This window comes from Oreochromis aureus, linkage group 10, assembly GCF_013358895.1.
Source record: "Oreochromis aureus strain Israel breed Guangdong linkage group 10, ZZ_aureus, whole genome shotgun sequence".
In the NCBI taxonomy this organism is placed as follows: Eukaryota; Metazoa; Chordata; class Actinopteri; order Cichliformes; family Cichlidae; genus Oreochromis; species Oreochromis aureus.
The window spans coordinates 20,830,386-21,093,974 of record NC_052951.1 but is presented as its reverse complement, the minus strand read 5'-3'; the positions used below and the strand labels follow the sequence as shown (position 1 = coordinate 21,093,974).

Here is a 263,589-nt window from a genome sequence, read left to right as displayed (position 1 = left end):
CCTTATATTTTGCTAGCGATTGTTATTTTCTCTGAAGAAGATGAAGAAGAACAAGCTACTTATTACCTCCACCTCTATTCAAAAAGTTTTTTTTTAACACCAGATCTCCTTCCTAATGCAATCTTACTGGGGATTTGTGCTACATCATAACTGCAAACCCTTCTGAAACATCACAGCATAGCCTTAAATGTAACTACACAGCCTACAATTACTGTGATTGGTCAGTTCATTACTGTCGATTCCTCTTTCCAGCTACTTTAAGAAGGTATGGTTCCTAATAATAAAAAACATGCCTTCAACCATAACATGTCAGCAAATTCCTGTAATATTGCTGAAACTATACGTGCAACACTGTTAGCCACGTTGCCGGAGGAGGTGCACATTAGGTGATTTACCAACGTGAAACAAAGACTTTGCTTCTCACCACATTTTTGATGAAGCACACTCAGCCGCATATGTTGTAGACATCGCTGACAGCATAACAGAGTCAGGACCAGTTTGCCAATAAACTATTTTTATGACACATTTTTAAATTCCATATTGGCTAACTGATAAATAAGTCAAGGTCTAGGTAGACATAAAATATCTTCTTCCTTTCTTATTGACGTGGTTTGTTTTTTTATTTTTATTTCATTAAATAAAGCTGTCCCTTTGTTTCATGATAGAATTTATCTGTATATCAGTTTGAGCTTTTGATATGCCCCTATTTGTAAAATCCCCTGTTTAAAGCACTGATTGTGTAAATTCACAAATACATGTTGTGGTTGTTGCAACCCTGCTGAGAAAATTCAGTGTGATGGGTATTATCAGGTTCATTTGGCATGCTTTTCTAATATCAAGAATCAGTGGGAGTTGTGAGCTTTGGAAGGAATAAGTGATTCCTCCTCGTCGAAGATTTATATTCTGACAGCCAGATTGTTCTATCCTAATTACTCCTCCAGATGTTTCTGTCCCTGCCGCAGTCCCCTTACACCTTGTAGCTCTGCCAGCCAAAAACTAACTGGGGTTAACTCCCTAAGTCGTAACGTGCTGAAGCCTCATTCCCGTTCACCTCAGGTGTCTCTCAAACTTGGTACAAGAACATTTGAACTCCTCACCGCCAGGAGCCCTAGCTGAAATAAAAGACGTTAATAGCTTTCTGGTTTAGTCCATTATAAGGGTCAAGCCTGTATGTATTTAGCTAGCTGGACGATACAAGGGCAAAGTTATATAACATGATATGCCCTAAGATTTTTTTTAATGTGCTATTAAAATGCTGATCTCAGAAAATATCTCAAGACTGAGTAGTTTTCCAAATGATCTGAGGGAAGGCTACTGTAAAATGAAGGTCACAGATCCATACAAGGTCACAGGAGTTTACAGGATCTAATTGATCCTTTTTGATACGGCTGGTTAATGATTGTTTTATGAGCTGTGTTAGCATTATTATCAATGAGAAAATCTTGATGACCTTTGGAGTGAGCAAAAGTACAAGACTGGGAAAGCTTCCCCCCAGCTCCAAACCCTTCAGCTTACCCCCAGGATCTGTTGTGTTTATTGACACAATCTAACCCACTGGTAGTTAAAACACACATGATCGCACTACTCATCAGTCTATGGGGTCATGGAGGCACACAGCAACGTGACTTCTGGGTGGGGTGCAACGGGTTGTCTCTGCATGCATGCACACAAAGCATTTTGTGTGCACTGATGCATATCTGTATCATGCATTCAACAAACACGCTCATTAACATGCAGCATACGCTCTGTGTAAACATACATTAATCATCACGTGCTTTCCTCGCACAAAATTCCACAGTGAACCATTAGATTCATTAATCAGGTTTAATTCTGCCCTCTGAAGGGCATTTTAAAGCAGATCAAACGAATAAAGCGAGAGTAAATGTCAAAGTCGCTTTCTTCATCTTTACAGCAATAAAATCTATTTGCACAGTCCCATTCAAAAACAATTAAGTGCTTTACACACAGCGAACAGTAAAAGTAACTAAATACACTCAAACACCACCGGTAGGTTTCACTTTTCTCTTTTATTCATGTCATTCATTCGTTAAATGGTCATAGAAGCAAAATAAGAGTCATGTACAAATAAACAAACGCAAAATGAATCTTTTGTGTGCAAAAATTATAACAAAGATTCCTGTCCAGAATTAGACCTCAGACATCACTGGGTTATCTCCAGTTAATTACTGAAGATTGTAAAAACTTGACCTATTAAAGTTTTTACAGGATTTCTAAGAATGAGGGGAAATATCTTATTGCTAATTTAAAAGTGTATGGTCATCTGTTTGCAACAGAAATGTTGTGTATTTTAGTGTGTATGCTGTGAAGTTAAATTTGATATATTTGTAACAGGTGTCTGATTCCTTCTTTTGCAGATAGTGGACCCTCATAATGCAGCTCCCTCACTGCAGCAAAAACATTCCAATAACATCTTGCAAAGAGTCCGGCATCATCCTGAAAGTTGATCTTGTAAGCTGTTGCAAACTTAAATGAGACAGGAAATGCCCACATTTTCCTCCTCTTATCAAATTCAGGGTCGCGGGTACACTGGAGCCAATGGATAAAGATCCAAAACATACTGCGAAAAGCAGCCCAAGAGTTTCCCAAGGCAAAGAAATGGCAAATTCTTCAAAACCAAAGTCAGTCCCTCGATCTCATTTTATTAAAGCGTGCTTTCCAGTTACTGAAGACAAAACCTGAAGGTACAGAGGCCCACAGACAAGCAGTAACTGAAGGTGGCCAGCAGAGCATCTCACAGAAAGAAATGCAGCTTTTGATGACGTCCATGGGCTCTAGACCTCAGGCAATCATTGACTGATCCTTTTATTTTAAGTTTTGTTAGCTTGTCTGTGTAATTGTGAGCCTCTAAAAAAATACCTTGAATTAAAGCTGAAACTGATTGTTTGGTTTACAATCCTTTGTTGTTGTGTATAGCAAAACAAATTCATCGAACTGTATATAGATTCATTTATACCATTCAAACATTACAGGCCTGCCATCAAACACCCTTAATCGTGATGCTTGTCCAGTGAAATTTAGATCAAATGTATAGGAATCTGCATTAAAAGATGAGTGGTCCAGCTTGGTAATCTTGCTTAGCATGCTAATGCTTTTTCATTCCATGTTATTCTCTATTCACTGTGTGCTTTTTTTAACCCGTTCTCTCTGTAGCTCTCGTTCTCTTTGCCAGCAGTAGTGGACAGATGGTTAGATCAAACCCCATCAAACATTTACAACCTCACTGACACAGCCTCCTCACGGACGCTCGCTCCGTGACATCACAGAGGTCCACCCATACCACCCCCACATGTACATACAGATACAGTACCTAACCTTGTTGTAAGCTTAGAATTCTTTTATTTTGCTGAACTGTGAGTTTGATGGCACTTTGGCAGTAGTGTGAATCGTAGAGAAACTCTTCTCTTCAGCACTGACAGAAACGATCCTATATGCTCCACTAGACTTCAGGTTCATGCCAGGTTTCCTCTATATTGTTAAGATTTTGGTCAAGGACTTCCATCAGGACATATTGAATCCATCAGACTTGTTTTACTGCAGCCTCTAGTCCCTGGGGTCCTGTATCTCAAATAAACGGAGAAGGACGTTAGAGGAAGGGAGGACAAGGATGATGAGTCAAGAGAGAGAGAGAGAAAAATGAGAGGAGGAGGAGGAGGAGGATGACAGTGTTGAGGAGGATGGGAAAAGAGAAACGTGTATGATAAGCAGCCAGGCAAGGAAAAGAAGGAGGAGGAGAGGTGGAGGTGGCGGAGGAGGAGGCACAGGAACTAATATGGACAGCTGCACTGCTGTCATGTTGCAGTGTCCTTCAAGCTTTCAGTGAAACAACAAGCAGAGTTTCGCACCCACTGAATGATGACGACAATGTGCAGAAAAAGACGCTTTTCCGCAGAAAAACTCAGTAGACCCTGGGCGTCACTTCTTCACTGAATTCTGCTTTTACCTTCTGACCTAAATGCAGCTTTTATTTACATTCCTATGCACCAATTTTGCTGCTCGGAAACAATATTTTTCCTGTGAGAAACACACATAGACGCCCACGTAAACACGCAGAAACATAATCAGCGCTGACATGCAGACAAATACATGCAACAGTTAAAAAGATCTTAATAACCATCGGTCTGTTTCTCTCCAACAATCCCACGGAGATTTGGTTGCCAAGTCAACCACGGCCACGTCGATGACAACCAGGCAGTAGTCAGCTTGTCTTCACCTCTATTGTGAATTGAACTGAGTCAAGCTCACCGCTTGTATTGTGACTTAGTGTTTTGCTCACTTTTCTCAGAAAAAAAAAGAGCAGCTTGCCGTGGTTTAAGTTTACGGTTTTGTTTGCTGGATTAAATTGTACGTTTGTCTATATTATACCTTTTTGCAAAAATGAGTCACAGCTGTGTCTTTTCCCAGGCTATGAATTGGCTTGATGAGATCAAGTATCTTTCAAGAAGCAGGGTAAAGACAAGTGGTCAGTCTAGCCAAGCCAGCAGGATTTAAAATTGCTAGCTTTACCAACGGGCATAGCAAGTTTACTTGTGAAGCACATTTGAAAAACCACAAAGACCATTTGAAGTGCTTTACATAATGAAAAACTTCAACGGCAGTAAATAAACTCAGAATTTCTGCGTTTCATTTGCACTCTGGATAGTCATCAGACACCCGATGAAAATAGAAGCCACTGAGAGGCTGGCAGCAGTACTTTAAACTATTTTCTGACACAGAGAGGTGAAGCACTTCACTTTTCTTAACCTTTGTTGGGACTCTACAGTCACAGTTTGTCAGTTGAGAAACTGGAACTTGAAGGAGCCTTCAGCAGTCTTGCAAAAATACTTTTTTCCTTCTTTTTTGTAGAAAGTTGACAGGTCATCCTGAGCTGCAAACAAGATCCATTATAACTCTTTTATACTGATTTTTAACTCTGAACTTCAAAAACTTTCTCTAGGTTAAAATAAGAATAACAACATCTTGAGTCAAAGTTTATCTGAAATACAGGTGCAGGATTGAGCAAACAAACCATGAGGTTGCACCAGATGGCATGAATAGCCACCTTACTGGTTATTGGAACACCACTTGTTAGACCTGTATAGCACTGGTGTACGATAATAGATGGACATAAAACCATGGTAATGATGACGTATGTTTCAGTGTAGAAATGCTGAACATTTCACAGGATTTTGATGAAATGTGCCTCAGTGGAGAAAATCTGCCTCTGAGGTCAGTACTGCTGGAGCAATGCCTAATGGAGCTTAACGTCGGACTGCAACAGAGCGAGAGAAACCTCGGGGAAAGGGTGTTACTTGTGCCACAATATGTTTTGGTACAAAAAGCTGCAATCCAGATGAGATATGTTGTGTTTCCAAACTGCAGGAAGACTTTAAATAGCCTTACCATCAGGAACTTTGCACATCAGAAAGCTGCCTATAGCATGCTCATACCGTATTAACTACGTGTTACTTCCTTTGAACTAATACAATTTAAAAATAGTTTTAATTCGGGTACAGGTGTGGTCAGACGTTTACATCCACTCTTCATGGTATCTTTGGGCTTTTAATAATTGCTTTAAACTGTTCTTTGAGGAATGTTTTCATGAGTAAATGTGAGGCTTTGAAACCTACAGTAAGAACACTGTAATAGCTGTCAAGCATGGTGACAGTAGCGTCATGCTCTAGGGCAGAGGTGTCGAACTCCAGGCCTCGAGGGCCAGTGTCCTGCAGGTTTTAGTTAACACCCTGGGTCAACGCACCTGAATCAAATGATTAGTTCATTACCAGGCTTCTGGAGAACTTCAAGACATGTTGAGGAGGTAATTTAGCCATTTAAATCAGCTGTTTTCGATCAAGGACACATCTAAAACCAGCAGGATACCGGCCCTCGAGGCCTGGAGTTCGACACCTGTGCTCTAGGGCTACTTGTGATATTTGTACATTGCACAAATGGGATGAAATAATAAATAAGGACGACTACCACCTTCTTCAAGGTCATCTCAAATTAACAGTTAGATGGTTGAAGGTTGGACACAGTTAGGTGTTCCAAAAGGATAATAATAAAAAAACACACATACAAACTTTTTTTCTGAATGAATTAAGCATTAAACTTCTGGAATGGCTTTCCCAAAGCCCCGATCTCAACCCTATTGACAGTTTGTGGATTATGTTTAAAAGCCAGGTCAAAGAAATAATAAAACCCCAAAATTACCAAGACATTCATGTCCCTGATGAGTGTATACAAACCTCTGTCCACACCTGTAAATCTATTTCCACAAGCCCCACTGATAAGGGTGGTAAATTTTCACAAATTTACAATGTGAAGCTTTAAACTAAAAAAAAGAAATACTTTATTGAAGCCTTTAATGGTTCAAACACTGGTACTTTACTTACTAGCTGCTTGAATTCCAAGCAGTGGAAGGGTTAGGACTGAATGGTTTAAAGTTATAAATGCTTCTGAGTAACACAAAGAGGCTTTTATAGCATATTGTTACACCTCCACCTATAATAATCCATATGAGTCGCCATGCAATTTTTTTGCAGACAGGTAATTTACTCCTAATGACACCGGGCACACAGGTTACCAAAACAAAAGTGGCACAGACTAACAGAGGTCACAGTAACACGGTGACGTTGTTTGCAGAGCAGCAGAAGTTTCTAACGCTTGCAGATTAAAAGGCCATCTTTCATATGAGATGATTCAGAAAGATGGTTTGCAAAATATTTCTTTCTGTTACGCCTCCACCCATACACGCACATTTCAACACACATACACGCCTTAGCCTTGAGAAACTCAAACCCAGAGCCGGTGAAGAGACTAAATGCTCTCTCCAGTGTTGACAGTGCTTGACTCATTCTGCAGTGTCCCTGCAGTCATTGAGATGCATAGCGAGGTCTAAACAGAGCTCTGCCAAGTTGTGGGCACCCATTTAACCATCGCAACGAACGCGCGCGCAAACACGCACATGCAGGCACAGATTCAGAGCGAGGAAGAAACACAGTGACCAGGATCATATTAAAAGGATATGCATTCGGAGCTCTTAATTCTGTGGTGTAAATGCAGAAAATATGTGTAATTGTGAAGTTGATGTTTTTTTATAAGCCAAAAAAAAAGAAAAAAGAATTGAGCTGAGACGTACAATCTCGACTGAATTTTCTCATCACAACTGCAGAGGTGTTTTAGTGCAGCAATTTAGTTTTCATTTACAATCCCACATCAACACTGGTCATAAAACCTGCAAGAGCATGGCCATGCTAGGAGCTCTGTGAGGCTTTAATTAGGCAAGCCATTATTTCAGAGCTAAATACTAGCTGAAGTATTCTAGCATGCTCACAGTGAAAACAGACCACTATGTTAGCTAAACATTTAGCATGCTAACATCGTTCTAGCACAAAACACAGCTGAGGCTTTCAGATATTTGTATAGGTATACTGGAAAAGATTCAGGGAGAAAGTAAAATCATTCAGACTCATATATCTGGACCACATTTTAAGGTACTCTATCAGGTAGATATTTTATAGTACGGTGGGCCAGTGGACAGAGCACACCTGTTATATTTGGATCAAAACAGTTTTCTCTATTTATTTGCAGATAGGGCACATTAAAAAGCACCATACTTTTTGGGTCAATAAAAATATAAAATGTAGCTTTTAGTTTGCATTTGTATCTTCTACACCTCTCTGCCACAGCAAAAAAAATAAATAAAATAAATCTTAGCACTACAAAGGAAAATCTGAAGCTCTTCTACCCACCTGCTCCTTTGAAAAGATGAATAACACCACTTTTTTAAGAAGCCCATCTCAAAATTTCTATTGGGTGTGACAAAAATATAAAGAAACAGGTTGGTTTAAAGGTTATTCGGGCTCAAGCTAAAAGCACAAGTTTCCTAAGCATCAGTGTGAGTCTGGTATCCAGGCTGATATTACAATCAGCTTCTATAATAGTGATTTTGTGGAATGAGCTTTTCTCTCTCTTGAGCCAAATGTTGGCTTATACCCCGCTAACCTCAGCTTTTCTTCTTTAAAAATCATTTTACTTTAGAAGAAAGCATCTCAATAATTGTATTTGCAAAAATGCTACAGGCATTCACTACTTTTGCAGCCCAATAAGAGATCAAATCTAAGTATTACCACCAGTGTGTTAGCTTTGCATGCTAATATTGTGCTTTAGCTCAAAGGTCCTCAAAGCATGCTTGTAGCTCCCTGCTGCTAGCATGACTTTACACTTTAGCCTTGTTTAATTGTGACTCTTGAATCATCTAACATTGTTTACTGGGCTGCAGCTACTATAACAAGTAGCAGTAAATGTGTCACACTATACTGAACTTAGCTTAAAATTCACCATCAGTCTTTTTATTGTCATTAACAACATGCTTCTATTAATGGAACTGACAGATGTGCAGATAGCTATCTGTCATCACACCTCTGCTGTTGGTTAACTAAGTGACTATGTAGTGAAAAGACCATATGAAACTATAAGCAGCAAGAAAGTTTTTTTTCATACACATTCAGAAGCACGTGTGTGTGTGAGAGCTGTAAGAAGCAAGAAGTGAAACAAAGGTTAAAAGGCAGTGGTTTATCTGTATGCATCTGGGGGAAAGGTTAGCACCATGAGAGGTCGCAGAGTCTGTAAACTGAGCTGATGATTTCTAAACTGATAACCTGGCAGAAACATGTTTTACAGCGAGCTGCATGTCAGTAGTCTAAACAAAAAGCAGTACTTCCATTTGTGTGATAATACAGATTATGTATTTGTTAATCAGCTGATTCGCCACTAGCTCTAAAGCAATGGAGTAAAACCAAACTCACTACCTTAAAATTCATGATCCTCAGAGAATGAACTCCAACAACTAGTACAAGCCAATGCAACAGTTCAACATTTTGGACTCTTCTTGCTGTTGGCTGTGAAATTAAGATGATACGATGCCTTTAAAAGGTGTTATAGGGTGCATAGATGGTAAAAAAAATATGCTTAAACTTAACTGGTGTCCAGCTGGTTGCTAGGTAATATGATGATGGTACAACATTTCATGCGTAATTCAACCTTTGTGGATATAAATTAGAAGCTACTGTAATGAACTGAAAACTATAGGACAGTGTCAAAAGTTATTTTAAGTGTATAAAAAGGCTAACAGATCATTTCAGTCTGTTGCTAGGTGGTTGCCAGGCAAAGTGATAGCTTCATTATATATTGTAGATATTTCTTTTTTGTAGGTATAAATTCGATGTTATCATTGTGAAATTTTAAATAAAATAAAGCTTTTATGAGGTTGTGGGTGTGTGGTTCCTTGCCATTGTGACAACATCATAATATCAAACATCCCTCTTCAGGAAGAAACTTGAGGAGCCCACGGGTGGCCAAATGAACAGATAGACAGAGATGTGGTGTTTTGTAGTAAGATTTCTCTTCTTCCACTAAGTCACATTTACCTCCCAAGAACATGATGGTATCTAGAAAGACTGACAACAGCTGTATTAAATTTGTTGCAAAGAGTCATTGTTGCTGAGTATTAAAGCCTTTTTTCTTGTGACCCTGTTTTTCTGGTGTCTGTGTCAGCCAGCGGCTTCCTGTTAAATAGTTATATCAGTGATATCAAAAGATGGCCAAATCTGACAGGATGGTTTCTGTGCCGTTTTGGGTTGGCTCTGACTCAGGAGGTGAAGCAGGTCATCCACTAATTGGAAGGTTGGTGGTTCCTATCTGCAAAATATTGAACCCCAAAGTTGCTCCTAATGCATTCATCAGTGTATGAATGTGTCTGAATTTTAGACAGAAAGCACTTAGATGTAGAGAAAAAAGTGCTTGTATGAATGAATGAGACATGCTGTATAAAGTGCTCAAGTAGAGTAGAAAGCACTATATGAACCAGTCCCTCCACCATTTTCAAGACTTTCTTCCAACATCTTTTTTAGGCCAAACTGATAGTTTTGCTGTTAAAGGAGAGAAATCTGACTCTGTATTTTATTGTTTTGCCAAACATTTTGCTAGCATTTTATGAAGTTCATTCAATTTTGATTTATTTATATTGCGCCAAATCACAGCAACAGCAGCCTCAAGCTGCGTTATACTGCAAGGTAAAGATCCTATAATAATACAAAAAAAACCTTGCAACAATCAGATGACCCCCTGTGCACTTGGTGACAGTAGGAAGGAAAAACTCTTTTAACCGGAAGAACCCTCCAGCCCAGCAGAACGAGGCTCAGGGAGCCTGTGCAATCACCTATTGCACATGCTGTGGAAGACAGCCAGAGATTAATAATAACTAGTGATTGAATGTAGAGTGGTGTATGAACAGATAGTGAGTGAAAAAAGGTGAATGGTGATCTTGAGCCTGCCCATACACTGGCAGTCAAATTTTAAGTCGTCATCTGGAAACTGTAGCATATTATGATAATTCATTCTTTATTTATTACATGAGTGAATCTCTGTCTTTAAGAGGGAATCTTTTTATATATACATAAATGACACTGGTAGTGTCTATAGCCTGATTTGGACCCTTATATTTTCAGTTTTACATTAACCATTCAGTCGAGATTTGCTGCCAGAAAAAGACCAACATTCATCACACACAGTGTCATGCAGAAGGACACTTGAAGAATCTTGCTATTATTGCACCGGTGTGAAATCTTTTTTTCCCCAGTCCTCTCCTCAGCCATGCTCAGAGCAGAATGGATCTTTTCTTTTTCCACAGAAAAAATAATAATCATATGATCATGCTCTTCTAATTGGGGTCAAGGAGAAATAATCATTTAAGAAGAAAGATCTCCCCTCTTCTCCTTTTATCGCCTTGCCCGTCTTTCCCTTCATTTTATCATCTTCTGGGGACGGTGTCACAGCACACACAAAAAAACGTGACCTTGCTGTTCCACTCCAATTTATAACAATTGCTGTGTGTGTTCTGTGTCTGTATGGGCTGCATGGGCTTGTGTGGATGTGATTGTGTGCATTTTACATGTGTGGTCTTCTTAAAAGGCCACAAAGGAAGCTTCTTTTTGTTCTCCAACAAAGGCACCTGACAGAAATGTCTCATATATCCTAACAACTCTAGACTCTACACACACATACATGCAGAACAAACACACACACCTGAAGGCAGAAACAAAGGACAGAAAAGCATGCAGACAGCAGAAGCGTGACCGTGCACATGCCGCGTCATTTTCTAGGAAGCTCTTTAATTCCTGTAAGAGAGAAACTGCATTGTCATTTCTAACAGAGAAACCATTTAGTTTCTGACTGCAGCATCAAGGTTAGCACTGACTAACCGGGCAGGCAAAAGCAAGGTTTCAGAACATCGGACTTCTACAGAAGTCTTACATTTAAACTACAGTGCAGCAGTTTGGTGACGTCAGGCACTCTTCACATTTTTAAATAAATATTTACCACTACAGCTCCTGTCTTTCCCTGAATATGGTTATTTACACTCACACTGCTGATTAACACACCCCACTAAGATTGTGGGGTTATTTCTCAGATGAACGCTGAAACGATTGCTTTTATCCTATTCCTGCTCTTCTCCCTGGAATATAATGCTTGTGGAGTGTGCACTGTATATGCTGTATACACCGTGTCAGTGAACTTAAAGACTGTATATAAAAGATGGACAATTAATTCGCCAATTGCCTAATTGATTATATTTGATGTTTCTTTGGTGTGGGTGGGGCAGAAGAGGTTGTATTTGCAGCGTGATCTTCTGAGGATAAAAATGAGAAGTTACTGTTGTGAAATTAAAATGAAACAATGCTTGTATAAGACGGGACATTTTAGCCTGTCGGTATTTGATTGCTAGATAACATGATGACATCATATATTAGGCGATTTTGCGAATTATATCAAAATTTCTTTCACTCTGCTTGTTTTTACTGCAAACGACAGGTAGTAATCAAGACAACAGGATTACCATGACAACCTAAAAGTGTGATTGTAAGGGTTTTTTCTGAGATGAACCCTGTTGAAACTGATGAATCACCACCAACAAAACGGGACAGTATGTGTGACTACTTTCATCCTTTTCTTGTCTTCTTCCCTGAATACATGCTGACACAGCATGTCCTGGGTGAGCCAGAACTGGTTGTATTTGAGAGGGATTAGACTGCTAAGTTATCAGCTAGCAAGCCTGCTTAGTAAGGCGCTTCAACGGACTGTATGACTGCAACTGAAAGACACGGATTCTTGCTAATTAGTGTGAAGTAACATACAAACCACATACTAGTATTTCATTCATCAGAACTGAACCGCAGACTTCATGGCAGACTTGGAGTACAGTTACCTGCACAACAGGCCATATTATTTGGCAGATAATTGCCTTAAAAACACAAAACAATGGTTCAGTCACACTAGAATAAAAATAGGATGCTAACATCCTTGTGACTAGCAAATATCAGTAGTAGCTCTGCAAGTAGGATTTACCAGCTGGTCACCAACTATTTTCAGTCCTAGCAACCTGTCTGCAAGCAACTGGGGTCTGACTTGGACTGACTGCAATCAATCTCAGACTGTCAAAAGTTTGCAAATAATTGCTGTGTAATTCATGAATGCAGAGAGTTTGCTAAAATGTTAAAATCAGAAACACATATGTGTGACATATGTGTGTTACATATGTGTGACACATCTCATTACAACAGGGGACTCAGGTTGCCAACTGGTTGTATTCAGGTTATATTCCTATACAAAAACAAGGTTTTCTGTTTAATGTGAACTCTTGTGTTTGTGGACAGCCACAAATGTATCATCCTCAATCAGTTCATCACAGTTAGTTGCTGTATTATTAGAAACAGGTTGCATTTAATTGCTTTTAATCAATGGTCACCATCTTGATGCACCAAAGTCACTTCAAAGATGGCAACTGACTGCAACTGGTCCCTGAAGTAACCGTTAAAGGCACTGCACTGCACTTGGGTCACAATAATTCTGCTTGTGTCGTAGTCTCCAGCCACTGTTTTCCCCGAGTATGTCTGTAGCACAAATCTGTTGGGACTGACTCACTTTTGGAGCAAGTCTCAAGCGGTCATTGAGAGATTTTTTTTTCTCGCATTGGGTTTGCTTTAGCTTTGTCCGGTGAAGAATTGTTTGATTGTTCAGTTGACGCAGGGATAGTGTAACTGTTTATCAGCATTAGCGTCATTTGCACAGATGGTGGCACATTTTCAGTGGGTGAGGTTTGATGCTTTGCTCATTAGCACCTTGTCAGTAAGGAGACAGCAGTTATTCCAATTCCTCACTCTGATTTTACAAACAGATCGACTAGAATTTCATCTTTAACCTTTACAATCACAAACGTACTTCACACCTCTTCTGCACATTTGCACCTCATCCCCACCTTGTTTCTTTTTAACATTTTTTTCCTCCTCCTGTTGTTTCTTTCACCTCCTGCTGTCTCCGACTCACCTCGCCCCATTTTGCTTTTGTGTTTCTCCTCATCATCACCACCATTTTCCCAGCCTTCATCTTTCTATCTTTTGTGGTGGTCTGGAAAACACAATACTCCGTTTTCGCACCAACAGACTCGTCATAGCAACAGAAGTGACTGTGACAGGCTGCATATCAAGGAGAGGACAAGAAGAGAGGCAAAATAGAGGGATGAGAAGGCAGTCAGGAAAGGAGACAGAGGGGTGGAAGGAAGAGATGCTGAAATTTGCCTGCCTGATGAAAGATACTGTGGGGAAAACAGCAAGCTTTGCTATCCGAAAAGATAAGTAGGTCAGTCCTAATCTGGGGTTGAGTTTAGCATATAAATAAATAATGCAGTCAGCTTCACAGCAAAAACACCATCTAGGTAGAAAACCTCATAAATATAGAAGCCAACCGCACTGCACTGTGTGACCTACGCTGCATCCAGCTGCCGTCCACTAATCTTCACGTCTCTGATCACAGCATCAGTTTTGTTTTCTAAAGTGCAACGATGATGATGTACTGCATCATAGTGGCGAACAGACGTGTAGTGACAGAGGCAGATGTTGTGTATAGCCCGAAAGAAGCTGACTGTAAGAGAGCCAAGATACAGCAGATAGCGAAGAGGTAATCAGTACCAAATGTTGTCACTGCATGCATGTGTGCAGCCCGAGAGAGAGGAAGAGAAAGCCTGGACTTTGTTAAGGAGATGGCACTGTTGGAGATATGAGGTGCATTAGACAGATGGGACATGTGATAGGTCACATCTGGTAATGGGTGGAGAGGACAGGAGAGGAGATGCTGGAAACGATAAGACAACAGCACAAAGTGAAGGTAGTAAAAAGGCAATGCACACTCACTGGCCACTTCTAATACGATCCAATATAACAGCTCTGCCATAAACACTACTTTTTCCAAGCATCTATTGTCTTTGTTTGACTGCTAAAGGTTATAAGTCTACCGGGGTCATATTGGTTGAAGGTCACTATATTTAAGTGTTCCTAATTACCTGGGACATAGAAATGCCCCTCCTAGATTGGCATTTCTCAGTAATAAAGGTTACTTTTTTAATCATAGCCTGTATATAAACCCGCTGGTTTTGGACTCTTCATTTTGAAGCTTCAACATTAGCATTTTGGCTACTACTGTGTTAGCTTTTTAGAGCATGAAGTCACTGAATTTGATTATGGAGCAGAAATATAGAAATAGTCCATTATTAACTAAACAATGTGCAGACACAGGTATTTGCTAATTAATGCTATGTAACTGTAGCATGAGCTTCTTAGACTGCTTCTACAGTACCACACAGTAGACTGTGTTTGTCAGAAATTACATTGACAATGCTCCAAAAATCTACAAACACTACAAACATAACTGAGAGGTCCAGTTCACTGACTCCAGTTAGCTGAGGTGAAGCAGAGCAGATGCATGTGTTAGCAGTCAAAGCAGCCTTCCATCTGGATGTGTTAAAAATGCCCATCTTACAGTCTTTATAGAGGGATATATAATAGTATATTTAGGTACATCGGGCAACTTGCCTTCTTCATTTGTCTTTATCACACTCACCACATTAGTAGAAACAATGCTTTAACTTGTTGATGGTTTAATTAAGAAGCTGGAGTTTGTCATGAATGCTAAACATGAAACAAGTAGCCTAGCTTTGTTCAGAGTTTGATGCCATTCCCACCTCAAATACATTAATACAGACTCCAAAGCAACTTTAAATATGGATACATTTTTAGCACTTATGTTTATAATGTTTTTTTCCCACTATTAATACAGTTAATGTCACAGTCCTTTCATGAACATCTAAGGTAATCTTTCTGACCCTGAGTCATACACAGCTTCGTTCATTAACCTGGTTCTATAACATAAATCTTGCTTTGAGGAACAACACCTGCACTTAACCCTGCACTGATATCTGGGACACTGCTGTGCACCCTGGCACACTTGTTTATCACCATCATCCTCTGCTGATTTTAATCTGCTTTCCTGTATGCCAGCGGGGTGTTATAAACCCCCACTTTCATTTCCCTGTGAGCTGAAACAACACCTTCCCTGCAGGCATTATTCTTTAGGTTCCTAATTCTTCTTTGCACCAGCTCAGGGATTTTTAACCCATGTCATACAATTTTATGGTCCTTATGGATAACCAAATGTATAATCTAACAACAACACACGAGATGTTTCCTGTTATACTAGATTGTTTTGTAGTTTCCTCTAAATAACTGTATACAGTAAATGCATAACTTTAATTTTGATGGGCTTAACTATATACGCTACACTGAGAACAGGCATGTATTGCACTGAGTCAGCTGATGACCTGCCCATAATTGTAACCAATTTCAGTACAGTCTATGTTATTCTGCAAGAAAGTACAGTCTCTTAGAAACCTGATCCATTAACTAAGAGAGACACAGCACTCAAAGACTAAAGAATTTAAATCTATATGAGAATTATTTAATGGCACTATCACAGCCAAACCGGGATTAATATGCACTAATGGTGCTGTTGCAGTGATGCATATGCACCTTGTAGGTTCGTGTTTCAGCAATGTGGTGGCATAATAAGGATAAACCTAAGTGTAATTTACATTTTTCTTGGGTGATTGTGATCGGCTCTTTCTGTTGTGCCATGAATGAAGCCGTAACTGTGTGTGACTTTTGTGCAAGTAAAGTAGAAGTAAGCTGCAGAGAAAAAGCCTTTAAAACCTTTCTTTAAAGTCAAATCAACAAACTTTTCATTATTTTTATTTTAATCAGACATCACGGTAGAGTCTAGGCGTGCACCTTTTGTGTCCACATGACTATAAAGGTTATATCTTTTCTCTCTCCTTATTCATTTAGACATGCTAGTCAACATAACTGGTAGTCCATTTGAGCACTCATGATGCTTTCTGCCATGAGCCTCATTCACCCATTCACTTTTTTTCTATGCCTTAGTGCTTTTATCTAACATCCACACACACAATCTGTTGAATCTGATGAATATATAGGGAGAACTCAGGCTTCAGCATCATGCCCAAGGATACTTGGAGTGGAGGAGCCACCCAACTGACTGCAATCTTTACCAACATGGCTTCCAAGTGGAAAGAAATGCTTTTGTAATGACTTTGGAGAGACTTTCTTGTACAGTCCAGAAAAAAATAAAGTGCTAATTGAACCAGTTCTCCTGCATGGGACCAGCCAAAAGCTGTTATGAGAGTCAAGGTGACTGTGCTGGCATTTGTGTTAATAACAGCATGACAGAGGGTGACTCGTCACACAACACTGTGGGCTTATACAATATTTCAGTATGTAATGAATGAGCGCAGTGGAGTCTCATGTGGTCAGACCATCACAATGTCCAGTTTTCAGGGATGAAGTCAGTAGTTTAATTGAGTCAGTAGTTGTCATAATGTACTATATAGAATAGTTATAATAGACGGTAAATTAACATAACTTTTACACCCAGCTTAGGTAACACCAGAGTGCACAAATGTGACTCCCCTGCTCAGAATGAAGGATCAGTCCCACAGCGAGATTTGAAGTTCAAACAGATTTATTTGTGTTTTTCTGAACAGGCCTGTGCTATAAAGTGGGATTTCATCTTATCCAGGTAACTTCAGAGTTAACCCTGGGTTTTCTATACTGCAAATGTGGTTCACTTTTAGCCAGTGCATCCCCATTGCAAACCTAATCTGATCCAGATTAAAGATCAGCAGGCGTGAAACCATTGCCTAATGACCAACCAAAAAATGTTTTTTTCCCTGGTGAGCAGCAGTAATAAATATAGATTCTTAGAAACAACTTTATTTATTGATTTTTATTGTTGCTTGCAAGCAATTTTACATTTTTATTGCTCTATAAGAGTTAATGTATGACCCTAAAGCCTTCATTCAGTTCTGTTTCTACATTTATTCCTCTCTCTCAGACAGGTGCAGACCACCGAGGCTGCAGCTGAAAGAGTAACAGCTAAAACTGTCATTTAAGCATTAATTTCATTGAATTTATAATCAATGAGATTGTCCAGCGTCTTAATGACGGAGCTGTGATATTGATAAATCTGTTAACTTATACAGACTGTATCCGACTTTCCTTCCTGCCTTCAGATACGCTAACCTTTATTAATATAGCAGCTCTTTCCCAGTCTTACTGACCTTTTTTAACACTAAACCACTGTACAGCACTTTTACTCTCATACATGCTCATGCCACTGCTTTATCTGCAGCAGCTGTGTTACTTTCTGTCTGTACTATGTGTTTAACCGCTTTATATTTTTCTAAGTTTATCTTCATTTGTAAAGTGAGCCGCTCTGTTACCAGTAATCTCACCCATATTTGTAATTGGTCAGTTGCTATAAACAAAACCCTCTTCGTGTGAACATGTGAAACCCTGGGTTAATGTGGCAAGCTGATGACCAGCTTTAAGTGATTAGGGTAAGTGAATACAGATAACGGACTGTTGCCGCGGCCAAAACAACTTATACCACTATATACCTCCCTATAAAAAAATATTCAAGTGTCTTAGCTGCCTCCCTAATTTACAAAGAAGAAAAGGTTGTTAAAAAGATGACACCTACAGCACCAGGACTGCTTTTTTTAAAAATATATTTCCAATATTTACATTATATACACACTTATTTAACTTTTTCAGAGCCAAAAACACTTGTCCACACAGCTGTACCGAACACAACACACAGGAAGTAGGGAAAGCCATGGTGGTCTAGCCAGGTCTCAGTTCAAAGTTGTTGCTTCCAGTCTCCAACCAATGGCAACCTGCCACCTAGAGCTTATGTAACTGAAAACACAGAGCAAAACTAACAGCACCACACCCAGGTGGGGGGGATCACATACAACAGACAATACAAAATTATGATCTGGGTCATAACAGTCACATGGATGTGAGTCTGAGGCTCTTCATTATTATCCACAGAAAACCTGTGGGCCAGTTTTGTTGCACAGTTTGATGTATAAATGGACACGGAGGGCCGGCCATAATGGGTGATTTGATTCCCGAGGGCGACGAATGACCTCATCATGTGATTGAACACCAGCGCTGGTATCTCTGGTTACTGTCGTCCTAGCAACAACCGCTAATTCTATGTGTCCAGATCTGTGTTGATGATGACAGCCTGGTTTGGACAGTTAATCCCATCTTATCAGCAGAGTCTTTCTTTTTTCCCCCTCTTTCCCATTAAATCTCGCAGACCCTCATCCTCCTTATTTATCTTATCTTCACCTCTATCACTGTTTCTGCTGTTAAAACAGCACACTGGTTCCAGCCAGTCTATATAAATACCCTTAAATGTTGCTTTCATTCATTGTGCTTTTGTTAAAATAGATGTCAAGGGCCCAGCTATAATTAGGCCTCTATGGCGGAGACAGCCACAGCCAGAGGCGTTATGTTTTTGGTTTGCCAGTCTGCACAGACACTTGGACTTCGACATTAACTGTTCAGAGTTTGGTGACTAAAGGTCAAGGTCCCTATAATCACATCCATCCCATTGTTCTGAATCCAATGTGTCAGGATCCTCTGAAGAGAATTACATTACTTTGCTGGCTTAACTTGGACTGAACACTGAACCAAGTAGAACTTGATGGTCAGAGCTTAAGATCACTGTGACACTAATTTCAAGAAGAAAAATGATTAAATGGTGGCATTTTATAATCAAAAGGTCAGAGATCATGTCTGGACAGTCATGAATTTAAACTGCGACATGACTGGTTGTCAGAGGCATACAAATGTGGAGCAGTAGCTCCCATTTTTACTACACTGACTGCCTGCTTTTTAAAGTGCTTATGGCTTCCTCTTAGCCGTAAGCCATAAGCCTTAACCAAAAATGTCTACCTTGTTGTGGCAAGTCTTTAGCATGCATCCTAGGGGGAGCACGATTATTTTTTTAACTTTTTGCACCAATTAATGTAATTTTTCTTTTACAATAGTGACTCATCTACCAACCCAGGGACAAGAGAAACCAAGAACTTGCTGGCTGAAGTTGAATAAAAAACAATAGGTGCAGAAAACACACTTTGATGGCTTTGATCGTGTTCTGCTTCTCTCTGCTGCACTCTGTCACCTTCGAGCTGGTTTCATAAGACCAGCTCGGCTTGCTGGTAGAGTGCAGTGTGTGGCCTGACCGAGCACAGCTGCTGTTTATGATCTCCTGTTGTTATTCCTACCCCATTAGGACACCACAGAGCAGCTGAGGGAAACAACAAAGGCACAAACACACAGGCACCGACACAAAGGCTAAAACTGCATCCACACATCCAGCACGCTGATTGATTCTGAACCTGGTGTCTGCACAGCACCTGTTAAACTACTCTGATTCTCTTTCTCGATGTTACACTCTGGCATTAATAACTGTGTAATTACACATTTGTGATTAGTAATTCCAAGTTTGGTCCAGGATCGTGGCACTTTGATGCTGGCAGTGGAACAAACGGAAAAGCTATCAGTCCAGCGTGGCAAAAGCAGGTCATGTATTCAGAAAGGGTGCGGCTCTGATTCGAGGTCTATTTGAAAACCAAACATGTTAATTCAATGTCAAATATACAAACTGAAAGCAACAATTATACTGACGGTTAATAAACTCAATTTATTCTTTAATGACCTCCTTTTTATATGAATCACAACCTGCTAAAATCTGTCTTTGCTAAAAGAAATGCTCTTGATACAAGGGTAATAAAATCCTGGAATAAAGAGTCTTTTAGGAATGAAGATAATTTGGTGGTTTTATGATCCATGGTGCATAATATAATTTTAAAAACAAGAAACATTCAAAGGGGAAAAAAATCAAATATGAATAAAAACCAACTATCTGTATCAAATAAAATATTCATATATAAACAGGATACAAATTGTGTTTTAATTTTACAGCAGGCTATTATTTTTCTTTAGTTTCCTCGCTCTCAGTGTTACTTCCAGATGGAGCAGCCAGCTGTTCTTAGTGAAATGCTCTTGCTCAGCACCAGTTAACAGATACCAATGAACACAGTGGAGCAATTAGCAGCTAAAGAGCCAAATATTTCCTGTTAAGAGTCGGCGGACAACAAAATGGAAATGCTTAACACAATATATTGGCCACGTTGACACAAAAGCAGCAAATAAATACAAATATACTTTCACTCCCACTTTGTGTGCAAATAAACCACTTTTTGTTAGCAAGTTTGTTTTACCACCATAAAAGCTGATAACATCAGTATTGTGCTGCTATGTCTCAGTTTAAGAAGAAACAGATCATCTGGTTTAAATAAATAGAAACAAATACTTGTCTATTTACCCAAAATACAGTACTCGGCAAAGTTCCTAATTTGTTTGTTCTTCCAAGGACCCAGGCTTTCTTCTAAGTTTTAAAGTGATCTTGAGCAATAATTCTCCAGGCTTTCTGAAGGTCTTTCACAGTTTTTCTTTGGCCATTGGCTGATTTTTCACTGTTTTTCAGTCCAGTCCTTGTAGCTGACTATTTTCAGAGGAAGGTTTTTTGCAGGTTAAGCCACTTAACGCTGATCTATAAAAGATTCAAACACAAAAAGACATCTAATTTAAGATATGAACCAGTGTTATACCTGCACATAACAGAAAAGTTAGTAAAGAAACCATTTTAGATTTTATCTTTAAAAACTTTGTTAAAACACATTTTCCTCATTCTTTAGATTCAGTTCAGTTCAGTTTTATTTAATTTTGTTTGTATTGTGCCAGGTTACAGCAACTGCCACCCTAAGGTCCTTTGTATTGTAAGATAAAGATCCTACAATAATACAAAGAAAACCCCCAACAGTTAGAGTCCTTTTCCATGCCACGTGGCTCTACTCTATTCGGTTTCGGACGTTTTCCATTTCAGTCAAGTACAACCTAAAGTGCACGCGGCTGATCTAGCAACATGGCCAACAGTCCCATGATGTCATTTGTATGCAACACAAACGCCACAACAAAGGAGCACATCAAGGCGATGGCATACCTGCTGCTCGGTGTATGGCTCTTTGTCAGATTCAGAAACGACTGTGCTGGTTTTTTTGCCACTATTTCCCCCTATGCGCAAGCATTTGGCGACAGTGGGAAGGAAAAACTCCCTTTTAACAGGAAGAAACCTCTGACAGACCTATGCAACCTATTAATGTATGAAAAATGTCAAAGTTTACACAGTTTGGCAAACATAAAATTGTATTTTTTCACCTAGAAGATGATTTAAGTTGAAAACTTATCATGTCTCAGCACTGTGTGAGTGTGTCCTTAAAAGATCTGAAGAATCTGGATAAGCTGCCCATATGGAAAAGATATATATAAATCTTATAAAGTTTGTATCTGTCTTGTGTGAAACTTGTATGAAAAGCATACAAGAGTGAAAACAGATATAAGATCCCTTGAAAAATTATATAAATGAAACTTATATATGATTTACTTATATGAGTAAATCATATAAGTTTTTACCATTTCTTTTCCATATGGGTGAGGACAAAAGAAGAAGCAGCAGGCCTAAGAAAGTATCTAAAGCAGATAAATAGTATCTGGTGCCCGTCAGGATGATCTGATATCGTCGTGTTGGTGTTGTTCCCACATCATCATAATAAATGTTGTTCCAGGTTCAACATTGCAAGTGACCAATCACATTGTTGTGACATAATACTTTTGCAAGCCAAGCAATTCATTCATTGATGAAATTCCAATGTTGCAAGGACAATATGTATAATGCTTACCGTTTATAAAAGAACAGTATCCTGAAATGCAAAGAATTCAAATTGCTGGATCGGCGGACAGAGGCGGTTTCTCGCAAGTTAAGTAGATTTTTTTTTTATGGCGTTTTTTTCCGAAGTCGCAAAAGTATGACGTCACAACAATGTAACTGGTCACTTGCAATGTTGAACCTGGAACAACATTTATTATGATGATGTGAGAACAACACCAACACGAGGATATCAGATCGTGCAAGAAGTCATGTCCTTAAGAGATAGGAGGGGGAAAAAACAGCAATGATCTGACATATGACCTGAAAGATGCATCTGGCCCCTGAGATGATCCACCTATTGTTCACTGAAGCCTCATCAGAAATGGTCTCAGCTGGCTGTCAAGAAGCCATTTTTAAAGGAGACAAACAGTAAGAAATGATGACGGTGTGCCAAATTACACAAGAACTGGACTGAAAATCAGTAGCAACAGATCACACAGGGTGAGGTATCCAAATTAGAAATTTTTAGTTTAAATTGTCAGGTGGTCATAAGAGAGCTACAACATTGAGTCTCTACAGCCATCTGTAAAAACATGGAGGAGGCTATGTCATGGTTTGTAGCTGCATTTCAGCCATGGTATTGAGGATCTTATCAAAATTCATGGAATTATGAATGCAGAAAAGTAAAATCAGATTTTGATCCACTATGTGAGACCTCTTGGATAGCATCTGATTAGCAACAGTTTAGTTTTTTAGACCCACACTGCCAGCGCAATAAAAGGATATCAGGAACCCTATCAGCCATGGATTGGCCTCCTCACAGCCTGAACCTCAACTTTATTGAAAGCAGCGTGGGACATCATCTTAACTGACAATGAAACAAAAGGCAGCCAGCATCCGAAAAATGTGCTTTGAAATAGCCTGGAAGAAGCCTGGAAAACTGTTCATGAAGACTAATTAAAGAAAGCTTGCCTAAGAGAGCTTAGACTGCCTTAAAGACTAAAGGTGGTCTTATTTTCAAATACTGACTTTCAGGCTTGTTAGAACTGTACAAACTCTGTTTTTGCCTTACATACTGTATTTCCATGTGGGTTTGCACATGTGTCAACAAATTGCTGTCCCCAATTCCCCACATTTCCCCTGTCCCCAAATAAAATATAAAGAAATTAGGCATAAATCAAGACTTTTGTAATGTAATCTATAATAGCTTATGTTCCCTTTACTTACTTCCCAACCTGTCACGGCAAATGGTCTAATAGTTACTACTGCACGCTTAGAAGTCCTAGCTAGCCACAGTGTGTTTGGTATCATCTGACCTCTTTCTCTCTCTCTCTCTGCTCTTACTATTGACTGTACTGTGACTCAGAGATGTTGTTCACAGCTTCCTTTTCAGACATCTGTGACCTTACCTCCTCTCCTCTCACTTGCCTCCTCCTCCTTTTCTTCTCCTATTCTCTTGGCCTCCAGTTGACTTCCCACCTCCCTCATCTCTCTGCAGTCATTCTTCCACCCCCTCTCATCTCTGGACATGGGAGAAGGAGTCAGACAAGAGCACAGATGCAGTGACAGGCATAGAAAGAGGATGGAGAGCTGTCTCCTCCCAAAGCATATAAAGAAGTGTGAAGAGCTTGAAGCACAGTCTTTTTGAGCAATGACATCATTATGTGATGCTTTATTAAACTCATTTAGGCTTTATCAGGTGGCAGACAGGCTCGATTTAACTGGCTTCCAGCTTTTTATAATCTTTTTAAAATACACTCTTTTCTCTTTTTCATTTGAATCCCAGAATTAGACTACCCAACTCCTTACTGCAATCTCTGGCCTCTTTGAGATACAGTACATCGATAAACAAGCATTTGAGCCTCTTTCAGGCACAATTGCATATGATGCAGAATTCATATTAGAATCAATGAGTGCAAGCTCCCCAGTCCAAGAAGCAGTGAATCAACCTATTACATTCATACCGTCAATCTTTGTCAGTATGATGTTTTTTACCATAAAGGATGTTTGTTCTGCATACATCTAAAGTCAGTGTCACACAACAGGAAGCATGCACTATGACGCTAACTGCTTCGAGTTACCTGATTTTCTGACAAAAATATTTTGGCCTAAAACTATCTATTATACTGAATGTGGTGCTCCTCTAGGTGTCTAAATGGACATTTAAAATCTACAGCACTAGTAAATGATGGTGAAGTATTATGGAGATCTTTTGAAATCCCTTACTATACTCTTAGGTATCCACAGTCTTCTTTTTTTTTCTTTTCCTGGGTGCCTTTGAGAGTTCTCGACATCTTAGATCTTGGCACAATGACACCAAAAGCGTTCTCATCCCAGGGTGACGCCATACACAGCAAACAGCAAAAAGAACACCAGACTCTAGATTTCAGCAGTTGAAATCATCCTGGCTCGCCCAACAAATGTTCATTAGCACTTAATCTGAAACCCCTAATTTAAATTTATGAAGCTGAAGATGTGAGTAATGTAGATTTAACTATTTCAATGTGATGCACTCATTTTTTTTCCCTTGACAACAAATTTTGGGATTGTAAATGGCCTTGACCTATCTCACGTACACGGTAGATTCAACCCAAGTCAGTGGTTTTACACTTTGGATGATGGGCATTGGTGATTATGGGCAGCAATAGATCTACCAGTTCGAAGATTTTTATTCACTTATGTTTTTACTTTTATTTTTAGGTTTCCTTCATAGTGGATGTTTATAACACTGAATGAGGTAAAACTTAACACGCCACCCAAATTTACACTCTTCCTCCTTAGGTACCAAGCATGCTGAAGGTATTTCTATCGCTGTGACGATCCACTGGTGAATAAATATACTGGACATAGATGATTGGGTGTTTGCACTTTTTGTTTTCTGTGGACTCACACAGCTGAGTAGATTGGTCTATTATAGGTATTAAAATTTTAAGTCTGACGTTTAGCCATTTCCAGGTCCAAACTCTTTTTCAGTTCCCAAACTCAAACAAATACTGTAGCATCACTGAGAACTGAAAGTGGCTCAGTTTATTTTATCTTTAATAAAAAAAAACAGCCCGTGTGGCCTCTCCCCCAGATATTACAATAAAATTTAACATCATTTTCAAAAATCAGGAGTGTCAGGTTGCATGCTTAGTTAGGTATTACCCCATTAGCTCTACAGATCTCTTAAGGTTTCATAATAAAAGCCAATGAGGTAAGAAGATGTGTAATTTTTACAGTAAAAGTTGTACCTTGTTTTTATTATTATTGTTTTTTGGCTCTATGGACTGCATGCCACGTAGAGACTAAAAACCCATCAACTTTCTGTGGCAATGCAGACACTCCCCTCTCCTCCTCTTTACTGGTGGCACAACAAAGGTTCCTAATGACAATAACTTCCAAAAATGTAGAACCGGGGAGAGATCATTTAGCATATTTTGGTGTCCCATACCTGTTCGCAGATGCAATTTTGTTGTCAGAGAAAATTACACTAAAGCTTTCTTAATCTTCCTGGAGCCCTGATTGTGCAGCACGTTACTGTTCTGACACTAATTTTCATTCCCAATGGCCCCCGCCTGTCACGTTTAGCTAGTTTTTGGGTTCATACCGTGTAGTCTCACCCCAGCAATTAACTTAGATTCACTTTTTTTTACTACAGCAATATTTTTGCTGTCTTTTTCTTTTCTTTACTTTTTTTGTAGATTCCAGAACCACAAAATAAACATGAGCAAATAGGTGTGAATCATTAATAATTATGTATGTTTACTTATATTTAAATTCTATTTTCTTCTACTTTGTACAGTGTGCATTTTTCTCTGTAGTTGCAAAGTTTTTTGCTGTGTAGGTTATAGGTTACTTTTTATTGCAGCTGTATTCATTTTTCTGCTGTAGAAATGTGAATTACCTAGAGGACTAATCTCTTAGTCTATCTTATCTTATTGTAAACCTCAAAGTCCCAAATACAGCAACATATCCAGGATTTGTGTTTTTCAGGGCTGTACTGAAACCGTAAATGTTTCTAAGATGCAAACAAGATCACATCCAGTGCAGTCAGATCGGAGCTTGACTGATCTTTAATGTGCAAGCCCCCGGGTTGAACTCTTGTGACAATAGCTGCAGGTTATTGTTCCAATGCTTCTGATGATGCTCCGTTTGAAAAAGTACGACTACAGAAAAAGTCGAGATGCAATTCTCCTCACAAGCAACATCCCATTACTTAAGTTTAATTTAAGACAATATAACACACAAAACACCTTTCACTCTCAATCCCAAATAGCTCAGTCACACTGAGCATAGAAAACACTGACTGTACTGTTTTTTTTAACAACACGCTCACAAACCGACACACACACAGTGAGAGGATTGTTGTTTGAAGCCAATTCACCAGGCCTCCAGCAATGACACATGGTGAGCCCATGTGACTCCTTCCATGTGACCCCCTTGTACTGCATTTCTCTCTGTCTCTCTCTCTGAGGCACATCTGCATTGCTGCAATCGTGAGGCTAGAAAAAAAAATCTGACACACACATGTCAGATAAACACACACATAGACACAGTCTTGTAAAAGTAACACATAAGCAAATGCACACAATACACTCAGATTAAACTTTGACCTGAACTGTAAACACACATCAACCCTTTGTTGGGCAAAGATACTCATGTGATGACGATGATCACATGACCAACTTGCAGAACTGCAAAGCTCTACAGTTTATTTTTTTCTTATGCATGATTAAAATAAACATCCTGTACTCTCACCCCATGTTAAAACGCAAAATTGACTGATTTAATTCAGTAATACGAGCTGATAGTGAGTACAGCGTCGTCCTGGAAACGAGCCAAATGACCACCTTCGAGCGAAATTTGACAAGCTAATTATTACCTTCCTAAACAAGTCAAGTGTCATAATGCTTTATCTACACTCTACTAGTGAGCTGTGAGGAGGAATTTCACAGCTGAAGTATATCAGGACATTATCACGTGGCCTAAAAAATAAAGTGCCTTACGTTTTATGACGCAAGCCATTCATCCATTGCACAGCAGTAGAAAACAAGCAAAAACATACTCGTCATCAACATTTTGACACTCTGAATGTCATATTATGTGGTTTGTGAAAGCAGCCGAAGTTCTAATGAAGAAGAACGGTTCAGGACACCGAATGTCTGAGGTGTCTTGGACCACTAGGATCAGACGTAATGATGACAAACAGATTTTCTGCAGTGTTTTTAGGTCGCTGATACTTTTCTGCCAGCCAATTTGTCACATTTTCTATCTGCAGTTTCCACAGTGAGACGAAGTCGTGACAGCCACCGCCTGTTCCTGTAGCTTCTGTAACTCAGTGCAATCTTACATTTCCTTAAAAATGAAAAAAATAAGCCTGTCCGGTGGTTTACCATCCGTCCACACTCATGAGCAGCTGTGTTAATGAAGCCTTTTAGTTTAGCGATGGAGTAATCAGTGCATGAAGTTATCCTGACTGAGTCTTATCCATATCCATAAAATGTTGTCTTCTGAAGTCATATTTAAAGGATATTAGTGCTAAGCCTGGCTTTCTAAAGACTTAGTGTGATTTGTTTGTCCCTTTGTTTTATATATGTTTCAATTCTCTCGGCATTTCGAACAACAAAGAAACGCTTTCTTCAAGCTCCCAAAATTAATCCACAAGGCCGGAAGGCTTGTGGACAGCTTTAATAAAGGCAGCTAGAAAGACAATTAAAGTCTCTTTTTTTTAAAAACACCCTTAATTGATCACATGGTGTACTACATAATGTTAAGTAAGGCTATCCAAACAAACTTTTAGACAATGAATAACCGGTGTCTCCACTGTCTTGTTCTTGACATCCAGCCTCTTTTAAAAAAATACCAGTGTCACTGTTTGCTGCACAGCCGTTAATAATACTGCATCTTTCTCTGATTTTCTAGCATTAGAAAGATTGTATAGATGAACTGCTTTACATTACCCTTTTATCATTTAGATTAAACCACTGTTGTACAAGAAAACAGTGTGGACAGCAGTCCATCTAAGGTTCACTTTTTGTCCATCATACCCTGAGCAGCTTTGACTGTAAAGATAACGTCAGTGTTTCGGCCATGTTTGCTGTTTTAAGGCCTTGTCATTGTTTCAAATGCGTATTAAACTTGAGGTTTTATTACTTAACTATAGTAGTATAATTAAGGTAGCTTTACCAACCTAAAATATATGATAAACTATGGGAAGAAAGCATCCATACTCACGATGAGTCCAGTGCAGTAGCAGAATTATGCAAAACGTCTGTTTTTGGTTATTTCACTGTTCACTGACACAAAGAAACTATAATAAATAAATGTAAAAGTACATTTGAAGAAAATCACATATGTGCAGCGTTTGTTTATATAGAGTATTTATGTCTCGTGTTTTTGTTCTACAGTATGCCAGAGAGTCCTCAAAGTGATTTTATGGTTCACGGTACCGAATTTAGCAATGAACAAACAAAAAAATAAACCTTATACAGCTTTTTAAAATAAATCTGTTAGATTCTTCTCAGCCCATCTGTCTGAGAAGCAATGCTACTGCCACTCTGGGCAGTCTACTTTTACAGAAAAATAACTAAATATAAATAAATGCGTATATTTTCTGTTGGAACTACTTGAGCTAATGATTTGCTCCATGTGAAATTTGCGCCTCCCTCCACTCTAGCATCCCCCCGTAGACTCTGACATTCCTCAGAGGTCAAAGTAATTATTTGTTCCAACTACTGCTCTCCTGAGTTTGATGATTTCTTGTGGGAAGTGATGAGGTCAAAGGATGGCTACCAGAGATCAACGCTACATAATTTGCACTTACATGGCTCAGCACCATCGCATGTTCTGTCTGTAAGCTATTCTAAACAGCTGTATTATTTACTATTTACATTTTCCTTTGCTGTAATCCACTGTAAATGTGTTTTACTGTGTTTGGGAATGCTAAAGGTCACACAGTTAGCTTATACAGGACCAAGCTAGCCACATGACAGGGTTCAGTCACAGGATTCTCTGTGCATGTGGGTGTGTGATAATGTAAATGACACAGCCCTTGTGTGGATTCCATGAAAACCTTCTAACCGTGTGAAAAAAAAAAGAAAAGGATCACTGCCTCTCTCAGGACCTCAGCGTCTCCTTGTCCCTGAACCCTTTCTTTGCCATCTTTACCATTATTTGATTCACTTGTGTAAAGGCACCAGTCTTCATGCAGGAGGAGCGACTACAAGCTCTGAGCTGACGTCTGTGCTGTATGGCTAATGTAAGTTGCTGCATATGTAAGTGGATTAGTCGCTTACCAGAGAGGATAGGGTGTAGGAAGGGAGAAGCACAGGAAAGAATGAGGTAAAGGCAGAGAGGAGAGTAAATGAAGGGCGACAAGATGGCAGGATAGAGGAGGACATGGATGAGACTGCAACTCATCAGCTTTAGCTTTGTGTCCCGGCCAGCAAGACCTAATTGATTGAGACAGCTAACTTCCAGTAATTCAGCTGATGAAGCTTTTCACTCTCAGGACTGCTGGCTGGACACAAACAAACTCACCGGCAGGGCAGCTCAGGAACAGAGACAAAGACAGAGTGGCAATGAGAGGGGGGGGATGCACGGTGTTTTGTTAGCATGTCGACCCACAATCAACCCCTTGACACACTCGCACACACACACACACACACACCACCATAACTGAGCAAAGTGCTGATAGGGCTGTTCTCATTCCAGGGTTGGTGAAGGCACATGCATGGTTGGCTGGAGCTGTGAAGATAATGTGGCATGCTAGGCAGTCGACAGTCCTACTGGTGGTGCAGAGGAATGCTGTCTGACTAGACCGGCCACAGCCTGAGCGCTTTCACCCTCGTTCAAATTATCTTTGCTTGTGTGTAGCCAGCGCAAATCCAGCCTTACAATCTATTCATTTCAGCTCTGTGCAAAGCAGTCTCAACCTCACCGAAATTAAGGGATAGCTTCGTGCAACCAGATTATGGAAGGCACCAACCGCTTCTCACGCCCCCCCCACCCACCCACCCTCCTCTGCCCCTAAGGCTCTTTCAATCCCCGCTTCATTCTCAACCACGCTGCTGCATGTGCACGTGTGCCATAAATAGACACAGAGAGGCTGCAGAGGGAGATCTGCGGATGAGAGACTCATGACCCTAAGATTACGACTGCTGCTGCAGCATGCAATTGAAGCAAAAATCTAGTCTGATGTTCTGGATTAGGAAGAGAGTGGTGGGAAAGGAAAGAGAAGGAAAGGATGATGAGAAGAGGGGGAAAGCAATGGTGAAGAAGAAGGTGGTGAAGAGAAGAAGACAGGATTAGAAATGCTTCATGATATGTGGGACTTACTTTGTATTGAGGTTTCCCAAGCTCCTCAGTAGATATTACACTGATATTTCATCATTGTACTCTACAGTAGATTAGATTTTGGTCCTTAAATCCCCTCTCACTCTTGAGCATGAAATGTCTCTGGTTTTAGTTGGAAAGCAATAATCTGCCCCCGTGTGAAAGCCACATCAGACAGATTTATGAAACAAAGTACGAGGGAGAGAGGAGGGAAAAAAATGGGATCTGATGCAGCGAGAATTTAAAAAATAGAAGGTGTGTGTGCTTTAATCTTGTTTTTCTTGCAGACTGGCTGCAGGTGTGCAGGAGCGAGTGAGTTATCATGATTTTTGAAGCTGTGCAGGTCGTCATTTCCTATTGTGCATAGATACATGATTCTATCTTTAAAGCTCTGAAGATTGAGGTCCCTTAGAAAATGTCACTTTTTTACAAAACCGAATATCGTTACTAATCAAGTGAATAGGAAATGGACAAGACATCAACCACATTAGAAATAATGATTTTTAGCTAAACCCCATTCCTAAGACATAAATGTAATTATGAACATGATGCAATGATTAGCAAAATAAACTCACATTGTTTTACAATGTTTAAACTGAGAACTTCAGTATAATTAAGTAGAATTTTAAGAAAAATATTAACTTGTTTTGAATTTTAATGCAGAAACACATTTAATGCAGAAACACGTCTAAATAAATTGTGACGAGGCCATAAATGTCTGAGAACTGAAGAGACCAGCCACTCGACTTTTGTTAGAGGAACATTGTCTTATTCTTGCTTGATGTAGACTTCTAGCTGCTCAGCAGTCCTCAGTTTTCTGTGTCATATTTGGTCATATCATGGTAGTGAAAGTGTTCAGCACCTACTAGTCTTCTACTGCCAAGCCATGCTATTGTAATAGTTGCAGTATGCGCTTTAGCATTGTCTTGCAGAAATATGAAACCCCTCTAAAAGACTGGCAGACCTTGCTCTGATGGTGTCTATCCAGATGTGTAAAATGCCAGTTCCATAGGCACTAATATACTCCCATACCATCAAAGACTGAGCGTCGATAACGAGCCCTTTCCCCTTCAGTTCACAGGACTAACCACACAACAGTCTTTCACTTTTCACAGTTCATTTTGGATGAGCTTTGGCCCAGAGAAGATAGCTGTTTCTGAATCTTGTTCACATATGGCTTCTTCTTTGCATGGCAGCTCTTTAACCTATATTTGGAGGTGGCACAATGAACAGTCAGCGATTTCTGGACGTGTTCCTGAGCCCATGCTGTGATTTCCATGACAGCATCATGGCTGTTTTTAAAGCAGTACCGCCTGAGGGCCCAGAGATCGCAGGCAGCCAATACCGATTTCTGGGTTTGACCCTTAAACACACAGATTTCTCCAGATTATGAATCCTTTGATGATGTTACGCAGTGTACATGATGACATATTCCAAGCCTTTGTTACACTGAAGAACATTTTTCTGAAATTTTTCCACAATTTGTAGCAGATTGGTGAACCTCTGCCCATCTTTATGCCTGAGAAACTCTGCCTCTATAAGATGCTCTTTTTATATCAAATCATGTTACTGTTAACGTTATTAGTTGTAAAATGTTTCTATATAGCGGCACTTACTTTTCCAAACTTTTGTCGCTGTGTGCTGCTGCCATCAAATTCAAAATTTGCAAATATTTTTCATTAATGTGTAAAATGTCTCAGTTTATGTGTTTGACGTGTTTTATTTGATATTTCTGGGGCATAAAATGTAGATTTATGAGATTTGTAAATCACTGCTTTCTGCTTTTATTATTTAGATTTGATTTGATTTGATTTATTGATTAGCATTCAAATATCTCAGTGAATACAGAATAAAGATTACCACAAAGCAAGAAAGCACGAGACAAAGCACGATTTACATAATATACAGCATCCCAACTGTGGAAGGGAGGTTATAAATGTTTTTCCTTTAAAGTTTGTTTTTGTCAATTTGTCATTGTAGTTTTATGTGCTTTATAAGATATATATTGTATATCCTCTACTGAGACTTTTTGCCTCATTGTCTAAATAGACTTTTAATGGAGTGAAATGGTGTGACAGTCTTATAGTAATAATTGCATATGCCTAATTAGTTAGAAGTCAAAGCATTTTAAGAGCGACAAGTTAAGAAGTTGGATTCAATAGCACAGATGTCATTCCAGATTAAAATGTGTTATTATGTAATAGAATAATTATAAACACAGATGACAAAGAAGCCTCAGGACCAAATTTGTCACTCAAGCCCCATTGATCTCAAGTAATGAAATACTAGAAGAGATCACCACAAGGCCACTGTGTCACAGTAATTACAATGAATAATGGCTCAATTAAATGGAGGGAGAAGGGGAGTAGTTGGAAAAAGTGAAAGATACATTTTAACTTAAAAAATGTAAAAGTAACATTGTTCATAATAACTGTAGCTCGTGCAGCATTTCTACTTGCAGAGTCTAAGAACGCCATTACCGCACTAGGACTTCATCATCAGGACATGCAGGGCAGGACGACAAATGTAAGTAGGAATGATAACTGTTCATAAGAAATGAGGCGAGTGTGAGAGTAGAAGTACATTTTGCTTCTGGGAGATAAAGCATGTCGATCATTATGAACAAAGTACATTAAAAAATAAAAAAAGACTTTTGGCACTCAGAAACATGAATGGAGAATTTGGTGTAAAAGTCAAGTCAAGTCAAATCAAGTTTATTTAACCAGATTTCATTAAATCTAATATTTTATATTGTATTTATGTAACAAAATCACATAGAAAATTGACATGCAATCAAATTACTTAAAGTATATATTTTGGGCATAAATATTTTCAGAGGATATGTAAATGACGGTTATCAAGACAAGTCAGTTGTTTCGTAATCACTCTACTTAAAAGAGTAACACTCTGTATTTATTGTTATTATCTTTAGTGGCACTTCTTGTCCTTACAGTAAGGCTGTCTTGTGAGAAGAGGCTGTACTGAAACTGTTTCTACAGTTTACGTATTCAGCCGTGCTGTCTTAAAATATCCAAACAACACTGAAGGAGGGAAAACAGCTTAAGTATTCCATCCTTCTTCCATTTTTCTATATTTATTACATTTGGAAAAAGTGGAATTGTGCCTTCAGTCAACAGTGTTTGCTGTTACAAGATTGTTGATTCGATACAGATGAGCCATCTTATGAGAATCACTAGCTCGACTAATTGCTTTAGATGGCTGTAATGTGAATATGGGCTCTTATTTCAAAAACAGCAGCTAGTTTCATTAGTGTAAGCTAATAGTCATTTACAGTCTCAAATGCTCTGTCGGATAACAAAAGCTTTAGCCATGCTTCAAGGTGTTAAATAAACCAAGATTAAAAGTAAAATATTAGCCAAGATTAGGAAAGCTTGTAAATGTAGGCTATGTGGTCTGTTACCCCCGCCTCCCCGACTAGCTACAGAGGTATGGTTAGGCTAAGCAACACCACCATGGCAGGACAGTGCCACCAAAAATACGAAAAAACTGCAGCCATGATGATGTGGGACCACCCGAAACCCAATGCTGATACTGAACAAGCAGATGGCACTGTTTAATTACAACATTTAATTACAACATTTATACATTGTCATATGTACACCTTCAGTGCCCTCTCAGTGATATTCATTTATAACTCTATATATGTGATCATAATCCACCCACCATAAGGCCGCGGATGACGTCAGTGCGCACACTGTGTCTGAGGAGGATGTGCGGAGGTACTTCAGGAGAGTGAACCCACGCAAAGCTACTGGTCCGGACGGGATTCCCGGCCGCGTCCTCAAGTCATGCGCGGCTCAGCTGGCTGGAGTGTTTACACATATCTTCAACCTTTCCTCTCTCTGTCTGTAGTCCCAGCCTGCTTCAAAATGGCCACCATCGTCCCTGTACCCAAATCCTCCACCATCTCATCATTGAACGACTGGCGACCTGTAGCCCTGACCCCATCGTGAGCAAATGCTTGAGAAAGCTGGTCAGGGACTTCATCTGCTCCGCACTACCCGACTCACTGGACCCTCTACAGTTCGCATACCGCCACAACAGGTCCACTGATGATGCCATAGCCCTGACACTCCATGCTGCCCTGTCACACCTGGAGAAGAGAGACACGTATGTGAGAATGCTGTTTGTAGATTACAGCTCAGCATTCAACACCATCGTTCCTCGAAGCTGGACAGGAAACTGCAGGATCTAGGACTGAGCAGCTCCCTCTGCAGCTGGATCCTTAACTTCCTGTCTGACAGACGCCAAGTGGTCAGACTGGGCAGCACCACCTCATCCCCCATCACACTGAACACTGGTGCTCCACAGGGGTGTGTACTGAGCCCTCTCCTGTACTCACTCTACACCTACGACTGCACGGCCACTAACAACTCCAACATCATTGTGAAGTTTGCGGACGACACTACAGTGGTGGGTCTTATCACCAACGGTGATGAGACAGCCTACAGGGAGGAGGTCAGCGCCTGACCCACTGGTGTCAAGACAACCATCTCACCCTCAACGTCGCAAAGACAAAGGAGCTGATAGTGGACTTCCGGAGGTGCAGAGGAGTACACACCCCATCACCATCAACGGCGCCGCTGTGGAGAGAGTGAGCAGCTTCCGCTTCCTTGGTGTACATCTGGCTGAGGATCTTACGTGGTCAGTACACATAAACAAGACAGTGAAGAAGGCGCAGCAGCGCCTCTTCTTTCTCAGGAGACTGAAAAGATTCGGCATGAGCCCCGCATCCTCAGGACCTTCTATCGCTGTGCCATTGAGAGCATCCTCACTGGATGCATCACCACCTGGTATGGCAACACCACCGCTTACAACGCAAAGCTCTCCAGAGAGTAGTGCGGTGTGCTGAACGGATAATTGGAGGTGAGCTTCCTCCCTCCAAGACATCTACAGGAAGCGGTGCCTGAGGAAAGCGGGGAGGATCATCAAGGACTCCAGTCACCCCAGCCATAAACTCTTCAGACTACTTCCATCAGGAAGGAGGTTCTGCAGCATCCTGTCCCGTACCAGCAGACTGAGAGACAGCTTTTTCCACCAGGCCATCAGACTGCTGAACACGTCATAGACACCTCACCCTCACTACTGGAACTTCAACATTATGCACTCCATACTGTACATTAATGCCACTGTTTTGCACATACCTACCTCTGTATATTTTATATTTTATATATCTTATTTTATTGTTTACTCTATTTCATTTGTAAAACATGTATATACACACACACACACACACACACACACACACACGTAGAAAAACATATTTAGTACACACATTCAGTAATGTATATACCTTTATATATGGTACATATATTTATTACTTTTTAGATTAACCATTTTTATATTTTGCTTGTTGCACGTTATTGTATTTTGCACAACTCTGTTGCTTGTGAAGCTTGCACACAAGAATTTCACTCGCATGTACTGTACCAGTGTACCTGCACATGTGATGTGACAATAAAGGTGATTTGATTTGATTTTGATTTGAGATTTCAGGATACACTCTGGACAGACCAATAATATTGAAATGCTGAGTAAAATTTTGAGCTCTGACATCACTGAAGATTGTCACTTCTTTACCAACTTAAGAAATCAGTAGTCTGTGAATCAAAAACATGTATTTTTGAGTATTTTGATTAAAAAAACACTTTACTATAAATCTGATTGATGTATATAAGATTCAGTATTCTATATATGTCAGGTCATTATTCAAACTCTGAGCTGGTGAATGTAAACATATAGGACACTTAAGGGATGTGCTTGACAACATTTTTGACATTGGAGTTGGAATAGATTTTAGTGATAAGTAGGCTTCGCAGACAAGCAACATGTCACATAGACACTATATGACAGTTGAGGGAGACACATAAGTGGGCACAGTGGGAGTTTGTCAGATGCTTCAAGGCATGGAATGAAAGAATATAGGATCTCGACTCTCAAAGAGGCAGAGGAAAGGGGGGGAAAAAAAAAACACAGTACGCCAGGAAAGCAGGCAACATATTGGTCTCCACTCATTACATTGTCACCATGAGCATCCAATCTGGAACTAGTTGGCATGAATACAATCTGATCCCACCCTGATTGTGTGTGGTTCGAGGCTAAATTACTTTTTTTCCCCTTTTAAATCAGACTACTGCATCTCATTTGAGAAAATAGGTCTAGATTCATATAAAAGCAAGGATTATGCGAAAATACACACACGGGATTGGACAGTGGACTGCGTGTTTGTGTGTCCATAGAGATTTCTGTCTCTCCGCGTGTGTCCATGAATCGGCAGTACACATGCATGGATGATTGCTCATGTGAGCTTTCATCCATGCTGCTACATATGTGCAGGCACACTGCATCTGAAGTCTTGTATGTGCCTCTGCTGGCTCACGGCTGCGTGATCGGGCCACGTCCAGCGATGCTTATGCATGTGTGTGTGTCAGAGCATCGTGCTGTTGCAAAGGAAGGCTGCCATTTGTTTGTGTTTGGCCTGGAGAGGACTATCAGATGCCAAGGACCAGCTCAGCGGAGTGGGGAAGAGAAGCATGGATGAGTTGCAGAGGGAATCAAAACAGCAAAAAGAGGCATAAGACTGTTCTGTTTTGTGGCTTTTTCTGGTAGAGCTACAGTAAGTTAAAGAGTGGAAAAGTCCACATGAATTATTTGAAGTTTTCAAGTAGGACTGGGTTCTTTTCAGAGGAAACAGTATCAACGACACTCATTCTTTTCTGTAAATCTTTACATTTCCATATTTGATTGCTCTTTCTTTCGTTCATCTATCTAGGGGGTATCTCTTAGACAGTCTTCCTGAATTCACTGTAACTAGTCAGGTCCACGGAGGCCTTATTCTACAACAGACATTGTCGCACTGCCAGAGACCACAGAGGCAGTGTGTCTTTGCCTCAGTGGGTCAGATCTGTTCTGTCCAACTTATAAATTATAAGGCAGGGAGTTTCAAGTTGTTACAGAATAATCTATGCACTGACAAAGAGTTTGAAGGATTTTAGGTGGGTACCATTTCTTTAGCTGACTTTACAAAAGAGACGTTAGCCATGTCTCTAACGCTTGCCATCACCAGTGTGTGAATGTGTGAATGTGTGTGTGAATGGGTGAATGACTGGATATGTAAAGCGCTTTGGGGTCCTTAGGGACTAGTAAAAGCGCTATATAAATACAGGCCATTCTATTCCTCCAGCAGAGAAAGGCCTTCAGAGAAATGTCACAGGCAGTCACTGAAGCTGAAGATGACAATTTAAATAGGAAAAGTCATAACTTCATAATTTTATCCTGCTGTATCAGGTATCTGTGTAAAATGTTGCTATAAAACCAGGTTAGCAAAAGGTCACATTAGCCTTAATCTTCTACCTCTGCCCTTCAGAATATAATCAGAAAATCTAATTTGACCAAATTTAAGGAAATTTTAAGGAATGAAACTTCAAAAAAGAAGAAAATACAGACAAAATGATACAATTATAACCTAAGTACATAGACTGGGTATCACATAGATTTTCCAGAATAACAAGCCTGACAGCACAAGTGCTTTTCTCTTTAACGCCAGATGCTACATTTACTCGCTATGAAACAACCCAGATCTGCCAACTTACTTTCCTCACTTAGTTTTTTATACCGCTTGATGTTGTTGAGTGAAAGTTACTTCCTGCTCACTGAATTTTCATTAAATCTTCTTCAATAGTTCAACAAGCTGCCGTCTTTACAGTAGCCTGCCTCATTAGCTGGCAACCTTTCGTGATCGTATTGCCTCTGCGGCTGACGTGAACTGGACCTTTATTTGCACATAGGGCCGCAAACATGATACGCAACAGCCGCTGCATATCTGACCTTACAGTTGACAACAGTAACTTAATCACCACTGATTGGCACGCTCTTTAACGTGGCCGGGGCTAGCGGAAGCATCACTTGTTGTGCACTCGGGCTGCCAACTCCGCCAACACCTACATCACACGCAACTTTGACTACTAACAAGAGTATCTCTCCATATTTCAGTTTCTGTCATCTGTTAACCGCAAGCACACTGCATGGTTTTAACGAGCGCTAGAAAAGAAAAAACTGAGTCAAATTGAAGATTTTTGGCTGATGCTTCGGGGTAGCCCTATGCATAAGTGATAGAAATGACCTTTCAAAATAGACAGTGAGGACAAAAGGGGAAATCATGGCAGCAGGAAGAAAGGGAAAAGAAAGGAAAGAGGAAAGTACACAAGAAAGGGGAGAAGACTAAAAGTAAAACCACAAAGACACGCATATGTAAACACACACACTCAGGAACGGTGGTATAGACCTTGATCACTTATTCATTCAGACCCGAGGAGGGAGCCAGGAGGATCAGGTTGCCTAATGACTAAAACACACACACACACACACACACACACACACACACACACACACACACACACACACACACACACACACACACACACACACACACACACACAAGCAGCAAATCCCACAGGCCCGGCCCCGCCAGCTCAATTGAATTACTGTTATCGTATACCCAGGGCTGAGACAGGGGACCCTGTCTGCCCACCAGCCACACCCTCTGTGTTTGCTCTGCACTGGAGGACACACTCACATGCAGGATCAAATACCAGCACTGTACTCAGTCTACAACACTACTGCAACATCCCACCGCAGGCCTGGTCCCATAATAGCCATCATTTACAGTCAGTATTGATTACCCTCTGGCTGACTCTTAGTTATAAGCACTCACGCACACAACATATAAAATCTACAAAACTACATTTAATGGTGTTCCTATGTTAGAAGACTGAATTCCTCTATGCACACTGTACACAGATGCATGCACGCACGTGCGTACACCCACATTCAGTCCGCACTCACACACACGTTCCCAGGACATTAGATCTCAGTCTATTGATTTCTACTGGGAATGGAAATCACTCCTCTACATTACGCTGCTCTCTCTGCCATCTTCGTTCTGCTCCTTTTGTCTTCATTCGCATGCATGTTGTTTCATTGTTCAAACTAAATGGAAAAGAGAAGGAGTACAGACAAGGGATGATGAAGACTACTGAGACAATATGCTGAATGATGTCACAGAAACTGAGCAAAACTCCAGTGAATGGGGAATTGAAGCGCAGCTACAGAAGCTGCATTTCAAAAGCTCTGGGTTTGATGCTCAAATATAAAGGGACTGCATGGACCATGCAAAAGCACCCACAAAAATGCCTAGAATGCACAGTTCATACATGCATACACGAATGCTTGAAATGACTAGCTATTGAACTGTAATGTAACAAAAAGAAAGTCAAAGGAAGATTGGAGATATGGTAATCCACCCCATATTCATGGAGGATTTGCCGGATAGCATTGTGGCGATGTGTGTAACGTTTCGATAATTTCCATATATCTCCCTGCCAGAAATGGGGGAGCCTGGACGGGGACCAACTGTGCCGCGTAGATGATGGCTGGTGGCCTGCTTACTGTGGCGTTTGATCGAGGCTGCAGAGAGAGGGAGAAAGAGGGAGAACAGAAAGAGGGAGAACCAAACGAGAGAAAGGAAAAGAGAGATGGGAGCGCAGAGAAAAGGACAGAGGGAGGAAGGGGAGGAAGAGGAAGAGGGAGAGATTCAGAGCTGGTGCAGCTGCCATGGTAACCGGCATCACCTTGGAGAGGAACAGAACAGAACCGCTCTGGGGAAAGACCCAGTGTGTGAGCGCGTACACACACACATGTACACACAAAACTCATCAAACAATCACTTTCTCATTTATGTTTCATCAACACTGCCCTATTTTTGGATGTCGAGTCTTGGTTGAATATGAGAATTTTTTCTGGGATCAACAGTCGGTTCAGCGCAGTTCAAATGACGCCCCGCTGGCCATGGATGTTTAATTGATACGTCTGAACCGGGGCAATATCTCATACATGCCTCACTTTCATCGCCTGCTCTTTTTGTGCTCCGCAGAAAGCCTCATATCGGCCTGCCTTTTTTTCATACGCATTAAATGTACACTATCTGCATTTAATTTGCATGACTGCATTATTCCACAGTGAGGGCATGTAGGTTTTAAACTGCACCACAGTGCAAGTCTGCCCTTGAAAAGCCTTGATACATGCGTACAGTATGCCATACTGTACTGTTTGCTTTCCTCGCCATCTGAATATGCATATACTGCATCCCCTGCTGTGGCTGTGAGGAGGACTTCCCATCCCCCCATGTTTCACCCAGAGTGCAACGTGAATCCGATCTGCATACGTGTGAAAGATTCCCCACTATTCCGTAACCTTATCTTCCACGCTATTAATTTCATGGGAATATAATTAGACGTTTGATTAGCTCAGCCTTTTTTGTTTAAAATTAAGTTTCACATTTATCTTACCCTTCTTCTTCCCCATCCTTTTGATCATTATGTCTTTGTTTAACACAAAAATGATCCTGAGCGAGAAAAGTGCTTTGGTTAATGTTAAACTCACTGATGAATGTATAGTCAAACATAATAAACACATTGTTTTCGTATTGTGAATATTTCTGCATTGACGATTTAGTTAAAAAGTGTAAGATTAGACCCCAAGTATGTTCAGAATCCAAGAATGTGAACTCAGCACTCAATTAAATGAATACATGGAAGAGTTGAATAATTTGTACAATTTTCTTAAATAATTAATGGTAAATGTTTGATTTAGAAGCTGAAAGATGACCATCTACCTTGACCAAACAGAATATTGCACATGCACATCTAAGCCCTCTGCAGCAGTGCTGAAGTTGCTTAAATGTAATATAGCAGAGAAACAAACTCAATGCAGATGCCATTCAGCTATTTATAGCATAGCATGTGCCAGAAAAATGTGCTAACAGATGCAATTGGTGTAGCAAGGACATATAGGAGGCAGGGGAGGTGCATACAGTAATGTATCAGGAACTGAAGGCTGTTACTCAGCATTATATTAAATATATATATGATACAACTTTAAATATAAAATTGAGGAAACTGGAAACACCAACCAAGTCAAAAAGTGCACAACCTGCAGCTCTTAGAGGCTCTATTAGGACACACATGTGGTGCTTCGAGCTAAATGCTAATATGGTTGAGCTTAATGCTAGCATCGGCCTGCTAACGTAGTTACACATTTCTAGTGTGCTGTGCTGTTTAGCAGGACTCATGCTTCGTATGGCCACTGTAATTCTTAAGAAATAATCCAGTACTCTACTGTTGTACTATTGACAAGTAAAAGCTACTGGGCATCAGTGATTTTGGTGAGTTGTTTGTACGAAAAGACAAAATCCACCACAGCGACAGCCAGAAGTAGCTCATACTAATGTGTTTCTGTATCACCAGTCTTTTTTTTTCCTTCTTTTTTTTGCTTGTACCATGAAAGGGTCTGCATTATAAGATCTTTTTATACTTTTGACTTGCATGTTTTATAGCTACTTTCCAAGCTACTTAAATAATCTATAAGTATTTCAGACTGATATACAAAATCTCTGCATGTCAGTTTGCTTGTGTTTTTATCTTAGGCTCCTGAAGGTTTATATTAATATTGTATATTTTATAGATATTATGATATCTATATTCCCTAGAAACAACTTAATAACAGGATAAAATGATCAGGTTTTTTGTATTTATGCAGCAATAATCCCCTATAAAAGACTTGGTATCATTTTTAATTAGCAACCACCTAGCAAAGGGCTAAAATAACCAGCTTTTAGCCTTTATGCACCTACAGCAGCTTATGAAAAGCATCCTAACTTTTTAATTTCATGACTGTAACGTCTCATTTATATCCCACAAACTGAAGTTACACCTGCTTAACAACCACCTAGCAGCACCCTATACAATGACCAATTTTTAGCACAGACAGTGCTTTGGAAATGTATTAGACTACCCACCATAAAAGCAAGGAAACACAAATATTATATATATAATATATTATATATGTCAATATATAATATCCATAGCTTTGTTTAAAGCAGCAAGCTGACCTAAGCGCTTTACAAGTTAGTAAAAAAAATTGCCAAAAGCACACACAGACTACCGTGTAGTACATGTAGTACATACAGCACGTGCTACCTATTACATATACTAGTTTGACTAATTGAAACGGGTACAAACATTTTTGCCAGTAGCTGTCAAGACATTTCAAAGCCACAATTGCGCTGTGGCACTAGAGGTCAATTTCACCAGCACGGAAATCTTCAGTAGACCACAAATGAGTGTGACATCAACTTACTTTGCCTTACTTCAACTGAGACACACTGAATGAGATGGTTTTTTTCTTGAGGGGTGGGGGTTCTTCCAGGCCAGCAACAGTACATGTGGTTTCTTAAGTGGCAGTCACTTAGCGTTAATATGACTCCTGGATTCCTGGCAGTGCCTCTGGTTAGTGATATGTTGGTCCTACCTACACAGACATCTATCATCTTAAATGTGATAATACAAGGTCAGCATCTGTTGACCATATGCTTTGTGAAAAGCGCAATGAGACCGTGAGCGCCGTCTACACACCTCTGCTGCAATATAGATTCCATTAAGGCATTTAAAGGCATATATAGGGAGCTTGTAAAAGTGGTGGCCATTATTTCATTTGCATGAAAACCTCATAGCTCCACGTACCATGTGATCACTTTAGCAGAATGATATAATGCCGTGGTTCTGTTCTCCAAGGACTGCGTGTCGTTCCAAGCCTTACTGCGACGTTAAGAAAAAAAGACCAATTTGTTAATCATAAATCCTTAAACATTACATTTTAGAGATAAGAGGTTTCACCTGCATGCACTAAATGTAAAATGATACAATCAGTGCGTGCAGCCGGATGTTCTGCTAATGCACACAACGTGTTTATGAAGGCTACTGCATATCCTATAGCCATGCTTGCTCTCTCAGGCCTCTACTTTAACCACAGCATAGAGGAATATAACACTTAGGCCTGTCAGGAAATGTCTGAATGAGTCTTTGATTGTGGCATTTTTTAAAATGCCCATTCTTTGCTTGATAATCTCTTTCTTTCAGAAAGAGCTCACCTTTCTTTTCTGCTTTGTTCCCCTCCTTGAACCAGCTATTCTATTATATATAATATGTTTGTAATTTGCAAAGATAGTGAAGTGGCTAATACACGATCGGATGCTCTGGTTAACAAATAAGTGGCTCAATCACAAGGAAAGGAGAGGAGAGGAGAGGAGAGGAGAGGAGAGGAGAGGAGGATTGGAAAAAAAAGGGAAAAAAGTGAGGGGGAGGCAGGGGGAGGTCAACAGAAGGAGAGGCAGATGCTCGTGCCTCAGATGCCTGTGCGCGAATAATTATCCTGATGAGATTCACCGAGAGCGGCACGAAATGCAGAGGAAGAGGAGGCAGATTTGGGGAATACCTCACGACGCAGAAAAGAGAGACAAAGGGTGATTAAGTTTTATATAAATGTACTGTAGTACAGCGTGTACATGTGGGTTCGGCATGCCGCTACCCACCGCTTCTCCTTTATCTGTTCTCCCTCTTCGTCATACACTGGGTTAGAAAGTGGAGCCTCCCTCTCATCCTTGAAAGATGCATGAAGCAGCAGCTATATAGACACAGGGAGAGACTAGAGGAGATAAAGAAAGAAGGTGCACTAAGTAGAAATAGTCTTCTGCTCCATATAAGAGCACATATAGGTAGGTATGAACTCCCAGCCTGTGTCTGTTGAATGAAGGCAGGAAGGACAAAGGAAATAAGGGCAGGTTCAGGTTTTTTTCCTTTGCTGTGGTTTCTTTTCCCTCATCCTTGATTGAGTTTGCATGCATCGCTGACCTCTTACTCCTTTTATAATCACTTTGTTCAGCCTAGCATCAGTAGACACGTCTGTCTCTTTTTTTTTGTGCTGGGCAGCAAAAACCATCACGTCTCTTTCTTCACATTTTAGTGAAAGACGGTGATCTCTATCTCTCTACAACCGCGCGCATTTGTCAGGATCAAAAGACAAAACCAGCTTTGTGTCGAGGATGCACACAACCACGTCTTCACAGACACAGACGGATGCTCTACTTACACCCTTCATGTGGAAGTTTTTATCACAGATGATATCTTTTTTTTTATCTATTAAAATAGAAGGCTTATTTTGTGCTACTGTAAACATATCATTTCTGTAAAATCCAACTAGACTGTCAGTACTAGATGATTTATGACAGACACAGACAATGTCTATTGATATTTCTGAGCTTTTAGGTTCTTTTATAATCCAAGTAAAGCATGACTTTGAGTTTTTGCAATGTGAAGCCATGCTTTAGCAAGAACTAAAGAACTAAACTCTATGAGGCATTGATGCAAGAGTGGTGTGAGCTGACAATAGCATACTCACATGGACACTGTAACAATGCTGATGTTAAGATTTTTCATATTTAGCGTGATCACCATCTCAGTTGAGCTCTCGAGGAGGAAAACAAGAACTATTTAGGGAAAGCTGTGCTGGATCCTAAACCCCAGCACTCTTTCCTTCTCCCTCTGTTCCCTCTCTCCTCTGACTGATGCTGCTGATTTGTAGGTCATGTGTGAGTATCAGAAATAAACTGAGAGAGTGGGTGAGAAAAGGACTTTTACCCTCTAGTGGTGAGCCTGGGGAAAGGCCTGTCAGAATCATTTATGGGGGGGAAAAAAGATGAATGTCCAATTATCCCTGTTCAGTTGTGCATGGAGACGGTGACCCAGTTGGAAATCAGTTTTACAAATTTCCTTTTTTTGATTCACAGGCAGCTTTCATCCAGTTAAGTGTGAATGAGGGGATGATGCTGCACGAATGTGCAATAAAGTTATAGAAATGCTCTAGAAATGTTAGCAAGCTGAAATAATGTAGGAGGCAGGGGGGGAAAAAGAAGGCTTTTAAACCAACTTTCACCAGGCACTAAATTTAAGTTTTAATTTTAAATGCACTTTCAGTGTTGTGTAAGCCACATATGCCCAAACACACACACACATTCGTTCATACACCGCTTTCTTTATTAGACATGACATCATAAATCAGAGGCAGTTTTTGGGATCACTTTCTTACTCAAGGACATTTCAACGTGTGTGTGTGTGTGTGTGTGGGGGGGGGGTGTTCTGTTTTTAAAGTGCAATTGTCTCACTCACTGCTGGTATGTTTCTTCTATTGCCACAGTATGTGCAAGTACACTATGTGTGGAGAAATGTTCACAGACCACAAAGGTCAGCTGTTGAGTCGAAACACACACAGTACCATTCTGTAAATTAGGTAAATGAGGGACGGTGTCTTTTACACAATCCTTGGCATTATGGTTGTGAAGAACAGAAAAGGGCAACAATTCTAATATTCATCATAAATGAGAATCTTAACATTTCACTTAAAAAAAAGCTAAATCTAATAGACGGTGATTCTGCAGGGAGTCGGGAAGGCTTTAATTTCAGGGTCCTTTGACTCTCAAAGTGACGTTTTTCAACAGATAGCTGAATTTGAGGAGACACAATGTGTCTGCATTCATCACAAAACAGTCCTGTTATATTTTATTCAAAACATTGGTGTTATCTATAACCACATATTGCGCATATGCTGCACTTCAAGTAAGTGGCCACTTCATTAGGTACACCTTTTGGATGGTAGATTGGACTCTTTTTTTCCTCTTTTTTTTTTTTTTTTTACCTCCAGATCAGAGTTAATTATTCATGGCACAGATTCAACATGGTGCTGGAAACATTCCTCAGAGGTTTTAATCCATATTGACATGATAGCGTCCAGTGTTGGGTAAGTTACTTTAAATTAGTAACTTAGTTACATTACTAGTTACTTCTCTAAAAAAGTAACTCAGTTACTTCAAGTTACTCGTTACTTTCAAAGTAACTAGTTACTAGGGAAAGTAACTTTGGTTTTACTCAGAATTCTCTTGTTAATGTGTTGCTTCCGTAACTGGATACCCAGCCAGACTGCCAGTCTTCTAGCTTGCTTACTTGCCACATGTGCACTGTGCCACCTACCAACAGAAAGGAAAAAATAATGTGAACGTTTCCACGAGAGAAATCCCACGCCTGGACCGTCGTTGACCGCCGCCATGATTCTAGCCTGCTTTTTACATCCAACACAAAAACTGCAGTCGTGGTGCTTTTGATTGTACTCAGAACTCGGAAATTCTGCCTTCTGAATAGGAAGATGTAGGTAACACCAGACTGCAGATGAGCTGCATACAGGGCTGGACTGGGACAAAAAAATCATCCCGGGCATTTTGACTAGAGACCGGCCCACCATTATAGGAAAAATCATAAAGCCTTTGAATGAAAATAAACACTGTTGTGACAGTGATGTACACTGTTCTGATGGTATATATGTATCAATCTATCAATTGTTTGTTGTAAGACTCAGATAATTATTTTTTTAAAAGCGAGACATTTTAAATGAGAATAAGAAAGAAAAGTATTTCCTTGTGCCCCCCTTTCCCTGTTAATGCCCTACCTGGCCCCCTGGCAACACTTTGCTAGACCCGCCCCTGCACAGTTACCAGCTGTCAGCTACGTAGAAAAGGATGCTGGTGTTATTTGTCTCTCAGAAACAGTTCATAACTTCCCTTTCTCCATCACCTGTTCAGCTCTGATGATTCAGTAAGGACATCTCCTGGTTTCATCTGCATGTTTCCCTCTCACCAGATAACCAAACCGATATCATGACCAGCAGCTTTACAGCTGTGGCTCCAGCAAACATCAGCTGATACTAGAAATTAATATTAAATAAATTCTAACAACAGCTGATCAAGCTTAAACGTGCTGCTGTTGTTTAACGCGACATCCGCTGGTTTCCTCTTTCTGGCGCAAAGTGGGCGATAAATAAACAAGAGAGAAAAGCCGATCAGCTGATCATTGATCAGTTTCGTGATTGAAGTAGAAACAGGAGAGAATGAGAGAAGAAGAGGCAGCTGTGCAGCTTCAGCTTTGTGTCTTTTTCATTGTAGCTGAAGTCCGGGACCAACTGTGTTCCTTTTCACCTCAGTACGAAACGCGTAATATTTTCTCTGAATACGAGACGATTCTGTTTTTTAGGGGACGGTTGGCAACTCTAATAATTAACCGTATGATCAAAATAAAGTTCAACATCAGTAACATAGCACCCACACAGCTGTATAGAAACTCCGTCATGCTAGCTAGCACGCAGTACGAAAATGTCAGCATACCGAAAATAAACTCCACCTAAACTTGGTTTATATCTGACTCAGATAGACTGCAGGTCATAACTTCTTACCTGAAGTTCAGTTCACCTGACACGCGGACCGGCGGCCGCTTCGGGTCTCTCCTCTTGCCTCCCTTTTCCGTCATCCACCTGCTGGCCTCCACCACTTGCTAATGTTACTGAATCTGTGGAAGCTCCGCGATATCCACCACACGAAGTAACGAGTAACGAGCCTATCTAAATCCCAGTAACGAGTAACGCGTTCCTGGTTTTGGCATAATAACTAGTTACCGTGCTCGTTACCACAATAATAACGTAGTTACTGTAACGCGTTACTTAATAACGCGTTAGTCCCAACACTGATAGCGTCACACAGTTGCTGCAGATTTGTGAGCTGCACATTCATGATGTGAATCTCCTGTTCCACCACTTCCCAAAGGTCCTCTATTGCATTGATATCCTGTGACTCTGGGGGCCCGCTAAGTACAGTGAACCCACTGTCATATTCAAGACCAGTGTGAGATGATTTGAGCTCTGTGACATGACAGTGTATCCTGTAGCAACAATTACTGAAAAATATCAACAACCATGCCTCGGTCAAAGTCTCTTAAATCACATTTCTTCCTCATTTTGATGTACACTTTGAATTTCAGCAGGTTGACACTTCCATGTGATTGCCTGATTTGATATTTACAAGTCTACCTAATACAGTGGATGTAGATTGTATGTTTAAAGTTTAACCTGGAGAAAGACATCCTGCAATAAAAGAAAGTTAAGGGTGAATTTGTCTTTAAAGATTTTTGCAGTTTGTTAGTTTTTTCCAAGTCTTCTGTAGACATGCCAATGTTTTTTAATGTTTGATAATTGTCAAGTGAAAATCTGACAAAATGTTACACAAAAAGTGAGCTAGCCGACTGAAAGACACTGCTGTCTCCCTAATCTAACCATGGTGCCAGCAGGCACCCATAACTGAAATAATCCAGGTATTTCTACCATTCATAAAAAGAACATAGCAGTTAAATATTTATCCTACTGTATTTGCACATACAGCACAAGTGGCTGGTGTAAATTCAGGTTTGCATTGAGAGCGTTATCATAAATTAATACATTATAGTGTTATCTGTGACACTAGGGCATCAGCAACAGTGCTCATCAACAGTGCATAGAGGGGTTTTTTTATTTGTTTTTTTGACACACATAGGCACACATATGCAAGCAGGCCAACACAATCACACTTTCACAAACACGTGCACATAATAACATATGTTTAGAAAATTGTCAACAGGCTCAGTGTTTCACAGTTTTGCTTGTCTATATTCCAACACAAAAACTGTGACAATGTATTTGGGAAACAGTGTCCCTGAGCAGGAAAAAAAATGACTGTATCAAGCTCTGTGGTTTCCTCCGTCTCTTTTTTTTAATTAAAAAAAAAATAAACAGGGAAATCTCTCAGCCTCTGAGCGAATGTGTGGGTGTGAAAAAATAAGGAGAAGAGAGTAAGAAAGACATTGAAGGGGAGAGTAAGGGGAATAGAAAGAGACAAAGACGGGGAGTCAGGGAGGGAATAGGTGGTATTTAAAATGAAGATGACACCCGGGATAGTTTCCATTGTGCCTCAGCACGCTCTCTTGAGATGGGAGTGACTTAGCATTTCACAGTCTCCTGTGAAACACAGGCACAGTGAGACATAAGCACACACACATCCTCATAGGAGAGTCTCGTTTGGCTCAGAACACATACGAAGGCTTTCTATTGAGGTGAGAGAAAGGGAAATTGAGTTCAGTCTGCAGTTTCACAATGATGGGTGGGGGGGAAACACTACTCCACTGCAAATAATTATCAATGAATGGGCGTGCAATGTATGTGTGTGAGCAGTGCTACAGATTTATTTATTCATAGAAATCACCAAACCATCGTTGTACCTGTTTTGCTTATTTACTGTCAATACATAAAACATGAATGATCCAGCCTGGCAGAGTAGCCCTTTCATTTCCTCTCATTTCCAGAATTCAATGGAAATTCCACAGAAATTGATTAAATCCACACGGATATCAGTGTAAGTAGAAATCTGAATCTGGGATATTTACACGTGTGTAGGAGGCATGAGTGGTCAATCCTGATATGTATATTTTGAGGTCGCTCCTCAGATGCATCCTTATTCAGTATCTCTCAAAACATAATTTTATTCCCATCCACTGATTGACAGCTGATCATCCATCCATCTGTTAATCCATCTTCTTCTGCTTATGCAGTTTAGGGTTGCAGGGAGGCTAGGTGGAGCACACCCTGGACATGTCACTAGTCTGTCATAGCCCTGACAGCTGATTATATGTTTCATGCATGTCTGTCATGCTGAGCTGACACCATTAACATGTTTGCATCAACATGGGGGTGTGCAAAAAAAAAAAAAAGAAAAGAAAAGAAGAAGAAGCGCACTACTGAAGCACTTATAGGTCCATATATTCAGCAATATGTTGGCACCTCTCTGTTTTGTGTACTTGTGGTCTTTGGATGTTTTTTAAATGACTTAGGGTCAGCTCTGGGTTGTCAAAACATGGGTTGGTTCATAAGGCAGAACTGGCAAGCACCAGTTAGACATGCAGGTGGAAAAGTGGCATCAGGTCCAAATCTTGGGAAAGTCACACCTTGTATTCTCACTCTGATGATGCGGTTTCACTGGAATGATCTGTTAAGAGTCCTTTCCCCAAACCTTATTCAAAACAGTTCATGAAGTGATGATGTGAATATTTCCAAATTGTAACTGGATATAATTGCAGTCTATACAAGAGTCAGGCAGCATATGAGTGAAACATATCCACATACTTTTTGGAAAGTTTCTCATTATAGCTATATTTATTAATAACTTTATATAATTTTAATTGCATTGGCAGGTGTTGACTTATAGTAGCTGCTTCATTCACTTGCGCAAAAGTTTTCACACCTGTTATCATCTCTTGGTTGCAACGGCTTCCCACGTCAGATCTAGGTAGTCTTTTAAAGCCTGAACAAGCGTTAAGTGTAAAGGTAAGCTTTTAGCAGTGCAGCATTTGGAAGTTAAAGTGTTAACTAAATACTTAGTCGCTGGCAAACTGGCGGTGAAATAATGTCATGTTTTATTGTTTTTCTGCCGGGACTGGTAGAGGTGCTCTAACGTGTGGTAGCAGAAAGATGCTAACGTTAGCTTTATCAGTGAAGCTAACGAAGCATTGGTGGATTTATATTTATATTATAAAGCATTTAGAGTTAGACGTTCTTTCCAGTTTCAAACGGGTAAACTTGTTCATATTTTTCCTACTGACAATTCATTTCAGCTCGGTCGACACTTTTGGTTATACTAGCTAACTCGCCGTTTACTTTTGATAGCAGTTAACTAGTTAGCCTCTCAGCTAAACCGCAAATCTGCAGAAAATGCAGACTTAAATTTTGTTTTGGCGCTGTGGGCTAAAGGAAAAGGGAAATGTTTTCGCCTCTAGACATCACAATTTATCATCAGCTGTCAATAAGCTAGGGGTTGTTACTTTTGGTTTGCTGTTAATCGTGTAGATAGTGTAGCTTTATTGGGATTATATATTTAAACAAAATAACTGAGTAAGTGTCATTTCATGAGTATTAAAAGCTGTCAAGGCACAATCGGATGAACACACTCATTCCTACTTTTGTTAAATATGTATAAATGTATAGTACAGTAGCAACTTCACGCCACCATAGGGCGAGAGGCGGGTACACCCCGGACAGTTCGCCAATCAGTTTTATTTATTTATGTATGTCTGTATGTATGTATGTATGTATTTGCAGGTTGTTCGAACACCATGACTAGTCGAAGAGCATTTAAATATTCGAGAAGAGGTGCTGCTAGTTTCTGGTCTTTGTCAGACCGTGAGCTGAGCCCACGCCCTCACTGTCCTCAGGTCCACAAGACGGATGATGCAGACATTTACACTGGTGCTGCTGGGCTGAGGTAATAGAAAAAAAATGACTGCCACCTTATCACATGCTGTCTCCACCTGTTTGGACAAGGGTTTAACTTTTGTATGTGTTCCTACTCACCTCCGTATAATTGGTAGAGAGGATGACTTGAAATGTCCTTGTACCCAAACCCTGCCTTTAAACGCCACAGATACACTTTCACGTTTCTCTCGCACACGCTGGGACAGAGGTAACTAATTTTCTGTTTCACTGCAGGGGAGTGCACTCTTGATGCGTTGGTCAATAAAACCAGGCTGTAACTGTTTCTTTGTCAACAGCAATTTGGATTTTATTGTGTCTTACTGAGGTTTCACAGCAGGCAGGTGAACAGCTTGCTAATGAGTCCAGTGTCCGGTCCAAAATTGGGCACATTACACTCTGTTACTAATGAGTGCACCCATTGTTTCAAGACAGTGAGAAAGACAGTGGCTCTTGTGGTTGTGAAACTTCTCATCTACTTCATTTTAATCTGCTCTGAACTTTTACAGCCTCATTCATTTACTTATGCAGTTCTATTTTTTTGTGTGCAGTCTTAGCAGGTTGTTAGCAGTTTTTTTTAAGAGGAAATTGTAGGTGAGAATTATCTTAAAATAAAAGCAGCTGATAATACTGTTAATTTTTAGCTGTTTGTGCTGACTGAATAAGTGATCAGCTGCTCATTTCCTAGTGGGTCTGTGTTTGTTGCCCTCCTAGGACAAGCGCACATGCAGCTGGAGACTGCGATACAGCACCAGAGGCTCTGCTTTCTGAAGGAGACCACAGACCCCGAATTGAAAAGGGCTCCGTCCCCACACTCAGCCATAATTATGACTCTGGTGACATGCTGTTGGAAAGTGAGGTAACTATATGAGTATACACAGATCAGGCATAAGACGTTGACCACCTACGTAGTATTGTGTTGGCCCGCCTTTGCTGACAAAACAGGCCTGACCTGTTGAAGCATGGACTCTACTAGACCCCTGAAGGTGTGCTGTGGTATCTAGCAGCAGATCAGTCAAGTTTTGTAAGTTGTGCGGTGGAGCCTTATTTGTCCACAACATTTCACAGATGCCTGACTGGGTTGCGATCTGTGGAATTTGGAGGCCAAGCCAACACCTCAAATATGTTGTTGTGCTCAACAAACCCTTTCTGAACCTTTCTTTGCTTTGTGGCACATTATCCTGCTGAAAGAGGCCACAGCCATGAGGTAATACTGTTTCCATGAAAGGGTGTACATGGTCGCCAACAATGCGAGGTGGTATATGTCAAAATAACATCCACATGGATGGCAGGACACAAGGTTTTTCAACAGAACATTGTCCAAAGCATTACACTACCTCTAAGATAGTTTGCCATCTTCCTATGTAGTGTGTTCTGGTGCCAGGTGTTCCCTATGTAAGGAATGCTCATACAGCCGGCCATGATTGATATGACGAAGCCACCTTCTTTCATTGCTCTGTGGTTCTGTTCGGAAGCTCACCTGCCCACCACTAAAACCGCCCAACTGCAGTTCTTGTCTTGCTGAAAAGCTGCAGTTTTGGAGATTCTGACCTAGTTGTCAAGCCATGACTCGCTCAAATCCTTAAGCTTGCCAGTTTTTCCTGCTTCAAACTCATCAACTTTGAGAACAAAATGTTCACTTGCTCGCTCACATATCCCACCCACTAATAGGTGCCATGATGAAGAGATAATCAGTGTTATTCACTTGAACTGTCAGTGGTCATAATGCTATGCCTGATCGGTGTATATAAGACCAGGGTTTTCTGAAACTTAGCTGCTGTTGCATTTAATGTATTTAATGTATTATGCTATTAAGAGTTTTTCATTAGAAATCTTATCTCAGATGATGAGATGCTGACAAGGTCTTATACATCAACTTATCATCTCTTATTCAGAAGGTGTACTTCACAGATTAATTAAGATATGTGAATTAATTGTGGCATTAAACCATACTTGAAAATCTGACATCAAAGTGGAATCTCGACATCTGCGATAATTAACATTAAATTGCTTGACTGGCAAGTAGAACAGTGGTTCATACCATTATCCAGTTTAGTGAAGGGGCTCTAAACCACCTGCAGCCACCTTGTCACTTTAACTGTGAACAGCAGAAGTGCATTCAGTGCTTATCTCACACATAACACTGCCTTCCTTGTGTTTCCTTGATAACGGCTCAAGATCAGTTGGCTCAAGAATGATAAGAATACCAGAGTCCCGGTTTTTCTTAGAAGGGTTTTGTCTTTCTCAGGCTGAAGACTCGGATGATGAACCAGCTGTGCTCTCCCTCCGTGGTATGTCACCTCCTGAAAGCATACTGTCAGATGAAGATCTTCTAACAGAGCAGGTCAAGGACATAAACCAACCTGATACAAGCACAAACACTGAAGGTACAGTAGCAATTTAATAAAGGTAAAACTTCAAAGCGCTCACATTTTCAGTGGCACTTCTGCAGTTGCTACCAGCTAGTATACACAGAAACACCCTGTTTGTTTGTTCTCACAGCTGCAGAACTGCTTCCTCCAGCATTAAAGGCACAAGTAGATGTCAGTAGATTACAGATTATAGTCATGAATTCTTTTTTTCTTACAGCTCCCAATTCAAATGTGTAATCCTAGTTACAGTGGCCATTGTAGGACAAAAAACTGGCAGCTATGTATCTGTGGTTAGTGTAGGAGGTTGTTAAACTTTTCTAAAGGAGTCTGATACGAGATGATGAGTAAGTGAAGCTCACTTCTTTCTGATGACAGTGATACTGAGGCAAGTTGTTGAGGATATCCCGAACTTCTCTTTATGCTGCTGTTAGCTGGCATTAGTTGAACTTTCTTTGAAGGGGATCTAACATTGTTGAACTCTGACAATAAGCGAATAAACTCTCACATGATGTGAGAATGTAATCAAACTGCCGTACATTAGGTGGTATAATGTTAACTTAAAACCAGCTGTTGCTGTTAGCTGGTCATATTGTCTCTTTCCTTTGTGTTTTTGCTTTTTGGTGAAGGGGACGCTTGTCACATGATTAAAAACATAAGAATGATCCTTCATGTCTTGAGTCTGAATGTGTTGAAATGAATAAAAATTGTGGCTGGTCTCTAGTATAAAACGCAATTAGGTGGATTGGTGAAGTCCATGCATTTAAGATGGCATGTTAACATGGCAGCTTCCACAAACTAGTCACTGCTCTTGTGTATTTCTAATGGATTAATTCTAAGGCTTTGACAGTGCATCAATTTGTTTGACGACATAACTACACACTAATCAGTGTATATTTATGAGAGTAACATTCTTTTTTCTTTTTTTTTTTAATCAAAATTACCTCAAAGAAGAGTGACTATAACTTAAAAAAATTATTGTTGGCTGTGCTTCTTGAGAAGATCCACGCGGTCACTCTGTCCTGGTCATACAGTCATCGAATATCACTACTGATTACACAAGTCAGTCATCAACCTCCCTCTTTCAAGTAAATCTTTTCACACATTCATCCTTTAAGGTCTTTTTTTCCTGTTAGCTTGAACGCTCTGTTTCAGGGGTTTTCAGATCAGTGGTTTTGTTCATAAGGCACTCCTGTATTCAAACCTATGCAAAATAGCATCTACATTTTTTTTTAACATATTTTAAGATGAAAGCGCCAAGCAGGACGCCTGCATTTTTTTTTTGTTTGTAAGAAGTTCTGCTTGCTTATACCTCACCTCCACTGCTTCATCAGACACTTATCTTTGGACTGAAGTGCTGCACGTTTCTTTCAGAAGTGTACGATAGATTATAGTTTAAATACATTTCTCTTCATTTTAGCACATGTGGTAAACTCCTCTGTCACTACCAGCATGAGGAAAAAAAGCACAGTGCTCACATATGTTCAGCCAGTCAGCTGACAATGTTTATGATATGCAGCAATATCGTAAACATTTTTAAGGCAAGGTCCTTCTGCTTCCACAGTTTTAAGGACACTCAGATGAGTGATGTCCAAAATACGCTCTGTCCCTGATTATATAGCTGGCTTCTGCTGTTTATCTTTCTTCCAGTTTGGCGCACTGAATGGCACAAGAATCACATGGCAGCTATAAGCAGTGAGAAGTTTGACAGCCTCCTGAAAATGTGTCCAGATTTCTATGACTGCAAGAGCCACATGGCAGCATTTGTCTTGATAAGAGGTAAGCTTCTTGTACACATGCGGTTTTCCATTAGATTTGTGCACTACACTGCAGGATTTTATTGTTTTCATAGTAGGTTATAAGTGGCTCCTGGGTATTTAGTAGATGTATCCTGTTTATTTTTAACCTTTTTTTTTTAAATCTGTATCTTAACAGTGCTAAAGAAGGAGACGAGTTTTACTCTTAACTGTCTATAAATGCGTAAAGTGGGCCTGTACCAGTGGCAGGTCATTATTGCAATAGTATGTTAAATGTCCAGACATTAGCAGTCCACATCATGAAGATTTCCAAGCTTGAAAAAAGGTCACACTCAATTATCATAAAGTGTGTATGATATCACATGTAAGCCAACTGGAAATTTCCATTAAATATGATGGGTCACTCATTAAAAGATAATATTGTGGAATTAAAGCAATATATGCAGACTCTTTCTTTAAATAATCATGGAAGCAGAAGATATGTGTATATAAAAACATAATTCTTTGGCACTTCTATGTGAAGTAAAATAATGGAAGTTATAATCTGAGCGAGTCAATTTAGAAGAACCATTTAGAAGATAAAACTCCTTTTAAGACGCACAGTGCCTAAATTGCAAGAGCTGAGAGCTAATTGGATATGACTACCGAATGCACGACTACACAGCTGTGCGGCATTCCTGCACAGAAGGCCTCTCAGTTGTTTGAGAGTTGCCATTTAGACTGATGTAAAGTAATCTCTCCTATTAATGAGGTCAGCAGTACAAGCAGTCCCTATGAGTCTAAAAGTTCAGGCTTCATGGTGCTCTAAATGCTCAGTTCCTGAGAGGATTATTTATTTATTTATTTTTTTTAACCTGGTATCATCAGCTCAAGCACACAGCATCTCCGCACATGTGCTGTTCAAGCCTTCAGTTGTTTAAAAGAGAAATGGCTGAAGATTCAGTCACACAGCCTTAAGGTGCCACTTTTATGCTCAGTGTTAGGATGCAGGTAGCTATTGCAGTATTCTCCTGAACAGTAGGTGTCACCACTGAGGAGATAATGCTACATCAGTGCTGATGGAAGCAAAGACATTAAAAACAATGTTGTGGTTGGGTTTTTTCCCCCCGCAAAGTCTCTAAAATGTTTCCAAACTGTTGCACCATCTCTGTGTGTAATCTGTTAATATCTGACTGACTGAATCAACATCAAAACAGCACTTTGCACAAGCAGATGTGATATAACTTTCGTCATGCCGTTCAGCAGGTGGTGAACGGCGAGCATAGAAGTTCCTTTAAGAGTCAGTTGCACAAAATTGGACACCCTACCAATTTCTCATAGAGCAGTAAAGAAAGTGTGAAAAATGCTCATCTTCAAAGTAAAAGCTGCAACTTTTGGAAACGTGCTAGTTGCAGCGGTAAAGAACAGTTTTTACTTTAAAGGCAAAGGCTCTGCATATCCGGTTTATTATAATAGTCTCACTGTTGTACCATTAGTAGTTGATGTTAAGTGTTTGAAGAAAAGATGGCATTTCCATTCAAACTCGAGGAATAATAAAGAGAAACAGGAACTCAATAGTGTGAATGCCTTACAGCATTTATACAATTATGGGCAACTGCGGCAATCTGCTAAGAACTTTTCAGTCGCAGCTCGGGTTTTGGGAACATTTCAACAAGTAAAAGCAGGTAACCACTTGCCAAAGAGTCGGGGAATACATATTCTTCCCTAGTGAATGAGGTCTTAAGAGGAACCAAAATTACTTGTTTCAGTGGATATTTCAGTGGAAGGCCCAGAATAAGATAACTAAATATTATTTTATAGGCATCATTCTGTGTTGTCTTTATTTCCATCTCTCGCAGTCATTGTTAACTAAAGCTATTGCTAATGAAGCTTTGAGAAGAAAAACTATCTTTTCCCCACAGAAGTCATGGATACAGCAGGTCGTCCATGTGAGCAATACCAGGTAGTGGCAGTGGGATCTGGCCGCTCAAGTTGTAGCGATTGGCTTTGCTACAATGGGGTGAGGGTTCATGACAGCCATGCTATTATCATCGCCAGACGGGCTCTTTTAAGGTACTAACTGCTAAAATTACTTCCTAAATACTTCGTCCAAACCTCAAGAATGCAGGTGTTAAAGTGCTGGTTCTGATTTAGAACACTTGAACTATTCTTAATATTCAGAATGAAGATGTAAAAAGTAGGCTGCATCATTTCACTTGCTCTCTACCGGTTATAATGCTTCTGATTCACTGAAAGTGCTGCTGCAGCTTAAAGTGGGAATAATATTTATTTTTCTGGCTTGTGTTCAGGTTTCTGTATAAACAGCTTTTGCTGTTCTTTGATGCTGATCCAAAGGCCAAGGAGAACTGTATTTTTGAGAGCAGTGCAGCCAGCCACCAGCTTCAGCTCAAACCCAAGATCAGCCTGCATCTCTACACCAATCAGTGTCCCGAAGGAGCTCCTAAGAACTTCTACTTTAAGTACAGCAATCTGTTAATTAGTCCATTCTTTTGATTCTTTCTTTATACATGTTTTTTAAGTCATATTTTCCTGTGTACTCGTAAAAGGTCTCATTTCAAATCTGTGGATTTATCTTCCAAGAAATATTGCATTTTGCAGATGTTGTAAGACTCAGAATAATTTTAACCTTTCTATGGGTTAATATTAACTCTGTTTATAATGGACATTACATTTTTTCCATTACTCATTAAGATTACATTCTAGTAAACTAAAATGTAACATAATGTCCTGTTTTAGGGTTTCTGCAAAAAACACCTGGACCTCTATGATGCTCCAGTATCATTTCAAAGGCCTGGTCCCTGTTGCCTACCTTGACCCGAGTCTCTGGGGTGCCAAAGTCTGCTGCATGTCTGGCAGTGACAAACTTTGTCGCTGGACTGTTACTGGGATTCAGGGTGCATTACTGAGCCACTTTATTCAGCCGCTTTACATCACGAGCATGGTGCTAGGTAAGAACCTTAAAGCATTTATTCTTTATTAGAAGGGAACTCAGAGTGCAGCTAAACCCATCATGAATACCTGGATGTTTTTCTACAAATATTTGGATCAGCACCAAAATGTAGTGTTCATGCACAAGTTTCATGAAAATTGGTGGGGTTGTTTTTTCTACTGTGAACACATAATTTGTTCCCACTTTTAAAAGTTGATTCCCAAAGAGCTATTAGCTGACAACTTGGCATATCTTGGCATTGTGTGCAGTGTGTCCTTAAAAATTTTGAGGAAACTGGAAAAATGGAAGACAAAAGAAGAAGTGGGAATCCTAAAAAAATTTATATACTGCAGATGAACAGCATATGGAAGTCATGTCCTTAAGAAATAGGAAAAAAAAATTATAAACTCTGATTTTGCCTTATATAGTTTTTCTTCCATCACGCCAGCTCAGAACATACACGCTTGTTACCCAAAACATGAATGAGATAAAATAGAATAATCACACAGTTAAGATTCAATTGCTGTTTGTGGTTTTTGTGACAGGCTTCAAATAACAAAGTGCTAGAAATGTGATAGAATTTTATATTGGTTGTCTGTTATGTGTAGAAATTACCTTGGTTCATCCTTTGAGGTAGGTGGTTTTTTATGCTTTAATAATTCAAAGATCATTGTTAAGTGTCTCAACAAACAAAAACACATTCCTCTGAAAATGGTCAGGTACAAGGACTGAACTAAAAATGAGTGAAAAAGCAGCCAATGTCCAAAGAAAAACTTTGAAAGACCTTCAGAAAGTCTGGAGAACTGTTGCTCAAAACCATTAACAACAAAAAAAAAAGGTAAAGCAAGTCTGTTTCAGTTTATTAGCATCGTTCTGTATGAGCAAAATATAAAGAAATGAGTGGTGGGTCAACAGTTTTGCACAGTACTATCTATGTACAGCAGAATCAGTCATCATATCCATGCATCAGCAAGATAGTGAGCCAACGTATTTCAAAATATTGGAAATACTAACAAGCTTTAATTCCAGTTCAACGTTGCAGATGTAATTGGCTAAAGGTGGCATCATAACAAATTAAATGTTGCATAAATTAATTTCTGTCTGTTGCAAATGTGTTTATAAAATCTTACTTAGGAGGCCAGAAGCTCATGAACCAGGAAGTGTCTGATATCACCAGCAAGCGACTGGGTGATGGATGGCAGATCTTTCTGCCTCAGTCCTACAAGAAACATGACATCTTCTTTGTCTGCGGGGACTACGTGGGGCCTGTTGTGCCCTCGCTGCGTCATGAAAACCTCAGCATCAACTGGTGCCTCGGGGACAAGGATATTGAAGTTTTGGACAGCAGCAAGGGCTTGATTGTGGAGGGGTAAGACCCTTTTTCTTTTTCAAGAAATCAGTCTTTGTCATGAATTAGATCAAGTTTTTAGTACTAATGTGTTTCTACACCATAAATGTGTGACCACTATGAAAATTTGCCCTTCTGCTGCCATTTGCAGAGAAATAGTAGAGCTGTCGTCAGAGTTGTCTACTTTCATGGCCTCTGTGTTGCCTGGGGCTCCTGCCATCACTGGGCTTTGCTGCTGCCGACAACTGCTGATGTCCAGTAGTTAGTGTGACACAGACATGGCTTTCTCTGGAGGCTGTGTTGTCCTTGAGCTGAGATTACAGCCAAAAATAGATTTAAGATCCTTTTTTTTTTTTCATTGCAGTGTTGCTGCCTATTTCAGCTGTTGTCCTCTAGCTCGAACTGTTATTTTTAGGCAAACACCATGGTTTTAAGTGTCAACTATTTTAAAAAAAAAAAAAGCAAAGAAAAATAGACTTCTGAAGAGATTTAATTTAAAGGCAGGAATTCAGGACACGAAGTATGCAGAGAGCTGCTCTCTTTAGAGCTTTCCACAGCAGATCATATGCCTCCATCTCATTCCCAGCATCCTCCTCTGTCACACCAACTCTCTCTAGCTTTGTCTCCAAACCACTCAACCTGAGCTGTCCCTCTGATGAACACAATTCTAATCTTTTCGATTCTGGTCGCTCACAATGAAAATCTTCAACTTTGCCACCTCCACCTTGGCTTCCTGCTCTTTTTTCAGCATCACTGTCTCCAAACCAAATATCATTTCAGTTTTCGCTACCATCTTGGGCACTCATCTTCCCTGGCACTCATCTTCACACTCTTACTTTGCCTGCACACTCTTCTGTTGTGCTCTTAGTCTGTTGCTTTGGATGATTGACCCCAGATATTTAAGCTCATCTTCCCTCCATCTTCCCCTGTCTCCTGCTCACTCACACATGTATTCTGTCTTGCTTCTAGTGGCTTTCATTCATTTTCTCTTCAGGGCATACCTCCACCTCTCCAGGCTCTCTTCTACTCCCTCCCTACTCTCACTACAGATCACAATGTCGTCTATGAACATCATAGTCCACAGAGACTCCTGATGTAATCCCACCCCCACTTTGAACCCACCTGCCACATCTACTGCACACCTCACATGTCCTGGACCACTCTCACATACTTCTGCCCCTCTCAAATTCCACATCTAGTCCCACTATTCCTGTCTTGCCCCCCTATGATATGGCATCCTTTCTCTGGGTCCAGAAAGAAACTGTGCAACTCCTTCTTACCTCCTCTATACTTGTAAGTATTCATCAACATTTGCAAATCAGAAACTGTGGCATGAAACCATAACTGCTGCTCACCTCTATCCTTAATCTAGCTCCAACTGCTCTCTGCCTATCCCTCCTTTCTCTCATTTTCTTAATTCGTGAGCTCCTCAATGCATCCCATCCACCTTTTAAACACTCTTCACTCATTAGTACATTTCCATCTCAATCCTTGGCAGTTTCCCTCACCACTTCATCTGTACTTTCTCTGTCATCTGGCAGTTCTTTCCTATCACCCAGAGTCTGTCTCAACTCTTCCCTGGACTCTGACTAACATTCTTCCTCCTTCAACTTTCACCTCTGCATTTGCTTTTCCTCTTGATTTCCGGAGTCATCCTACTGGCTTCCATCCAATTCTATCCTAGCTACATTCTGCCCCGACACCACCTTGCAGTCTCTTTCAGATTGAACTTTCTGTATAAGATTCAGTCCTCCTGTGTGTACCTTCATCCAGTCTTATGCATTACCCCAGATTCCTCCCTTTCTTGAAGTCCTTTTCATCCTTTTTACAAAGCGCACCACCATCTGACCTTCTGCATTTCTCTCCTTAACATCATATCTACCCAACACCGCCTCGTCACCTCTGTTCCCTTCTCCTTCATGTCCATTGAAGTCTGCTCCGATCACCACCCTCTCTCTACCACTTCATCCAAATTACTCCACAATTCCTCTTTCTCTTCTGACATCCAGCCTGTGCTGCAAACACACCTAATAGTCAACATCCCTCCTTCGATTTCAAGCTTCAAACTCGTGACCATGTCTGACACTCTTCACCTCCACAACAGTCTTCAGATACACTTCCTTTAATATTACTCAGACTCCACTTCTTTTACCATCTTCAGTGCTTACAGATTTACTCAACCACCTGTTATAAAAGCAAGAAAGCATGAATCCTATTTAATCAAACAGGAAATTTGAAAGTTCATGGATAACAATAATACTATTTTTTTGCATAAACGTTATCATTTTGATTAAAGGGCTTATACTGGATTAAACACTGCAGAAACATTTGGGTTTGTTTTTTTTTACCAGTACTGTTAGTTTAAGTCAGGTGTGGTGTAAATCTTATATTGGGTGGTGTTCTAATAAATTGGTTAATCACTGTACACCCCGGTAGAAAAATATCTGGTCTTGCTTCACTTCCACCTAGCACAATTTCCATGGTCACCTTGGCTAACAGTATCAGAGACAGTGTTGTCAACCTCATCCCCGGCAAATCAAGTACAGAAATCTCTTGATGATCGGCATGTTTGATTTGACAAACATTTTACGCTGGATGATCTTCCTGACACAACCCTTCCCATTTATCTGGGCTTGGGGCTGCCACTTGGAGTACACTGGCTTGCGGCCCTCATGTGGCTGAGCTCAGAACACCTACTGATAAAACTTCCAAATAATAGCGTGAAAGGAAGTGTTGCTTGTATCACTTGTTTTAAATTAGTGATTTAGAAGTCTTACTCTTATCTTCTTTTAACTATGATTTTCAGTACTGAGACACTTGCTGAGGTTTTTAGGAAATGGTTATCTTGGAAGGGTTCAACATTCTTTCCTTTCTAAGTATGCACTGAACATGTAATGTCTCTGGGTAACAGAGAAACAAAGCTAGGTTTTCAAGAATATCCGGGGTTGTAGACTCTGTCAGGATGGAAGAGACCTTAAATTATTTGAAAATGAGTCTCCCTGAACAGTCTCTGCTAATGTCAGCTTCTGTGAGTGCAGTCACACTCAATCCCTCCTCAACAATTTGTCTGTTTAGGCTGCTGGGCTCCTCCCCTGGGTCTCACTCCAGAGTATCCCCTAAGAAATGTGTTAGTGGTAGTGGTAAGTGCTGCCTGCAGGAAACCCTTCCTCTCTGTCTCTCAGCCAGACCACAGCCACACTTTACCTCGGCAGTGTGATAAAATTGTCTCGCCAGACATTTTGATGTTTAGCACAAATAAGCTCTGAAGCAGAGAGTGTCCCCACCAGAGTAGCATTGCATCTGCTATAAAGGTCAAAACTAGGAGAAACTGCAGGGCTGCAATGACAGGACATTTTTTCATTTATAGTTTTGGATTTTTGGCACCTCACTGCTGCTTGCTAACTGGCTGCAATCACTGCACATTGTCTAATATCATTAGACAAGAAGGTGTGACTATTTAATCAGGCTCCCAATTCAAACTGATAACCGTAACAGCTTTTGGATACATTGTTGTATCATATCAATATGAGCAGTACCTGTACATGAAGTTGGACCGCAAAAGAAGGAATAATGTGGACATGAAATGATACAGAATTGAAAAGTTGAATCTTGTCAAGTGGAAAATGCATTTAAATCAACAAAGGACAACGTTTTTGCTGCAAAATATGCTTTTTATTGATTGCATTGTGGCAGAATGACACCATCAGCATTAATATCCAGTGGCTGCAAAAAATTTCCAGGAAAATGAAGGTTTGATTGCGCAGCAAAAACAGGAAGAGGAATGGCAATTTTCATTTCCTTTTTAGCTGCTGGTCTCTTAATCTCCACAGCTGAAAGTGTTTTTTAAAGCTTTAAATAATTTGTAGCTCACCTGGTGGAGCGTGCATTACATGTACCAGAGGAAGAGAGCTTACCATAGTGGCCTGTATTCATTTCTGCCCCAGGTTCTTTTCAATCATTTCCCCTTTTTGTCTTCACCTTCCTGCCTTTCTTTATCTTTTCTAATAAAATCAAGGAAAAAATAATATCACTAATCTTCAACGGCAGTTTTAAGAAGAAGTGTGGGGGGAAAATCTCAAATGCACCTAAAAATAGCTTGCATTAAAAATAGTATATCTTTTGATGCATAATGAAAACTTCAAGAGGACAAATGCATCATAAAGCAAATTTAAGAAACATGTGGGAAACCTTAACAGTTGGAAAAATGTTAATGGTGGATTTCAATGTTTCTCTAGCTCTCCTTCTGTGAGCGTGCCTGGCTACTCAAGCAGACTTTGCAAGAGAGCCCTCTACAGTTATTTCCTCAAAGTTGCACAGCTGGGTGGGCACAACTATCTGCTGGAGCTTCCCACGTACCACAGTGTCAAGGTTTGTGAATCCTCAGTGCGAACTGTGCACAGCTTTTCATTTGATGAGTAATAGAGGGTTGTGTTTGTAGTTCACTTATGTGATGTATGATGATGTAAATGGTTTTATTCCTTTATAGGTGGAAGCCAGTGTCTACCAGACGGTCAAGGAGCTGGTGAGACAGCAGTTCCTGGAAAACCACGCAGGACTGTGGAATTCGAAAAAGCTGGTGGATTGCTTTAGCGCTTGAACTCGCAGCTGGAAACCTGTCATGCCAATGTTTACCCAAGTTCCTTGAGAGATTTGATTTGCTGTTCTTCTGTGCACTTTGCTAATTACCTTCAACAGTAATTGTAGTTTTGTTTTATGTACGACACTAGAGTTTTCAGTTTGTGTAGGTGTTCGAGAAAAATAAACAAGGCCCTGCTGTTGTGCACCAGACTGAAGGAGTCAGTTTGAATGAGTTGTGGGTGGAAACACATCGCTCAAAGGCTAAGAGTGCACAAAATGGGGAACATTTTCTCTGTCGTGTCAAGTAGAACTGAGCAACGTTATTGCCAGAAGCTTGAAAATTAACAATTCCTTTTATGGAGCTCGTGTTATGAAAAGGTAACTGTGTGCGTTTTAAAAAAAAAAATTTTTTTATTTAATATTACTGCCATTCGCTATTTTAAGCATTTGACCTTTTTTAAATGTGAATTATTTCATTTATTTTTTGTGCATTTGTAGCCAAACTAAGTCCAGTCAGAGGGTGAAGTCAGTAGCTGAAGAACCAAAATAAGGTCTGTAATGAGGTCCATGTGGTCTCTTGTTTTTAATAGTAACTTAAGATTAAGTAAAATGGAGAAAAATAAATGTTTTCTTTAGTTTTAAATGTTAGATATTAATACATGTTCTCTGTATGCTTTCTATTGCACAACGCTTTGTCGTTTTGCACATGTATTAATTAACTTGTACAGCTCGAAAACTACAACTTCAGAATTTACCTGTCAATTCAATCAACACCTCTCTTGTATTCTGGAAGTGAAAGGTGAAGCGTGACAGAACTGTCACCAGGCTTTTGTGCAGATGCAAAGGTGAGACAGGCAATATAAAACAAAAATATCCTTAGTAAGCTCTCACACATCGTGCTGAGAGATGGATAAGTTGTGACTCCACATTGCTACAAGCCCGTCTCAAAGAATGGCAGCTGCATGATTAAAGCATACAGCGACTGCGCTAGTTTAAAAACACTTGTTTCCGTGGGCTCTCTAAAATGAGCAGCAGAGACGTCCATAATTAGACTGATTATTCAGAAACATCATATGTTGATCAGAACAAAGGTGTCAGAATTTACACGAACAAAATGGCACTCGCAGCCACGGAAAAAATAACGTGTGGTGATCTTTCCGTCTGTGCGCTGATTGAGGGATGATTGTGGAGTTGTTTGGTTTGAAAGCAGTTTCTGGCAAAAGAAATTAGGATAAAGATGAACACAGTGAGACTTCTGTCATCTTAAATTTAATACTTAATTTTTTTTTTTCTCACACAAACTGTGTGGTACCACGGTTCATTGTCACCATGGCTCCACTCACCAGTTGCTTGGCAACCAACTCCTCCTTGGAACTGATGCAACTGCTCGTGTCTCCATAATTACAGGCTCTTTTACAATATTTAGCAAAAACAAAAACAATAGAATTGCATGAAAAACAATATCTGATGAAGGTGGAATACAGCGATGCTTGCAGTTTAATTTGGTCTGCAATCGCATGGATTGCATCTGTGGTTATCCTGAATTAAAGTACACTATGCTTAGACTGTGTGTAGCTGTGGTATATAACAGCTGCTTAAAACTTTGGGATCACTTTCCAGTGTGCCTGTTTCTGAAATAAAAGCATATCTGTTTTAATTTTTTTAATCTAAAATAACATTTAGGCAGAGAAGAATTCTGAATGACATTTATTTATTTTAGATTATTGAGGATTTTAATGGAATAACTAAATACACTTTGTTTCTGTGGTCCAGTGGCATGCTGGGTTACCTACATGTATATAATTTAAAACGATCATTAGAAAAATAATTTGCACAGCAGAAATTGGTTATGCTGGTTAAAACACTGATTTATCTGACTAGTTATGTGTGTACAGTATCAGCCTTTGGGTTGGGTTATAGTCTCAAATAAACAAACTTTCTTCTGAAACATTTCTCTGTTGGGGTTCTAATAATTTAGTCCATGTGGGAAGATGTCAAATAACTGAAGATTTTGTACGACGATGTGCTCGCCTTCATTCTCAGAACAGCACGAAGGAGGAAAAAAAAAAAAAAGAGGCAACAGTACTCAGCTGATCAAGAGCAGAAGAGCATCACAGTCCTTAGACTGAGTAACAGATCATCAGCAGGCAGCTTCATTAAATGTTACCCGCAAGTGCCGTATTGTGCTGGTTAGGAAAGGAACTGTGGAAACTTCTGGGTCTTGTTTTTTGTTTCAGTTTTGTTTTTGTTTTTTTACGCTTACCCTCATGGAATAACCTTCATTTTGTAAAATATGTCCACTCTGGAAAGTTTCAGAATAAAAAAAACAAAACAACGTCATTCACACAGATTGGTGCTGCAGACACACAAATCGTTTTTTGGGTTTTTTTTTACAGCTACAATAATTAAACACGATAAACACTAAGACAAATCTGAGTGACCCAAACTTTTTTTTTTCCTTTTTTTTTTTTAGTGGTAGTTAATATGTTGCGCTCTTTTATTCTTGCTGGTGAAGCATGTGATTCCTCCAGCCAGGTGTTCGGCTCACCCCTCTGCAGGAAGGCGGACCTCCTGGACCCGAAGGGCTTCTCTGAGCTTGAGGAAGCGCCAAGGAATTCATAAAAAGGCCTACAAGATAATTAAACATCTGTGAGCAATTCAGAGGTGTGAAAAACCTGTGTGGGTGTGTGTGTGTGTGTGAAGAATGTATACCTGGGAGTTTAAACTGAAATTGAGCTGTCAGATGGTTGAAGGAAACCTTTTTAAGGAATAACAGACATGTCCTTTTACTTGTGTCTAAACCAGCTTAATTACAAAGCCTGGTAATTATTTAATGTCAGTGCAGTCTCATTAATGTAAGCAGTGACCTTCAGTGTGAATTTTGGCAGCTGAATGCAACAGTGATGTCTGACTAAATCTGTGATCATCATTTTACTTTAAGGAGCCTGAATCTAAACAGGATGAACTGTAACTTTTAATTGTAAGCTTAAATGTCTTATAATAGATTAGAGCCAAGGAAGTTTAATGTCAACAGAGGAAAGTCCACCGAAGAATGAACATCTCAGTGAAATGTCATCATGTACTTAATTTATCTTGCTCATAATAAGTGTACTGAAATGTCTTGACCGAATCATAGTTATGAGTTTAGTCAGGACGTGCGGTGCCTGGTTTTCTCACCCAGGTCTGGTCTCTTGCAGGATGAATCTCGCTGGCTGTAGTTGGAGGAAGCTGACGTGCTTTCTGTGGAGGAGGACTTAGTTGAGCCGACTGATGGTCTTAATGCTCCTGGAGGATTTGTTTTGGGCTTTGCCTGAGCTCCAATCGAAGCCGAGTTGCTCCATTCTGGATAACAGTGGCAGACAGGTAATATAAGTGAAGCCCAAAGTGGTGTTTGCTGCTTTGCTTTCATTGCAAGTTACCCCATAAGTTGAACTTTTAACAGCACCAAACAAAACAAACAGATTTGTTAGATGGAAGCAGTTATTCAGATTGAGTGTGATCAAGTCTTTGCATAGTATCAATATCACATACTAATTTCAGTACTACTTTATGAGCCTCGACAAAAAGGTTGCCATAAAAGTAACTGAACTGAAGTGACGAGGTCACGCTGTGTTACGTGTGGGTGCCATACCAGAGTGCTCCTCAAGACGAAAACGTCCAAAGCAGAGGTGAATCCTCCACTGTTTCCTGACGTTCTCCTTCATTAAACAGTGGAAGAAGAATATGAAAAGTCCTGCAGCAAATAGAAAAGTAAGAAAAGGTCGTGAGCTCAAGAAGATTAGATAAGATCTGGGTTTGTAGCTCTTTGTTCCTACGGCAGGTATTTCTAATTTTCTCTGGAGTAATTTCATGTAGAGAAGTAAACAGCAGTGGTTGCTTCACTCTAATATACAAAAGAAAGTATTATAAGAGAGGCCAGTAGAGGTGAAAGCTGTTGTGAAATAGTTGCATCATTTGGCTGTTTGATTTCTTCCTTTTCATCTTTTTTTTTTTTTTTCTTCATCCGAGCTTCTTTTGAACTCCGGTTGCAAAGCGGGTTGTTGTGGAAAACTGCACATGTGGTTAGCAAATTTTCACACAATAAATAAGCCCACAACAACACTCAAAAGGTCGTCTTCTTAAAGGTAAAGCACCACCTACAAGTCTGTGCATATTTATAATGTTTGATCATTGCTATCAGTCATTGCTATCTATATGCTATCCTTACTTCTCAAAATAGTTTTGACTGAATAAGAAGAAGAACTAACACAGCTGTTCATGTCAGCTAATAAAGACTCATTTGGCTGACCGAGACATTAAGTATTCAAAAAACTTCAACAGATTCAGGCTAAACAGTTGAATATAAGGTAAAAATAAGCTTGATGACTTTCAAACTTAAGAGAAAATTAGAAGTATGGTTTCTCTATGTGGATGTTTTTGAGCTTTCATTAACTGCCTCTGTACAAAAGGACAACCTTGCAGGCTGTTGAGTCCAGAGAACAGGTACAGCAGAACTATTCTGCCTGGCCCCCAGCTAAAGAAGCCAAGAGTCCATGTTAGCCCCAGTAACAAGGTTAGACTGGCAACTCCTTTCAAGTCCTGCATGACTCCACTCCTGGTCCCTGCCGGGCTGTTGGCTCGCATACGTCGAATCTGGATTAGAACCACCACAAAAACCTAAGAGGAGATTGAAAAGAAGCCTCAGAGTGGTTGGCTTACAGGAAAATGGTAAAAGGGTTAAAAGCAAATGTACACAGTAATAAAGAATGTGTCTAATATGAAGTTTTTTTCTAACTCCACCAGCCACTTTGTTAGATACAGCTGTTCAGCTGCTCATTAATTCAAATGTCTAGTCAGCCAGTCACATGGCAGCAGCTCAGTGCATTTAGGTATGTAGTCATGGTCAAGGCAACCTGCTGAAATTCAAGCTGAGCATCAGAATGAAGATTTCTGATGATCAGTTCTGATTATCATAATTTGGTATAAACAACGTTAAAGCATGGATCCATCCTGCTTTATATCAACAGTTCAGGCTGCTGGTGGTGTAAGGGTGTTGGGAATATTTTCTAGGCACACTTTGGGCCACTTCGTACCATCTGAGCATTGTTCAAACGCCACAAGTTGCTTGAGCATTATTTCTGACCATCTCCATTCCTCTTTGATCACAGTGTCTCACGGTTGTTTCCAGCAGGATAATTCACCATGTCAAAAATTTCAGAAAATCTCAAACTGGTTCCTTAAACATGGCAGTGAATTTATGGTACATAGATGGCCTTCACAGTCACCAGGCCTCAGTGATCACCAGATTAGGTAAAACATAATATTGACATCATGGACACGCAGCTGACAAATCTGCAGCAATTGTGTGATGCTGTCATGTCAATGGATACCAAAATGTCTCAGGAATCTTTCCAGCAACTTTTTGAATCTGTGCCACAAAAAATGTTTCTGAAGACAAAAGTTATCCAGTCTGTACTGATTATCAAAAATGTTGCCTGTTAAATCCTGATATAGAAACGAATGAAAAATGTTGAATTTAAAGGGAATAAGGAGAACACATAACAATCTAAGAAGTCAAATCTTTAATGAAATGTGGAAATGATTTACCCCTGTGTTGAAGAGAAAGATGAACACAGCGTAGGCAACCACAGACACATAAAATGTCACATCGTCCTGGAGCCAGCAGCTGAGAGGGTGACAAACAGGAAACAGACAGTGTGAGGTGAAGTATTCGAATGTGAGGTGAAGTATTCGAATGAAACTGTGGTCGTTTTTGAACTTCCTGCAACTAATGAAAACGTGTTACTGACTTATCATTCTTGCATCGTGTGTTTGGATAGCCTGAGAGTTTAATACCATGTTACATGACTCCAATATGACATCACATCAGCTTGATCTGGCTGAAAATAAAATGTGAAGGAAATGGTTTTATCGATTTTTGAAGATTTGTGGTTTTACATCATGAATTTGCTTTTGTAATTGGAGAAAATATGTTGTGATATACATTTCATTTTTTCCAGCTATTTTTCTTTTGACAAGATCCTGGATGGAAAAAAATACATGTATATGTAATCCTGCTTGAAGTAGTAGAAAAAACAATGCAAGGAGTTTTTTTTTAAAGAGATGGATATAGATTATTTAGCTAGAGAGAGAGAGAGATATCTGTAGAAAGAGAGAGAGAGATATTACAGTATTCAATAAAGATTGCATAAAACCTTGTCTCTGTGTTGTGCTATGCTTATTTTACAGGACATTAAAAGTTCAACTTCAAATGTCAGTGTACATCGTTTCAGTTTACATTTTTAAAAGCAGTCTCCTCTGACAGGAAACCGGCATACACAACCACATGGTAGCTTTTGAGAAGTTGAGAAGGCCCTTTCCACACCCTTCACCAACTTCTCAAAAGGCTACTATTGGCTACCTACCAGCCACACCCCTGCAAGTTCATCAATTTAACTCAGACCTGGGGGGGGGGGGGGTTAACTCAGGCAGGAATTGGACAGCTGGGCAAATCAGAGGTTCAAAGAGAGTCAAGATGGAAGTCAAATCCACTCAAACAGAAGCAGCTGATGGGTTAATAGATGGCATGTCCAAAGAAGCATATGAGCTCATGGTCAAAGAAACTCCAACTTCCACCTACTGGAAAGAGGTAGCAGAGGAGCAACAGAAAGCACTGTACAATCTTCTACAGGAGAATGAGAAGCTCCACAAAAGCATAGACGCCAGAGATGAGCAGATAACGAAGCTTCAGAGTGAAAATGAAGAGCTGCAGGAGCTTGCTCAACATGTCCAGTACATGGCTGACATGATTGAGAGACTGACTGGGAAATCTCCTGACAATCTGGATGAGCTCAGAGGAATTGCCCTTGATGAAGATGAGGCTGAACATTAAGACTACGACGACTTGGCAGATCAGAGTGAAAACGATCCAGACTACAGTCACGGCTCTGCAGAAGAGCTATCAGATGATGAAGAACCAGGACCCTCAGGACTCCAGAACTAATACTGCATAACTTTGACATTTTGACCTGAGTAAGCTTTGACTGCAACGAGTACTTCGTTTGAAGGAGATGAGCTTTAAAGATGTGTATGTACTCTAAATTCAGCCTGCAATTTTTTTTAAATATATTTTTTCATCATTGCTTGCTCAGGTTTTTAAGGGTCTTAAGAAACTAAGCTAGTGAAGCCTTCCTTTAACAGAAGACCCCTTGATGTGTCATAGGAAGACAAGTACAGATGTGAACTAAGCTGCTGGCACCTGAAAGACTTGTCAGGGTGTCCACAACCATTAGTCTAAAACAGCGGTCCCCAACCTTTTTTGCACCACGGACCGGTTTGTGCCCGACAATATTGTCACGGACCGGCCTTTAAGGTGTCGCGGATAAATACAACAAAATAATAATTGACACCCCTTTCTCAACGAGAAGTCTGGGCTCGGGTGAGCCTGACTGCTGAAGATATCTACCTTGAAAACCCTGAAAACCTTACATTTCAGACCTGAGCCTCAACTCTCATGGCCCGGTACCAAACGACTCACGGACCGGTACCGGTCCGAGGCCCGGGGGTTGGGGACCGCTGGTCTAAAAGAAGTTGACCTTGGGCAGGTGAAACTAAAATGCTTGTCCAACGTGCTTCTTTTGGCACTTGATTTGTCTTGCGGCTCCCGTTGAGCTGACAGTGTTTACAAATTTTACTTGAACACCTGTTTTTTGTTTTGTTTTTTTTCCCCTGTTGTGATAAGTTAAATGTACACTGTTGGTCAGTTATTTACTGCCAGATGTGGCAAAGAGCATGACCCTGAAATGCTGCCTCACTGTAAAATTGTGAGACTGGTCAAAAATAAATTGCTAAATAACAGCACGAGATGATGAGCAAATGATAGTAGAAGTGCAGAGAAAATGTAAGACTGGCTGACTAAAAACAGAACTATTTCTTGAATTATTCAATAAAGATTGCATGAAACCTTCTCTGTGTGTTGTACTATACTTATTTTACAGGACATTAAAAGTTGTTTCAGTTTACATTTTTGAAAGCAGTTTCCTCTTGACAGGAAACCCACAGAAACAGTGCAAGGAGTCTTTTTTTAAGAGATGGATATAGATTATTTAGCTAGAGAGAGAGAGATATCTGTAGAAAGAGAGAGAGAGATATTATATATGAAAGCTGAATGAAACCTTCAACTCTCTTCAGATCATCAAGTATGTATCAAGATATGAAAAATGAATAAAAGATGAATCCAAAACTCACAAGTTATCAGAGTTGTCCAGCAGCTGTAAGGTAGAAGAAGAAGTGTCTGTGTAGATGTGACTGCCGTAGGCCTCTCTGTTCACGATGAGCACCAGGATGCAAATCACCAGAGGAAGCCCTGGATGGCAATTTCAAATACATACAAGGGGTATGTCATACCCTTAAACGGAAAATATAATTGCTTTTAAAATGAACCCTTTTTGTGATATAAAAATAGCTGTCTAATGTAATGCACTTTTAGAATTGTTGATATTAAAAAATACCCAAACTCTTATGTAATCGCTGTGAGGCTATAGTTTAGGTGTCACACTGCTCGAAAAGCTACTTGTCAGGCAGTTTATTCTCTTTAGGATTTCGGAAAGAGGGGAAATCATTAATATGGTCCAGTTCCATCCATCTGCTGTTTAAATTTTGATTTTGTGAGGTGCAGCCAATCAGAAGGTGACCTAAAGGGAGAGGAGCAAAATGGTTTAATACTCTGCACTGGGGCCCAGTATATGATAAAGATTATTTTGGAACCATGACTCATGCAGAGCATCTCTGCTAGAGTCTAATGATCTAGAGATGGACCTGGAAATGAGCATAATGCATCCCCTTTGAGATTTTTATGAGCTTTCAGTGTGTCATCACACCATATAAATAATAATGTTTTCTGTGTTGCCATTAACTAAAATTCAGTCATGCAAAAATGTGACTCACCCCATCCCAGAAGACAAAACTTGAGCATATAAGAGGGCACGTAGGCGTTGAATACTTTAACAAGGGCAAAGTACATGTTAACGGCCTCTAATCCCATCCAGGTGAATGATGCAAGCAGGAAGTAGTGCAAGGTGGAGGCCACAGCCACGCAGAGAGGGTACAGACCCCAGGAGGACAGCCAGGAGTTGACCAGAAACACCAGATTCAAGCCCAGCAGGGCCAGAGAGAGGTTGAGGAGAATCTGAGAGGGGTAGTCTCTACGAAGCTTTCTAAGAGAGATATAGACATCGTGGAGAAAGTCGAGAGGTTGGGTACAATGATACTTATGTGCTAGATGCAGATACACATACAGAGAAACCTTCAGCAGTGAAGTAAACAAACCTGAGAAATGCATGCATTAAAATACTACCATGACAGTGAAGCTTGAGCATCTCCTTCGCTGTATTCTAACACTGAAAATAATGTGTGACTCAATTAAAACAATAGTGTTTTGGATATAGTTGAATTGGTGTTGACAGGCCTGTAGTAGGACCCACAGATCTGTGCTGCATGTAAACAGAAAACAGACGGTGGTAAACGCTTACTCGAAAGCTGTGTACGTGAGAACAGTGATTCCCAAGAAGAGTGACGAGACTCCACAACCAAGATAGGTGATAATGGTCAGGATCTGCTCATTAGCAGGGTCCAGCTGAGTCCTGGCGACATCCTGGAGACATGGAGACGTTTGGTTACAGCGCTGGATTTTCCAGTGTGCATTATTAGCTCTTGGCTGATCCTGTTCCTAACTGTTCCCAGTGCCATGTGTAAACTTGCATAAAGCCCAGCATCTGTCTAACCACTACTACACTGCCCTATGACAGCTGGGATAGGCTCCAGCGCCCCCCGCGACCCTGAAAAGGATAAGCGGAAGCGAATGGATGGATGGATGGATGGAAACAACTTGTTAATCAAATCATTAAAAGTCGTTAATTTAAAAAAAAAAATTCCTCTTCGGTAGGCATTCATTACTCTGTAGGCTGAAAGCCACAGAGTAATGAATAAGGGACACTGGTCTGCACCACAGAAACCATGGAATAATTAAATAGTGAAATAAGTAAATGTTTTTAAATAACATTTATTAGAAATGAATTATAGATTCAATAGATTATGTATTTATTTCAAATTTTAACTAATTACAGACACATTTAATTATTTAATGATGAATTTATTCATTTAATTTTGGCGTTCTTGGTACTGAATAGCCCAGGAGGCATTTCTCATATGTATTATTATTAATATTGGTGCAATTGTTGCAAAACAGCAATCCCATTACAGTATATGTTGTCGGGAGTTACTCAAACATAATGAATTGTGTCAAACTTTTCTTTGCAGTAGTTTATTTTTAAATATTATTCCTTTAGTGCCCTCTGCTGGTTAAGCCTGGTCAAACCATATTGACACGTCTGCGATTCATAATTAGTAGTGTGTGTATTGTTGCTGCTTGTACTATCATGCCGTTACCAAAACTTTAAAGTGCTCTGCCAAAATGTGCTATTTAGGAAACAGTAAAACAATATCAAAGTAGTAGTTTGTACCAGAAGAACTCCAAAGTGTGTGAGATGATCACACAGGCAGGTTGTGTAGTAAGAGCTGCTGTTGTATTTCCGACATCCATAATTGTCCCAGCCTCCTTGTCCATCTGCATGAGAAGAGTCGTGTTTAATGTGGCCCGCTTCTTCCAGAGTTGATTTGAATTAGAAGAATAGGACTGAGATCAGGACGTACTGTTTTTATTGAAGTTCCAGTACACACACTCGACCTGCTTGTAAGGCTTAATCAGGGACAAAAGAAACATTAATGCATTCATTCATTAAAGCTGCTTTCATTACACGCAGTGTATATTGATAGAACAACCTCTCCTACTGTGTTTGGTATGAGATGTTGGAGTGTGACTTCAATATCTTCTTCCAGGTCTTTGATTGGACAGCTGGCGTTGGTCACACTGGCTGCCACCACAAAAGTGTTGAGTGTCTGATCCATTTGTGTCCCCTGAAATTAAAACACAGTATATATGAATAACATGTTTCACTAATAAGCATCTAAGCATAATTTGTTTGCATAAAAATCTTGACAAAGAAGTGGCTTCATAGAAAATACCACCTTAAAGAGCGATGCAATGGCGTAGAACTGAAACTGTATTCTCGGTGGGGTCTGGTCTGGGCCCCGTTGGGGGAAGCAGTGCTGCAGCGCAGATGGGAGGGAGATGAAAGCCAGTGTGCTGTTGAGGGGATACCTGTTGATAAAAATCTATAAAGACAAATTTTCTTAATTCTTTTTAAGGCGCAGGCAACATGTTTCAGCTAACAGCACCGTTGATTTCTGAGATGCACTGCAGACAATTTGAGCAGCATTAATTCGGTAAGTACAGATTCATCTGTAATGTTTGCTTAAATATCGCCAAAAGAGAAACATTTAGTGTCAGTTTCAAGCTGTTGCACACATCGCTGTTAAAAGCAATGACTGCAGAAAAGTCTACGGTTATTGGTTCAAAGCATGTTTTATTCCTTTTGTAACATCTACCTAAAACAGACTTCAGTGTGGAGCTGAATGTTGAATAGGTACACCTGTTCACCTGCTTCTTAATGCAGAAATTCACTTTTATTTATATAGTTCCAGTTGACAACAACAGTGGGCTGTAGGCACTTCAGATTATAAGATAAAGACCCTACAATATTAGAAAGAAACCTCAACAAACACAGGACTGCCCTATGAACGAGCAGTTGGCGACACTGGGAAGGAAAAACTCCCTTTTAACAGGAAGAGACCTCCAGCAGAACCAGGCTCAGGAAGAGGAAGCAAGCTGCTGAGAAGGAGCGAGGGGAGAGAGATGGGACAAATGACAAAATATCAAATCAGCCAATCACATGGCAGCAGGCTTGTAGACATAGTCGAGACGACCTGCTGAAGTTTGAAGTGAGCAACATAATGAGGAAGAAAATTTACAGAGAAATTTTGCCGACCTCTGGTTTTTTGCCAGTTGCATCAGACGCCACTCCAATCATTAAACTGTTAAACTCTCCAGGAACTACATCCACCACTGTGATGCCGATGGCTGGAGCGACCAGGGTGGAGAAACCCTCATAACCCACTATCCTGTCTCCCATTGCTTCTGTAATATTCAGGATGCTGGAGAGAAGACAGAAGATTTTAGTGTCCCCACATCAGATTGTTGGAAAAGTTTATTTCTCGTTCTGCATTCATTCCTTACTTGTTAGTAAAAGGCACCAGGTTGCTCTCAGATTTCAGTATGTTTGAAATAATGTTGAGAAGAGCTTGGCCCAGCTCTGGTGTGACCACACTGACGTTAATGATGTCCTGCAGCTTGTTGAGGACTATCGCCAGTTCCTCATAGTTGAGTGTGGAGTGGTTACTCAGTAAAACTTCAATCATATCTACCACATCCCGAGCACTATCTGGAAGTTAAATGTCACAACTTGTGAAATAATGCTTGAATGCATCCAGGCATTTTTATCCCATTCTAACTTGTAACACAGCACATGTCTAATAAGTAACAGGGTTTATGTTGGAAATACAGATGTTTGGGTAATTTTAGAGCTGGGGAAAAAGTCTGTGACTGACCGGCAGTTACACTGACATGGTACAGGTCAGGGATGGTTTCCACCACTGGAGCACAGTCTTCCAGCACTGGAGCCATCCAGTGGGTATTGAGCATGCCTTTACTGTCAAACAGAAGGTGGACAGAGGGAGAATGCTTAAAAAAATCTGCTGAGAGTAAAATCTTTAACCTTTTTAAAATTTTGTATCATCTGGTTATCCTGCCACCTCAGCATGTTGCATATCAACATTTGCTTGCCACACTCTTACTGGAAAATAAATGGCATCGGCTAACTACCTAACAACGGAAATGAGGTTAATTCGATGGATCGGTGACATTATGTGAGACCTCACACAGATGTGAGGCATTTTGATTCTGAGAATTACCGATCATTTAACCTCTCATTAGTGACACTGAGGTCTTGATTAATGCATTTACAGCAGAGCCATCACTGAGTGTTGTGACACTGAGTCAACACGCAGTCTTTAGAACAGCAGTAAAGCCATATAAATATATACCAACGGATGTGATTAATACTCAGACTCGTACGTATCCATGTGTTAAATTTATCAGCCAGCCAAATACATAAAACACACAGCACACTTCAACTGTAAACATGAGGACAAATGTCAGAGCGTGTGTACTTTAGCAGTGTCGGTCTAATAAATCTTTACTGCTGGATTGATTTCCATTACTTTAGCTGCAGATATCCAGGGCATCAAGAGGATGAAGCCCAGTAATTTTTTTATGTTTTTTCACTAGTAAAGGTTTATATTGTTGGGTAGACAAATCCAGCAGCCCTGATAATTCTAAGCTTTTAAAAAAGTCACGTACATAGATGACGAAACCCACAGATTCATTGCAACTTTAACAAGAAATATTATTCTTAAGCTGGTGAGCGAGTTGCCCAGCAGTCTTTCACATTGTGCTGCTTTTAAACCCAACCATGTCACTGACCTGTTGCCATTTAATCTCATATTTTGTGAGATGTTTCACTTGGGCTACAAATGAAAAATGATTAAGAGTCTGAGCTCTCACCAGTGTCGAGTGGCGTAGTGGTCAGGGTTCTTTGGGCACGTTTGATTCGCAGTTTCTCCTCCTGAAGTTTCAGGCCACACGAACAGCCCTTTCAGGGTTTGGCGGATTTCTGCATTGCACTTAAATGACACTGCAACAATGAGATGTTTGAGAAAGAGATCAAAATGAGAAGATTTTCAGGGTTGGGTTTTTCCCCCCCTTTTTGAACTCACGTATCTGGCTTATCTCTATGTCCTCAGTGCGTATGGAGATGGACTCATTTTCATAAGGTTTTTGCAGTATGTATTGTATCAGGTTTTCGATTTCCTCTATGTCTGACTGCATCATGACTTGGACCTGGAAAATACAGCTCTCTCTTCTGGAAGTAACAGAGTTAAATATGGCTTGCAGAATGACAATGGGCTCATGTACATAGTAAGTATAACATCATGATGTTATACTTTTTTAATATTACCTGCGTAAAGGCAAATAAAAATGAACAAAGTAGCAGCCAGTTTCCTCCTCCTCCAGGCAGAATTTCAATTTTTTTGTTTATTGTAATCAGTTCTAAATAAAATTGTATGGAGACACACGAAGCTTACCTCGGAACTGTGTATGCTAATACCTGGGAAAGAGTAAAAAAGATGAAGATGAAGCTTTCAGGGGAGAAACAGCCTTTTGGTTTAAGAAGGCACTGACACCTTTTTTATGCTTACTTACTCTGGTAGGGTATTCTGACTGCAGCTTAGGATGATTTCTGGAAGTGAGATCAGTAACTTAAGTTGTTCAAATTGAAAGACCTTTGCTTTCATCAGAATGTGACATATTTCTGGAAATGGGTGAGTTGATGTGTGGTACTCTACCTTTGAGCTTTGGGGACTAGCTGAAATTCAAGCACTGTCATGAAGTTGTTTGGTAGGCTATTGTTGAGCTGTGAAGAGGATGTTAGCATTCATATTACTGCATTACTTATGCTGTCAGGATTTTTCACCCCTATATTTAACCAAGTGAAGGAAAAATAGTTTCCTGTATCTTAAAATAAGAGCTTAGGTGTTCTGTAAGACGTACCCAGGACCTAAGGATCTGTTCTGTGTCACAACCGCCTGTTATGGACACGTTCACCTTAACCTGAAAATACAGTTCTGCAAAGGAAATTGAGACGGATCAGAAAGTTTTCACCAAGACATTTACGATGACAGATGAACCGTGATGTACATGCAGTTGGGAAACTGACCGGAAACATTTTCAGGGTGTGTGGCAATGGTCATGGCCGTGGCCACGGTAGTAGTACTTGTACTTGTGATGATGCTCGTGGTTGGGGGTCTAAAGTCGGTGGTAGAAAAGGACGTGGAGGATGGTATTGTGGTCGTAGTGGTAATATTTGTCACAGGAGAAGGCTGTGTCATCGTACTGGGGCTGCTGGTGTCAACTAAGAAACCATCTGGAAGATGCATGTCAGAGACCCACAATGAGTTTTTCTGCAAATGCTTCACAAGACCACACACGTACAGTGCTTTAAAAAATGATTAGACCACCTCACAATGAACGGTTTATGCCACGTCTACTTTAAATGAACAATATTTGTTATTACAAAAATGTTGTTTCTAAAAAAAAATGTGTTTGGTTAGTCCAAACGTATGCACAAACTCTTCAATCAAAATGATATTTGTTCATGTTAAAATATAGATAAATGTACAAAAACAGAAATAAATAGAAAAACACCCTTAAAAAATGAAGATGCTGGTTATTTATTTCTTGATCAGAAAAATTAATTTTTATTATTGAATGTTATGCACTCAAGGAAGTCCAGTTTGCCAGTTAAAATCTGGGGATATAAATGTGAATTAAGTTTGATATTCCTCCTCTGTGTCTGCAGAAAAGCTGGAGAACATTAAAAACTTGCAAGCTTAAACTGATTGGTTGTTGGTACGTATACCAAGGTAATGACCTAAAGCTACTCCACAGCTTTGCAGAGATTATTCGACCAAGAAAAAACAAAGCAAGACCAGGAAGAAACTGTTATGAAAGCCAAATGAGCTTATAAAAAAAAATAAAGTTTTTTTGGTTATTATGTACGAATTATAATTAGTTTTTATTAACTATTATCGGTTTCTGTTGAGAATTATTTCCTACCGACAGGCGTGGTGTGTATGTTTTCTGCATCTGCTTGCAGCTGTAGCAAACCACTGGAGTCGTTGTAGGGATTTTTAAGCCTCGTGGCTATTAGAGACTGCACATATGCCACATCCAAGGCAGGGATGACATTCACGTATACGTGGCAGCGAAAACTACAAGGAAGACACAAAGTCATGGTTTAGATACCACGTTCTTATTCTCTTCTACAACAATGGTTTTCAGGTATTTCAATTAATCAACCAAACGCTATTGCATCAGTGTATATAGTAGGTTTTTTTTCTATTAAGATGAATGTTTTTCCCAGATTATGAAAATTTGGCAAACTTTAGAAGCAAAGAATTTTTTGTTTTGTTTTATATACAAATGAAAGAAACTTGTCTGTACATTTTTTAATAATTTCAGGTAGAAATCACACAATATTCTGGGAACTGTAAATCTCTACCATATTACCTGTTGCTACTGGAGGGACCGAACCGCATCTGAAGAATAAAAGAACATTTTACTCAACTGTTTAACTTTAAACTTGTACTAGATTTGCAGACAGTTGATACGTATGAAACAAGTTTTTCTGATAAAGATGCTGTCACAGCTATATTTGCATTAAGATGACTTCCCCTCATTCATATATCAACCTGGTGCATCAGTTGAGCATTGATGTTCTTACCAGCTGGTCTTCATATGGTGTTTTTACGAGGTCTTCTGTATTGGATCTGAAAATAAGAAAATCAAAGAAACTCAGTAACCTTACGGCCCATTTGTTCCCCTCCTCTGACATGTACTATAAAACAAGATTTAATTGGTGTGACACACAGTGAGATTCAAATGAATTTTATTGCGAAATACACCGAGTAATGGCTGAGTTGTAAATGTAAATCATCTCCTACCTGGACAGTTCAAACACAGATACTATGTGTAAATAGATGTCGCTCGGCAGCTCCTTTCTGAGCTGCAGGAACAACAAAGAGCAGAAGGCAGTGTTATAGCCGCTGAGATTTACTGCTGCTGAATAAATGTAAAGTAAAGCCTGCACAGTATAATGACGTTCAAAGCAGCAGGGTCTGGCATTTTTCAGAGAAATAAATGACGAGAAGTCTGACCCTACACACCTCTGCCAAAGCTAAAAATTCCTGCCACAGCACGCACAAAATTCCTGGATCCAAAACGATTTCTGGATATCGTTTTGGATATTCTCTTCAGAATATAAAAAAAATGCTCTAAATTTATCTTATTTCAGTAATTTATGGATTTATGGAGATGTGATTTCGCTCTTTCTCACAATGGTAAAGATTTTGAAAATGGTAAAAAGAATTTGGACCAAATGTGGATCATGTTTGGAATTACTCACAAATCCATTGATAACCTTTTGATTAAAACGGTTAATGAAAACAAACAAACTGAATAAATGACATGAACTCATTGGCAGAGGTAATAAAAATAATTCTTCTTATACCAGTTTTTCAAGAATTTAAAAATAGATGAATAAACCTTATTTTTTGTTGAAGTTTTTGTTTGTTTTACCCATTGATGTGCGATGTCTCTGGCTGTGTAGAGCTCAGTTTTGTTCCCATCCTGACGAATAATAGTAATTATCAGTTTCACTTGGTAAATGGACCATGCTGCCAAAGAGAACATAAAACTGCATTAAATGTTTGTAGATTTCATTAAAGACAATAAAAAACCAAGAGTGACAACATTCAAGGCTACTTCAGTGTGTGTATATATTTATATATATGTTTTACAGTTTGACAGATTTTTTTCTTTATCTTATCAATATTTGAACCTGACCAATATATCAGCTCGAAATTAAAGAAGAGACGGGAGAAATTATCATATTATCTTAGTGAGGACTCATAAATAACTACAAATAAAAAATGTTGAGAAATCTCTGGGGTTTTTATGTCTGAATGAAGAAAAAAGTATCAGTTGATATATCAGATTATTAAATCACTAAATATTGGTATCAGTCTTAAAAATCCTCACATCACTCTGCCTCTAATTAATAAAGGCTGCTTATTATTATAAACCAGTAGCTCTCAAACCTCAGAGGCCTGTAGAGTAAAATGACATTACAGGCTACAGCCCACCGTTTCCATCAATCATTAACAATTAAAATGATCCAAGTTGGACTTGACTTAATTGAAAGTCTGTGTAAAAACATCAGCATTTTTATTTTTCCTAAAAAATAAATTTATTTAGCTTAGTTTCACCAACAGCCACCTGGTGTGTCTCCCCGCCCCAGGACTGCGACCTGCCCAGTAGGTTGAGAACCACGGTCATAACCTATATATTTTGTATTACGGTATGAAGAAAAGATCAAACTGTATTTTTTCCTATCTGCACTGACCTAAAACTGGAGCAGCGCTTTAAGCTAGAGGGAAAGATTCATGTGGAACTAATACTGCGTTTTTCATATGGCTGAACAGACTGTGTGAAAGGAATTTTCTTATGTAAACGAAGCTCTATAGTGCTATGAAAGAGGATTAGGGCCAGTGAAAGAAAAAAATCTTTAGTGGTCATGAGTTCTGACTTCTTCCATATTTCTGAGAAAAACTGGAATGTTTTTTTTTCAGTCCTTTTTCATAAAATTCCTGCATTTAGTAGCCAAGAAATTAGAATCATTAATAAGTAAAAGTGTCAACATTTATCAGCTTATTGAAACTGTAGACTGTTCCAGTTTTGCAGAGATGAAACAAGCTGCTTGATTAATGCTTCTAATTTTCATCTAATTGATTATAAATTTGTTTTTATATTTACTTAACTGCCAAATAGACAGGTGGTGAGTATTTAATGCGAGGGGATACACCAGAGACAGCCAACAAACTATCGGTGAGGCTGGAAAAAGCTTGATGAATGTGGCATTTACTGCAATAAAATAAAATCAGATGATAACGGCAAAGGTTTGAAGTGAAAGTATTCAGGGTTTATAAGTTGCATGCTCACTGCAATTCAGGCTGGGATCTTGGAGTGGAGCACAGATCTGAGTGTCCCAGTTGTCTCTCTCCCACTTCACAACATCCCCCTCTGTACAGTTCATTGATGCCACTTCCTTGCTGCTGCGTTCTCTCCCCCACATCCGGAACAGAGAGAGTTTTCCCGACACACCGGTAAAAGGAATGATCTGTATGTTGTCGTTTACAATGAAGTGTCCTGATCCCAGAGTGAGCGATCCATCGGGGGCCAGTGTGGAGCATGAGGAGGAGGTAAAAGTAGCTCCATAGAGAACTGTGAGAGAGGGAAGGGGTACAAAAGGTGGTCAAGGAAAGACTAAAAAATCACTGAAACAGCCAAGGCAGGTTTTCCATATCCTTTTCTAAACAGTGGATGTAGCTGTAGCCTCCATTCATTTAAGACGTCATGAGCACAAACACAAGACTCTTGATAGTGACCTTTGTAAGCAGATTATCACTTGATGCAACCATGTTATCAATATATAAATCATTGAGATGTTCCAGCCAGACAATTTTTAGATAATAGACTGAAAAGGAGCACCTGAATTCAGTATTGCCTGACATCCTGTGTAGGAAAATCAGAATCAGTTACAGGAGAAAACTGAGAGGATCAGACTTCTAGATCCCAACAGCCATTTCTAAACACTTTATTTCTTCACCCGTTTTTCTTTTTTCGATCTTTCTTACTGTCATCTTTCAGTATTATGCTTAGTCTGTCTTTCCTTTTTCTCCTTTTTTGTGCTCCTTTTAGATAAGATAAGGAAAGCAATCGAGGATCTACAATCTGAGAACTTCAATTTTTTTTTTTAAAAAAGGAACTTTATGACATATGGTAAAGATCCTACAGTATTATAGCAATAACCTCAACCATCACACAGTTCCCTATGTGTTAACACTTGGCAACTGTGTGGAGGAAGAACTCCCTTTTAACAGGAAGAGACCTCAGGCAGAACCAGGCTTAAATAACACAGAGTGAAAAACATAAACTGTCAAAACATTGCAAGTGGCAATTGCATGGCAAGTGGAGTAGAAATGCTCAAATCTACCATGGGAAGTCTCCCAGCAGTGAACGGCTCCGATTTTTGCATAAAATGAGTGTGGCAGCTCTCCCAGGTGTTACAAGTTTAACAAGTTTAAAGTTTAACATCATGGTATCCATGAAAAAGAGGATTAGCAATGTTAACAGGAAGCTAACAACAGGAAGTTAACAGGAACTAGGTCACTATTACATCTCAAGATCTACCATGTTCTGACTGATGGATCTCTAAAAGACTAAAATGTCACTATCACTTAGGACATAAATGAAGACAGAAAAAAACAGCGCCAAGTGTTTGTAGGGTTAGTGAAGTTTGGCTAGCTGACATAATGTGTGCTACCTGGTGGCCACCTAGACAGCTATGATTAGGATGATATAAACATGTTAGCAGAGTGAAGGTGGAGGTAAAAGACCTCAATCGTATTGCAGGGGAAATACACCATAAACAAACCAAACTTCAGTTAAGAGAATCATCTGAGATGATCCATGCACAAAACTCAACTCGACAAAATGACTAGCTTGATCTACTCACTGAAATCTTAGTTGGCTTTAGATAGGGTGACCATATTTTGGCTTCCAAAAAAGAGGATACTTGGCCCAGTCATGAAGAACTTTAATAATACTGTTTGTTTAAAGAAAATTTTAACATATTTAAATGATGCCTTCTCTGTGCGGTTAATGAATGGTGAAATTAATAATGTCATATAGACTTTTACAAGTCAGTAAGTGCAATAAAAGAGGACGGTTGGTCACCCTACTTTAGAGTGATTCTTTCGTGAAGTGTTCAGGTATTTGGTGTACAGCCCATAGGCTGTAGTTCCATCATAAGGTTATAAAAACACAGCTAAAAGATGTGGTGCACATCAGTGGTGCTAATAACAAGCTAGAGAAGCCAACAGTTACAACTGATTATTTTTAGGGGATTGTTTATATTAAATAAAACAAGATACAAAGCATTACAACACGTTAAAAAGACAGCAACTTTAATGAACACAGTAGGAGCTTGGACCTGGAAGCAGGGTTGATGCGCCATCACTTAACAAATGGATAGCCACATAACTCGGGGGGACCCAGTCTGGGTTCTTACTTCTCTAGGAACAGGGAAACTCTAGATTGAGGTTACCTGAGCCTTACTGTCCCTCATCTAAGTGTGTATTTTGTCTGGATGTTCCTATATTACTGAGTCTGCCTTGGTGTTTTTCATGCTTGCTCCCCTTGGTTTAGGATTTTTGTCTCAATCCCTGAGAGGATATACAACACCCAGTGCAACAAATACCTAAGCTGAGGGGGGAAATCATATAACATATAACCCAGTTTTTTTAATCACTCAGAAAGGGAGAAAATTGGAAATATGTTAAACTACCAGCATGGAGGCCAAAATGTGGGATAGAGTAACAGGTTATTATTAAATACAGCAAGCCTGTAACATATTGTTGGCCCTTTATAAAACAAGCTTATGAGCAGACTCATTAAATCTGTGACCAGTTTGTGACATAAAAATGTCTTTTAACTTGACTTAAGTAATCCCAGAATAAAATTATGTTTTTAAAGAACACACGATGAGAGGAAACCCACCTGCCGTGAGGTTCAGCAGGGTCCCTTTAAGGTATAAGGCAGGTCTGTCTTTTGTATGTGACCAGGTCAGGCATAGTGGGTACCACTGTGACTCAAGGAGGTTGATCTTCTGGGTCCTCCACTCCACGCCAAACAACCAGACCACTAAATGACCCGCCTTAAACCCCAGCCCCAGCTCAGCATACTGTGCCATTGGATGTCGGTACATAAAGGCGGTCCATGGTGAGGAACCTATGGTCTAGACATGTTTGGAGTTAGTGAGATTTCATTTCTTTAACTGTTCGGCCCCTTTAAAAATATCCCTGTGACAGTTAAACCAGTTGTAAGTGGAGGACATTTATCATCAGTACCTCCTCTAGATTCAGGTAGAAGCAGACTGTGAGCTCTTGCAGGGCGGGGATGGTGATCTGACGCTTTAGTGTCCAGTGGCTGCATCCCGCAGTGAAATCAGCCACTTCCCCCCATAGGCTGAACCTAGGCGCTGAGAGAAAACATTGTTTTTTATTAAAAAGTGTGCTTCCATAGCAGGAAATCTGAACAAAGGGAGAAGGTTTTACCTTCAGAACCTTCTGCATTGAGTTTGATCCTTTTTCAGTTTTAGTTAAAACTGAGTGTTGTCACAGTGTGTTGGGAAACCTCAGTTATTTGTTTGTATTTAAACAGGGTTGGGTTTTTTTCTTTGGTTTGTTTGTCTGTTGAAACGAAATATGTTTTTAATTTTTCATCTGAATTAAATAATTACTATATTATTGACGTGTTTGAACTGTTTTATGCATAATGTCCCATTTTCAGAGGTTTATAATTAATTGGACAATTGACTGGCAGGGAGTTTCTGTTCTCTGGTTATTAAGCAGAAAAAAGAGTGGAGTTTATTCCAGGCTTTTCAGTGAAACTCCATTATTGGGCTGAAAAAGCAAAACAACCCGGTCAGAGAGATAGCAAAACCTTTAGTAGTAATGAGCAATCTGCCTCGTTCTTACAAAGCTTGCATGCACCAACCAACTCACCAACAACAAAAAGCCAGAAAGACCAGAAAAAGCAACGAAAATTGAATCATTTCCATGATTATTTCCTAAAAGAAGCTTTACAGCTTTACAACATCTAACAAAGTAAAGAACACTCAATGAGGGGTTGAGCGGATCTACCAGTCCACAATCAAGAGACATCTTCATGAATAGAAATACGAGGGTTTAAAACAGGGTGCAAACCTCTGGTTACACTCAAGAAGCCCTTTTTCATACTTTAGACCAGTGGTTCTTAACCTTGTTGGAGGTACCGAACCCCACCAGTTTCATATGCACATTCACTGAACCTCTCTTTAGTGAAAAATAAAATATGATTTTTTTCAAATTCAAGACATAGATATGTTTTTTACTGGTGCACAAAATGAGCCGTGCATGTCACGGCGTAGGCTCTGCCGAACCCCTAGGGTTCGATCGAACCCAGGTTAAGAATCACTGCTTTAGACTCAAAAGACAGAAAACATCTAAAAGAGCACAGCTCTAAAAAACAAACAAACAACCTTTATAACCCTTAAAATTCTGCGAGTTCACTTACCTTTGAACATCTGAAAATGGGGGACTATATAAAAATTCCTCAAAGTTAATTCAATGCTTTTGTTAACATTGAATTCAACCCATAGATTGTTTGATTTGAAACGCACTGTGGTGGTGTACGGAAGCTCAATCACAAAAAAAGAAAAAAACACTTATAAACCTAACTGTTAGTCTCATTGCAACTCTTTTTTTTTAATTGTCGAAAATGTTGTTACCTTAATGGGTAATTATTTTTTTTGCTTTAGAAATTATCATTAGTTTGTTTTGCGGCCACTTTTACAGACCCGGCCACTTTAAAAGGAACGTATGAGGAACAAGGAGTCTTTTTTTTCTTTACTTATTTAGCCAGCAGGAGCTGAATCTGGAGTCAGTTAAACTGTCTACAGTATTACATCATGCTTTTCCACCTTTCACCTTGTGGTCTTTAATGGCTCTACATGATATACGTGATGTTTGTTTTAGATATTCTTGACTTTTTTACAATCAGCTGACTTTCTCACAGAACCGTGGCTTTAGGTAATACGCAAACATGATTTGTGATAAAATAAATTGTGATCTCTTTTGAATTTTTCCCGTTTTTTTTAGTTGTTCCTACCTTCCGCTTTAGCAGCACCCGGGCTGCCCAGCAGAGACAGAGAGAAAAAAACATTCAGGTAATTTTGAAGGATGATCATGATGAAATCTGAAAAATAAAATAAAATAATTACACTATTATTTGTGCGTTAACTGCATGAAACAAAAGAGAAAATTCTAGAGACAGTGACCCACTGTTACTCCAATAAAGTAATTTTATTATTAGAATTATTAGAAGCATCAAAGTTTATCAAAGTTTCAAACTTACCTTCGACAGAAATGCCTGAAAGCCAGGAGATGAATCTGAAAGTAAATCCTGGTCGAGATTCTCAGCAGCTACACTTCATCCTGCAAAGTCTCAGCTCACTGGTTTCGAACAAGCTCTGAGACGATGCATAAAAATCAAGTCACAAACCTTTCTCTGTGACCGTGAAGCAGGTAATGCTGTTGTCTGGCTGTGATTGGTCGGCTCGTGCTATTATGCGTATGCAGGTGGGACAAAAAGTCAATCTATAAAAGTGTAGGAGAAAAAAAATGACGGCCACACAAAAGCATACGTGAAACGGTAATAAGCTCTGACAAACATGCACTGCTTTCTGTCAACACTACCTGAACATGAAGACCTAATTACTCTTTCAAGGCTACTTGCATGACCTTCAATAGGTTGGTATCTGTCCCTGTGTGCAACAAAATCATCAGTTTAAAATGTGAAGTTAAAAAAAATAACAAATTCATTAAAAATAAACTAAGAAATTGAATCAAAAAGAGAAAAAGTCATTCTCAGTTTTGTAGAAAGTTTATTTGAGCTTTGATCTTCACAGGAACATGCAACATTTATTCAGATTTTATCTTTATTTAGAAGAGAAAGGGTTAGAAATTTTATTTATGTAAAAAATACAACAAGCAAATATCAATTAGCAGCTCAAACTTAAATACAGACACATGAAGAATTAAACGCTGCAATTTAAGCGACCCTAGATATTTATTTTTTATCATTTACCGACTGCAACATGACACGCATTGATTTCTAAGCTTTTAACAACACAGTAAATGAAGGTTAGCTTTAGCAGAATAAGAATGAATGATGCAGCTCTAACAACAGAGTCGGGAAGCTGTTTGTAAAAATACTGTTCTCTTACATTTGGACAGAGAGAAAAGGCTGACCGTGTCACCTCCTGTGAAAACTTGTTACTAGTGGTTCAAAACATTTTTAGACGTAGACGTCACTTAACATCAGAGCAGGTTTCAGTATTCCCATCAATTAATCTTCCAAGATTTCAGCTGGATAATAAACAGAATATTGAAATAGGATGCTTGCTTGCATGTAAAAAAAAACAAAAAACAGGTTAGGTTACATCCTTTTAGTCTTTTTTTAAATTATTATAATTATTTTAATAACCCGTCCTCTCCAGGAGAGTCATGCTCTGAGTGCTTTGTTGTGCCAAACACATTTGCTTTACCAAGGGGAGCACTGTAGACTCTCTATAACCTTATTTATTTACTTTATTTTTTTCATTATTCACATTATTATCAGAGTGGATATAATGCCGGAGCAGACAGGGGGTGAAGGCCAGCTTGGTGATAGAAAGGAGAAGAATGCAGGGGAATAGGTTTACATCATTTTGAAACGGGCATAAAGTCGTCCGTCTCTACTTGTTGCCGCAGTCGGTGCAGAGGATGTCTTTTCCCTTGGCTACGAAACGCTTGTTGGACAAACTGAGGGAGCACCTCTTACAGTTGAAGCAGTATTCATGCCAGGAGCTGCCCTCATAGTTCACCACATTCACCCCTTTACCAAAACCTGAGAGGAGAGAAGAGCAGAGGGGAGTTAGACCGTGTCTTTGGTCTACCTTTGTGTGCCACCTGCTGGTCTTGATCAGTAAAGACATCAGCTGTATTTGAACTGCCTTAAAGCACATCTGGATCCGTCAGATGAAAAGTCACAAAACACCTTAAAATCATCTAAAGATTTAACTTTTATCTTCAAATAGTTATTAGGGGTTTTTTTTAACGAGGCTTTCATGGCATCATGTTGTGAGGCCCCCCCACCTACACCTCTCTTTGCACCTTTGACTCTCTGTGTCATCCTTTAAAAAGCAGCTTCATCTGTTCATGCAGGTGTTTGCGTAGTGTTTGTGTGCCTATGTTGCTTTTGGCATGTGCCGTTAACTATTCTTTCTCCGGAAAAGTGCTATAAAGATAAACTTCCCTTTCTTTCTTACTTAATTGGTAACTGGGTGCACTCAGTCATAGTTATGGTTCTGGTACAGCTTCCATTTACCTGTTGTGTTTATTTTAATGCCACGAGTTTCACTAAGAACTCAGATCTCAGCTGAGATCTGTTTACTTGTTAGTCAGTCCGGTCTTTCATGCTGCAATATCACAGACTGTATATGAAAGAAGGGTGTAGCCACTGTGATGCAATAATATTTGTTGCAAACCCTTTAGCTGAGTTTTTTCTGTCACACAGCAGATACTGCGCACTACACCAGCTAACATGTCATTCGCATGGTAAAGCGCAACCTGCTTTAACCTCCTTTTGACTCTAATAGAGCCATCACTTACAAAATAAACACCATGTTGTATTAAGAGTGAGAACATGCTCTCATTGTGAAAGCGCTGGTGTTTAGAAGGAATTCAGGTGTAAAGCACTAAACACTGGCTTCAGTGGACTGGGAATAACACAACAATGGAGGACATTGAGGCGAAGGCATACCTGCTGCTCGGTCTATGGCTTTTTGTCAGACTTGGGATAAAAGAAGAGAGTCAGTGTGTAGCCCTTTCCCTCATTGCCGGGACAAAAATTGTTTTGTTTGATTCTTGTGAAGAAACCGCTTTCATGACTTATCCAGTGCCATCACAGGCTACTACCACCTAATGGAAAACCTTTAAAACCTGAGTGGAGTCGAGTCAAGCTCAAATGGATCAGACAGCAGCAATCTCACAGATGACTGCATTCTCAGCGTTTGTAACGAGTAAAGCTTTTGTCATACAAAAATTAAATGTGTGCTTCACTAAGGTAGAGGCTGTTTTACATTTTTACTCCATTTACTCTTTTTTAATGCCGTTTGACTTTCAGTTCTATTTATGCTAACCTGTGATGGGGTTCTGGCAGCCGCTGCACTTCTTGGCCACGGAGGTCTTGTAGCAGTCGACACAGAAGACCTGCTCCTGGTGGTTGGTGAAACTCGTCCCTGCCAGAGGCTTCGCGCAGGAGCTGCACACGAAACAGTGGCTGTGCCACGGCTGGTCCTGGTAGTTCACTCCTCCAGAGGTTATAGGCTGGAGATAGAAGTTAAGGGATGTTTTAACATCCAATTAAAATCCTCTTTGAGTAGTTTAATTACTGTTAAAATAAAACTCTCCATCCGAGATTTGTTTAAATGTTTTCCTTGGGTTTATTTTAGCCTTGATTTAGAGAGGACAGTGGGGAGAAGGCAGGAAACTGAAGAGAACAAGCAGGTTACAGTAAGCAGCCTCTGCAGTAGCACCATGCATGGTTCGCCTGCTCAACCCAGTGAGCTACAGTGGCTTCCACATTTGTTACATTTAACATAGTTTGGTATGAATAAAATAGTCGAGTTAAAAGTACAAATGAAGAAATAATTTATTAATAATTTGGTCAGTCATTAGTGTAATGGGGTAAAAGGCTAAAATGCAATTAGGCTGCGGATTTCCCTGACAGAATAAAAAATTATCCTAAGTATCCAAAGATTAAGATTTTATGAATTATTGCACTATTACAGCCTGCTTATTAAAGGAATTTTGACATGTCAAAGCAAATAAAAGTAAAACAATGAACACAATCCTAAACATTTAAATGGCAGCGTGCCTGAAATTGCTATAAAAACGTGACTTCAAAGTGATCTTGGTGATAAGAGGATGGCCTGGTTCCCTGTGTGAGAGAAATTACCTTTTTGCAGCTCACGCAGTGTTTGGCGAATTTGTCATCATAGCAGGGGCTGCAGTAAACGTCACTTCCTTTGGAGAGAAAATTCTGTGATCCTATTGGTCGTTTACAGCTGTAACAGGTGAAACACTCGTCGTGCCACGAGTTCCCTTTGTACTCCACGCTCTCTGTTCCTGCAGGGGAGAGGAGAAGGATTATTACTGCTAATGCTGAATAAATACAGTAGTACAGAGGACATTTTTAGGCCTGCGTAAGTCCTTTTATTTAACAATAGTTTGACACTATAATAGTCAGTACACCCGTACTGCCCTAAATCATGTATATATTTAGATGTCCTGATAAAGAAACTCTTTTGAAAATGAGTTTTTCCAGCCAACTCTTTGGTCTTTTAATCACACAAGACAAGCAGATCAGTGGGCCACCCTCTACAGAGCATATCGTACCCGCCAGTATGGGTTTATAACAGCCGTGGCAGCGTGGAGCATCCTCTCTGGAGCAGCACTTCCCACACATGATGCGGTCATCCTTGGTGCTGAAGGGCTCCTTAGCCAGAGGCTTGTAACACTTTGCACAGCGGAAACACTCCTCGTGCCAATATCGGCCCTTGTGGCTGAGCTCCTGATGGAGGAAAACGGAGAGTTTTTGTTTTTTGTTTTTTTCTTTTGGATGACAGCTGCACACAGGTGGCAGGAAATACCAAAACTTCTAAGTCTACACACAAAAATGCAGCTCGATAAGACACCTTTGTTTCCACGGAGATGGGACGGTGGCACTCGGCGCAGGAGTTGGCACAGAACTTTGTGTGGCAGCGAACGCACACCGGCCTGCCCTCGTTACGGACGAACCTCTTCCCCCCGAGGTCCTCGCGGCAGTAGAAACACTGCGAGTTTTCCGCCATCGTCAGGATACAGTCCCACCTGCAGCAAGAAGAGAACGGAGGGAGGAAGTAAAAGCCCTGCCCAGCAACGGCGGTAAACACCGCGCTGGTTTTATGACTGCAGATAACAGTTCATATTTTATGATTCATGGGTCAAAATGGATTTTAGTCGTTTGTGGTTTCAATTACGAACTTTTGGTCCTCACCAAACAGCACATCATTGAAACCAATCACAAAATTTTAAGCATGAGCTCATTTTAAACAATCCAGCTGCAACTATTATTTATTCTCATTATGGATGAGCCTCCTGATCATGTGCTTCATTAATCAAATAATTTCTTTCTTACAGTTCTTAAAGCAACTGCCATTTTCTGCCAATTCATCAAACCATGGGTTATTTTCTTCTTATGTTCTATATGCAAAAATCTTTGAAAAAGATAAAAAAGTTAGATGAGACAAAAATGATTACAAGGATTGCTCGGAGCTGAAATTTCTCCATAAAGGACATAGAGCATAACTATTCACCGCAGCTCAGCTCTGTGGGATGTTTGAGCAGCTGGTGAAACTAAGACACCATCAAAGAGGAAATCAGAGGCTGAACTAAGATTCTGTCAGCTCACAGCTGCGTGTGAGCTGTGTGTTATTCGAGCTGATTTCTTGGATACACAATGACGTATCTGTCTTTTCTGGTATCTGTCAGTGTTTCTGTGTACCTATGTTTACAGTGGTTGTGCGGTGCGCTCGCTTCCTCTCCATTTATGCATCTTATCTCTTCCTGTTAAAGCAGCTCCTAACTGATAAGTTTGACAGCAAATTTTACAGCTGATTTGGGAAGCAGATGAATTAGGCTTTTATTTGCTCTTGACTTCCTCTTCCTTCCTCTGGTAATCTATCCATCCTCATCTTTGTATTCCCAGGCCGTATACCTGCCCTGTTTCAGGGACGTGTCCAGATGTGAGGGTTTGAGTTGGCACTTGTATTGTGTAATACTACTTCCTTGTACTCCACAATATTTTAGATGCATGCATTGCACTCCATGTCATGCATTATAAAGCAAAACACCGATTCTTTTCTTTTTCAGCCATCATTGTCCTCTTGCATGACCCAGTTTGTTTGTGTTTGGTTTTCTCCAGACGTGGTGCTGTGCATTGTGGCCAGACGGCTTCACTTTGTTGTCGTCTGTCGTAAGGTTTTGTGGTCTATTGAGATGCAAATTTGAAAACCTATGTTATGCTGCTATGATCTTTTTAGAGAGAAGAGTCTTTCTCCTGGCAAAACTTTCAGCCAAGTGATACCTATCTAATTATCTATTATTCTATTATTATTAATTGCAAATATTAATGTTAGTAATATTAGTAGAATCTCACAATTGTAGCCTTCCTGAGGACACTTGGACCAACATTTGTTACTTTAATGGAGAATGAGGAAACCAAGAAGGTCATTAGGAGAGTAGAAGCTCTGAGTCAGTGCCCCGTCTCTAAGGAAACGTATCTGGATCCATATCAAATCCTAATGGGTTCTTCATTTGCCCGTGCGTCATATCTGCACCAAGCTTTCTGAAATTCTGTTTGCTAGTTCTTGTTTAATCATGCTGACAAGCAGCACTGCAAACGTTGGCACACTTGATTTCTCACACTACAGAATCCAGAATTCACTCTCCCTAAAATACAGCACACATAAACTCCCTAAACATAGAACCAAAATCACCACGTTGACCAGCATAAATCTGATCACAGAGCTGTGATTACAGGGCCAGAATTTCAGACGGTAAATAATAAACAACATGTTGGTTACAATTTTTTTTTTTTTTTTTTAAATCACAGCTACACAAAGGCACGAAAATATGGAAGAGGAGCGATCGCCGCAGTCTGTTCGCTCACTTATTTCCCACATCAAGTTCATGCTGCCCGACCACGAGGAATTCTCACAAACTGCTGTGAGACAAGTGTGTGTCCATGTGTGTTTGCACAGTGTGGTGAACGCATGAAGGAATGCCTGGCATGACTAATGTGGTGAGATCAGGAACGCTGACATCCTTATGACAAACTCTACACACACACACACTCCACTTCTTAAATGAACCACTCCCTTAGAAACCACAAACTATAGCGTTCACCTCCTGTATGGAGCGACATGTCAGCACACATTCACGAGGAAGTTCTCGTTTTAGGAAACTCCTTTCCCAGTTTGTCCACCAGCCATTTCTGTAGTGCATCAAATGTAAAGGTCATTTAACTGTTGTGCAACTGCTATATATACAGTTACTAGTCACTTTATTATGTGCATCTTGCTAGTACTAGGTTGGACCCCATTCGGTTCGATGCTAGTTCAGGGAGGCATCTGCTCGCTGACATCTTGGGGGGCTGACACCACCATAAATGAATGGTGTGCATACATGTGCGTGTGTGTATGGCTGGGCCTGGCGATTGCTGATCCTTGCCCCCTGTAGGACATGTTCAGCAGGAATCAAGACAACACTTTTCTGGTCTCATATTGTCCAATTTTGGCAAGCCTGTGTAAATTATAGTCTTTGTTTCCTGTTCTTAGCTTACAGGAGTATCACCCTGTGTGACCTTCTGTTACTGTATTCCATCCACTTCGAGGTTTGAGGTGTTGTGCATTCAGAGATGCTCGTCTGCATACCTTTGTTGTAACGAGTTGTGTTGCCTTTTATCGGCTTGGAGCTGTCTGGACATTCTCGTCTGACCTTTGACATTAACATGACATTTTACCCCAGAGAACTGCTGCTCACCGAATATTTTCTGTTTCTCAGATCATTCTCTGTAAACCCTAGAGATGGCTGTGTGGGAAAATCCTAGTAGATCAGCCGTTTCTGAAATACTCAAGCCTGTCAGGCACCAACAACAAAGTCACCAAAATAAATTTCTTCCTCACTCTAATGCTCGGTTTGAACTTCACCGGGTCATCTTGACCATGTCTACATGCGTAAGTGCATTAAGTTGCTGCCATGTGATTGGCTGAATAGGCATTATTGAGTGTGTAGTGGCCATCACAAGAAAAACTGTTTGCAACTTGAAAACATTTAAAATTGGGATAAAATGAGCAGTTTTTTAACATTCTACTTAGTAGCTCAACAGTAATGTTACCATGGTAACATGCTGATTTTTAGTGAGTATAACACTAACATGTTTTGCTAAATGTCTCTACACACAGCTAAATTAGTGGTTATACTGGAAAAAGTGACGTTTTGGCCCAATGATGGTGCCAAAGGGAATGGTTAACAAAGCCATCAGCAGACATCTCATACAAAATCATAAAAAATGATCATCCCATAGGACCTCGAGAGTCTGTGCAAAAATAGTACAGACTATCATTTCACTTCCACAGAGGCCACACTTTCATCATGGCTAAAATACCACTTTTGAATAACTTGACCTCTTCATTCAAGCATCTGTTCTTTAGCTCATCTGGCAGACTCGTCAGCTCGTGCCATGGCGAAGCGCCCATCGTCCATCCGCAACTGACGAGAACCAGAATTTAATCAAACTCACATACGATGGGTCTTCGCCCAAATTATGTTCAAGATAACATTTGTCATTTCCTTTTTCTTCTTCTTTTTTCATTTCAACGCATAACTCTCAAGCTTCGAATGATTCAGTTACACCTAATTTTGCTCCTGGTGTAGTGAACAAAGTTGAACTGAAACCACCCAGCAGTCGCTTACATCAGATTGTCACCGCTAATGAAGAACAAACATCAGAAGATGGAAATATGGTGTTGTCACACATGTGGCACGCCGCGTGTATCCTGTGAAACAATGACGTTCATGCCTTTTATGGACGGAGTGAATGCTGAAGCACTTTGATTGGGTGGTGTTCTGGATGAACTTGTCGTGGATAGAACTGTTTGCGAGCCTTCGTGAAAATTAGAATCTATTAAGAAGTCATTATTTTGTGCAATAAATCTAAGCAATGACAAGCAAACTAAACGCTTTCTTTGTGAACTTCACACATTAGAATACCCGCTGAACTGCGATGGAGCTGGATGAGCTGCTAGTGTCAGTGAGACATAATCGAAACTGATCAAAATGGTTTTTAATGTGTTTCAGCTCGTTTGTTTGCAAGTGATTTAAACTTTCAACACAAGTATTTTTGTTTTCCTCAGACTGGGAATGCTCATGAAAGCATATTTTTATGGCATAATTCAAAGTCTCAAATACAAGCAGATGAACATTTTCACGAAGTCTGGAAGGAAACTCGATTTTAATTTGTTGCCCAGTCTCAGGCTGCTGTTTGACAGACGTATGAGGCAGAGGTTAAAGGTGCTGTGGTTAATAAAGTTGATTAAATAACTTCTTTGTGGTCTCATCTCCTTAACAGACAATAAAGCTCTGAACTTTGGAGCGGAGATATATCTTCCCCTCGGTGGCCACCTCAATCATTACTCAATGGAGCAACCAGCAGCTGTCTGGTTTATTTGGTGACTGGGCGTGAAGAGGTTACTCATCTGTCTCCACTGGAAGAAAGCAAGTCCTGTCAGATAAAGGCGAGGTCTGGCATTTACCTGTTACCTCCTGTTTACCCTCCACGCTTCTTGACATTTTAATTCCTTCTCTTCCCAAACTAATAAGGATTCAGCTAAGATTTCCAGTGCTCTCTATCCTGCTCCTTTTCTCATTTTTGCTTTCACCTGCAGAGTCGAACTTTGTAAAGACACAGAACTCTGCTCAGCAACCGCATAGAAGGCAGTATTGATGCTTGGCTATGAGCACCATGAAATTGTTATCTGATGGGAGCTAAACAACGGCTGACAGGAAGCCAGGACTAAAATAAATGAGGTGTAACTGACGTCAGGCAGCTCCGAGTACACTGTTGCTGCACGTCTTTACTTTGTTTTCCAGCAATAAATAGCGCTGTGTAACGACACTGCAGCACATACACATCGTTTTCTTCCAGCTAAAGCGGCCAATTCGAAACTCAGTCAGATCACCACGGAAAAATTAGGCTGTGTCACGCAGTCACGGCTAAAGGCAGAGTTGAGGGCAGCGCTGCAGCCAAAGAAAGCTCATTGTGGGAATGTGGAGCTCTCCATAGAGTGACATTAGTTTGTCCACACTGGGTAAATTTTATTTTTTAAGACTTTTAGTTGGCATTGGCATAAGGCACTGGTGGTAAAGGCTTGTGTGAGTCTTTATTTTTCTTATTGACAGTAAATCAGCTCAAACCGGAGTAAATTATGTGTTCTTGGGAACTATTTAAAGTCAGATAAATGTAGGACTGTGTGTGTGGGATTGAGTCAGAGTAACGACAGGGCCCATGGTTTGTCTCACTTTTAGTAGTTTCTAAAAATATTGGTGCTGTAAAATAAAGTATGACGGGGTTAAGATAACCAGGCATGTTCGTAGAAACGGTTCATTGTTGGTTTTGGTCTTTTTATGGCAGTTGTTAACAATAAGAAGAGTGTCATCTTTAATCCTTCATGGACTGAGTGTTCAGGGAATAAAGAGAAGTGGGAGTGGACTTCGGCTGCATTAGTTTTAAATCAGTCTAAATCTTTTCCCCTCTTTCGGTTAAAGTTTCAGCCACCTTAGTGTAACGGTTACAAGTTGAAGCACTTCCTCCAACCCGAGCCTTCCACACTGTGTAAGCACAGAGCACGGAAAGGTGACATCATGTCATGTGGACGAGGAAAAACTCAGGCAAACATGTGGGGATGTGAAAGAGACAGCGAGTGCGCAATAAAGAAGCAGAGACAGACAAGAAATCTGCCAGTGCAAACATGACATAGTGTGGATTATTTTAGAGTGTGTACCAGCCGTGTGTGTGTGTGTGTGTGTGTGTGTGTGTGTGTGTGTGTGTGTGTGTGTGTGTGTGTGTGTGTGTGTGGCATGAGCTTATCGCTCAAGAATGTAGTGGAAAAATGAGAAACAGGAAGTCTCCATCAGAACTGTGAAGCTGGCACAGTTTAGCCACACACACACACACACACACACACACACACACACACACACACACACACACACAGAACTGTTAATATGCTCGCCCATACAGACTGACTGTGTTAAACTCATATGTCATTAATGTAGATTCCACAAACCCTGGCTCAACTTACCTCACTCAGTATGTGCTGCAGGTGTGACCTCAGCGCTGACTTTTCTTTAAAAAAATCTCTTTAATCACGGACTTAGCACGGCAGCCAGTAGAAAACGTCTCCTAATGGGACGTCTTGGTGGTTTAAAAATTAGACGAGGAGGGCTGGAACAGTGACTGTTCAAAATATTAATCCTGTACTTCTCTGCAGCCTGCAGATAGCTCTGCTAACCTTAACATGTCTGTTGTTCCAATTTCCTCCCATTGTGGCATTGCTATGCAGATTTTAGTGATGGAATAGATAGCAAATTCTAATCATCAACTTGGATTCAGAAATGAGACTTTCCTCTGGTTGCACAGCAGGAAAAAACCTGAGTATTGATAAGGAGTCACTCATTGTTGTCAAGGCGAGGCACGAATGATGTTGCAGCTGTTGAGAAACTTGAGACCTTTAAAATGTGGAAGTCTAAAAGTTTAGCAATTTAATGACTATCTTCACGTAGAAAAAAAAGTTGGGTAACTGATGTGTATCGCATCATTGTGGCGCTTTTTTAGTTAACACAAAATAAGTGCCTGCAGGGGCCTCAAGTCTGAATTCATCATGCAAGTTTGCTTAGAAAAACATGTTTTAACCTCTGCATAAGCAGGAAGAGAAACTTTTGAAACTGCAAATGCTCACAGCATTAACCTATAAAGGCATTTAAGCATATATTTAATCTTGTTTCTTTCCTCTACATTAACAGTCGTAACAGCCTGACGATGAATAAACTATGAGGAACAGAGGGTTCTGGGTTTAAACCTTTATATGTGGAGTCTATCCCTGTGGTTCCATGGGGGTTTTTTCCATGAGTTCCAGCTTCTCCCCTATCTTCACAATATGTTCATTTTGATATTAAACCTCAACATTAAAGCAGATTAGCTAGCTGTGGTCTCAGTCACACAGGCTTAGAGACCAGTTGGCAATTCCCCTGAAAACCACCTTGCTAAAGAAATATTTGCATTCCCCAACTTGTTGGCAAGTGGTTGGTGTAGCTTGCTGTGTGTTTCTAGGTAGGTCTAAAAGAGAATGCTGCACCAAACGTTTCCGTGCGATTGCTTTGGTCACGAGCAGATTGCCCGGGTTGCATATAGTTCGCATGGAAGACACCAACTTACCTGCAGACGCTTACCAGCTGCACGATAGTAAAAGTCTTTCTGAGAAACCAAAGTAAATGTGCTGGTTATTGCAACCAACACATTTACTTTAAAGGGAAAATGTCTCCATTTACAGATTGCACCACACTTTTCACAGTTTCAGTACTGCTCTGTGAGCAGCTGGTGTTTGCAGACTAGTCTTCTGTAAAAACTGTACGCAACCTGGGTAATCTGTTAGTGACTAAAGCAATCGCAAGGAGGTTTTCTGTGCAGCACCATACACCTCATCACCAACTGGCTGGGAAATACACACTCTTCCCTAGCAACTAGTGGTTGCCAGGAGGTTGCCAACTGGTCTCAAGGCCTGTATGAATGAAACCTTGAATAGTTGTTTAATAAAAATAAGTAAAGAGAGTTCACGTTTTCAAAAAATAGCTGCAGCTTTGTTTATATAAATTAAAGTTTTCAAAACACAAAGTGTCCATTTCTGGTTTACTTGGTTGAAGTTGTGTTATTTTAATGGCAACAATGGTAACAAGCAAACAGTAATACTTAGAATTTAACACCTGTAGCGTGAAAATATGGAAATTCAAAAGTTCCTAGTCATTTATTAAAAGTGTTTCTTAAAGTTTCTTCATTTTCATGGAGAGAGTTGACATTAGCAACCATCTGCAAAGGTTATACAACAGTAATAAAATTATTTAAAGAAGATGAAAAAGGCTTTGGCAATCTGATCTGCGATATCTGAAGGACCTTGTATCTAGTTTAAGTGGCAAAAAGCCTCTGGCTGACTAAAGGAAACAAAGATAACAATCTGATTGGTGCCCTTGTCAGTTAGGTGGTTGTTCTAAAGACTTGGTTAAAGTCTTTTGGATTACTATATGATAGAGGCGTGTCCATGTCTGAAACCAACAAAATCAACAGACAAAAAGAATGCATTGCAGCACCGTGACCAGAAGCTGCCCTCATTAGGATGCAATGTTCACAAACTGGTTTGCTTAATAAACTACATATGTATACAACTACCTTGGACACAAAGATAAAACCATATTACCATATATTGTTGTTCAGATGGTTTCTCTTGCAAAAGAAGTGCTTTCTTTCAGTGAGTTTACACATTTGGCAGATACCTCACTGGATTCATTTCCTCTGCTATATTCACCAAGCAAAATATTTCTTAGAGCACCTTTAAGGATCACACTATAGCCTTATCATGGCCTAACAACACTGCAGTTAGAGTGTTCCAACCACTGATCCCAATCATTCTGGCTGAAAAATAAACATATTAGTGATTAAAGCTGGGCAGCAAGTTCAGCTAAACATTTGTATTCTAGCGTGGGCCACAAAGAAAAACCTGAATAACTGTTTTACCTGGCCCGGGTGAGAGCTGCATTCCAGACAGTGGGATAAAGCTGATACAACAGATCTGAGTGAGGTCAAAGAAACAGCATGTCCCACTACTACAAGACAGGCATGATGGCTTTACCAGAAGCTTCTGGTTAGATCCACTTAACCCACCTCGCTTTGTCTTGAGTTACACACTCCACTTTCTGCACTCATTTCTCCACTCAGTAACCGAGAAGATCTTTAAAGCAGGAGCTAAAATATGTCTGACCAGTTTATATGACATTTTCCGTGTGTGTGTGACAGTAAGATCCTCTCCACTCTGGCACCAGAGCAGTCCTGCTGGGAGGACTTCCACGTTACTGGTAAAAATTTAAATTATCTCATGATGTCTCAGGGGTTCTCCTGTCTCCAAACTGCTCCAGTCTCCCCTCATAAATCTCCAACCAACAAAATCCCTGCAAATCTCCGTTTCTAACCATTATTCCAGATTCTTACTCCAGCCACTCCTCACATGAGTCGAGTCATTTTTAAACGTCCAAACAGTTCCTGTATAAGTTCAACAGTTCAGCTGCTGTTTGCTATATTTCTCCATGTCTTCATTCAGATTTTTTAAAATACATTTTCTACCCAGGAGAATATTAGATAAAGGAATATTTTGAATATTTATTTTTTGAAATACTTCGAGTATCTTGTCTGTCAGAAACCAGGATTAGCGTAGCTTAGCATAAAGACCGCAAGAAAGGGGAAACAACTAGCTTGGCTCTTTCTACTGGTTAAAAAAACTAAATGAAAAATAACTACGTTAAAATTAAATAAGCTACAGTGAACTCACCAAAGTTACAACCCAGTTGATATATTAGTAGGGCCAATATATCTGCCAATATTATGTAATTGTTGATATCTGATATTTAGACAGCTGATAAATTACAATTTAAAAAGTAAAGACGAAAAGGAAGAAACACCCTTCAAATGTGTTATTAGTGTTGACTGTGTAGAGTTTGTCCACCAGAGGGCCCTGTGCAGCTTCCCTGTTGGCAACCCTAGGTTAAAACAACCATAGCAGAGTCAGGGAGAGGGTAAATGAGTAACCCACAACATGCTTTAACAATATTCACAAAGGGTCGCTGCATGTTTGATTTGGCAACATTTTCGCTGCATCTGCTCCACGTGTGGAGCCGCTGTTATATAAATAAAAAATTAAAAAATAATAAATAACGAAACATTTTTTTACGTATAATCGAACTGATCCTTTAAAAAAAAAGTCAATCCTATCTATAGGATGTGATGTGATGTTAGACGCCGACTGCAGGGAGTTAGAAATAGTGTACTGTTAACGCTTGTTGATTGACTTTAACAACTGTGCAGTTATTAGTTGATGGTTGATTTTTCCTCTTCCCCCCCCCTAAACCAGATCCAGATAGGGTGAGATATAAGCAGATGCTCCACTGTGGTGAGCACTAAAGGGAGCAGCTGAAAGTTGTCCTTTCCCTGCTTCTGGTCTTTATGGCTAAGCTAAACCCTCCTGGCTCCTAGCTTTATATTAAACAGAAATGTATTAATGAGAGTGGTGCCACTCTAACTTAATGATCAGTGGGAAGACTGCTTCCCCTTTTCCTTAAGATATCCTTACTTTATTGGGTACACCTTGCTAGTACCAGCTGGGAAATATTCCCTTCAGAACTGCCAGTTCAAGAAACTAGTTTAAGATGTCTGTGAAGGTTCTCAGTCATCCAGGTCATCGTAGTCTAAGGAGCTTGGAAGAAAACGTGCCTGGACTTCTTTAAGTTGCTTGAAGACGTTTCACCTCTCATCCGAAAAGCTTCTTCTTTTTCTTCTTCCCCTAGAACTGAAGAAGCTTCTCGGATGAGAGGTGAAACGTCTTCAAGCAACTTAAAGAAGTCCAGATGCTTTTTCTTCCAAGCTCCTTAGACTAGTTTAAGATGGTTCTCCAATTTTGGTGAGCCTGTGTGAATTGTAGTCTCAGTTTCCTGTTCTTAGGAGTGGCACCCAAGTGTGGTCTTCTGCTGCTGTAGCCCATCTGCTTCATGGTTCTATGTATTGTGCATTCAGAGATGCTCTTCTGCATAACTTTGTTTATAACAAGCGATTATTTAAGTTATTGTCTGGACCACGTCTACACGCCTAACTGCACTGAGTTGCTGCCATGTGATTGGCAGATTAGATATTTGTGTTAAGGTGCAGTTGGGATGGCTGTGCCTCAGGAGGTAGAGCAGGTTAAATAATAATCAGACAGTTGGTGGTTTGACACTGAACCCCAAGCTGGTCCTGATGTGTTCATTGGAGTGTGAATGTTAGATAGAAAACACTTAGACATAGAAAAAAAAACACTGTGTGTGCGTGATTGACACATGTTGTCTAAAGCACTTTGAGTGCTCAAGTGGGGTGGAAAAGCAATTCTGTTAAGAAACCATCCATTTACTATTGAAAACTTGGGAAATTTGTAACTAATAAAGTGGCCCTCTTCCTTTCGCATGAGAAAGGTTTCCACATTCCCTGATCAATGTCAGCACACCCAAACACAACACAACAGGTTTTACTGGCTGCAGGACAAAAGGCAACACACACACACGGGAAGCTTTCTGTTTCTACCATGCTATCCATCGGAAATCTCTATTAAAAACTCAACTCTACTGTTCACGTGACCATTGGGGATCAATAAAAACAGAAGACCACAGTGTCTGCACCTATTTACATTCAATCCTATTAAAATCACAACAGGCAAAACACAACAGGGAGTTACCATGACGTGAAGGAAGACCAGCAGCATAAAGTTTTATGGGGCTGGGACGTCTTTAATGGGACTGAGCTCACTCTAATTTCTTTAACATGCTTAGAATTCAACTGAAAACTCCCCACAGTCGTGTGTGTGTGTGTGTGTGTGTGTGTGTGTGTGTGTGTGTGTGTGTGTGTGTGTGTGTGTTTGAGGCAGTGGAAGGTCAGATTTGGTTTTACACACTGTCTGTGTGTTTGCTCACAATAGGGAGTGATGTTGTACTCCATCATCCAGCAACAAAAGGCATCATTTCCCCATACCAACACAACATTCTGACTGTTTATTTAACCATGTGTCGGTATTTCAGCTTTATTTTTAGAACTGAAGCCTGCATGCGCATTTTAGATACATCTGTTAACACACCAATACCAAAGAAAAAAGTCTGGGGCGCTTGAATCCAGCTGGTAGAGCATATGCATCAATTACATGGCTACACGCACACGCATAAACGTTGGACAATGAAAAATAGCAGTACAAGAATTTTAATTGACCTCTGAGAAGCATTTTTTTGGCCTCAGAGGTTCCATCATTGGACGAAAAAAAAAAAGTCAGACTTCCTAACTGGAAACAGATTTCAGGAGCAGCTCAGGCTTTCACAAGTCAGCATGTAACTGTAGCTCACACACACACTCACACTGACACTAACACACACACATATTACACAGACAGCCAACGCCCCGGACAACTTTAAGCCTAGTTTCCTCTCCGGATATCAAAATGCTGCTTTGCAGATTAAGTGTAAATGAAATCATTGCAAGTGTAAGAGAGGAAGTGAGCTACAGGAACCAAAATGTAACCTGCTCTGAGTTTGCGTTTTTATTTATTATTAAATAAATTAAATAATTAAATAAGTAACTAAAAATCTGCAATAGTTATTAAAGACTAATAACTGGAATACTTAAATACAAAATAACCCCGCAGCAGCTACTCGGTCCCGTTTAAAATCCAGCTTTCATGAGTAGAGGCTGGGGTGGTCCGGTACAGAGGGTTAACAAACAGCGGTGCTCATCGGTCGGCTTACCGGGATCAGAGTGAGGTCTCCAGCGGTGGATGAGCGGCTCTCTGGAAGCAGCGGAACTCCGCTTCAGCGACGGCTTCACGTGTTATAAATACTGCAGCCTGTGGCCGCATCAACTCCAGCCAAACACCCACACCTCACACCGAGGCGCAGAGCTCAGCCTTCAAAATAAGAGCCCACGCCTCGAAAAGAAGAGTGGGTTTTCAAAATAAAAGTAAATATGAAGTTCAGTCAGCAGGCTTTCACTCAGAAATATTATGCCTTTAAATATTAATTAGATACAAATTGCGTATAAAGTCCACGACCTAGTTAAATGATGGCGCTAACATTTTATAAATATAATGCAAAAAAAATTTGCACGGTAGAGATTTTTATTTCAAATACTCCACAGCCGATCAACACACGGAGCTTGTCAGGAACTCCTCAGTACATTACATGTTTTGTTTTGTTTTAAAAAGGACAGTGATAAGTGAGAGTTACATGGCAACGCTACATACATTTTGCAATACACACAAAAACTTGGTTTCAGCTCTATAAACATAATCTAAACACACTGTAAAGATCAAAAGGATAAAAATTTCTCAATCATCTCATTTTTATTTGTCCTTTAAGGACTTCGTGCAAGCTACACTTAATCACTTATGAAGATGCTTACTGCAATTTTAAATATATAAATATACATATACCTATATATATATATACATATGTATATATATATATCTATATCTATATATATATATATATATATATACATATCTATATCTATATATATATATATATATATATATATATATATATATATATATATATATATATATACACATAGTTGGTGTCCCATCCTGCTCTTCATATAGCTGAGGATTGAGAATATAAAACTTGCTACATGCACATATATAGTGTACATCAGTCATGTGAACAGAAATGCTGTGAAAAACCAAGCACAGCCTTGATGCTTCCATAGAAATGTCAAAAGTAAGTAGCAGCCAGGTACTGCTAATTAGATGCACTTGGTTAAATCATAATCGGAGAGTGTGTGCACCTCTATAAAAAAAGAAATTTTGGCACTTTGCAGGTCTGTTGTATTCAGGTGTGTGTTCAGACACTGCCACAATCGGCCCAGGAGTGGAAATCCCAGCAAATTCCCCCCAACATCAGACTGTGCAATACTCTGTGAAACTGCAGAAAACCCAGGTGCTAAATCTCAGAGTCTGCAGGCCTTAGTTACATGTTAAAGTTCAAGACAGCACAATTAGAAAAAGAGGTATGACTTACTTGGAAAGCAGAGAGAAAGCTTCTTCTCTCTGAAAAGAAGGGTTTGTAAAACTGCATCTGAACAAACCAAGACTTTTATAACAATGTCCTTTAGAGAGACAAGACCAGTGTGGTGGTGTTTGACCGCAAGGTTCATATCACAGCATATCAGCACAACCACCGCATACCAGCTATGAAGTTCAGGGGTGACAATCTGTGCTCTAGCACCTTGAGCTCCACAATGAACTCCTCTGTATGCCAGATGTGAGGCCATCTGTCTGACAGCTAAAGCTTGGGCCAAACTGGGTCACGCAATAGGAAGAAGATCCAAGCTCACCAACAAATCTACAGCAAAATGATTGGAAAAGAAAAGATTCGGGGCTGGAATGGCCGAGTCAAAGCCCAGACCTCCACCTGATTGAAATGCTATGCATAAAGAGAGCTGTGCATAAATGAACACTCCCAAAAATCCCAATGAACTGAAGCACCGTTGTAAAGAAGAGCGAGTCAGAATTCCTCCACAGTGACGTGAGAGAATGATAACAATTACTTCTTCAGTTATTGGTGCTAAAGGTGGTTCTAAGTACAGACCGTGATTCAGTAACAGGACTGCACACAGTCATGTGAAAACTTTTTCACATGACTGTGTGTGTGTGTGTGTGTGTGTGTGTGTGTGTGTGTGTGTGTGTGTGTGTGTGTGTGTGTGTGTAAACAGAAAAATCCATTCCATTTAATATCACTAAAAGTATTTTTATTTACTTTCAGTAGAACTCACAAGTTGTCAGACTGAAAACACACTGTTAATAACTTTAGGACTAAACAGGGAAAAAATTAATTTCATCTGAAATGATGATCTCCAACATTTTTAAAACATCCACTTATCAACCTATTGCAGGTGTAACAATCACATACACAGTTTCCACAAGCAAATTTTTATATTTCAAATATTCAGAGAGGTGCATGTCCACATTTGTGTAAGAATCTCAAACCTCAATACTGCTCGAAGATCAAAAAGACAACACGTTTGGAGCTCGGCACAATTAAAACCCATGTATTTTTTTTAAGAGGTCTAATTTTGACCGACTTTCTCTTTAGGCATCAAAATAGTTGTAGCTATGTGAGACGGGCCTGGTGAGCACAAACAAGGGTGTGGATTATCTGAGGAGACATCTCCCAGTGAGGCCAGAACATATTTGATGAGCCTGGTTCCCAAATAAGGGAACACCATCATCCGGGAGCTCGAGTAACTTCCCCTCAACATTCAGAATCCGCTCACTGTTACTTCATTTTCACATGTCACATAAGCGTTTTGATAAATTTCACATAGGAACTTTGATCACAGAATGCCTACGTTTGAAAAATACGTGTGTTTCTATCCATTAATGCAAGCACAACATTATTTATTATATAATTTGCACTCTTTTGGGCTCTTCAGGACCGAATGTACCGAGTTACACCACAGGAAGTCAATGAATGGCCTAATCAGTCGAAAAGATTTTACATCATACAAAAAAAAAAAAAAAAAAAAACTTCTTACTGCATGTTAGCAAATCAAAATATGTACAAATCTACATTAAGTAAATGAGTTTCTGAATAGGCACTTTAATTCATAACAGTTCAGCCAGCTGTCAGTATTCTTTGATGAGACATCACAAACACATAGAAGCTTGTTTTTTTTTAACGACTCAACCAGATGGAGGCAGAAAATCCAGAAATAAACTAATATTAGCCCTAATAACCACATCAGTATACTTGGCCAGACTGCCACACACACACACGTGCGCACACTCACTCATGCACATACACACAAATGTAAAATACACACACAGGGAAGCTCTAGTTTCCAAATATAAAGTTACAGTTTCTGCTACAGTACAGAAAGGAGACATTTTTTTAAACATGCATACAGTCCAGGAATGAATAATCGCCTCCACCTGTGAAGAAATCTGTAGCGCTTTTATTCCGCCCCCCCACCCCTCGGAAAAAAGTCGTAATAGGAGCCTTTCACCAAAAAGAAATCTCACACAAAAAATACAAATAAATAGATAATAAATAAACTAAATGAATCAGTATATAAATAAATCATTTTGTTAAATAAATCAATGTTACATAAATAAATCAAAGCGTAAACAGACTGATTTAGAGGCAGTGCTAAAATCTAAGATGGTGGAGATGCTCCTGCACTGGTGTGGATGCAGTTTGTTCTCTTTAATCAGTACCTGCCTGTTTGTTCTGCTCAGGTCTTTGTTTGCTTCCTCCTTTGATAATCTCCTAATCACATCCTTGAACTGCTGATGAACTCTGGGAACAATAACTAGTGTTAAAGTGAGCCAGTCTGTGGATATGTTAGTGGGATTAGTTACCAAACTGTAGTGTAGATGGGCTTTAACGCCCTTCGGTGTTATGCGTGGTGCTTATCTTCAGGTAGAAACACACAAAGGGAGCTGGGCGAATGCAGAAGCTCTTGCCACAGAGAAAAATGTGAACTGTGTATACAGCTAGGTTTAGAGAGCGCTACCATATCACCAGTGTGGCACAAACACAGGAGCAAATGAAGCCTCCACATTCGGGGTGAAATGTAATCTATAAAATCGAGAAGCTCTTGATTTAAAAGTACCTCACGTCACATTCAGTGTCACAGTTATCCCGACTTAAATCAAGCTCAAACAATTTTAAAACTGCATGTTAGATAGATTGGTGGTGAGAAAATCAATCTGTGCTTTCTGATTGAAAATCCCGATGAATTTATATTTGTTTGTTTTTTTAAATATGTCATTATTTTGATCAGTTGTATGTATGGTGTGTGTTTTGTTTTTTTTAAGTTGGAAACAACAAACTGCGTCCTCAGAGCGGCAGCTTTCTTACAGTCTGTGCCTGTGAGGTTCAGAGCGCGGCGGGGAGGGTGGCGGAGGCAGGGTGACGGTAGTCGGGGCCTCCACGGGGTCATCCATGGGCAAGACCAGCCGCGTTCCCCGGATCGCCACTTCGTGTTCTGCCACAGAGAGCTCGTGATCCAGACCTTCATCGAAAGAACCTACACCACCCCCGGCGCGGGTGGTGGAGGAGCGCTTGGGGTTGACGGTGCGGGATCCGGACGCGTCAGTGCTGACGGTGACGTCGGCATACATGGAGCTCACGCTGGCATCATTCAGGATGAAGTCAGAGTCGTCGTCATGGAGCTGACCTTCATTCTGGTGAGTGGGGAGAGAAGAGACGGCCATGAATGCTTCTACATGAAACTTAATCAAAATCAAGAATGATCCTTGATCAGTATGAGTATGTTTGCATGTACAGTACTGTGCAAAAGTCGTGAGTCATGCCTTATTTCTTTATATTTTCTTGGGAAAATGGGAAATAGGTGCAACGATTTACTGAAACATGTGAAAACATGCATGGAAATAAAGTGTGTGAAGTAAAGTAAGTGAGTAAGTCAATATTTGGTGTGACCACCTTTATTCTTCAACACAGCCTGAACTCTAGGAAGCTTTCCTGTTATTTCTTTATAGTCTTTAGGAACACTTCTCTAGGCTTCCTGAAGGACAACATGATCCCACACTGCTTCAGTAATGTTGAGGTCCAGGCTCTGTTGATGCCAATCCATGACTGAAAGTGTTTTGTGTGTTTTTACTGCATTGGCAGTGCGTTTGGGATCATTATGATGCTGACAAATGAAGTTGTTGCCAGTAGATCAAAATCTGATCTGCTTTCATAATTCCATCAATTTTAATAAGATCCCCAACACCACTGGCTGAAACGTAGCCCCAAAACATGACAGAGCCTCCACCGTGCTTTAAAGACGGCCGTAGACACTCACTGTTGTACCTCTCTCCCGACCTCCTCTATACATATTGTTAAAACAGAAGTTTGCAAACTTGGATTCCTCACTCCATCAGAGCTGTTGCCACTGATTTCGAGTCCAGTTCTTGTGTAATTGGCATAACTCAGCCTTTTCTCCTTGTCACTCTTCCTTAAGAAGGGCTTCTTGACAGGCATCCTTCCACTGAGACCATTACTGATGAGCCTTCAATGATCAACTGAAGGTCCAGATGGATGTCTCAGGTCCTGAGTCAGATCTTTATTGATTTCTTTTCTATTTCCTAAGAAATGATTATCAGATACTACGCATCTGCTGTAGATATTTCTTTTAGAGTTAACACTTCTTCTTTAATCCTCAAATTTTCAGTATCCTCTGATTTTTTTTAAAGGGCATGGCACAGAAATACTAGTTTATTCCTGTCAAATGGCTTTTTCTATAGATTAAACTAAAAAAAGGGAATAGATAGTGTTTTTTGTGACAGACTTCCTAAAGATACAATTTAAAAAAATTTTTTTGCCAAGTTTTCTTAGTTTAGGTACGTTTCTTATGCTTGAATGATTCATAGCTAATTTTTAAGTGTACTAAAAAACAACAACAACAAAAAACGTTCCTCTGAAAATGGTCAGGAACATGGACTTCATTGGAAAAAAGGGAGTGAAAAAGCAGCCAATGTCGAAAGAAAAACTTTGAGAAGCCTTCAGAAAGTCTGGAGAACTATTTTCTCAAAGAGCACTTCAAAGAAAAAAAAAGTTACAAGAAAGCCTGGCTCCTTAGAAGGAAAATCTAAATAAATGAGAGGTGGCTGAAGACTTTTACACAGTCCTGTAAATCTGAATAACTCATAATTCTTTTTCATGTCCAAACCTCATAGGCCTGTGGGCTGGTGAGGCATCGAGCCAGCGGTCCACAGCATGCAGGCATAGTAGCAGTGAGAGGCGGACCGCTGTGGGTCAGGAGGGGTTTCAGGTAGCTGGTGAACAAGCTTGTGTCAAGGAGTGCACAATATAACCACGTTAAAGCAGTCTGGTTCAGCTGTAACAATAATGACTCAACCAGGTTTTCAACCCCAGCAAGTAAAGGAATATTTCTGTTTCACAACATCACTGTGAAACTTAAAACACATTTTATGGTTTACTAGAATTTTTTAGCTGAAATGTTTAAGTAAAAGGTTTAACATTTTAAAAACACCTTTGTGAAAAGCACAATATAAAACATAGTAAAATATATATCGTCACTCTATCTCTGAACCTCCTGTGTTGTTATGTTCTAGAAGTTTGTAAAGAGCGCCCTCTGGTGGCCACAGGTGAACACATCAGGTTCAAAGGATACTTGTGGTCAAAGTTATACCATATCCTAAAAGGCCAGGCGCTCTCATGTTTGGTGCTCCTTCGCTGTGACCCATCCAACGCACCCGAATTCTGTTCAGCAGAAGGGTGATAATAAGAAGGTGTGCATTTTTATTTCATCACAACATCAGACAAATTAATACGGCACTCAACACCAACTCACAGTGTTGTCTTGATCAGAGTCCACACCCACCCTAAAAAAAACCCAAAGCAAAAACATGTACTTTGACAAAGTTCAGCGGAGGTGATGCAGCACAAACAGTAAGATACATGGAGGCAGGCTTACGGTATGCTCATGAAAGATAGCATGGGTGTGGTGCCACCACCACAGATCCACACAGTGAAGAAAACAATCAGGAGCGTGGTTGAAAACATCATCTGACGGGCGTAAGTCGCTGTGTCTCGAATGGAAAGTGCAAAGGTCATCGCCCCACGCAGACCTAGAGGAGACGAAAAATAAAACAGGGATGGGTGAAAAAGTTTTATTAATTATTGCTCATGTTGTGGATACATAGGCATATATGCGCAAATAAGAAAGAAAGTCCAAAGGACACAAGTCATTCTGAGAAGACGGTTCGAGGTCAGGTTTAGGTTAAGTCTCCGGGAAACAAAGCAGGTCCACTGTAGTGTGAAAAAACTGGAAAAACCAGAGCACCGTCCACATATTAAGTGATGTGTAGCTGATCGTTAGTTGATTTCAGGCTCCAGATGTGCAGGTGACCGACGTCAACTAAAAATAAACTGAGACCAAGTATTAAAAAAGTTGCCTTTGGTTTCAGTCTTTGTCACCTTCACTAAGTCTAAAGAGGCTTTGGTGTATATAACTACAGCCTCTGTGAATGTGTGAGCCGTTTACCCTTCGAACTTCTTTCTAACATTCACCAACAATATGCTAATAAAATACACAACTCCCACTCAGACTAATGAAAATGAAACTTCAACTGAATTCTTCTAGATGATAAAATCAAAACTGAAACATGTACACCCACTCTGGAAACAAACGGAAAATCCTCCTTCTTTTTAGGGGTTGCCACAGCGGACTATTTGCCTCTCCCTATCTCTAGCATCCCCCTCTGTCACATCAACCCTTTCCATGTCCTCCTTCACTACATCCGTGACCCTCCTCTTAAGTCTTGAAGTCTGGAAGCCCCATCTTTAACATAGCTTTGTCCAATATATCCACCATTGCTCCTCTGCACATGTGCAAACCATCACAGCCTTGACACTAACTGAAACCACACCTAATGAACATTAACTATAATAGCCCTACAAGTCACTGAACTTTTTAACGTTCCTCTTTGCTGGTCTCTTCCTGTGCGCATTCCCCATTAAAGTGTGGCAGCGTGCCTTTTGTCCGTTTATTATTAACTTAATAAAAGTTAATAATAAATGTATCCTGTTCTTGGCTTAACTACTTCAGTTATTTCCTGGCAAGCTCATGCGCTGTGCGATGGTGTGGGTGTTTTTGCCTCTCCGGCTGCTGGTATATGTAGCAATGCTAATGAGCCGTTCCGAAAGTTTTCTCAGTGTACTTAATGAACTGTTGACATATATAACTGAAGGTTTAAGTGTAGAAACATGTCGGGGAATTCTATTTTTAGCATGTTTCAAAATCATTTTTACTTTTTACTTCTTTCTTGGTCCTTTCTGAGTAGGAAGAAATCTAAATTACTGACATAGAGACAGTTAGTATATTTGGTATGTTGTTTTGCTGAATGTCCATATATGACAGTTGCACTTTGCTGTACTTTTTCTTCTATTTTTTATAATGTTATATATAATGTTATATTTAAAGTAGAAGCAGACAACTGGGCTTTTCATTATCATATTGTAGAGCGAGTGTCGTTGGTCTACAAGGAGACTGCACGCCATTATCTGATGTTTTTAAACAGTTAATTGTTTAATTGTCTTATCGATGATTTTATCGATGTATTTCGGTTCGAGTCCAAGCCTGATAAACGGCTTTATACTGACGTACCTGCAAACATCATAACGTGCTGAAAATTGTATCCGATCTTGTTCTTGCGGCCCAGGTTGAGGAGGAAGGACAGGGGGTAGATGTTTGCAGCCCTGCCCAGAAACACTGCCACCTACACAGCGCAGGAAGGTCAAGGACACAACACAGGAACTCTAACACTGGAATGGAAAATAATCACACATAGACGTAAACACCAGCTCGGCGGTGACTAAGCTTTGATATGCTGATTTGCATTGTTATTTTTGGCCTTGGTTAAACATGAAATAGAAGTTCAATTGTAATGGTATAAATATACACCAAAATATTTTTCAAGGCACATAAAACAAAGGGTTTTCATCATATATCCTGATGCCCCGCAGAGGCACTGAGTCCTTAACCACCAGCAGAGTAAAGGATACGAAGGCTCCGACAATGAAGAGAGGGTTGAAGACGTGCGACTGGAAGGAGAAGAGCGTCAGACCCATGTAGGAGAAGATGAAGTTCTCTGCCAGGAAGTTCAGCAGCTCAAACAACTGAAGGGGATGAGACAAGCGGATATTGAGTTTCATTTATATATATGCTACTTCCCCAGTTTTTACACTTCCTTCTATTTGAAACATTTAAAAACTTCCAAAATATTTTTGCGCACCATAAAATGACGACTCTGGAAGACCCAGAGTTCGGGAGAGGTCATTTAAAAAATGTTTGTCACATTTTCTTATGAAGCTACACTTGATGCGCCTATTCTACAGGGGCTTGCCAATCAAACATGTTAACCACTACACCAACAAAACATGTTTGACAGTGACAGAATGCAGTGAAAATCAATAACCTGTATTACAGAGTCCTATCTCCTCCCCCTCATAAACAGGGGGGAGGAGCTCGCACACTACAATGAAGGGTCAGCTTTTAATGAACTTTTACTGTGCATGCGACCAGGAGTGTGCATGTAGTTGTGAATCATCTGATGTTTTGGACATTTCTTCCCCTAGGCCTCAGTCACACAGGACTATAGGTTGGTTGGTGACCCACTGGCAATCTTTAGTCACTAGGGAAAATATGTATTCACTGTCCAGTTGGCGAATGATTAATGGAGGCTGTTGGCACCAAAAACCTCGTTATGCTCGCTCTGGTCAGATTGGCGCAGTGCACTGTAGTTTACATGGAAGATGCCGATTTTCTGCAAATACTTTGCAGCTGCTGGCCGTGCGGTCATTAGAAGAGACCTTCAAAGTAAAAGCTGTGCCTTACCAGCGCAAACTAAACATTTCAAAGCGGCCTGGAGTGCAGACGTAAATATTTTAAGCTGGTTTTCAGACACTTGAAAGCCATTTCCCACATTTGCTTCTTATAATAATAACAATAATAATAATAATAATGGATTGCATTTATATAGCGCTTTTCGGGACCCCTCAAAGCGCTTTACAATACCACTATTCATTCACTCTCACATTCATACACCGGTGAAGGCAAGCTACAGTTGTAGCCACAGCTGCCCTGGGGCAGACTGACAGAGGCGAGGCTGCCATATCGCGCCATCGGCCCCTCTGGCCCTCTTAGACACTTTTTTGTCATTTCTCTATCTCAGTGCTGCTTTTGAGTCAGGTGACCACAAGTTTCTTGCGTGTCATATCATCTTTAACTCATCAGAAACACATAAGTATGACAAACTCATATCTACAAACATCCTGCATTATCACGAACTGATACTGATGATTGTAGTCACTGGTTATTAACATTTAGTTGATATGTACGTGCAGCTCTGTGACTTCCTAGCTTCAACAGAAGACACAGAGCTTTGAGTTTGTAGGACACGCAGCAGTCAGCCACATCAGCTCCATCAGCTCACTGTTTCTGTGAATAAATGATAGCAGCTCGTGGATTTCTCAGAACTTTCTGCAAATTTGGCAAAAAGTATAACCAAGCTTGCACTAATGCCCAAGAAGCAGAGAAGCTGTGAGTCATCCTTCCTTCCAAGTTTTTCCTTTCAAGATATTTCACAGATTTAATTCTTTGCAAACCAGATCTTTTAATGCAATTGCGCAGCAACAACTGCTGCTTGAAAATTAATTAAAAACAATGGGATCGAGCACAATGTATAAGTTATACTGCATTTCACCTGTTTGGTCCTGTCTTGAGAGTCTGGTGAGAGATTGTTGTAGGTGTAGTGGGCCTGAGTGATCCCACAGAACAGCACAGCAACAACACCTGAAAGAACACACAGTCAACCCACATCAGCAGTCGGTAGGTTGATAATCTTGGTTTGAGCTTGGTGAGATTCTGCGGTTCTGCTATTGTCAGTCAAACCCAGAGATGAAAATCCAACGATTACCAAGCACTGTGTGTGTGTGTGTGTGTGTGTGTGTGTGTGTATATCGTATATTTGTTGACATGTTTCTACATCATCAGAAACACAGTAATTGTATCTTAAGCCCACAAACTGTACGCAGTAACTTACAGTTTTAGAAAATTGGGCATTTATTTTACTTACTGTATATATTTATTTTTACTCACTATCCAGAGAACTGAGCTGAGAGCCACAGTCAGCACAGACGGGTAGGAAACTACTGAGAGACAGACTAAATAAACATTGTTGTTGCTGCTGTTTTGTCATTTGACGGGACAAAAATGAATTCTTCAGTGAGACACTGGATAACTGGCACCATGAGAAGCTAAACAAAGCCTGTGTCCTTATCTAAATCTTCCTGTTTAGGAGAATAAAACTTCTAAATGTTATTATTAATGTCCAAACAGATATTTATAACCTTTTGGTGTGAATGAGTCAGTTTTACTTAGTAGACCAACAACTGTGTTAAATGAAGCTTCAGACTAACAAAAGATGGATATCAGATGTCTTCTCGTGAAGACCAATGAGTTATCAGACCTGACCTATCTTTGCAAAATACTACACAGAGAAATACCTAAGAAACACACAGATAAGCTGACACAGACTCTATGCCTCCACAGAGCACTTAAATGACTCCTTCGGGGTAGTTTCCAGTGAAAGCATGTGTCACCAAGACTGCACACATACACACGCACAGACTCACAAGGTGAAACCACTATCTCCCACACTGCTGCAGCTGCTAATCAAATACGGAAGGCAGTGTTGTTACAACTGCATGAGAGAGACTTTGTTGCAGGTCTACCTGTGAACCCGCAGGCCTCCGCCAAGAGAAAGGTGCTCCAGGACATCAGGAAAAAGAGCGCCGTCTCCAATAAGGGGAAGTCCCGCAGCTTAGTGAACTTGGTGACGTGACGGAAAGTTAAGGGACCAAACAAGGAGGCGTGGCAACTTTAATACACTGGAAAAAGGGAGAAACTGTATCGTTATTCATTTACCTCTTGCCCACACCTGTGAATGTAAATGTAAAATATGTCATGGTAAGAAACAAGTGAAAGGATATGAGGGCGGTCACAACTCCTGTAACAACACCGAGAGCAAAAGATCCGCTGAAGACGCCCAGAAAGACGCCGAAGGACTTCAACATGGCCATGGCCTCAAAGCTGTGGCTGTTGTCGCCTGCAGGCTGGTACGCCACAATGGAGCTGCAGGGAAGACAGAGAGCATGCACGCAAAACCATTTAGAAGAAAAAAGGAAGTGGGGCTTTACTACAAAAGAGGCCTTACTAAGAAAAGGGAAGCTGGTCAAACACATGCTCACAAAATAGCGTCAGGAATGAAATCACAAATGCAGCAACCCAACTCCAAGAATGGCTTCTCTTACCAGTCTCATCCGATTTAATTCAGATGAACTTGGTTATGATTTGGACATATCTGCAAAGACTTCAAATATGTGGAGTTGGGTTTTACAGTCATAAATGGAAAAATAAAAGGTCTTGCATGCTTCATTTGAACTCTATCAGGTTAATATGCAGCAATAACCTTTAATGAGCCTAAATGACTAAAAACTTCAGAAGAATAAAGGGTTTCCTGGTGATTCTATAAATGGTGGGTGATCTAAAAATCAAAAATAAAAGTAGGAATGGATATGAAAGGGCTGCAGCGTCTCAGGAGTGAAAGGGAGGGTGATGAAGGATGATCCTAAAGCGTACCTTCTAAGGTTTGAGGTTCTAAAATATTAACAAAAGCAAAAACCACGCAGTCCCCCTGACCAGCCCACCCACCGAGGAGTCACTGTCTGGTTTTCTCCCAGCCATTCCTCGGCCACCTCAGGTAACAGTGAGCTCTCGTTTCCTGCGGAGCGCACAGCTCCAGCACCATGCCTACCCAGCTTTTCGAAGCGGAGGAGAACACTACATACATACGTACGTACGGGCAAGGCGATGCATGACACAGATGGGTGGAGACAGGTAAGCAGTGAAATGACAGGGATTGATGTTAGTATGATTAATGCGTGTACAATACAAAAAAGCCATTTCTGCCACAGTTAGCTCCATTCAAGCACAGGTTTTATGGGACTAATTAGAAAAGAACTAGAAATTATAATTACAAATGTAACTGTTCTTTCTGTGTGTAATGAATATGAAAAAATTGGCACTATTTTTGGAGCCCAACTGAAGGAATCAAACACAAAATTAACAGTTTTTCTTCTGCATAAAAATTAATTTAACTCAGATTTAACTCAGGTTCCAACAGTTTGAGCTGAATTGTTCACCAAAATGTAATTACTTTAGCAAAAAGCCCCACATGATTGAGCCTAAACTGCTACAGCTTCAGAAAGAAACATTGCACCAATTATATCAACTAATAACTCTTAAAAAGCACTTATTGTTTTGTGACGGCCATTAAAAATTGTTCGTTAATGTGGCACCGATGCTTCAGTGCATCAGTAATACGTACGAGGAGAGGACGATGGCGACGGCATCGTTGAGGACGCTTTCCCCAAACAGCAAAGCGTAGAGGTCCACGTCTACCTTTAGCTCATTGAAGATGGCGAGGACTGTCACTGAGACACAGAAAATAAAGAGTATAAAACATCGAAATAATAACAGGAACGCTTCCACGCTTCTTCAACAGCAGCGTGCAAAAGAAGTGATTTTATTACATGCAGTCCAAAACAGCATCAGATGCTTATCTTCTCTGTTAATTTTGGATGTGGGTACCTACCAGGGTCTGTTGCTGAAACGATGGCCCCAAAGAAGAGGCAATCAGTAAAGTAAAAATCTCCACCAAGCTGCCCCACGACTTTCATGAAGGACACAAAGCCATACATGATCAGCCTAGGAGAGAAAAAACAAACACTCAAACCACTGCTATTCAGCAACAATCTGATCACATGTAGGAATGCAAGGTCTGCAGTGTGGTATGTACCGTGGGTGTGTGGATACTCTATCTCATCCTCACCATCTTCAGAGGTCTGCAACCTGGATGTCATCCTGGACTCCACCCTCACATTCACATCATATATTAAATCCATCTCTGAATTTGCCATCTACCACCTGAAGAACATCTCCAGACTGTGGCCAGTACTCTCAGACTTTGCAGCTAAAACCCTTTCATGCTTTCATCACCTCCCGCCTGGACTACTGTATCTTCAGAACTCAGCTCCTAGAGTTCTTACTTGTACAAAGTCCCAGTAACACATCACCCACACCGGCTCCTGGGAAAGTCCCATATTTCCTAAAAGATCTACCTCCTTGCCTACATGCTCTTGCTTCCCAGTATTTATCTGACCTTTTCCTCCGCTACACAAACCTTGGAACCAGCTATATAAATCTAAGTTACTATTGTCAATATTATCATTGCATGGCTTAAGATTTTCTGCACTATTCTGAACTAATTTCAGAGATTTTTACTTCACTTACCCGATAACAAAGCAGGATATAACTGTTCCGATGAAAGCATAGGCGAGGATGGAACCGATGTTTCTGAAAAAGTGTCTCTGAGAAAGACAGAGAGCGGGTGTTTATTTTAAGAAAGAGGCTACGAACAAATGAATAATCTTAAAAAGAAAACATTAAAAAAAAACTATAAACCCTTACAGCTATATATTTAATAACAGATACTTATATAAATCTTTATATAAAACCTTTTGACACTCTTACCCTTTTCAGACTGTAACCCGCATGGAAAATAATGGGAGGCAGCAAAATGTTGAAAAACACCTCTGGGTCAAAGGTCACCTGAGGAAAGCAGTAAGATGTAGGTTAGTTAGGCACTTAATTGCCATCCATCCATTTTAATCACATTATGAGACATACATGTCTCGCTTAGTGTGAGACATGCACACTAAACAGCCAATACTTCAACCCTCCACCATCTGTTCCCTTGCCTTTCTCAACATCTCATCATCCTGTACTTGGTGACCTTTGCCCTGTCCGACTTCCCCCTTCAGAGTGTACTCATAGAACCGTCCGCTGACATTGACCAAGAGAGTGGCAGGACTGCCGTTAACGGCACAGCCGAGAATCACGTCGCTCATGCTTTGGGGGGCGTGGATGCCAAACCGCAGGATCACACCCACCAGCAGTCCTTTGGGAAAGTGGAAAAAGAGAAAAGAGCAAGTGAAATCAGAACAGGCAGCACAGGATTTGAAGTTAACTATTATTTGAGGAGGAAATTAGGCTGAGATTGCATTTAAAACTATTGAATCAACCAATACTGATGGGAGAATTATTCTTACAGAAGTGCGCTTTATTATTTTGAAAGGAAAGGATACTTTAATAGCTATAAATAGGAATTATAGGGCCCATCTCTAGTCATTTGTTTGTCGTTTATTGTTGCAATACAATACCCATTATCGTGTATTCTGTTGCAACAGTTTTTATTAGGGATATCACTCTGATTAGAAGTATGCTGCCCAAGATACGTGAGATTTACCTGTTAAATTATTCAGCTAGCATTAAAGCTACGTTTAATGAACTGACTGATATGACTGCTAGCTCGGTGTCCTTACCATAGATCATGGCAAGCCCTGTTTCGTGCAGGAACCTGAATCGGCGGTGTTTGAAAAGCCATATGGTTAGTATGGTGAGCGTCAAGAGCATTATGAATATCAGTAGGTAGGCACTGTCCTGTCGGTGGCTTTCCTCTGCTATCCTCTCAGTTGCGCCGTTGTCCATCGCACCGCCGTCCCCTTGGCTCCCGACGAGCAGGACTGTGAGCAGAAAAGGCAGCAGCAGCGGCGCTTTCGACGGCTTACCGCCAAGAAAGCGACTCCGTGTGAATCCCATTTTGTCTCTGTGTCCAAACAGTTACATTTGTTGTTAAATTAGTGCTGCTTTTTTTGCCGGGAAACAGCTGATTAGATTAGAAATTAGCTGGACCGGGGTAAATGACAGGTCCTTCCTTGCCGTTACCAAAACACTGGGACTTCCGGCTCTTCAAAATAAAAGCTTCGAAGGGCAAAGTTACACATAAACGAGTGAAGGTTGCACAATAGACATGAAAAAAAATGGCGTCGTTTAAAAAAATGAGAAACTTGTAAATTATAGTGAATTTACATTAAAGCGGTATAAAGTCACAATAATTTATACCTACTTAACCTCCTAAGACCCGAACTCTTCCACGACATGCATTTTTAATTTCTCTTTGATATTTGGGCATATTGGGGCCCGATGAACGTAAAAACAAAGAATTTCCAATTTTATTTTGTTTTTTTACCTTATTTTTGTTTTTAAGAAAAATGAGAGCCACAAATGAGGATATTCATTTAAAATTTTGATAGAACAGTAGCAGTATAATGTCCTCGTAAGTGGATATCAGGCCCATGTAGAGCAAAATTTAGTATTTTGGTCAAAATAACCAAAAATGTGATGTCCACATATGTGGACGGCAGGTCCTAGGAGGTTGAAGGAGGAGGGTTGGAATATTAACACAACATGTGCGGCCTGTTAACATTTTAGCAAATTCTTTCAAGTTCCGCACTTAAAAAGTAACCGTTGCTCTCTTTTTATTACTTTTTTCAAAGGCTAAATTATTTAAAAGATGTAAGTCATAGGCTTACTCATTCTATCTCACAGCACTTCCACATTCACACATGGCACCACGTTCGCAGCAAAGCCTGACAGGTGTTGCAAAGCAGATTAGCACTGCTTAAATAGCCCGTAGATCCAAGTCAGAGTTTTCAGATTAATTCTCTTACTATGGAATGCTGACACCCTCGCTCTGAATATGAGTAAATATAGCCCTGTTGTATTTATATCTATTCACCATGTCACCACAGAGTCGGTCAGAAATGTGTTTTTCATGTAGTTTGAGACACGTACTAGATAACTTTGTTCAGTAACTTTTTTTTTTTTTTTTGCCTTTGTTTGGACATTTTTCAGACAATACTTGTAAGACACAAGTCTTGTCGCTACTTGGTCTTTATTTTTGTTAAAAGGCTAAGATACATGGCTATTACAAACAATAGCCAAAACTTGATTCATATTTCATTATTGCATTATAGGTTACTATTTTATTTATTCATTTATTTTTTGTAAGTGTAGGTTACATACAACAGGCCTACAATATATTTTAGTTTCTGAATACTGTTGTTCCAGGTCCACAAAGGCTTTTTCTGAGGTCAACTTTAATTATGTTACAAGGAAGTGATAAATCATCACAGTGTTTGGTCTAACTACAGGAACTGATGAGAAACAACACCGCAACAGTCGGCTCAGTTACGTCAGAAAAACAGCAACAGTCAGAGTTGTGAAGCTGCAAAAGTACTCTTAACATCCTGTTTTAGTGCGCCATGAAGCCGACGAGACTGCTTCTACTTCTCTGTCTGATCGGACCTGTGTTTGCCATAGAAGCTCCTGGTAAGATCAATTAAACAAGATCCAAGTTATTAAAAATTATAGTTTACTGATGACAGTTTATATTTTTAGGTTGAGTACAAGTGTCTGAATAGTCAGTGAGTCTGTTTTTGGCAGATCTACATATATTATCTCCCGCGCGGGTAGCATTCAATACGTATTTAATCAGCTTCCTTAAAACAGCGAATCAGTTAAGAAGAAAGGACCCGAGGACCTGAGAAAGGACCTGAGTTGTTGTACATTGATATATAAATAATTGCTATCTAAATTAATTAAAGTCAGTTTAAGGTCATGGGTGTATGACTGTACCGTTATGTAGATTTTATATGTCTAACCTTCATCCGTTTTTGAAAATCATTTTCTCAAATTGGTCATATTTTTAACAGATGTGGATTGCTTGGTTATCAATTTGAAATATGTTTCCTGTACCTGGAATAAGAAGGAGACACCAAAGGTCAACTACACCTTCTATAGTAGGTGGGTAACCGCTGATAACAGCAGTGGGACATCTTAGTGACGTCTTCTGAATTCATCAGATTAGAATTAAGCTGGTTGTGCTTCAGTGGAAGATGTAATGAAAATTCTTCTCTTTTTCTGATAAACTTAACAATTAAACATATTTAATTGCTAAGCCCTTACAAATAAAAAAAAACACATTGAACATATCATTGGTCATGATGAATACTAAAGTAGATATGGCTCTATACTTTGTGTGATTGTTTTTTATTATTATTTCTCCACAGTTTCTTCAATAAGGAAAAAAAAAGCTGCCCACAGTATTTGACAGAGAACAACATGAACATTGGCTGTATCCAGCCATGTGAGTCTGGCGACAGATTCCTGACTTTTAACACCATGCTGGTACATGGCAATGATAGCTTTAAGGAGACACATGGACTTAAAAACCGAGGTATGTATTTACCCTGGCATGGAACATAACTGTATTTAAAATAACAAATAAAATAATGATGGAAAAATTTGTGTAATTATTGGGATTTTTTTTATTTACACTGTTGCTTAAATCTAAAAAAAATTTCCAAGAAAATTGTGGGTATTCTGACATGAAAGAGGCCTTAAAATATAATGTATACTGGCATGTCTGTTCATGTTATTACACGTCTGTATCTTTTCAGTCAAGTTAAATCCACCAACCAACCTGACTGTTCTCAATGGATCAGACTTTAACTTGTGGTTTTACTGGAACCACACTTCTCCCGCTCGTCTACACTGTGTGGAGAGTGAGGTCCGCTTCAGGACAAACAACAATAAGTGGGAGGTAGGAAAAGAGTTTCTTTCATCCTTTTTAATTCATTGCTTTTTTGCCTCTTCTTGTTCTCTTCCATTCTAATGTTTTCTCAACTCCATCTGATTTTCCAGTTCTCTAAAGTTAGCGCCGGGATACAGAAATACTGCATCAACTCGCCCTCGGGCAGTTCCCGATATGAGCTGCAAGTGCGGAACAGAATAGATGAAGGCTGTGGATCGTCTGATTTCTGGAGTGACTGGAGTGAACCTGTGTTCTGGGGATCCAACAACAGCACAGGTTAAAAATTTTACATGTTATGAAGAAAAGATGTCGTTTTTTTTCCCAAAAAAGTACTTGAATGACTGCTTAAACATGGCAGATGTTTTTTTTTCTTATGTATAGCTGACATATTTTCTGTATTTTTCAGAAATAAAAATTTATGTTTGTATAGAACTTTAGATGTATTTCAGTTACTGTTTGACCCCAACATGCTTGGTTAAAATTCAAAATTATGCTTCCTAACAATGCGTTGCCTAATATTTAGAGCTACAAGATTTATACAATTAATATTCTTCTTTTTTCTTCCTCACAGACTCTGACTCAGTGCCTGGGTGGATGACATTCCTCTATGTGGTGGGTGCCATCACCCTCATGCTGCTGGTGGTGATGTTACTGCAACGTGAAAGGTGGGTTCTTCCATAAATCAGATGATTGATCTATGATCAGATCACAGATCCAACCGATGTGCCACAAAGCCAGTTTAGGTGTGCCATGCGATTTTGTGACCATAGATTAGAACTGGAACCAGCATATGGTGGCAACCCAAATACTTCATTGTGCCCACTGTGTTCATGACCTTAAAAAGTGTTTGCACAAGATTTTTTTTCTCAAATTCTGTGGAATTTACTCAGGATACTGAGTAATCACCAAAACTAGGGTTAGGGTCACCATGTCATTGCTACTTGTAAGCCTCTACCTTCAGTTAGGTCCCAAACTGGTTCCCTACAACCACTGCTGGTGGAAAGTATCCAGTCTGCTTATTGTTTCCAGGTTGTTACCGTAGCCAGGGTTTCCAAACATTGGTGTTTCGAGCTTTCCCAAATGCATTCTTTTCCCTCTTCTTGCGTTTTGCCCCAGCCTGCTCTTTGTTGATTGATCTTTTAAGTTCTTGTCATCTGTTTTCTTTGCTCTTTGCCTGAGTTTTTTGTTCTGCGTGCTACCAATCCATGTACGAACTCTGAATGCAAATTTGACTTTTACTGGATTTCCTGCATCATACATTCGGATTCCTGATCCTGAAAGCTCAGCCCCACTCAGCTACAGTGCTGAGGTGTTAGCGTGAACAAAGTAAATGCAAATATTCTTGTTATGAAAAAATGAGAGTAACAGTGTCCCTACCTTCCATACAGGCTCAAAATCATCCTGATCCCTGCAGTTCCCAAACCATCCCCGATTCTTCATGACATTGAGGTTAGTAACATCCAGAGGTCTGTCTTATCCTTCCAATTCCCAGTCACACAAGATTTCTTACTAGATTTCTAAAGCCAGAAAACTAATTAAGATACTAAAAGAATAAAATGAAGAGTAATAAATATGCATGTTAGTGGCTGTGTGAGACCGTATTGGGTATCACAGTGCTTTGCTGTTAATGATAATGCCACGATTCATGATAGTCCACTCAGTAGTAGTAGAAAGGAGCACCAAGGCATTAGTTCACATCTTCTGGGAACCTTGAATGTCTGTAGAAGTCCTGGCAGACAGTTTAATAGTCATTAAATTGTCCAGATCAAAAGGGGGAACCAGTAGACTGAGAACAGCACCACTTAATGGCTAAAAATATAAATACTCTTGTGTTCAAATGATTTTTCAGCGTAGAGTTCTGGGGAAGGAGTTACCCATAATTGTGACTCAAAAATCCAATTTGTTGCATTTATTTGTCAAATTAATGTAAAGATTTTCCCCCCACTTCTTTAAGGACTGGTTTCAGCTCTCCAGAGGTCTGAAAGAGAATTTTAAAGCAAGCTACAATGAGCAGGTCTGCCCTGTGCGTGAGTACAACTACATCTCTCAGTCTGACAGCATGAACTCCACCTCCTCTGTCAGCACCGACCAAACCGACTGCTCTGTGTCCATCGATGTGAACGATCCAGAAGATCTGTACGTCCCCTTGTCCTCTTCCAGCTCCCAAGTTCCATCTGAGGAGGTGCAGCAGGTTTCTGACTAAGCAGGTCGTGAACCAGGGTTAGGTTTGCCTGAACCAAACTATCGGGACTTTGTTACACTGATACATCTCCTGCTTGATGACAGTGATTATTAGAAGGGTTTACAACAGTTCCCAGTGAGAAGAACCCCAATATTTGCTGGAGGTATTTAATCAGTTACACCCAAGCTTAGCCTTTTAAATAAAACCTCAGAATCCTTCAAAAAGCAGCTGAAGACATTTTTATACAAACGGGCTTTTAATTAATTTTAACTTGTATGTCTGATCTTATTGTGAAGCACTTTGTGATTTTTATCTGTGAAATGTGCTATATAAATAAATTTTTACTTAGAATACAGATTTTAGTTTAATAAACTTGACTTTAATATCTCTTTGAAATCTTCAACCTCACAGATACATAGTACTCCATCTTAATAAAAGGCTTTTCCTTTTTGTTAAGACAGGTGGTATAAAGTGCTGGCAAAGTTACTCTTGAAAACATACTTTAGATGATATGCATTCTATTAATCAGGGTGCAGCGATCAGCTCTCTGCATATCAAAAATCAAACTGATGTTTTCACTACTGCCCAAGAAGAACACAAATTGTGAAACATGCTTCCTTTTGATGTATTTCAGTGATTGTAACTGCAGCTCCATCTACTGTTAATCATTTCCATTATTTTTATTTTTTATATTTTTACATAAGGTCTTGGAAAACCTTTTAGCTCATTCGCGAGCGCTTATTTAAGTTGTTGTATATTATTGCATTGTATTTATTGACTTTTAATGTGTTAGGTTGGAAAATAAATCCCATTATTTTGGCTAGTTTTGTTTTTGTTTTTTAGATAAAACATCACACATGTCTACACACACTTTATAATAAGGCATTACCTGTATTCTGTGAAGCTGTGTACTTGAAGTTTGCAGTGCATGATATACTTTGACACTGTGCGATTATTGATCGTTGCAGAGTTAAAATTTGGAGACAAAGTCAGAGAGGGGAGGCTGGTTTGGACACGTAGATTTTGTCTGTCCCCAAAGAAGAATCACAAGTGTCTAAAATCACTTTCCAAACTAATTTTGTCATTTTTGTATTTATCTGGCAGCCATTTACTTAACAAAAATTCAGAAATAACAGGAAAGTTCATAGATTTCTGTCAGATAAGGAAATGTGGACTCATTGTACCCTGCCGAAAGTACACTGGTGACGTCACTTTTTTGATAGACAGACATATAAACACAGACCAGAGCACTTGAAACTCCCCTTTGTGTTAGGTTCCAGTCAAAGTAGGTCTAAACAGAACCACATATTATAATGTTGAAACACAGACATAGACTCACAAAGTGAAATCAGTAAGTGCCACATTGCTGCAGCTGGCAAACAAATGTCAAAATCGATGGTAAAGCCTCTGACGTGGGTGTACTTGTGAACTCGCGGACACTGGTCGAGTGAAAGGTGCAATGTGTGAGTTTAAAGCAGTGGTTCCCAAAGTGGGGGGCGCGCCCCCTAGGAGGAGTGCAGTATGAATTAGAAAAAAAAAAAGTTTTTTTGGAAGGGCTCCCACACAAACGCAAAGCAGAGGTTGAAGCATCACCAAATATGCTTCCAAACCAACTTCCAAGACAAAGACTAGAAAATATGATGAAGCATATCTTGCCTTTGGCTTCACCTGCACAACAGCCGTCGTGCCAAGGTAGGGATCCCCGACAGAATTCGTTTCCCCTGCGTCAGGAGCACATGTTAGGCTCTCCAAATCACGACTAAACAGTATCCCACATTCTTGATTTTTAGTTCACAAACACTTCTTATAGCGACTAACTACTCCTGCAACTTTGGAGGTTTTAGCTCTTTATACAGTGAAGTTACAGGAGGATAAAAATAATTATCAGGCAAAATGTCCTTTGTTTGTTAAAATAATCTCGTCCAATACCACGTGAGAACAATAAATATATTATATTATCTGCTGTAACCCTCAAACTGAATGGTAATGTAACGAAACCCCTTTTTCACTTTTTCACAAACCTAAAACATCGCTACTTCCACGTCTAATTGTCTCTGATGGAGACGGAGTAAACTGGACTCGCACTCCGTGCCCAGTAAATTATTCAATAAAGATTGCTATGCTATGCATATATTACAGGACATTAAAAGTCCAACTTCAAATGTCAGTGTACATCGTTTCGAAAGCAGTTTCCTCTGACAGGAAACCCACATACAAACTCCATGGTAGATCCAATAGTCTTTTGAGAAGTTGTGAGAAGCTCTTTTCACACCTCTCACAACTTCTCAAAAACACTCCTGCAAGTTCGTCAGTGTAACTCAGACCTGGGGGGGGGGGGGGTTAACTCAGGCAGGAATTGGACAGCTAAGCAAATCAGAGGTTCAAAGAGAGTCAAGATGGAAGTCAAATCCACTCAAACAGAAGCAGCTGATGGGTTAATAGATGGCATGTCCAAAGAAGCATATGAGCTCATGGTCAAAGAAACTCCAACTTCCACCTACTGGAAAGAGGTAGCAGAGGAGCAACAGAAAGCACTGTACAATGTTCTACAGGAGAATGAGAAGCTCCACAAAAGCATAGACGACAGAGATGAGCAGATAACGAAGCTTCAGAGTGAAAATGAAGAGCTGCAGGAGCTTGCTCAACATGTCCAGTACATGGCTGACATGACTGAGAGACTGACTGGGAAATCTCCTGACAATCTGGATGAGCTCAGAGGAATTGCCCTTGATGAAGATGAGGCTGAACATGAAGACTACGACGACTTGGCAGATCAGAGTGAAAACGATCCAGACTACAGTCACGGCTCTGCAGAAGAGCTATCAGATGATGAAGAACCAGGACCCTCAGGACTCCAGAACTAATACTGCATAACTTTGACATTTTGACCTGAGTAAGCTTTGACTGCAACGAGTACTTCGTTTGAAGGAGATGAGCTTTAAAGATGTGTATGTACTCTAAATTCAGCCTGCAATTTTTTTAAAATATATTTTTCATCATTGCTTGCTCAGGTTTTTAGGGTCTTAAGAAACTAAGCTAGTGAAGCCTTCCTTTAACAGAAGACCCTTGATGTGTCATAGGAAGACAAGTACAGATGTGAACTAAGCTGCTGGCACCTGAAAGACTTGTCAGGGTGTCCACAACCATTAGTCTAAAACAGCGGTCCCCAACCTTTTTTGCACCACGGACCGGTTTGTGCCCGACAATATTTTCACGGACCGGCCTTTAAGGTGTCACGGATAAATACAACAAAATAATAATTGACACCCCTTTCTCAACGAGAAGTCTGGGCTCGGGTGAGCCTGACTGCTGAAGATATCTACCTATTCGGAACCATGGTAACAGGGTTCTTGCTGATCGGAGCTGGCTTGGCCCTGGCTTATTGAAGAATTAAGGAAGCGGAACCGGCTGTTCAAACCCCCACAAGGCTGCCCGCTGGGACTGAAACGATGGGACGAGGCGTGAGTTTCTCAAAAGGGGCTCATTGAGTGCAGCACGGATAAGATCTTGGAGAACCACACAGCTGCCGTGAATACTCAGAACAAGACCTCTGAGTGCAAACTGGATTACATCTGGAGGGGCTCGCTCGGAATAACACCTCTGAGCGCAAATTGGATCACATCTTGGAGAAGCTCACTGCGGTCGTGAGTTCTCAGAATCGGCTTTTTGAGCACAAGAATGACAACATCACGGAGCATAAGTCTGATAACATCATGGAGAAGCTCGTGGCTCTCCAATGGGAGATTGAGTGACCAGTGTTGGACTGTTAGAACAGCTTTGAAATTCATATGAGTTGTTCGCAGTAAAGTTAAAACCACCATCACTTCATGCGGATACCCCTTCGGCGCCAGCTGTGGTCTCAAGGCTGGAGCTGTACAACAACACCCTGATAACAACTGTGTTGAGACGGTTCTTCCCATTCTATGCAAGGCCACCTGGGTTGGCTGGTAGACTGTTTACTTAGCCTGGCAGGGCGAAGGACACTGTCTCAGCTGAACTCTGGACATACACACACACACGCACACAGACATATATACACATGCAGACATACACTCATCCCCCCTCCCCCCTCCAAACGCCTTCGACGCTTATTCCCTTCCGATGCTGACGGTGGATCATGGAGACCAGCGCATAGGCTGCAGGCCCGGATGTACTGTCTAAATCGGCTGTCTCTCACCCTTTACCCACCCCTGTTGCTTGTCATGTGTTTCTTTGGTGTATTAGAGTTTTTTTCATGTGCTATGTGCAGAGGTGTTTTTTTCTGTTCTCAAACTGATCTCCTGTTGGAGCTCAGTCTGGGGAGTTATTTTTTCCCTTATCTTTCCTCATGTTGTGCTTTTCCATGTTATACCTCTCTGACCTGTCTTCCCTATGTGATGTTTGTGTAATGTATGTATGGTCGGAAGGGTAAGACGGCGCTGGCACGGCTGGCAGCCTTAATCCAATTTCCTTCGGGATGAATAAAGTATGATCAATCAATCAATCAAAATAAAACTAGTACTGGTACCGAAAAAAAGAAGATTTATTCATAACACACGTGAAAAGACCCAGGAAAACCGAGTTAACGATAAAAACGATGACAAAATAACGCTGAAAACCGATAAAAACCCTGAAAACCTTACATTTCAGACCTGAGCCTCAACTCTTGCGTCCCGGTACCAAACGACTCACGGACCGGTACCGGTCCGAGGCCCGGGGGTTGGGGACCGCTGGTCTAAAAGAAGTTGACCTTGGGCAGGTGAAACTAAAATGCTTGTCCAACGTGCTTCTTTTGGCACTTGATTTGTCTTGCGGCTCAGTGTTTATAAATTTTACTTGAACACCTGTTTTTTGTTTTGTTTTTTTTTCCCTGTTGTGATAAGTTAAATGTACACTGTTGGTCAGTTATTTACTGCCAGATGTGGCAAAGAGCATGACCCTGAAATGCTGCCTCACTGTAAAATTGTGAAACTGGTCAAAAATAAATTGCTAAATAACAGCACGAGATGATGAGCAAATGATAGTAGAAGTGCAGAGAAAATGTAAGACTGGCTGACTAAAAACAGAACTATTTCTTGAACTATTCAATAAAGATTGCATGAAACCTTCTCTGTGTGTTGTACTATACTTATTTTACAGGACATTAAAAGTCCAACTTCAAATGTCAGTGTACATCGTTTCATTCTATATTTTTGAAAGCAGTTTCCTCTGACAGGAAACCCACAAAACTCTATAGCACGAGATGTTATGACATCTCGTGCTACGGATGAGTAGTAATTTGACCTGTTAAAAGTGTCGGGATTCTTTAATATTGTTTTATATAAATAATTGACAGACTTGTCCAAATAAGAAGGAACATCAAAGTAAACTGAGACCTTTTAGTGTCACACCTGTGCTAAATGAGAGTTTGTTTTCACTTTTGTCTTTGTGATAAAAAACATCAGATGTCTTTGACTTGAAGCATTGCATTTGCATCCAACAGATAATACCTGTTCTGTTAAAATAATTAAAACACAGGGAGTTGGGGGTTATGTGAAAAGGAAAAGACCATCTCTGAATCGAGGAGGGGGCCTAAGGGTACATCTTTCTCCATCTTACAATGCTGTGATTGCAGCCATTCCCCAACTCTCTGTGAATGGCACTCATGGCTATTGATCAACAGTCTTTGATCAGTGGTTGTTGATGAATGGTCATGACAATTTTCATATTACTAATCAAGAAACTCACCTCACAGCCCGGTGATGCTAGTTTCAGTCACTGTGCACATGTTCAGTTTATAAGATTGGAGAAACCTGCAGTCAGCTGAGATGAGTGAAGCTGAGTCACTTGGATGAGGGAAGAAACGTTTCTCCCACTGATGCTACATCCAGATGAAGAGAATCAACTTTTTGGGAATACATTTACTTATTTCTCTTTTTAAAGTTGCATTTTAAAAAAGGTTTTAAAAATCTATTGTTTTATTTGGAATTTGAAAATGGTTTTTAAATTAGGTTTTTAATTCTTTTTTGGGAAATCCAGTTTCAATTTGAAGTTTTAACTGTGAAAAAGTGATTTAGAAATATTTTTTATTTTAAATTAATTTATTTAATAATAAATTACTTTAGTAATATTTCAATTAAATAAATAAAAAAATAATTTACTAATGAATATTTTATGGCACAATTCATTATTGAAGGACAAAATTCTTTATTTTATTCTTTATTCTGGTCCTCCATACCAAACAGCAACAGTCAGAGGTCGAAGTAAACTTGAACCTCTACTGTTAAAATCCTGTTTTAGTGCGCCATGATGCCAGCCAGACTGCTTCTACTTCTCTGTCTGATCGGACCCGTGTTTGCTGAAAAAAGCCCTGGTAAGATCATTTTAAATAGAGCTATTATGTTGTTGTTGTTGTTTTAATGTAACATAAGGTGACATCTTTTTTTTAAAGTCTGCTGATTGTCTAGTGTTGACGTCCATAGTCCAAATGTGGTCTTTCTGGACGACTTTTCAATGTCAAATTTTAATACTGGTTCTGTAGGTTCTGTAGTCCCACATTTCCAAATAGTGGAGGATATGTTTTATACAGGTTACCAGTTAATTTTTCTGTAGCTCTATTTACACCTATGTATTCGTCTCCAGTTATCAGTTATTGGAAAATGATCTGGAACAGTACGCCTCCTTCTGTAATGGGACGAGATCATAATAGATATGTGTGAAGAAATGCAGAGTAATCAGCGGACATCTCCAAGATGGTGCGGACTCTTGACACTAAAACAAAAGTGAGCAGCTGTACGGTGGATTTGGAGCAGAAATGTCCCCAGCTTCTCACAGTCACTTTGAAAACTCCGGAAGCCTTTGGCCACCGGTCATTTATGGGTTCAAACAAATGACATAAGGCTGGAATAAAATGTATCCATCAACTTGTAGACTTTATTTTGAGATGCAAGACACTAACACACACCAACTAACCCCTCTAAAAGCAACTGGCTTCCTTTTACACTTTACCTGCTTCAGGCGAGCATCTGGAATAACCCAAGTGTGAGGGTAACAAAACAAATGGAAAAACCAAACATCCAAATAAATAAGCACCAAACCAAAATATAACACAAAGAAGACAAATTTACATATTTCCAGAGTCTTACAAACACTTTAATCCCCCCATCCTTCTTCACCTTTCACAAACTGTCATTTAAATACTAGTCAAATGTCCACTGAACTCCATTAACCTAATAACGAATCACGTGAAATCAGTGTGTTCCTTTTTTATCTCGCTTTTGAAATGCCAGTCCCTCATAAACTAATAAAAATACAGGGAATGGTGATGGCATGGACTGACACGTCTATCCAACGTTCAGGGTTTAGTGAGCAAGGTAGTGAGTATATGACTGTACTGTTATTGCTGTAAGGCAGATTTGATATGTCTAACCGTTATCACTTTTTAAAAATCATTTTCTCAAATCTATCATGTTTTTAACAGATGTGGATTGCTTGGTGGTAAGTCTGGATTATGTTTCCTGCACATGGAATAAGACCGGGACTCCTGAGGTCAACTACACCTTCTACAGCAAGTGCGTAGTTGTTGACAATAGCATCAACACTTCTTTGTAATGTCTTCTGAAATTAATCAGATTAAAATTAAATGTTGTACCTGAGTGAAAGACATGATGAAAATCTATTTTACTCTCAGCATTAACGATTAAAGACATTTTCGAACTTTTTTGAACTACAACTCCAAAAATATTGGGATGCTGTGTAAAACGAAAATAAAAACTTATTGCAATGGTCTCATTAGCCTATATTTTATTCACAACAAACCATAGAACAAACGGAGAAAAAAAAAGTTTAATTTTAAGATAAATATTAGCTCATTTGGAATTTGATGGCAACACCAAAGTTAAAAAATAAATTGCGATGTGGCAACAAAAGGCTGGAAAAGTAAATGGTACGAAAAAGAAACATTTGCTGTAACATTTGGATCAGCTAACTGGGTAACAGGTCTGGAATATGATTGAGTATAAAAGAAGTACATAGCGGAGTCTGGGTGTTGACGTGGCCTGCCTGCAGTCCAGACCTTTCACATTTATAGACCGTTGTTAAAAGAAGAGCAGGCGCTACACAATGGTCAACATGGCCCCATTTATTTACATTTTACACAAATTCCCAACCTTTTGGAAATAAGTGTGGCACTGGGTCTGTGACCTAGTATTTAGTGTTTGTGTTTAATTTATATTCCTTGATTATTGTTATTCATGGTTTTGAGTTCTCTTGGTGGTTTTCTGTTCATGTTAAATTTGTTTTTTCTAGCTTCTAGTTTCAGTTTTCTGTACCTTCTGTGTTCCACATGTGGTTACTTTTTTATATCTGTGCTTCGTGTTTCCTCTGTTTCCAGGTCTCAATGTCTGCGTCTTTGTGAATCGTCTCATGTTTCCTGTTTTACTTTGACCGTCTGTATTCAGTTTTGCTTCCCCTCGGTCTCGTTATTTCTGATTAGGCCCAGCTGTGTTCCCTCCCGCTTCCCCATTCTGTCACCGTGGCCACAGACCCATAGCTAAACTGGACTCAAACGTAGAGAACCACAACAGAGACGGCTCATACGTTTTATAGTGTTTTATTAATTAGTCAAAAGGTGAATTCGTTGCAAAGTGTTACTAATGATGCGACCATGGGTCAGTGGGGGGGTGAATGGGGAATTGGCAGGTTGCAACAGGGACGGAGCAGGTGTGTCTGGGAAGAAAAGAGAACGAGGTTAAGAAGGCGGCAGGTGCAGGGTATTTAGCGGAGGTGGCAATGACTGATAATGCTTACTGATAGTCGGGGCGAGCTTGGCTTTGAGGGAGAGGTGGTGAGAATCCAAGTGAGTAGTGGCAAAGGCTGGCTGACCTGACTTCTGCTGTGTCCGAGGTGGTGAGTGGTGGCTGGAGGGGAGGCAGGTGAGGTTCTTTGTATTTTTCCAGAATGCGAAGATAATATGGGGAGAGCTGAGATTGAAGGCAATGGCAAAGGAGGCACAGGAAACAAAAGTAAACAACAAGTAACAAGCACATGAAAAACCTTAGTGCCAATACCAACATGAGGTCATTGACAAACTGGTGGTGAAGGAGAGTCTGAGTGGAGCTTAAATCCTCAACCTAATTACCCAGAATCATCCTCAGGTGTGCAGGACTGCAGGAGAGATTATGACTCCACCCAGGGGTGGAGACCAAGGAACTCATGTGCCTGATGGAACTTTCCAGTAAAACCTCCAAATCCTGACACGTTCCCTCGTTACTGCCTGTTGTATTTAAGCTCTGTGTGTTCCTTGTTCTGTGTCGTGTTGTACACCCTCAGCATGCTGTGGGGTTCCTCTGAGTTTATGGTAATGTTCAGGGTCTCTGTTTCCCATTTTTTTAGTTTGAGTTTCGTGTTTGCATTTCTAGTTTAGCTTTCCTGTGTTTCATGTTAAGATTTTTCTCCAGCAATAAAGCTGCTGCCTTTAGTTTATCATTCAGTCTCCGAGTCCTGCATTTGGCTCCTTCATCCTGCCTGCCAACACAGAACATCATGACAAAAAGGCCTGTTGCCCAAGTTTCATTGAGTGTAGATGGCATATGGCTTACATTTTCCTATTACTAATTTATTTTATATTTATTCCTAACAAACAGTATTAAACTTGAGATGACCTCATATTTAAGATCATATTGATTGTATCTAAATATGATACATCTGCATGCTTTTATTTGTTGGATTAGTTATGTTTTTGATTCATCTACAGGTTGGGCAATGACCAATGGAAAATATGCAACCACTATTTGACAGAGAACAACATGAACATTGGATGTAACCAGGAGATAGATTCGGGAGATAGATTCAAAACATTTCAAACTCGACTGATATATGGCAACGATAATTTTGAGAAGGGTCACGAGCTTAAAATCAAGGTATGCATATAACCTGGTATTGAACATAACTGAGTTTAAAACAGTAAATCAGTTAATGAAGGGATCATTGTTAGAATTAATGGGACGTTTTTTACACTTTACACAGTAATTTAAAGGAAAATTGCTGTTTGTATTCTGACATATATGTAAATTTGAATGCCTCCTCATGTTATTGCCTATTTGTATACTTCTCCAGTCAAGTTAAACCCACCAACCGACCTGACTGTCCTGAATGGATCGGACTTTAACCTGTGGTTTTACTGGAACTACACTTCTCCTGCTCACTTACACTGTGTGGAGAGTGAGGTCCGCTTAAGGACAAACAACAATAACTGGGAGGTAGGAAAAGAGTTTCTTTCATCCTTTTAAATTCATTGCTTTTTTGCCTCTTCTTGTTCTCTTCCATTCTTATGTTTTTTAAAATCCATCTGATTTTCCAGTTCTCTAAAGTTAGCGCCGGGATACAGAAATACTGCATCAACTTGCCCTCAAGCAGTTCCCGATATGAGCTGCAAGTGCGGAACAGAATAGATGAAACCTGTGGAGAGTCCATATTCTGGAGTGACTGGAGTGAGCCTGTGGTCTGGGCATCCAACAACAGCACAGGTTAAAAATTGTACATGTCATGAAGAAAAGATATCATTTTTTTCCAAAACAGTCATTAAATGGCTGCTTAAACATGGCAGATGTTATATTTGATGTACTGTCGCTTTGGCCACCGGTCATTTATGGGTTCAAACAAATGACATGAGGCTGGAATAAAATGTATCCATCAACTTGTAGACTTTATTATGAGATGCAAGACACTAACACACACCAACTAACCCCTCTAAAAGCAACTGGCTTCCTTTTACACTTTACCTGCTTCAGGCGAGCATCTGGAATAACCCAAGTGTGAGGGTAACAAAACAAATGGAAAAAACAAACATCCACATAAATAAGCACCAATAAAATATAACACAAAGAAGACAAATTTACATATTTCCAGAGTCTTACAAACACTTTAATCCCCCCATCCTTCTTCACCTTTCACACACTGTCATTTAAATACTAGTCAAATGTCAAACTCCATTAACCTAATAACGAATCGTGAAACCATCAGTGTGTTCCTTTTTTATCTAGCTTTTGAAATGTTCCTAGGACTGCGCTCTTTGGGACAGAGATCTCCAGTGTTGTTCCTGGGATCTGCTGGAGCCACTCACCTAGCACTCCAATTACCACTGGGGGCACTGTTACCTTGACACTCCGCATCACCTGATGCATTCGTGGATGCTCGTTGGCTCATCCTGGATCGTGGTGCTGACACTTACCAGTCCTCACCCTCCTTCCTTCCACTTAGCATACAGCCTCAGGGTGCTGGACTTGGGGTGAAACCCTCAAAGAGCTTTCTGGTTTTGATGTCAGTGGCTTCGATCTCCTCCTTTGGCCAGCTTATTATTTCAGCAGGGTACCTGATCACGGACAGGTGTTGATAGCTCGGATCTTGTTCTTACCGTTCAACTGACTCCTCAGGACTTGCCTGACCCTCTGCAGTAACTTAGTGATTGCAGCTTTGCTAGCTGCCTCTTCATAATTCCCGTTTGCCTGTGGGATCCCCAGGTACTTGTAGCTGTCTTCAGTGTCTGCAATGTTGCCTTCTGGTAGTTCGATCCCCTCACTTCTGACGATCTTCCCTCTCTTCGTTACCATCCGACTACACTTCTCCAATCCAAATGACATTCCAATGTCGTTGCTGTATATTCTGTGGTGTGGATCAGTGAATCAATGTTTCGTTGACTCCTGGCATACAGCTTGATGTCATCCATGTAGAGGAGGTTATTGACAATTGCTCCATTCTCTAGTGGGTATCCGTAGCCAGTCTGTCAACGATCTCACTGAGGGGGTTCAGGACTATGCAGAACAGCAGTGGGGACAGCACATCTCCTTGGCAGGTCCCGCACTTGACGGTGATTTGTGCCTACGGGCTTGAAGTTGATCTCTAGTGTTCTACACCACATCCCCATTTAGTTCCTGATGAACTCTCTTAGGGTCCTGTTGATCTTGTATAGTTCTAGGCATTGTAGGATCCAACATAAAGCGCCTTGAGGCGACTTTTGTTGTGATTTGGCGCTATATAAATAAAATTGAATTGAAATTGAATAGGTGTGAGGCATAGGCCTGCTTGCAGTCAGTCCAAGCCGTGCACAGGTTGGTCAGCTTAGTCTTGCAGTCTCAGGTGACTGCTCTGTCTACCAGTAGCTGGTGTTTTGCTCCTCTGGTATTCCTGCCTATTCCTTTCTGTGCCCCACTCATGTATTGACCCATGTGGCTGTTTTTATATACACTGCTCAAAAAAATAAATAAATAAAGGGAACAGATAAACAACACAATGAAACTCCAAGTCAGTCACACTTCTGTGAAATCACTGCCAGAGCCCTGCAAAATGACCTCCAGCAGGCCACAAAAGTGCATATCTCTGCTCAAACAGTTAGAAACAGACTCCATGAGAGTGGCATAAAGGCCACTCTCATGGAGTGTGACTCTAAAGGCCCGATGTCCAGCCAAACGTCCTGCACAGCCCAACACCGTGCAGGACGTTTGGCATTTGCCAGAGAACACTAAGATTGGCAACTTTGCCACTGGCGCCCTGTGCTTTTCACAGATGAAAGCAGGTTCACACTGAGCACATGTGACAGAGTCTGGAGAAACCATGGAGAACGTCTTGATGCATGCTCAATCATCCAGGTAAGTAAATCTCCAAAAGTTGATTCTGTTCATCTGGACGTAGCGTTTTGTGGGAGAAACGTTTCGTCACTCATCCAAGTGACTTCTTCAGTCTCAGCTGACTACAGGTTTCCCCAATCTTATAAACAGTACATTTGCATAATGACTGAAACCAGCCCACTGAAGGAACAATGGGCTGGGAGGTCAGTTCCTTAATCTTAATTATGCAAATTCTCATGACCATTGATCAACAACCACTGACCAAAACCCACTGATCAATGGCCATGAGTACCATTCACAGAGAGTTGGGGAATGGCTGCAATCACAGCATTGTAAGATGGCGAAAGATGTACCCTTAGGCCCCCTCCTCGATTCAGAGATGGTCTTTCCCTTTTCACGTAAATGGCCTCCTTGACTCCGCGCTCAAACCAGCGTACCTTTGATCAATGGTCATGAGAATTTGCATAATTAAGATTAAGGGACTGACCTCCCAGCCCATTTTTCCTTCAGTAGGCTGGTTTCAGTCATTATGCAAATGTACTGTTTATAAGATTGGGGAAACCTGCAGTCAGCTGAGACTGAAGAAGTCACTTGGATGAGTGACAAAACGTTTCTCCCACAAAACGCTACGTCCAGATGAACAGAATCAACTTTTGGAGAACCATAGAGAACTTTCTGCTGCCTGCAACATCCTCCAGCATGACCAGTTTGGCAGTGGGTCAGAAAGGTTGTGGGGTGGCATTTGTTTGGGGAGGGGGGCGCACAGCCCTCCATGTGCTCGCCAGAGGTAGCCTGACTGCCATTAGGTACTAAGATGAGATCCTCAGACCCCTTGTGGGACCATATGCTGGTGCAGTTGGCCCTGGGTTCCTCCTAATCCAAGACAATGCTAGACCTCATGTGGCTGGAGTGTGTCAGCAGTTCCTGCAAGACAAAGGCATTGATGCTATGAACTTGCCAGCCCAGACCTGAGTCCAATTGAACACATCTGGGACATCATGTCTCGCTCCGTCCACCAACGCCACGTTGCACCACAGACTGTCCAGGAGTTGGCAGATGCTTTAGTCCAGGTCTGGAAGGAGATCCCTCGGGAGACCATCCGCCCAGATGTTGTAGGGAGGTCATACAGGCACATGGAGGCCACACACACTACTCAGCCTCATTTTGACGTGTTTTAAGGACATTACATCAAAGCTGGATCAGCATATATTCTGTTTTTCTACTTTAATTTTGTGTGACTCTAAATCCAGACCTCCATGGGTAGCTACATTTGATTTCCATTGATAATTTTTGTATGATGTTGTTGTCAGCAAATTCAACTATGTAATAAGAATATTTCATTCATTCAGATCTGGGATGTCTTATTTTTTGGTTCGGTCTATTTATTTGAGCTATGTAGATATATATGTGTGTGTGTGTGTGTGTGTGTGTGTGTGTGTGTGTGTGTGTGTGTGTGTGTGTGTGTGTGTGTGTGTGTGTGTGTGTTTTTATGGTCCTATATATTGATCCAATTTTTTAATTTTTTTTTTTTTTTTTTTTTTGGGGGGGGGGGCATCAAACATGTCTACACACACTTTATAACAAGGCATTACCTGTATTCTGTGAAGCTGTGTACGTGAAGTTTGCAGTGCATGATATACTTTGACACTGTGTGATTATTGATCGTTGCACAGTTAATATTTGGAGACAGTCAGAGAGGGGAGGCTGGTTTGGACACGTACACTTTGTCTGCACACAGGTGCAAAAATATAAGAATCACAAGGGTCTAAAATCATTTTCTGAACTAGTTTTGTCAATTGAGCTTTTATTTTTGTATTTATCTGGCAGACATTTATTTAACATACGGTCAGAAATAACAGGAAAGTTCATAGATTTCTGTCAGATAAGGAAATACGGACTCATTGTACCCTGCCGAAAGTACACTGGTGACGTCACTGTTTTGATAGACGACATATAAACACAGACCAGAGCACTTGAAACTCCTCTTTGTTATAAGTTCCAGTCAAAGTAGGTGTAGACAGAACCACATAGAGTCATTATGACACACAGACATAGACACACAAAGTCAAATCAATAAATGCCACACTGCTGCAGCTGTCAAACAAATGTCAAAATGAACTGTAAAGTCTCTGATACCGGTCTACTTGTGAACCCGCAGACATGAACAAGTGAAAGGTGCTATGTGTGAGTGTGTTGAGTTTAAAGTAAGTATGTTATCTGAACATTTGTACTCTATTATAACCGTGGTTAGAACAGAGACAGCGCAGTTCTTAAAAACGCTGCGTTTCCTCTCCAAAAAACAGACTAGGACAGTAAAAAAAAACCACACCAATTTACACAGAAAACCCCCGATCCAGTTTGCTGTAAATGAACTAAGCTGAGCTAACTGTTGTCTGTGGTTTCAAACAGCAAATGTTAGTTTAAATATTTATCTGCTGCTTGATGAAATGAATGTAAGAAATTAACTCATTTGGTTAAACAGGTGATTTGTGAAAGATAACTTGTAGAATTGATCATGTTTATGCTGTGCATGAACATGGACGCTACATTTCACAATGTGATTCTGATTTGTCCATCATTTCTCTTTCATCAGAAAAGAATACATACAGGACTCATAGACTGTAAAGAAATTCTTAGCTAAATCAACAAGATCCACCTTAAGCTCACTTTAGCAGCAAATGATAGTAGAAGCGCAGAGAAAATGTAAGACTGGCTGACTAAAAACAGAACTATTTCTTGAACTATTCAATAAAGATTGCATAAAACCTTCTCTGTGTGTTGTACTATACTTATTTTACAGGACATTAAAAGTCCAACTTCAAGTCTCAGTCAACATCGTTTCAGTCTATATTTTTGAAAGCAGTTTCCTCTGACAGGAAACCCACAGAGCTCTGAAAGTGACACTGATCGAATGTTATGACATCTCGTGCTACGGATGAGTAGTAATTTGACCTGTTAAAAGTGTTGGGATTCTTTAATATTCTTTTGTATAAATAATTGACAGACTTGTCCAAATAAGATGGAACATAAAAGTAAACTGAGACGGATTAATGTCACACCTGTGCTAAATGAGCAGAATGAGTTTGTTTTCACTTTTGTCTCATTGTGGTAAAAAACATCAGATGTCTTTGACTTGAAGCTATTGCATTTATATCCAACAGATAATACCTGTAATATAAAAGACACCCTTAAAAACAAAAATATTAACAGAGATTTTACCTTCTCTCTGCTTTGTCTGTCTTCTTCTTAAAATAACTAAGTCGGCTTATAGATATTAAGTAAGCATCTGACATCCAAAAACTTGATTTAACCTCTTAACTAGGATTATTAACTGTTAACTTTATGAACTATGAAAGTGTAAAAACTGTCTATCTGCCATATAGTCATATAGCCATGCTACAGGAAGAGAAGGAAAAAAAAACCACAAGACACGGTGATATTTCAATGTAGACGCGGGCTTACATCCTGTTTCTATTCGCCACGATGTCGACAAGATTACTTCTCCTTCTTTATCTGACAGGACACGTATTTGCCCAAAAATCACCAGGTAAGAGCATATGAAGACGATCGAGTGAGTTCTTTAAAAAATATAAGATATTCGCAACATCGGTAGGAAGTGTCGTAAACCTGTGTCGACATCTTTGAAAGTCGATCGCTCTACTTTTGTTATGTTATATTAACTTATATCCCAAAACACTATCATCCAACGTATATTTCAGTAGTTATTTGTACCTTGAGATATGAATGAACACTATCAAAATGAATTAAATTCAGTTTAATCCAGAGCCTTCCTTTATTAAGCACGTTTTGTGAGAATTTCCCCTCCAGAGAACGGGGCTGTTACTTCCTTATCTTTGAGTGAGTGTATGACTGTACTACTATCTGTCTGTTGCCCTTTGTGTAGGTTTTATATATATGCCTAACCATCGTTCATCGTTTTGGGTTTTATCTTTCATTTATCTCAAATCTATCATTTTTTAATAGATGTGGATTGCTTGGTAGTGAATCTGGAGTATATTTCCTGCACATGGAATAAGACCGGGACTCCTGAGGTCAACTACACCTTCTACAGCAAGTGCGTAGTTGTTGACAATAGCACCAACACTTCTTTGTAATGTCTTCTAACATTAATCAGACTATAACTAAATGTTATACTTGAGTGAAAGATGTGATGAAAATCTATTTTACTCTCAGCATTAACAGTAAAAGACATTTAAAAGACTTTTTCTACCTTTTCTGAACTACAACTCCAATTCCAAAAATGTTGGGATGCTGTGTAAAACAAAAATAAAAACTGATTGCAATGGTCTCATAAGCACTATATTTTATTCACAACAAACCATAGAAAAAACTGAGAAAAAAAGTACAATTTTAAGAAAAATATTAGCTCATCTTGAAAAGTAAATGGTACTAAAAGAAACATTTGGTGTAACATTTGGATCAACTACTTGGGTAACAGATCTGGAATATTTATTAGGTATAAAAGAAGTTCATAGTAGAAGAGTCTGGGTGCTGAAGTGGTTTGCCTGCAGTCCAGACCTTTCAACAACTGAAAATATTTAGAGCATCATGAAATGAGAAATATGGCAAAGAATAGGCTGGACTGTTGAGCAATTAGAACTAGAACTAATAAAGTATTAAACTTGAGATGACCTCATATTTAAGATCATATTGATTGTATCTAAATATGATATGTCTGCATGCTTTTATTTGTTGGATTAGTTATGTTTTTGATTCATCTACAGGTTGGGCAATGACCAATGGAAAATATGCAACCACTATTTGACAGAGAACAACATGAACATTGGATGTAATCAGCCAGGAGATAGATTCAAAACATTTAAAACTCGACTGATATATGGCAACAATAATTTTGAGAAGAGTCACGAGCTTAAAAAACAAGGTATGCATATAACCTGGTATTGAACATAACTTTGAGTTTAAAACAATAAATCAGTTAATGAAGGGATCATTGTTAGAATTAATGGGACATTTTTTACACTTTACACAGTAACTTAAAGGAAAATTGCTGTTTGTATTCTGACATATGTGTAAATTTGAATGCCTCCTCATGTTATTCCCTATTTGTATACTTCTCCAGTCAAGTTAAACCCACCAACCAACCTGACTGTCCTGAATGGATCGGACTTTAACCTGTGGTTTTACTGGAACTACACTTCTCCTGCTCCCTTACACTGTGTGGAGAGTGAGGTCCGCTTCAGGACAAACAACAATAACTGGGATGTAGGTTTCTTTCATCCTTTTTAATTCATTTATTTTTTCATTTCTCTTTGTTCTCTCCCACTCTAATGTTTTCTCAAATCCATTTTCCAGTTCTCTAAAGTTAGCGCCGGGATACAGAAATACTGCATCAACTTGCCCTCAAGCAGTTCCCGATATGAGCTGCAAGTGCGGAACAGAGTAGATGACACCTGTGGAGAGTCCATATTCTGGAGTGACTGGAGTGAGCCTGTGGTCTGGGCATCCAACAACAGCACATGTAAAACTACTTCATAGATATTCTTAATGTTATGGTGAAATGATGTCTGCCAGTGAATATAGGGTTATCTTGGGGGGACAATTAGCTTTGCAACAAAACACTAATAATAATGATCAGATAAAATGTTTGAACACTGCAAAGAAATCATAGGTAGATTTCATTTCTTACTCAACAACTTTCAAACTAGTATTCAAAAATTATTAAAACTTACAAGTGGCTCTAATGTTGCTTCCACACTCCACAAAACATTAGAATTAAGCATTCATACAAATAACTTCCTTCTTTTTTCTTCTTCAAAGACTCTGATGATTCGATGTCTCCATGGACGCCGGTGATGTATGTGGTGGGTGCCATCACTCTCATCCTGCTGGCCATGATATTACTGCACCATGAAAGGTGGGTTTTTCCATAACTCAAATGATTGCTCCATATCAGATCACAGATCCAGGTGGTATGCCATGTGATTTTGTGACAGCCACAGATTATAATTGCAGGGTACAACAGCACAAAAAGTTGTTGTTAGCTTGTATACTTTATACACTTTTGTACTTTTATACTTACTTTTCTGTCATTTAAATATTTATCTATTACATATTTACTTTGCTGTAGTATGAATGCACATAGTGGAGGTCTTTATCAGTAGGAAATATTTTTTTTACTTTTGAAAACACAGTTAAAAGTAAAAAATGTATGTCCTTGTTCATATTTTTCGAAATCATCCAGTGGGCCATATTGGAGCCTTCGCCTGGCCGATTCTGGCGCTCAAGCCTTATGTTTGAGACCCCAGACTTACTGTATCAGTACAGTAAATGTAAACAAATAATTAACAATTAATATATCCAGTGTGAACTAGTGTATAAAATCTAGGCTGCAAAAAAACATCAACCAAACACAAATGCAGATCACTCGTCCAAAACGAGTGCAAACGAGTGACCCAGAGAAAAGATTAAAGATCGTTTTTAGATTGTATCAAAGGCTTGTTGTCTTGTGGAAAGTTTCCATTGCACAACATCTGACAGATCTCACACAACCCAGGAAACACACAACATTTCTGAAGGCAGAAGACCACAGTACACGACAAGTACTTGTTATTTTTGGCAGTAAAATATTACAGAGTTACTTTATTTCAAGCAGAATAACTTCCAATAACCTTTGTCTTGCATACGGCTCTTGTCACTTTTCTGTTATTTTGAAAGAGAGGGAATTACATGAGATACTGTCCATTACATAGAGATGCCTACAAGACTAAATTCTGTTCCAGGAAGATGTGCTTTGATCAAAGATCCCTTCTAAATGATCTGCAATCATGCAAAGTTACAAACATTCCTTTTTTAATTACTGTTACCATTGCTGATTCTCATTTGTCAGTACAGACATCAAACCATTACACATTTTTCACCGTATATTCATCATAAATTGCTGAACCACCTTCATCACAACCCTGGTTATCCCACGATTTATTAGGATCAGCTCATAGATCATTTGGATGTATTTTACAACTCTATGACTGCTTCTCTAAACAAATTAACAACAACATATACCTATAACAATAAATGCACAGGGAAATTACTTTACTGTCGCTAAATTTCATAATATGGATGCTGATAACCAAGATCTAGCTTTGAAACGCTTACTATCTTCAAAACTACACATTACTTATTTGATCTATAAAAGTCTGCCGTTAAATAACCTTCAAATAATACAAAAAGGAAAAAGCTTGACGTTAAACACACCTGTGAAGTAAGCTAAGCCCACAAAGTTTCCTTCCAGAAACACTGAAACAAATTAACCAGCAAAGCAATCAAAGAACAGAATTTACAGATAATGCAATGTGTTACACGCTGTGCATTTGGGAAATAAAGTTCCCGAAGTATATGTGACACGGACAGCGGCAGACTCAAAGAATATTTTAGATCAGCAATTTGACTCAATCTGAGGCCACTCTGTTGTTTAGGCCTGTCAGAACATCAGAATATCATTACATCAGTAAGGACACACAGTGTAAAAATGTGCCAAACATGTAGAGCTCCCTGTTGTGGCGATCACTTGTGAATATGGGGGATTATTAGGTTCCACATGACTACCATTAATTGTCTTTAAAGATGGTTGGAGAGACAGATTGCATTTTTAATTAATCAAAAGCTATGTATGTGTTATGGGACATTAGTATTTTATTTCTAAAGATCACAGTTATCATCCATCTACGGGGGGGACTGGATCTGGAGCGTGTTGCACCTTTATATTGGATGATCTTTGTTAGATTTGTATAGTTGATTGTCATTTATGCTTAGAAATATCTACTCATATATATGCTTAGAGTTTTATAATCAATGTCATGTTGGTAGAGGTTTGATCCTTAATAGTCTGCAAAGGCATTGTGTGCATTCCAGAGTGTTCTGGCATTCACACCCACATTCTGGGAGCACGGGAGAGGTTATATCTGCTCTTACTGATATATGGTATAGCAAACACACGTATATCAGTTTTAGTCTAAGTGCTTTTTGTTTAGATGAACTGCTGGACTTCCAGACCAGCAGGTTTAGGGAAGTCTTTATGGGGTCACACTCTGACCCCCCCCCCCACACACACACACACATGCACACACACACACATACTTACACAACGCACAGGCAAGGTACTCTTTGTGTGTATGTAGACGTCATATGTTAATGAACCTATGTATATTCATGTAACCTCAATAAAAGAGCAGTGTTACGGGGGAGCGGACGAGAGCAACTGGGGTCAAGCGAAGGAACGGTGTTTGTCCGGTTCTCTCCCGTGCACGAGAAACATAAAGAACTTTGCCTACTCGTGTCTTGCTTTGCTGTGTAATTACATTGTCTTCAACGTTCCAGCGAATAGGGTTAAGCTACAAACCTATCAATCTTGACCTTAATGTCAAAAGCTGTCTGCCAGCCACGCTCAGTTGGAGTTCTGAAACCAACAAAGTCTAATGCAGTTGTTGCATTGTTAATTTGAATGCTAAAGATTTCCTTACCTCCCATACAGGCTCAGAATCATCCTCGTTCCCGTGGTTCCCAAGCCATCTCCATTCCTGCATAACATCGAGGTCAGTGGCATCCAGAGTTCTGTCCACTCCCTGAAAGTTTTATGTAGATGTTAATATGAAGTTGGAAAGCTATTGAAGTTACTGGAAGAATTAAATGACAGATGAGCTTCTAAATGGATTTTAGTAGCTTTAATGTTAACACTTACATTAAGATTCATGACAATTAGTTCAGTAGCTGTTTATTTATGTCATTGACTGGACCGTGCTGGCACTAAAGAACAGCTGGGTTTACATCTTCTGGATACCTTGAATGTCTGTAGATGTTCAGGCAGTCAGTTTAACAGATTTTAAGATCTCTGGATCAAGAGCTGGATCAAGAGTTGGACCAAAAGTCTGACAATAGTGCCACTTAATGGCTAAAAATAGAAATACTCTTGTGTTTGAGTGATTTTAGTTGTCGAACTCTGGGGAAGCAATTACTCGTTACAAGTGAGGGTCTTTTTCTCTCTTTTTTAAGGATTGGTTTCAGTTCTCCAAGGGCCTGAAAGACAATTTTAAACCGAACTACAACGAGCGTGCGTGCCCTGTGCGTGAGTACAACTATGTCTCCCAGTCTGATGTGGTGAGCTCCGACGGCTCCACCTGCTCTGTCACCACCGACCAAACCGACTGCTCCATCGAACAAGATCCAGAAGACCTGTCCGCCCCCATTCCCTCTAACCCAGTTTCATCTGAGGAGGTGCAAAAAGCTTCCGTTTAGGAGCCATGTTTGGATTTCACAAACATGAATCAAAAAACCTCCTGCATGACTGCAAGAGATACCTTAATTTGACTAAATAAACGGTATGCCCAATAGTTACTATCAGAAGAACCCCAATAATTGGTTCAGGAACCTAATTTGATCAATGCTTGTTATAGAGGTAAAACCAAAGCATGCGATTAAGATTTTAGAAGTAAATAAAGTTCATAAAGAGTTTAATATGTTTTTAAAATCCTTCAGCTCAGAAGTATTTATGGTTACTCTTGAAAACATTGTTTAGACTCTAAATATTTGACTAATTGATGCTTTGATGTACGCATAATCCTTTGTTGACTTCCTACATGAGCACCAGGAACAATCCCTCAAACTGGGGTTTTTTTTCATTTGAATCATTTTTTTCTATTTTTGTTTTCTTTTTAAAGCAGGAACGATTCTTGAAGTGTTCATTTGGAGAGACACAGTATTGTGTCCCGTAAGCTGAGCTGAAAGTAATTACATATTAATACATACAAGCCCAACTTTACTCAGTGGAAAGTAAGGAGTTTAACTTAAGTAGTGCAGCTACCACCTCGAGGAAAAGACAAGATAAGATAACCTTTATTAGTCCCACACGTGGGAAATTTGTTTTGTCATAGCAGGAAGTGGACAGTGCAAAAGTTATGAAGTGAATTGTGGGTTTTCTTATTGAAAACCCACAATAAGAATAAGTAAAGGTCTTTGTGCTTCAGGGCAGCTTACAGTAGCTTTTTTATTCTACTGTGAAAACTGAGCTTGGAAATATTATTATATTTTTGATAAACATTCACATTTTGAGGTTACTGAAAAAAGTGTAGAAATATATACTTACATACTTTGCTCAATAATCTTTTTTGTCACATGTAAACCGTTAAAACTGTAGAATAAGCAGGGAACAGCAAACACTCCCTGCAGATTTGGACAATTTGAAAACATGATATCTTACTATTTTTAACCAAACACCTTACTGTTAATGTTACAGTATATGTATGAATGATACAATCGTTTACGTACTCGCTACGTCCAGATGAACAGATTCAACTTTTGGAGACTCGCTAATAGTGTTATTGTAAAACTTATGCCGAAAATGTTTTGTAACAGACAAACAAATAGATGTGTTTGGCCATCATTCATACTCTCCTAATATCACACTTTGTCTTTAGTTAACAACCAAATTATCATTTTGTTGATTTAAAAAAAAAATCTTTTTATCATTTTTATAAACATGTGTAACTGCTGTGCTCTTTCTAAGGGTTTAAAAACATTGAAAAACAATAATTTTCTCTACCTGTATACAAATATAACTTCAATGATATCTATTTAAAACAATTTTGTTGTACTTTTTCTTTGCCTTAATGTTTTTTGTTACCTTTATTTTTGTGTCATATATATTTTTTGCTAGCTTGCACATTACCTCTCTCTGGCCCTTGTACGTCTCTACTTCTGTTTTTAAAAAATAAATAAATAAATACAAATAATGTGTTTTGTTTTGTGTTTTTTCATCAAAACTTCAGTCCTGTGAATTGCTCTGGGTATAAAGGAAACTCAGTACAATCAGCAATATCTGTGTGTCCATTAGAGGGAGTGCGGAGTGTCCCGCACAGTACGGAACTGAGTCAACGCATTTTTCTGATTCAAGAAGGGTAGGGCGCAAGGCGGCTGGCCCCCGCAAAGAGAGCTACACAAGTCGGCTACTTCCCCAGCTGAAGCGGTCGGCTATCGAAATCAGTTGATGCCTTCAGATGACATTTAAGACTTCACTGTGTATTTAGTTGGTTTGACGCTCATTCTCCGTTGGTCGTCTAAAAATCACAACCCGACAAAATGTCAGATCCTGTGGTGGCCGATACTCGCCGGTTGAATTCCAAGCCCCAGGACCTGACTGATGCTTACGGTCCCCCCAGCAATTTCCTGGAGATAGACGTTTATGATCCACAAATCGTTGGAGTCGGACGGGGCCGTTACACAACTTACGAAGTTCGCATGAGGGTAGGTATCGAGGCGTAAACCTCAAACACCTTGCAGCATTAGCTTTTGGCGCTAAGCTAACTCTTAATAATTACAGTGCCGATGCTAGCCAGTTAGCCACTTAGCAGCTAGGGTCACCGTGCCGTGACGTTGTCGCTATTCGTCGTAGAGTAGCTCGAGGTAGGGCGCGAGTAAAAATCGAGCAGCTGGGACTGTCAGCGGCCTAGCTGACATGTAGAAGTTTCTTGAAGGTATGCTAAGGTGCAATTACGGGAATGTAAGCAGTGTCACTAGTTCAAAGTCAGTACTGTAGTTAATTTTCTCCTCAGCTAACAGTATTGTTTGTGAGCTAGTCTGCGTTAAGTAAAAGGAAACTGAATAACACATTAAAACAAAACCAGGAATTTCCAGCAGACTCCGGGAAGCTAACTGCTAGCTATATGTGATAATGCGCTGTAAAGAAAATTAAGACTGATTTAATGTCACATTGTTTGTCTGTCTGGATTTCTAGAGCTAAATACATCAGTGGATAGTATGTGGATATATGAAGGAGTAACTAAACGTTATTCCTTCATATTCTTCGACAGTTTGATCTTGATATTCAGAGAAAAGCTGAATGAAAAAGGCTAACAGTGTTGGTGTTTTTCTAAAAACGGTAGAACAAAACGCATAAAAGTGTTTTGTGATTATTGAAATATGAAGAGGTCGAGTTAAATGTTGGATTTTTCTCTATAGTATTGCAAGGTAGTTTACGTTACTCTGTAAAGTGGCTTTTACTTGACTGTTGTGAAATTGTGTAAGTCAAATTTAATGTAACAGTTACAAGTTTTAACTAACTTGTTCACTAGAAAGACGGCTAAGCTTAAAAGAATGTGAGACGTAGGAAATCACTAACACAGCTAAATCTAAGGACATTTCAGGAAGCTGATTCAGTGACACAGTACAGACGCACTATAATTGTGTAATTGAATGTTAACGTGCCTCCCTTTCCTGCAAATCATCATTTTGTGCCACTGCGGAGAGTCTGCCTTGCACAATATGAACAACTTACTGTTCTCAGTGCTTGAAAATTGTAATAGACCATGGTAGGGGAGGTTGGGTCAGGGGCCTGTGGTTAACTAATAACTGCCAAAAAGCCATATCAGTCCAGTTAAGATTTGATTTCTCACTGGGCTCAATAGTGGAAAGCAGAGGGTCGCTGCAATCATAATCTATGCTTTTACAAGTGGCTTTAATTGCTTTTCAAATAAACACAGTATAGATTTATTTTTTTCTGTACAGAACAAACCTTTGCCAGTGATTAGCAGAGCTGATTTGAAGCCAGATAAAAGACAAGTTAAAACTTTTGGTGAAATAGGGGAAGAAAAATGATAATAGTTGGAAATGTAGTGCAGGTCTGTTCCTTACATGTCAGTTGCTATCTCATGCAGATGGTTGAATTTCAAATTAACCAACATGTTTTGTTTTTTGCCTTCTCTTTGTAGACGAACCTTCCCATTTTCAAATTAAAGGACTCCTGTGTGAGGAGAAGATACAGCGACTTTGAGTGGTTAAAGAATGAGCTGGAAAGAGACAGTAAGGTGAGTGAATAATAATTAACAGTGCAAGTGCAGGGATTGCATTGTGTGACTTGACCATGTAAAATAAGTAATCTGATTATTATTATTTTCTGAAATGAAAATATGGTGATTAAAATGTTTACATGCACTTGCACGGCTATTCTACATAAAATTGTTATGAGGGCCCAGATTTGCCAGTGTAAATGTCTACAGTTTTGACTTTGTTTCATGTTGAGTGTGGACTTTTTTTTTTCTTTCTTTCTTTTCCCTGTTCTTTGTGTCGACCCCTGCCTCCTTCAGATTGTAGTACCACCTCTGCCGGGCAAGGCCCTGAAGAGACAGTTGCCCTTTCGCAGTGATGAGGGTCTTTTTGACGAGTCGTTCATTGAGGAGCGAAGATCGGGCCTGGAGCAGTTTATCAACAGGTCAGTTAGTCACAAAATTACATTATAGACGGGAGTCTTGGGTGGAGGGAGACGTGAGCAAGACTTCATTGTGTTTTTTCTATCGCTGAACTTGTATCAAAGCTATTGCTGTTGTTTCTTTAGGTTTTTCTATCCACTTTAGTGAGCTGTTTGTTGTCAAAACTGTGTAGCCCAACACAAGGCTTAATCTAATCTGTGCCTGGGAAAGGAGAACCAAGCAACAAATCCATGGCTCCTTTTCCCCAGCATTCGTGAAAAGCATTTTAAAATGAGCAGAGAGTGAGTTTACAATGTTTCTTTCTGTGTTTCTGTATAGAATTGCAGGTCACCCCTTGGCCCAGAACGAGCGCTGTCTTCACATGTTTCTTCAAGAGGAAACCATTGACCGTAACTACATTCCTGGAAAAGTACGACACTAGGATTATTGAGGGATACGGGCAGTTGGGGGTTAAAATGTTGGGGCTGTAGAACGGACTGCCTCTTGCCTTCTCTTCCCTCCTAACTTCTCTTAATCTCTCTCTTTGTCTGTCTCTCTGTCTCTCTTTCTTTCACTCTGTGGATATTATTACAAAGTCATATTGTCTTTATCTTGGAGTTAGAGCATGAACTTCGGCAACACACACAACATGTTGACGATGTTTCAGACAACTGTGACTCCTCTCTTCTGTGTGCGTTTATTTTATAACTGTATATTAAGAAAAGCACCTGTCAGTAGCATTCATAATATCGTTAATATTTGGCGCTAAATAGTAATTTGCAGGAATGGAAACGGTGTACGATACATTCAGACTTTCCTCAGATGAGTGTCATATATTCATGATTGTAATATAATGTGAATAAAGTAGAATAACATCTAAATATGTGTACCGGAGCTAATGTGTACCATAGGAATGCATGCAGAATGTAAATGAGAATTCTGATCCTGTTTTGTTCTCTTTGTTTTTGTTTTATTTTTTAGGTATGAATGAAGTAAGTTTGCTTTATTTTATTCTGTCTCTAAGAGCTTTCTGGAATTAAAGGTGGTTGCATGGGCACTGTCAAGACCAAAGGCGATAGTTCACAAATACTTAAGTAAAACAAAACTTAATACCACATGTTAACAGAGATCTGACTGCAATCTGTCATTTCACTTTGTAAATACAGCCACACGTGGTCTCTGGTGCATTATAAAAACATGTTATTCCCCCCCAAAAAGGATAATGTGATTGTGGTGTGTTGCAAAGGTAACACTACTCTGCAAGCCAGTTTTCAAGCGCTTCTTTTCTAACAGTAACCACGAATGTAAACGAGGTTTAATAAGAGTGCTGAAGTTAATCTGTTTCTTCTAAACTGGCTTGCAGACGTTTCTCATTCCACAAATATCGGGCCAGTGGAAAGACAAACCACCACTAGTGTTTTGAGTTATGTGAACTATTGTTTAATAGGGATTAAATACTGTACATCACCTACAACCTGAGCTCTTTTAAGACATTTCTCGTCAAACTAATTCTGATACACTGTCATTACCAATCGCACTAATCCCTGGCTGCATGGCACACTTGCACGCTTTCTTTGCAGTACATTTGTGTTAGCCTCGCTGATTAAACTCTTACACTACTCTGATCACCGTTATGTTGCTGTACCTGTTGATTCTGATCTTTCATTTTTGTTAAGATGGGTTTTTTGTTGTTTTTTTTCTTTTCAGACTTGGATACTGTACGTTTGTACAGAAATATCTACGTCTGAAAAACAAATCAGCCAATTGTACCATCATGTAAACCTTGACACAGTATGTCCTGCATTTTGTGTACCAATCAAACGTTTACATGTGCAGTTCATTAGACAAAGTTTATGACTAATGAACTAAATCAGCTGAAGTTATTGTCCATACATATGGCAGCAAATTGTAAAAAAAAGAAAAGAAAAAAAAAGCTGCTTATTGGTCACGTAAAAGTCTTAAAACGGACAGCATCATGGCATATTTTGGCCCCCCAAAAAAACCCAACTGTGTTGCATGATGCTTATTGGTGGCGTGTGCTGCACAGAAGCTCAGGAAAGCACTTCGGTTATGAAAACTGCATGAACTCCTCTGTAATGTACCATGTTGAGCTTGTATTAGATTTGCAATCACAACTTCTTCACCTGCCTGCCTGATTGAATAAGAGTCACTTATCTTTCAGTCCAGAAAGGTTTTAGAGTAGAAATAGTTCTGATCTCCCGATGCAAGTAAAGAGTAGAAGTTGGCACGTCCAGGGTAATTCCTTATTATTGCCTTATATATGTATACTACTATTAAATGACAGACACCCCAGTGTTGCACTTCTCTTCAGTGTTTTTTACTGTTTGGCTGTAAAGCCCAAGCAACTCTAAAAACTGCATGGTACAGATTAAACAGGTCTGTCTTGTAAGTGAGACATTGAGTCTCGACGGGACTACCTGTGTAAATAAACGTTAAAAAAGTAATTATGAATGAAAGTAATGATCATCTGAGAAAAGCTTAGTTGGTGAAAAATCATGCAAAAGAACAGGAGCTGTCATACTGTATGGACCCAGCCTCATCTGGTCATCATGTGATGCTTTCTGTGGATAATCACATTAGTCAGCGTGCATCGTTAGGCTCCATTTAAAAGAGTGTCAGTCAAAGAACACTGTCGATTGCACGTTGGTGTATCATTTCTCATGTTTGTTTGTTTTTTTAATCTCTCCCTCTCTCTTTCTCTCTCACTGCAAAGACGGTACAGTCTGCTGCACCTGCCCCGTGTACATTTATTTCTACATCACGTCATAAAGCTGATGTCAGACCTCATAAGTGTCAACGATGTAGAGAAAACACAGCTTTCTGCTCCTGGAACGAAACTTAAGAGATCCAATGTATAAATTGTTTGATGTTGTATCTTCATTCAGTCATTCCACTTACTGTATGTACACTATTTTTGATCTAATAATCAGTGAGGAAGACATGCCCCATATATCTTTTTAGCCATTTTTTTGTTTGTTTGTTTTTGTTTACAATGATTATTATGTTTTTGGAATGTCTTCTTTTTTTCATTCGATTACTTTAAAAAGAAAATTTCCTGCTCCTGTTTTCTTTTGCAAGCTGAGATGTGATTTTGATGATAACCTCCCAAAGTCGAGCAACATGTAGCATCATAAAAATGATGGCGACTCCAGTCACTCCAGTCGCTGTTTTCTCCCCTGAGTTTGATATTTCTGGACATGCTCTTACACAGGATTGTTTCACGATTACTTGTTGAGTTGGGCAAATAACCATATCTAAGCACTGTGATAAGAGGTTTGTTATATGAACAGACATTCATTGTTTAAAGGCAGTAACAGCATCTGGTTTATTGAGCTACAAGACGAGGCTTGATTTTTATTTTTTTTTCTTTCTTTTCAGCTGTATTCTTCTTTCTCTCAGCATTATCGTGAAGTGTATTAATATGTTGCCATCATTGCAGGAACTTCATTGTTAATTCTGTCCACTAATTAAATTTCCTGCTGCCTGCTGTGTGCTGTCTCTTTTGGCTTTTACAGCAGAGAAATGGGAGCAAAAGTCAGAAAAAAAATGTCAGGTCAGTGAGCAAGAGTAAGTCAGAGGAGATTAAATGATTGCAGGCTGGCAGGTCTTGAGTTATTCTTTATATCTTTAGATTTGTTCTTGTCAGTTTTTTTAAAGTGCACTTGAGGATTAGTTGTCCAGGATTTCTGAAAGGCCAGGACATTGGCTGCATTTACAGGGAATAGTTTTTTCGTTTTTGAACTACTTAACACTGAGCTATGATTAATTCAAGCATAAAAAGGCACCTAACTCAATGAGCTAGTGGTGTTTACACATGAAAGACATCAAAGACCCAATTTTAAATGGTATCTTTAGCCACTTTGTTACCAGCAATCTGGCACAAAAAAACATTTGTTACCAATTTTTTGTGAAGTATGAAAACACAAACTGACAATCAGAAAATTGCACTTTTGCATCAAGGAGGTGATTCACAAACAGCTATTAGCTGAAAACTTGGCATATATTATGGCATGCAGTGTGTCCTTAAAAAATGAGGAGAAAAAAAAAACTAATTTCCATAAGAAATCCAGCAAAGACCTGACACAGGACCTGAGAGATACATCTGACACTTGAGTTGCTCCATCTACTGTTCACTGAGGCCTCGTCATGTCTTAGTGGAAGGGTGGCTGTCAAGAGGCCATTCTTAAGAAAAGGAAATGGGGAGAAAAGGCTGGTAATTTGTTATGCCAAATTATACAAGAGATTTCTGGTTTTAAAGGAGCTGATCAATATGACTTCCTCTGTATATATTGTCAGGACAAAGGTACAACGGTGACTGCAGCCATCTGTAAAACACGGTAAAAGCTATGTCGTGGTTCAGGTGATTTTGATCCACCATGCAATACCATCTGGAAAGTTTCAGATTTGCATCAACTTTGTTTTTCCTCATGTCAGTGATCCCAAACACCCTGCTAATGTCGTAAAAGCATAGATAGAAAACCACAAAAAAGCAGGTCCAGAGCCCAGATATCCTCCTTATCGAAGGATTGTGGGAGCATCTTGACAGAGAATGCAACAAAAGGCAGAAACATCCAAGGAAGAGCTTTAAATACCTTCAAGAAGCCTGGAAACTACTCAAACTTGTCCCGAAGGCCACATAAAGAAGTTAGAACGAAGCTTGCCTAAGAGAGTTCAGGCTGTGTTGAAGAATAAAGTGGTCACACCAAGTATTGACTTTTAAGTTTGGTAGAACTCCTGTTTTCCTAGTAAAATATAAAGAAATTAAGGGTGGCTCAAAAGACTTTTTCATGTGGTAATTCTCTGGATGAAAATATCTTCTTGATGTCAGAGGAGAATGGGCAGACTGCTTCGAGCCGATAGGTGTGCAAAAGTAATGCAAATGGAAAAATGACAACTCTTTACAACCAAGATATGCAGATGAGCATGTCTGAATGCACAAGATATCAAAAGTCAACAGATGGACTACAGCCACGCTGGGTGTTACTTCTGTCAGCTAAGAACAGGAAACTGAGCCTACAGTTTTCACCAAAATTAGACAAGAGAAAATTGCCTAAGTCTTGATTTCTGCTGCATTCTGATGGTAGGATAACCATTTGGCGTAAACGAAAAAATGGCATTAAACAACACGAAAGCATGGATCCATCCTGCCTTGTATCAGCAGTTAAGTTTGTACCTAATGAAGTGGCCAAGCAGTGTATAACTTTTAGTTGTAGTCAGTTTACACTGCAGGTTTGGAGAAAACTGGAACTCAAACTGCCAAACTACTTTCAAGTTTGTCAGGGTGTTTGTAAAAAAACAGCATGTAAGTGAGTATATATGTATGCATACAAGTCATTTTAGGTTTTATCTAAGATGGTTTTTAAAGTCCTCTAATCGTTTTCTTGCTGACGTTGTTCTTCAGGAAATGCCGGGATTAAACGGCGAAGGGAAATTCTCGCCACAGGTGGATTAACGTTGTCCCAGAATCTTGTGAGCTGCAGGTGATCCAAAGTAGGCATGACTGTAATTAGACACAACTGTTTCCACATGAATAAAAATCAGTCCAGTAGGTTCATAGAGAGCACAGCCTGTGTGCTACACAAGGCTGGTAAAAGAACACTGCTAGTGTTCGATTAACAGTGCAGAGTTTTGCATTCTTAAATTACAGTTTTTAGAGGGTCTGCTATTTGTAAACTATACAAAATCCCTCTTTAAGTGTGAGACGCATGCTGTTCTATAGCTGTTACACTAAATGTAACATTACAGCACTCACTCACCAAAAGATTCACAATAGATGTTAAAATTGTTCCAAAATTAGAATCTTTTAGTGAACTAAAGAATGTGCCTGAACAATGACATGCATGCAGCGGCCATGACCTTCCTCATCTGTGAGCACAGTGACCTATAGACGACGTGAGCTTTGAAGTGTTGGCCTTGTCCTGAGTAATGATAGTGTGCAGACAGGATGGGCACGCAGGGCCGAAGCAGAGATTAGGTGGTGTTTGGTTAGTCGTTTTAACTGTGGAGCCCAGTTTGTAGCCATGACGCTTGTTGTATTTGCTGAGACACCCAGTTGGGTTAGCTTGATAAAGTGGAAGTAAATTGAAAGAGCAACTCAAAGCACAACGGCTGAGTAAGGACAATAGGTGAGACGAGTGGCTACTATAGTGCCATCGGAGAGCGAGAGCAATGGGTGCACAGGAAGAAACTGCAAGAGGTAGCTCTGTACATAGACTCTTTCCTGTTATGTCCGATAAAACAAAAGCAAACATTTACAGCAACAGGAGCCCCACAGACACCTTTTCAGTTCATTTGGTTTGTGGCGGGGGTGCTGTAAATGTCAACACAAAATCATAACAAAACCAAAAGTTTAAAACCTTACAGGTGGGCCCTTTTTTATTGCTAGTCCTTTATATCCAAGTTGTAGAGGACCAATGCCAAAATGCTGCACTTACTAGATTCCTGACATTTAATATTAACATCATATGTCCAAGTCAGAGATCAGGAAATATTTAAATAAAGACCCATTCCTGGAATGTCTTTCCCATTATATACAGCCGTAGTCAAAAGTTTACGTACACTTGTATGAAGTATGAATGTCATGGTAATTTGGGGCTCCATTTATTTTTTGAATTGTTCTTTTTCCAGAGTGGAACGATTGTACAGTGGATCTATGAATGACTTTACAAAACAAGAATTGAGGACACAAGTTTGAATTTATTTTGGATTTTCTCTGATTCGCTTCAGATCAAATGTATACATACAGGTACAAATATGTACATACACCTCTTCTAATATTTGTTTAAATGTCCCTTAGCAAGTTGCACCTCGACCAGATGTTTTTGGGAGCCATCAACGAGCTTCTGACATAATTCCGGCTCGATGTTTGACAGGTTCTCTTTGCAAGATTGATTCATTTTAAGTTCATTTAAATTGGTTGGTTTTTTGGCACTGACCCGGCTTTTAAGCCACATGGGTGGAGGCTGAGGCTTTTGGGAAGGCCATTACAGAAGCTTAATATTAGCCTGTTTTATCCATTCAAATAAACTGTCCTGTTGGAACATCCAGTTGTGTCTAAGTTTCAACCATCTAGCTGTTGATTTGACGTTAAGGAAATAATTTGAAGGTTGTCCTCCTTCATTATTCCATCCACTTTGCGCAGTGTACCAGTACCTCTGGCAGCAACACAGCCCCAGAGCATGATGCTACCACCAACGTGCTTCACAGTTTGTACAGTGTTCTTAGGTTTGAAAGCCTTACCTTTATTCCTCCAAACATACTTCTTTTCATTGTGAACAGCTCAATCTTTGACTCATTTGACCATAAAACTTTTCTCCATAGGACATTTGGCTTGTTCATGCGGTCAGACAGAAATTTCACTTGAAGTTGAAAATATTAATTTTGGAGTGGGTCTTCTTATTGGTCAGCACTCTCTCAGCCCCTGGTGTTACAAAATTCACTTCACTGTGAACAGTGATGCTGCTGTTCCAACATTTTCCAGATAATGGCAGGCTTGAGCCTTGGTGGTTTTTCGGTTGTTTCTGAACATCCTAATCGATTTCCTCTCATCTGAGGGTGACTGTTTGGGTCTTCTTCCAGATCTTAACAAAGTGGTGATACATCCAAATATCTCACACTTAGATTTGTTTGAACTGATGATCTTTGAATCTGCAGTCGTTTAGAAATGGCTCCAGGAGCCAGATCCGACTTATGTAAATCTACGGTTCTGCTACATGGATTTTCACTTTTACTTCCATTACTGGGAGTACTGCTCAGTCCAATGAGCACTCTTAAACGAGTCCTTTTCATACTGACAAAGTCTTTCCTCACCACTGAGAACAGGCTTTGCCCTTGTCAAGTTAAAAGACAAAGTTCCTATTTTTAAATATGTATACTGTACAATCATTCCACCTTGGAAAAAGAACAGTTAACAAGAAAACAAAACAAAATTTAAAAAAAAAATCATTTAAAGCCCAAAATTACCTTGACATTCGCGTCCAAGATGAGGGTTAGGATGTAAACATGTGTCACAATTGAAATATTTTGCTTATGTGCTATTTCTAAGATCAGTATTATACTGTAAAGTCTGCCTGATGCAATATTGATCTATCTTCGATACTTTTTCAAAGCTACCACTCAGTAATTTTGTTTACCCTGTGAGGTATTTCTTTAATTCTGATGCCACTCGGTCTTCACGTTGCATCAGACGTCACAGATGATGCCAAACAGACCAACACTCATCCATGCAGCTACACACTGTAAGCTGCAGTGCACACACACACACTGCAAAGAGGCAGCGAACAGACTATCAGAGAAACATAATTGATAATTGAATTTCATCAGACCACATGTGAGATGAGATTTTTATTATTATTATTATTATTGCATAATTAAACCTAAATAAGTGTGTATCATAAGAGCAGCTTGAGCTAAAATTACTTTATTTGACACCATTGACCTTCAAGAATGGGCAGGTCACCAAGTGCACATACACATGAAAGAAATTGTTTATATTTCCCCCATTTTTCTTTTAATCTGTGAAACAAAGCAGCAGCGGATATAGTGCACGGTCGGAGTCACAGCCTATACATAGCTTTCCACGAGGGGGGTCCAAATATGGGCATCGCTACTACAGCATGCGCTCATATACAGTATCTCTGTTTATCCCGAATTTGTCTTGTAAAGCTCTTGTAGGCGACATAAAGTATATCAAAGTATACAATATACGATTACTTCACTACTGCCTTTTCAGAAAGTACAGGCTTCTAACTTCCATTCATGAGTGGAAAGCTCCACCTTGTGATGACGTCATTTGTACACATCCTCGACTGGTAAAAACCGCAACAGCGAACGTCGCGGGTTGTTTCATCATCTGTTCAGACGCCGCTCCTATCTGTCGTCTTTCTTCCTCTCTCCACTCACTTTAAAACAACGAGAAGACATTAAAGGTAACGACGTCTGCTTTTATTTAACACAACAGAAACGCGTTTTTAATCTAAGATGTACTGTAGTGACATTTTTCTATCTAAACTCGAGCTTGTACTTACGATATAGTAAACTGATGCAATCCTCCTCGTGTGTTGTCGGATGTAATTGGCGCAATGTTGAACAAGAACAGGACGTCCCTGTTCTTGAGCAGCTCTATTATGTTTTAAATTCAAATATTTTAACGTGTTTTTTCCCTAACCGAGCGTGAAAAAAGTGTCCCGGTTATTCACTGTACTTTCCGCTTTAATTTGTCATTTGAGCGGGGACTCCGCTGTCTGCGCGTAACGTTACCCGGAAAACTGAGCAGAAACAAGAAACTTAATGAAAGGCGACCATTGTGGAAAAGGTGTTTAATTTGTTTCCATCTTTTTTTTCAGCACACTCGGACGCTTATCCGTGTTATTAATCGTGGTTTTCATTCATTGTTTTGGTCGTGGTGGGCTAGCACGCCGTGCTACTAGCGTGCTACAGAGGCGTGGAATGACCGTAAATGGTGCCTTTAAAGACCCCCATAGCGCCGAATTTTTGAGAATCGCATGCATTATTCTCAAAGAGCATGAATCTTTAAAAATAATAATAATAACAACTTAGCTATTTTACGTGCATATTTAAACTGAGCTCACCCATCCAGAGCCACTGCAGGAACTCGATTTGTAAGATTTTCTTTGTAAAGCCTAATCACTGAATACCAATGCAACATTTACTTTTATGTGCAAACGTTATCCAGAAGATTGTTAAATCCAAGCCTGAGCCCTAACGTCGCACTTAAAAAGACCACCAACGTTAAAACCACCGCCATTTCCCGCTTTCTTGCGTCAGGTATGAAATGTATTAAAGCCAATTGCTGCACTTCCTATATTGTTGAAAGCAACACTGGCACCACACGAGAGCTTCCCAGCCACGTAGGTAGGTCAGTGGTGTTTCGGTCGCTTGACAGATGGGGTATTTTATCCATATGGATAGCTGAACAACGCCCAGTGTGGTCGGCACTGCTCGTGGGTAAAAATATTTTAAAATCGTGATTTTATTTTATTTTATTTTTCTGGTAACCTCGTGCGCGAGTGGCAAAGGGAGAGACGTCCTCCTTCCGGGTAATGTCACCTCAGGAAGGTGTGCCATTTGTGTTGCATCAGCCAGTTGAAAGCCAAGCTTTAGCTGGAGTAACTAATGATCAACTGCATTAATTGTATTGGAGACAAGGGTGTAGAGTCAGATAAGAGTGTGTGTCGAGAGTATTCACACCTGCTTGACTGTGTTATTGTGGTTTCAAGGGGTCAGGTGCAGAGGTTGTATAACCTTGTACCAGAATGCCACGTTACTTTAGGGGCGGAAATCGCGTAAATTCGGTTTTGAAAAAACAAAACAAACTCACCTTTTTTTTTTTAGTATAATAATATAATAACAACACATAGCAACATAAATCTTACAGCTCAGTGTTATTTTTCACAGGTATCCGTCCAGTTTTTGTGGGACGCTTCCTTCTGTTTGTTTTGTTCATTCCATTTGCATCAAACTAAATATTACTAATATCTCTCACCGTCAACAAAACCCCTCAGAGCTATGATTTACAGCAGGGTGTACCCGATAAACTGCAGCAGTGTGAAGCTGTAATAGTCAGAGTGTGTGCCTTTGATCTGTGAATGGAGATTTCTCTCATCATTGGTTGTTTGAATGAAAGGCTCATAAAGCGAAGTGAAGCAGAAATTTTGTGTGCATGTGTGTGTGTCATTGCAGGAAGGGTGTGTGCTAGTCCGCATCAAAGGGTCTTCGTGTGACATGGGAACATTTTGACTATGGTTAAATCAAAACATTCAATAACAGGGGAAGGGGGGGGGGTGCAAATGCTGCCAAACTCAAGAAAGATTGCACGTCTGTTGTGCTACAATGCAGCACATTTCGGCGTGAGTGTGTGACAAATTGGTAGTTTTGTCCTGCTCTTGTCATATCTGATGATGTTAATGGTGTTGGCAGTGGTCATGGGAAAGCGGGCAGGCTGTCGGTTTGTCACATTCCATTTCACAGCGAGTCCGGTTTTTGGCAAGAGGGGTGGTCTCCCCGCCAGGTGATCTGTGGGGTCGTCCAGTTCAGTCTCCACGGTTCGTCTTTCTTCACTCGGCCTTTTTGTTAACCCGCTGTGCACCTCATATCATCTTTATTGTCCCTGAGTCTAAATGTACTGTTCCTGGCTTCAAACAGCCGGGAAATAAAAGCACTGTGTTTGAGAGGATGTAGAGCAAGCCGTGATACGATGTACACTCCAAATAGATCCAGCCCCACTTTGCAGGGAGCTGAACTTGGTGTTTGTTCAACTGCTGCACCCCACAGATTAACTGCAGTTGATATTTGGGAGTAACACTAAAGATGTGGATTATTTTGGCAATATTTTGCTAAATAAATCCAGCAGTGGATTTCACAAACTAGTGAGCAGCATAGAGTGAAGACACAGCTTGACTCGGTATCGCTGTAGAGTCTGCTTAATGTGCTTCACAGAGTGCTAGCATTGTAAATAAGAGTTTTTGATAATATGGGTTCTGGCATAATTTCTAAAGTACCCCATTATGTTCTGTTTAAAAAAAAAAAAAAAAAAAAACTGGTTTAATTAAACAACATGCACATTGTCCGTTCTGGCTTTTCAAATAGGATGTCACTCACTCACTCAAACGCTCTTTTGGTTTATCGCCAAGATCCCGAGGCTGCCTTTTTTAGAGATCTTTGTGACCAAAAGCACATTTCCCTTCAGTGTTTGGAAATTGAGATGTTCATAAAATTAAAATTATTCAGCAAGAGTTCTGCCTCACAGGGGGCCGATTGATTATTGGAGTTTTTCTGTAGAATCTGCCTTGAGGCGACTGCTGTTGGTTTTTTTGGTGCTATATAAATAAAATTGAATTTCTCATCCTATCAGCAGCAGTGGTTATTTGTCAACAGTGGCAGTCAAAACAAAGCCATGTGTTGCTCATGAGGATAGAATAAGGAGCAGCAACAGACTGTAATGAGGTTAGCAGGTTTGTTACTACTTCAAATAATCCTCTTAGTCCTTGGAAGCACTTGCGCCAATGCTAAGTCAAGTAACAGGACTATTATCCCTGAAGCCTGTTGTAACCGGACCGTTGTTGGCCAGAGCTGCTGGTCATAGTCCCCCAGCATAAAGAGCCTTTTAGTTTGGTCCTCAAAAAACAACAATAGTGCTCTAGCTTAGTTTTAAAAAGGAGATTACAAACACAGAAGTGATCTTGGCAACAAGATTCACGCATCATCTTTGGCTTTCCATGGAAAGTCTTGTGTTTTCACTTTAATAGCAGGAGCATGGGGGGGAAAAGGGGGAAAGGGAGAAAAAAAATCCCTGCTGGTTATAACGTTAGTCTTTCATACAGGCGTGTGTGGGCTAGTGGAAGACGCAGAGAGTACATTTGTGAGCCACACCTCCGCACAACCTGCCCCACTTGCACAAATGGGCACCCTCGTGAAAACCACAAGGGAAAGATTAGCAACAAGCTGACGTGACAGAGGCGGCATCCGGGGCTATGGTGTCTCGCTTTAATGAGACCACCCTTAATTATGCTCAAACAGTAAGAGCGCACGCGCATGTGTATGTGTGTCCTAATAAAAAAAGAAAAATCATTCCCTTTTGCACGGTTGCCATTGTCCCCACTGTAGGGTCCCGTGTAGCGTTGGGTGAACCCCCGAGGAGATCTAAGGCCGGTCTGGCACAGTAGTTTGGTAATAAATGTTTATTGACAGGACACCGACCACCTTAGATCTCAGTTCCTGGTGTGCGAGTGGGAAATGCTGCTGGAATGTCACACCAAGTGGGGAGCGGGAGCATTTCCATCATGTACCAGTTTCCCATCAGTCTTCAGAGGGGAGAGTGTTTATTATGGCAATCGTCAGGTGCTCTCTGTGCTGTTTTTATTTCATTGTTTGACAGTGTTTTGAGTTTTTTCTCCCAACACTTAACTGTACCAGACAGGATATTCTCTTTTGAAATAGTAAGCCTAGAAATGCTTTGATAGTCCGTTTCTGTTGTTTTTGCAGTATTAATAGAATATTGTCATTGTACTGAAACATCGTGAGAGCTGGGGAAAAGGAAAAAGACTAAAATTGGATCATAATGCCGCCACAGCTGAATGTACATTGCTTTCATTTTTATGAAATTATACACCTGAAATAAGTTTTCAAGGCAGAAAGATAAAGAAGCACAAACCTCAAAAGTCCACTGTACATGCCGTAGTTCTCGATTCTCCTTTTTTTTTTTCTTTTCTAGTGGTCACGTTCTCAGCATGGATTCAATTTCACTCTGAGAACTTCACCCTAATGTGTGAAAAGCAGTAGAGAGTTTAATACATTCATGATGTGAGCAGGGGACTTTTTTCCTATTTTTATTTATTTATTTTATCCCTGAAGCTCATTGGACAGAAGGTGGAGGACAAAAACCCTTAAACAGCACTGCTCAAAATGGTACTGTGTGGCCCTTCGTCTTCAGTTTTTACACACTTAATAGGCATTAAAGGGCGTTTTTGATGTGGCCGTCCTCGCTGTGCCACTGATTCAGTCCGATCTTTGCCGCTGGGTTAGGATTTCACTTCTCCTCCTCCTCTTTGCAGACTGATCTGTGAAGTGACTGAGAGGCCTGACATGGGAAAGAATCGGGTGTCGTTGCAGTAATAGCCTCAGACATGGTAACGTGTAGCTTTTAACGCTGCTCCGCCCTCAAAATCCTGACTTCAACCCTTCTCCTGGAGAAACTGGAGATCAGTTGCACACCAAGAAAGAATGTTTCATTGATTGTTCTTTATTTATTATTCTTGATTATTGTTTGTCATATCTTATAGTTTAAAGGTGCGGCCTGTGGGCCCAGTGCTGGACTTGAATTTATCAAACCCTGCCCTAATGAGTTGTGTGAGCTTTTAATCACCAAAAAGCTCAATGTTTTTGTATTTTCTGTTCGTAGATATGCCTCATGATGCAATATCATTCACCTTGATCCAGTATATTATTTTGCTTTAAATGTTAATGGTTAACCATAAGTATAGTATTTTGCTGATAAGATAAAAGTTTACAGCGTTCTTATTGCTCTGAGCATGTTTTTGACTCGTGGACCTGCATGTGCGTAAAAGACTGTTTACTGTAAATAACAGAGAGTGAGTACATCTAACATGTAAAGTTTAATATTTCTCTGTAATCTCAGTGACACTGCAGAAACCAGGTCCACGAAAAAAAAAAAGGGTGTAAAAACAGCACGACGACATGATGCATTGAGCCATTTTAGACAAGACAAATGTGTGATTGCTACTTCCTGCAAGTCACACTGTGTCGTTCTCTCTCACACCCTGCTCGATTTGCAAATCTCTGGTCTCCGTGTAGCTTTTCTGTGGACATCTGACAGCTTTAACCCCACAATGTGACACGTTACTTCTGAAAAGCATGCATGATTTAGCAGCATGACAGTGAGTTCTGGCTGCTGGCGATCAATTTTATTTTGTTTTTAATCTCAGAAAGAGCTGCAAGACATTTAGCATTTTGTTAGTGTTGCGTAAAGCCAAAACCAGTCTATCCAGTTTTTAAGCACATGGATTTCTCTCTCCTCTGCTTTCCATTTGGAGTACAAGACATCTTATTTAGATAATCAAATTACTACTACTGCTGCTGCTACTACTACTACGACTACTACTAATACAACTACTTTTACAAAGCAAGACTTGAGTCTCAAACGGCACTATGAGAACTCTGAATAATCTAAATTTGACTCAAGGTGGTCAGGCAACATTTTTTGGGAGTGTTCAGCGTGTTGCTTGTACACACAGTGTATATACCAACCAAAAGGTTGTTGAACTGGAGGCCTCGGCCGTTTACCTTCACTCACTTTTTTGGCACACGTACACGTGTCAGTAACCTCGATTTTTAGTTACATTCATTCAGTTATTGACGTCACTCCTGCTTCTGCCAATATAAATCTGTCCAGCCCCCCTCAGACAAACAGAAAAACAGTGTCTGTTTGGGTCACATGTCGCACAAAGTGTCCTTGGCATATTATGAAGCTGCTTTTGTGTGTTGAAGAAACTGGTGTAATGGTTATCTTTCACTCTGAGATCTTGGCAAGTCAACCCACAACAGGCACAAAATGTGTTGCTGGTGTCCTTCGGGTGGTTCATTGTGTTATTTTCTCAATCAGATCACTTATAATGCACGTGACAGTGAAAACAGTGTATTACATTCTGATTAGTGAAACGGCTCTGTCACGAGGTTGTGCTGGAACCTATGTTGTAGTAGTAGTAGTAGTCTTATCGAGCTGCTGTCCTCCTTTCCCAGGCATTTCCCCGTCTACTTCTAACTGCTTTAAAAAAACATAGGGCGATTGACTCCTGGTATTTTCTCGCAGTAAGGGAGTGGTGAGGAATAAGGTTAGGTGTTCTATCAAAAAAATGTTGTATTATTTTTAGGGGTGTGTACCATGGAAGGTTTATTTGTCCAGGCAAACTTGAGATTTGATTAAAGCCTAACAGGATAACACTCGGATTTCTTTTGTCTTCATGGTTCCTTTGCGTCCCACTGTGTCTCGTGATGTGTAACTATGCTTTAAAAGGTGGGAGTATTCCAGTGCAGTTTGCAACATCTCCGGGGCTACCTTGGTTCACTTGAAACACACCTAAAAACCTGCCGGGACATTGCGTATGATACAATTTATTTGTGTAGCCCAGCTGGGAGCGATTGTGTTGCAAGGGTTGATACATTCTCCAAGCACTTCAGCGTTTTGTTTTGTTTTGTTTTGTTTTGTTTTTTTTAAACCCTGCCAGTTTGAACACCTTCCTGGAAAAAAACTTTGCTACTTGGAAAAAGCCAAGTTTTCATAATCCCTCTGCACCATGCCAAGCACAAGAAGCTGTAAGAAGCGTAAGCTCTGGCTCTTACTGAATAGTGCCCTGTTTTGAGCTCTTGTTTTCTTGTGTTTCCTCACAGGTAATCTGCTGCTGCTGCAAAATTCTGTGACCACAGCCTTTGATTCAACACAGAGATCAGGAAGTAGCAACTGTGGCCTGGCTGATACGAACACGAAGGGAGCAATACTTGACGAGTAACTTACCCATCCCATCTGTCCAAACTTCTCCTGTACCTGCCGGTCACACGTGTTCTGTTTAAGCTGTGTCAATCACACACACACGCACTCACACTAGAAGGATTTAAAACGCATAGCCTGCTTCTGCGCCCACACACAGTCACAGCAAACATGGCCAGCCATCTGTCCACCTTTGGCAAAATCCTGCTGCGTCGCAGGAAACTAGACTTGTCAAGTGTAGAGACCCAGTTCGCCCGCTGCTTGTCCACCCTGGACCTCATTGCCTTGGGAGTGGGCTCCACGCTGGGTGCCGGTGTCTACGTCCTCGCCGGTGAGGTTGCGCGAGAGAAGGCGGGACCCGCCATTGTGCTCTGCTTCCTCATCGCCGCTCTGTCCTCCATGCTGGCCGGCCTGTGCTACGCCGAATTTGGCGCCCGTGTCCCTAAGACGGGCTCTGCATACCTGTACAGCTACGTGACAGTCGGAGAAATCTGGGCCTTCATAACAGGATGGAATCTCATCTTGTCTTATGTCATAGGTGAGCCTCAGTTTCACTAGACTGAGATGTGCCATAGAAATCCACACATTAGGAGTCATATCTTGTCACCATATTCTTAAATAATCTATGGTATTTTTATTTATTTATTTTGTTTCCTTCTTTTAGGTACAGCCAGTGTAGCCCGGGCTTGGAGTTCAACCTTTGACAACCTGGTGGAACAAAAGATCTCGGGCTTCTTTAAAGCCTCCATGGCAATGAAGGTGCCAGGCGAGGTGCTGGCAGAGTACCCGGACCTGTTTGCCCTCATCCTGGTGCTGCTGCTCACTGGTGAGTCTGCTTATTCTTAGTGCTATGAGGGGATAACTTGCTCAATAATAAGGACGTTTTTGGGATATAAAAAAACTTGAGCAGTCCAATAAAGGACCGTCTGCCTTCATTGTAACTGCTTTAAACTCATGAAGCTGTTTGAGCATCAGACACTGCTTCACTTGATTGGAAACCCTTACTGTTAGTAGCATTTTAATCCGCACAAGTCTGTTTATTCTTCCAAAGATGACCCACTGAAACCTCCAATATCGAATACTTTTCTCATTTAAAATTAGACTGTCAGCTTGGTCGTTGCACACCGCACTAAAGTAGCCGATTGCAAGCATTGCATCCAAATCATTGCACAACACTTTTCACACTAACATCACAGCTAGAGTGGCCTGCCAGTAGCAGTGTTAGAATGAATTGGTGTCGCTGACTGATGGTTTGTTGGAAGTGAAGTATGAAAATGTCCACCCACGTAGCAGGATGTGTTGTTGAAGCTTCTCTCTCCTGTCTCCGTCTACTTCCTGCCCTCAGGACTTCTGGCCTTTGGCGTGAGTGAGTCGGCTCTCGTGAACAAAATCTTCACTGGGATCAATCTGGTGGTTTTGGGGTTCGTTATTATCTCTGGCTTCGTTAAAGGGGACACTAATAACTGGCATCTGACAGAGAACGACTACAGGGAATTCATAAACGGCACCAATGGCAGCAGGGCGCTGAAGTGAGTGTTTGATGGCTGATTTACTTCTCTGATCCAATTCTCTTTTTATTGTTTAACTTCATGTTTCTTCTCATCTGCCTCCCAGGTTGGAGGAAGAATACGGCACTGGTGGGTTTGCCCCATTTGGACTTAATGGAGTTTTGTCCGGTGCAGCCACGTGCTTCTATGCCTTTGTGGGCTTTGACTGCATTGCCACAACAAGTAAGTAGTTTTGATGGTTATGAAGAGTGTTGCGTTACCTAAAACTTGCTTCTCTTGGTTGGGTAATCGCCCCTCACATGCAGTCGTGGTCTTGTGTGTGTTGTGTTTTCGTTTTGACCGAATTAGTTTTTTGTTTTTAATTTCCTGACTTAATGTGTGCTTTGAGGGTGACTAAGCATAAGCATGATTGTTAAGCATAAAGTTGATAAGTATTTTCCTTTTATTTCGCTTCGTAAATTAAACACTCCTGCACAGTTCTGGTGATTTTCCTTTGTAAGGCCAGGAACTCTTTGGTGCGTGCCAACATTGTTTTGTTTTGTTTTTTTCTATGCAGGGAAAACCCCGCCCTTGGATAGCGCACACACTAACATAATCGGCTTTTAAAAGTCTTTTTTTTTAAATTCAGTCTATCAAGGATGTTCTTTTTCTTATCTTTTAATTCTTGGCTGATGCAACTTTGAGTGAAATGTGAGCTGTGTCACCCACTGTGTCAAGACGTTCAAGGGTTATTTAGGCACACCAGTGGGATCCCACTCATCTTTCTCTTGCTTTGTGTTCCCCGCTGTCCTCAGGCGAAGAGGCAAAGAACCCCATGCGCTCCATACCTATTGGCATCGTGGCCTCACTGCTCATCTGCTTTTTCGCCTACTTCGGCGTGTCTGCCGCTCTCACCATGATGATGCCGTACTACGAGCTGAACACTCAGAGTCCTCTGCCCGAGGCCTTCAGCTTTGTCGGCTGGGGTCCTGCTCGATACATCGTGGCTGTCGGTTCTCTCTGTGCTCTGTCCACCAGGTGAGGAAGGGATAACCCAAAACATCTAACATGTTTATGCTTACATGACTGTAAAATGTTAATGCAAACTTCCAATCCTCCCCCAGCCTCTTGGGCTCCATGTTCCCTATGCCCCGTGTTATTTACGCCATGGCAGAGGATGGGCTGCTGTTCCGATTTCTGTCTAAGATGAGCGCTCGCACAAAGACCCCTGTCCTGGCTACCATTGTTTCTGGTATTATTGCGGGTAAGATAAAGATACAACTTTCAGAGACATTTATGTTTGGGCATATTTCTCTTCATGTTTTGGACACGCAGATTTGTTTGTTTTGTTTCTTTGTTTACTGTATCAATTTACAGATACTGCTGGTATCAATCTCCTGTTACCAGCAGTATCTGTTGCTAGTTTTCCAAGTTCACAGAGCTTCCTGCTGCCTCAGCTCTGTCTAGCAGCCTATCTCACAGGCTGACATGTCAAGATCAATGCTAGTTTTGCAAATACTGATATTTTTGGTGCTTGCAGCTGTCTAAGATCTGGTCTTACTTCTCCTTCCAGCTCTGATGGCCTTTCTGTTCGACCTGGCAGCTCTGGTGGACCTCATGTCCATTGGAACCCTTTTGGCATACTCTTTAGTGGCCATCTGCGTCCTCATTCTCAGGTAAGCACCTTGATTGTCCACCATCAAATTCACACAGAGGCTTGTGAAGTGGTAATCGTGTGTTAAATACTCTGTAGCAGCTGATGCACTAATGCCATTGGCAAGCACCCATAAGTTTAAAAGCACAGTTATATCATAATCCGTGTCGAGCCAAAGAACAAGGGTGAAGGCAAGGAAGCTTTACTGGCTCTCACTTGGCTGTGGGCTCATTTTCATAGTAGCAATAAACAGGAAGCAATATATTTAAAGTAACAGAAGCAGTTGTGTGTGACGTCTATGTTAAGTCTCTCATTCATGCTTCTAGGTATCAGCCAGGTACCCTAAATTCACCCAGCCAGCTGGAGAAGCTTATGGAGGAATCGGAGAAGATGCCTGTGAGCGGAGGGGAGAGTGGTGATGAATATGACATGGAGATGGATCAGAGGCCACTAAAAGAGACATTCAGCTTCAAGCTGCTCTTCTGCCCAAGTGGAAAGATCCCCACAGTCCTGTCTGGGAAAATTGTCTACGCTACAACTGCTGTCATCTGTAAGTGTGTGAGCGAGAAGGCTACAACAATCAAGCGTGATGAAATATATGCTTTCCTTTGGAGTTTTAGGGTGGTTTCACACCTGCTGTGTTTAGTCCATGAATGTGGTCCAAACTAGGTGTATGTTGCAAGTGTGAGCTAACAGAACGCCCCATAGCCACATATGCTTTGTATTCTCAATGCGGGAAGGTGCTACAGATATCCAAAAGTCTGTGTGGGCTAGCAGCTAGCTGTGAAATGAACATAAAGTTCTCCATGTTGTCACATAGTCCGGAGCACGGAACCTTCTTCCTGTGTTTACTTTTGTTGCTCCGGCCCCAGACACACCTGGCCAATGAGCTGTCTGAACACTCTCACGTGGTTTGTAGTGATGCATTTTGGTTCTCTTCGATTTTTCTCTGTGTGAAACAGACCAAATTGCATGGGAAAGCTACAAGCTTACCAACTCATCATCTGATTTAGATCAGAATAAACTATAGGTGAAGTAACCAGTGTAAGTAACTTCATCTCCTGCTCTCCCTGCAGCGGTTTTGATGACTGTCCTGTGCGTCATCCTGGCCAACTGTTTGCCGGAGCTGCTCGCTGGATATTCGGGTGTGGTGGTGCCGTGCGTGATTTTAGCGGTGCTCTGTGCCGTCTGCGTGATCATCATCTGGAGGCAGCCGGAGAGCAAAGAGGCTCTCACCTTCAAGGTAACTTTCTATTTTTGGAAGCACAGGATGTTGTTGTTTCTGAGACTGACTGGTTGCGCACGCCTTTGGCACATGTTGTTACGATGTTATCTGAGAAAGTGTCTTAAGTTTGGCCTCTGTTCTCTCTTTAAGGTTCCTCTTCTTCCCTGGTTGCCCCTGTTCAGTGTTTTCGTCAACATCTACCTCATGATGCAGCTGGACTTGGGTACATGGTGCCGCTTCACCGTCTGGATGGCTTTGGGTACGTTCGAGCACTACACATCCTGTCCTTCCTTCTGTTGCTCCACATTAATGTGCCCGTTTTATAACTTCCATCTGCCTCTCCTTCTTCTTCTTCCCCCTTCAGGTTTTGCCATTTACTTCTTCTATGGTATTAAAAACAGCAACGAAAGCGGCAACAAGCCACCCCCACGCAAATACGAGCTCCCCGTGGAGAACAATACCCCGATTTACAAGGGTGCCCCCAACAGTGACGTGGAAGCAGGCAGCAGCCCTTGATGCAGACTGGCACAGACCTGGGGGAGCGTTGCAGAGTTTCCACACTCATGTTTGGCCACGTGGTTATAGCCAAATGCTGCAGTGTAGGCGGCTTGGAACACTGCCCTGGGTTTGAAGGGAGGAGAGGCAAGAAAATGCGACACACATCTTACCTCTGATTTTTAGAGGCTGATTTAACTTGATGGTTAGACACACTGACGGAGCCACTTCTCACTATGTGTCCGTTCTAACCTGTTTCTCCTTAGCCTTAGCCCTCTGGAGACATTTCGCTGCCTATGAGAAAATGCTTTGAATGGACCCAACTAACACCTATGAAGTCATGTTTTCAGTTATCAGAAGCCGTAAACTGGAAGAATGTTACACTTCTCATGTTTGCTTCCTTTTCCGTTACTCCCACCCCCCCATCCGGCCACAAAGAACCACAGTGTAGATCACTATGAATTATGACTTAAGCCAGTCAGTTTACAACTGTCAGCTACACTTCAAGTTTTCTTTTCTTTTCTTTTCTTTTCATTTCTTTTCTTTTCTTCTCTTTTTCTTTTTTTTTTTAATAAGCAGAAGGTGCAGACGCACTGTCCGTTAACCACCACAATCTTTCTGTAGAGTTCACCTTCCCTGCTTGTTTGCATCGGCCTGTTTTCTATGCCACACAAGGGGCACTGACGCTGTCAGGGCCTCGGTGCATTTAGGTCAGCAGCACGCGACGGATGCCATCTTACTCACTGTGCAGTTCAGTGTTGGAGTTGAAGTACATGCTTTACAGATTTTAAGGAGTTCATAAAGACACTACAGCCCTTGTTGGCCCCAACCCCAACTCCCAGAGACCCACCTTACAGCATGTGTACACGAAATCATTGTGGAATCGGTTAAATGCGCCCGTTTTGTTATTTTAGAAAATTAGATTTTTTTGGTTTGCATGTAGACTGCATTCCTACACATTTTGAGGCCTTTGATTTTAACCTGGTAAATTCAGGTTGTAAGCAAAGAGAAAGTAAAGTCAAGGTAACAAAGGAAAGCAGGAGTTGTGAGATTTTTGTTTTGTTTTTTCTCCTGTTTTCTGGTATTTAGAGGAGGATACCCCATCATCCATGTGTTTGGTTACAAATGTCTATTTTCCCACCCAAAAGCTTTTTCCAATGTCATGGAAAGCTCTCTATGAATTTTAAATGATCCGCGTAGACTTCCTGACAGAACTGCACCTGTGTGCCTCTTACCCTCGTCGCCCGATCCTGTGATGGATACTGAGAGTATTTTGGTGTCTGGGAGCTGGGGTTGTTTTCTGATAAAGGACCCATATTTAATCACTACTAAAACACATTTTTATTTTTATTTTTATTTTTTAATCTTATCACCTTTCTTTTGCTTTCTACTTCCTTGTGAAAACGAAGTCTTCTTGTTTCCTTTTTTTCACAAAGGTTCTTGTTTAGTTTCAATTGAAACTTGTTCTTGGCAGCTTTGTCTGTTGAGTACCCATCACATTTATCATTTTAAACTTTAATTTTACTGCATTTTTTTTCTTCCTTGGTATAAAATGTTAATATTTAAATGTTTATAGTATTGTTTGCTTTCTCTTTTTTTTTCTTTTCATATAAACTTTAATCAGTCAGTCTGCTTTTTAGATGTTAATGTATTTTAATTGTTACATGTACAGTTTAGAGTGCCGATCCCTGGGGCCTGTTTTGTTTTATTTTGTTTGGTTGGGGGGTTTTTTGTTTTTGTTTGACGACATTTTCAACAAAGACAATCGTCACATGATTTTAATTGTACTTCCTGACCAAATGATCTAGTTTTTGGGACCCGTGCGTTTTCCAGAAACAAGGAGTGACCCCTTAGAGCTGGTCTATAAATTATGTTTCAAACCTATTTTTGCCCATGTCAATAGTCAGTAACTTATTGTTAAAAGTATTTGTTTTTTGGGGGGGGGGTCCTAGTAAAGTGCTTTACTGTAGAGTGTACAGTATTTGTTTAAAACTGTATCTTTATTTGTATAATGCTGTAAATTATATGAATTGTTTCTCTAAAATATGACCAATTATAATTTGATACGGTGAGGGTTTGTAAATGACACTTGAAGGCATTTCACGAACACTTGATGCTGCTGGAAGCCACATGGAGGGAAAAAAATCCCCTTTTTTCTTCAGATAAAATGGTCCCAAAGAACGCTTTCCCATAAGACATGACGGAACTTGAAAATTAGTGGAGAGGGGAGTAGATTTGGATCTTTAGATGTTACTGAAGTATAAACTGGTGCCTGGAAAAATAAAAACCCATCTGTCTGCCTGTGGAAGGCGCTGCGGCTGCTAAGAGACTCAGTACTTTCAGTGTAAACCCCGCTCTACATTTTAATGCTGCTTGCTGGAAATTCATTATCTGAAGGTTTTGTGACGTGGCTGTGCCTCGTGTCACTCTGAGTTCTTTACAGCCAGCTCCTGTGCCTTTCACAAAAGGAAAAACAATCATCTCCTCTCTCTCTGCTGGCTCATTACCAGCAGCAAAATATTTCTTTTATATCCTGTACATATCGCTGCCATGTATAAATTTAGCTGTATTCTCAGTGTTTGTTTGTTTTCTTTTCTTTCTTTTTTTTAAATAAAAGTGATTGATGATTACACCTGATTTAACGTCTCTGTCTTGTGCACTGCTCGGTTTTCGTAGAAAAATGTCCGTATGGTTGGTTGTCTTGGAGGCGACTGAACCACATTTTTGTTTTTGCAATGAGTCATCGGTGACTCACGTAACTATGTCAACAATGCAGTCTTTATGAGTTATGCCAGGTGCCAACCCTTTTTAGGCAGTTTGACCAGCTTGGTAACGCAACTTTAACCAATTAAATTCTTACTCTGTTAAATTCTCACTATCGGCTCAAAAAGTTTAGACGGTTCGGTAAGAATTACCTCGTCGCATCATTGGATAATCACTGCAACCAAAAGAATTGACGATAAGACATTCACTGGACACTTTATTAGATACACCTCACTAGTATCAGGTTAGATCCCCTTTTACCTTCAGCACTCATAAGTATTCATGACATGGATTCAGCAGGTGGTGAGCACTGTTGTCTCACAGAAAGGTCCTGGATTCAAATCCACCATCTGGCCAGGGCGTTTCTGTGAGGAGCTTCCTTGTTCTCGCCGGCCTTCTCCCGCACTCCAAAGATCATTTGCATTGCCAAAACCAGTTTGAGATGATCTGAGCTTTGCTACGTGGTGCTTTGCAGCCATCAGACGCCAATAAATACTTATGCAGTATCTTTTCCTTGCAAACATCAGAGAAAACTGAAATATTAGGTATGAGAATTCTGACAAGATTAAAAGCGAGGAATAAATAAAATGTAGAATAAATTCAAACTATTTAAATACAACTAAAAATGAACACTAGGAAAAGATGCTTATAAAGGACAGCAGTGAAATGAGACAGAAAAGGCTTGCTCATAAAAACATGTCTTTAAGAAGGATTTGTAAGAATGATGTATGATAGTGAGATTGGGTTGGCTGTAGGTCAGGAAGTGGACTGTATATGTGATCCCCGGCTACTCCAGTCTGCATTTCAAAGTATGAACTCCTACGTGAGTGTGTGTACGACGTGCTCGGGTATGGAAATGGGTGAATGAGGCTTGTAGTAAGCAGTCCATGTACCTAAGAATGGTCACCCTTGGTTCTCAGTTAAGACTGTGGGATGGCCAGCAGAGCCTCAGCTGAGGTTATGACTTGAAATACACTTTAAGAGTCAACTATAAAATATTTAATGAAATTCGAAATTAACAGATAACCAATGCAGAGAAGCTAAAATGGGAATTAATAACCATTAATTCAGTTTTATCCATATTTAGGTGCAAGAAGCTCTGTGCCATGCAGAATTTAATGTGGACACAGTCACTCACTGCACTGACTTTAAGATTTTTACTGGGGTTAAAAGAAATGTATGAGAGTGAAAACTCGTGCTATCCCCGCAGATGACATATACCAAGGGTAACATGTCCAAAGAAAGATGCCTGAGGACAGACCCCTGAGGTACCCCACACGTTACTTTCATTGATGGTGACGTCACGTCCCAGTGACAACAGTAAAAGACCTTTCCTGTGAATAAGAATAAATCCACCTAAATATTGAACCAGAAATTCGAGATGATTCAGAGAAATACAGCGATCCACAGTGTCAAACGCAGCACTCAAATCTAATAACACTAAAAAGACGACTAATCAACAGATCATTCATGTTAGGTCTAACTGTTGAATGTTGCCATTGTGTTTCTTAAATTTGTACAGTCTTATTTCAAGCAGTAGGATCAAAGCCATTCCTTTGATCCTGACCACCTCTAACCACTTTGTGCTGGGGGAGGTTTTATTGTAGATACATCCTATCTGAAAGATCTGTTTCTTGTGTTGTAAGCTTCCTGCTTTTATGACCTTTTTGGTCAGCAGGAGGTCACACAAACGCACCCCCAAAACACACACACACACACACATGCATACAGTACCTTGTCTTTGTAACCAAGGGGGGTTATGAGGGGAGGTACTATTGTTTTGTGTGAACTGTCTCTCAATAAAAGGCAGCGAGAGGAGGCCGGATTTGGGGTCATTTTCGTGATGGACTCAGATGAGGCCTCCCTTGCGCAAGTAATCGATCGATCGCTGACTGTCTTGTTTTCTTTCATGATGAATAAGTCTCTAGAACTAGCGGGGTTTGTGACAACAGACCCAACAATTCAGCTCTCTGATTCCTTTCTGTTTAAAAAAGCAATCAACTGTTCAGCACCGATCATTTCTAAAACCTTGGAGAGAAAGAAATCAAGAGAAGTGAAAAGTCCAGAGGGGTTTTCTTTCCCCCATAAAAGATTGTACAACTGTAGATTGTAGGATGTTAGATCTGATGCTGGTAGTTCTATTGATCACATTCCTCCAGAAAGGGGTCCATGGTTGATATGAGCGGTTATTTGTGGTACTGTTGCCATCCTACCAGCTTTAATAGCACTCTGGCTGTTCTCCTCTGACCTTTGCTACTTAAAAAGGCATGCTCTCCCAGAGAGCTACCACTTACTGGACATTTCCTTTTCTCTGGAGCGTTCTCTGTAAACCCTAGAAATGGAAAATCCCAGCACACTAGGAGATTCTGAAACACCAGCCTGTCTTTCTTCCCCATTCTGGTGTTCAGTTTCAACTTCAGCGGGATACCTTGAGCATGTCTACGTGCAAGTTGCTGCCACATGATTGAGCGATTGTTAACAAGCAACAAGAACAGGTGTACTTAATAAAGTTTCCAGTGAGTCGTCCTTACTTCAAGAGATTTAAATGCGACATTTTCCATCTTTTACTCCCCGGGAGGAATGTTTAGTTTTATTGGTTTGAAGCTGGGATAGATGTAGGGTTGCACTTCCATTTTCCATGCGACTGAATTTGAAAATCACAACAAAAATGTGGATTTTAACTTATTTGTCGGAGCATCTCACCTTCAGTAACAAGCTGATTATTCCAAAGATGATTTTCCTGTAAAAATAAAAAAATAAAAAAGGAACATATTTTGGAGAAGGAAGAGTGGAGTTGTTTCCTCCTCCTCTCTTCTCGACACACTAAGGCTGCGCTCTAGTGGTCACACACTGCAATGTGCCAATCTGGAAACAGTACAGCTGTGCGTAAGCTTAAAAACCTGCACAACAGTGAATCTCCAAAGAAAAACCTTTTCCCTTCCAGGCATTTATTTCCAGTGACAATCGATGTATATATAATGCCACAACAACATCAAACGGCCAACCTTGTCAGGATTTGGTTACAAATAAATTATTCACACGTTTAGTGTAATGTGATATAAATGTGTTTCCCGCCACCTTACACTTCAGACGTCAGAGCTCACAGGAATAACACACAGCTGACTGCATGTGCTCAAGCTTCTTTCCTCTAAGAGAGACACTTCCTCCTCTGTCAAAACAAAGGAAATCCCCTTGTGAAAAAGCCTGTTCGATGGTTAATGCCACCAAAAAAAGTAAAATCTCTTCAGCTGTTGTGAGTTTTAGTCAGTTTTTTTTTCTTTGTGCTGTGTTTCACATGCAGTTTCGTTTTATTTTTCACATCTCTCATCCATTCTGCTCCTACAGTGAAACTTCAACTATTGAGTTACCTACAATATATCAAAGATTAAAAGGTAAAAAGCCCTTTCTGTCTTTGGAAATTTTCAATTAAATGGACTGAGTGTATAAATGAATTTTAAACAGACTCCAAAGACTGAATGAATTAAGAAGCAGTTCATAGGAAGAAATGGTGTTAAATGTATGTGTCAAACAATAATATTGAAGGGATCTAAAAATAAAATAACTATAAATGTTACTTTATCCATTTCAAATGTATGTTCATTATCTCATTACGGTGATTTTTTCCCAATAATATCCCTTTTCATTACTCACGGATGTACACGCTGTATGCATGATGAAACAGACACGGCTCAATCGTCTGGTTTTTTTCCATCCAGATGGTTGCTTGTTTTTTTTCCACTGTATTCTAATACATGAGAGGCACACAGTGAGGTGAGCTGCACAGGCTGTGGGCTAGTCTGTTTCCTGTGTTTATTTACAGCACAAACCTCTGGGTGTTCGTTTAAGAGTGATGCTATGACAGCTACAGAGAGAAATAAAATCTAATGTGGGATAAACTCAGATAAATGCGATTGTGACAACCAAAATAAAAGGCGGGTTTAAAACAAATCATTTTGAAATCGAAGAAGTGTTTCACTTATTTTTCCCAGTTTGTTGTATTTTTTTCTCTACAATATATTCAAATGTTTGCTTGTTTTCATTTATAGCTACTGTTGTGGAGAAATTTTGGCCCACTCTTCCGTCTTTTAAGGTCCCATCACTCAAAGTGTTTGGTATCATTTTTCCGTCACAGGAACCAATTTCTGTTAAGCTTTAGCTGTCTGACAGATGGCCTCATGTTTGTCTCTAGAACATTTGGGTAACAGAGGAGTGCTAGGTCCTGTAGCTTCGAAAAAAAAAAAAATAGAAAAAAGAAGCACAAATCATCACCCCTCCACCACCGTGCTTCACAGCTGCGAAGAGGTGTTTGTGCTGATGTGCTGTTGTTGGTTTGCTCCAAATGTTCGAATGCTGTTCATAGATTTCAGTTCAGCATTCAACACTATAATCCCCCAACAGCTCACTCAAAAACTGGTCCAGTTGGGGCTTAACACCTCTCTGTGCAACTGGCTGTTGGATTTCCTCACCGGAAGACCTCAAGCAGTACGGGTCGGCAGTAATACATCCAGCACCATCATTTTAAACACGGGGCCCCGCAGGGATGTGTGCTGAGCCCCTCCTCTTCACTCTGCTGACCCATGACTGCACTCCATCATACAGCTCCAACCTCTTCATCAAGTTTGCGGACGACACAACGGTGGTGGGGGTCTCATTAGCAACAGGGATGAGACCGACTACAGAAGTGAGGTGAGACGCCTGGCCACGTGGTGTGTTGACAACAATCTCTCTCTGAATGTGGAGAAGACGAAGGAGATTGTTGTGGACTTCAGGAGAATGCACACCCAACATGCTCCTCTGACCATTGACGGAGCGCCTGTGGAGAGAGTGAGCAGCACTAAGTTCTTGGGTGTGCACATCACAGAGGATCTCTCCTGGACGCACAACACCACAGCACTGGCCAAGAAATCACAGCAGCGTCTCTTCTTTCTCCGCAAACTAAGAAGAGCAGGAGCACCAGCCCCATCATGTACACTTTCTACAGAGGCACCATCGAGAGCATCCTGTCGAGCTGCATCACTGTGTGGTTTGGAGCCTGCAATGCGTCCTGTCATAGAACCCTCCAACGCATAGTGAGAGCTGCAGAGAGGATCATTGGTGTCTCTCTCCCTCCCTCCAGGACATTTACAGCACCCGTCTCACTAAAAAGCCCTTTGCATAGCGGCTGATCCCACGCACCCAATGCAAAGCTTCTTCAAGCTGCTGCCGTCAGGGAGGAGACTGCGGAGTCTCCAGGCCAGGACCAGCAGACTGAAGGACAGCTTCATCCATCAGGCTGTCAGGAAGCTTAACTCCCTCCCGATTCTGCCCCTCTCCCCTCTCTCTCCTCCACGGTCTCACTGAACTCTGTCACACACACACACACACTCTCTGACTCACTCACTGGCCTGCACTAGTTATTAGTCACTTTGTGGAGCATTGGACTGCCATTACCTCATAAGACTTTGTTGTTACACTATCTCCTACCGTACATTACCAAATCTCCATTTGCACTATTTGCCTATTTGCACTACCTTGCCTGGTTTACACTCAATGTCATTTACCCTTACCTGAATATTGTATATTGTATATTGTATAGCTTTTTTTTTTTGTTATATGTAATATTGTACTGTATTTATTTAAATTTTTACTTTTTAATTATTTTACTTGCATTTTTAATCTCTCTTATATTTAAATGTTCATTTGGGTTTGAGAGTAACGAAATTTCTATTCTCTGTATGTCCTGTACATGTGGCAGAATTGACAAATAAAGTTGACTTTGACTTTGACTTTGACTTTGAAATGTGGAGCTGTGTATTATGGCCAAACATCACCACTTTGGTCTCGCCTGTCCAAAGGACATTATCACAGATGTCTTGTGGTTTGTTCGGGTGCAGCTTTGCAAACTGAAGCTGTGCTGCCATGTTCTTTATACTGAGACGAAGCTTTCTGCTGGGAACCCTTCCAAACTTTTTCTAAGCTTACTTTCATGAATTTTAACATAGATTTTTTTGTACAGGTTCTCTGAGCATTGTACAGTCTGACCCTTATTTGCTGTGGTCTCCACTAACCTAAATGTTTTGCACTTGTAAAAACATTCAGGGAGGATGACAGACTTTAAATTGTTTGTAATGCTCACAGGGAAGCTATCTGATTGTTGGAGTTTTCTCTGTTTTCTCTGTATTATTGTCCTTACCTTATAAAATAAAGTGCTTTGAGGCAACTGTTGTTGTGATTTGGCGCTATATCAATGAAATTGAATTGAAGTGATCTTATAACGCTTTCCAGGGCAGCAACAAGTGATTTTATAAGTTCATTGCTGATGCTTTTTGTCCTTGGCATTGTATTACCTTGTACCTGAATGCTCCAGATCTGCAAACTACCAAAACATGTGCTTTTATAGTGGTGCTTATACCTGCTGATGACCAATTAATCAGGGCATTTAAATGAGAACTCCTTGCTGCTACTTACCTTGTTAATTCCTGTGGAAGCAGTAAATGTGTACTTTGCTTTTCCACACACTGCGTCTGCATTTTTGTTTAATGTTTGCTAATAAATAAATGTTTTTGGATTACCTGAGGTTGATTTTTTTGTTTGTTTTAGCCTCATTTTAGGGCCTTCAATGGACCAGAGGATTTTTTAGTAACATCCTGACACATAAAACCTTAGAAATGAAAGGAGGCTTCACTTTCTTTTTACTGTGACTTTATATTTATTTCAAATTGAACACTATGGGGATCTATACAAAAGGCTTTTGGACAGTTTCTCACCTGTTCTCACCAGTAACCCAACACGGAGCAGTAAACATGAACTGAGAACTTGCCATATCGATCAAGTCGTCAAGGCTAAAATAAGCAGCTACAGTAACGTTTTTCTTCCAGCAAAGAACAAATGTACCATTAATCATTTTCACAGTGCAAACTCGTTCCTCCGTGGTCAGGTGAACAAACGAGACATTTAAAACTTTGGTTCCCTTGGAGTTCACCGACCTCCACCTTCTTTATGCATTAAGCCACTCAGATTTGTAGTGCAGACGTACAATCAGTTGGCGAGGCTGCTGCCTCTTTCTGCCTCCTCTCTCCAGCCGAATATAGTCCACAACGGGCTGCGGTATATTCAGAGGCATTTCCAGAAAAAAGGAAGAGGCGTGGCTCAGTCGTGGCATCGCTGATTCATCAAATTAAAGTTACACAAGAGTATAAATACACTACACTGATAGTCTTTTAGAGATGTGCGGCTAGAGAAACGGAACTGGCCACTGGAGTATAACTGTACACGTCAGGAAAGGCCAAAGGTGGAGTAAAGCTTAAGTGTCGGTAGCAGCTGCAAAGACAGCAGGATGACTACAGTTACACGCATGCACACAGAAAGATGAAGTGGCAGGATGCTTCTTGTGCTTCTACACCTGTTGGGAACATCAACAAAGTGCCCTAAGTTTGAGCCTTAAACAGGCAATTGAATGTTAAAATAACGTCTATATGAATAAGTATGTAACTGAGCAGGGGAAACATTAAAGTCCCCTGAAACTGGCCTGAGAGCAGCCATGGCAAAAGAGATCTTGTACATATGGAGTCCACTTCAGTATTACCACCTCTCACCCTAACGTGCTGCAGCTAAATCAGCAGTAGCACTGCCGGCTGCTCTTGGTGACCTCCTCAGAGGAGTGGACGGTGTTGGGAACAAATCCGCTCTTGACGCCCTCCCAGCCGTCCTGGATCTTGATGTCCCCGTTCCGCACCAGCTCAAAGATGTCCTTCGTCAGATCCACAAACGCCTGGAGGAAGAATCACGAGCAGGCTCAGCAACGGAGATCACTTGCATTCTGATCATTAATTTTTAAAATTACAGCAAAAATGTCAATATATGCTGCTTATAGCGTATTAAGACTGTGTGTCTTTAAGTCTAAGAGAATCAACATTTCCATGAGGATTTTTGCATTAAATATTTCAAATTGGTGTCACTTATTTCACCATCACTGCTTACTTTTAATAAAAGTACCTCTTTTTGTTTTAGACACCCTGCATGCAGAAGGCAGAGAGAGACAGTCTTCTTCGTGCTCCTGTAGTTATTTATACAACTCATATTATTGTTGCAAAGCAGCACCTTTCCTATAATATCCCACTTTTTTAATTAAAAAAAAAAGAACTACACATGGAATAAAAACAAACATGAGATCTACACCTTCTCCACGTTGATGGCGTCCCGTGCAGAGGTCTCCACATAGCGCATCCCATAGGCCCCCGCCAGCTTCTCCGCCTCCTGCTGGGTCACCTGACGCTGAGCTTCCAGGTCACACTTGTGGCCGACCAGCAGGAAGATGATGCTGTGCGGCTGGACGTGGCTCTGCGCTTCCTCCAGCCAGTTGTGAACATTTTGAAAGGAGCGGCGGTTTGTGATGTCAAAGAGCAAGAGGCCACCCACTGAGTTGCGGTAGTAGGCTCTGGTGATTGACCTGCACAGAAAGATGTGTGCAGGAATGCAGATGTGAAAAACTGGCAGAAGACCACACCCACAGTGGAAAAAAAACGGTCCCCCACAAATGCACAAGTTGCACCTGTTTGAGTAGGTTTTGCTAAACTACTCTTATACAATTTGTGAGGTTTTTTTTCTTTTCTTTCTTTTGCAGATTAATACAGGTGAACCTCTGTTCAGCCTTACTTCTGACACATTTGGTCACTGTCATGCTGGAAGACCCATCCATGACCCATCTTTGCTGTTCTGGCTGAGAGAAGGAGGTTCTCATCCAAGATTCTGGTCTTTAAATCAGTGAAGTTGTCCTGTACCCTTAGCAGAAAAATGTTTCCACCTCTGTGCTTGATAATGGAGATGGTATTCTTTGAATCATACTCAACATCTCTCTTTCCTTCAAACACGACGGGTAAAGTCGATGCCAAAGACCGCCTGACCACATCACTTTCTCCCAAGCTTTCTCTCAATCATTTGTTCACTGGCAAACTTAGCATGGGCCTGTAAAGGTGACTTCTAAAGCAAATTTTTGTGAGGCTGCAAAATGTCAATCCATCATGACGCAGTTCTGCGACATGTAAACCAATTTTATAACATTCATGTAATGTGTTTTTTCTGAACTTTATACTGATATTCTGTGTCTCAACATTAAAAAGTACTATACAAATTAGAGACTGTTCATTTCTTTGTAAGTGATAAAACTCACAAATTCAGCAGGGGATCAACTAATTATTTCCCCCACTGCATAAAATATGAAAACTGATATTTTTTTATGTTTTCTTTTAAAAATATACTCTGATTTCCATGTTTACACAATATATATCAGCATGAATCAAAACTTTGGAAGCTGGGAATGTAGGCCATACTGTTATATATAACTCTTCCCAGCTTTTTCTTCAACACGTGATCATCAGGTTGAAAAAAAAATCTAATTTTTAATATTTTATTTATATTTTGTGGACTGTTTTCATTTGGCTGCAAGTTTTAATATTTTATATCATTTAATTTACATATTTAAAAGTGACCCCTTTAAAAAAACATGGTCATGACTTCATGAAATGTTTTTTTTCCCATAATTGCCAAATCATTAAAAATGCGAATTCTGAGCCCAGTAAAGGATTAGACTGGAGATATTCTGGGTTTTTTTTGTTTGTTTGTTTGTTTGTTTTAATTTAATTATTATTTTTCTTTCCAAACATGCAGAGCTACCTGCTGTGGCGACCACTTTTTGAATAAGGGAGCCGCCGAAAGTAGCTTCTTTTTATTTCGAGACCAGCAAAAGACCCAAACCAGCCTCAGGGAAACACAAGCTGGTGTACTTCCTGTGCCAGTCCCGAGCTGGATTAATGGGAGTGTTGCATCAGGAGGGGCATCCAGCATAAAATCTGTGCCAAATACAACATGCGGATCCATCTGCTGTGGCGACCCCTTTGGGAAATAAAGGAGCAGCTGAAAGCCCCCCCCCCCTCCACTGTGAGCCAATCCAACCAAAAGAGCAAAGTTTGTGGCTTCTCTATCCTCTCTCTGACTCTTATTAAGATATTAAAATGATCACAAATATAAACTTAAATTTTTAAATTAGCTTAAACAGCTTAATTACCCAGCTGGTTGAGATAGTTTTCACCTAACAAACCTTTAGGCTTTTAGTTAGTGTTAACAGCAGATGGACAGAGTACTCATGCATTAATGTTAATGAAGGAAAATGTCAAAACATGTCATCTTAACGTGGCCTAACTGAGCTTTAATGCCCATCTGAGGGAAGCGTGTGTAGTGTGTGCTTTTGAAGTATGAGGAGAGTCTTGTTTATAGTCCAAAATCTAGTTTTTGTGGATGTATGAGAAAGAAATCAGGAGTTCTGTCTTTACCTGAACCTCTCCTGTCCTGCCGTGTCCCAGATCTGAAGTTTGATCCTTTTCCCCGGCTCGATCTCCACAAGACGGGAGAAGAAGTCCACCCCAACGGTCGGGTCTGACACCTGTGCGAAGCGGCCCTCAGTGAACCTCCGGATCAGGCATGACTTGCCGACCGTGGAGTCTCCGATGACTATCAGACGAAACTGGTAAAGCCATATAGTCTCCATGTCTCATTAAAATAAGTTCTGTAAGACAAAAACCCCACTCACTTAGTCACGGTCACCCACAGAACGCCCAATACTGAGACTAAGACAAGACTCTTAAAAAGATGAAACCAGCATCCTCTCCTTCACAAAACCAAATATTTTACATCATCTAATGGAAGGATTTTTGTACATATAAAATCTACAACATCAATTAAAATCCTGCTGTTCGTGTCTTCAAATTTGGATCCTTCAAAGGCGATGGAAACAGCTGTAGATTAAACATCAGACTTTAAAGCTTCCACAAACCCCTCCTTCTTTTTCAGAAAAAGAAGATCTGCTTAAATGAGTTTAAACAGATCAAACATTACATTTAATCCAGAGATTGTGCTGACTAGAAGGATACTTTTTGGGATTATGGCTTCCCTCTAGACATGGGTATAATAGGCTCATGCCATGTGATTTACAGATGGGTGATCTAATTTGAAAGAGGGAGGGGGAGGCCACTCCTCTCCAACTCAATAAACAGTGGCGTAGTCAGCCCCCATGTGGATAGCAGAGTGGTTGTTATAGAGCAATAACACACAATGAGGCCTTGAATAAAGCCAGAATTCAGCTTTAATATAGCTGCTTAAAAATCACCATAGATATGAAGAAGGCCTCCTGTGCTACTAATGATGCAACAAACTATATGCTTTTTTATTTATTTTTTTGTTTTAATCACAAGGCCCAACCCTCTTAGCTCAATGAGCATTCTCTACTTAGTTAATTATCTTTCTGGACAAGAATTAAATTAAACAACTAATAAAGTGTGACCTACCTCAAGTTCAGAGCTCAGTACTTGAAAAAAAGAAACCCCATATTGATGATTATGTTTCCAAAAGAAGAAGAAAAAAATGACCCCTAGTCTAGCACTGGCTCTGTTGTTGCTTACAGAAAACCCCAGGCGGTAACATGCAGAGCATTAGCAGGGCCTCCTGTGCAGCATCGCTTTGTGAGCCGGTTTAAAGGGTGAAAACGGGGTGAGCGGTGTGTGGCCCGACAGGTGATCCGATCTGCTGGCTCATTACAGCGGGGCTGTTGATATTTCCGCGATGATCCGCTGATGAAATGGCAGCAGAACACAGCAGCAGCATCACACTCACGTCTCTTCCTCGCCCTCATCAGCACCATTACCGTAATGGCACGCACAGCAGCGCAGCAGCAGATTCCCGGGGCGATGCATTCACGTGCTATAGGGGGAAAAGCGGTAAATAAGAAACGAACACACATGAGATTATTTCATATCAGTACTTAGTACTTACAAAAATACATTTATAAACATTTTTGTTCCCTAGACCTCCAGCCCCTTGACTCTTCTGCATTTTATCCTAAAAAATACTCCCAAACAAACAAACACAAACATATAAAACATAAACCACAACGTATTATTCTATTAGAATACACAGACTGACAATAACAACTATGCTTTGAATTTAAACTTATGGTGGATCATTGATAGAGCGCAACTTAAGACTACAGATATAAAACTAGCAACAAAACCACACATCCAGTTTTTAATGTTGTGAAAGGTGACAGCGAATGATCAGCCAGTGGAAAACAACTAAACTTATTCTATTTGGTCTAGTACTATAAATACAATATTTGCTAGAGTATTTTCATTTTAACCTACTATGTACTTCTATAAAGAAAATGTCTTTTCTTTTGTTAAACTGCACATCATTACACTAAAAATAAGTATATGCAGTATAACCACTATTACTCTTCTGCACATGTCCAACCAAACATTGCCTCTTTAACTTTGCCTCCTCTTCTCTCCAGAGCACACCTCCACCTCTCCAGCCTCTCTTCCACCTTCTTCCTACTCTCACTACAGATCACAATGTCGGCTGCAAAACATCATAGTCCACAGAGAGTCCTGCCTGTCGTCTGGCAAGCTGTCCATCACCACTGCAAAGAGGCTGTAGTGTAATCCCACCCCCACCCTGAACCCATCTGACCTTCCCACCAGTCCACCACCACCACTCTCCTAATACATGACCTGTACCACCCTCACATACCTCTGTTATCCCTGACTTCATCATGAAGTACCACAGTTCCTCTCTTTCCACCCTATCATATACTTTCTCAAAGGCACATTCCAACTCCTTCTGTACTTCTCATATCAACACTCACAAAACAAAAATGGCACCTGCAGTGCTCTTTCTCAGCATGGAGCACTGATCGTTCTTAGGTAAAGGCTAAAGCGCGTTTGCACTTTTTATTTGATTTTATTCATTGATTTTAAAAACTCCATTCAGTTCAGAAGTAAAGTCCAACACATTAGTCTGAAATCAAGTTTGGATGGTTTGATTTGCATTTGGTTTTCGGGTCCATTACAATAACAGTGCTGTCTGACTTTAGCCATGATGGACACTGATAACACATATCCGTGCAATCACGAAATGATTTAGTCATGAAAGCATTTAGTGCTGCTTTTTAAATAGTAAAACAATCTAATATTTGCTAACTTCAGCTTAAATCAATCAATTTTTCCTAATTGAAAACATCCAAAGAAGTCATCGAACAATTTTACACACCTTTCTGACATTTTAATGACAGATATTAATTTGTTATTTGCAGAGTTGCTTTATTCGAATATTTTAAAGACATCAGATGGAATTTAGAATGAAGCTTATATTTACGAGGAGTGTGTGAACGCACCATGAGCTTTCTGCTGAAGTTTGCAGTTGGCTCTGAAGTAAGCGCACTCACGCTGTCCTTATTTTATTTAGACTGCTGGACTCCGGTGATTGCAGACGAGTGCGACCGCTTCTCGGCGATAGAAGATCACGTGATAATATTTCGGTTTGCAGCAGGACGGACGGAAATGCCTTTACTCTAGCTGCTCTGTGGTTTTGCTGTGTCTCAGCATCCTTCGGAAAGTTTTCATAATATCACCGAGCCTGCAGCCATGCAGCAGGAGCTTCTTTTCAAAGTCCTGGTCATTGGAGACTTAGGAGTGGGGAAGACGTCCATAATCAAGCGGTACGTGCATCAGATCTTCTCCCAGCACTACCGAGCCACCATCGGGGTGGACTTCGCCCTGAAGGTGTTGCAGTGGGACAGTAACACTGTGATCCGGCTACAGCTGTGGGATATTGCAGGTCTGTCAAACTTTAACGACCCACGGGTTTTAGGCTTATATATGTCAGGTGATACAACGGTGTGTGTGCGTGTGTGTGTGTGCGTGCGTGTGTTTTGGGGTCTTTGGGAACAAGAACCTTTTGTTTCACCATCAGCAGCCGTGAAAGCTGCTTCTGGAAGGAAATGCGCTTTGCAAATTCACTTGAGAGGATATTTAGAGGAGAGTTAGAACATGAATATCTTCATCTTAATCTAACTCAGGTCTTTTTGTAGTGTCATAAATAAGAGGATAACACTTTTTTATTTAAGAAGTCAAAAGCAGATTTTCCACCCAGTGAGTGTGTGTTTTTGTGTGTGCGTGTTTCTGTGTGTGTGTGTGTGTTGGATGCCTGGGTCACTCCCTGCCGTTTGATGCCTGGTTGAGGAATGTAGATCCCATGCTCATAATATCAGTCACATGATGGCAGCGGCTGTAGACTAAACACACACACAGAGCTCCATAACTGGCACTCATAAACCATGACGTGACTTGATTTAATTTTGTGGACTTGAAAGCAGTCTTTGTATGTGCGTGTGTCTGATTGATGCCGTCTCGTCCCAGGACAGGAGCGGTATGGGAACATGACTCGAGTCTATTACCGGGAGGCGGTGGGAGCACTGGTGGTGTTTGACGTGACGAGGGCCTCCACGTTTGACGCCGTGCTGAAGTGGAAGGATGACCTGGACTCCAAGGTCAGACGGAATGAACCCGCAGAAGCATAAAGCTGGGTTTTTCTGTCTTCACTGTCATTCTCTCTGTTTTTTTTTTTTCTTTTACCCACATGTGACTGATGTGGGTAAAAAACTGGTTAGCACTGTTGCCCCACAGCAAGAAGGTCCTGAGTTCAATTCCACCATCAGCCGGGGTCTTTCTGTGTGGAGTTTGCATGTTCTCCCCGTGTTTGCGTGGGTTCTCTCCGGGTACTCCAGCTTCCGCCCACAGTCCAAAGACATGCACTTTGTGGGGATAGGTTAATTGAAAAATCTAAATTGCCCATAGGTGTGAATACGGGAGTGAATGTGAGTGCGAATGGTTGTCTGTCCCTGTGTGTTAGCCCTGCGACAGACTGGCGACCTGTCCAGGGTGTACCCCGCCTCTCGCCCTATGACAGCTGGGATAGCCTCGAGCACCCCCCGTGACCCTGAAAAGGATAAGCGGAAGCGAATGGATGGATGGTGACTGATCGCAGCTAAAGAGAGAGACAGAGTTTTTAGCCCATCCATTCATCTGTTTTCTTAAATGTTTATGCAGTTCGGGGTCACGGAGGGGCTGGAGCCTATCCCAGCTGTCACTGGATGAAGGGCAGAGTGCACCCTGCACAGTTTGCCAATCTATCACAGCACCCCACTGACTCAAAACCTCTGTTATTTTCTTTGCAGTATTTCAGTGATTTTTCTCCTTCTCACAGGGATCCAGCAGCGTTCCCCATAAAAGGCAAAAACCTCAGGTTGCTACATTTACCCACATGTTTTCTCTTTTTGCCCCTCTGGATCACTTCTAGTGCTGTTTTTGGGATCTTGCATTGGGAGCAACAGTTGCATTAGTGCAGTGAATGTTGGAAAAAAAACCAACTGATCACAATCATGCTCTTGGTTAAAATTCGGGTTGTAGGGCCCTTATTTTTATACAACAGAGAAGCGAACAAAGCAGAGCAGAGGCGACTCAGCAGATGATCTGAAAGAGGATTTTGGGCAAATTTAAATCAGGTTTTTGCTTTTTTTTTATGGGAGTAGTCATGCACGTTTATGAGCTCCTTTTGTATATGTGGAAAATTATCAGTCATTGTTCAAATGTAGAATAGTGCCACGGGCTTTTGAAAAACCTTGCACTTTGATGTGCATGAAATGGCAGAAAATGAAGAAGCAGAACTTGAAAGGGAAATAAAATTTACAACTTATTTTTTGCAGACTGTTGCATGACAAGCGCGTAAAGGGGAGCATTTTTGGACAGAGACATCATAAAAGATGTGAGAGGATTTCAGAGGGTGAACACGCACCTCTGAAGAAGCTTACTGACACTTTAAAGCAGCCAAAAACCACTCCATGATGAGAACAAGCGAGAATTAGCACTCTAATCTCTTCAGCTCATATAATTGTCAGTAATACTTTGTTATTGGTTTGCTTTTGTGATAAAATGTCTTTATAGAAAGACTACAGGGCACACTAATATTTTTCTGTTTGTGTGCTTTAAGATAAGACAGGGCTATTTAGCATTTTCTTTAAAAAAATAATGTGATCCAGCCCAACTTTCTTCTTTCCAAAGGTGACACTGAACCATGGGAGACCAGTTCCAGCTGTACTCTTGGCCAACAAGTCAGACCAGCTGGTTTCCCAGCAGCCCAAACTCGACGCCTTTTGCAGGGAGAACGGCTTCGTCGGATGGTTTGAGACTTCTGCAAAGGTGTGAGAGAGGAGACCCACGTGGCTTTTGATGCAATCTCTGCAACAAGCTTTGACTAGCCAAATGATAACTCTGTGCCATACAAGCAAGGCACAAAATCGGGTTATATTCGCATAAAACTGGAGCAGTGTTATTTCAACAGAAGCTCCCTGTAAAAACAAACGATTCAGAAAATGTTTCACTCACAGTCAGACAAGTTTATTTGCCGTCCTCTCGGGAGGCAAACGGAGGAATTCCAGCACTCTGGTGTGAACTAGACTCTTCTTTTTCTTCTCATTTAATGCCTTTCCAATGAGTTACACACACGAGTTTGAGGTAAAGGCTGCAGTGTAGTTACTGTACATGAAGGTTCATGTACATAAAGAGTGACCGAAATGTGGGCAGTTTGAAAGAGAGCTGTAGATGTGTGACAAATGAAAGGAAAAGCCTGGACCGTTAAAGCCCTCAGCGAGGGGCTCTGATACAAAGTTATGCTGTGGGGGGCGTTTGGGTCCACAAATCAACACAAGGCTGTCCTGAATGATTGCCTTCATCCTACAATGAAACATGCTGCTCACACTTAGAAATCGAATAATATGACATCAGTCCCCTGCCAAGCATGCATTCCCAAAGAGTCTAGTTCCGGTCTAAATTGATGAGGTAATGGTAATTTTTTTTTTCATTTTTATTTTTAACTTGGCTAAATCACTATGGTAACCTATGGTGAATGCTTAACCTGGCCAGGAGCAATTTATGTGCAGCGTTTCAGTTTAAAACCAGCTGAAAGCATCACATTTTCACTGATTCCAGTGCGCTTTAGGCGTTGTACAGATTCTGGGCTAAGGGAAAAAGGTTTATAAGTTGTACCTTACACCACTAAATGAGGCCCAGCTGTAAACTCGAGTCGCATTCTCACAGGATTTTGCTGGCATTCAGTCGGTGATGCAGAAAATGAATGTTTACGCTCGGGCGTAGATGTGCCGCTATGTCTGATTTACACTGCTGCGATGGCAGCTGCTAGAACCCAAAATATTAAACATTTATATTTCTGGGAATACCTCTTAAACCAATGCAATTAATTGACTGCATCACTCTGAGTAACCGCTGGTGTTTCAGAGCTCTAATGTGCTGCCGTCACATTAGAAGTGAACGGCAGCACGGAGCGGTAAAATAAATATAATAGAGTGAGATATTTTACCCCTTTGTGCGCTTTTGATGCTGGTAAATTCACAACATAAAGATAGCCTTATTTGCAGCAATGTTGCATTTTATTGCTATATTCTCTATTTTAGAGATCACCTGTTCCTCTTATAATCTCTCTGATTGGAGGAGGCAGCACTGAATTGCTCCACTGGAATAGGCTCTCTTACAGTATGTGAGTGTGCACAGAGGCTGATGCAGAAAAACTGGGTGCAGAGAGAAGGCGGGTAACCACTGCCATAATACTCGTTATCTCTGACTGGGAAAAGCCTGGATATGTTGAACTTTGTTCACCGTGAACCTCTCAAAAAAATCTTTGGAGAACAACAAAATCAAATTGCTAAGAGAAGTAACGATCCAGCTGTTATCAATCCAGCTGCCTACTCTCAGGTTGACCTAGATGTGTCAGACAGCCGCCCCTCCCTGAGCCTGATTCTGCTGGAGGTTTCTTCCTGTTAAAAGGGAGTTTGTCCTTCCCACTGTTGCCAAAGTGCTTGCATCTGGATGTTGGGGTTTTCTCTATATTATTGTAGGGACCTGACCTTACAATACAAAACACCTGGAAGCCACTGTTGTGATTTAGTGCTATATAAATAAAACTGAATTGAATGTGTTGTCACTATATGAAAAGTAAGGAAAATTACAGCTTCTATAGGACTCATTCTGAGTTTAATATAATCGCCATGGACGCACAATCAATTCAGCTTCTCTTGAGATATTAAAGTCTGTGTGTGTCTGCTGCACTGGTGTGGCTGTTAAGTACAAGATTTCGTCACAGCTGTCTTACTTTTTCTTTTTTTTTTTCCTCATTCAGGAAAACACAAACATTGAGGAGGCAGCCCGCTGTTTGGTAGAGCACATTCTGAGAAACGAGGAGAGTCTAGTGACAGAGCGAGAGCCTGGCTCGCTCATCCTGTCTGGATGCACTACGACATCAAAGGAGCATCTCGGCTGCTCCTCGTGTTCAAAATGGTAACGTCTGAGATCAACAGGCGACCAAGACGGGAAGGCCACGAGAGACGTTTGACTCAGGGACCGCTTTAAGAAAAATTGTGGCTCAGAGTGATAGATTTGATTTTAAAAACATCTTAAAAGTATTACTTTATTTCTTTAATGGTTTTTTTTGTCCCTCCACACAAACTTAAACAATCTTAGAAATCAAAACACTAAAAAAAAAGAAAAAAAGTTGACGCATGCAGTTTTTATTATTGGCACTTTCTGCATGCTTCTTTAACTTGCTTTGAATTGACAGTGTGACACTGATATTTGAACTGACGGCTCTCTGTGGCACTTTTATTCTGACGCTTATGTAACGTGAAATAATAATTCCAAACTTTGATGTTTTTGCCTGCAGTGTGAACACAGACGCGAAAACATGAATCTTCCTTGCGTTATTTGCACTTTTCCTCGGCCTACGTTTCTATCTGTGATTAACCGCTCACTAAAAATGTCAACGTCATGAATACTGCATTGTGAGCTTGACATACATAAAAGCAGCTGCTTAGCTTTGGATAACATATAGACTGGGAACGGGGAAAACAGCCTGACTCGGGGAGGGGCTTCATACTGTTCAACCCTACTGCTTGAAGCACTAACACTGACCTCAAGTCAGCTGGGACGAGAAGTCATATACAATCTCTTTGCATATGACTCGGTAGCATTAGCAGTTTATAGCAAACAAACTGTGTTGGCTATGTTTAATAGGCTTTTCAAGGACCTACATCACTCTCTTTTGTATATGGATTAGAGTGAACATTTACTATTGCGTGGGCCACATGGGATTTTCTGTTTTTTAAGTGTGCGCCACACTCTTGGCTTCAGGAATAACTGCTGTATGGGAATGAAATCTCTTTGCAACAGCTATCGCCACCTCGTGGTTTCAGATAGAAGCAGGTTTAAGATACTTTCCTATTGGCTTAATTTTTCCAACCCCAAAATTAGCTCGATGTTTTATATTGTCTATGGGTGCGCTTGGTCTAATATCCACTGCCAAGCCAATGGATGTGGTGCATCAACAGTGCCTCTATGATAAGGCCCAGATATTTGAGGAGATAAGCCCAGAGCAGAGGTGGGCAATTAATTTTCCCAAAGGAATCACATGAGAAGCTGGAACTGCTGTGGAGGGCCACACTAATCAGCTTGTAGAGATATGAAATTAATACTGAGCAGAATTCAGCTCATCTTATTGAAGCGGCTGCAGTTTGTCATGTGGCCCCTGTGGGAAAATTAATTGCCCACTGGTGGCCCAGAGGAATAATAATAATAATAACAATCATAACAAAGAATTTAGCCAACAATCACACTAAGTGGGATTTTTTTGCTTTGCAGCAATCTCATTGAATATATTTTTCTTCTACACTGCATCATGAGCTGATGAAGTGGAAAATCTGTTCTGGCACAGTGCTGAGGAAACTAAACAAGAATCCTTTGCAGTCAGGAATAAACAGAGAAGTATCGGGGACCCTGGAGGGGAGACAGTTTAGCAGATATGGCCACTAAAAAGACCATTCAATTAGCTGATAAGATACTAAAGACTGTTTCTGAATTCATTAATTAGAAACAGCAGTAAAAACAAAACAATTAAGACATCTGTGGGTCCTCCAGTGCTCTGCCTCTTCCTGCTATACTGATGGATATTCAGTCGGGTGCTAATTTACATTTGTTGTCTGTATTTTAAATGTGGTTTCAGTGAAGAATCTCGTTTTTGCAGTATTTCACTCATAACTTTCACCACAAACTCTTGGCTCTGTTGTTCAAATGGGACATTTTCTTCAGCTCTAAAATCAATTTCTTGCCAGTCCAATAAAAAAATGTGGTATGTGCTACTCTTCTTCTGCACAGCAGCTTTTGTTGAGCTTGTCTTGTGTGTTATTTGAAGCTCCATGTTTTCAAATTAGGCATCTGCTTTATATTTTCCTTCACTGCCTTTGATGTGCAATAGCTCGGCCTTAAGAATAAAGGCATTTGTCTGCACTCCCTGTGGACCAGACTATGTGTATACAGACTTCTACATATGTTTTAAATGATGATCATTCAGGATCTTTGCTTCAACTACATGTCACTTAAATTGACATTATTCTCCTTCAAATGAACAATAATACTGAAAGAATTATCCAATTAATCTTTAGCTATTCGTATAATGCGTTTAGATTTACTTTAAAGCAAAGTTTCTCTCCCTACAGCTGCACGCTTCTGAGGATTTACAGTTGTTCTCTTGATGTCATTCTGAAATGAATATCTTTAGGTTCTGGTTTGTTGGCAGGGAAAATTTGAGGTTGTTACATCGCATTTTAAGGAAATGTTGATCAACATGTTTCAGTATTTTAGGCATTTTTTATACCAAGGTAAATAACTGAGCAGCAGATTAACTTTAAGATTGTCTATTTGTTGTACAGCTGTAGTCAAACGTTTACATCCAGTAATCATGGGCATGAATGTCATGGTAATTTGGGACTTTTAATGATTTCTTTGACCTGTTCTGTTCATGGTACAATGATTATGCATGCATCCTCTACCAGACACTTTTGGTAGCCGTCAACAAGCTTCAGGCATAATTCTGGCGAGATATTTGACCACTCTTCTTGACAGAATTTGTAGACCTCATTTAAATTGCTTGTTTTCCTGGAACAGGACTAGTCCATAAATTTTCTATTGGTGTGAGGTCGGGGCTTTGGGGAAGTCATTTAAGAAGGGGTCATAGTCCTCAAGATGAAGCTGATCATTGTGATCATGTTGGAGAATTTGGAGGTAGCTCCCCTTCTCCATTAAACCATCCACTTTGCACAGTGTACCTGTACCACTGGCAGCTAAACAGCCCCAGAGAATGATGCTACCACAACAGCTGGTGCATTGTTCTTAGGTTTGAAAGCCTCACCTCCTTTACTCCTCCAAACATACCTCTTTGTGATTGTGACCAAATAGTTCAACCTTGGTTTCGTCTGACCATCAAACATTTTTCCAGAGGACGTTTGATTTGTCCATGTGGGCAGGGTGACAGTTTGTGTCTTCTTCCAGATCCTGGCAAAGTGGTGACACATAAAAACAACTTTTACTTATGTACAGTAGTTTGAACCAATGATTTTTGAATCCACTGTTGTTTGGAAATAATCACAAGAGACCTTCCCAGCTTTTGTAAATCTGCTATTCTCCTTCTTAGATCTTCACTGAGTGCTTTTCCATTGTTCTGAGTGTTGGTCAGTTCAATGAGTGTTGTGAAACAAGCATTTTTTATGATGGCAGAGAGAAACCACCAGTTGTAGTCAATCATGATCACTAATGAGGAGTTAATAGGCCTTATCAAGTTAAACGACATTGTAGAGCATTCAGCACAACGTATTAAAAGGTTTAATTGAGTCTATGTATATATTTGAGTCTGTGTGGATTACAGAAAATCCAAAATGAATTCAAATTCTTGTTTTTTAAAGTCATCAAAGATGTGTACTGTACAATCATTCCAGCCTGGAAAAATGAAAATTGAACAAAACCATTAAAAGCCCAAAATGAGCATGACATTAACCACCGCAATGCATATCTTAGGAGCAACTTTCCTCTAAAGGATGTTGCACATACAGTAAACACCAAAATAAAAAGTGCAGAAATTAAAATAAATTGACAAAACAGGGACAGAAGCTCCTGCAGGGTTTAAATTTTAGCAGTGTGAATATTTTGTGGTCCAGAGAATATCTTCTAAAGCTGTCTGCATAACACAAGGAAATATCTTTTAAGCTATTTAAGTAATACCCTCCTGTGAGTTATTTTACCATTATGAGAACACTGTTTCATTCCAGGAACTACATTTTTCCGCAAGATATTAAAGCAGAAACGATCACTTAAAGCTCCCTCATAGTATTAAGTTAAACACTGGAGGTGGAATATTGGTGGGGAATTATTTACAATAAATGTCACCATCTGGTTTTGCTGGGATTTAAAAGCACAAACTAAAACACACAGAGTCAAAGACACCTTTTCATAGGAGGTGTTACAGGAATAAAACATCTTTTTGTGTGTTATTATTAGTGGTTTTTCCTCACTATGTGTCTACATTTCATTGGACAGCAGATAATCAGGGAGAGTTTGCACATCACACTCTTGCGCTGTCCGTATGCACTAAGGTGATAAACCAGCTGATGCTTTTCTCTCCTTGAAAAGCCTTCTGCTTTAAGATGCCCTCCCCGGACCCGAGAAGTGGTCCAATCGCCCTCGTTTCTCAGTCACCTGATTCATGTGCTGCCATTTTACACACAAGTTTGACTGACAAAAAAAAAAAAAAAAAAAATCAGAATTGGCCTATCGGAAACCTCAGCAGAGAAATACACCCTTTTGTAAAGAAGATTAAAAAGACTGGGGATAAAAATCACAGCGGCTGAGGTTTGATGCAGCCAGCGCGGGGTGCTGTGTGCGGATCAGAGAGGCGCTTGCAGTCGGATCTGTGCACACGTTCAGAGGAGATACCGGGTGAAGAAGAAGGAAAAGGGGAGGGAAAGGACAATGCTACAGCCTGTGTCTTTGAAAAATTAGTCTTCAGTCATGGTGATGCCGCATAGATTTCATAATCATCGCCGGCCGTCTTTCGATCACTGACATTGCTTTTTTTTGATTCAGCGCTCTGGCACGGACTCTCTGCGCCGGCATTTCACCCTCAGCAGCGTCTATTTCAGGGATACTGTAGATTATATTAATACACTGACCAGCTTTGGATGCAGGCCGCTCTGACAGGCTACACCGATTTTCTTCTTTTTTACAAGCAGGCTGATTATTTCTGCAGCTGGGCCATCCTGTTGCCCTGCGCTGGATTTTTGGATGTTTCTCTGGATGTGTGACCGTTTAACGCTTTATTTGGCCGCCGCATGAATTCTCCCACCGGATCCTCGTCCGTGTACGCTGCTGTCCTCTACCACCACCTCCTCCTCCTCCTCCTCCTCTCCTCCTCTTCTTCCTCCTCCGGCCGATTCTCACAGAGGGCACTACCCTCCTCCTCCTCCCCCTCTTCCCTGCCGCTAAAGACATTTTGATCGTCCTCCCCGGTTCCCCCCACCCGGACTCGACCATCACTCCTCCGCCTGCCTCCTCACCCTCCTCCTCCACCACCACCACCGCCGCCGCCTCCTCCTCCTCCTCCTCCGTAACATGTCGGGACAGTCTTTGACCGACCGGATCGCCGCCGCACAGCACAGCATGACCGGGTCTGCCATCAGCAAAGCCGTCTGCAAGGCCACGACGCACGAAGTCAGCGGACCCAAGAAGAAACACCTTGACTGTAGGTTAAGCATACCATCACTGCTTACTGTATAGATAGCCAGCCTGCCTGCCTGCATGCATCAAGCGACCAGCATCTTTTTCCTCACAAAGGGTAGCTTGTATAAACAGCATTACGCCCCCCTCCTCCTCCCCTCCTCCCACCACCTCTCTCTCTCATCCGGCCCGCTTATGTTTGCAGCCTCTTTAATTAGGCACCGTTACATTCCCTTAGATTAAAACGTGATTTACGCAGCAGCCGAGCGCACACAGGCTCCACCACTGACCATCAGAGCAAGCGGAGATCTTCTTCGTCTCTCTTTTTTTAATATAAGGCGAGAGAGGGGCAAGCAGCCAGGCACTATCTGTGCATGTCATTCAGGGGAAATAGGCCACTCTGGTATAAGCTAATCATATTGCAACCAGTCGCTTTACAGTGTAGGCCTATCCATTATTAATGCCACTATCAGGGAGCAGCAGCAGCACTATGTCCCTTGGAGACTCTTCAGTACAGAATGTGCGTTATTGTGCAACATTTTCCTGCCATGCATTCTCGTTGATAAACGCGCTGCTGGTCAGTCCTAAAGGTGCTGAGGACACTGTAGAGGTTTTAAGAAGAGCAGTGCACTTTTTCCACTCCCCAGCTAATTATCTATGCAATCAGTAGCAATGATGCACACAGTGATAAAGAGGATTTCTCACATGTGGATTGCATCAGTGATTATTAGGTGGCTGTTAGGTTAGGTGGCTTTTCTGCCTCACTATAATTACTTGACATGATCAATAGGGAGCATGGGTGATCAATGCCACTGCCAGTCACACTCACATGCAGGCAGACAGACAGCAAGACAGTGAATCTGGAGGAAATGTGGATAAATCAGTCAGAGAGAGACCATGAGGCAAATGGCCAAACAGCCAGTCATCCAGCTACACACCCACCAACCCAGTCAGTCGGTCAGCCGGCAAGTTTGGCAGTGGATTGGTCATGTCCACAGCAGAGGGTACAACTGGGGATTTTGGGCTCCCTTACAAGATATGCCACCAGGCGTTTCAGCGTAATATATCTAAAGAGGGCTGCCTCACTAAAAAAAAGAAGAAGAAGCAGGAAACACCCAGTGGGGGCTCAGAAGCAGGTTTCTCGGAGCATTTACGATGAATGAGCCCTTTTGTGACTCTAGAGTAATTCCTGCTGCTTTGATTTCATATTAATCTTACCTCAATGGTGGCAGGCGCTCAGTGTTAATTATTAAGGTTTTTGGTGGTAGTGTTGCTGTATTCCCTTTGTGAGGCTGATATTTTACGCTATACAGTTTCACACATCCCTGGAAAAAAAAGTAGAAGAGAATCAAACCTACTGATGGCTCCACGTTAAGTATCGCCACAAGTGCATCAAGAGACCGGCACCGGTGCTGGTTTGTTATTGTGCTCGCCACAGACGCCACAGTTTTATGAGAACATTGCACCCCTGCAGATATTAAACGGCAGAAGGTCATCCACCTTCAGCGCCCGCCACGAGTGGGTGTATCTCAGAAACTAGTAAATGTCACTTAACTCAAGGGTGAGAGCAGAAAATCTTAAAATAGAACCAGAGCATTTACATGACAAATGTCCATCTGTCAAGTGGATTATAAAACAGTTTTTGTCACGACTCACAAGGGCAGAGAAGTTTCTCTCAGAGTCGGTCAGTTTATTCTGGTGAAGGTGGTTTATTCTCCTTTTCCACATTGATACGACTCCTTTGTAGATTTGATTCACTCCCGCTTCATGGTTTTGATTCACTCCCATGGAAGTATGAATCCCATTTTTTAGTTAAATAAGCAATTTTGTACTGAAGCCATTCAGATGCAGCTGTTCTAATAGATGCCACAATAAAATACTTTCTATTTCCAGCTAGAGAGCCTCTTCTAAGCCAACATCCAGCACTCTCTCTCTCTCTCATTCGCATTAGGGCACACTTTTAAGGTTAAGGAGGCGATCCAGGAAGGAAGTGTGTTTGTCATCAGGCGGTCAGTGGGCCTGAGCCTTAATTTGGCTGAGAGGACCTTGGTGGGGAAGTGAATAAAGAATGAAAAGAAAAGGCGGTGAACACAACTGCTCTCAAGGAGCTTCTGATGAGTCAGCTGTACAGGACTGCGTGCAATCTCAGGTCTCTTTGTTCAACCGTCAATGCAACTGCGTGGTAAACTCAGGTCATGAGAAAACGGCAGACATTTGGTTTGTATTTTCAGATAATGCAAGGCTTATTATAAAAGCTCTCTACATGGAGGACACGAGCAAATGGAGAAAACTCGGTGTGGCTAAAAGAATACAGAGCTCCCGGGAAGAAACTGTTCAGATTGGAAAGAAAGAATCCGTTAAAATCATCTGAGGTTAGTTTGATAAGCAGAGTTAAAATACACTCTAGTTGTTATTGATCCACCACAGCAGGCACAGCATAGAGTAAATGCTACACACAATAAATCTATTCAGAGTGACCAAACCCAGGCCTCCTTTTTTTCCCCCCTCTCACGGGGTCATGACCTTGCCGCTGTGGTAGGTGACTTCAGTGGCAAATGTTCATCTTTAACGACCCACTGCAAATAATGAGAATGACACACACACACAAACACAGGGTAATGACATAGTAGAAGAGTAATCAGGCCAAAAATTACCTTCTGCCCCCAGAGAACAGTCAGCAGTGGTATTCACTGTATGATTTCTTTGCTTGTGCGTCACTGCTGAAATGCTGTAGCATCACGTTGTAGATCTATTCAAAAAGAAGCTAATTGTGTCGAGAATAATTATCTGCCTTTTTTGCTCCGATGTTCTTCGCTTTTGGCCTCTCGGCTGGATTTAGTGAAAGGCAGCAGCGAGAAAGAGGAAGAAGTGACGACAGATGAGCAAAAATACAACGGATGACGGGGCTCAGCAGCGCAGGCGGTCAAACAGAAGAGTAATATACACGAATCCCCCCTCCTCGCACACACATGCTTACTCTGACATCTTGTAGTTCAATTACACGCTCTGAATGATATTCACTTTTTTTTTCTTTTTTAACGCCAAGGCCTTAAAACACATGGAAGGGAAAAAAAGTTTTTATTGCATTTAAAGTAAATCTCTTTATGAGCACAAATCCCTTCAGTCATGCATACTTTAAAACTCTGCTCTTACATTTGATCCTAACCAGTATTACTGGTGTCTTAAATTTAGCGCCATGTTGTCGTGTAATCGTGCAAACCTTTGCACGCTTGCATCATAAATCTCACTTCTTTTTGTGTTCTTTATCTGGATTTTTTCCTGTGTGGATTTCGGCTTATCAATAATCCCAGCTGGCAATCGTGCAATCAATACTTCATCATCATCAACACATCCCTCTGGCTATTTGCACAGCCACACATCGATGGTTAAATCCCAGCTGATGAATTGTCACCCAAAGGAACAAACAGATTGGGACATGGAAATGTAGTAATTACGCTACTAAAAGTTAAATATCACTAAACCTCCTGTGAATTAGTTACTGGCTACTCACAGGCAGTGTAGACCTTTGACCTTGTCTGCTGTTTAGTTACAGCTTGATATAGATGTTTGTTTTTTTATATTGAGTTGTTTCTGAATTTCCTAGGATCATCCTTCTTCAAGCTCTGCTTTTGAGCCCAACTAACTCTAAATATGAGGCAAATATGCAGTTATTTTTCCACTCTGTCGCCTCATCTTACATCGTTTTTATTCAAGTGTCACATAAAACTACTAGAAGCTCTAGTCACTGCAGTTTAAAAGCCCGTGAACATAAAAGCAAACATACAGGGCTTCAGAGAAATGGTCCTAATTTAGACATGGAATGCAAGAGGCAGACATTAAACAAGGATTTTAAAGGAGGAATTGAGGTTTTTATTGTTGCGTATATATACATATATCTATTCAATATGTGTTAGTTTGGGAATTGTTTCTTGTGCTGATTTTACTGCTTCCTGTGCATGTTACATTTTCTGCTTTCAGATGTAGGGAGTGGACAGACCTTTGGCTTATATTTGGCCCTAAAGCAGGAGACCAAATGTCATGACATTAACGCAGCAGAGTTGAGAGTCTGACAGTCTTGGCTGCGATCATAATTCATTGTAGGCCAAGCTGGATGAGGGGACGACCTATAATCAATACTTTTACACTTATTATTGGCTGTGCTGTTCCCGCTGAGGCTTTTGCACTCGAAAATAAAATAAAATAAGACTAAGCTGAGCTGGATGGAAGCATCAGCTGAAGCAGGTCGCTGTTGCTTCGGGTGTGTTTCGACATGCATTCAACAGTTAATCAGGGTGCGAACCGGGACTCTTTGGTATCCAGCGTTTCAGAAGCTGCAGAAAACCTCATCAAGCTTTCAAAACAAAACACTGATAACCTCTGATCCTGAAAAAAAAAGAAGAAGAAAGAAGCAGATCTCAGAAACCAAACAGCTTTCTCAGTATCTCAGCACACAGATGCTCTCCCCGTCTGCCTGTGACTACAGTGGTTTTCTCTGATTGCACTAGGGACTCTTTAATTTAGTTCCTTTCATTATAATTGTGCGACACACTTTTGTTGCTGGTGTCTTGTTTCCAAATTCAAGTGAAACCGCGGATCGTCTTGATTTCACATTTCTCATCTCATCTGGTAACATTTTAGATTCATTTCTTCTGTCTGTTTATCACTTTTGGTCCCAGTGTGTGTTTTACCAGTATTAGCTGAGACCCTGTTACCAGCTGGCCTTTAAGCAGCCTGCACAATCTCACTTTTAACAGCATCACTGAGAATTTGATGCAGATTGTTTATCCAGGAAAAAAATCTCCAGCTTGCTGATAAATGTCACTGAGCAAATAGCATGAGCTATATATTATGAATGCACTGTGTATAGTCTGTTTATAAAAAGGTTTTTTACTGTAGAAATGCCCCAAGTCAAGATAAGAAAATCTGTCCCTGAAGACTTTAACAACCTTTCCTTTACAGTAATTGAACATTTCAGAATCACATTAGTGGATCTGTAGGCTATGCAGTCTGTAATGCACTGTGTAAAACACGGGGCATGTTTGCACCATTTTACTAGAAGCCTGCAAGTCTTTGTGCTTCAACAGATGCCAAACATACTCTGCATTTTGCTTCTGAGCCCAGTTCCTTAAAGAATGTAGGGCAACATTCCTGCAACCCATCCCAGCAACACTTCTTATCTCGATTTAATTATTTTTGTTGTATCTACAAGACTGAGCACAAACAAAAACCCTACTCCTCTGTTACCCTGCCAGTTCTCAGATGTGAACACACACATGCGAGCACACACTCGGCCTGTCGATTGCCAGACCTTTGAGTCTGACATACAGCACCGAGCTGTTTTTCCCTTTTTTGAAACGTGTTCCACATTTGCTTTGAACGGCCGATTTACATTCTAGATGCGACTCTGGGATGTTAACTGTTGGGTGGGGGTCATCTGTTTTAGTCCATCATCGCTAACAAAGATGCTCAGGAAGAAAACTCACAGTCAATATTCATCATCACTCCATTCATCTGACAGTTTTTTGTTTTTTTTCCTAAATAAAATATGTGTCGCTTAAGTTGATTACGCGGGAATGGAATCGACCTTGCAATGTACCTTTCCATCTTCTGAGTTGATATTTTATTGACATTTTTGTAGAGGAGGCTGGCAGCGTTGCTGAATTACAGTCTCAGATGTGCATTTGGAGATACATCCATCTATAGAGACCATATCAATCATCGATATCATTAATCAAATTTGTTCATCGAGGCAAGATAAATGCACCGGTCAATATGACTTCAGTCAGTGTGGTTGTTCACTCCATCAGCAGCTGTTGCTTTTATTCACAATGACTTACAGTAAGTGAACAGGCGGGGTTGGAGTTTATTTGTGTGTTCCTTCACGTTGCTTTCACACTTTTCTCCAGATTGTTTCATGGTTCATCTTTTTTTGTCTCCTCCAGACCTGATCCACTGCACCAATGAGCTGAACGTCAGCATCCCCCACCTGGCAGACACACTGCTGGAGCGCACAACTAGCAACAGCTGGATTGTGGTTTTTAAAGCGCTCATCACCACACACCACCTCATGATGTACGGCAATGAGGTGAGTCAACCCGCATCGACGTATGGATGCCCGGGGAAATTTGGAGGATGTTTGTCCCCTCTGATCTTGTGACAACAGGAAAATTATTTGTCATCCTGACAGAAAACGCTTGTTTTAAAGAGATCTTAAATGCACTGTGGTGCTTCTAAAATGATCCGTCTCACTGTTTTTTTTTGAGGTCAACATTTCCTGAGTGGTGGGTCGTGACTTGAAAGGCCAAAACGACTCTGCTTAAGCTCTAAATAAAAATGTAGAAAAGCGTATTCATCTATTTATCAGTATTGCTCTTCCAATAGAAAAAGGCACCAAATAACCTCTCATTATCAGTGACTCCTGTGTGTGGGAGTGTTATGTTATCAATTAATTACACAATTTGTCACTAGGCAGCAAAAGATGACGATCAAACCATTTCCTGTACAGTCGAACGAGCACGAGAGAGACTCTGAGCTTGCTGGTGTTTTGATCAATCCTAAATACGTTGTAGAGATTTGTAGGTTTGTAGAGATTTCTCTCCAACGCACCCTCAGTGAGATTCTTTGAAACGGTGTCTTCCATGTGTCCAGCAAGGACAGATGAAATATTCTGCTGACATTTCAATGGCCAGTATGACAAATCGCCGCGCTCCACTGCTCGCCCTACGAGAGCAGCGACCAAAAAACATCAAACATGTTAAATGATGAGGTTCTGAGACTAGATAGAAGTGCCGTGGCAACGATTACTCCGGGGATGATGACCCTTTCAGAGCATGTGAGCAACAAAGCTTTCAGTGACATGAGCAGTGACATGATGTTTTAAAAATTTGTCAGGGTTGTTTAAATTGGGCGTTTTTAGCCTGGCTTTTTCCTCACTGGTTTTCACCCTGGTCAGAAAGACTGCGTGTTTACAGGCCTCTGAATTGGCATCAAAGCTTGCTTAATGTGATGTGATCCTTTTAAAAACTGGATGCTGGAATGGGTTTGCTACAAATGGGATATCACTTAAGGAAAGAAGGGGTTGTTTTGTATTGGTAGTGAGGGCAGATTGTGAACGCTAGATCAAGGAAAAGTCGTATGAGTCAGCTCTTAATGTTAAAACACCACAGCGAGCTGGCCGACCTGATCCACCCTGGCAACCACGACTCAAATAAACTAAACAAATACATGTTACATCATTAGCTTTTTCCAGAGGCTGCTTTTTTTCTCCATTGAGCACTTAATTGTCTGCCTGCTTTCAGTTGTTACAGGAAAGGTAATCTGCTTTTTTTCCTTCCCTGGGTAACTCGACCTAGACAAACGACATCAAGCCCGGACATGTTTATGAATGCTGATACAGTTTTCAAGGATGTCAGTGTGTTTCATACAGTTTCAGGACGATTATTTCACTGTTTCCTTCTTGGCTGTGAAATTAGTAAAAGGCAAAAAAAAAAGTAGGGCAAGAGCTTTCAAATAAAGACGGGGCAAACGTTCAGTGAAACAAGAAAGTGAGTTACACAGCGATAGCTAATATACCCAAGTTTGGTAACACTGGCTACTATAAGATGCTAGTCAAACCCATAGACTGTATATTAGACATTGTTGTAGACATAGTAATGTCACCCACTGGCTTTAAAGTTTGTTGTTTTCAATTTCTAGCACCAAATCACAACAACAGTGGCCTCAAGGTGATTTTTTATTGTAAGGTCAAGACCCTACAATAATGCAAAGACAACAGGAAAAAAACCCAACAACGATATGATGCGACAGCGGGAAGCAAAAACTCCCTTTTAACATGAAGAAACCTCGACAGAACCAGGCTCAGGGAGAGGCGGCCATCTACCACGACTGGTTAGGGGTGAGGGGAGGAAGACAGGACAAAGACACACTGTGGAAGAGAGCCAGAGATTAATAATAACTGATGATTAAATGCGGAGTGGTGTAATTTTTGCAGCCTTAAATCTGCTTTTGTGTTGCAGTTGTTGTGTTTTTTAGATCAGATGCAACTTTGAACAAGCGCCAATTGCTAAGTTAGCAGCTAATGCTGACTAGCTTAGAATTTGGCCACGTGCAGGTTAGAGACTGCTCTGCTGATAGCAACCACTGGTTACTAAAGAGAAATGTGTTGTGCCTGACCATTTGGTGAGCGGTTGCTGGAGATTGTTGGATGAAATTGGGAGCAAAGAGGTATACAGGGGTTACGAACGCTTTGGTCAACAAGAAAAGATTCTCAGCGATCTCAGCGTTGACAGCAGTCATCTATAAACACTCGACAATTACTCACTGAGTGGTGGAGAAGCTGTAAAGCATGGCAGTAAAATATGTGCAAAATATATAGGCAGCTGTTGAAGCCTGCTAGCAAACAAAGCAATCACAAGAAGGTTTTTGGTGCAGCACCACGAGGTGGCTGTAGCTCAGAAGGTAGAACAAGATAATTGAAAGGTTGGCGGTTCAATCTCTGGCAGCTCCAGTGTTAGCTAGAAAGCACTCAGGTGCAGAAAAAAAGTCCTTGTATGAATGGATGAATAAAGCATGTTGTATAAAGTGCTTTGAGTGCTCCAGTAGAGTAGAAAAGCCCTCTATAAGAACCAATCCTTTTAGCATTTACCCTTTTTGCAAACCACTTGCCAACTGCTCAGGGAATACAGTTTTCCTAGACCTGCATGACTGAGGCCTTAGCAAAGTGCAAACACAGAATGCCAGGTCTGTGGTGCTTTTTCAAATTCTTCTTCCGTGTTTCCGTGGTGACATGAACAAAAAGTCTGTCACAGATACAAACTTTGGTGACCTTTAAGTTACGTACGAGCAACGTATGTGGAACGAGACAAGTGAAACAAACACAAATGGAGAATATAACGTCACATTTGCAGGGAGGTGGTGAATATGAAAATCAAAAGAACTGTGATTTATAATAAATCTTTTAAAAAACATATAGATGCTAAAAATCGCTGTACATGTGACAATGTTTGTGCAAGGTTTCATTCATATATAATCATAGGTAGGGTAGATACACAAATACATACATATCCTATGATCTTTACAGTAAGATGCCACAGATATGCTAATTATTGATAACATACAAATACAATAACACCAGATATTAATTCACTGAAAACACACAGAAAGCACACACTACTGCATTAAAAAGGCACCGAAACAATAACAGAGTTCAACTGTAGTGATTCAAATTAGGTGAGGTAATGCTTAGCAGACAGCTGGTACTTAAGCTACTTGGGTCGTACAATCAGCCGTGCCCTTTACTTTAAAACCTTTAAACTAATTATAATTATTAATTTATATAAAAATCCAATTCCAGTATAGTTGGTCAAAAGAAAAAAACTATTAATTTCTTACATAAAGCTGGGTATGTTTAAATCATCTGGGACTCACTAACTTTTTTTAGACAGCCTCAAGCGCCCATTTCAGCATCACAGTTTTTAGCAACTTGGCTTCATTCTTCTCCCTCGAAAGTTGCAGCTAGCTAGAATTTATAACTAAAATTATTTGTCACTGGAAGGCACATTTTATTACTTTTAAATGTAACTTTGCAAAAAGAAGAACTTCTTTTGTCAGATGTTACCTGCGTCACCCAAGCCAGCACAATTACCATCTGAAAAATGCTGCTAAAGCTGCAACGTTTGTGTACATACACGCTGCCCATGTGGCAGTTTGGCCTTAACTTGATACTGACAGGCCACAGAAAGAGAGAAATCACTAACTCATTCTTCTGTTCTTTTTCCTTCAGAGATTGATGCAGTACCTTGCCTCCAGGAATACACTCTTCAACCTCAACAACTTTCTAGATAAGGCTGCACTACAAGGTGATTTAATGCCATTTGGCTCTTTGTAGACTCAGCAGTGCTGTACATCTAACAAAATGACTTTATGTCGGACTCTCACTGCCTCGGTAGCGCTATCAATAAGCTGCCGCTCAGATGGACCAAATCTGAAAAACCTACCGATGACTGTACCCTTTGTTTGTTACAAAGGCTGCGGAAAATTGAAAAAACATGCTTGGTGACTTTTTAATTATATATTCAAAAGGAAAACTAGATAAATAAATAAAGTAAGGTAAATCATGAGCACTGGAAATGCAGGTTGGTCACAAAGAAGCGACTATATTTTTAATTAAAATAAGTGTAGCTTCTTAATCTAATGTGAAATTTGGTCAAGCTGATCAATCTCTAACTGCAGCACCCTCTCTCTGCCCTACAGGGTATAACATGTCAACTTTCATCAGACGCTACAGCCGCTACCTGAATGAAAAAGCCATGTCTTACAGACTAGCAGCGGTGGACTTCACAAAAATGAAGAGAGGGTAGGATACTCTTGCTTGTAGCACTTCACCTGTTTTTTATCCTCTGCTTTACCTATATAGTAGAAACAGTAAATATATTTTCTATTTTTCCTTAAATGCACATTTATGTTAACAAGTAGTCATTGCAGCCCCATGTGGCAAATGCATGTCTTGTAAAAACAATGTGTTCAAAATGGTTTCTATTTTTGTGTCAAGTGGTCTTGTGCCTATGTTTGAGATGAGAGGGCGGGGCTACCGAGCAACAGTTTTGTTTGCATATGGGCAGCCAATCAGAAGAGAGTAGGACCTTAAAGAGACAGCAGCTAAAAGGGCACAGAGAGTAGATGAACTGAGCCTTTGAGTAATAAAAGCTTAGAGTTGCTATTAGTGATATTCTAGAACAAAAATGTTGAGCAAGAAATTGAACAGCCTTTGATGCTAAAATGCTGTATTAGAGTCAGCATATCATAACTGCAATCTTAAATCACTGTAATTATAAGCTACTGGTCATAACAGACCAAAGAAAGGAAAACAATTACAAGTATTGAACCAACAAAGGATTAATGTGAGGTTGGTTTAGGACATGCGTGAGGACATTTTTACATTTTTCAGTGGGGAGGTCAGAGTGGGATTACATCAGGGTTAGATGAGGTCAGGCAGGACTTTCAGTGGATTATAGCGTTTGCAGATGATAGTGTGACCTGTAGTGAGAGTAGGGAGGAGTTGGAAGAGAGCCTGGAGAGGTGGAGGTATGCTCCAACAGTTGTAAAGCTGAAGCTGTAAGGAGTACAGATAGTTAAGGCAAATGAGTTTAAACATCTGGGGCCAACCATCCAAAGCAATGGATTGTGGACAAAAGAGGCAAAGAGGAGAGAGTGTAGGCAGGGTGGAGTGGGTAGAGATGAGTGTCAGGGTGATTTGTGACAGAAGGATAGCAGGGTGAAAAGGCAGCTGTGCAAGACTGTATTGAGACCTGCTATGATGTATGGTTTAGAGACGGCACTAACAAAAAGACCAGAGGCAGAGATGAAGATGCTCAGATTTTCACTGGGAGTGACCAAAATGGACCAGATCAGAAATGAATACATCAGCGAGACAGCTCAGGATGACCAGTTTGGAGATAAAGTTAGAGAAGCGAGGCAGAGACTGTTTGAATGTGCAAAGGAGGGCTATGTTTGATACTGAAAATGAAGCTGGCCAGGTAAGAGGAAAGGAGGAAGACCACAGAGGAGGAAGTTACATACTCTTGATTTTCAGTGCACGTACATCACTTCCTCTACAGGCTTGATGAGTTCTGCGTGTGTTCTCTTGTGTGATTCTTAGGGCTGATGGTGTGATGCGCACCATGAACACAGAGAAGCTGATTAAGACTTTGCCCATCATTCAGAACCAGCTGGATGCACTGCTGGATTTCCAGGTAAGCATCTGCCTTAATCGCTCCAAACCCTTTAATGTAAGCAATTGTAGCTGTCACTTCAATATCTCATCTCTCGTTCGTTCCTCCTATCGTCCAGCCAAACTCCAACGAGCTGACGAACGGAGTGATCAACACAGCCTTCATGTTGCTGTTTAAAGACTCCATACGGTTGTTTGCCGCTTATAACGAAGGCGTCATCAACATGTTGGGTACGCACGACACGGCAGATCCAGAGTTCATCTATCTTTAGTCCGTTCTATATTTATGTTGTAATTTTCCTCTGATGTCAAGATCACAAGACTGTGACTCCATCCAACTCCACTTAATCCTTCTTTAGAGAAAATCAATTTTTCCTCCCACTGTCTTCCAGAGTTCAATTAAGGACCACTGTGTAATGATCAACTTCTTTTCTTCCATTAATTATTAAGCCAGTGAGGTGTGAGGGTCTGATAAGAGACCATCAGACTCTATGATTTTATTGTAAGTGGGAGTCTTAATGAAAATTAATTTCATCCTGCATGGACAAGAATTGGACAGGCCTAACAGGGAAAATCAGTACCAGATTGATTTTTAAAAGTTGTTTTTTACAGCATACACTGCTGCGGGTCAAAGTAAATTCTGTTTCTTAAGCTGTTTCTCGTCTTCTGGCACGCAGAGAAATACTTTGACATGAAGAAGAACCAGTGCAAAGAAGCTTTGGAGATCTACAAGACCTTCCTCAACAGGATGACCAAACTGTCCGAGTTTCTCAAAGTGGCGGAGGTAACGTCCGTTTGTCCTGCCGCTCTTCGATGGAGTTAAACACCTGTAAAGACGATGGGATATCTATTTGGAGCGAATCTCAACGGCCTTCCTTCCTCTCTGATTTCATATAAATATATTAAATGCTCCTTTCTCATTTCGTCCTGTCACTCAGGAGAAATTTAATCTGCAGAAAAGCGCACTTGAACCTGTTGAGATTTGCTCCAGACTTCTGTTATCCCGGGAACTGATTTACGGTCAATATTCTCAGACTTAAACTGACCGCAGATCAGCCTCCGGGAGCTTCTTCTCTTTAATCTTCCAAGTCTCTTTTTTGCACTAGATCTTCTCCTGTTTCTGTCCCTCTCTTGCCCTGGCCTAGGGAGGGGTTTACTTCAAGGCAGTCATTAACGCCAGAGTCTTATAGGCTATCAGAGAGACACTCATGTAGAGCTTCCAGTTGAGAGACCCCTCGTGTGCTGCCTGTTCACATGCCTGCACTGCATGCCCAAGCAAGCTCTTTTTCTATCACTATCTCTTTCTCCTGTTCTGATAGCTTAATTTCCACCCTATTTCTTTTTTTTTAATAAACAGAAGTTTCTTTTATTTTTAAATGGCTGTTACTCAGTTAACAGCTCTTGCTGGGCTTCACAGTAAATATAAACAGTTTTATGATCTGTAGACTGCGCAGCATAATCGTGTACATCTTCAAAAGCTGCCTCGCTGCTTGGTTTCTTTCCCATTTGGAAGAAGGTTTGGGATGCAGCCACTTGATCCCAAAGAAAGAAGGAAAAAAAAGGAAAAAGAAAGAAAGACTAACGTTGACTTTAAGGACCCATTCATTTTACCTGTCTAACAAAATGTGTTTGTCTGTTTGTGTGTCATCTGTGCTCCCCCTCCCCTTCTTCTTTCTGTTCAAAGTCAACATTAGTTGAGTGTCTTCCTTTTGGATGTTTCTTATCTTGCAGTCACATGACCTGTTGTCTGCCCTCTGTGCCCTGCCTGTTCAATCAGTCGTTGTGCTCAGCTTTCATTTCCAACCAGATCTCATCGTGTGTGTATTTATAAGTGTGTGTGTACATGTACTGTGTGTGTGTGTGTGTGTGTATATATATATATATATAGGTGTTTGTATGCGTGTGCATGCGCCCTCCTCCTCTGTTGTCTTTTCTTTGTTTTCCTTTACAGCCACTGCATGAAGTAATGAATGCTTGGGTTTGATTCTTCTTTCTCCCTCCTCCTCCTCTTCCTCTTCTTCCTTCAACACGCCTCTTCCCTTTATTTTTTATTACTATGTGGTCTGTTGGGTTTTTTTTTTCTTTTTTGGTTATTCCCTGATTTATTGTTACATTTGGTTTTATTTTTATTTTGCCTCCCTCCTCCCTCCCCCTATCCCTCCTTCCTTTTTTTGTGACACAGCGAGTTGGGATAGATCAGGGCGACAGCCCCGATCTCACACAGGTCAGTCTACATCTCATCTCAATCAGTCAATCAACCAGTCAGTCAACCAGTGTATAAATCCGTCAAAGTCAGTCCCATAATGCTTCATTCTAAACGCTCCCGTTCCCTACTCACCCTACAGACCTGCCCACACTGCAGCTGCCCGTCCTCCTCCTCTCTTCTTCACTCTCCTTAACTCCTTCACTTTGTCTCCTTTTCTGTCTGAATCAAGAATAGAGAGGACACATGCAACTAGCCTGAAAGCAGCATTTCCCCCCCCCCTGACAATTTTTAGTCATGTTTTCCTATCTGAATCCTTGCAGAACAAATTTTACTCTAAGGTAAGATTTTTTTAAATCAGTTTTTATGCAGCACAGCCACAAAAGTTTTCAGTCTCTCTCTCTCTCTTTTTTTTTCAGATTAATTTTAGATGTCCGTGACTGGGGCATATAATATGTCAGAATTTTTTCCGGCAGTCTTTCAGGCATTTTCCCAGTGTAAATATCAAAGCTTGTCTGTTGACTCAAAGGCTTATCATACAAAAAAAAGTCAGCACAACTTTATGAAATAGGCTTTTGTCCATCTAAGCAGTGTTCACATCACTTCATGAACAGATTATGTCCCTTTGTATTAGCTGTGGGGAGAGCAGCGAATGGTTTTTGTTAAATAGGTTTCTGCAAATATGACTTGGATAGGTGTACATAATGCCATCATAAGTACTGCATACTATGCTATGGTCCTTGAATACAGCTTATCCTTTTCATTGGATTTTAACAATGTGACAAAAAAAAAACTTAAATGGAAAAAAGTTGTTTTTTCTTTTTCTTTTCTACATTTATGTCATGTTTGTAGTGCTTATGAAGACCTTATATGCCCTTATTCAACAACATAGTGAACCATGCCTTTACTAAGCTCTAGATATGTGTCTGTTTTAATTTTAAACTTTTAGCATATTCTAGATTTCTCTGAAGAAGGATGCCCAGAATTCGCATTTTACTCTCTTTCCCCCTTAAAATAAGTATATGAGAAATCTTTTCTTTGCCTGTTGTGTTTGCCTTGTGTTCTCTGGTGCTGAAATGTAAAGCTCTGGGTGAAAACTGTGGTATCACATGTGGTCCAAATGAACCCATCCATCCTTTTTGTTTTCCAGTAATGAGTGCAGGCCAGCTGTTCGATGTGTATACCTGGTTTTTTCACCAGATGTTTACATTTGACTGAGTTAACTTCCTTGGCTTCCAGCGGGACACAGTTTTGGTGCTTAGCTCCAGTGATTACTTCCTCAGCCAATCAAACCACTAACACATGAATCTGACTGTGGAATCCACAAGTTAACTCTTAAATTTTGGATAGTGATTTTCTTTCCGTGTATGCGTGTGTAAGTGTGTGTGTTTACGAGAGCATTTGTGCACTGCTGGCCTCTGCATGGGCTCGTTAGATGGTTCAGAGACGTGTTTGTTGTGTTTCGAGGCTGGAGCCCCGCAGCGATGATGCTCTGCTCTGTCCCGACCTGTCAGTCCTGCTGTGGACTCGCTTGCATGATCCAAAGCTAACGTGTGCATGCTGGCCAACCAAACCTGATGAAACCAAATGAAAAAAAAAAAAAAAAACAGAACAAAGAGCTGTCGTAGAGTAGATAGTGAATTTGAGGGTGATGTCTAAATTTTGCTGCTGCTTTGTGTGTGTGTTTGAGAGAGAGATGAAATGAGAAGTGAGGAGAGGAGGGAAAAGCAAGCTAAGTGCCCCAATTTGCCTACTTGGCCATGGTTGTAATCTGCTGAACCCCACCCCCCTCAGGCTCCCAGCTCTCTCCTGGAGGCTCTGGAGCAGCATCTAGCCTCTCTGGAAGGCAGGAAGCTGAAGGACCTCTCCACCGCCAGCAGGTATGATCAGATCACAAACAGGCACCTCAGGCCTGCTGCACCACTCACTTAATGCTACTTTTAAAACTATTACTTCTGCTACAGCTGTTCTTTCTCTTACTGCTACCAGTATTAGCACTACAGCAACCATGGTGTACTGCTGATCTGCCACCGTGAATTTTACTACTGCCAGATTTTTAGTTTCTCTTATAGCCAACATAAAACTTGCATTTTACCTACATGCATCATATGCTGTGCTTAACTGATACTTAGAATCAAATTTTACTCAAAGTTTGTTTCTGATCACTACTTTGAAACATTTCAGCCGTGGGTGATGGTGCCCAGATAACTAAGAGAGTTTTTTTTCAGCTTTACATGGTGTTGTTAAAAAGTATCAAAGAGCTGGATTTCAGTAAAAAAAAAAATTTTTTAAAGAAAAAGAAATTTAAAGAGACGTGTGAATCCTGTGTGTGTTTGCGCGTGTGTGTCTTACCTTAAGATCCAGCACCTTGTCCAGTGCAGTGTCATCTCTCTCCAGCACGGGGATCTCTCTCAGCCGTATGGAAGACAAGACGGAGGACAACCGACTGCAGCAACACAAGGTGAGTCATTTGCATATACTGTGGACAGGTTTGTACAGTTTATGCATACCACATGCCAGAACTATTGCAGGGATTCAACCACAATATGATTGCCAGTGCTTTTAGTTTTTCCAAAGATTAACTGTTCTTTTTTCTTCTATGCTAGTAAAACACTCTGAAATCCGTTCACGTGTGTGAACCATGTAGACATCAGTGTCTTAAGACTTTCTGCCCTCCACACTGTTGTTAAAGTTGAATAGACAAGTGCATTAATTCTGCAGTACAGTGAAATACGCTGTCTCTCTGTAGCGTACAGAGCTGCACACAGAATAGAAATGAACTCTCGGTCTACATACTGCACTCCTGCAGTGGAGTTTTCATCTCAAACAAACCATCCTGGTCTTTCATTCGAAGAATTCGAAGAAAGGTGAGGAGACTTTGCATGTAGCATGGTTGTTAGTGCCAGACGGGCTGCAATCTACTGGGATTTTCCCACACAACCATCTCTAGGGTTACAGAGAAAAAGAGAAAATATCCAGCAAGATGCAGTTCTCTGGGAGAAAATGCCTTGTTGATGTTAGAAGAGAATGACCAGACTGCTTCAAGCTGATAGGAAGACAGCAGTAATTTAAAAAAAAACACTCGTTACAACCATGGTATGCAGAAGAGCATAACACATCCAGCTTTGGGGACAAGCTTAATCGATTTTGGACAAAAGAAGATTTGATCTGATCTGGTCTCATAAAACCATGGATCCATCCTGCCTATATGGATGGTTCAGGTTGGTGGTGGTGTAGGGATGTGTGGGATGTTTTCCATCCACTGGGTATTGTTTAAACACCACAGCCTGCCTGAGTATTTATGACTGCAGTGTACCCAACTTTTGATGGCTGTTCCTACCAGCAACTCCAACTGGCTTCTTGAACATGACAATGAGTTCACTGCACTCAAATGGCCTCCGTAGTCACCAGATCTCAATCCAATAGACCACCTTTGGGATGTGGTGGAACAAGTAATATCACTAGATGTGCAGCTGACAAATCTGCTACCATGTCAACATAGACAAAATCCTTTGAGGAAAATGTCCAGCACCTTGTTGAATCACTGCTCATAAGGATTAAGGAAGCTCCGAAGGCAAAAAAAGAGTCTGACATAGTACTAGCAAAGTGAACCTTGTGTGTATTATACTAACCATAATCATCTATATTGTGTTGATGTATTCTGTCTAGGAGGACGGTCACAAAGTGATCGACATTCAGACACCTAACGTGTCACCTAGCACCCAATCAGTGGGCAGTGCCAACAGCAGCGGAGGGGCCACAGATCTCTTCTCTAACTCACCTATTGTACCCATCAACAACCAGTGAGTGTATTGTCTGCGCTTATATATAGTTTCTACAAAGAAAAAAAGTGCCTTCTATCTATCCTGCTAAAAAAGTGTTTTTTATATTAGTTAAATGTCACAGGTCTATTGCCTTGATCTTATCCTGATATTTTGTCCAGTTACCCTACCTCTTTAGATGAAAGCCTTTAGCCTTTACATTTTTAGAATAACGTGAGGAAAAAAACTGTGCTTTCCACTCCATTTTCCTTCCTGCAGTGTGCCAAACCTGACTAGTGAGCTGTTCACCCTGCAGCCTAACTTCACCCCCATCCAGACCACACACACTGTGCCCAACAACAACAACGCCTGGGGAGGTGGGACTACGCACGCACGCACACAGTACACATAATCATGTTAACATACAATGAAGCATGAGAGTAAATTCCCACTCACTACCTCAAACACACACACACACACACACACACACACACACACATGCACACACAAACAAACAAGCACACGCTTAAAGCATGTTATGCTTTGACAATGACGGCTAGCTTCTTCATGCTTTTTGACTCATTTCCTCTCTTTTCACGTTACCATGGTTACCTGTGGACATCAGGTGACTTGCTAAAGCCATCCCCACCCACTCAAATTCACAGTCCTGGAGCCCCGTTGCACTCTGGGAAGATGCTGCCCAATGATTTGGACTCATCCTTAGCCAACCTTGTTGGCAGTGAGTACAAAATGTGCAAATTTTCTCTTCACTTTTTCCCTGTTTACCACTCGTGCTGTGTGTCTCCCTTTCAACTGATGCTATGTTTATTTTTGTTTCATTTCTTCTCCCAGACCTGCAGTTTGGGGGGACGCCAGCTAAAAAGTGAGTGGGTTTGCCTTACATCAAAAGCCGAGCCGCAGGCAGACGACTGCTGTCGGCTCTCTCACGCAGTTCAATGATTTTTGCATCATCTGTGCACCTGTAAATGCACGTGTTAGATCGTGTGTGTTTTTGTGCATCAGGCCAGAGCTCCAGTGGAGTCAGCTGGTAGAGAAGAAGCCAACAGGTGGTAGCGGCTGGCAATCGAAGACCATGTGCACCAGCACCAACTGGACTCACACCACCCATCCCATGGCACCTGCACCCATGCCCGTTCCTCAGATGGTAAAATAAATTCTACAATTACTTTTTAATTACCTGCAAGATTTTGTGCTTGTCTCATCAAGGTCCTGTGGCACTGCGCTGCACTTACAGTCCCTCTGACACTTTTTTTCCACTTCTGCTGCCTGATTAGATGTCTTCTCAAGACAGTATGGATGTGAAGCTTTCTGTTTTATTGACAGTTTCTCCAGTCTCCACTTAGTATGGTTGGTTAATTTCGGATTAAAACATAATTTCACATATAAATTTCTGTAAACCAGAGCTATCTATAAGTGGACGAGGGATCCTAGGCGAATTTCTAAATGGATGGGTTTGCTCCAGCGCAATGGCCAAGAAACTGAAAAAGTTTCTGACTTCCATGCTGTTTAGTCAGTTGCTTCATTGCTCATTAGTGTTTCCCTACTGGCTGGTAGACAATACAATGTGATAAGGTAATGAAAATAAAACAGATTTTTCGAGGCGCTTCTGAGTTTTTAAAAAACTGGAACCCCGAAGCCTCAGCTTTTTTAAGATAATGATAAAAACTGACATTGCGCGCAGTTGGATTTTTCTCACAAAAGTCTTTATAGATGTCTAATAATTGTGGTCATGTGGAAGAGACCAAGTGACCACTGAGAAGATTGGCAGCGAGGCTGTATCCAGGTCTTTCAATGCATCAGTACTTTTGAAGGAGCTCCCAAATGTGTCTGTGCCTTTTGTGCTCCATGCCAATTATCTACACGTCTCTTCAATTCAGTCTGGTTTCATCCTTTTAATTTTGCACTGATTGACCTCTCAACTCAAACTGCTCATTTTCTCAGCAAATGGTTTGGAAAGATGGTCGCACGCCTTGAATGGAAAGTAGATGATTATAACATGAGGAAAGTGCAAAAAGTTCCGCTTTATCTTCTCTGCCTGTTTGGAGATAGAGAACGGGCATGGCTGTGATTGTGGTATGCGGAACTGTTTTAGAGGTCTTTAACTGTTTTTCTTTTCTCTCTTTCCTTTAACTCGACAGAATGGGATGATCTATACTGGCTATGTAAGTTTCTTCAGCCCACCTTTCCTTCGCTCCTCTTTTTGTCCACGACATCCTCCAGAACTGCACTGCTTTGCTTTCTTAATCATTTTCCTTATTGTGCTGTCTTAGAACTGTCCTTTTTTCCCTTGTGGTGTCATCTCGATTCAATTGTGTTAAACATTAAAGCTGATTTTGTTTCCCAAGATCTTGTAAAAGCTGAATAAATGGGAATATTTATTTGGCATTAAAAAACAAAAACAAAACATGACTTTCTTTGAGGTACATCTTTGACAGATTAGAAATGAACAGAATCAGGGTTAATTTTAATTTATTTCTTTTGGTCACTATTAAAAAGTATTATGCATTACGCCCCTCCCTGTTTTTCTGTACAGGCTCCAGCACCAGTGGCTTTTCCTATGACGACACCCCAAGTGCCTGTGTATGGAATGGTAAAGAACAACTTCCAGTCTTGCAATCAGAGATTATTTATTTTTATTGTTTTGTCTCCGTTCACATTGGTCTGTATACTCCCCACCTCTTTCGCTCCCTCATACTCTTCTCCTTCCCTGCCTGCTCTCACCTGTGCTCTGAGAAGCTCCCTCCTCAGATGAATCATCAGATGGGGGGCGTTCCCATGATGCCCCCACAGCCTGTCATGTATAACCAGCCTGTCCTGAGACCCACCAATCCTTTTGGACCCATCCCAGGAACACAGGTAACATCAGCACTCACAAAAACAAGCAGAAATGTTAATGAACATGCCAGAGAGTGTACAAGTGCATAGGGACAAGAGCATAGCATATGGGCACTAATGGGATCATCTCAAGTAGTACAATGGTAGTACGCAGTTGTGTTGCACAAAGACACAAGTTTAGTAGTTTTGCCTCTGTACACCACCACAGTGGATTTTAAATCAACCAATCATGATGTGATTGAAGTGTAGACTTTCAGCTTTAATTCAAGGGATTTAACACAAAAATTTGACAAACTTTTTTAGGAATTACAGCAATTTTTATAGATATTCTCACATTTTCAGAGGCTTCGCATTAATTGGACAGTTTACTGTTTCATGCCCGGTGATGCCTACTTCTTTGTTCTTGGACAAGCTTTGAAGACACGACATCTGAAGATGATTGAAAGTGTTGATTTTTCACTCCAACTTTAAATATGAGGCCCAAGGAGATGGCAGTGCAAGTGAGGGACGTCATCATTAGCCCCCCCCCCCAAAAAATAAAGCAATCAGAGAGACGGCAAAAACCTGGTACATTCTTAAAAACCATGAATTCACCAGCTTAGCAACAACAAAACACCTGAAAGAACACTGAAGATTAGTAAACAGAATTATCGACAGAATTATAATGATTATAATCATATCCATGGTTAAGAAAAACAACTTCAGAATCTAACTGAGTTAACAACGCATAGGTATTGGACATAGGTGCATCACTGTCAAGGTCTATAATCAAGCGATGGCTTCATGAATGGAAATATAGACTTTTTGCAAAAAGGTGCAAACCACTGGTTACACTCAAAAACAGGAAGGCCAGATTAGACTATGTCAGAAAAAGAGGCTGCACAGTTATGAAATATTTCGACAGGTGAAACCGAGATGAACTGGCTACCAGTGGAATCAGGTCACTAGTGTTTAGTGATGATGTAACTGCAGATAGAAGTAGTAGCATGAATTCTAAAGTGCGCAGAGCTATACTTTCTCTATACTCTCTCAGATTGCAGATCTGACTTCCCTGTGCAAATGATCCATAGCATACTGTAAGAGCCACCCAAGAGTTTCTCAATGCAAAGAAATGGGAAATTCCTCAACAGTGAAGTCAGTCACCAATGAAGTATATCCTATATATACACAGCATCCCAGCTGTTTTGTGGCTACATCGATGTAGTTAAAGGAGCAGGCTGGGGCTGCTGGTTAGCTTGGCATAAAGTCTAGAAATGTAGGGGAACAGCAAATCTGACTCCAAATTATCCAGCAAGTAATGCCCCCACAATTCCACAACTTGGCATCAAATAAGAGAGAAAATGTTAAGTGATTGTCTTTAGGGTTATTGGTGTGCTGTTTTGGTTTTTTTTTGTATTTTTTTTCTTTTGTTTCTGCTCTTAATGCTAAGGTGCACTATCCAACTTCTGAAGAAGTATCAGTGTTCACATGCAAATCACATGTCAGAAAATAAGTGCAGTTGTCAAGCTGTGCATTCCTTTGTAAACCATAAATCAAACATGCAGCTTGTCTGGGTGCTTTTTTTGTATTTTTCTTTCTCCTCACACTTGACCAATTACAGATAATCTGACACCACGCAGAGCAATTTTGAAAGCAGTCACAATACAGTAGGAAAAAAAACTGCCTTGTTGAAGCAGCAGCAATGCTATTACAAACATGACCAATAAAAAAAGAAAATGTTTAGTAGGTAATAAGGAGGGTGTGTGGATGGAGAAACTGCCCAAACTAAATCATCTGCAAATATTGGACAGCTCTAACATTTATGGTTTTCACTGCGTAGCTTCTGAGAAAAGCAGATTATTGAAGCAGAAACAGATAAAGGAGAAAACTGGGAAGTAATAGGAGCTATTTAAATGATTTCAGCACATTAACGGGCTGCATTGCACATCTTAAACCGATGTGTACCAGCACAGAAACAACACGGGCAGAATATTGCTTTGGTACAAACACTGAATCTGTGTCTCTTCATGTCCTCGGGAATAACAGAGGAAACTCGTTCATAGCTGTTTCTCTAGGAGTGATTAGCAATGTTCAAGTAGTGGCTCCATCAAGAATCTCAATGATGAGTCATGTTGTCAGGTAATTTAAAAATTGACCAGGAAGCGTGAAAAAAAAAAAAATGTTCACTGCGAGCAATCATCAGCTGCAAAGGTTACAAGACTCTTGGGAGCACAAACGATCAAGTATATTTTGACCAATTATTCAAAACATAACAGAGTAATATAATTGCTTACTGAACAATCACCGTTCCGAGGTGCTGTTTTCTTGGCACTGCGACAGCTAATACGCTTGTCAATAGATGCCTGAACACTTGATGAGCTGTTTTGTTGAACTAAATTACTCTTGCGTGTCTCTCACCCCCCCACCACCCCGTCCTCTGCAGATGCACTTCATGTAGGGGATGATGTTGTAACCATGGCAGCAAAGCTGGGAGAGAGAAGGCGAGAGGAAAGAGACAGAGAGAAAGAGTCGGCAGCAAACGCAAATCCAGAACCAAAATCCAGCGCAGGGGAAAGAAAGAAGAGGGCAGAGAGGAAGAAAAAAGGGAGGGGAGAGGACGAAGGAGAGAGAAGGACCAGAGGATGGATAGAAGATGAAACGCTGATGTCAGTTTCCATGTCACCTGACCCTCTAATCTCCTCTCCTCTCTCCATGTGGCTACTGATCTCTCTGTCTTTGAATCTATAGTGCTGGGGCACCAGAGGCTCTGCATTAGTCCCACTCATCCTCTGCTTGATTTGCCAGTTCAAATGGCAATTACGACCTGTGATGACACTATGAGGACTGACAGCTCGTTGGAAGTGCAGAAGCTCTTTTGCCATTTCCCCCCCGCCCCTCACCCCCTCATACTGATAATTTCCTGTATAAAGGCTTACCCGCATCTCTCTCCATCCCTCAGCTGAATCAAACTTGGAGGACACACGCTCTTTCTCTGATTGGATCGTTTGCTGGCACTTTACTCTATGTGACCTTTGCCAAGGGTGTATTTCTGTGTAGGTGATTTTTAGCATCTTGTTCCGATTGGTTCCCGGTAACGTGTCATCCATCCATCACCTGATGTCAGAAGTTATTGATTTGAATGCGTGCGTGTGAATGTGTGTCTGCGCGTGCGTGCGTTCCTTTTTCTACATTTCAGCGTGCTGCATCCACGCATCCATTTGAGTCTTTTTATGAGCTCCATTTGTTCTTAATTGCCAATTTCACAGAGAGAATCGGGCGTAAAACAATTGGCACGCTTGTGTGATTGTGGATGGACGTGGAGCTGTGTAGGGTGTGCTACTGCGTGTGTTTCTCTTTTGGTACCTGATGTCATTAATGTGTTGCCAGGTACCAACGTGTTACTGCACTGGAACTAACTGATGAAAGCACTGAGCCAGACCCAGGCATCACATTTGGATGTAAACAAACCTCCGCTACTTGGGGACGTGATGTACACACTGTGTTTCGTTTCGTTTTTTGGGGTTTTTTGCCCTCTTCTACAGCCGTGCAATATCATGCAATCTCATTATACACCCATTTGTAGCCCGGTTAGAAGCCTTTTTCTGCTGTAGTGTCACAGTTCCTGTATGTCCACATGAGATTTCTGTACAGAATACTGTTGATTTTTTTTTCCTCTTGTTTTCTAAGCTGTTCTGTTAACAACTGAACTGCTCTAAAAGTTGTGAAAAATGCACTGAGAGCCACACAGAGGTGAGTTGACATTAGGTGAATTTCAATCTAGCAATCAGAAATGGTCCAACTCCCAGCTGTATGATATCCTCCCTGTCCTGAGCATTTGTCCTGTCCAAAATTAGCCTCCTGTCAAGTCCTTATCACCCCCACCCTACCCACCCCCCAAAAATAATAAAATTTAAAAAAAAAAAAAACTGGATGAGGGTAGAAGTCTCACCTCCACTGGGAGGATTTAAAGACAGCCACTGAGAAGCAAGTTATTAATGTAGAGTGGAACGTTTATGGACAGGACAGCTAAAGGTCAGTCTGGAGCGTCAAGTGAACGACAGCAGTGGAAAGCAGCTGAGGGTAATGTCTGTCGATCACGGCCCGAGCAAAGCCCGCAGCAACGGCGCGCAGATTAATTCGGACAGCCAGAGACAGGGAGGCTCTAATGAGACATTAAATGTTAATGTGGATTTTCTAGGAGATCCAAGGTCGAGTTAGACTCACAGTCAGATGATATATATAAAAATATATATAGCACAAACCTTCAAAGAGGGGACAATGCTCTGCTGCACAAAAACCTAAAATCATTGCTGGGATGTACAGTCGAAAGGGGCAATAATCGATTGGGTATGAAGTCGTTTTTTTTATTGGTTGTGTCCGTTCTATGTACATGTACTGTATGTGTGTTTGTGTGCACATGCCTTCCCATAGAGATAAACAGGGTCATGTTCCTCGGTTAGAGGTTACACATCTCTATCGAGCTGGTAGCTTGTACTAACTTAGCAATGAGTGTTATTGTGACCGTGTCTGTACAACATCACATCATTTTAAGGTGGCTCTAGGTTCACTCATCTGCTGAAAAACGCAAAAAACGGGGGGAAAAAGAAAGCCCCAAGTCATCAGATGTGGAATCTGTCAAAGTGAGTCTGAAGCAAAGTTCTCCAAAAAGCTGGAGGTGCACAGGCTGGTGATTTCTAACAAAAAAAATTGCAACTGTAACTGCTGGCTATGTAAAAACCAGTCTCACCACAGCTACAACTCTACTACCAGCAGAGAGAGATTTGTGCTAGGAATCACCGGGCAGGCAGATGTTCTCTTCGAGGTTTCACTTTTGAATGAGCATAAATGTAAGAGGTCAGCTGAGATTTGGGTATTTCCTTCGGGAAACTGTCGCACCATTACTCCTTGTTGCAGTTATTTGTCGTTCTCCGTCAGATGAATGAGCTTTTCATTGTGCACTTCACTCCCACCAACAGAGCTCGATCCATCCTGGGCCAACCTCTGACTGTTACTGTGTCCTCTGTATATAGGTAATGCTGTTCATGTGTTTTTAGACGTGCTCTCTCTCTCTCTCTCTGTAAAGTGATCGAAGCCCCATTGGATGACGTACTGTACGTGGGACAATTTATTGCTGTATCTGTGTTTGAATGGTTGTACTTTGAAGGTGTCATCATCCAGGGATGGGCGGGGTGGGTTAGGGTTGATGTTTGTGATGTTTGTGTCCATCTCGAGGAGTAAGGGTGGGGTCGGGAGGGTTGGGGTTTATTGGGGTAAACTATCACAACTGGTCTATACCAAGAGTGTCTTCATCAAGGAAGTGGACAGGACAGGGTCTGTCCTCTTCAAAACAGGAACATTTTTTGCACCAAAGTCATCATCAAAGCGCAGCTTCTTCTTATTCAAAGTCACTACGGATGGATGATATCAGAACTCAAAGGAATTCTTTCGTTCTTTTATTTTTACAGACAAAGAAACTGTCTTTTTTTGCATGATTAAGTGTCGTCTTTTTATTGGCTTGTGTGCCCGGTAAAAGCATGACCATTGTGTGAACTCTCACTTACCGGTGTGTTTGGAAAACGTTAAGGAAATTTCTCCATGAGATTTTTTACTTACCTCTTGACATGAACGCTCATTGACATTCATAAATCAACTGTTTTACAATGTAGGGGTCCCGTAACTGTTTGAAGGCTGCCTCGCATGCAGAAATGCAACTTGCAAGTAACCCATCAAACTTCAAACCCAGTTACCATATCTGCATCTCTGTAAAACATCATGGATGTCAATGTCGATTATCACCTAGCTAGCTAGACATTGCAGTCTTGTAAAATCGCTCTTTATTAAAGCGTTGCTATTTTCAATACGTGTGTTTGAATGCTTGCTCCTTTTTCATACTATGCCAGCAGCATCATGAGAGGTCGTGATTGAAAGTCCAAGTACTGTAATACGTGTTTGGTCTGGTCCACATCGTGTGGTGTTCTTTATGTGTTTGCCCAGTCTCGTCCTGTCTGTTGTCATAAACTAGACTTATCAGTTCATAATCATACCCTAAAGCACAGACCGGTTTCCTCTTAAGCCACATTTAAGTCCATGAGATGCTTCAAGTGTGTTTTGAACAATTTTGGAAAACTAGGACGAGAGAAATGTACAGATGTGGGGGATGGGGATTTGAGATCAATGGCATCATTTTCAGCCCAACTGTGTCAGTGCAGATGGGCAAATTAAGAATCTGTAGCATTACCCACATCTTTTGGTCATGTCTCTTTTTTTTCCCCCCTTCTAAGAATAGTTTATTAATATTATATTGTTCCTCACATTCCCTCTACCTCGCTAAGGTAGATTAAGGGACACAGCATAAAGTCTTTGAGGCAAACTAATTGTAGTATTTTATCTGTGGTGGGACTTTCTAAAGCCCAATGAAATAAGGTTCTCAAGGTTTGAAAGGCTTTAGGAGAAAAGTATTTGCTGTCACATCTTACCTTTCCATACAATACAATAAAAAGAAGAACCTCCACTTACAGTGTACACATTTACCTACACTCTAATGGTGCACAATGGATTTGGAAGGTTAACTTATGTCACACATATACAATGTTTCAAAAGTGGATGCTTATATTAAACATGGGTTTCATAAAAATGAAGTGAGTGGCCAAAAGTCCCCCCTCCACTCTTAGACAGACAATATCCATGCAACAATTGCAAGAAAATTCATTTTTTTCTGAAACTGGAATGTTTATTGAACCTTCTGACAATTTTTTAAAATCAATTTGCATTTGAGTTTGTATAATTTCTACTATGTCCATAATTTCTGTCCAATTTATTGCACCATTTCATTCAGATTTTTCAGGGAAAAACCCCCAAAACAAAACACACTGATTCAGAAGTCACAAAAACCCATGTATCAAATAGGCATTATAGGATTAACCTGGTCATCGCAGGCACAGCGTACCAAATTGCTGTTCAAACCATCTGTTTGGAAAGGACAGCCAATCAGAATAAGACAGCTTTAAAAGGAAATGAGCTAAAAAGGTTTGTTTCAGACACAGGATGGACTGAGAGGCTTGAACTGAACTGCGAATTGTGCTAAGCTACCCTAGAAAAGAATGAATATACAGAAATGAAAAATGAACACTATAGGTCACCTTTAAAGAGTATGTTTAACAATGGGCATTGCCCAGAATGGAAAATTCCCCAATTAAATTTATTTACTGACTGCACACTCAACAGGAAACAAGTGTTTGTATTCATTAGTGAAGCTACTTCATAAACTAATCTGGCTGATGGAGGCATTTGTTACCAGAATAGTAACTGCTGCATATCCATACCATTATTCCAACGAATGGTGCATGATGTCTCTGCAGTTTCACCTTCAATGTTCCACCTTTGCCCATTTACGTACATAGGCCTACTCCTCATGTTACCTCAGTATATTTGTGTATACTGTTTTCACTACACCCATGCAGTACTGTAGTGTCCATTTGTAAACTTTATTGCTGTTGAGGGCATGAAACTCAGCGAGTATCCATGAAAAGGTCTTGTTTGCAGGTGGAAGTCCGATACCTTCAACTACTTCTTTTGTATATTAAAAACGACTCAATTATCAGGTTTGGATTGTTATCAGAGTATTGGTTTTTATTTGAAAAAGCATAGATTGATGTTTTTGGAAATAAAACTAAATAAAATGTCATCTGATGCTGAGCCCTGAGAGTTTAAATGGCAAAACCCACCAAGCTTTCTGCATCTTCAAATATTCACACAGAGATTGTTTCATTGAGCTGAAATTCATTTTATTGATAATTAAACATTTGAAAGAACATAGGACAAAATGTAATTTAAAACAACATGGTCGCATCCGTGTTCATTGTCATTCATACAAGTTGAATGCGGCATCAAAAATCGTTTTCAGACGGGGGGAGTCGAGCGTTGAACCAGCAACCGATCCTGAGCCAGGTTATTCAACTCTGAAGTGGAGGCCCTACCACTGTGCTCTTACGCAAGGCACTTAACCCCCGAAGAGGCCGCAGGGGCGCTTTTAGAAAAACTAAGATAACCCATCGATCTAAATATCCCCGACTCTGGCTGTAGCGCTCTTCGGTGATAGGCTGAAACAGGACGTACTTACAACAACATGCCTGCTGCAGAGTGTGTTCAGATTTAGACTAAAGGTGGCACAGATGTCCTTAAAAACTTGTGTGAGAGTGGTCACGTTAGGAGCAGGAATGTATGAGCAGAGAAAACTTGTTGAGGGGAGGAGGGAGGGGAAATGTAAGGATGTGAACAGGAAAATAAAAAAAAATAAAAAAAATAAAAAACTGGAAGAAAAAAAAAATCTCCCATAGAAAAAAAAACAACCCCCCCCCCCCCCCAAAAAAAACAATATTAAGAAGAGAAAAAAGATGGGAGATACATCCCCCCCCCCCCAAAAAAAATCCAAACTCCGGACAAATCTGAATCCCTGAAGGCAAGTGAGGAGTAAGAAGTATGGACACAGGAGCATCTGTACTGCGTGTGTGTGCTGGTGAGTGTGTAGGCGTGTTTCGGGGAGGGGCAGGAGTGTGTGGTCTGAGTGTTTACCTTAGTGGGGAGACCCCCCATCGTCCACAGCAGTTTCAGGCCTAACGCTGCTTTTTTCCCCATTCCACGCTACAGCTGCGTGTGCCGTACGTCCAGGGCAAGGGCTCAGTTTGGCTCCCTCCCACTCTAGCTGCAATAATCAGCAAGAGGAAGAAGGTGGCTGGAGCAGCAGCAACAACAAGGCAAGCAACTAACAGTTCACATGGAGAAGGTGGAATAATGTGGAAATGTAGAGAGGCTATGTGTCACTTAAAATGAATCGCAGCACTATCAGTTCGCGTGCTGAATAAGAAGTAATGTGAGTAGCTAATGTGTGGTACAATCACATCGGAGCAACTAATGAGAGTCATGAAATGCAAGAAGAATCAGGTGTGCATTAGTATTATTTGCACTGCATCGCACGTGTAGTCTGTTATAAATTATATGAACTAACCCAGTTATAAGGTGAAAGCTGTCTAGGTGTGATTTGGATGCTGAGAAAGCCCGTGTGTGCTTCTGGTGAGATCAGAAGAGAAAAGGAAAGGTCTTCGAGCCTTCTCACTTCTGCCCAGGAAAAATCCAAAACGACTTTCGCATCACCAGCAGGACTGAGAACGTCACCTTAAGTCTGCTCGGCTTAAAACCCTACGATACACGAACACTTGCTTTCTCTTTTTACTTCACTCGCCAATGCCACTACAACTCACCATCACTCACTACATGCTATAAACACAACTGTAACCCCTTCCTGCCATACAAACCGGCTGCCTCTTTTTACGAGTCTGGTACAACTGAACTGTCCAACTACACCAGGTCTCCAACTGTTTAGAAAGAAATACAATCACTATGTTTTTATTAACAGTCAATATTCCTACCAAATGTTGGTTGGCATCTTTTTAAATATTTACATTTGTACCGAATTGTAGATTTTCTCTCTGTCTAAATTGCCACAGCTATCCGTGAGACCAAATGTATGACAGCAGCTGATGAGACTCCCGACATAATGGAAAATAATGGAAGATGTCAAAAAAAAAAAAAAAAAAAACAAAGGAAGGAAAGAAAGAAAAATTAAAAGTTGAATTTTAATTGCTCAAATTCTATTAGCTCCATTGGCCATGCATCGCTTGCTGACATTCCTCCTGGCTCTTATAAATTCACATACATACAAAACCAACAAAAACCCCCCAAAACTATTGAACAACTGAATGTTGCTTAAAATCAGAGAAAGATGTGGATGCATTCAACACAAAACTAAGAGAGAAAGAACTAAGTGTGAATAACTACTAAATTACGTGAAGACTCTGTTCTGACGTTTAAAGGCAAAACTGACCTTCAAAGCAAAGACTGACAGGATATATTCAGTTCCTGAGGTTGGAACATATTTTTGTTTGGACAGACCTCAAGATTTACAGAAAGCCAAGAGGGGAAGAAAGTAAGGTAAATTATAATCATCTACCTCAACTGAAATCATGCACTCTTGTGGGTCTACTCTGCTTTAATCAATACTGCCCAAAAAAACAAAACTACGAAACATCAAGCAGGTTATTCACACACTGCTTATATCCATCAAAAACCAGTCCAACTCTTTTTTAGGAGGATGGTCTAGAAATTTACCTCAAACCCTGCAAACGAGTAAGCTCAGGAAATGTTTTCATGTGAACAGCCCCCATTCTTTTATTTTTTTTAAGACTACACCGTCAGCTAAAACCCCTTTCAGACACAGCAATCTCACTAGGTCTACCTAGTAAGATTTACATATTTCTTTCAACATGGTACAAGTCTGGATGCATGCTGTCACATGTGCGTCATAAACAATAATCAAGTGTATGTGTTTGCTTTATTCAGTTCAGAAGACAGGATGATTTCTCTGAGCTTGTGTGGGAGAAGCAGCTCAGTCGGCAGCCCACACACTCAAAATCAGAGAAACCCTGCTGGTACTGACGATGAAGGAGAGAACAAATGTTCTCAAGTGAAACTACATCTACAGAGTGATGCTTACAATGCCACCAGTGAGATAGGTCTTTTGGATATATTGCAAGCTGTGTGTGTGCCTGAACGAAGCCGTGGGAAGAATTCATGTAAAATCCAACTGCTGTCAATCTATAAGACTGATGTTTTTTATCCCATGTCTGAAAGGGGCTTAAGTGAAACCGGCCTGATACATTATTTGAGATGCCATCTGGTCAATTTAACAACACATTTTCAATCTGTACGGGATCAAATTTCCTCAGTAAATGCAACAATCAATTTGATTAACCACTCAAACTTCCTTTTACCTCAGCTCTGCTTTCCATCTTCATCAAAGACCATATTACATGTAGAGGTTACGCGTCTGATCAAAACAGGTTTCTTGTTACGAAAGCGTCGCTACAAATGACTTCAGACTAAGCCTTGTTACATACTCTACAAAAGCCACAACAAATATGCAAGCACAACTGTTTGTACTTTGTTATTGTTGGAGATGTGCTGAGTCAACTTTGTGTTCTTCATAGCAGACTGCATTTTGAGGTGCTGTCTAACTGATCAACATTATACAAAGAGATGTTTCTTCAACACCCTGACAGATATATAAAGAGGGGACAAACTTATAGAAACAATCAGTATAAATCAATACAGCTTAACAGCACATTAAATTGCAGCCAACCCAAAGTTGGCAGTCATGAATGAACATCATGGGCCTGTAGAGAAATTAGTGTTTTATAAAAACAATAACAAAGCCATACAGTCCCAGTTGGACAGGATATGTTTCCATAGATAAAACCGGTTTATAATTTACTTATCTGTAATTTTTATTTTTTGCCTGCAATATACGATGATGTAAAGAGTTGCCTGACTGCACATTTCATGCAGCAACAATCTTTTATGTAGAGTACATAAAAGGGCTTCGCCTGACACCGAACAGAAAGCTCTTTTGAACTGACAAAAACCCAACTTCTGAGTCCGACCTTGTTTGAGGCAAAATTTAAGCTTTAACATTCAACAAGGAACCAGCTGTGCCCCTATATCACATCTAACAGGAACTATAAATGCTTAACAGCACTCCAGTATCAGCTGCCTCCCTCATCTCCACTACTCCAGAGACCTTGCTAGCTCATAATCATCCACTTAACTGAGTAATCATCCATTGAGAGACTAGTAGGTCAAGATGGAGAAACAGGGGAGAATCACAACCTTGCCCACTCTCTAGTTTTTCCCCTTTAAACTGTCCCTTATGTATGCTCGCCCACGTACACACACAAACACATACACGCGCACACACACAATCACACATCTGCCATGTGTAAGGAGCGTGTGGGAGGGGGGTGGGACTATCGATAAGGGGGTTCTGGCGTGTGGTAAGGGTAATCGTGGCGCGGGGGCATGGGTTGCCCGTGTGCGGGTGTCTGCTCATACGGTGTGGAGGTGGAGTAGCTTCCCGCTCCGTAAGCTCCCGATGAATCATATGCTCCCGGTGCCCCGTAGCCTCCAGATGTGTCATAGCCCGCTGAGGCGTCGTAGCTTCCAGACGAGGCATCGTAGCTCCCGGATGAAGCGTCGTAGCTCCTGGATGAGGCGTCATAACTTCCCGAAGTGTCGTACGTTCCTGGGGCTGCATAGGAATCCGATGCGGCATATGTTGGGAGTGCTGTGTATGTCCCTGGTGGTGCAGGGGTTGTGGTGGAAGCAGGTGCCTGTGTGGTTGCCGGTGGAGGCGGAGGTGGTGGTGGAGGATTGGTGTAGGCATACTGGAGGTACTGGTACTGTTGCTGGTACTGTTGATACTGTTGGTACTGATGCATTTGTTGGTAGTATTCTGTATATGACCTTGAGTCAAAATTAGAGTTGAAGAAAAGGTATGAAAGAAGCAGAATAAAAGGCAAACAAATCTCAATAATATGACCATGTTATATTATCATAAACTGGTTTAAGCTTATTTTTCTTCTATCTCTATCTGCTGTTTAAATGTTATGTGTACCTCGCAACAGGATCCGCTCCTTCAGGAGTTGTGGTGGTGGCAGCGACAGGGTCTTCAGGTGCTCCAGGTGGTGTTGGAAGCAGGGCGCGTCGTTTGGGGCGTATCTGAGCAAATGAACCTGGAACAGGGTCAGGGAGGAGAGGAGCTCGATTTCCTCGTATTGGGCTGCGGTCCCGCTCATTATCTGAAGGTGCAGCCTTTCTTCCTGCCTGCTGCTCTGCCAGAACCTTGAATCATAAAAAACGCATAAAAGATGACCATTTCTGAAACACAAAAACAGACACACAAGCCATTTTTACTCCAACGTTAACAGACCTTCTGTCCCTCCTGAAAGAACTTGGCTCTCGCTGCTTCGAAAAGTGTTGTTGGATCTGGTACAGTCTGGGGCTCCACCTCTTCCTCAACTGCGGTCGATGCAGAATTGTGATTTGCCATCTCATGAAACACCTGGTCAGCTACAGATCCATACACTTGGCTGGCAAGAGCTCCATATATGACTCCATCTGCACCTTTAGAACTGGTGATCCCTTTCAGGGCAGCATAGGTGGGGTCAAAGGATGTGGTGTTGTAGAAAGAGTTATGGACACTTTGTTGAACCTGCAACGAAAGAAAATTCTTAAATCTAATCTGTCTAAACTCTATGGTGCAATATAGGGAGTTCAAATTAAAGTTCATAAAAGGCTTGACTGAAAATAGAGATGTGATATTCATTACTTTGAAAAACAAAGACTAGAAGGCTTTCAAATGACAGTGGACATCCTGGTGGAAATTATGCTTACTTGTATGGGTAATCCAGCTGCAGCAGCTGCAGCTGCAGCTAGCACAGCTGCTTGACTCTGATGATGCTCTAGTGACGGAGGCGGTCGTGGAAGAAGACCCTCTCTGCCACCTGCTGAAAACATGATTAAAACATAAGCTGCATTTCATTTCTTGGAAAACAAATTGCCCTTTCATCATCACCTGCTGTTACAGCACCTGTGGGATTAGCTGAATTTCCAGCTGTCATAATCTGGTTTATCAGAGGTTGGGCTTTGGAGAGCTCTACAGCCAACTGACGCCCCTTGAACATGGTCCCATTGAGCGCCTCAATAGCCGCCAAGGCTTCCTCCTTCCTCTCCATATGCACGAACGCATAGCCGACATTTGAGCATAACCTTGCTGTAGTTTACAGGAAAGAGAAAGGTCAACATTAGTCTGAGGCTGATTTTTACAATAAAATGTGTCCATCCCATATTTTATGTCACATCAACTTGAAAGATTGGACCATGATGCAAACCAGAAAGGTCACTTGCTCAGAGTTTAAAGTCCCCAAATCTGAATAGATTAATGTCACCTTGCATTGTTCTTATTCAAAACAGCTCAAGTTAATTAAATCCTGATGCAAATCTCTCTCACACACAATCTTTACAGATTACAAGGCTTTATACATTACCTTTGACTTTATCACAGTCTAAAACTCTTCCGAAGGCTGAGAACAGCCCATGCAAGTCATCTGCTGAACATGTAGCGCTGAGGTTCCCCACAAACACTTTAGTGGAGTTGGGTGGGCGTGCTCGTGACTCTTCGACTACCAGGGGTCTGCCGCGGTACTCTTTGCCATCAAGATGTCGTATCGCCCTGTTAACGTAAGAACAGCTTAATCATAAACACATTCAAAACCACAGAGGAGACATCAGTAATAACATTTAACTGCAATATACAGTCACTGCCTACTTCCCTAAGCACACCTATTCAAAAGCTCATTAATGCAAACATCTAATCAGCTAATCACATGGCAACAACTCAATGCATTTACAGATGTAGTCTTGGTGAAAACTACCTGCTGAGGTCCAAACTGAGCAAGTAAGTTCCTGCTATCCAAGACCAGGAAACTGGCGCTACAATTTGCACAGGCTCGTCAAAATTGGACAACAGAAGACTGGACAAAAACTGCCTGGTCTCATGATTGATTCAACATTCAAATGGTAAATATTTATTCTGAATGTGACCATCAGTTCACCGTACTTAAATGTCCTTCAGTCACTAGATCTTGACCCAAAATAGCACCTTTGGGATGTGCTGCAAGAGCAGACTCACATCATAGGTGTGCAGGCAGGACAAATCTGCAGTGACTAGATGATTTCACATCAATATGAACCAAAATCTTTGATGAGACCTTGTTGAATCTATGCCATGAAGAATTAAGGGAGTTCTTTATAGAAGAGATCAAATACCAGCATAACACAAATACTGCTGCAGCCTTTCCTTGTTTTACTAACTGCACTTCAATAGGAAGTAAACAGCTTCTGTAATTAGTCAGACCACAACAGTGTTTGGTGAGAGAATGGTCCTGTTCCTGTTCCTGTCCCCCCCAGTATCTTAAAGTTTTTCAGATACTGCAGCCTGTTGCTTCTTTCATACCTTTATAAACCTTGTTAATTTTATTGTTTGACCTAAGTCTTCCAATTTCTTTTTTGGCTTTTAATAATAATAAATAAAATAAGCACAGATAAAGTTTTTTTTAAATTTAGTTTTACTTGAGTATAATAACCTTTATGATAAAATAAATCAAAGTTTCTGGTTTTGGAATAGTTAAATTCTATTTATCTTATGATGTTCCTAACTCACAGTAGGATTTTGAAGGCCACTATGCACATTAGTGCGATTGTTCAGAACAAAGTTAAGTAAAGAGAGACAGAGCAATGCACGGCAAATGTCTGTGCAATACTCTATTTAAGAGTCTGCTGATAAGGCATAATTATTTTGGGGGTTAGCTTTACTTTACTACACATACTGAACATCACTAATGCAAATGTTGCATTTCTGACAAATGTTAAAAACGACAAAGCTGGACTACTTTAAATGACTAAATACAATAAACTCAGTCTGCTCTTATACTTTGAGAAAAGTATGTATGTTTTCATGTAAACTAGATGACCCCTTTTTACATGATTTCCAAGATGTACAACAACATTTAGGAAAGCGAAACACTAATATCTAACACCAGTGATGGCCGGTGGAACAATTTTACCTGTCTGCTGCCCCCTCTCCCTTCAGGGTAACGAAGGCATACTGTCTGAGCAACGAGCAGGTGTTGATCTCTCCATATGGAGCAAAGAGCTTGTTCAGTTCTTCATGCGTAGCATCTATAGGAAGGTTCCCTACAAACAACTTCACGTTCTCACCGCTCATCTCTGTAAAAACCAGGCATCTGCAAGAGAACAAACAGGATGCGGGGAACATACGGTCAAATGTGATACTCTGAGCAACGGCAACAGGCTAGCTAGACGATTAGTAGATCTCAACAGGAAATTTGCTGTTTTGAAAAAATCTCGAAAGGCCTATCAAAGCTGATTGATTTTTTTTCCCCACTATTGGGCGTTATTACCAGGCGGGGTTATTTAGCTATTCGCCGGCTTGCCACTTGGCAGTCGTCGCAGCGACGCCAGGAGGTATTATTAGCTAAGCTAATAAAACCGTTAAGTTGAGCGGCGAAAATGCCTCCAAATTAAATTAAGCTCAGTCTGTAAAATGGCTAGGTTAGCCGCAGAATGACAAAAGACGAAAAATTGCTACATGTAAGTGTTTATATAGCTTACTATAAGCACCGTTACACGACCAGCAGCACGTTAAAAACTCCAGACACTCCTGGCCATCTTGTTGAGCATTAGCTAATGTTAGCTACGTTAGCTAACGCTAACGTAGAGGCTTTTATCTGAGTGGTAGCAAACGTCTACCAAAACTTAAGCCAGGTCTCTGTTACCAGTTAACGTAAAAAAAATAACTAAGCCCGTCTAGTGTTCATATTTGTACCAAAATTACAAAAATTTTGAATTATGCCAGCAAAGTACACAGAAGCCTTACCCAACGCGGTCCTGGAGCTGTTGTATTCAAACCTCACATCCGTATCCGGTTTCTTGAGGTAGGGTTGCACACATGGAGGGCGCAGTTTCACCAAGATTGTCACTTGGAGCAATATTTTACTTGCATATCTTCGCGGTTATGTGGTAAAGTAGACTTTAGCACTAACAAAATGGATGAACGGAGGCTATGGGTTCTGTAACTACAGGACTTTAAATCAATTAACCCCGGTTTAACTGCTCTTTTAAAACGTCTTGTTACTACTATCTGTACTAAGTAACACCATAATAAGACATAACTCAAGTATCCAATGTGGATATGGAACACGTGAGTCTGGCGCCTGACGTCATGATGACTTGTATTTCCAGGTGAGATCAGGTGGGTGAGGAGGAGGAGGAGGAGGAGCAACAAAATAGGGCATCTTCAGATCTGAGAGCACACGTCATGACAGGCCAGAGTGAAAGAGAAGTAAACTTCCCATTGTAGTAAAAAAAGCTGGTGGAAGAACACGAAGCATGCCATCATAAAGTGGATCCGGAGGTGCTAAAGGAAGGAGAAGAATCGGGGCAGAGAGGTAGTAAAACAATTTGAGTTGGTTGTTTAAAAATAAGATGAGCGTGCTGTGACACACAATTACATGACTGTAGCGCTAGAAGCCTGCGTGCAGCGCAGTTTGCGGAGGAAACGTGCAAGTTTTAGAGGAATGTACTTCGTGCGGATCCAGACAGAAGTTGACATGTATAGGCTGCGGTCAGATTTAGCGCATTGATGTTTTCATATTAACAAGGATAAGTGTGTCAGTTTGACATTTGCTCCTTTTTTACTTAACATCTAATGACTGTTGTGGCGTTTGTGTTTGCTGTCGGTGTGTCTGTAATTTAAAGATGTTCACCATAGGTTGCTATTTTATTTAAGCTCTGTCTGAGCTGCTGTGCTTTACCAAGTCTGGACTTGCTGGTCCAATCCAGTCAGATTTATGGTACAGGTGTGTGTCTATTTGTGTGCACCAGTCTCACCCGTCTTTCTGTCATGACTGGGATCCAGAAGGATGTCATAACCACCTGTAGCATTATGAGACTGCATGGTGATTTGTAGCATAGTAACTATGTTATTGTATGCATATGTGTTTAGATGGCACAGCAAGAAGAACCCCTGTACGATTTCCCAGAGCCCACCCAAGTATCGGAGCGCAAGCTGTTGCATCAGAGGGGTCAGGGTTCCCTGAAAAACATCAGCGTACTGGACCGTCTCCTGCTTACAGTGCCCGTCTGGCTCCAGCTATCAATCAACCCAGCCACAGCACTGCACATACTGCAGAGGGAGCCTCCCGGGGTCTGAGACACAGATATAACACACATCCACATTTTCTCTCCTACCTTTTCTTATGCACTCCCATTTGCGTTCAGTAATCAGTTGTGTTGTCTTGCAGACGTTCCTGGTGCGAAAGTCTCGCACGTCCCAAAGAAACGTGCTCTGTGTGCGTTTGACGGATGACAGCGTGCCATCGTTTGTTCAGCAGTTTGGTATCAGAGAGGAGCAAGGCAGTAAGAGCATTACCTCAACACTTGGTAGTCTTTGGAAGAGTCCACTCACACTTTAGGACAGCATCTTAACGTTTAATAGAGTGCTGTGAAAAAGTTATTTTGCTTCTTCCTGATTTCTTTTATTCTTTTTGCATATGTGCCATACATATATGTTAGATCATCGAGCAAATGTTAATATTAGACAAAGTAAACACAAAATGCAGTTTTTGATTAGATAATTTCATTGATTAAGGGATCAAAGCTAGGAAGGATGTGTTTGAATTCAGCCATATTAGAGTTTTTAAGTTTGAATGGTCTGCCATGGTATGACATTTTTGCCCAGTCACTTTCTTATTGATGAATCATGAACTCTGAGCTTAACTGAGGCCTGCAGGTCTTTTGATGTTGTTCTTTTTGACCTCTTGGATGAGTCATCGATGTGCTCTCGGAGTAATTTTGGTCAGCTGGCCACTCCTGGGAAGGTTCACCATTGTTTACTCCATATGTGGATAATGGCTCTCACTGTGGTTTGGTGGAGTCTCAAAGCCTTAAAACTGGCTTTGTTACCCTTCCCAGACTGATAGAAGTCAGTGACTTTGTTTCTCAGCTTTTCTTGAGTTTCTTTATATCATGGCATGATCTGTTGCTTTTTGAGATCTTTCAGCCCACATCACTTTGTCAGACAGGTTCGATTTAATTTATTTCCTGATCCAGCAGGTCGGGCAGTAATCAGGCCTGGGAGTGGCTTGTAAAATTGAGCAAAAAAATGTGGTTAATCAGTTAATTTCTCATTTAACAAGGAGAAGCAACAACACCGTACTTGTGTGCTGGATATAAATGTAAATCGGCATTTTCTTTAATTATATTCTTTTGGCTAGGTATCATATACACCATTTGCTTGATTTTACTTTATTTATTGCAACAAATAAAAATAAAAAATACACACACAGACCATGATGATTGCAGTGTTGTCAGCCATTCTGAGTCTTATTTAACCTAGCTTTAAAATCTTTTCATTCTGAAGATGCTATAATTAAATATCAGACTGCTTTAAATCTACACTACAACTACACTGCACACTATCATTTCTGTAGTATTACACAGTACTTACACATAAATACTAGTAATTCAGATCAAAGCAAAGATGCCTTTCATTGTGTCTTCTTTTAAAGTAATACTCCAGGCCAAAGACCCAATATTCTAGTCAATAATTCCTCAGATAAACTGCATTATTAATACCAGCCAGTGTTCCCTCGCACTAAACATCCCTGACATTTGAATTTTCTTCATCCGCAGCTCTGTCTCTGGAGACTTCAGCCATCAGCTTTCCAGATCTTCCAAGACTAATTTCCTTTTACTGTGTTAGCAGGTAAAATGTTGCCTTCCTCATTCTGTTTCCTTAGTGGTTCTTTAGTATAATTTTGATTCTTTAACCTTGTTCGAGTCCTGTTACGTTGCCATCACTTCTTCCTCTTTTTCCACATGAATCCATTCCAATATCCGTTTGTGCAAGAACTAATGCAGATCTTTTTAATCTCTGCGGCGCATGTTTCTTTTCAGAGATGTGCTACCATTCCCTCTGGAGCTTCCTGACGCAATAGCGAGGGCATCATCGCACAAAGAGCTCGAGTCTATCTCACACATGGGAATAGGTTGGTCATTTCATTTTTCCCTGATAGATTTTGTAAGCATGCTCAACTTCAAATACTTTGATCTTCCAGGATTTATTTAAGCACATCATTAATTATGTCTCAGCCGCAGGGTAGCAAGCAAGCACTGGGGGAAGTTTGTGTGTAGGTGTATCTTTTCTGTCCTCTGCTAATTACTTAATTCTTTTATGTATAAAATGTGAATAAAAAAAAATCAATAAAATCTATTAAGAAACATGAGTAAACTGCTGTCACAATGATGTTGAATTTATGCAGCTTATAAAATGTTAACTTTACTCAAAATAAATCACTGTTCGCATCAGAATCACAGTAAATTTTGGTTATGATGAACTTATTAAAATAAACAAAACATTTTTTTTTTTTTTTGTTGTGTAGAGTTTTGGAATTCCCACCTAAATGTCCGTGGGCCACGGGAGACACCTAAGCCCCGAAAAGCTAAGGAGAAGAAGCCAGATGTTGCAACCTCAGCCCTGCCCAAGTCTGCACTGCAGTCAAGCTCTGCAGCTCCGTCTGACTCAGCTCCACAGCCAGACTCAGACAACCAGAATAAATCTGCACCTGACTCAGATGCTGCCGCCCAGAAATCGTCTCCAAATTCCACCTTGTTCCACGAGTTTTGCCCGATCACGACGCGTAGTCCCTTAGAGCTGGACTGTGGCTCTGGGCTGGGTGCTCTCTGTTTCATCAACCCTCTTTTCCTGCAGTCTCAGAGCACTTTATCCAGACGGCGCATGTTCAAGCACAGCCTCAAAGTCCGGGTTTCAACAGAGACATCGACCATGCTGTCGCCCCCGCTTGCTCCACCACCTCCGCCACCTCTAATGCCAAAAACCAAGGGGAGGCGTAAAGCCCAGAAGAGCGGACAGGAAACACTCGAGCTGAGAAAAGGCCAGACTGCTCAAGACGGCCATACCCAGCCGGTAACGCAGAACAATCCCAGCGGTGCTCAACTGCAGCCTTCATCAGTAATTCCTCACATCCAGCCAGGGATGCAGGAGCAGCAGATGGAAGCACGCCAAAGTAAAGAGCGAGTGAAAGAAGAGGAGGCTACTGCTCAGCCACCAGCTATAAAGGAGCATCTCCCAGATGACTCTGACTACATGAAACCCTGTCCAATAATCAGTGTCCCTAATTGTGCCTCACTGTCACCTAAGCCACCTCCTCTTTTCCCCAAAGTGTCTCAATCCCTCTCTCCTCGTGACTCTCCCAGTGCTTCTCCCTCTCTTTCCCCTTATCAGTCCCCATCTGTATCTCCCAAGACGCACATTTCTCTGTCCCCTAATGACTCACCCAGCCTGTCTCCCTCCCATTCGCCTTATCAGTCCCCATCTCTTTCTCCTAAGGTCCCCTACTCTCTCTCTCCCTTCATCTCCCTACCCTTCTCTCCGTTGATAGAGCAGACCAGCGATACATACTCCACTCCTTCAACACCGGATCAGTTGAGATCAGACAGTGAAGCTGAAGAGAAGGAGGAAGCACAAGTGATTGAAAACAATGACAAGGATGGAGAATACAAAGAAGATCAGCACAAAAAGAGGGAAAAGGTTGAAGAGGATGACTCTGTGTTACAAATGAATGCTGCTTCAGTAAACGATAGGGAGAGCTGCAGTACTGAAGAAATGGCAGAAACTCCTGATAGGTCCGACAAACAGGCCGATGGTACAAAAGCATCTAACGAGCAAACAGGTTAAACTGCCTTTCAATCATATTACTAATCCCTGGGATTACTTCAGAATGCCAGTAGTTCCTTCAGGGTGACTCTTTATTGTTAAAATGTAGTAAAAGTGAGTTTATGAAAATGAAACCTGCTATGATTCTGGAAGGAAAGAAAAATACCACCCAGATCTTATCAAATTGATTTTTTTTTTATTTGTTCAGATTCAACATCAAAAATACTTACTCCAACTCACCAGAAGAGGAATAACACTAATCCAATATGCCTTAATACCAAACTGTGCAAAAAAACTAACATGAAGTATTACTTTGCCTTACAGTCAACATTAAGTTGTCACTGGAGCTAGTTAACAGTCTAAACCTCTCAAGTCATTAACACAGAAATGGACATAACTAAAAAGGATCAGCTGTGAAGATTGTAAAATCTGTAGCCAAGAGTTGACTGTAAAAAGTATTCACTTCAATCACTTTGAGTTACCATAACGATTTGTAAAAGCATTTTTTTTCAACGCCTTAACCATTTTTAAGTGTCAGGTTACATTAGTTTAGTTCTTACTTCTCATTAGAAAAGTGTTTGCCAAAGACATCTGCAAGAGTGATGAGCTATTAATAATAATCTCACTCATTTGTATCTGACAGTTCTCATCAGAAACAGACCTGACACTGAACCAGAGTGCTTAAGAATCAGTTGGTGCTTGAAAAGTTGTGGCTGCTCTGGCTCTATGGCTTTATTGGATGTAAGAAAGAATCATTCTGCTATTGCATACAGTTACAAAGGAAAAAAAAAAAAAAAAAAAAAAAAGAACCCCCCCACAAAAATCTGATTTCTGTTGGTATTTTTTGGAAATTACGGAGCAGATTCTCCCTCCACCCATACATCAACACCAGCAGGGAGCGTCTTGTTTGCTCAGCTCCAGCAGGCTGGACTCCAGCTGCTCTGCATCGTCTTGGAAGCGCTCGGTAAAGGAGCGAATCAAACCTGCTGCGCTGCCTTCGTATTCCACCAGCTCAACACTATCCCCTGGAAATCAAACGCACACAGACTGAATGATTAACTCTGGCAGAACAGGGCTAATTCACTTGTTTGTATGCTTGTATAACTGTTGTCTGTCACAACAACAAGTTGAACAGTTAAAATATTTTTAATGCCATTTGTACAATTGTTAATATTTCTATGCAAGGATGAAGCAGTGCCATTACAGATTTGACACATGTTGTCTTTAAGCAAACTCCAAAAAGGTATTTTTGGAAGCTTCCAAATAAAACTTGGATATAGAGAAGCGTAATCCTCCATTATCTCACAATACTATATTAATCAGATTTTTAACATTTTGGGATATGTAAAAATCACACACATTGTGATTTATCTCCTTTTTTCAACTGAAAATAATGTAGACACTGAACTCAATCAAGTCAATATGTTTTATCCAACCAGATAAGTTTATATTACCAGTTTTTTGCTGCAAAATGAGATTGACTGACACTAAAAGCTGCCATAAGACCATCTATCAGTCTGTAATTGAAAGGGGAGATAAGCTGGCAAATGCATTCAACCTGTTTCTGATCAATCAGTCCAAGTCAGGCTGCGAATGTTTGCAGAACGCTTGCCTTCTATCAGCCAACCTGTGCAATTGCCTTGTGATCAGTTGCAATTGGTAACAGAATGTCAAAAAAAAAAAACCCAACATATTCTGAGCCCTCTTATTTGCAGTATTCCAATAGTGTTTTAATATTGATACCTTATTACCATGCAAATTATCGCGATACTATGCTGTGTCGATTCCCACGCTCCCAACCCTAATCATCACATGCTTATGAATAGTTTTATGGAAGTGAAAACAGCTAGACCGGTTATCAAACATAAATAAATCAATCAGACAGCACCTTGTTAAAACAGTCATTTACATACCGCTGATTCTTGTGTTGGCTTGAACAAACATCTTGCGAGCCTCCTTCCTCAGCAGGACCGTCTCGCGCAGGCGCAAAAAGTTATGAGCGCCAGTGTCGCTTACAGTGGAGTAGTTGTCATAGACAGCCCTGCCTCCTTCCACGTCCGCCGTCGACTTAAAGACCTACAAATCAGTTTACAAACTGGATTCAGTTTAACAGCATACTGGGTGAAATCAACTGAAAGACGACAATAAAGCTTAGATGATGGCTTAGATAAACTTAGGTGGAAAATTTGGATCAATCTATAATACATATAAGGTTTTGTTCTTACAAGTTGCAAAGAAAGTTATAAAAGCTTGACTCATTTCATTGTTTTGTTCAATCCTCAAACTTAAATCCTAACTAAAAGTTACTGCATTAGTCAATAATACACAAATTCTCTGATTTTAATACAAAAACAAATAGAGTGTGGTGTAGTGGTGCATGAAGCTGTCAAATCTGTTCTAGTGAATTATTTTTTATTTGCATTCATTAATTGGTGAAGCATTGATTACCTGCAGTTTACAAAGGAACCTATGGATGGCGTTCTTGCCCACGGTGGGGATTTTGCTTCGGTCCAGTGTAATTCGTGCATCAGGCTTGCCATCTTCTCCTGTTACTTCCTCCAGGCCCACCAGGCCCTCTCCAGCCTCCAGCAGCACGCGTAGGATGACGAATCGAGCCTGCATGTGAGCCTGAAGCAAACATAATGCCACATACATTTGACATACTGTCTACACCTCCTGATGCTCATAAAAGAAAAAAAAAAAAAAAAAACGCTGAAATTTACCATCAACTTATTTATAAAAATGACAGATGTATGGAGAGTCGATGTTTTTATGCTTGATTGTAGAAACTGTTCACCTAATACTTTGCAACTTTGAAGAAGGAGTGAAAAGAGGCCACTAGTAAGTGGAAAGTTGCTCAGTGAGCAGACATTACCTGTCTCCAGCTCTTGCTGTCAGGTGTGTAGAACTCCAGGCCCAGCAGTCCCGCTCTGACCATGCTGAGCCAGTTTATGTACACCACATCATCTGCATCCTGTCCCTCATGGCCAAAAATACTGGCACAGAAACACAGACGTAAACACACCGAACCCACCGAGAATCAGCCACACTCTTCAACATAAATAATAACCACTCCCTCCAAACTACTTATATGTATATATAGATCCATCCATGTCCACAAACAAAAGTAAGACTGAAAAATAAAAGTAAAAGCAAATTGCTGCTTAAAGTTTCCAAACATCTAAATAAAGTGATCACTATTTCACTTGGCTCTGGAGTTTATTTTTTTATATTCATTACATATTTAAATAGGTTGAAAGCCTTTGTTTGTGTTCCCAAAAGACTCTTGCAAAAACCTGTCAGTTTATGGAAATTTCAGGGAGTCTTTAAAATCTAAATTTGACTGTTATTTTCTTATTTATACGGTTTATTTTATCTTCTTTATCTTTACTTTATGTGCAATATTTGCTTCTCTACATGAAATATTGAGGGGGCTCTGAGCCTAAGAATTTCACTGCTGGGAGTGATGGGCCATTGATACCTGTAGATGCCAATTCTAAAACCTTTTGGCTAATGTGGTTCCTATATGAGATGTTTTAGTATAACACATATTTATTACAAGATACAGTGTGCGGGACATACCTGAGCACTTGTTTGTTGAGGCACAAATAGAGTCCGACACACTCAGCGCGGCATTCTTCATAAGAAGAAGCAATTGTGGAGAACTTACTGTCCCAGGTCTCGCTGCCCCGATACCAGCTGGACACCTGAAACATACGTTCACACATTAAGTCTCTCTTTTATTCAGCAACTGAAAACTAAAGCATGAAAATGGCCATTAGATTTTAAAACCAGACTGGAAGGTGCACACAAAAACTCACCGGTTCACCGGTCTCTGGGTTGATCACCTTACTTTGGTCAAAGTTAAACTTGCCCTTGTCATCCTATGGATGGAGATTGAGGACAAAATAGAAAACTAGATTTATTCACTGATATTTTATTTTATTTTATTTATTTTTTTTATTGTCCAGAAAAAAAAAAAAAAAAAAAAAAAAAAAAAAAAAAAATCATTAAATGAAACATTTTACAAAGAGGAACTGACTAGATCTGCTGCTCTTAACACCACAGGAAGTAAAAATACTGATATAAGCAATTAATAAGTATGCATGTCTGACAGACCTGGACAAACAGCTTTCCGCTCCCATGACCAAGAAGCTCGTGAAGTCCAACCTGCACTTCGAACGACGGGCCCTTCCATTTGATAAACAAATCCTGGCGAAAACAGACGAATCAGGAGAACGTATTATTACACAGGTGTGTGAATGGAAAAGAGAGATGGTGTTTAAAAGAATCAGAAAAATGTGTAAAATACCTTGTCCCCCTCCTCCAGGAAGGTCAGTTTTTCTTTTTGCGTTGCATAAGCTACAGCCAGCACATTACCAAGCGACACGTTTTTAAAGCCCTCTGTCTGTCTGATGTCATCATCTATATAAAAACAAACAAACAAGCTCAATGCTGTAATTAAGCTGGAGTCAGCTGTTTGACAGTGTCAGAGACTTCTGCACACGTACAGTTGGGGATGTTGATGCCAGCTGGTATTCCACTCCCAGCGAAGGTGAGAACGTCCAGTGAGGTGAAGTCCGGTTTAAGGAACGTATCCTTCTCAAACTCCTGCGGCCAAGGCAACTCAGGAAGCAAGACTTCTGCTGAACTCACCAGTTTGGCGAAACGCTCACTCATCGCCTTGTTCACAACGGCCACAAAACCTAAAACAGCATGACACAATAAACTTAGGAAATCAAATCCATCACGTAATTTTTTAATGCTTATTTCCAGTTCTGTATTTTTATTTTTCAACTCTACTGGAATAGTTTTGTATGACTCACAGCTTAAAGTAATTGTTATTCATCCATCCCTTGGTGCACACACACTCAGATTTTCCACCGTTTGAAACAAGCTTTTTTAGCTCCCTTCCCCCTCCCTTTAACACAAATTTTTGCTGGTCGGCATGTGCCTGAAATAACCATATAAGGGATCGCCACTCTCACTGACATCACACAGAGCCAAGAGTAGATTGGGAGAGAAAAAAAAATGGACACTTGGACATATGCTGCCCAAATTAGATCCAGCATTTCAACAGTAGTACTAAACAACATCCTTTACAGTGTGCGTTTATTTAAAGACCCACAGGCTGCAATTACTATTGGGGCAAAACACTGAAATTTATCCAGTGGAGATGCTAAGTCCTTCTACTTAAGTAAGCTCAGCCAACCAGCAGGACATAAAACCCGAAAAGACCCATAAGATCACAGCTTGCACAACAATAGTCATGACAGTATCGCTCTTCTTCACCAGCTTGGCAATTACCTTCAAACTCTCCTCTGGAGCCAAATGGGTCTCTGTAGCTCTCGATGAAACCTATATAACTGAGAGAAAGCAAGGAAATGAAGGGATAATGAGTGCAAAAGTCAGAATGAGTTTTATGGGTAGTAAACAGGCAGGAAATATAATAAATCAATTTCACTGTGCAGCAGAATTTAAACGGTGCTAAAATAGTCCCTCTCTAAAATTCATAGGGATCTCATAAATGTACTGTGCTGTTGATTAGTGGACTCACCTCTCCACAATTGGCCCCTTGTCTTTAATCCAGTAGCGCGAACCCTCTTTATGTGCTTCAATGGAGCCTAAGGTGAAGCTGCGCGTGTACTCTTCAAGCATCTTCCTCTGGTTCTCATTGGCAGCATAGGTCTGCAAGACATTCACAAACAAAACAAAAATTATTTTATAACTAGAACTCTGACAAACATTTTTTCGTTGCCATTCACTCATAATCTTCTCGTAAAGACAATTACAGATATTTTACTAACCCAACTTTATGTTTTAGATTTAAATTATAAAACTAGTATTCATTTAAGCTCCCATCGCCGAGCACACACACTCCACTGTATTCTTAGCTGTCTCACCTGTGCTTTTTCAAGATAATAGCAGACTTTTTCCATGATAGGGCTATAGTCTCCCCTCTTCACAGTGAACTCTTTGTCTTCAAAGCTGAAGCTGCCACAGCAGGACTCGCACTCCCCATCCACTGCGCAGTCTGTGAACCATTTATTTATTTTAATTAATATATATTGGAATACTTTTAGCATGCCATTTTTTCCCTTTGTTTTGGCTTTTTTAACTGCAGTTTGACCTTTTTGCACAGCTGAAGCCAAGCGGACCTCATAGCAGGTTTTCCCTCCATCTTCCTTCTTAAACAGACGCGTGTTGTAGGCAGACAGTTTCTAGAAACAAGCGACGAGATAAACTGAGTCAGACTCAAAGGCAGATTAAAAACACATTTATTATAAGAAGGAGATTAAAAGCGATAAAAGAAACAAAAATATAAATACATTTAAAAGATTTATTTTACTTTTGAGTCGAGGAACTTCTGAGCCAGCTCAGCATCCTCCAGGCAGCAGTTTCCTGAGAAATAGGTGGTTATTCCCTGAAGCAAACAAAAACAAATCGAGTCAATGAGCCATGCATCCTCTCACAGGGAACAAGCATATTTACTGCTTTCCTAAAAGGCAGATAAAATCTCAGAAATAAGAGGGGAAAAAAAGTCAAAATAAAACCAAAGAGAACAAAACTTGTGCAGCTGAGGCCAAAACCATTTGTCACATTTCTCCCATCTATGAAAACCACTGGCTATTTAATCAAAATTGTTAACCAGCCAGCCTGCACTTTGCTTTAAATGATTAAAAGATCCCACCTTGTCGCCCAGCCCCAGCTGTTTCTGTCTGTTTTCCAGCGAGTAGAGGAGACAGGAGCAGCTGTCCCATAGAGCCTCCATTTCAGCCGGCTGCTCCTGAAAGGCCTGGCTGGCCCAAACCAGCGCTTTCAGCTTGTCCTAGTGTACATGCCACAGATGCAGACAGCTTAAAAGACAGCAGCATTGTTTTCAATGATAAACACAGATTACACTATATCAGGCACACTTGTTCTGACCACCACTGATATTTTTCAGGTTTCTAAAGTTACATTTTGTTAGCTTCGTGTTTACAAAAAATGTTGTTTACGCTCTACGAAGCTGCTTTTACAGTTGTCCTCAACCTATAATCTGGTTAAAAAGTATCTAAACTGGAATGACAACTCTTACTGCAGGCCTTTTTTACCTTAGGCAGATTTGGGATGAACTTTGTGTCTCCAAAAGACTTGTAGTTGCCCATGTTTGCATACAGACCTGCTGCATACACCAGAAAGGCCTGAATATCATAAACGAGAAAACATCGTAGAAACATTTTTATATGACTGCAGCCGTTTGTGGATGAAAGCTTGTTTTAGAAAGAAATGAAACGGCAGAGACGGCGAGGCCGTGTACCTGATACTCCTCAGAGCTGAGCCCAGCTGCTGTGGCGACCTGTTCCAGCTGTGCAGGCGTCTGCTTCCTGAAGATTCTCTGAAGCAAGACAAAGATGTTTGCAGACTCGGGGGATGTCTGCAGCAGTACTGCCAGACCACCATACCTAAGACAAACGTTCAAACAGATGTATTTTTATTTGTTATTTTTAAAACCAGCAGGACAGCAAATTTTAAATAACCTGAAGTCTTGTTGTTTCAAGAAGGTGAAAGCTGTAATTTCACAGTGGTGCTTCCATTTAGAGGCTCAACATTCTCACATCTTTGCATTAGTAACATACCAAGATGCGCGTGACAGGTAATGGGCATACATCTTCTCCTGAGGTGAAAGCAAACGAAAGGCCTCGCTGCAGTCAAGTGCGGAGATTCCAATGTCATTTGGGAGGTAGTACTGGGAGTCCACCATCTTGAGTCTGAACGTTAACACTGGCGATAAGGTACTGTAGAGCAGGGAAGGAAAGTGGGGAAATATGTTAGGAGGAAATGTGGGACAGCAAGATAAGTGGTGCTTCAAGTTAGAACCTACAACTTTTTTTTTTTAAACCGTGGGCTCGGGAAGTATTTGCACACCTGTCTCTGTCAGGCAGGATACGCAGTGTAGAACAGCTTGTGTACGATACAAACACACTGATATTTACTTGCAACAGTCCAGAATCCTACACATACTACACACACACACACACACACACACACACACACACACATTTTAAGATTCTTTTTAAGAGTTTGTTCATAATTCTGTATATAGAAGATAAAATCAAGTATAGCTTTGATCTTAAACTGTTTGCCAGCTTCTTGTTCTTCCTCTTCTTTTGGTTGGTCCCTTTAGGGGTCACCAGGTCATCTCACCTAATATCTAGCATCCTCCTCTGCCACACCAATCCTTGAACTTCTTCTGTGGTTGTCTTCTTTTTCTCCTCCCTTTGCAGCTCCATATTCAACATCCTTTGTCCATTATATCTGCTCCTCCTCTGCACATGTCCAAAACATCTCAGCCTTGTCTCTCTAACTTTGTCTCCTAACTGGTGACAGTTAGTTCATTTCTGAACTTATCCATCCTAAGAGGTAAGGGTGAGGTGGTGGATAGGTGTGGAAAGGGGGGGAGACGAAGGGGATGGGTGTGTGTCTTTATGTAAAACTGATGTCTGTGTGTCCCCTCCATTTTAATATCAATCCGATTTTCAGTCATACTCAGCTTTTTACACATCATGCACTCACACACCAACACATACACCGAACATATCTCTTTCAACGCAGAGTGGAAGGAAGAGAGGGCAGGTCACACCATTCCCAGGTTGGTTCGCAGGTCAGGCTGGCTGCATATCAGCTTCGCTGCTGGTTCGGTAGCCATCTGCTCAACCTGCAAATAGGTATGCGTCATGGTTTTGTGTTTGTGTCACATGGCTTGGGCGTTGTTGTCTGGGGCAGCTCTGCCAGGCGGTTTTTAGTTGCCTGCATCCTTGGGTCCCCGTTTTTGGCTCATGCCAGGATGGCGGACATCCGGAGAGGTGGGCTGTCTGTTGCCTCTGACTTTTTGGGACTCTTGCACTTTCTCTCTCCTTCTTCCATTGGGGTGGGTACATGGTTGCCATTGAGATCTGTAGCCTTAGGTCTTCAGTACTCTTGTGGTGGGAGGCCCCAAAAAACTTCTCTTTGGCTTGTTGGGTGTGTTATTGCAATTTCTTGCCATCATTATCATGACACACACATGCGCGCACATTTGGGCAACCCACTGTGCTTTTCTACATTTGCTCTGTCTCCTCTTTATAGTTCTCTTATTTTCTCCCCCTTTCTTTTTTCTGTCTGTCTTTTCCCCTGCCTGTTAGCTCTGACATTGATATAATTTGGAACTGCTGTGAAAAATAATAGTATAAATAATAACAGAAATAAATAGATAAAGGAAGAAGAAAAATGAACAAGCAGCCTATAGAGCAGGGGTGGGGGAACTCCAGGCCTTGATCCAACATAGCTGATTTAAATGGCTAAATTACCTCCTCAACATGTCCTGAAGTTCTCCAGAGGCCTGGTAATGAACTAATCATTTGACTCAGGTGTGTTGACCCAGGGTCCTATCTAACACGGCACGACACGGGCCCTTGAGGTCTGGAGTTCCCCAACCCTGCTACAGAGAGTCTACAGAGCTCCTCAAGCAAACATGTTTGTCACAACAGTATATTTAGATCATAAATCTGATTGCAAAAGCTGCCAGACTGGACAGGCTTAAAAGAAAAAATACATACCAGGTCTCACTCTTGCACATCTTCCCTTTCAGTTTTGCTGCCATCCTTTTGTCACAAATTATTACTGGCACTCATCTCCACCACTCCCAGCTCAACCCCGCCTGCACTTGCTTCTTGACCCCTCTTGTGCACAGTTCGTCCCTTTAACATCTTTACTGCCTCTACTTCATGCATCTTCACTGTTACAAGTGCTTCCTTCTCATTCACACACACGCATTCTTGTCTTGCTTCAAAGACTTTCATTACTCTTGTCTCCACAACATACTTCCACCTCTCCAGTCTCTCTTCCACCTGCTCTATATTCTCACTGCAGCTCCCAAAGCTGGAGGCTCCCATCTGACCTCATCTGTCAGCCTGCCCATCAATGCTGCAAACAGGAAAGGGCTCAGATCTCTGATGTAATTCCACCCCCACCTTAACATCATCTGTCACCCCTACCACACCACACCTCACTTACCTCATACATGTCCTTCGCCACCCTCACATTCTTGTCTGCCACTCCTGAATTCCTCATGTTGTACTATAGTTGCTCTCTTGGTACCCTAATATACTCAGATTTTCAGTTTGCAATAAAACACAAAGGACTTCACCTAATGATTTTAGTTCCCAAATAAGTTTTTAATGATTCTTAGAAATTAACACTAATTCTTTAATAGATTGCCCTGCCCACTATGCCCTACATATTTTTTTAAATGTACTTCAGTTGGGAGCTGCAGTGGTTAAAATAGAGCATAGTGCAGTGGCAAGTAAATTAAGATAAGATAAGCTTTATTGACATTGTAGGCACAAGCGTACAAAGAAACTAGAATTACATGAATTGAAGTGTGGTTATATTTCATATTTCAGAGAAGCAGTAAAGAGAGAAGCTTTTGTGACAGCAGGCGCTGATCGTCCAGTGAACCTTGACTTACGGGACCGTGGCACAGATTCAAAATCAGTTAATATTACTCGAGCCTGTTTTATTTTCCGTTTCACTTTCCCCCCAAAAAACTACAGTAACTGATATGAAGAGAAGCGTCTACACACGAAAAGAAATCCTGATTGTGTCTCTTCTAAAATCAGCAGCCTACTAACACCAACACAACGATAGTACATGTCTGAATTAAGTATGAATACAGAGGCTACAGCTAACTGAATAACGTTAGCTTCCTGAGTGCATGCTAAGACGCCTGCACTTAAAGACTCGGCGACTTCTGTAAACAAAACAATAAATCACAAAATGTGCAAGTCATTAATCGGTGTGGCTGTCTGCTAACTGATACACAAGTGAGATATATATAAAATATAAATAAAGGTAAAAGTCAACTCAAAAACTCGTTACCTTGATTCCGTTATAGCTCTGAGCGAACGTCAAATTGCAGTCTCACGCTGCACACTTCCTATATTCATTCAATGAGAGAACCAGCCCTCAGCCAATCAGAGGTTATATATCGTGGCCGATGGAAACTTTAGCCAATCACTGAGCGGCTATGCCGAGCTTTTTAACGCCTTTCACAATGTGAATTTGAACAAGATTAAGTTTGAAGAACACCGTCATCAACCACAGCAGGAAGGTTCAGGAAATGCTAACACGAAACAGAGACTATAGTAGTCAGATAGGTGTGTGTATATGTACCAAAGTCTTCGTAAGGGTAGAGCACATGACGAGGTGGCCGAGTGGTTAAGGCGATGGACTGCTAATCCATTGTGCTCTGCACGCGTGGGTTCGAATCCCATCCTCGTCGGTCTCATTTTACAGGCACGAAAAATTTTGAACATTGTTCGTCCCTGATACATTCTCGCTTAATGCTGCTAAACATGAGTTATTCAGTCGCACAACCGGAACATCGAAGGGTCAAACTCGTTGGGCTATCACTCAACAGCGCCCCCTGCCCTTCCTGACAGCCCCACACCATCTCCTCTTCTTCATTTCTGGCCCTGATATTGAAAATTTGGTTTAGGAAAAATCAGCAGTCTTTCGGCTGCTTAGCACACAGAGCTTTAAAACCACAACCACACATTCTTTCCTTTCATCTTCATTTAAACCAACACAAAGCACACAAAGTTTCTTCAGTTTTAAAGGTTTTTATTGAATTCTAAAAAAACAAATAAACAAAAAACAAAACAAAAAAATGATGGCAGAGTACATTATTTACAAAAGCTGTGCAAGAGGACAAAAATGAAAAGTTTTCTTGATGAGTGGATAGCAGTTTTAGACAAATCTTAACAGACATTTGCATTTTAAGGACATCCGTGCGTGTTTGATTATTTTTGGTTTCATGCTTGGGTTTTCACTTCCCTCCTCTCAGGAGGCGTTGTGGGAAGTATCCAGCGATAGCAGTCTGAAAAGCGAAGGCTCTTGTCCACAGCACAGCTGGTGCAGTAAACAATCCCCAGAGCCAGCATTACTACCAGGAACACACACAGGGGCACCAGGAGGGCCACGAGCAGCCAGCTCTTGTCGTGCTTCTGTTTACCTTCATCAGATTCTGCCTTTGTTGCAGCTTTGTCGCTAGCTTCTTCTGCACCACCCATGTTAGGTTCCTCTGAATTTGAGCCATTTGCAGTGTCCTCTACCACACCTGGACTAGAGTCTCTACTTCCTGCATCAGCATCCACGCCCTTATTAATTTCATTGCCTATGTTGCCTTTTTGCGTCGGGGACGGGGATGTCTGATATCCCCTGGGTGACAGGGTGTCCCACTGGTTTAGGTGATTTTCTGACCTGTGAGACCCATCAGGGGGAAGTCCTTCAGGGGCCTCTGTCACCCAGTCAGCATCAAAGTTGGTGTCAACTTCAAAGTTTGGGTCAGGAGTGAATGAGGAGGACCAGGGAATATCATGGTCAAAGATGGCCACATGAACAGAGTTACCCGGGTCGGGGGTCAGAGTAGAATACTCTTCGTCTTCAAGTGAAGGCTGGCAGGTGTGTCCGTCTAACTGAAGGTCATAGCCATTGTCGCAGTAACACTGGTAATCTCCGATTAGGTTGAGACAGTGCTGATGGCAGAGCGACCTCGTCGCACACTCATCTACATCTACACACTCTCCTTCGCTGCCCACCTCATAGCCAGCGTCACACACGCACCTGAAGGACCCCACTGTGTTTTCACACACACCCTCACAGCTGCCATCATCGAGGCATTCATCCACATCCACACACTCGCCCTCGTCGTCTGGCTGATACCCTGAAAGGCAGGTGCAGTGGAAGGTACCTGGGATGTTGACACAGAGCTGGGGACACGGTCCTTGCTGACATTCATCGACATCGGAACACCTGCGGCCATCTGGAGCCATTTGATAGCCTGGGGGGCATGTGCACCGAAGACCCCGTTGGGTCTCCATGCAGTTATACTCACACCCCATCTCTATACAGGCTGGGTTGATGTGAGGCAAGTCGGTGGGACCTGCAGAGTCAGATAGCTCAGGTGGGTTGGTTTGGCTCAGCGTGTCAGGCTTGCAGCTGTATCCATCCTTATCTATTGTGAAGCCCTCAGAGCAGTAACAGTAGTAATCTGTGTCTGTGTTCTGGCAGTGCTGCTCACATCCGTGATCCTTGCTACACCAGTCTTGGTTCTGTGGTTCCTCAATGGGTGGACAAAGTGGAGAATCGGTGGACCAGCCCACTGTTTCGTCGTCTCTCTGGATGCACAGAGCGGTCATCTCAGTAGGATCTGGATTTGCGCCGTCTGCAGGGCATTGCACGGTGGCCACAGACCCAAATGGCACATGAGTCAGCAGACTGCTGACAAGGTAAAATGGGGTGGTGTAAACAGGTGCACCTCTACCCTCATCTTCAAGAGGTGGGCACATGCCTTTGTAGTTGTACTGGCAAACATAGCCATTCAGTGGAACCGAGCAGGAGCCCTCAAGCCACTGGAAGTTTTCTTCGCTCTCACGCCCGCTCTCAGATGTGTGAACAATCATAGAAACGCAGCGATAGACTCCACAAGTTGATGGGGAATATTCTTTGAGCCAGTCGGTGAACTGGACATTCTGGTCTCCTGTTGTAAAACACAAAGACAAAGATTTAAAAAAAAATAAAATGTGCAAGTTTACTGTGTATTTGAGTTTTGAGAGCTACTTGACATCCTTTAGGATGACCTTTATTATAAATAAAGATCCCATATTTACAGTCTACATGTGCTTATATTGTCATATTTGGAAAATGTTCTGTGCAGTCATTCATTGCATTCAAATGTGTATATGTGTGTGTGTTTGTGTGTTTTAAATTTGCCTCTAGGAGTCGCCAAAGTCAAAACAAAGTCTGACTCACAGGCAAAAAAAACCCAAAACGCCACAGCAAAAAAATGTTGTATTCTACCCCCCACAAGAGTGGAGGTGGGGGGTGGGCCCAACAAAATGATGGGGAGGTTTGCCTCTAAGCTGTTCTGTTAACAAGCAGGCTGCAGAAATGCCTGCAATATATATTTAAGGAGTTTGTTTACTCTCTCAGGAATGTGCTGCAGTGGTACAACCTAGCACCACCGTAAACACTGAATGCAAGGCCAACTATATCATATGGAAACATCTGAGTGCAAACATATGTACATTTACAACATTCACGGCCAATTTCTACACAGTAAATAAACTTTTTGCAACAAACTAGGCAGAAAAATCTGCATCTGCAGTTACCTTCCTAACTGTAACGGGTGTGAAGTCTTAGTATCTAATTACCACTATATGGAAAAGAGAGCAAACATGGTTTTGTAATTTGGTGACACCAGTCCTTTAAATTATGAGTGAAGAATAATAAAAAAGGTTGCATTTCTCTTTGGATTTGATTTCCAACAGAAGAACAAGGCAGACACTTTGAGTGTCTGTTTTTTAAGTGGGTGAGGTTTCCATAATGACTAAATCAGACTGAGGGGTAGCAGTGAGGTCAAAAAAATGGATTCCACATTGTCTGCTGCACCAGCTGTGTCTGTGAAACAAAAGTAGTTAATTTAAATACCGTCCAGCCAGACTGGCCGAGGTTTCAAAGTCTGACAGAGAGATTATAGAGGAACATATAGTGTGACACCTATAGGTTTTCATTTAAAAAAAAACTAAACATATCAACATAAAAGTCTATTCAAACACTATTAAAATGGTGAATGGATGTCAATGTTATAAAGTTTCACATTTCAAAAAAGATGAGACTTTGCCTGTGACCCAGACGAATCCTCTGAGCGGTCGGGTGGATGAACACTGACGTGGAGGTCTGTGCAACCCAATCCAGAGGTAAAGCTTTGACTCGGATCCCTGTGTCTCGATGGCTGACAGCAGCTCGTGGACGACAGCCGCAGCTTCTTGGTTATAAATCGTCGCCAAGGTCCCTCCGCGCTCCCGGCAGCTGCGCCCAGCCTCCCTGAAGGTCTTCTTCTGGAGGAAGACAGCGTAACATCCTTCTTGGTAACAGACTCCATCGCTCTCCATAAGCGCAACTTTCTCTGCTGGCTTCTCCCTCTCTGCTTCCCTCAGCCTCTGAGCTTGGCTTCCAGGAGCCAGACAGACTGTCAGCAGCCAGAGCACGCACAGAAGACTCATCCTGCTGCAACTGCTGCTGCTTCTGATGATTGTTTGCATCCTCCAAGACATGAAGTTTAAACTACACCAACATCTAAATGAGAATGTCAACCTTACTGTCAAAATAAATACTCCAGCAATGCAGCTGGTTTCTTTTCTTCCCTGTTATTGAAACTCACCTGAGCCAAACTGAACTTCTATTGTTAGTTTTACAAATGACTGCTTTCCACTCCAGACTTAACTTTTTTTTTAAAGAAATAAATACATAATTTGGTCTGAAGGAGCTATTTGAAGCTGTTTTTCTTCGCCTTATTTTATCTGGGATGGCCAGATTCTTCAAAAATTAAAGCACTGCAGTGTAAAATAAATCCATTCAAACTGTCAATACTGCTGCCTCAGATTTTATAAAAGCTTACTACAAAATAGATTTAACTGAAAGTCCGATAGAAACCCCAGAAAGTCCAATTTAGTCCAGTAGAGTCCAAAAAAACAGTCCAGTGAGTTACCAGTAGAGTCCAGAATTTAAAAAAAAAATAATGATTGAATGGGTCTATCTATCCTTGAGCTAAGTCCAAAATAGATAAAGTGTATCCTTGTATGAATTTAGGTGAATTTCTGGGACAGAAATCCTGCACTGCATCTGATCCTGCTCAGGCTTTCAAGCCTCTGCAAAGTTCTGAGTGAACCTCAGGAGAAGAGAAAGATGGGGGTGGGGGGTTGGGGTGTAAAGGCGGAGAGGCTACGTAGAGGAAAAAGCAGAGGGGGCTGGTAAAGTATGTGAGACTATAAGGGAATAGTTGAGGGGATGATGGGTTAGTGGGGCTTGGGAGGTGGGGAGCAGGGTTGGTATTGAAAACCCTCAGAGTGTGTTATGAAAACCATACGGCACCATTCTGTCCCCCATCTTGCCAGTGGCTTTGGACACACGTATGCACTCTCACACAGCCTTTAAGCCCTGCACAGCATCCACAGGATGGAAAGTGTCTCCAGCATTGTGAGATGCAGAATTTGCCCCTCTTCTTCTGACTCTTTCCGCCACCTGCCTTTCAGATTTTCTTCCTCTCAGTCTGTCATCATCTTTTTCATTTCTCTCTTCGCTTCTAATTTTTTATTAACTCTTTTCTCTTTTTCTTCCATTTCCCTCCCTCCTCTCTTTCCCTCGTCTTTCTACCAAGTCCATACCAGCTGGAAGACTTTACAGTCCAATGGAAACATTTGAGTGTGGAACAGAGGTATACCTGTTGGACTGTTTGTTGGGTTTGTTGCTGTTATAAAATAACTTTGAATGTGCACAGATGTTTAAGAGAACGAGTAGGTGTCCTCGTGTGTGTGATTTTGTGTGGATGTATGGGTGTATGTGTGTGTGGTTGCCACTCGGGGGCATTTGGAGGAGAGGAAACAGGAAATGCCAGATGTGCATCAGCTTGACCTCTCAGCAACTGGGGAGCAGGAGTGACTTGAGGGGGTACCTCCTGTCACATGATCTGGACGTGATGAGTGGCATGTCTGGAAGCAAAGTCAAACATTGAGATTGGATTTTTCCAAAGACAAAATATGATCTTTCTGTTTTTCCTTGTGTTTAGAGCGAAGCCAAAGAACATTAAATGAAGCCGACAGCTGCAATTTGAAGATTCGGGTACTGAAGGGAACGCTTCTGATGGGCACAAACAGCTATCAGCTGAAGGTCCACCATGCACAAGACTGCTGAACTGCTGAAAGCTAAAACACTGTATGGATGCTCATCGTGTTTCTTTGTGGGAAGCTTGACCTGCCACATGTCAATTACAAGTAGCTTTATGTCATTGCTTCACTCTCCAACTTTCCTCTTGGTCTGGCGTAAAAAGGCTTTTTGATACAAATTTAAACATGAAAGCATGATTTCACCTCTGTAGCCTCTTAACAAAGGATGATGGGATGGAAAAGTCACACTGCATGCAAAGTTGAACTTATTAGCTACACATTGACTGTGTGGCTAATCCAAGCCACACATCCAAGCCCGTGTTTTCCCAGTGTACAGCAGATGAGTCGGCTGGCTGTGCTGTGATTGTGTTGGCAGGCAGACCATACACAATCTTACTATTCAGCAGTCTTTTCCAGTTATGTAACAACCACTGGAACTTGGGGGAGAACAAACATAAAACCTCAGGATCCTGGAGAACCTAAAGAGCCTTTCGATCTTGTTCCCCACCTCCCTTTCCTCCTTTTCAACATCACTCATCCTGCTCCTGTCTCCCCACTTCTCCTGCTTTTCTTGGACTACCCCAACACTCAGCTGTTTCTCCCTTTCCTTATTATTCTTTCATTCCCCGTGTCTATTTTTCTTTGAATTCTTTTGCTTCCCCCCCTCTGCTCCTTCTCCTCAGGTTTAGCTATTTGAGCAACCAGATCAGCAACCTCTTCTCCAGAACCCCAGTTTTCACTCCAAACTTCTGTTTATTCAATCATGGAGCCTGATTAGCCACGCCCCCTGGCCTTATAGCCCCGCCCCAGAGACAGATTCCAGAATTGTAATTGACAGAACAGACAAAACCTCTCCTTTCCATAGCCCTGCGCTCCCAATCCCCCCTCTTCACATTAATCTAAACACAGTGTGTCCAAGACCTCTAATGGAACATACAGAGCTCTTGATTTAATATGTGCCGCCCCCTAGGTCACAGCTTACTTTCTACCTCCTTGACTCCAAGCCGCTTGCCACATATCATTACTGGCTCTGATACATTCTCAGATTCTGGATTCCAAGCAGCTGAACTGTACCTTCCAGCTCCAAAACCTCTCCATTTCATTTTAACCACTAATTCATTTTTTAACAGCCCGGTAGCTGCTCTTGATCTGATGTTCTTCTGTGGCCACTAAACCTTATATGTCTTATATGTATAACACACTTTGGGCTCTTTTTCCCATACGGAAAAGAACATGTGACATGAATTTTAATAGACTGCAAGAAGCTCACATCTCCCCTCAGCAGGTAAATTCTTCACCAAATTCACCATCAAAGTTTGCTAATAAACAAATGCAAATGCCAGCTGAAGCTAAATGCAGTGCCAGTGTTGATGCTTGCACACAGGCACAATGAAAGAAAGACAGAAATCTTACTTTTGTGAACATGAGTGTCTGCACCAAATTCCATTCCAGTCTGAGTTTGTTTCACTTAAAAATCACAGATGTGAAGCTCACGATGGCTTTACAGGGAAAAACAAAGGGATTGCCAAAGTCAGCACAGTTCATGCGGTTGAAACCGTGAACTTTGACCTTCCAGGGATAAGCCAAGACTTCTGGGGACCATAAATATTTGGACACTGAATCATGGCATGGCATCCAACAGTTAAAACAATTAAACAGTTACTTCACCTTCACTAGGATCCTTTTTTTTTTAAATGTGAAATATTCTCTCAGATGAAAGGAAGAGTAGGTGTGAATGTGCGAGTGAATGTGAGTGTGAATGGTTGTCTGTCCCTGTGTGTTGGCCCTGCGACAGACTGACGACCTGTCCAGGGTGTACCCCGCCTCTCGCCCTATGACAGCAGGGATAGGCTCCAGCACCCCCTGCGACCCTGAAAAGGATAAGCGGAAGCGAATGGATGGATGGATGGATGGATGGATGGATGGATGAAAGGAAGAGCCCAAAAAGTGTTATTTTGAAATCGCTGGACTAAACTTTGTCTGTTCTCCCAGAAGGCTGTTGGATGGATCAGTGAGACAGTAGGATAAATCTGGGCAGATACAGTGAAAGAGCCCCAGATGCTTTAGCGGAGCTGCTCAGTGTCAAACAGATCACCCTGCAGTTATACTGAGGAACTTTCAGGTGTGAGTGTGAGAGCAAAGCATTCCTGGCAGAAGAGAGCTCTGCTGGAAATGCCTTCACCCACATGGATTTTTACATTTAAGGACTGGTTGATTTTGCAGAAGAATCTGTCAGTAAATGGAACATAGAGTGCTGTATATAGAAACTTGTAATTCTTATGTTGTGACATAATTGAAATATATAAAAACACCTTGCCACCTTCCTCAGGGTTGTTTCAGAAAGTCAGTAAAATATAAACTTAAGATAATGTGATACAGTTGGAAGCATGGAATAAATGCAAGCCTTTAAATGCTAATAGAATCTTTTTGGGACTAAACAAATTAGTTATGCCTCTGTTCCTGAGCTCATCTGATGCCAGTGAAACTGCTTAGTTATTTCCTCATGGTCTTGGGTCACGGGAGTACAGAATCGCACCATTCAGGCCTATTGCAGCATCTGTGCCATATCAAGTAGAGCAGGACACGTCACGTTGTTCATTTTTCCCAACCGCTGGTGTTTTAAGACACACACACACACACACACACACACACACACACACACACACACACACACACACACACACACACACACACACACACACACACACACACACACACACACACACACACACACACACACACACACACACACACTGAAACAATTAGCAGTGGCCTTGTGGTTAAATAATAGACTGTAGGCATTCCTGGTAATTTCAGTGGAGGAAAAAGAGGATACTTTTATCCACTTCTTCTACAACGTCCACATGCTTCATCTTTCACAGCAGACACGAATGCCCTCCATCCACACCCACACTGTCAACAAACCTATACCACAAACATCTGAGCCGACCAGGGTCGCTCTCCAGTTGTTAAATTGAGAGGAGATCAATTCCCGTCGGTTATAGTCTACAATTACTGGATGCATCGGCTAAAAATGTATGGACGGTTTTGACAGCTGCAAGTTGGTAAATAAGCATTGAAGCTATGTCAAAGCAGTGAAGGTGTCTCATTTGGTTTTTAACCTTTACGTATTAACAGTTAAATCATCACACAGTGCAAACATCGCCTCAACTAAAGGTTGAAAATGCTAAAAGTTCCTCCATTACTTGCTTACCTGAAAAACAAGATAAAACATTCTCCACCAAACTCTGCAGGTAAAAAAAAAAGAAGCTTAGCATAGCGAAATAAAAAGGAACATGAGTAGCAAAGGATAAGGAGGCAATGATTTATGTATTATTAACTGCAATAGGAGTCAGCTGCATGTACAGAATCACACATGTATAAACAAACCTCAGACAAACAGCGAGTCAAGGTTTAAAAACTGCTGAGAGGCAGAATGGGAGGACAGAAAACTGGGAGAGGATAATTCCTGAAAGATTATTTCTTTACCAGATGACAGGCTCAGCTTTTCCATAGACACACGCATGCACACATGGACGACACTTCTCTGCTCTGCATTTCACGATACAGTAATATTTCTCCAGGGAGGGAGCATTCGTGTGTGCGCGTGTGTGTGTTTGTAATGGCAAAAGCATCAACTGCGAAAAGAAAGGAGAGGACACAAAAGGAGAAACAAAGAGACAGACGGGCGTCTGATGTGTAGAACGGTCATGTGTCTGACTCATTTCTGCACCGTTTTATATCCTGGAAACTTCACATTTTGCACACATCCACGTCCCTCATTTGATCCGGGCTCATTTTCTTACTCTTTTTCTCTCAAAAAACAGCTTTTCTAAAGTAAATAAGAAAAAAAGAAGTCTAACAGAAGTAAATTACTCCCTAAAACAATGCAAAAATATGCATTTTTCCTCTACTGTCTTTGTTTCATACTCCCAGCAATGAAGCAGGTTCCACCTTTTTTTTTTCAGAAGGTTCTTACAAAAACCTGCTGCCAAGTTTGAGTCAGTGCAGCAATGTCACACAAATTTAGTAGACCTTGTTGAGCTGGAAAGATGCCAAGAATCACTGAGTTGAAATGTAGGAAAGTGAAGTAGGGAAGGAGCATGCTGACAAATGAGCAGTCTATCCCTGAATAAATAAAGATCTGGAAAAAAAGCTTTTTTAATCCTTTTAAATCTGAAATATTCAATCCATCCAAGTGTGACACCCGCGGCTGACGCTACAACGTGAAAAGGAGATGCTTGTATATCATACATCATGAGCCGTGTGTCATTTTCAGGTGCAGACAGCTGCAGTCGGATAAAGCTAAAAAACTGCCCAGCGCCAAACAATAAAGGTGAAGCTGCAATGCTGTGGTATCGGCGACAGGATGAGATTGACTTATGAAGTGATTTTGGTTTGGAAGAATGTGTAAAAGTGAAGGTAGGGCTTATTTTTGTTCCATCTCTTTTCCGTGTTTCATTTTGAAGATGATCCCTAGCTCTGTCCTCATCTTAGCCAGCAGCACTTTGAAACCAGTGTTATTTGCCCAGCTGAAACGTCAGTCAGAGTTCAAATCTGTTAATATTGTAGGTGCAGTATACTGTTGTCTTATGTGCATGATTTAATCCCAATTTGAGAATGAATTTGGATGCAAAAGCCTTTTGAATGCTCAGTGTAGTTAAACGTGGCCTTAATGAATCCACTTAAGTCAGTAAGTTTTTGGCTAGTGATGCATTTTTTTGTAGTTTTGCTTCTGTACACCACCACAGGAGATTTTAAATCAAACAATATAGATGTGATTGAAGTCCAGATTTTTTATTTTCAGCTTTAATTCAAGGGGTTTAACAAATGTATTGCACTTACTGTCCCTCCATTTCAGAGGTTGAAAAGTAATTGGACAATCTCCCATAATGTTAATATTTGGGTGGTTAGGCTGAAAGTCGTTGCAGTCAATGGCTGGCCCTTACGATTGAAAAATATCCCATTTCTTTTCTTTGCGAAACTCTTGGGTTGCTTTGAGCCAGTATCTATTTCACCATGAAGCGTTGTCGAATCAGTTTTTGCAGTATTTGGATGAATCTGAGCAGAGTGTACAGCCTTGAGCGCTTCAGTATTAATCCTGCTATGTCTACCAGGAGTCACTTCATCAAAAAAAACTCCACTAGTTACCTGGTTTCACTGAAAGCCATATATTATCATATCATAACATTACCTCCACCATGTCTGACACACTGTTTCTCTCCTTATACTAACATTTCTCTTGCCATTGTTCTGGTAGAAGTTATACTTTGTTTCATCTGTCCAATATATTTTTTTTTCTGAACTGTGCAGGCTCTTTTAGAGACTTTACCTCTACCTCCTGGAGAATCTTCTTACATTATTAGATATTGTAAAGTTGTTTTTCTTAACCATTTCTTAACCATAGAAATAATTCTGTCATCATCCACTTTCATCTTCTTTGGTCTTTCAGGTCTTTTGGTGTTGCTGAGAGAACCAGTGCATTCATTCTTTTTAGAAATGTACCAGACTTTTGATTTGGCCACTTCAAAAGTTACAAATTAAACAGTTTGATACAACTCCCAGTGTTATTTCTGCTACATTTATCATGAAATAACAAGAGAACAGGCCTCAGTGTGGCACGAACCTGCTTATGAGTCAACTGTCCAATTCATTTTGAGCCTCTGAAAATGGGGAACTGTATATAAAAAATGACTGTAATTCCTAAACAGCCAGTATAATATGTTTGTTAAAGCCTTTGAGTTAAAGCTGAAAGTCTGCGCTTCAATCACATGTTGACTGTTTGATTTAAAATCCACTGTGGTGGTGTACAGAGGCACACTACAAAAATCAGATCTTTTTTTGCTGCAGGAGCGTCTGTACATGTGGTTAAACAGGCAGCCCATATGCCAAAGGCTGTTTGTGTTCATATCTGCCACAGACCATCTCCTGCGTGTCATTTCCCCCACTTTTCTCCTTTTCCATCTAATAAAGGCTTAAAAAAAACCCCTTACCAGTTGAAATGGGATTCAGAAAACTTTAGTCAAGACCAGAGTTTACTGACTGAAGAGCTGCTAAGATATGCACGTAGTACATGTGCAGAAACATGCGTGACTTTACCCCCGTTTTAATTTGTAAACATCTGTCTGACTCATAAATCTTAATTGTCCAATGCAACCTTTAACCATTTCCACAGACCCTGAATGACCTCCTCTCCCTCCTTTCTGCTACTTCACATTTTCAGTTTCCCTGGGGAAAGACTTTAAGCTTCTTCCCCCTCCACTTTTTTTTTTATTTTATTGTTTTTTTTTATTCATATTTTGGATGGACAGAAACATTAACAAATATACAACACAAATAATCATACTGTCAGTTCTCTGTCCGTTTCTTAACAACAACCAACAAATAAGGACTAATAGTAACTAAAGACAAACAAACAAACAAAAATACAACAACAAAACAAAACAACAACAAAAACAAAACAAAACATCAGGAGAGACAAAAAGATAAACCGCCTCCTGAGAAACATCAACAAAAACAAAAGCAATAGGGGCTATACACCCGGGTGCCTAAGAACATAACCTTGACCGCTGATAACATTAGACAATTTCTTCCCTCTGACTTTCAAAGTAAAAGAACAGACAACAAAAACACCAACGACACATGAACCCCCCCCACCAAAAGAGCACTTATCACAATATCTAAGAGACATTGTCGATGTACAACAAAAAAGGACCCCAGACCTGCTCAAAATATCTTCTCTCCCTTAATTCGGTACATAACCCGTTC

The 263,589-nt window shown here is 40.7% G+C and overlaps 17 protein-coding genes and 1 non-coding gene across 34 annotated transcripts; 11 read left to right on the top strand and 7 right to left on the bottom strand.

Annotated features, from left to right (window-relative positions):
* The first annotated feature begins 50,335 nt into the window (after nucleotides 1–50,335).
* Nucleotides 50,336–64,599, top strand: adad2 (adenosine deaminase domain containing 2). 3 transcript variants are annotated; one of them, XM_031748434.2, is made up of 11 exons: nucleotides 50,336–50,487; nucleotides 51,259–51,421; nucleotides 52,123–52,267; nucleotides 53,657–53,795; nucleotides 55,428–55,556; nucleotides 57,436–57,586; nucleotides 57,823–57,993; nucleotides 58,271–58,482; nucleotides 59,598–59,832; nucleotides 64,047–64,179; nucleotides 64,298–64,599. In XM_031748434.2, the coding sequence occupies exons 2-11, from the start codon at nucleotides 51,273–51,275 to the stop codon at nucleotides 64,406–64,408; spliced, it is 1,575 nt and encodes a 524-aa protein (XP_031604294.2). In that variant the 5' UTR covers nucleotides 50,336–50,487; nucleotides 51,259–51,272; the 3' UTR covers nucleotides 64,409–64,599. The 3 variants fall into 3 exon arrangements, with proteins under 3 accessions (XP_031604294.2, XP_031604302.2, XP_039473937.1); XM_031748442.2 differs by lacking the exon at nucleotides 50,336–50,487 and adding an exon at nucleotides 50,584–50,733; XM_039618003.1 differs by lacking the exon at nucleotides 50,336–50,487 and adding an exon at nucleotides 51,031–51,051.
* Nucleotides 64,600–65,228: 629 nt separating this feature from the next.
* On the bottom strand, nucleotides 65,229–87,851 carry LOC120442222 (adhesion G-protein coupled receptor G4). The gene is made up of 31 exons (XM_039618168.1): nucleotides 87,773–87,851; nucleotides 85,972–86,102; nucleotides 85,622–85,859; nucleotides 83,003–83,284; nucleotides 81,581–81,678; nucleotides 80,947–81,008; nucleotides 80,727–80,772; nucleotides 80,513–80,541; nucleotides 80,060–80,214; nucleotides 79,161–79,367; nucleotides 78,995–79,068; nucleotides 78,790–78,857; nucleotides 78,647–78,683; nucleotides 78,529–78,551; nucleotides 78,160–78,305; nucleotides 77,948–78,077; nucleotides 76,933–77,033; nucleotides 76,562–76,766; nucleotides 76,314–76,479; nucleotides 75,454–75,600; nucleotides 75,217–75,342; nucleotides 75,079–75,124; nucleotides 74,889–74,992; nucleotides 73,899–74,020; nucleotides 73,315–73,583; nucleotides 72,616–72,733; nucleotides 69,976–70,054; nucleotides 68,844–69,045; nucleotides 68,021–68,122; nucleotides 67,567–67,731; nucleotides 65,229–67,017 (listed from the first exon to the last, which is right to left on the bottom strand). The coding sequence occupies exons 1-31, from the start codon at nucleotides 87,849–87,851 to the stop codon at nucleotides 66,887–66,889; spliced, it is 3,888 nt and encodes a 1,295-aa protein (XP_039474102.1). The 3' UTR covers nucleotides 65,229–66,886.
* A 676-nt stretch (nucleotides 87,852–88,527) lies between these two features.
* Nucleotides 88,528–105,034, bottom strand: LOC116319701 (four and a half LIM domains protein 1-like). The gene is made up of 6 exons (XM_031739115.2): nucleotides 104,884–105,034; nucleotides 92,403–92,577; nucleotides 92,104–92,278; nucleotides 91,664–91,833; nucleotides 90,846–91,032; nucleotides 88,528–89,551 (listed from the first exon to the last, which is right to left on the bottom strand). Exons 2-6 carry the CDS (start codon nucleotides 92,556–92,558, stop codon nucleotides 89,400–89,402), a joined length of 840 nt encoding a protein of 279 aa, XP_031594975.1. The 5' UTR covers nucleotides 92,559–92,577; nucleotides 104,884–105,034; the 3' UTR covers nucleotides 88,528–89,399.
* A 1,826-nt stretch (nucleotides 105,035–106,860) lies between these two features.
* On the bottom strand, nucleotides 106,861–120,526 carry LOC116319688 (sodium/hydrogen exchanger 6-like). The gene is made up of 16 exons (XM_031739097.2): nucleotides 120,112–120,526; nucleotides 119,488–119,687; nucleotides 119,261–119,338; nucleotides 119,021–119,097; nucleotides 118,323–118,435; nucleotides 118,056–118,161; nucleotides 116,659–116,800; nucleotides 116,401–116,506; nucleotides 115,371–115,459; nucleotides 113,671–113,784; nucleotides 113,273–113,384; nucleotides 111,581–111,734; nucleotides 111,458–111,488; nucleotides 111,278–111,366; nucleotides 110,813–110,918; nucleotides 106,861–109,322 (listed from the first exon to the last, which is right to left on the bottom strand). Exons 1-16 carry the CDS (start codon nucleotides 120,386–120,388, stop codon nucleotides 108,993–108,995), a joined length of 2,124 nt encoding a protein of 707 aa, XP_031594957.1. The 5' UTR covers nucleotides 120,389–120,526; the 3' UTR covers nucleotides 106,861–108,992.
* Nucleotides 120,527–121,809: 1,283 nt separating this feature from the next.
* LOC116319720 (cytokine receptor common subunit gamma-like) lies at nucleotides 121,810–126,229 on the top strand. Its single transcript, XM_039618280.1, has 8 exons — nucleotides 121,810–121,960; nucleotides 122,344–122,434; nucleotides 122,701–122,867; nucleotides 123,091–123,233; nucleotides 123,335–123,500; nucleotides 123,796–123,889; nucleotides 124,613–124,673; nucleotides 125,179–126,229. Exons 1-8 carry the CDS (start codon nucleotides 121,894–121,896, stop codon nucleotides 125,425–125,427), a joined length of 1,038 nt encoding a protein of 345 aa, XP_039474214.1. The 5' UTR covers nucleotides 121,810–121,893; the 3' UTR covers nucleotides 125,428–126,229.
* Nucleotides 126,230–126,865: 636 nt separating this feature from the next.
* LOC120442221 (geminin-like) lies at nucleotides 126,866–128,270 on the top strand. Its single transcript, XM_039618167.1, has 2 exons — nucleotides 126,866–126,925; nucleotides 127,719–128,270. The coding sequence occupies exons 1-2, from the start codon at nucleotides 126,866–126,868 to the stop codon at nucleotides 128,268–128,270; spliced, it is 612 nt and encodes a 203-aa protein (XP_039474101.1).
* Nucleotides 128,271–131,672: 3,402 nt separating this feature from the next.
* LOC120442159 (cytokine receptor common subunit gamma-like) lies at nucleotides 131,673–136,060 on the top strand. Its single transcript, XM_039617982.1, has 5 exons — nucleotides 131,673–131,737; nucleotides 132,845–132,935; nucleotides 135,119–135,284; nucleotides 135,481–135,623; nucleotides 135,725–136,060. Exons 1-4 carry the CDS (start codon nucleotides 131,674–131,676, stop codon nucleotides 135,487–135,489), a joined length of 330 nt encoding a protein of 109 aa, XP_039473916.1. The 5' UTR covers nucleotide 131,673; the 3' UTR covers nucleotides 135,490–135,623; nucleotides 135,725–136,060.
* A 5,341-nt stretch (nucleotides 136,061–141,401) lies between these two features.
* Nucleotides 141,402–148,755, top strand: LOC116319686 (cytokine receptor common subunit gamma-like). Its single transcript, XM_039618221.1, has 8 exons — nucleotides 141,402–141,534; nucleotides 141,972–142,062; nucleotides 142,733–142,890; nucleotides 143,089–143,231; nucleotides 143,322–143,487; nucleotides 143,787–143,883; nucleotides 146,497–146,557; nucleotides 147,015–148,755. Exons 1-8 carry the CDS (start codon nucleotides 141,471–141,473, stop codon nucleotides 147,255–147,257), a joined length of 1,023 nt encoding a protein of 340 aa, XP_039474155.1. The 5' UTR covers nucleotides 141,402–141,470; the 3' UTR covers nucleotides 147,258–148,755.
* Nucleotides 148,756–148,840: 85 nt separating this feature from the next.
* On the top strand, nucleotides 148,841–154,711 carry snx12 (sorting nexin 12). Of its 3 annotated transcripts, XR_004199398.2 has the most exons (7): nucleotides 148,841–149,261; nucleotides 150,725–150,820; nucleotides 151,100–151,224; nucleotides 151,541–151,631; nucleotides 152,183–152,193; nucleotides 152,909–152,992; nucleotides 153,936–154,711. XR_004199398.2 is itself a non-coding variant. In XM_031739095.2 (6 exons), the coding sequence occupies exons 1-5, from the start codon at nucleotides 149,097–149,099 to the stop codon at nucleotides 152,186–152,188; spliced, it is 483 nt and encodes a 160-aa protein (XP_031594955.1). In that variant the 5' UTR covers nucleotides 148,843–149,096; the 3' UTR covers nucleotides 152,189–152,193; nucleotides 153,936–154,711. The 3 variants fall into 3 exon arrangements, 2 of the variants coding, with proteins under 2 accessions (XP_031594954.1, XP_031594955.1); XM_031739095.2 differs by lacking the exon at nucleotides 152,909–152,992 and having other exon boundaries at nucleotides 148,843–149,261; XM_031739094.2 differs by lacking the exons at nucleotides 152,183–152,193; nucleotides 152,909–152,992; nucleotides 153,936–154,711 and having other exon boundaries at nucleotides 151,541–151,643.
* Nucleotides 154,712–159,760: 5,049 nt separating this feature from the next.
* slc7a3a (solute carrier family 7 member 3a) lies at nucleotides 159,761–174,741 on the top strand. 4 transcript variants are annotated; one of them, XM_031739092.2, is made up of 12 exons: nucleotides 159,761–160,149; nucleotides 167,147–167,781; nucleotides 167,908–168,069; nucleotides 168,589–168,772; nucleotides 168,858–168,973; nucleotides 169,546–169,768; nucleotides 169,855–169,994; nucleotides 170,304–170,406; nucleotides 170,711–170,934; nucleotides 171,461–171,627; nucleotides 171,760–171,868; nucleotides 171,974–172,125. In XM_031739092.2, the coding sequence occupies exons 2-12, from the start codon at nucleotides 167,415–167,417 to the stop codon at nucleotides 172,123–172,125; spliced, it is 1,947 nt and encodes a 648-aa protein (XP_031594952.2). In that variant the 5' UTR covers nucleotides 159,761–160,149; nucleotides 167,147–167,414. The 4 variants fall into 4 exon arrangements, with proteins under 4 accessions (XP_031594952.2, XP_039474431.1, XP_039474430.1 ...); XM_039618497.1 differs by lacking the exon at nucleotides 159,761–160,149 and adding an exon at nucleotides 161,151–161,184; XM_039618496.1 differs by lacking the exon at nucleotides 159,761–160,149 and adding an exon at nucleotides 161,168–161,188.
* Nucleotides 174,742–181,549: 6,808 nt separating this feature from the next.
* On the bottom strand, nucleotides 181,550–197,877 carry LOC116319697 (ras-related protein Rab-39B-like). 4 transcript variants are annotated; one of them, XM_031739110.2, is made up of 7 exons: nucleotides 197,798–197,877; nucleotides 196,008–196,127; nucleotides 186,186–186,597; nucleotides 185,175–185,407; nucleotides 183,025–183,295; nucleotides 182,442–182,617; nucleotides 181,550–182,248 (listed from the first exon to the last, which is right to left on the bottom strand). In XM_031739110.2, the coding sequence occupies exons 4-6, from the start codon at nucleotides 185,387–185,389 to the stop codon at nucleotides 182,462–182,464; spliced, it is 642 nt and encodes a 213-aa protein (XP_031594970.1). In that variant the 5' UTR covers nucleotides 185,390–185,407; nucleotides 186,186–186,597; nucleotides 196,008–196,127; nucleotides 197,798–197,877; the 3' UTR covers nucleotides 181,550–182,248; nucleotides 182,442–182,461. The 4 variants fall into 4 exon arrangements, with proteins under 4 accessions (XP_031594970.1, XP_039474533.1, XP_031594969.1 ...); XM_039618599.1 differs by having other exon boundaries at nucleotides 181,550–182,617; XM_031739109.2 differs by lacking the exons at nucleotides 196,008–196,127; nucleotides 197,798–197,877 and adding an exon at nucleotides 188,069–188,198 and having other exon boundaries at nucleotides 181,550–182,617.
* rab38c (RAB38c, member of RAS oncogene family) lies at nucleotides 188,302–194,964 on the top strand. Its single transcript, XM_031739133.2, has 4 exons — nucleotides 188,302–188,511; nucleotides 189,093–189,223; nucleotides 190,794–190,931; nucleotides 192,925–194,964. Exons 1-4 carry the CDS (start codon nucleotides 188,319–188,321, stop codon nucleotides 193,084–193,086), a joined length of 624 nt encoding a protein of 207 aa, XP_031594993.1. The 5' UTR covers nucleotides 188,302–188,318; the 3' UTR covers nucleotides 193,087–194,964.
* Nucleotides 197,878–198,205: 328 nt separating the features above from the next.
* Nucleotides 198,206–224,041, top strand: LOC116319700 (phosphatidylinositol-binding clathrin assembly protein-like). The gene is made up of 19 exons (XM_031739114.2): nucleotides 198,206–198,366; nucleotides 204,284–204,426; nucleotides 208,123–208,198; nucleotides 208,593–208,695; nucleotides 209,998–210,091; nucleotides 210,189–210,300; nucleotides 210,747–210,853; nucleotides 212,252–212,293; nucleotides 214,067–214,152; nucleotides 214,631–214,733; nucleotides 215,942–216,075; nucleotides 216,313–216,410; nucleotides 216,659–216,772; nucleotides 216,886–216,916; nucleotides 217,057–217,198; nucleotides 218,193–218,216; nucleotides 218,588–218,644; nucleotides 218,791–218,910; nucleotides 221,312–224,041. Exons 1-19 carry the CDS (start codon nucleotides 198,237–198,239, stop codon nucleotides 221,324–221,326), a joined length of 1,731 nt encoding a protein of 576 aa, XP_031594974.2. The 5' UTR covers nucleotides 198,206–198,236; the 3' UTR covers nucleotides 221,327–224,041.
* Nucleotides 224,042–227,216: 3,175 nt separating this feature from the next.
* On the bottom strand, nucleotides 227,217–235,347 carry LOC116319690 (RNA-binding protein 4-like). 5 transcript variants are annotated; one of them, XM_039618913.1, is made up of 9 exons: nucleotides 235,217–235,347; nucleotides 234,384–234,563; nucleotides 232,806–232,990; nucleotides 232,334–232,531; nucleotides 232,153–232,265; nucleotides 231,689–231,970; nucleotides 231,374–231,600; nucleotides 230,812–231,222; nucleotides 227,217–227,569 (listed from the first exon to the last, which is right to left on the bottom strand). In XM_039618913.1, the coding sequence occupies exons 2-9, from the start codon at nucleotides 234,542–234,544 to the stop codon at nucleotides 227,566–227,568; spliced, it is 1,581 nt and encodes a 526-aa protein (XP_039474847.1). In that variant the 5' UTR covers nucleotides 234,545–234,563; nucleotides 235,217–235,347; the 3' UTR covers nucleotides 227,217–227,565. The 5 variants fall into 5 exon arrangements, with proteins under 5 accessions (XP_039474847.1, XP_039474843.1, XP_039474844.1 ...); XM_039618909.1 differs by lacking the exon at nucleotides 227,217–227,569 and having other exon boundaries at nucleotides 228,482–231,222; XM_039618910.1 differs by lacking the exon at nucleotides 227,217–227,569 and having other exon boundaries at nucleotides 228,482–231,222; nucleotides 232,153–232,262.
* Nucleotides 234,570–240,882, top strand: LOC116319699 (ras and Rab interactor 1-like). 3 transcript variants are annotated; one of them, XM_039618907.1, is made up of 7 exons: nucleotides 234,570–234,930; nucleotides 235,582–235,787; nucleotides 236,345–236,545; nucleotides 236,643–236,757; nucleotides 238,033–238,105; nucleotides 238,297–238,388; nucleotides 238,782–240,882. In XM_039618907.1, exons 3-7 carry the CDS (start codon nucleotides 236,345–236,347, stop codon nucleotides 240,095–240,097), a joined length of 1,797 nt encoding a protein of 598 aa, XP_039474841.1. In that variant the 5' UTR covers nucleotides 234,570–234,930; nucleotides 235,582–235,787; the 3' UTR covers nucleotides 240,098–240,882. The 3 variants fall into 3 exon arrangements, with proteins under 3 accessions (XP_039474841.1, XP_039474842.1, XP_039474840.1); XM_039618908.1 differs by lacking the exon at nucleotides 234,570–234,930 and adding an exon at nucleotides 235,195–235,274 and having other exon boundaries at nucleotides 235,582–235,783; nucleotides 236,343–236,545; XM_039618906.1 differs by lacking the exon at nucleotides 234,570–234,930 and adding an exon at nucleotides 235,286–235,359.
* Nucleotides 240,579–251,138, bottom strand: dpp3 (dipeptidyl-peptidase 3). Its single transcript, XM_031739106.2, has 19 exons — nucleotides 250,976–251,138; nucleotides 247,696–247,854; nucleotides 247,377–247,521; nucleotides 247,171–247,260; nucleotides 246,768–246,905; nucleotides 246,426–246,500; nucleotides 246,207–246,297; nucleotides 245,980–246,110; nucleotides 245,634–245,764; nucleotides 245,384–245,442; nucleotides 244,588–244,782; nucleotides 244,389–244,501; nucleotides 244,196–244,288; nucleotides 243,898–243,960; nucleotides 243,659–243,783; nucleotides 242,952–243,072; nucleotides 242,525–242,704; nucleotides 241,990–242,152; nucleotides 240,579–241,101 (listed from the first exon to the last, which is right to left on the bottom strand). The coding sequence occupies exons 2-19, from the start codon at nucleotides 247,818–247,820 to the stop codon at nucleotides 240,959–240,961; spliced, it is 2,181 nt and encodes a 726-aa protein (XP_031594966.2). The 5' UTR covers nucleotides 247,821–247,854; nucleotides 250,976–251,138; the 3' UTR covers nucleotides 240,579–240,958.
* A 158-nt stretch (nucleotides 251,139–251,296) lies between these two features.
* On the top strand, nucleotides 251,297–251,378 carry trnas-gcu. The gene has a single exon. It is a non-coding gene; the product is annotated as a tRNA-Ser (tRNA).
* A 334-nt stretch (nucleotides 251,379–251,712) lies between these two features.
* LOC116319718 (endosialin-like) lies at nucleotides 251,713–255,801 on the bottom strand. The gene is made up of 2 exons (XM_031739132.2): nucleotides 254,781–255,801; nucleotides 251,713–253,637 (listed from the first exon to the last, which is right to left on the bottom strand). Exons 1-2 carry the CDS (start codon nucleotides 255,211–255,213, stop codon nucleotides 251,911–251,913), a joined length of 2,160 nt encoding a protein of 719 aa, XP_031594992.2. The 5' UTR covers nucleotides 255,214–255,801; the 3' UTR covers nucleotides 251,713–251,910.
* Nucleotides 255,802–263,589: the final 7,788 nt, after the last annotated feature.

Coding starts and splice junctions, on each gene's coding strand:
- snx12 (XM_031739094.2), top strand. CDS start 149,097: ATGTCAGATCCTGTGGTGGCCGATACTCGCCGGTTGAATTCCAAGCCC. Junction 149,262..150,724: donor CTTACGAAGTTCGCATGAGG/GTAGGTATCGAG, acceptor TTCTCTTTGTAG/ACGAACCTTCCCATTTTCAA. Junction 150,821..151,099: donor AGCTGGAAAGAGACAGTAAG/GTGAGTGAATAA, acceptor TGCCTCCTTCAG/ATTGTAGTACCACCTCTGCC.
- LOC120442222 (XM_039618168.1), bottom strand. CDS start 87,851: ATGATCATCCTTCAAAATTACCTGAATGTTTTTTTCTCTCTGTCTCTG. Junction 78,684..78,789: donor CTAGTCCCCAAAGCTCAAAG/GTAGAGTACCAC, acceptor TCTCACTTCCAG/AAATCATCCTAAGCTGCAGT. Junction 76,767..76,932: donor CCATGTCAGTGTAACTGCCG/GTCAGTCACAGA, acceptor TTTAACTTCCAG/ATAGTGCTCGGGATGTGGTA.
- LOC116319690 (XM_039618909.1), bottom strand. CDS start 234,544: ATGAGCGGTGAGAACGTGAAGTTGTTTGTAGGGAACCTTCCTATAGAT. Junction 232,991..234,383: donor GGAGAGGGGGCAGCAGACAG/GTAAAATTGTTC, acceptor TTACGTTAACAG/GGCGATACGACATCTTGATG. Junction 231,601..231,688: donor TCTTTCAGGAGGGACAGAAG/GTCTGTTAACGT, acceptor TTATGATTCAAG/GTTCTGGCAGAGCAGCAGGC.
- slc7a3a (XM_039618499.1), top strand. CDS start 167,415: ATGGCCAGCCATCTGTCCACCTTTGGCAAAATCCTGCTGCGTCGCAGG. Junction 167,782..167,907: donor CATCTTGTCTTATGTCATAG/GTGAGCCTCAGT, acceptor TCCTTCTTTTAG/GTACAGCCAGTGTAGCCCGG. Junction 171,628..171,759: donor AAGAGGCTCTCACCTTCAAG/GTAACTTTCTAT, acceptor TCTCTCTTTAAG/GTTCCTCTTCTTCCCTGGTT.
- LOC116319697 (XM_039618599.1), bottom strand. CDS start 185,389: ATGGAGACTATATGGCTTTACCAGTTTCGTCTGATAGTCATCGGAGAC. Junction 183,296..185,174: donor GCAGGACAGGAGAGGTTCAG/GTAAAGACAGAA, acceptor CTTTCTGTGCAG/GTCAATCACCAGAGCCTACT. Junction 182,618..183,024: donor ACGCCATCAACGTGGAGAAG/GTGTAGATCTCA, acceptor TTCTTCCTCCAG/GCGTTTGTGGATCTGACGAA.
- LOC116319699 (XM_039618907.1), top strand. CDS start 236,345: ATGGCACAGCAAGAAGAACCCCTGTACGATTTCCCAGAGCCCACCCAA. Junction 236,758..238,032: donor TATCAGAGAGGAGCAAGGCA/GTAAGAGCATTA, acceptor CTTCATCCGCAG/CTCTGTCTCTGGAGACTTCA. Junction 238,106..238,296: donor TCCTTTTACTGTGTTAGCAG/GTAAAATGTTGC, acceptor GTTTCTTTTCAG/AGATGTGCTACCATTCCCTC.
- LOC116319720 (XM_039618280.1), top strand. CDS start 121,894: ATGAAGCCGACGAGACTGCTTCTACTTCTCTGTCTGATCGGACCTGTG. Junction 122,868..123,090: donor ACATGGACTTAAAAACCGAG/GTATGTATTTAC, acceptor GTATCTTTTCAG/TCAAGTTAAATCCACCAACC. Junction 123,234..123,334: donor CAAACAACAATAAGTGGGAG/GTAGGAAAAGAG, acceptor CTGATTTTCCAG/TTCTCTAAAGTTAGCGCCGG.
- dpp3 (XM_031739106.2), bottom strand. CDS start 247,820: ATGGTGGACTCCCAGTACTACCTCCCAAATGACATTGGAATCTCCGCA. Junction 246,111..246,206: donor GGCTTCAGCTGTGCAAAAAG/GTCAAACTGCAG, acceptor AATGGTTCACAG/ACTGCGCAGTGGATGGGGAG. Junction 244,289..244,388: donor TCCTGGAGGAGGGGGACAAG/GTATTTTACACA, acceptor TGTTTTCGCCAG/GATTTGTTTATCAAATGGAA.
- adad2 (XM_031748434.2), top strand. CDS start 51,273: ATGACTAGTCGAAGAGCATTTAAATATTCGAGAAGAGGTGCTGCTAGT. Junction 55,557..57,435: donor AGCATTTGTCTTGATAAGAG/GTAAGCTTCTTG, acceptor TTTTCCCCACAG/AAGTCATGGATACAGCAGGT. Junction 57,994..58,270: donor CCTAAGAACTTCTACTTTAA/GTACAGCAATCT, acceptor GTCCTGTTTTAG/GGTTTCTGCAAAAAACACCT.
- LOC116319688 (XM_031739097.2), bottom strand. CDS start 120,388: ATGGGATTCACACGGAGTCGCTTTCTTGGCGGTAAGCCGTCGAAAGCG. Junction 110,919..111,277: donor TGGTATAACTTTGACCACAA/GTATCCTTTGAA, acceptor CTTGTTCACCAG/CTACCTGAAACCCCTCCTGA. Junction 109,323..110,812: donor CCAGCCCACAGGCCTATGAG/GTTTGGACATGA, acceptor CCCACTCACCAG/AATGAAGGTCAGCTCCATGA.
- LOC120442159 (XM_039617982.1), top strand. CDS start 131,674: ATGCCAGCCAGACTGCTTCTACTTCTCTGTCTGATCGGACCCGTGTTT. Junction 131,738..132,844: donor GTTTGCTGAAAAAAGCCCTG/GTAAGATCATTT, acceptor TGTTTTTAACAG/ATGTGGATTGCTTGGTGGTA. Junction 132,936..135,118: donor AACTACACCTTCTACAGCAA/GTGCGTAGTTGT, acceptor ATTCATCTACAG/GTTGGGCAATGACCAATGGA.
- LOC116319718 (XM_031739132.2), bottom strand. CDS start 255,213: ATGTCTTGGAGGATGCAAACAATCATCAGAAGCAGCAGCAGTTGCAGC. Junction 253,638..254,780: donor AGGATTCGTCTGGGTCACAG/GCAAAGTCTCAT, acceptor GTTTTACAACAG/GAGACCAGAATGTCCAGTTC.
- rab38c (XM_031739133.2), top strand. CDS start 188,319: ATGCAGCAGGAGCTTCTTTTCAAAGTCCTGGTCATTGGAGACTTAGGA. Junction 188,512..189,092: donor ACAGCTGTGGGATATTGCAG/GTCTGTCAAACT, acceptor GTCTCGTCCCAG/GACAGGAGCGGTATGGGAAC. Junction 189,224..190,793: donor AGGATGACCTGGACTCCAAG/GTCAGACGGAAT, acceptor TTCTTTCCAAAG/GTGACACTGAACCATGGGAG.
- LOC120442221 (XM_039618167.1), top strand. CDS start 126,866: ATGTGTGAGTTTAAAGCAGTGGTTCCCAAAGTGGGGGGCGCGCCCCCT. Junction 126,926..127,718: donor CGCCCCCTAGGAGGAGTGCA/GTATGAATTAGA, acceptor CAAGTTCGTCAG/TGTAACTCAGACCTGGGGGG.
- LOC116319701 (XM_031739115.2), bottom strand. CDS start 92,558: ATGGCGGAAAACTCGCAGTGTTTCTACTGCCGCGAGGACCTCGGGGGG. Junction 91,033..91,663: donor ACTGCGTGAGCTGCAAAAAG/GTAATTTCTCTC, acceptor TTCTATCTCCAG/CCTATAACCTCTGGAGGAGT. Junction 89,552..90,845: donor CTGCCAGAACCCCATCACAG/GTTAGCATAAAT, acceptor CTCTCCTCTCAG/GTTTTGGTAAAGGGGTGAAT.
- LOC116319700 (XM_031739114.2), top strand. CDS start 198,237: ATGTCGGGACAGTCTTTGACCGACCGGATCGCCGCCGCACAGCACAGC. Junction 204,427..208,122: donor TCATGATGTACGGCAATGAG/GTGAGTCAACCC, acceptor TTTTTCCTTCAG/AGATTGATGCAGTACCTTGC. Junction 214,153..214,630: donor GACCTCTCCACCGCCAGCAG/GTATGATCAGAT, acceptor TCTTACCTTAAG/ATCCAGCACCTTGTCCAGTG.
- LOC116319686 (XM_039618221.1), top strand. CDS start 141,471: ATGTCGACAAGATTACTTCTCCTTCTTTATCTGACAGGACACGTATTT. Junction 141,535..141,971: donor ATTTGCCCAAAAATCACCAG/GTAAGAGCATAT, acceptor ATTTTTTAATAG/ATGTGGATTGCTTGGTAGTG. Junction 142,063..142,732: donor AACTACACCTTCTACAGCAA/GTGCGTAGTTGT, acceptor ATTCATCTACAG/GTTGGGCAATGACCAATGGA.